Source organism: Phasianus colchicus, chromosome 5 (genome assembly GCF_987193195.1).
Source record: "Phasianus colchicus chromosome 5, bPhaCol1.hap1.1, whole genome shotgun sequence".
Taxonomy (NCBI): domain Eukaryota; kingdom Metazoa; phylum Chordata; class Aves; order Galliformes; family Phasianidae; genus Phasianus; species Phasianus colchicus.
Window position 1 is genome coordinate 28,928,454 of NC_143440.1, and position 233,782 is coordinate 29,162,235.

At 44.3% G+C, this 233,782-nt stretch overlaps 6 protein-coding genes and 1 long non-coding RNA gene across 26 annotated transcripts; 2 read left to right on the top strand and 5 right to left on the bottom strand.

Moving 5' to 3' along the window:
• Window positions 1–316: 316 nt before the first annotated feature.
• On the bottom strand, window positions 317–78,359 carry SUSD6 (sushi domain containing 6). 7 transcript variants are annotated; one of them, XM_090141131.1, is made up of 8 exons: window positions 78,234–78,359; window positions 72,784–72,865; window positions 46,692–46,834; window positions 42,308–42,337; window positions 12,586–12,783; window positions 9,506–9,644; window positions 7,592–8,013; window positions 317–5,935 (listed from the first exon to the last, which is right to left on the bottom strand). In XM_090141131.1, the coding sequence occupies exons 3-8, from the start codon at window positions 46,810–46,812 to the stop codon at window positions 5,910–5,912; spliced, it is 936 nt and encodes a 311-aa protein (XP_089997257.1). In that variant the 5' UTR covers window positions 46,813–46,834; window positions 72,784–72,865; window positions 78,234–78,359; the 3' UTR covers window positions 317–5,909. The 7 variants fall into 7 exon arrangements, with proteins under 7 accessions (XP_089997257.1, XP_031449508.2, XP_031449510.2 ...); XM_031593648.2 differs by having other exon boundaries at window positions 46,692–46,885; XM_031593650.2 differs by lacking the exon at window positions 78,234–78,359 and adding an exon at window positions 78,149–78,198 and having other exon boundaries at window positions 46,692–46,885.
• A 5,504-nt stretch (window positions 78,360–83,863) lies between these two features.
• CCDC177 (coiled-coil domain containing 177) lies at window positions 83,864–88,949 on the top strand. The gene is made up of 2 exons (XM_090141120.1): window positions 83,864–83,976; window positions 84,492–88,949. The coding sequence occupies exon 2, from the start codon at window positions 84,500–84,502 to the stop codon at window positions 86,390–86,392; it is 1,893 nt and encodes a 630-aa protein (XP_089997246.1). The 5' UTR covers window positions 83,864–83,976; window positions 84,492–84,499; the 3' UTR covers window positions 86,393–88,949.
• A 54-nt stretch (window positions 88,950–89,003) lies between these two features.
• On the bottom strand, window positions 89,004–98,070 carry LOC149917817 (uncharacterized). Of its 2 annotated transcripts, none has more exons than XR_016466897.1 (3): window positions 94,869–98,070; window positions 92,155–92,297; window positions 89,004–90,853 (listed from the first exon to the last, which is right to left on the bottom strand). It is a non-coding gene; the product is annotated as an uncharacterized LOC149917817 (long non-coding RNA). The 2 variants fall into 2 exon arrangements; XR_016466898.1 differs by having other exon boundaries at window positions 89,006–90,815.
• Window positions 98,071–100,334: 2,264 nt separating this feature from the next.
• Window positions 100,335–126,235, bottom strand: PLEKHD1 (pleckstrin homology and coiled-coil domain containing D1). Of its 8 annotated transcripts, none has more exons than XM_090141121.1 (14): window positions 121,517–126,235; window positions 120,900–121,028; window positions 116,641–116,734; window positions 115,909–115,998; window positions 115,323–115,399; window positions 112,921–113,012; window positions 110,258–110,310; window positions 110,062–110,156; window positions 109,032–109,125; window positions 108,062–108,234; window positions 107,431–107,563; window positions 106,122–106,266; window positions 104,550–104,699; window positions 100,335–103,931 (listed from the first exon to the last, which is right to left on the bottom strand). In XM_090141121.1, the coding sequence occupies exons 2-14, from the start codon at window positions 121,004–121,006 to the stop codon at window positions 103,771–103,773; spliced, it is 1,464 nt and encodes a 487-aa protein (XP_089997247.1). In that variant the 5' UTR covers window positions 121,007–121,028; window positions 121,517–126,235; the 3' UTR covers window positions 100,335–103,770. The 8 variants fall into 8 exon arrangements, 6 of the variants coding, with proteins under 6 accessions (XP_089997247.1, XP_089997251.1, XP_089997250.1 ...); XM_090141125.1 differs by lacking the exon at window positions 121,517–126,235 and adding an exon at window positions 116,104–116,141 and having other exon boundaries at window positions 117,908–121,024; XM_090141124.1 differs by lacking the exon at window positions 120,900–121,028 and having other exon boundaries at window positions 115,909–116,141; window positions 123,651–126,235.
• A 2,150-nt stretch (window positions 126,236–128,385) lies between these two features.
• SLC39A9 (solute carrier family 39 member 9) lies at window positions 128,386–144,226 on the bottom strand. Of its 4 annotated transcripts, none has more exons than XM_090141134.1 (8): window positions 144,090–144,170; window positions 143,536–143,653; window positions 139,763–139,871; window positions 136,863–137,054; window positions 136,207–136,275; window positions 135,044–135,129; window positions 132,480–132,614; window positions 128,386–130,933 (listed from the first exon to the last, which is right to left on the bottom strand). In XM_090141134.1, exons 2-8 carry the CDS (start codon window positions 143,629–143,631, stop codon window positions 130,703–130,705), a joined length of 918 nt encoding a protein of 305 aa, XP_089997260.1. In that variant the 5' UTR covers window positions 143,632–143,653; window positions 144,090–144,170; the 3' UTR covers window positions 128,386–130,702. The 4 variants fall into 4 exon arrangements, with proteins under 4 accessions (XP_089997260.1, XP_089997259.1, XP_031449515.2 ...); XM_090141133.1 differs by lacking the exon at window positions 144,090–144,170 and adding an exon at window positions 143,855–144,070; XM_031593655.2 differs by lacking the exon at window positions 143,536–143,653 and having other exon boundaries at window positions 144,090–144,226.
• ERH (ERH mRNA splicing and mitosis factor) lies at window positions 144,178–151,126 on the top strand. Of its 2 annotated transcripts, none has more exons than XM_031593656.2 (4): window positions 144,178–144,316; window positions 146,920–147,007; window positions 148,169–148,289; window positions 150,618–151,126. In XM_031593656.2, exons 1-4 carry the CDS (start codon window positions 144,314–144,316, stop codon window positions 150,718–150,720), a joined length of 315 nt encoding a protein of 104 aa, XP_031449516.1. In that variant the 5' UTR covers window positions 144,178–144,313; the 3' UTR covers window positions 150,721–151,126. The 2 variants fall into 2 exon arrangements, with proteins under 2 accessions (XP_031449516.1, XP_089997264.1); XM_090141138.1 differs by lacking the exon at window positions 144,178–144,316 and adding an exon at window positions 146,360–146,413.
• An 11,350-nt stretch (window positions 151,127–162,476) lies between these two features.
• Window positions 162,477–222,795, bottom strand: GALNT16 (polypeptide N-acetylgalactosaminyltransferase 16). 2 transcript variants are annotated; one of them, XM_090141150.1, is made up of 15 exons: window positions 222,760–222,795; window positions 193,859–194,034; window positions 190,967–191,065; window positions 186,482–186,549; window positions 184,646–184,711; window positions 183,656–183,777; window positions 181,848–181,935; window positions 180,114–180,198; window positions 178,985–179,088; window positions 176,108–176,234; window positions 175,085–175,177; window positions 172,932–173,015; window positions 172,528–172,669; window positions 171,008–171,124; window positions 162,477–163,873 (listed from the first exon to the last, which is right to left on the bottom strand). In XM_090141150.1, exons 1-15 carry the CDS (start codon window positions 222,778–222,780, stop codon window positions 163,736–163,738), a joined length of 1,530 nt encoding a protein of 509 aa, XP_089997276.1. In that variant the 5' UTR covers window positions 222,781–222,795; the 3' UTR covers window positions 162,477–163,735. The 2 variants fall into 2 exon arrangements, with proteins under 2 accessions (XP_089997276.1, XP_031449521.1); XM_031593661.2 differs by lacking the exon at window positions 222,760–222,795 and adding an exon at window positions 222,001–222,318.
• Between the last annotated feature and the right edge of the window lie 10,987 nt (window positions 222,796–233,782).

Genomic DNA, 233,782 nt, shown 5'->3' on the forward strand with positions numbered 1-233,782 from the left:
CTCCCACACGGCACTGCTGGCGCCGGGCACAGAGCTCCAGTTTCAGTATGAAACCACAGCAAGATCAGTTTACTGTGTGGGAATTATTTAAAGAATAAATGGAAACGGAAAGAAGACAGATGTCAGCTCTTCCCTTGTTTAACCTGCCTGCTCCTCCCCAGAGAAAAATGTACATGCGAGTAAACAAAACTGTTATAGCATCCTTCAGACTCTGCTTTGAACAAGCTGACCAGGATGATCTCATCTCTCCCTGTCTCTCCATCTCCCTCCCTTTCCTATCCCACTGCTGACAGCTGAACTTAAAAGCAAGGGGCTCCCACCTGCACAGTCACCTCAAGGGGCAGTATTACCTTGGAACTTCGAAATATCGCACTAACAAAGGACTGCATAGCTTTGAGCTCCAGCTCAAGTTGGAGTCCATTCATCCCTCTACAGTTTCTCTCCTTGCATCAAGTTCAGATCCAACCTCAGTCCCCATTCAGGACCTCCCAAAAGGCTCTCACCCAGCCCATGTCCCACGCCATTCAACCCCCATGCTGTGTTGCTGTTGCCTTCTCCACCTCATGCAGGCACTCAGGGTTCCTGCATTTCTACCACTGCTGCTGGAAAGCCACATACTGGTGCCATGTCCTCTTCATCTTGGCTGTGCGACTGCTGGCTCTCTTTCAGGTAACACAGACTACAACAGCAGGAGCCTGGCCCAGCTCCTCACACTGTGACACACAGGCACAGCAAGGGATGGCTTTGTTCCCAAACAAGGTCACTTTGAGGAATACCACCCTCAGAGAGATGCATCAGCTCTGTAATCTCCTCCTCTGTTTCAGCATCCCAAGCTTCAGCATCACCCTCCAAATGGATGGCACTTCAGTTCTGCAGCACTCACTCTGATCTGCTATACCTTCAGTCCACGAGGCCCAAGCAGTTCGAAACACAGACAGATCATAGCTTCACTTCAAAAGAACTTTTTTTTTTTTTAATTTAGAAATGCAGTTATATACAGAGAACAATTAAATTAAACTTTGTACAAATATTAAAATACTATCTTCACACCCACCGCAATGTACAGGATACCAGAAAATATATATAAAATAAAGCAAAATAGAACTGATTGAGTGACATCCTGCACAGCATCAATTACGGTCTTGTTTTTAATCCCACATACATATGGAGTACCATTCTGCAAATAATTCCATAGTGGTGCAATTCAGAATTAAAAAAACAACCAACACATACAGGAAAAGAAGAAAAGATTAATGCACCAAAGGCAACCAAGCTCTCCTTGCATTCGCACCAGCAGCTACCAGCAGTCCGCCCACCACAGCACAGCACAGCTGCTTCCTAGGCAACTTAGCTTTCTGTTCTTTTTGAGTGGGAAAAAAAGTGAAGTTGAGAATCAGAACTGAAACGTTTTCCAGCACAACTCCATTGCCTCTGTCCGTGCCTACCCCAGGAAGGAAGCAAAAGCAGAGCCTACGAAAAGAAATGTAAAAGCGTCAGGACCCTGCTCTGGTGGGCATGGATGTGTAGGGAACCTGCAGCAATCTACCTGAAGCAGTGCTGAACATAGGGCCTGTGTGGGAAACACCCTGCACCCAACTGGCTGGGAGGGCAGGGGAAAGGGGTGAAGGACTGGAGGAGGACTCATCTCCTGTATAAAAATATGCCTTAAAATGAAACCCGCTGTAGGAAACCTCTATGCAGTTTCAAAGCATTTCATAGAGAATAATTTTTTCAAATAAAGTTCTTCGGCAAAGAAAGGTTTTCTCAAAGAACAAGTTCAACGTGCAGCTCCCCAGGAAGGGCTGAAGGCCAAGGCTGGGGTGAGGTCAATGTGGAAAATGGATAGGGGTTTATTGCATTTATATACAGAAACCAGAAAGTGAAATCAATTTAATCTGATATCTGGAGAGAATAAAAAGGCAGATGCTGTAGAACAACTGCTATCAGAACATGAAAACCAGGCTTTGCAAGCCTGTTCCAAGGTCAGCAAGGAGATCTCAGTGTCCTACTAGTTGTACATTAATACTTTTATCCAGCAAGCCTAGAGGCCTGCTAAATCCAGACAAAGCACAACTCCCTTAGAACCTGGTCATGAAGGCATTGGCTATCATTAGCCTGCAGCATACTTCTCTTATTGGCCACAGCTCTTCCTCACCCACCCCAATCCCTTCCTGCATTCCCAGTTCTGCACTGCACATCACTTAACTAACACGTGGTTACTTCCAGCAGCCCAGCCTGCTGCTCCTTCAAAGCTCTGCTCCTTGCAATTGTCCCCATCTTTCTATTGCACATAGCAGTTTAAATTTCTGACTTGCCCTTTTATTTTTTAAATATTGGATCCCAAAATAACCTACCAAAGAAAAAAGTAAAAAGTGCTATTTTTATTCTTCCACTGTAATTCATTTTAATGTTGTTGCATTTCATGGGGCCAAGCACAAATGACACAGTGTAAGATGATTACAGCAGGGGCATTAAATAAGAAACGTACTTCCCTCTGAATTCTTTTTGTCAGGTGTAGGTGGGAAAAAAGGTGGAAAAGAAACCAAAGCAAGGTACCCACTATGCTGCATCTTGTCAGGCTGAGCCCCCACACACCCCATCAGCACACGGAGACCTCCCTGTGACAGCAATCCTTGGGATACTCTTAGAGACAACCAAAACCCTGCAAGAGCAGGGCTCAGGCTGAGGGACCCTTACATGTCAGCCCTTGCTCGCAGAAGAGAAGACAGCATACTTCAGTTTAGTTCATCTTCCTAAACCTCTGTCCCAAGGCCTTCCCAATCCTCCACAGAATAAGAACAAAAAAGTAACAATCACTCGTTGACCAGTAAATGAAATGAGTCCTTAATCCCTCTCCCATTTGGAAAAAGTTGTCAAGAAGTCACTGCTTAGGTTCCTCCCCCAACCATTCTACCCTCTTTTATATGAAAATATAAAGCATCCTGGGAGCTCCTGCTTCATCCCCAAGCAGCCCAACAGAGGCTGACTGTTACAGCCTGATCACAAGACCTATGCTTGCTTGTTTTCCTCCTACCTCTGCATATTTTTCCCAATTACTAAAGCTGTTTTCCATAATTTCTGTAAGTGAAACAAAATGAAAGCACTCCCTCTTCTGTGCAGCTTCCTTCTCTTCCCACCCAAACAGATTTTTTTTTTTTCTCCTAAGCTGGCAGCTGCTTACTTTATAACAGCAGAGAGCAGAGGCAGGACCACACAGTACGTGCTTTCTGCTAGCTAAGCAGGCACTCATCCAGGGCAAGGTCAGCCTTGGCATCAGCTTCCAGCTTCATTAAGGGGTTCTTTCACCAAACCGGTACTGAGCCAAAAGGACTGCTCCTTGCAGGAAGGCAGCACACGCCTAACTTCTATTCCCTGATTGCTCAGGTTTGAGCAGGAAGGTCCTTAAGAATCTAAGAGCAACTCCTGCTCTGAGCTGGTTAGGTCTTAGAAAATACGTGACTTAGAAAAGTCAGATATTCTCCTCCTCAGCCTTGCAGTTGCTCAGTCTCTCCACATGCCCTGATAAAACCAGTGAAAGAGACAATTTTAATTGTTAAGGTAGGAGTTGAAAACTAAATATAAACATTTCCACTCTTGTTTTTCCAAAATTTCAATAAGAGATGTGTAAACATTATCACTCGACAGTCCTTGAATACGAAACAAAACAGCCCACTGTAAAACAACATGGGATTTTCATCATTTCAGCTGAACAAAAGAATACCTAAATCAACCAAACTGGATTTATCAAGTCCTTGTGTTAATGAAAGAGAACATGAGCAACAGGGAAGGAAAATGCTGCATTCTTAAATTATTAATATCCCTCCGAACAGGGATGAGGAAAAAATGATTGTTCCATCCACAGGCACGCACTGACCCAGCTGCCCTGGGATTAAGCAGCTAATCAGAAACAGCAGGTGCAGGGCCAGACACTGCAGCCAAGTCCCATTTCCAGGAACCAGAGCTAAGCCACAGCAAATATTACTTTATTTTTAAGGTGTTATGTCACTTTTACTAATTGGTCTGACAGCATGATCTTGGAGCAACAAGGATGAAGACAGTAAGGATCATAAAACAAAAGCAAAGCAGCAAAGAACACCCCCATTTACCTGTTCATTGCCACATGACATATCAGGCTGTGGCATTTTGCTCCTTCAACTCAAATGAAAATTTAGCAACTTCTCATACTTCTCTGGCTACTTCAGGATAGTTATGACAACATACCTGCATTTAAGAAGCCAACTTTTCCTAATAAAACCAGCTCTATGGAACCCAGTTTCCAGACCATCCCTCTAAAGAGGCAGCCCAGATCTGTGACTGGTTCACCTACCCCAAAGTAAGTTGATCTGCTGCAAAAAATGAAGTCGTCTTAACAGCAACCAGGATATTCTGACCTGCTGTAGGTAACTGTAGGGAGCAGAGGTATACATATTTTTGGATTTTCTTTTCCCTGTTACCAGAACTTAAAGTGATCTCCACAATTTATGTTCAGGATTAAGCTGTGGTATCCTCTGGTTAGTGTAGCCAACCTTCTCTTGCAGCAACGGGCCACCTGTGTTGTACTTAGAAGAGACACTGTAAGTGCTGTTGACCCCAAGCCAAAATGAAGAAGCCCTTCTCTGCGAGCCCACGGAAGCCCGTCAGGACACAACAGCAGACACTTGCTATATAGTAGCCTCTTAGGTGGTATGGAGGGCTCAAGTACCAAAATACCTAGTGCAGCTGGGAAGGTAACTCGGGACTGTGCCAATGGCACTAAGCATTCACCACCAATGGGGAAGTTTTTCTTGACAATTTCAAACACACAAACTGCTTCCAGATTACGTCTGAAAGCATTATCTCTGCCTGAAGATCTGACCAAAGGAACCTAAGCATTAGTGCAGAACCAACTTCACTTGAAAAGCTCTGTAAGACACACAGTTTATTCAGAAGAGCATGGCCACAAATTTGGTTCCATTCCCGATGCCTAAAAACGAATGCTACCAATTCACAGAAAGTCAGAGCCTCCGAACTTTCTGCACACTTTCCACTGGCCATTTCCCAAGACTCTTCCACAATCTAACATCAGATGCTCTGGCACCAGACCAAAGCTGAAAGAGTGGTTTTTATCATCAGTACAGTCCCAATTGCAGCCTCCAGAAACACAGAATTAACCAAGTGGGCTGCACCAGTAGTGAAGGAAGGACAGAAAAGTGATTTTTCAGGAGAGGACTCTTGCAGAGGTGTGTTCTGAGAAGGGGGCAGAGGGCTTTCCTGTGTTTTGGACTTCTCAGCCTTCGGTACTCTAGCAATTCTCAACTGTTATTGCACAGCTAGGCTGCAAGGCAGCTTATCTCGTTTGAGGAGCTCCTAGATATTACAAGCTGCCCCTCACTTGGGATCCCTCTCCAGGCCAGTGTCAGTCCCAGTGAGGTGGTTTGTCCTGCTCTGTTACAAAGAGGATGCTGGAAGAAGAGCCTATATAACATACATATGTATATATAAACTGTCTGCACCCAGAGAGCAAATGGTTTCAGCCCCTGCTCTCTGGGCAACAGAAGGGCTAGAGAGGCTGCCAAGCTGCAACAAGCCGGTGTGAGGAGGAAAAAGGCACAAGAAAAGAGCAGCTCTTCAGAGACTGCTGTCAAACATCTGGCTGGGGAAAAGGAGAGAGAGCTCAAATCCACTACGTTCCTTGAGTCTCTGATGCATATGGAATGGGGAAGCCAGCACTGCACCAACCCCACTGGTGCATCCAGGAGGCAACCTGGCGACATCCTTTGGATCTTCAGCTGAGGGCATCTCTGCTTGGAGGTATCCAGGGCACAGCTCGCGAGGATGGGGAAGGATGCACAGAGTGCTTCTGTCCTGAAGACAGGGAGAGGAGAAGGAAGAAGTCCAAGAGCGAGAAGGCTAGACACATACAGCAGGCCTCATGCTTCCTTCAGTAAGGGAATATCTGAATGGTGGGGAGAGAAATAAAATTAAAAAAAAGTAGTAAAACTTTTGTCATTCAACACACACCAGAAAAACTACTCTTGCAAGACAGGGTCCCGTTTCCATTATGTGATAACACAGCACTCTTCTTGTCATTGTAGCATAGCAGAAGGGACCTCTGGAGGGCCAACCTGCCTCTGCAAGCAGGACCATCACCACCTCCAGTCTTAAAAATCTCAAATGTCAGGCCCCGCACTGCCCTCCTGGCAGGAAATATTTTCCTAATGCCCAATCTGACTCTGTCAAGTTACACTTCATGTTTCACCAGATTAAGCCCAGCTCTCTCCTGGGCCCCCAACTATCTTGGCAGGATTCCAACAGTGCCTGTCCAGTTTCCCCCACCTCCCTCTTAAACTGGAAGTTCCACAAGAAGAAAAAATATTCCCACTAAAGTCTCAGTATTGTGCAGGGAAGGGTAATAACTTCTTTCTCTTCTTTCCCCATGACCTCACCAAACTCTTAGTTTTTCAACATATCTGAGACAAGTAGTTTCTTGCTACATCTGGGGTGGCTGAGGATACACAGATAAAACCTGCCCTTATCTGACTCCTTCAGTAGCTGCAGCTTTCTTATCTTTGAACCAGAAGCACAAGCTTTATGGTTTTCTGTATAGGGCAACCTGTTATGGCTTCTGATATAACTTGCACAATACGTGTTTCCAGGCAGTGACAGAACATGACACAGTGCAGAGGTAACACACTGTGATAAGTATGCTGTGGACTCTTCTAAGAAAGCACCGCTTTTAGGTTTCCACTGTTTACATACTGGAGATTTAATTCCCATCTCAATACACGTTGCCACTTCCACCCTCCAGTGGAAATCTCCATTAATTGTTTTTATTGCAAGGCTTCTGGATGGCATTACTAAGGCTGTAGGGCTTGACACCACAGAAATGAGTTCTACCCTGAGCTATCTACAAGCCAGTTACATCTTTTTTTGTCTGAAGACACAACAGTCTCTGCAGAAGCAATCTTAGGCTGCAGCTTCACACCAGCTCTGCCATTGTAAAGTAACAGCTTCAGGGTAGAACAGTGAAGTTAAGAACACAAGATTCTCTAACTATTAAAGAGACTTGCCCCTCTGCTCTGTACTGTAAGTTCAAACACATCCCTTGTGTTTTTGTGTGTTTTCTCACATGCCTGGGCTGCAGCACCACATGTACTGTGACAATAAGCTGCTTACTAAGATCATCTAAAAATGAAGAAGCTTAAACATTACAAGGGTCTTGTATTTCAAGCATACCCTCCCACTTCCACCAACTTGTTTTGCGTAAATGCAGCTACTTTACTGCCTTTGCACAATGATGCTTGAGGTCGTCATTTCTCTGCAAATCGCTTGCTGAATCAAGATTGAGAAATAGAACCCACAGAGGGTGGTGACGCACTGGAACAGGTTGCCCAAGGAGGTTGTTGATGCCCCATCCCTGGAGGCATTCAAGGCCAGGCTGGATGTGGCCCTGGGCAGCCTGGTCTGGTGGTTGGTGACCCTGCACATAGCAGGGGGGTTGAAACTAGATGATCAGTGTGATCCTTTGCAACCCAGGCCATTCTATGATTCTATGAACCCCAGCTTACTCTTTTAAGAGTCTCATATAGCGCTCCTTGCCCAAGTCACATACCATCTGTGTATTCCTCAGAGGAAGTGAGTGATAAAAGGCTCTGTATGTCACTGCTTTCTGAATCTTGGAGTTCTTTCTGTACAGGTCTACTGCTAGCCATCCCAGCTACCCAGGAAGAGGTAGCAGCCTGATGCACAAGAACAGTTTCAGAACGCTGAGAACCACTAGCTTCACACAGTCCAGAGTGTCCGGGGGCTTCATCTTCTCTATCAAGGCTACTGCGAACCCCTTGGTCCTGTTGCTGCATCTCTCTGGTTCCGTTCTGCCCAGCTCCCTCTGACAGCACAATTTGCACCCGGGAGTCCGAGGGTGGAATGCAGTTCCCTGTGCTGCCATACACTGCTTCTTCATAAGATGGCAAGGCCACTTGGACACCATCCACCATGATAGAGACCTGATCCCCAGACACACCTTGGTCTCGCCTCAAAAAAAAAAAAAAACAAAGGGGGAAAAGTTGAGCATTTATATTTTATATATATTTTCATTACCAAGAACCCCGGTAGCCTCCCACCTTCACCACAACAAAATTATAATGCTCACTACAAACATGAATGCTGGATTACTGAAGTTAAACAAGCATGGCTTTGAAGCTCTACTGTGAACTGCCATACACATGATTGGGGCTGTAGTTCAAAGTGACTAAGGTTATACTGTCTCCCACTTCATCTGCCTCAATAGCTAAATCTGACAAAGATCATGACCCAGGGCCTCTGCTGTCGCAGTCCACAGAAAGAAAACTGACCACTGTTGATTTCAGTTTGTTATAGTGCTCTGCTCTGAAACACCAAACACTGTATGTTCTGCTACCTATGCTGTTGGTAAGATAACTGTCTAGCACAGGTAGGTCAGATAGCTCTTCAATTGTTACAGTGTGGATAAACCTAGGTCAATGGGTCAGAGTCCTGAGACTGAATTTGTATTTGCCATACTGGTTTAGACATCTGCAGAAAAGGACAAACTTCTGTGCCTGGCCTCTGAACCTCCCTCAGTGCTGGACAGCCACATCTCTGTTCTTATTTATGAAATATTATTCATTTGTTCTGAAAAAGGACTCCACAGTGATACTTTTGACATCAGCTGGCAGCAGTGTTACAGTTGGGTCCCTTCTCTCATCCACAGACCTAGGCCAGAAGGGCTCTCCTCCCTGTGCAAGCAACCATGGCATATTTGCACATGTACATCATCAGCAATACTGGCAGGATTCAGGACCATAGACAGACTTGGGGAGATGCATATATACCCAGACACCTACTTCAGTAATTACCCATGGCTAGAAGAGGCAGGAGATTGATCAATAGTAGGATTTATAACTTTTAACAGTTAAGGCTACAAAAAAAGGGCAAAGAAACCACTAATTAGATAGCACGATAGAAAAGTGAGTGCAGATGGGTATTGCTGGCCAGCGTTTCAGACTGCTGCTGGAGGATCATGGGGCAGAGGTGCCAGTGAAGTGAGGAATACAGCAGTGTGGGGCAGAACGTTCATACACAGGCACCTTATTTCTGGGAAAACAGAAGGGAGGCAATGAGGCCAGGCTGTGAAACCCAGACAGCCCTCTGCCTACACAGGTAGCTCACTGCAGCAGGCTAAAAGTAGTCAGTCATGTAGATCTACAGTCTATCAGAACACAGTAGCTTAGATATGACACAGGAACCCTGCCTCTTCTTTCCTGGAAATTAGACTATACTGTTGCCAGTCCTTGTCACCAACCTGCCCTTTGTAATCCACATGTAGGTTCTACTCTACCTGAAGTTTCTGACTGAAAATAGCCTCTCATGGGAATTGCCCTGACTCACAGGGCAGAAGTAGAGAAGTAGGGAAGTAAAATGAAGGCCCAGACCAATCCTCTTGTTGAGTTTCTGCTGCAGAGAAACAGGACACCTTGGAGCCTGTCTAAGCCCCAGCTACACTTACCTGCTGTGATGGAACGACTTCAGCTTTGGCTGCAACAAAACAAACAGCACAACTAAGAGAAGAATCAGAGCGACAGAGCTCGCTGTGGAGGCTACTATGGATAGCGTGGGTACTCCAATCGTTGGCGGGGAGTCCTTTTCTGCAAAATCAAGAGGAACACAAAATGATTCACTCTCTTAAATTACCACTGTAGGAAACGAGTAACATTCACGTTGCCTTCTTTCCAGAGTTATACTTTGGTGCAAAGGTGAAGAGCACAAGTTTCTGGTAAAGTCAAGGCAGAGCAGTTACATCCTTCAGAGTTTAAACTGATCCCTCTCTATCAGCTGTAAAGGAAACATGAAACAAAACATGCACTTATAAGGGTACTTTGGAAAAACAAATGGCACACACAGAAAAAGGATGCAAGCTAGTCACATAGACACAGCGGGGGAGTGGTGGTAAGGGTCATGTTATATTTACACCTGATTGAGTAACAGCTAAACAAAAAAAATGTCCTGATGTCACCACCAAGGTCAGCAATTGTCTAGCACAAAAAGCAGGATATTCTAAAGTTCCAAATAATGGATTTTCTTGACTAACTGAACAGTTTCCCAAAGGAAGGGAGTGGAAGTCACCTGGCCTGCTATTATTTAAGATGCAGAAGTATTCCATTTCTTTCTCACACAAACACATACTGCAGGAAATGGAGAAGGAAGGGAGCTGTTGCTTTAAGACACTGAATTTTCAGTATTAAGATACAAATACTCTGTCCACATTATCCCCCTTTGCCCTTTCCTCATCTGTGCTGCGTGACTGTACAAGAAACATTTTGACTTTTAAAGGTCCATTGCAAGGCACAAATATATTAGGAGTTGGCAGAGAAGGGCCTGGAGCTGGCATAGCTGAGCACTGCATGTCATGCCTAGAATGTCACGCTAGTTCTTTCACCTCCTTAGAGTGCATAATTGCCTGTACACGTGCTGTCTCTGTCCTTAATTTATGTCTTTGGTAGATCTCTACACACCTCAGCACCCCATCAGCAAACATTACTGTCCATTTCAGGAAATTCCTACCTATGCAATTCCACAATTTCTTTTTGCTACACTTATCATATTCTCTGGGGAACAGTTGACAAACTGCAGAATAATTACCATATAAAGAGGAAAGAGCACACAAACAGAAGAAAAAAGCTGGAGGACCATTGTTTTTAAGCCACATCCTGCATAAAGCCTGAATGGTATACCCAAAACAGGTAATTTGGAAAGACTATTAGCATTTTATCTTCTTTTTGGACTAAACTTATCGGTTCAATTGTTCTGAAAATTTTCTGGAAACAAGTTCAAAAATAGCTTAAAGTGTCCCCGAGTCAAAGCTGCACCTACTACATTTTCCTTCCGGTAAACAAGACTGAGTAAGTATTTCCATTTTCAAGATTATTCAGGGCACTACAAATACACTGACAGGGAAGAAGTTAGGCAAACAGGAGTGCTCTACATTCAGAACTGATATACAAGTCTGCAAGACTGCTCACCACGCAGGGTACATTTCAGCACATCCACCACCTCAGATTCCAACAGGATGCTCACAAGAAGCTGCCAAAAGGCTGCGAGGCTGACAGGCTCAGAACTACAGAAAATATCTGATAATTGCCAGGGATTTCATTTGTTGCATTTGTATTGTTCATTTGTATGCAACAAGAGAGATGTTACCTATCATCCATCATCTTAAGACCTACCCATTTTCTTTCTACAGTCTCCCTCCTTTTTGTTTTGTGGAAGACTCCTGTTTGTTAAAACTCAACTGACTGAGCAATTGTTTCAAAGCTTGTAGTCTGAAAGCAATAGCTTTATCACTCAGCCAGGCTTTTGAAACCCCATATATTTTAAGGCCACCACACCTACAGGATGTTAAAGAAATCTGAAGGACTGCATCTCATCACAATACAATTCCTTTAGCCCTGAAGTAAACCAAGCGCCATTGTGCAGTAACACCAGAGTTCCACTTGCAAAGCTTTCTTCTGCCGCCTGGGTGCAGCAAGGGGAAAGGGGATCGCCATAGAAAGGAAGCTTGTGCTGAATCTGGAAAGCCTCTTCAGGATCCAGTTGCTGCCAGGTGAACTTCCAGTCCCACTTTCTTATACGCCACAGGAAGAGCTGTTGGAGTGGCCATGACAGATATTGATAGTGTGTTTGGGACAGGACAGGATGTTCTAGAGTTTACAGATATTTAGCTAGCGCCAAAAGGGCCTTGAACATGCTTCTGTATCTATGTCTGATTAAGCTAACACATTCTGCTTTGTGGATTACAAAATATAACCTCAGACTGCACGCATCTTGCTGACTCTGGATGACTGAGCAGTAAAATTCTAACAGTGGGCCATACTTGAAGAGCAGAAGGATTTTCTCTTTATCCAGTATCTATGCTTTAAATCCAGAAAAGCAGATGGCAGATCAGAGCTGCACAACGAATTTTCCTGCAAATCCTTCCACCTTTATGCTTTCATGAAGGAAATCCCATTCAGCTGGTAAAAGCCCATAAAACAGAAAGTGCCCACATCCATTTGGAGAGAAGCAGACACCATTTGTCAGCAATGTCCTTTCCTGCCAGTACAGTGTAAAGTAGCACCACGAAGCTCTCTGCCACAGGAGGCCAATAGTTAGTTAATCTGCAAAGGAGGAGATCAGGTCTGTGTACTGACATGCATATACAAGTGGACAGAAGGGTACACCACTGAGGAAGATGCACTGTCAAACCCATCAGGAACAAAAAATGGATATCAGGGAAAATGCTTCAGTTTCAAGACCTCGCCTGTTCTGGGATGAGAGCTGTCAAAGTAAGAGTCCACATAAGAAACAAGTTACTGGTTTTATACTACTTTCCATAGGCTTTCTCTTTGCAGGAAGGACTCCAGAGTTAGCATCTAATGGGAGCTACACAAGAGGCATTTCTGATAAAGAGCTATGATTGTGAGCTGCATTTATAAAATTGCTGGAGCAGTATGGGTTGCTTCAGCACAACACTGTCTAAAGTGAATCTGAAAAGCCAGTGTAAAGGCCAGTGTAATTCTGAATGTCCCACTGAATAAAATGAGTACTCACCCGGGCTGAGTCTGCAGCTAACTTCCATGGCAGGGTTCCACTCTCCATTCTTACAAGTCAAGTATTTATAGTCTCCTTTCAGCATGTAGCCTTCAACACACAGATACTCTATGACACTGCCTGAAGTCAGAGGGTCATTGCAGGGACTAGGGTGGCATTTGTAGCCGCCATTCTCGGGTTGTGGTGGCTGGGGACAATCTGGAAAAGAGAGAAAGCATTGTAGTAGTTATCTCAGAGGAAGATGTCTGCTGCATATTGCCCATAGATTAACTTCCACCTAAAAACACTCGCTAAATTAAGAAGAAACTACTAAAAGCAAGAAGAAAGATTGTCACACAATAGCAAAAGACACTGCTTAGTTCCACCTCTGATGTGTCTTTTGTGACTGCTAAGTATAGCTTATTATCCCAGCCATACAATCTAGATGGCAGGCAACAAACGGATGATATTTTCATACAGTGACATTTAAGCTTGTTACAACAGGGATTCTGCATAAGAGGCCCAGAAAATCCTTGATGTTACCCTTTCCCCACACCCGTTTCAGGAGTGAGTGGGGGTTGAAGCAAACAGCCAGGATCTCTGATTAGCCTTCCAAGCCATAAGGAAGAAGGGCAAAATCTTCTGAAATGAATGAGGAATGCAAAGACCTTGTTGTACTACCGGTACAGTGTCAAGGTACAGAGCTGACCCAGAAGTTAAAATCCCTGATTTTACATACTGTCCTGCAGTAGAATCACATTTTCTAGCCTATTTTAAAAAAAACAATTAGTTACAAAGATATTTTTAATCTACATGAAGTCTGCAGGGCTGAAAGCACTTTGCATTTCTCTTTGTTTCTCCCCTATCCTAATAGATACAGACATACTAAGTGTGAGAAAGTTTCCCATAGAATTTTCAATAGCTATTCAAACAAAAACAAACTACAAATGAGGAAACTGCACTAGAAACAGGAGGTTTGTGCTTCTCAGAATTTCACCTCCTTGTGTGAGAAAGTTTCCCATAGAATTTTCAATAGCTATTCAAACAAAAACAAACTACAAATGAGGAAACTGCACTAGAAACAGGAGGTTTGTGCTTCTCAGAATTTCACCTCCTTCGGCAGCTTTTGATGATTGCAGAACAGCCTTAATATGCCTTCATGCCACACACCCACCTGACTATAAGGGAGAAATCTGTAAAATCGGATCAACTTCTCAAGCTTCCCAAAAGAAAATACATGAAACACTCCTCCAGATGTATTTTGGGGCGTGGAGAACCAAGCAACCCACCAACTCTGTTGTACCACAGTGCAGTTATCCAGGCTTGCCTCTAATCCTTGCGTGTGAGAAACCAACTGGGCAAGCTTCAGTTAACTGGGTTTTGTGCAGGGCCTAAGAAGACTGAGAAAACAAACTTTGGAGGTACGTTCCACTACAGAAAAATCTGCTACACTGCTGCAGTGTAAGTGACCCTTGAACCTAATCACATGTGTGGACGCAACATAGGCAATGCCTTGTAAATGCCAGTAAAACCCAAGATGAAGTGCTGAGTGAAGCCAAAAGCCCTGTGGTATGAGTTCTGCCAGCTTTATAACTGCAATTCAATTTACTTTTTGAGAGAAAAGGTTAACAGGGGTCTAAGAAACAGCCTTTCAATAAGACTTTGTTCTCGAGGAGATTTATTCTTAAATAAGCTTCAGAGAAGCCACTGTCCTGTCCCTCCTGAGCACTGACTTGCAGCTTCTAAGTTTATTTTCTTTTCTGTGACCATTTCCAATGTTGTAACCAAGGTTTTAACCCTTTGCCTTACACAGCTAAAACGTGCTTTCACTGAAAGCCCATCCAACACAGCCAAGTGACAGACTCACCACACATTTCACATCAAAGCACTTCTACAGGACAGAGGCACTTCCTGCTAAATTACAAGGACTCATTTGAGCACTAGAAATATTCTCAACCATACAGCAAGTACCTCTCCAAGCAATGACAGAGAACTGTGGGAAAAATTTCCATTGCCACAGCAGCAGGGACAGTTTCCCCACATCTCTGATGCCACAGGAGGCATCTGGAATTGCTTAGGGGCCATCTGAGCCCCTTGCCATGCTGCCTCGCTCCAGCAGGAACTTTCCCACACATGCACACAAGTTTCTCATTTCCGGAAGAGCCCAATGGGCTGCTGGCTCCTCTGCTTTAAGGCCTTCATTAGTCAGATGAGATATGGAGACATGGCTAGCACAGTTCCTGCAGGAAGTTTGTCCCTTTGGGTGCTGTAGAGGGTCACGCAGAACAATACGCTCTGTTGAGGACACTAAAATCAAATCTTAAGTTGGTAGATCCAGAGAGCTGCTGTTCAGAGGGCTGAGGAGTGACCAGCTCAGCCCAACCCAGCAAAGGAAGCTTGCTATTTCTCAGCAGCATTCACGTGGTCTCCGCTCTCCAGTTGCAGCCAGAGCTCCTTCTGTCACCCATGTGTGCTGAGTTATCTTCAAAAGTCAGCTAGCAACCAAAAAGGCACTCACATACATCGTAGTGAAACTCTCAAAGACCTGCAAATACCATGGCATAAGCAATCCCATGGGGCCCTAATTTGGCTTCCTTGTGCAGGTGCTTTAGGACCAGATCTGCAGCTATGCCACTGCAGACAGATCTGCTCCCCACCACCTCCACAGGCTGCTCAGCAGCAAAGGAAAGGGCAGCTACTCTTTATGTGCTCAGCCCCTTGACCTACAGCTGTCCTCATCCATGAGTGCTTCAGAATCAGTCACCCCCCTTTTCCTCCTACCTCTCCCTGAGGGCACTTGACACAAAGAACACCACATACACTTCAAAAAAGACACCTTCACTCTGAACAGGCCTCTCCTGGCCACACACATGGATGGATGACACAGGCAGAAGGGAAGAGCTCTCTATCAGCAGCCTGGAGCGGGGCCATGCTGTGAAGGAGCAGCGCAAGGTCTGGGAGCAGGGAAGCTGCCCCAGTCCTTCTACCAGCTCCCATTCCCAGCCAGGCTGCGTGCTTTCAACCTTCGGTGAGGTCTGCATGCTGCTGCCCAGCCTCAAGCAAACGTTACTTTGGCACACTGCCCAATGCTTTCTGAGCCACACCAACCAAACAACGGAAGAGAATTTTTCAGTATTTCAGCCCCAGCTGGGGCAGGACAGATTTCAAAGGATACTGCAAAACCAGCGAAGGCAGATACACTCTTTGCAAGTTTTCAAAGGCAGGTGGCACACGGTGGATACATTGAAGCTTCCGAAAAGATGACAAAAATTCCTCTTAAGTAGTCGGACACTTAAGAACAGATATTGTAACCACATACTCACTTCCCAACAACACTCGCTTAGATTCTCAATGGCATTAGCTTCTCCTTGAAATACAAAGAAACAGAGAGGAGCATCATCATCTCTCTCCCTGAACACAGCGTTCTTGGAAGTACCCCGGAGTTTGAGACTTCTCGAAACAAACACATGTGCCAGGCACCGAGGAAAAACAGAGACAAGTTAAGAAGTTATCAACTTCTTAGGGGGTTTTGACATCCCAGGCTTGCAATTGTCTCAGCACCATCATCTGTCATGATCCGAGGATGCAAGGGGACAGTGGTTTTGAGCATCACAGTCTTTTGCACAAAGAAGGGAGAGCTCTACTCCCCGAGGCTCAGTTTCTAAGAGGTACTGACGTTTGACCTCTCCTGAGAGCTGGTTCTCTGCCAACACACAGGGCTGGAAAGCAGGCAGGAGATAACCGGTGAAAAGACTAAACGTTTTCCGCATCACTGAACTCTGTTCAGAGATAAAGCAACTGTCACTTCCAGATTGATGGACAGAAATAAAATTACGTACTAAGTTTCTGCAGATGCCATTCCAAAATATTAGGTATTTAATATATTGCCCACGAAAATGCAAGACAAGATTTCAATACGTAAATAAAAAAATACTATGCCAGTACGAACCTCCATCCAGCCTCCTATCAAATCAAATGGTAAGCACCACTTCTGTGTCTACATCACATGAGAAAATACCATCCTCCTTGAAATGAGCATTAACTGCATATATATTCTTTGGATAACAGTGAGCAACTTGGCAACAAGCAGCGTTGTTTTGCACTACAAGGAACTGCTTTTCTGCTGTAGCTACAAGCAGTGTCATTGCACTGGTACCTTCACAGGCTTCCTCACTCATGGCTTCAACAATACCCACTTGCTTCCTCTTAGACCAGACCTGCAGGCAGCTGTGATGGGTTGGAATATGGCCAGACGTCAGAAGGCCAAACTGATTAACCCAATCACCAAAGAACGAAGTGGATCTTCCACAGCTTGGCTGCGCTGAAGCTGAGCCATAATCCTGAGCCTCTGACCAGAGACAGCGCTTCAAAGTGCTTCTAACAACTTAAAAGCTACACAGAACCAAGCACAGACAATACCACAGATGCAAGAAAATAACTTTATGGGATGACGGAGTGGGGGGGTAATGTATTCAAAACACAGAAGAGGCACAGCTGAGCCTTGATCTCTCTGAGCAGAATTCAGAGATGAGCAGATTTCCCAAACCCACGCATGATCAGACTATCGTGTCAAGGAACAAGCACAATACAGTCCACTTACACATACAATATAAAATTAAAATATACTTAAATATGACCAGACTATTACCACGGATGTAAGATGGCTGCACAGTACTGACCTGCTTAGCGCAGACTTGGTATGCTATGGCAGCGTTAATAAAGGCATCTCACCACAGCTGTTTTAGCCCAAGCTGGTGGTTCTTTGCACTCTTTTTGTTTCTTTTTATAAGCATCATCTCTTAGGCCCTAGCAGGGGTCTTACATCTCTTTCTGCACCAAACTCTCAAATTGTATTTCAGCCACTCACCTCCTTTGCTGAGTAGTCTGACCCCGCAGAGATGATGAAAACCAAACCCTCCTCAATGCAATACATTCTTGCAAGACGACAAATACTAATCATCATCAGCTGGAGTGCGTAACTGGGTTTGTAACTAAGCGATAACAAACCACTGCATTGCTCACCTTACGTGGGTGGACAGATTGGGAAAACATTGCTCAACAAAGGGATGTTATGCACTGAACATAGTAAAATTTATTATTATTCTCCACAGCAAAGCATAAAAATCACCGAGGGTAGGACAGGAATAGTTTTGACAAATCAAAGTTACTGCTCATATTACATCCAGTCCAAATTCCAATAACTTGAAGAGGAACTGGGCCTCATGTCAGCTTGTCACAGACTACATGTTTGTTCCAGCATGTTTGACAATCCTCACAGCAGCATCTTAGAATGCTGACCAATCCATTGAGAAGCATTTTGGAAACAGCATGAGGGAAAATTATGTGACTTCTGCAGTCTCCAGCAGGAAGTTAGTCCTTTTCTTAAGAGAGGTGGCTGGGATTGCTGCTCAGCCTTCAGATTCATATGCTGCAGTTCTCTACCCCCTTGATACCAAGCAAAAAGAAACCCCACTGCCAGGGTAGAAGACAACTCCTCAGCAGGCTCCTTTAACAAGTGCCCAGCTCAGATCTGTCAGCATCTCCTGGCCTTCCATAGGTAGACCAGGAGATGCTAAGCTGTTCTTCTTTTTCCTCATTTTCAAGATTTACTCCATTTAATTGATGTTATCAAGACTCAGAGGAAAAACATCCTACGGACAAAACCACTCTCCTGGTCTAACAAGATGCATACTCCCCTGGACAGTCTGGCTAAACCTGTTGTGATTGTTTCATACCAGCGTCTAAAGCGTCCAACCTGGTGAACAAACAGCTTTGTGAAGGAGAACACAGAAGCACCCAGTTAAAAACTGTTCCCATACTAGAGGCTGTATGATTTGCTTCACGCTGCTATTATCTCTCTCAGAAGCCTTATGCTAACTTTCTTGTGCTATACTGGCTTTCCTACAGTGGGATTTTCATTGAGCAGCTTAAGGAAGATTGCCTTCCCTTTTTGTCTCTGTTTATATCTCCTGTCACACAGATGAGTTTCCCTCCTGGCCTCAGTCTCTGCCTCTGCCTATTTACCTTATTTGCTACAGCAAATACTGCAGCGGCAGGAAGCGCCTCTCCACGAGCCTCTGGTTCTCTGAAACACGGCCATCGTTATTCTCTCAGGCAGGACTTTCCACTAGCTATAGAAACCACACTTCTAGAAAGGCATCCAAAATAAATACAAGATAGGGATATCATCCAATTACTTGCCCCTGCTGTAGAAGCCTCTGATTTTCAAGTTGGATAATTTGTGTGTCTGCATCATTTCAGTAAGACAGAAGGAACTGCAAAAGCTGTTGTAGCTTCTGGCAAGGATCTTCAAAAGCCCCAGTCTCTAGGGCACTCTTGAGAGTAATCCTCCTCTACTCCTCTCAACCTGGGTCCTGCCAGTTAAACGGTTGGTCAGAAACACAGCTGAAGCCTTCTGCAGATGCTGCCCTTTTCCAGCACCTCAGACCTGAGGTTCAAGTTTAAGTGACACCACACTGAAAATAACAGAGCCACGTTCACTGTTTCTCTCCAGTTAGTGCCCTGACTTGGCCTGCAGCAATAGCTTTTCTTCTTTTCTTACAATGATTATTTAAGTTCATCCACAAGCTGCCTTTTTTTTTTTTTTTTTTTTTTTTACAGAATTTTTTTTTTTTTTTTTTACAATACAAATGTGACAGCCTGATGCAGCCATCTAGATGGAGGGCGGGGAGTGCAAGTCAGAGAGCAGCAGTAGTGCTGGCTTTGGCTTGTGGAGGGTCTGGTAATTCACAGTGCTGCCCATGGATCCTACTCAGGACTGGCACCAAACATTAGTTTCGCCTTAGGAAGCCACTGAATGAATTTGCTAGCAAGAGCTCTGGCTGTATTTGCTATTTGTAGAAGAGACATTGTTTTCTCTCTTTTCAGAGTTTCAATTATCACCAGCAGGGCACTACCTGACCTCTGCACTAATCTCCTGGTTGTTTGGTAAGCCAATAAGGAAACAATTTAACCCACCCTTTGCCTGTTCCTGGATCTCTTTATTTATTGGATGCATTCCCAAACTCTGTCACTGGTATTCAGAGAAGCATGAATGTGATCCAACCAGATAATAGTGTCACTGCTGTCCTTAGCCACAGCAGTAGGGTAACCAGCCAGAGTTGCCAAGCTCACTTAGCAGCTTCTTGAGCAATAACAAAGGCAACAGACCAGCCTCCCAGAGCCTGCAGACAGACTGCAGTGCCTCAGCTGATACCTAACAGAACAAACTGCAAGTTCTCATGCAAGTCAAAACCTGTTGGTTTTTAAAATTTAAGTTTTTTCCCTTCTCCTGGATAAGTGATTGTTTCATACCTTCTCACATCACTATGGTAGGGCAGACCTATACCTAACAATGTGATGAACTTAAAGCACAAAAACTAGCCTATAAACAGCAGAAAAAACTTACAGAACCCTCTTCTTAAAGAATCAGCTTAATTTTAGCAAGAAGCAAGCCTGCATCAGTTCATACCTTTTTTACAGCTAGCTATGTCAATAAACACCATATTATGCCAAAGCAAAACCATGTCCCAGACAGCTGGTTTGCAGAGAAGCACCTAGATAGGCTTTGATCACACTGCTGCATCTTCCTTCTTGTTGAGAAAGCAATGACAAGGGGGTGTGTTTATGAAGTGGTAAATGCAAAAACCAGTCACCTCCACCCACACACTCCAGCTAGTCAGAGAACAGCTCCATTTCTGAGTGCTAAATACCTTCTGGTATCCATCCAGTCATGTTTGCCTGGATGCACTGAAAAGCTTTCAGCAGTTTCCCCTTATGCACTTGCTGCTCCAGCACTTTTCTCCAGGTGTTCAGATTAATACCAATACTAAGCCAGGAAATGGCTCATCAAGAATTTCATGGATAAATGTCACTGCAGGTAACAGCAGGTCTGTGCTGAACACAGAGAGCCACATGGTCTGGACTGGAGTTTCCCCTGGCAGGCTGGGTCTGAGAAGTACAGCAAGTATCTGCTCTGTGGTCTCACTCAAGGACTTGTATTTGTGATGCAACACTTTTCCAACATCCAGCATTTTGGGGACTGTTTTTGGCCCAAGTAAAATTAACTTCAACTGCAGTAGACAATTGCGTGATATTAAAAAGCCTCTGCCCTAACAAATGGATAGGTCTTCCAGGTAGAGATGAAACATGCTCTGCTGACCTCAAGAGTTTGGTTTTTTCCGCACTGCTCTTAAATGTGCTAGCCTGCATGTTTTAGCTACACACACAGAAGCTACAGATACAACACCTGAAAAGAGACTTAGGCTGAAGCTAGCCTCTGCCTGTCAGAAATAGTGGCATTTCTAGCCAGAGGCTAAACATTCGCACCATAAAGACAGACAGTCAGATGGCCAAGACTTCCATTGATCTGCAATTTTTCTGACAGAGATGGGGCCAGGAACCAGGGCAACAGATTTTGAACTTTCTCCTTTCCAGCACACTGGCTCTCTCTAGCACATGAGCAGATGGGTCATTTCCCAGAGGGGCAAACCCGAGACGGCAGCTGCTGTCAGAGCCCAGTCACAACAGCTGAGGCTAAAGAACCCCTTTATATGCTACTTACAGGAAGCAGAAGTCAATAAAAAGCCTCTATTGTGAGCACACATTTCTAGTCGACCCTGTCCCGAAAATATTTTAAGCCTTCCTAAAAACGCACTGCAAAACATAACTCTCCTTTGGGCTCAGTGCATTGAGCAGAGGCCAAAACTCACTGAAAAATCAGCTCTCTGTCTTTACCAGCCCCACACGCTGCTTACTTTAAGTCAGTAATAGAATATCAAACTGAGCAGGACAGGAACCTTTAGTGGGACAATATAGTTTCCCTAGCAAGGACACACTCTGAAGAGGAGGCTTATATTTTTCTTAATGTCATAACGTGGGTAAATGAGAAAGAAACAAAGCAAGGAGATTACACATATACATGTATGTATACATAATCATACAGCCACACATCTATACAATTAGACACAGTGCTCACACAGCCATCCTGTATATGCCAAAGTTGCCTTCTACTTTTTTTCCCCTCTTTTCCTTCCCTGTTGCCCAAATGCCTTTTCTTCAGGGCAGGGGGAGAAAAAAGGCAGAAAGAAAAGACTAATTGCAGCCTTCCACCAATGCAGCCACCATCTGGTAACTCAAGGGACACACAGAGCCAAATTATCTTAATTAACATGTTACAACAGTATTTAAAAAAACTCTATGCTTATTAACACTCAGCTGTGATTAGTCAACCATGGAGGAAGCCTGCTAATGCCACATTAATTATGGGTCTTGTCTTCCTTTCCATTATAAATATGATTATATTTTTCCAGTGGCTTCTCTCTCTCCTAAAAAGAGCACCACTGGCATAAAATCTTGATCTCAAATGCAAATTCTATTTACATTCTACTAGAGTCAAAATGTTTAGGCTATACTAAGCTTCCACTGGTGCTTTGATGCTGCTACAGACTGTCTCAATACAAAATTCAGCTATGTTTGCCCCTTAGACAGCTCTACTTCGTTTGGACAAATCCCTCAGTAAAATTCAAGCAGATAAAGAATTATTTTGTGTCTTTCAAATTCCTTTCTCCCTCCAAAACACGGGCACAGACTTCATTGCACGCTAGGCCAGATAAAACAGGATGAAATCCAGGGCTAAAAGAAGAACCAGTTGGCAACAACTTGCAGCTGTGGTGCAGTTGGAGTCAGCAGCACAGTGGCTCTGAGCAGTCAGACTAACAAAGAAATCTGCTCTCCCAGTGGCACAATGGAGATTTCCAAGTGACATGCATTTTCTTTTTTTCAAATTTTCCAAGGCCAATTCTGGCCTCCCCATGCCTTCTTGCAGCCACCCTATAATTACTGCCACATGTTAGGAGAAGGAAATTAAGGAAGTGTTGTAACAACCTTATATGATCTGCAGAATCCAGGATTTTGCTCTTGAAACCTCAACCCTCACAACTGCATGAGAAACACCCAGCCAGGTTTTATTTTCTTTCCTTTCTTTCTTGATTGAGGGGGAGCCCCTCAGAAAACTACGCAGGCCTTAGACTGAAGCTCTAAGAAATTTCACTAAGAAATGTGAGGAGCACAAAAGAGTTCACCACACTGGGTAGGGGCAGTTAACTTGCCAGGCATCTCCTTTCCTCTCATTGGCAGTTCACTCAATTCTAAATCTTGTTTTACACTGCAACAAGAAAAACATTATTTAAAAAAGGATAACAGAATTGTCAAAATAACTTGGTATCCTTTCAAAAAGGAAACAGGCAGTAATGGCATCTATTGCACAGAGGTGATTTAGTAGAAAAGGCATTAGTATGGTACCTGAAGCCACGTAACATCCACTGTCCTCGATTACTGGGGCTAATTTTAAACTCCAACTTAGGTCTTCCCACAGCCTTGCTTTCTCACTTTGTCCCTGCTTATTTCCTTCCAGAAATGTACAAACCTAAAAATTGCTCATAATTCAGACATAATCTGCCCATTTACGCCGGTGTTTCCTTGGCAGTTCCTACGTGAGTTTTATCATTTGGGTACAGCAATAACCCAATGGTGTCATCTTAGGATAAATGCCTGACAAACACTATGGACTCTGGTGTCAGGAAAACCACCTGCAGAACCAATGAGAGACGATAACCTAGAAAAGAAAGTAACTGCCACGTGCTCATGCTGATTTTGAGGACTAGATTCTGAGACTGCAGAGACAACTGATTTTTGCTGACTGATCTGATTGATAAATAAATCCCATTATTGATGCTTAGTGGGCAGTTCTTTGAAGGGAACATACCTTAACAACACAGCAAAGCAAAACTCATGTCAACCAGCAAGTGACAACAGACCTGCAATTTAGCCTCAGGAGGCAGCCCAGATGACATACGTCACATGGCTGTAACACTAGCAGCTGTAGGACTACACTGATCTCCTTTCACCACAGGGTGAAATTCAGGAAGTCACTGCTAACCTACAATACACAACACCGGGCTTCTCCTTACCCAGGCCTTCCTCCTAACCCCAATTCTGCCATAGCTCATTTTGTGACTTGGCACTGACTGAGGTAGTCTTTACCAGAGAGAGGGCAGAAACCCAGAATTTTAGAGTTTAGAAAGAAGCCCTGTCTTCCTATGCTTGCATGAGAAGATCCCTATGCTAGCCAAGTTGCTTTAAAGCTCTGTCCTGGTAGGCCTCCTTCGTTCACTAATCAGCCTTTTGCAGCAGATTCATTTTTCATCCTTTCAGCAGCAGCAGCTGTTGCCTCTGACTCAGCCTACCCAGAAAGTACTAATATGGAATTTTGGCCAAGGCAGATCTAGTAATGGCATGCACACAGGAGACTGCTTTGTGCTGTGTTGTTCTACTTTAATCTATGTGGAAACCTAACAGGAAAGCCCAAAGCTTTAGGTGGCTGAAATTGCTCAAGTTGCTCTCTGCATTAGGTCTAGCTTTGCTATGGTGTGGTGGGTAAGGAGAGAAATCATGAAACTTCAAGGTTTTTTTTGTTTTGTTTTTTAAACATCAAGGAACACTGGAGAATACTTTGTGATTCTGCCAATCCATTTTTCTTCTGACTTTTGGATCTGTTCAGCACCACTGAACAAATCAGAATCTAATATCTGGGCAGATCTGTTTATCCTCTAGGAATGAATCATCTCTGCCAGGGGACTTGTCAGAGCAGGCACTCAAATCATTTACCATTGGCTGGGTAGAACTGTAAGGAGTTATTAGTCCTGTCTCACTGGAAAGCCTCTCAAGCACACTTCATATTTTCACCCTAGATGTGGTTAGGTTAGTTGTAAATATTAGGTCATGTTTTCTACAGGCTTTACAGGAGCTCAATATTGCAAGCAAGTTCTCTGCACAGTCTGGCAGGAAAGCAAAAATAGCCCCACTGGGATGCTCCCCAGGTCATTCCATTCAAAGCTGGAGGCACCTCAGACTACAGAGTGACTGAAGTACTATATGTGGCAAGCCTAGCTTTCCCAAAGATGATTGTCCTATAGCCTCCCAGTTACACTACAAGTTGAACCATTCTCATCTTGATTTCCTTACACTGCTTAGCTGAATCTCAAACTGGACTAGATTATAATTCAAAAAGCTGTAAGAATGAAGTTGAAGAACCAAGCTTCAAAATAAAGGAAGAATTTTCTTCTCCTGACAGGAGTTATCTATGACACACCTTTCTAAATTGCCCAATATTTTAACAGCATTAAGCAACATAAGTACTCACAAGGCGGCAGCAGGAAAGGTGGTGTCAGGCCCTGTATAACCTGCTCTGAAACTCAGCAGGCTACTTGGTACCTGGGCTACTCTATATAGTAGCAATGCAAGTAACTGGAGAATATTTGGAAAGAAGGAAGATAACTCAGTGAAGCCATTGGTAAGTTACATGACCTAAGTTTGAACAGCTAAAGGCACCAAGGTCTGCTGGGATGCTGCCGGTGCTTCAATTTACAAGTCATAGAAGCCACCATCAATTCTCGCAGAGCATGCTAAGTCCCACACATTACACACTCAGATTCTGCTTGGGGTCAAATGGCATATCATAAAGTAAACAGCAACTCAGTATAACACCTACAAACATAGCACATCAAAAAACTCATGTTTCCAGTTCTCTCTCTTGAGAAGATTGTTTCGTTATACAGACATAATAGCTTCAAAGTGTTTGTGTTATAGTTCCATTTTCCCAGTACCTACCAACAGCTCCAACCAATTCCAAGGATATGAACTTGCAAGTTGCCTAACAAAATGTATCAGGAAATTGTCAAAAATAGACCTCGTAGCAAACACAAAGTCTTCCTTTCTGTCTTTCTGGCTCCTCATTCAAAACCCCTACATGGTAAACAAAACTAAATTGAAACAAACCAGGCTTGGAAAAAAGGTTCAAAACCCAAGGTCCTTTCATAGCTGGCAACAAATGTTCAGAAAAAGTGTGTAAGAAGAATTCTCATCCTTTGAGAAACTACTGCCCTTTGACACTTCCGCTGCAGCCACTGGAACTGAAGTACAGGCCAGTCAAAATACCCAGCTGAAAAAAGCAGATAATAAGGCTAGAGTAGGTCCTGCTCAGATAGGATCTATTTGTAGCTCCAGATATGACAAAAATTCAAGAAGAGATGAAATACCATTCCTTTCATTTGACTAAAAGAGATTATAAAACACATAAGCAAAACCCCATAGTATAACTATTTTTACAATAAAATACTCATTAAAAGGGCCTAGAACCCACCACACCCTCCCCAACCCTGCTATACCTCAAACCTGCCTCTGTACATCTTGCTGCTTTTGAATGAGAAATACAAGGTTATAGATATTCTTTGCACTTTATCTATATTCCTCGGTCCTACAGAAGGACCCTGCTTTGTTTTGTAGCAATAAAAATAATAAGTTTAAAAAAAAAAAAAGGGTGTAGGGGGAAAGCAACCCCTCTCATAACACTTTTGATCTTTCCATTGCGATACTGGAAGCCAGAAGGTGCGACAGATGCTCAAAGACGCTTGGAGACCAGAACTCCAGTTCCTACATGGTGCCACAACGTGAGCCACAACGCACGCCATGGCTGTAGCAACAGAACCTCCTCATAGTACAAAGCTGAAACTTTGAAGAGGGACACACTGCAGTTTAGTGGATGAAACTAAAGCTAAGGCATAGGGGCACAGGCCTAGACACAAATTCCACTGCTATGTAATCTGAAGTTTTTGCCTCCTTGCCTTGGCTTTCCTTTTCACAGAGCTCTCTTGTTTGCCTTTGAGAATATAGAAGTTCCAGTAGTCTACGGAGCCCTGAGAAATGACTTAAGGGTTCTGGTCAATGAAATTAATTACACTGGTGACAAAGATTTACAGATTAATTTGGCTGCTGTAATAGTTGGGTCTTTTTCCTTATGAAGAAAGCCAAGCCAGATGCAGAATTTCACAGTTCAGTAGTTCTTTCACACAGGTCCCTCTGGCCAGGAATTTACTTCAGCCTTTACTGCAATAAAGGAAACCAACACATGGCTAGGGACATATATGCTGCATTACTGTCTTGCAGCGTTACCGTCTGGTTTTAACTCAACAACATTCCCTTTTCTACTAGCTGGAGGGTTTTTTTGGTTGGTTGGTTTGTTTTGCTGTTTCCTGGAGGAGATTGGAGTTTTGGTTTTATGTGCATTTTGATGTTGTTTGTGACATTTCATTAAGTTTAGTTTATTATTTTGAAACACTTGTTTGCTCAGCTCTCTCTAGTGGGTTCCATCATCTACGTATTATCTATACAGCACCATCCATGTCAGAGCGGTTACTAGAATAACAAGAGCATTTCTCAGTACAACATATAGTTAACAAGATAATGGTGTTGATAATAATGTTTTGATTGTGTTTTTGCTGCATAAAGTAGCCAGATTCACACCTTCAGGTTAGCATTTACTTGGATCATTCTTAACTTGGACACTAAGTCTAAATCACCGCTTCAAGGGACTAGATCTTGGGGTCTAGGACACTGCCTTATTGACATGGGAGTCCAGGTTCTTCCAGGCAACTCAGTTGATTTGCAAATGCTGTTATAAAACCTTGTTTTTTTAAACACCCTTGTTCCTTGCTGTCCTACGCACTTTCCAGCCAGCACCGACATCAAGCTGCAGACATTTCAAGGCTCTCTTTAGCTTCTCACAGACTCACCATACTCATTTTTCTTCATAGCCATCTTCCATACACCAGAAAACAACTGCTAAGCTCCCTCACACCAGACAGCGGTTTCTCCAGTTTCAACTGCCTACCTCCATAAAAAGAGATGGCGTGGTTACGTGGGTTTTTGGCATGCTATTGTTGCTGTTGCAGCTTTTTTCCTTTTTTTTTTTTTTTTTTGCAAAGACAGTTTTTGTATCTTCCAGTTTCAATGACGTTTAGGTCAAAATATCAGTGGATACTAACAGCACAGACTACATTGCTTTTTACTACATTTTCTCCAAGTTGTCAATCCAATCAGGACAACATTTTAAATTTGGTTCCAGTAGGTGCAGAACCACCTTACCTCTACTGGGAGAGACAGAAGACTTCTGAATAAAAGCCTAATTTTATGTTATAAAAATTTATTATAACAATTCACTTCTACAATATTTTGAGAACCAAGATGAAGTGGGAGGACAGATTATTCTAAAATACAATTATCAGAGTATAAAGAAAAACTTTGGTGACTTTTTTTTTTTTTTGAGGCTCATAATTCCCTAGAACATAAAAATCTTTCCCACTGCTCTGGTCAACAGAGAAAAGCTCATATCTATAGACACTGATCTAGCAGACAAAAGATTTCACAATCATCTTCTGACTCACTTTGAATGGGAAACATTAAGTAAGAACAATAAAGACAGTAGGACAAATTCAGTTAATTACAATTTTTTCCCCAAAACCACACAAGAACAAAGCAGTTTCAAGAAATTCCTTACATACAAAAAGAGCTTTTAAACTGTTCCCCAGAGAAGGATACAAGAGAGGAAACTGTTTCAGCATGCCTCAATGCCACCAGAAGTTCTGCACTGAGAACAGATTAGGAAAAGTCCGTGAGCATTTCCAACTTCTGCAGAGCTGGGGCTGGACCTTGGAAGAATGCCGAAAACATCCCAGGGAGACCTCAGACAAACACAGCAGGACCCAGATCTGCCTCCCACAACAACACACAATTCATACGGTAGGAAGCAGTATCCAAATCCCAGTTCTTCAACGGCACCTGAGCTCCCATCTTACACTCCCTCAATCTTAAAAACAAATGAACAACAAAAAACCCCTCTGTTCCCCCCCAGCCCCCTGTTAGAGTGTTCACACTAACAAATCACTTCCCACACTAACCAATGCAACATGCCTCCCTGCCATTCAATTGTACTTCCTTGTCCCTTAAAGAACTATTCTCCATGAATTCTCCGCACCACAAAGTCTCCCTTTCCTGTTTAAACAGATGATTTACAAGTTAATGTATTTTTTTTTTTTCTTTCTCCCTGAAGCAGATGTTCAATTTTCTCCCTCTGGATTATAGTCTGGTGGAGTATATAAACCAAGCTTTAGGACCAGGGAGAGTTTACCAGTAGACCAGTGACAGAAAATCCCAAGAAACAGTATATATAAGTGCTACACAATCAGTGCCCCTATACCACTTGTAGGGGTGCAGTATCTCTATGACAGGCTGCACTATGCTGTCTCTTCAGCTGTTCTAGAGGTCTCAGTCTACCAGAAGGTTTGGTGAAAATACCCATTGAATGCTTACAGGTTTCTTGGTGGTGGAACAAGAGCTTCTCATGCAGCTTTGAGATCCACTTAATCGTATGGTTCAACCTCTTGCCACTTTGTGAAGTTTCTCACAGAAAGGAAATAGAAGACTCAAATGAAAGACTAAAAATAGCAGAAATGCTGGTTCCCTGGAGACACACTCTTGGGAACACTCCTAGCTGTAATGTGCAGATTCCTTGAGAACGTTTGCATAAGCAATACAGATGTCTAACTTTTGAGATCTAGTGGGAAAAGCTGCAGGAAAGGAAGTTATTTTGATGCTGATAGATGAGTGTCTAGACAGTAAAACAGAACTCCACAGAAAAAAAAACCAATAGGAGTCAATTTACTGGATGTTATCAATCACCATTCTGTAACTCTTCTTCACACCAACACAGAATTTCAGAGAACAGTACATGCATTTAAGCAGGAAGAATAAGTGTTACAGAGGTCACAATGTAAATAGGAATGAGAGACCTCCAAACCCAGACTTCACCACTTTGGTCAAATTTGCCATGAACACATGATGTCTTTAACACCCATACCTAGGAAGCCTACAGACCAACAGTAAATATTACAAAACTGTTCTGTTATTAAAAGGCAGACACATTAATAAACAGTCTTCCTGGCTTTGTTCATGTGTTTCCTGTCTTCTCTATAGAGGGGTTTGAAGTCTTTTGGAGAAAGGGTTGGGAAATAGCAACAGATAACCCGCTAGTAAGGCAAGAGGTGCTGCAGTCAAGACTAGCAGGTAGCATAGAGCTACAAAGACAAGAGGAGTACAGCAATTCCACAGCTCTTTCTTTCAGACCTCTGGTCATTTCCCTTTCTTGCAGTCTCCTCCACTCCAACCAGCTATATTCTGGATGTTAAAACGGAGAGACAGGACAATACTGTAAGGAGACAGCTAAGAATCAATGAAAGGCAGCTCAAGTTTGGGAAAGAAGGGAAATATGTTACAGGCATTGACTTTTCAACTGGATTTCCTCTCGTAATAATTTGTGTCTTTCACCAGGATATCAAAGAACTGCTGAACAGCCCAATCTAAACTCAGTTCCCTCTGTGCCCACTCCTCCCCAGCCACCATTCACTGCTTAGAGTATTCAGCTGGAGTCAGACAACACATCCTCAGGCTAACATCACATTCCAGCTGTGCAAACATGAAAGAGCCTTTCAAAACCTCACAAGAGCATATTACATTAGAGACTAAGTACAAGAGGGCTTTTTGCAAAAGGATTTCAAAGGTACTGTTCCTAAAATACAAGTTCAAGACATAGCGCTGCCAAGAAATGGACCCACTGACAAACCTTAAAATAGCTCTCAGCTCTTAAAATGATACTGCAATCGTGTAAAAGACCATTTTGCAGTTGAACATATTATAATGTGCCAATTTCTACCAGAAGTAAAGGTGTTTTTCCAAGTAGAAGAAGAATTTAATGTCTAGAAAACCAGGGGAATTAACAGACGTATGACATCCTCCAGAAGCAACTCAGTCTCAGCCTCTACCATAGAGGGTAGGAAACACCTGTCTAACCTCAGATAAGTTATGATTTAAAATCTTTGTTTCATCTCTTGTCTACAGAGCTCTACAGCATCTTACCATGGTCCCATCACCCGGGCCATAAGAGGTTAAGGTAAAGAGGGGAACAGTTCCTGTTCTTCCACATAACTGATCTAGAAAGGAGAATGTGGTTTCATCAAATAAGCTCTCTCTCTCCTTTTCCTACCCTTTTCCCCAACACGTCTCCTAGACGAAAACACTTCTTACTCTTCTCAGAAGGGCAGTCCACATTTAAGCTATTACCAGAATTGGCAGAAAAACAAATCCATCTGTTCCTCAAAAAACAAACCCATTGTTCTTCCCCACCCTCTTTTTCTTGATATCATGCCTGAGGATGTAGCATACAAAGGCCTCCCAAGCACTAAGAAAGGTCACCTAGATTATGACAGTGGACTTTTATTTTCTCTCCACACGGAAAGGGGGAAATTCTTACCATTAATGAGATGGTTGGAAGCATTTGAATTATGTTAAACACCATGATCTACTTTTGTATCTTTGCTTCCCTCCCCTCCTCAGCATCAGAAAATAAAGCCATAAATGCAAATCACTGCAACCTAGTTACAGCACATCAAAGCTGTCACTGTCACTCTTATTCTCGGGGTGGAAGAGATAAACAGACAGTTGACATTTACTCTTTAGCTCACTGTGTAAACAGAAACCAAGTTGCAGTATCTATTCCTCTGCTGCAGAAAAGCACTGACCACACACTTCCCTGCAAAAGCTACCCTGCCAGGCCTGATGTCCGTTCTGCAGCAACTCCACAGGGAAGAGTGAGCTACCCAACTGCCATGCTTTCTCTCAATACCTGTGGTTTTTGGAATTATCCTTCTCTGTTCCTATTAAACTCTTCATCAACAATGAAAGTCGCCTGTAAGACACATTAGAATGGTAGGGAGTGGTTCATAACCATACATCGTATTTCAGGGCACAAACCACAGTTACAGAAATTGCTTGCATTGAAAAGAAAAAACACATTTAAAGCCTTACGTTAACATAATTAAAGGAGTTTGAAAGTAAGAAGCTATTATCACGTGGCAGGCAGAACTACGGCGTACTGTTATTATGCATTCTGAAGACCACAGTTTGGAAATGTCTCATCTCAGTCTAGCATAGTTGCTAGCAATGGATTTTCTAGACCAGACCCTGCCAAATCCAGAAATGCAATTTTCCATAATGCACTGTTCTGAGGGGAGGCCATGTGAGCACAGCTGCAAAATTAGCACATATTAAGGGAACTGGCACTCCACAGCAAAAAGGATTAAACAAATCTCATTAACAAGGTTTGTGGCAATGGGAACACAACCTGGAAATACTCTTGAGCAATCACAAGCTAGCATACTGAAGTTCATGCCTAGAAGTAATATTAAGTGGCAAATACCTGCACAGACAATTATACTGCAGTCAAGGAGAATTCCAGAGCTGTAGCAGCCTACAGAGAGGGTGTTTTTATAGAACCACAGAATGGCCTGGGTTGGAAGGGACCTCAAAGATCACAAATCTCCACTCCAACCCCCCTGCCATATGCAGGGCCACCAACCTCCACATTTAATACTAGGCCACAAGAGTTTACAAGAGTTGCATCTAGGGTAACAAGCATCTGCAATGGTTTCAGACACGGGACATCCTTATTCAGTAAGTACCCAATGAGACTGACCAAAATATGTAATGTTGCACTCAAATCCCTTTCTAAGACTCAGCAAAAAGGTGACCAGTGAGAAAAAAAAAAAAAAAATCAAGGAAATTGTCTTGCCACTGCTGCATAAACTGCTTTATACAGAATATTATATTTCAATAAACGATGCCCATTTAGCTGGAAATGCATGATGAGAACTGAAGCTAACTTTCTTCAAAAATTACCTAATAAGTACACTGAGGCAGCGTTTGGAAGAAGGCACAAACCCAATCCCTAAATAACTCACTATGGCAGCGGCCCATTATTTGAGTAGTCATCCCAGTTCATCCAGTAGCTGGTTAAGCTATTCTCTTCAGTACCAGGTGTTTATTTGATTGGCATCTTCTGAACTGGCAGTCTTAGCAAGGAGGTCTTTCAGACTTCAAAGCATGCTAGCTGCATGACAAAAAGGAAGTGTAACCTCTTAAGAGCACCCATTTCAAGCGGAATGTGGAAGTGTCCCAGGTCTAGACAGCATTCTGAGAAACTTTTCTTTCTCATCTTGCTGTTTATTACAATGCAGCACTTCCACAATTTCAGTGCAGATGTAAACTTTTCTACAACTCCAATGAGTTTGGCAAATTGACATTTCAAACACTCTGTTAAACTGTTACATCTCCATCAATTCTTCCAAGGATTTCCCTTCCAGTCAGTACAGCTGGTAAGCATAATTTCAGAGAAAAAGCAGTCCCATGCTTTCACCAAACTAAATTCCATTTGATTTTATCTCCACTCTTCTGGCTGCTTCGAATTATTCAGTCTTTACAGGTCTTTTTTCAGTATTGTTTTGCCTGTAAATTTAAGCAGAAAGATACTAACTCCCTCCTTCAGATTGTTAGATAACACTGGGCAAAACTTTCAGCAGTGCTTCTATGCCTTGAGATCTCCTCTCCCAGCTGACTTCCAAAGAGCTTGTCTCACTGATAATATTCATTTGATTATAAATGACATCATAGCCATCCCACCAGACATCTTCCCTAATTTAAAGGAGATGCACTGCTATTTTTCTTTTTTCTTTTTTTAAACTTAGCTGCCATATCAATTTATTAGAAAGAGTTTCAGTTGATAAACAAGTACAAAACGTAGTGGAAACTAAACTATCAAGAAGGAATTTCTGACAAAATTTTACTGTGCAAAGATTTCTGTTCTGGCATTTTGCTCCATCCCTTTCCACCCCAGCTCATGAACTCCTACTGCTGGTGACAATGAATCATATTAGTCTGTTTAGCCATTTTCTCTCCATATTCCTGTTTTATGCTGACAGGAACAGGAAAGTACAGCTTTGTTATAAGGTTTTATTTGAAAGTCAGTATCTCAGTTGCTTCCCTGCATTTAGAATTGCATCTTCTTGTCCTGGTTTCTCTCCTCCTGGTACAATGGAAGCATAACAATTCAGTTCTCTCAACATCTACAGACACAAAGCACTAGTAATGTGGGATACAGCAGTTAAGTTCTTACATCTTTAATTGTTTTGACTGAATTGTCTCTTCCTTTAAAATTCACAGTCTTGTTAAAAGTACATTTGAGAAAACCACAAGTTCACTGCTAGCTACTTCCAAGTAATTCAGTTCATTAATCCAAACAGGGAACAAGGGAAATAGAACTACTTTCTGCTTCATGCTTCCCCCTCTTTTCTTAGTCCATATAATTTATAAATGCTCTCATCCTACTGAATATTATAAGGCAGCAAAAAGTAGAATGAGTAAGTGCTGATTATCTTTCCCTTGCAAGCCTTAAAACAACAACTGACAACCGTCCTGAAATTAATAAGACAGAGGGTTTTCTCATGTGCTCTAGAAACCTGCAATTTGAACAGACCCTCAGAAACCAGACCATGAGTTGTTTCCTGCTTTCTTCCCATGTTTTTAGTTCACATCATTTAGATTTGCAGTTTTACTTTTTCTCCAACCTGCTCCCACCACTACGCTGAACATTTGTTCATTTTTACTATCTCTACCAGAAAAAGTGCTTAGAAAAGAGAACAGACAAACTCATATATACACCAAACAGCCATGTAAAGATACAGGGTGGCCAAGAGTAACTGTAGATTCAAAAGTATGCTTCAGAATTGGTTGCAAAGTATTTCAGTGAGTGACTCCACAACGAGGGAACAGCCAAATTTGCTGGCATACTTGCAGAAACAGAAAAAGAAGAGGACAGCATGGCGTGACAGTAGCAATTTGCATCTTTGCCACTCCATGCTTTCTGTCCAGCTCACATGAGCCACAGGACACTAAAAATCTCCATTTTCACTCAGTGCAATTGAGCTGAGCATCTAGATTCAAGTCACTCCAGCTTTATTTAAGCTTATGGATAGATCTGTGCTCTACAGAAATAAGTAGATTTTATAAGACCTGGAGATTGGTAGAGTTAAAAACATGCTCACTAAGTGCATGCAAACACACCTTGTCAGCAAGCACCACACTCCTGGAAGGTCTTCCACAGTTCCTGTTTTCACACAGAGAAATTAAATGCCTCCCCTCCTCGGCACAATAAGTACTGTGTGCTGTTTACAAAGGAAACTGTACTTTTACTCCTCCTTGCTGCACTGAGCCTTCTGTCTCATTCAAGAAGAGCTGAGCAGTTCCCCCACTCTCTTTGGAGCTGTTTGTTCATGAGCATCAGCCACAATACATCACAGAAGGCTCAGTCTGTGGCTGACCCTAACAGTGCAGCTCCCTTCAGAGCAATGGACAGCCTGATTCAAGCCAGCACTGCTTTGGAGAATCACTTATTGAATTAGGCCCAGTGCAAACACACTTAGTAAGAAAAGTCCTTATGGGTACATGCAAAGATTATGCCTGTGGACACACCAAACTATGTATATAATCATGTCTATCTACTTAAAACATACCTTTGGCTGGCTGTTCAGCAGTTAAACACACTGCTGAGGACAAGGCTCCAGGCAACCATCTGCATTTACTGCCAAGCACCCTCCAACCACATTGCCACATCATCAAGTCAAGGGGCTCCAATCTTGGATGCTGGGAGTCAGCTACTAATTTTAGGGTCCAAACATGGTCAAGAGGTTGTACGAAGTACTCTTGCCTCTCTCCTTAGTGTGCAATGAAGACAAATTCTTTGTTCTCTTTTCCCAGGGACCAGGTGACAAATTTGCCTGGTCTCTTCATTTCTACATCTAATGGAACTGGGGAGGACACAGTGATCACAATGATATTTCAATAGAGCCCAGTGTACACAAGGCCTTAATGTGAACTGCAAATAGCAAACAACATCAGAAAGGGGAAAGTAAACTTAGCAAAAAGCTAAGATCAGTTGAGTATTGAATCAAAGGGTCAGGAAGTAATTTTCACTAAGGGAATTTTTTTGTTTTAAACAACAAATATATGAAATACAGTCTCCCCCTTCCCCCAAGAAATTGCCCTGAAACCTGCAGGCTATGCATAGAATGTGTTTTTAGTACCCCAGGAGGTCTAGAAGGCAGACAATGAATAGGATGCAGGTGCTGCCTGTTTCCACTGGTCAAAATATATGAGACAGGCTAATGTAACTACCTTAAATTATTCCTGCAAGCATAATTTAAGGATGCTTTCCTAGCATACTGCTGCAATCCCAATAGACTCTTTGTTTCAACTGTTCCACTACTAAATTCTCAGTCACTCTGAATTAGCAGGAAAGAAGGCTATCGACAAGAGCCTCATATCCAACAGTTCACATTTAGGCCAATAAATAACCAGCTTCCTCGCAACAGCAGCAATCCACTTTTAACACGGTACAAACACCTTCACCAATCCTTCAGAATCCAGACACAGGGAAAAAAACAGAGATGGCCACAAAGCAGCTTTTCAGTTATCAGCCAGAATACCCTCTCCTGAGAAGCTGGGGGCTGTGGTAATCCCTTTTTTGAAATGCTAATGTCATTACAACCATAGCACCAGAAGACAAGTGGTGAGGCCTGGGTGACAGAGCCTCCGCTGTGCCCTTACACAGATGATTTAAACGGGGCCTTTTGTAGCTCTCCTCCCCAAAGCCCCCTGCCCGCAATCATGCTTGACAGGAGATGCAGCTGCTGTCCCACCCCGCCGACAAGCAGGGGTGGAAAGATCAACGCAATGAATTCATGCGCGTGGGGTGAGGGTCTGGGGCACAGCAGCAGTGTGCCAGGGCACTGTGCTCTCAGAGCCTGTAGGAGCATAAACATAGCCTTGGGGAAGACTTGAAAAAAAGGCAAAGCTAAAGATTTCCAACCTCTCCCTTACTACTGCTAAACAACTGCATGAAAGTAAGAATCATTACAGCTGGTCCTTAGGCTCAGCAACAGCTACAAGCATAGAAAAGCATACGTGGCTAAAAGAAACTAATCAAGAAATTGATCTGCTCTCCAACCTCTGAGAAGAATCCCACCTACAGAGAAAGCGACCCCAAAGTGACAGAGAGATGTCAATTTTCCTGAAGAACCAACTGGAACTGCTTGCTGTAAGGAGACCAGAGACCAGACTGGGCACTACAAGTTTGATTCTATCACCAAATGATATGTTACAAAGGATAAATGTTAGTGGAGGGTTTTTCAGCATTGTTTTCAATGTATTGCTTTCACTGATTCCGGTGCCACTTAGGAAATGACTAGAAATACAAACTTTTATAATGTTTTCATTCTAAATACTACAGGATTTGCCAAAGAAAAATTCCTACAACTTACTCTCTACTGCCACAGGAAGAAAGGTAATGGACCCCTCTGGGAAGATGCATTTGGTTTAATCTATGCAGGCTATGAACTGTAAAGCAGCTTTGAAATCCTGCTACAAAATCCAAATCATCTTTAAATGAAAAATCACGAAAGCCTCAATTCTCCTGGTACCCTCCCTTGGTGTTAACTAACCAAACAATGACAAAGACCAATGACAGGAAGACCGTTTCCTCCATTTAAAGCTGCTAATTAAGTTAAGAGTTCAGGGGATGGAAACAGACTTAGTGATAGATGCTTGCCTGCTGTCAGAGGATGCAGAACAGACATCCATTTTCATCCTTTCAAATTGCTCTGCAGTGCTTGATGCAGCCAACCATGAAACACTCCTAACCCGACTCAGACAAGTGGCAGGTAGCCAGAGGTATGCAGTAAAATAGTTAAGCTTTTGCTCATCTTGACCGTAGGCAGAGATAGAACCTCTCTACAACACTCCTGATTAGCAGCAAATAATAAAACCTTTAAATTTTGTATCTTATAACTTAAGTCAATTATGTCCAAGAAGCATTTACAATGAAACGTACAGGTTGTTCTAGAGGAGTATTCCAAGGTTACTTTTGCTAGGGAAATCAAAGCCAACGACAAAGTAAAAATGTCACCATCTTTAAAACAAACACAAAACATTAGGATATGGTCCTTTGCTTGTGCTAAAGAGAAACAAAGATGTGCTGAACCATGAGTTGCACTGCAGCACAACTCTGACAGTACCAGTCTTTTCAAGAAGCAAGTAAATGGAGTGGGAACTTGAACTACTGGAAACAAGCTGCAGAGCAGTCACATCCCCAGTTGCTTTGAGTTTCAAGTATAGCCACTCTGATGACAGGAGTGGAACAGGCCAGAGGAAATATTAAAAGCACACTTTCCTCCTAGCCAAGGATAAATGAACAGCTTTGGCATGACACAGCAATTACCTTCCAAAAGGCCTCTGCAGCAGGTGATCCAGAATGAACTGGCAGCACCAGAGGTCACATTACCTACTCTGATCTAACTTCATACCATACAGAATGCCACACAGGCCCCACATGGAAAATATCACCACCAGCAGGAGTGATACTTACTGTTGACAAAGATCCAGTGTCTAGCAGCTTTAATAGGTTTAATTTGTTTACACTACGGATTCCTCTCCAGTGGGTACAGCATACAACTGTAGCACGTGAAGGAGAAGAGCAAAGCAGTTTTTATCTATAAAACTGACAACAAACCAAGAAAAGCAGAACTTTCTCAGAAAGTTAAGGACATTTCTCCAAACACAGCAGCAACTCCCATTTGAAATTCCTCTTTGTCTTTTATTTCACACATAGCTGCTCTATCCTTCAGTTTCCCTCTCCACCAGATCCCCCAGCTGTAATGTCAGAGCACCCGTGGGCAGCCAGCCAGCACTCCAGCATCATCTTCATCCCGCTCTGCTCCTGCCTTGAGGAAATTCTTTCCCTGAAGCTCTAGCCCCTTGAGGGCACATATGTTTTGTAATCTTGAGTTCTTAAGCTCTGCCAGTCTCATTTGTCAGTGCTGTTGCATATAGAAAAGACTCAAAAGCTTGATGTTGTAAAGGCATATCCATGCATTAAGACATTTATCTGACAATTAAAAAAAATGAACACATGCATACATTTCTACCAGAGTCCTCTCTCTCTCAAGGCCATACTATTCTCAACCATTCTAATCAGCTTGTATAGCTAAAATTAAAACACTACCTTCTTCCAGGACTTACGCTACTTAATCACCAATCCACTAATTGGCTTTTTAAACCAGCAGGAACTTTTCACAACTCCACTTGAGGAAACATTCACCTTACTGCTTTCCTGAACTCTCCTGACTCTCTCCCTCTTCTGAGGATCTTCTTCCTCATTCACCTTCAGCCTATACTGTCACCTTCCTACAAATCTCAATCTGTTTGTAGTCCTATTCCTATGCTCAGAGCCTTTTTCCAGAAATAACTAGAATATTTTGAAGGAAAGCACTACCTAAAGCAGCAAAACTTAACTTACTATCTCAACAGCTGATATTTCCCAGACTACACTGTCATCTGAACAGCAACACTGGTAAGATCACAAAACAGTTTTATTATTTCTAATGGTGTATCAGACATAAAACTTCCTATGCCAGTCCTTTTCTCAGGACATGGAAAGCATTCCTCCAAGTTGTATAAGCAGCAGCAGCTTCTGGCTTTCTAGTTACAACTCTGTGTACATATCAGGCCTACTGTGTTCCTTCTTTGACCTTGGGCTGAGAATTCAAGAAATCCTCCATCAGATGTATACTTCTCTCTAGACAGTATTTTTCGAATCAGACATTGTTCTCCTTTAACTGGGTAAGAACAAAAACACATTTCAGAAAGAAGCAGCAGCATGTCTTTCTGCTCTTCAAGAGGAGAAAGATATTCCCCTCTGAATTACACTGACTGGCTAGACAGTGAACACTGAACACACAGGATTTAAAAACGTTATCATCAGGCCAAGGCAGACAAGCATCCTCACAGCCTCTTCAGCACAGGAACTCCCAAAGCTCTGTTCTTCCTTCCATCATAAGAAGATCCACACTACACTGGGCCAGAATGCTCATTTTATTCTTCAGTAGCTTAAGGCACAAACCCCTCTAGCCCAATCTACCTGGCACATCACACAACTCATCTAAACAGCCCTATATCTAAGGTAATCTTTCAAATCCCTTGGAAGATTTCTCATCTGGAAGCCATTTGCCAGTTCAACAAAACACTCTGCAAAAGCAGAGACTCACCTCAGGGAAATTCCTACTTGCAGAGGAAGAAAAACGCTCTCCACAGACTTTCTTCTTGAAAAGGAAAATGCTTTTTTAGATGCAGATCAACACACACAGATAAGCATGTACACATTCTTGAGACAAAGTCACAGTCCAGTCACCAGGTTCCAATTGCTTTAATGACAGTACAAACACATTCAAGCTTGTTCAAGTAAGTGTCTTTCAGCATCCTATCCTCATTCTTGACTCTCAGCAGCTTGTTACCAGTAGTTTTTTAGTAGTCCTCAACAAGGCACAGATTGCTTGGTTTAACACAGGGCCTGGGCAGATTCAGCTACAAAAGCTGAATACTGCCTATAGCTACTCACGTTGCCCTAGTACTAGGGGATTAAGTGCACTGTTAGTAAGTCTGCAGATGACACCAACCTGCCTGGAGGTAGGAAGGTCCTGCAGATGGGTCTGGACAGGCTGCATCACTTGACTGAGGTCAATGGGGTGAAGTTCAACAAGACCACATGTCAAGTCCTGCTCTTTGGCCGTAACTCCAGGCAACACTACAGGTTTGGGGCAGAGTGGCTGGAAGACTGTGTGGAAGAAACGGACCACGGGGTGTTGGTCAATACTTAGCTAAACATGAGCCAGCAGTGTGCCCAGGTGACAGAAGGGGCCAATGGCATCCCAGCTTGTACAATAAATAGTGTTGCCAGCAGGAGCAGGGAGGTGATCATCCCTCTGTACTCTGCACTGGTGAAGTCACACCTTAAATGCTGTGTTCTGTTCTTGTCTCACTACAAGAAAGACATTGAGACCCTGGAGTGTGTCCAGAGAAAGGCAATGAAGCTGATGTAGGGTCTGGAGCACAAGTCTTAGGAGGAGCAGCTGAGTGAACTGGGATTGTTCAGTCTGGAGAACAGGCTTAGGTGACACGTCATTGCTCTCCCCAACAGTCTGAAAGGAAGTTGTGGTGAGGTGAGTGTTGGCTTCTTTTCCCACATAACAACAATAGAACAAGAGGGAATGCTCTCAAGTTGTGTCAGGGAAGATTCAGGTTGGATGTCAGGAAAAATTTCTTCTCAGACTGATCAGGTGCTGGCACAAGCTGCCCAGGGAGGTGGCTGAGTCACCATCCCTGGAGACATTCAAGAAACATTTAGATGCTGTACTAAGGGACATGGTTTAGTGGCAAATACTGGCAGTAGGTGGATGGTTGGACTGGATAACCTTGGAGGTCTTTCCAACCTTGGCGATTCTATGATTCTACATGTCCTCATCGCCCACGTTAAGTATGCCATGGACATCACAGATTTACATACTGCACACCAGCTATTTCAGCAGTAACTGCAGTAACAGCCCAGACTGAAGTTTGCTACAGTTTCAGAGCAAATTTACTTTTGTTCTGTCATTCCTGCAGCAGGGTCAGTAATAGGTGGCAATAAAAACAGGAGGTGGCAACTGCTTGTGCTGCTACAGTAATAAATATAATGGCCTGGAGAAGCAAGGACAAGTTGTACAGATGAAAGGGAGATAGTCCAACAAGTAGGGAAAAGCATTCAACATATCTGGGGAAAAAAAAAAAATGCTTTCACTACCACTGTAAATAGGCGCAGAAATAATAAAGGAAACGTCAAATGGCACAAAGTAATCACAAGCAAACTTTTCTGTCCTGCCATTAGGCGATTTCCTAGAAACAAACTCAAACTCTTCCCAAAAGATAGGCTCAAATACAGAAAGAAGGAAGACTGACAGGAGGCAGCTGCATTAGAAGACAGACCATCTGTATCTTCAGTGTAGCAGGCACCAGACATCAGGGGACTCCAACATCTGGACTAAAGTTGCAAGTACTTTCTTTTGAAGAATGAAGCTCCCCTCCAGCTTTCTTTCTACAACAAAGCTCCTATCAGTTTCTACCTTTTTCACAGTAGCCCAAGAAGCTGAATTAGCTGGACCAGGCAGTTCTTGAGCTATTTCCTAAATTAGCTTGTTTTCCTGCTAGAAACCATGGCCAAGAACTGATGGCACATTCACACTAGGCTTGTCTTATATCAGTCTTGCCAAGAGTAAAATTCAGACCGATTAAAAATTCAGGATTCACAGAGGATTCCATCTGCTCTCCTCCTCTCTCCATCTGAAGATCAAAATTTGGTAGGCGGTACGGTTATCCTCCCTCACCTTCAAATACTTAATTATGAATCCATTCCCACCAGACTTTGTTCCTGTCTTCCCTTTTCTTGAAGAAAATTGAAAGATTCAAACTAGGATGATCACATTTTGGACTTAACAAATATCTACACTTTTTTTTTTATATATATTTAGAACTAATCAAGACAGCCAAGTATGCTTCCCACTTCCTCCTAAAATTACATACCTCTGTAACACATACAGGAAAAGCTTCAGACTTTTTCTGAGCACAGGAAATGAAAAGCTGAGTATTCAATACAATATACCCAGAATCACATTCTGTGATGAGATATTCGCTTTTCTTGATTAAAGGAAATAAAAGGGTTTTTCACCTCAGCTTGCCCTTCCCATCCTTCCAATCCTCTCCAGCACCCTGTCAAAACTCCCACAACCAGCATAACTTTCTCTTTTTGTTTTAGTGAATATTCACTCTACATGGTTTTGAGTCATTTAAAATGAAATACTATAAAGACACATTGAGGTGCCTTCAAGCACAGTGGAACATATGAAGTTGATCTCCCTCCCTCAAACCAAAGGCAACCATCTCTCTCAAATATAAGGGATAAAAGCAGAAACAGGGCAGAGATGCATCACAGCATAAAAGTAAAAATGTGAATCTTAGCTTGTATAACCACTTATGTTAATCAGTAAAACATCTCACTCATTTCTCATAGCACAGCAGGGAATAAGAGTTTACTTACATGCAGGTCCTTTGGATTTGCTGAGCCAACCTAAAAGACAAAAAAAATTAAGTTTATTATTATGCTTGCTTTAATTCATTCTTTAACCATTCAAGCTGTTTAAAATTCAACAATCTGTGTGACCACCTGAGATTCCTGTTACTGCCTTCAAGTCAGCTGCTTAAAAAGCACTGCCCAGAAATCAGTTTAAGAGTGTAAGAACAGAGTGTTCCTTAACTAGACTGGTTCTGGGCCCATCTGCATCTACCTCCTGGCAGCCTCACCACTGCTCTACAGTTTCTCACCATACTCTTCTGTGCCACTCTGCTTTCATGAAGCTCTCCAAAGGGAATGGAAGAAGAACTCACACTGAAAATTGCATCCTTTCCTCACTATGGGCTGACAATAATTTATTCAAACCTGCATTATAGTAAGCATACAGACTAAAACTCAGGTCCTATGTTCATGCACAACACCACCCCACATTTCTATCTAGCTATCCAGTACTACTGTCCTTGTTTTCATGACCACTGAATTCATCCCCAGCAGTATTAAACTTCTTCCTTTCAACCACATAATTAGAAACAAAGGAAAACTCTGCTTCATACAGATTCCCAAGGAATAGGAACAAGTCTGAATCTGCTCAATGGCTGGAGTATGCCTTAACAAGCTGTTCTTTGCAACACAAACAAACACCAGTGGTATCCAAGAGCTTCTGTGCAGAATAACCTTGGCACTGAAAAGACCTTAGAGCAGCATGCAGCAGATTGGCTGCATTTGCATCAGAGACAATACACAGAAATGAAGTCGTTTCAGTTTATTCAAGCCCAATTTATCATTTTAATGGCAATCCTAAAAATTAAAGGGATAGATAGCTTCATAGCATTTAACACGTGATCAGTCAAAATCAGGCTGCTTTTAAAACTAAGTGGACTTACATTTGCCAAGTCTAAATATTAACCTTTAAAAATTAATAATGCAAACTCTCTCCCTTATGTGTACCGATATTAGTTTAATTCAGGGTGTTAATACTTATACTAACACTTTCACTTGCATTTCTCAAGATAGGTGATGCTCTTATCAGTAATGAAAAGCCCAACCTACATTCTGACAGAGCTGGCTAGGAAGCTAAGAGAAGTTACACCACTGAGAACACAGATGATAGGAAGCTTTCAGAATATTTTAAAGACTAAAAATTTAAAATTTTATGAGTAATTTATTCTGATCCGCTGTGATCCTTTCAGAAACAGTCTGGTCAAACAGGAGGGCTGCTACGAATGTGATTACACACAAGGCCTTTGAGAGCTGGGGAATAACCTGTAAGGGCCAGAGAGAGGAAGTAGGAAGAAAGAATTGGGACAACAAAGAAAGAACAGAGAAGTGTTACATTTTAACAAAGCAGACCAAGCAGTTGTTATTCCTCCTCTCCAATACTTCCAACATTTCCCTGTCTCTACCTACTAAGCACCCAAGCACTTAGCTAAATCCCAGAAGAACCCTCAAAGAAAACAGAAGAGATGGAACAAGAATTAAGCTGCAGCATTTCAGAGCCTTGCTTTCCAAGGCTCTTCTTGGAAGAGAGCCTTTTCGTTCTGCTAATTTTTTCGTTATTTCCCTCAATTAATCTTGGAGAACTTGCTAGAGGAGAAAAAGGCACAACAGTGACTGAGCTGAAAAAGTATTTCTGAAGAGCACTGAAGCCTTCCTAAATCCTCCACTTCTGGCATAGCTTCATTGTTCGCCCATCACCAAATATTGCATTTGTTTTGTGTTACAATACGTGCAGTGGTTATTTTTACGGTTGTGACTACCTTGCTGTGAGAAGGAATCAGCTCCCCCAAACTCTGCAGCAGGCTCTGTGACTAAGCAACTTATCACATTCATCTCACAGCACTGTGGGATACTTGGACAGATTGCTTGAGACAAAGTGCTGATGACTTTTGTTAAAAATCCATGCATAAATAAAATCAAATTATTAGCAGAAGAGAGACCAGAAGCTCACTGACTGGAAATCAGTCTGCCCTCTGTATTCACTGCATGTAAAAGTGAACACATTCCTGCTCAGAACACAAATATGTATCTAAGCTCCTGAAAGACAAGTAATAGCATTTCCAAACAGTAAAATCATCGCAATACAATATGCATTATATGGTTTTAAACGTATGAATAACAAGCTCCACTTTGTCACTCAGAGCTGAGCCAGCCCATTGTCTCCATTCTTGTCTGTCTTTTTATGAGAACATTCTTCATCTTTTGTAGCAATTGTGAACGTGTCACATTGGCCCTGTATTCAAGATAAGCATTACCACCAGGAGATTTAATGCAATCTCTTGTTTCGTGTTAACATCCCTTTGTTCTGGCTGCTTTGAGTGTTTTTGCTATGTAAACTAATAAAGTGAGGACAGGGGGGTGGCTGGGGACAAAGATGAGGGAAAGATGATTTTCCAAGCGTCTCTTCAGTGCTCTTTGTCTCTCCATCTGAGTCCCTGCTCCTCGGCTGGCTGACTGATTAACGTTACTCATGGTCAGTGCACTGCTGCAGGTGCAGCTCCCTGGGCCCACAACAAGCTGCCATGCACCCCCATCCCTGCCAGTCTCAGAGTCTATGGATGGAAGCCCATTCTACCCTCTCCCCCCCCCAAGGATTTTCCCCTTTGTGCCTTGCCCTCTGCTATGATCCTGGGTTTCCCTTCACACGCTCTCACTTTCTCACTTCTGCTGAAGGAAATGCTTCATGTCTTGCCACTCTAATCCTATTTAGCTGATGATCTGCCTTGATCAGTTTACCACAACGGGTTTCAGGTCCTGAATCAAAATGAATAGAGAAAGGGAAATGATGCAGAACCATTCTAGGGTCTTATGACATGCTTAACCAGTGCTTTTTCCATATGACATGAGATATCTCAAAAATGATACTGAAAATGCTTGCCAGATTGTGGTTGCCTTCCCCATTCAGCAGCCCTATGCAGTGCAAGGAATTTGCATACTAATTTACAGAGCAACTACCAAGTGTTGCAGTATGTAACCTGGAGTGTCAGGAAGGGATTGTGTTCCAGACTCAGTCTGTAGGGAAGATCCTGCAGGTGTATATCTGAAGCAAGGCTGGGATATTATCAACAACATCTGGAAAAAACAAGGACGACAGACCTTTGTCCCTTTCACATTCTGATTATTCCTTCTTGCCAGTCAGTCACATTTGCAATTCCCCCACACATCCCTTTTTACCTACAAAGCCAAAGCCAGGCCAGCCAGGAAGACACAAAGGTCTGGGATCTCTCATTTCAGCAGCCTCTCCCTTCTAACTAGAGGAGACAGAAATATTAAAAGATCAATTCCTCCTCTAAACTTTTCTATAGAGGATACTCTCCTTTGAGTACATCTGGCAATGAGCTTTTATTCTGCTCTACCACAGAGGCCAAACCAATCTTCTCTGATGCTCAGAAATATTGGTCACCAGACATTTTCAGGTGCTGTGATATCTCAAATAAATAAGACTTTTTAGAGCTACTGTCAAGAACTGACATTCTGTTTTCAAAAGCAAGCTATTACCTGCAGGCATGGAAGTCAAATCTATATGACTTTTTGAGAATAAGTTCCTCTAGTGTTCTGTGCAAAAACTTGCACCTAAGGCACACATACAAACTTCTTTCCTCCACCCCATGCCACTCACGATCAATCATCTCTCTACTGACAGAAAAACTACATCAGATCTGTGAGAAGAGATCACATTTCAGGGTATACTGGGTAAGAAAACAAACATTTCATTATGTACTACCTTGTGACCGATAAGTTTTCTTCTTACCCTTATTTCTGACTGTCACTTGACTTTTTGTGTGTCATTCCATTCCACTGCTATTTACGTTATTTACCATAGTTGGTCACCAGATATCAAGAAGCAAGCATGGGGAATGAGGAAAAACCCAAGATGCAGAAGAGATCTAACAGAGGAGTACACTTTGTGAGTGCTCAAGTGTCAGAAGGTGCCACACAAACAGTGAACAGGCTCATCAGATGCACAAAGAGCAGAAACCAGCCTGTGCTTCCAAAACTAATTCACATGAGCAGTTGCTACAGTGCATATAAATAATAGTGCCTACATGAGAATATAACTCAACCAAAAAACAGTCCATGCTTGCTCTTAAGACAGTCCTGGCATCCCCAGCTGCAGTAAAGAGATGAAATGAAAGCAGAAAAAAAGCTGGGGTAATCAAGAAGTATGCAAGACTGGTTCAGTTCAGATACTGCCCTTTGCTTAACAAACTCTGGTGGAATTTTTCCTGCAAGTACTGAAATATGTATGCAAATGCATCAACCACCTCCAGTTTCCCCACAAATACATAAGGCCATTTCCAAACTTAGACATCTCTCCCCCTCTGCAATACAGGCAAGCAAAGATTTCACTTACCTGTGGCCTGTGCTTCCAAAATAAAGTTACCAAAGATAACTAGCAGAAGAAACAACCCATGGCTAGTCAAGGCAAGAGATGATCCTGTGTTGCTCTTTGGTGCTACCATTCCATGGCACATCTTTTACCCACCAAGGTTTCTTCTAAAAAAAAAAAAATTCCTGAAAGATCTGGCTGATTAGGAGCACCTCTATCTAGAAAAAAAAACACAAAGACAGAAGAACAGTAAGTACCGAACAAAATATTTACGACATCCAAGGGGATGGGAAGGGAAATTCAGAAACAAACAAGAACAAATTTTCACATTTTCTGGAATTCAGAAAACTTACTAAGAAAGTATTCATGGTATCAAAGCAGGAAAGACAACTTTGTGCACAGGAAATACCAAAAGGAGCTGCATTATATTAGAGATCAGAACTTCTCACTTGACCTCCAATAATTCAGGTGTAAAGACTGTCCAGTTTACAATTAGTTTTAAATCTTTCTTTCAAGACAACCCCAGAGGATACAGTATCTGGAGAATTTGTTTCAGAACAGTTTCAAGGAAGCCAGCCTTCCTACACCCCGCTCACCTTTCAGAAGACACAGCAGACTGTACTAGACAGCTAGGATAAATAAATCAAATGCTTCCTCAAACACCTGGAGAGGCACAGCAAATCTGACAGCCAGCCAGCAGGCAGACAAACACACATGAGGAGGAATGTAAAACAGCCTGAAAACCTCAGGTATAATGTGACAGTACATAACACAGCAATTAAAATTGCAGGATGTGACACTGCTCATACCTGAGGACTGACAAATTCAGCCCTTACCCGTCTGACACTTTTGCACTGAAAACATAAGTCACAGCTGGGACATCAAGAAAGCACAGGCTGAACCCCAGCACAAGCTGAATCCCTGACAGTAGTGAAAAAAGGTTCCAAAGTATACAGTCCTACTGAGCTAGCCAGCAAGACTTCTGACAGTTTGGTATCTGGATGAATTACAATGTCATGCATGACTCCAAAGCCCCTGAAAAAGATTAAAAATCTGTGGAGTGCTCATAACTTAGAAAAAGAAAGGAGAAAACTGGTATAAAGACATCTGGTCAATATTTGGTTAAAAGAAAAAAACCACAGAGATTCACTTTAACACTTCTACTGTGCTGTTCCTTACGCAAACATCTAAAGCTATCAGGGAAAAAAATGTAATTTATTTTACAGAAATCATCTTTTCTTTGCAGTTGACCAAAGGAACGCTTTTAATTTTGAAGGAATCTCCCTCTTAGCCACAGCTTCTTCAGTTAAATGGATATTTCTACTGAAGGGAGATTTTTGGGGGGAGGTCAAGTTTCAAAACTGCTGGATAACTCCAAATAAATCTAAGAGGAGTAGAGGCAGGTGTTGTACCATTTCATATCCTGTGTGATCAGATATGAGACCTGAAGAAGGCAATATAACCTTGAGACTCTTGAGTACCTCTTACAGGGATCCAGCATGCCAGCATTAACCAGAAAAACACAACTCAAACAGCCACAATGCACATTTCCAATTACTTAGGAAAAAAAAAAAACAAAATAGCATGATTGGAAGGAATATGTGAATTTGATTATAAAAGTCTAGTGATGCTAGAGGAGAGAGTTTCCCTACTTCCATGTCACTGATCTGCTCACATCTAACTCACAAAAAGGCCACCTTTAGCATTTGGATCTTTTGTATGAATTAGCCTCTACCAAAGAGAACTTATTTGTCTGTATACATCCCCAGCGTGAAATAGCATTTCAATATGATATTCGAAATGCCCTGTGGTAAGTCTGGAGATGATGTTACAATAAACTCTGCCTGCTCCATCAGTTTCCTGCTTAATTTGGAGAGGGAGGAAGAGAAATGAAGTTATCCCACTCTAAACTTGTAGCAAAGTAAATACATTTTTAATATGTTTTACTGATGAAGACCTAACGTTTTGTTCACCATGTTCAGCCCTCCTACCAAGCAGGAAGGATTAAGGATGCTGCCACTTACCTGCTAGACTTCCTCCAGTAGCAATTAGACCACAGCATGAAAAACACTCCTCTGAAGAGAGCCAAGCCAGCTAGTCAGTACATCTGCCCCCTCCACGCAAGTCAAATCTCTCACATGGATTTTAAGTTTCTATTCAACTGGAACATGTCAGCATCTGGCCTGTACTGCAGGCCAACAGTTGGGTGCTTCCTTCTGAGTCACATGGAATTACAGCTCAATGCAGCACACAATTTTCAGTGAACGGATGTTTTATTACAGCAAGAAAGGTCTGCTCTTTCCATTCCAACTTAATGAAGCCTTATTAGCACATGAAACTTCGCAAGGCTTGCCAATTCAAGGGCAGCCTTCCCTGCCCTGGGTCAGGGCTTAATGCATGACATCAGTGGGCAGGAGAAGCAGGGAATACAACACAATTATGACATAATCCATTCACAGAGATGCCTGAGGTGTGCTGCTCTGTCTCAGAGGCATTTTCAACACCCAAAGATCATACATGGAAGCTAGTACTCTAATTTTTGTCTCTCAACAATAAACAATAGATATCTAAATCGAGAATTTATTCTGGGAAAATCAACTACTGCTAATTCTTGATTCACTAACAGATTGTTTTAAAGCATGCTGCTTTTTCCCCTCTACTAAAAAGCCAGGCGTGTTTTCCCCATCTCCTTTTAGCTCCATATTGCTCGAGTCCCACATTACCAGGAATAGGGCCTGTCAGATGCTAGGCTGCTCCACAAGGAATGTCTAAATTGATGCTGCCATGCCTACAGAAACATCCCACTAAGCTGATTTTGCTCAATGTGAGAACGAGACAAAGACAGCCAAACAATTTTGTTCTAGATAGCATTGATAACCCCCTCTGAATTGTTAAAAGACAATGGGCACAGGTACTGCTTGCAGGAGTCCTCCCTCAGGCTTCAACCAAGTTACAAAACTTGTTCCCAGCTTGACTTTCCCTTGGCAAAATTAGAAGACAAAAGAGATTCTGACTAGATAAGAAGGTATCCTTTCTGCCCAGAGGGGAGCTGCTGGTTAGGAAACTATTTAGACATTCAACTCTCTGAAAGCTGATTGTTGTTTTTAGCACATTCCTTATACCTACAGCTCATGGGGAAACAGCTTTAATAACAACTTTTCAGTCCTCCACCTCCAGAAGTTAACTGGCAACACTCAAACAACTCACTGAGGGTCTGTAGCGCTGCAGGGGTAACCTTTTCTTCCCAACAGAAGCATCACACATTTATACAGATAAGACTATCTTCAATTACCTGCTTCACACTAGTAAAATATTCCTTCTCTATTCCCCACTTCCCCATCCCACTGCAACTGAACCACAGCCCATAGGAATTCTTACAATCTGGTCTGACGGCTGCCAATGAAAAATGAATAAATAAACACACCACAAAGAACTGAAGTTTGCTAGACTGACAGCCCTTATCTCAGGGCACAGCTTGGTGTGCTACAGAGAAAACAGAAGCTAACAGGAAGAAAAAAAATGAAGTGTTCTCCCTGTTCTAGTAGCGCCAACACATTGTACAGTGCACACATTTATCAGCAGAAACATACTCTCAGGGAGAGAGCTTAACAATTCATGGGTTCGTGTAAATCAAAGCGGTTCCCCTGTTTATACATAGCAGCAAGGAGCACACTGGCTTCATTGCTGGATCCTAGCAGCAAGGCAGAAGCCTACAGTTGCATGAGGATATGGAAACAGAACGCTTTGAACCCATTTCACATGCCACAGCCTATGCTAAAGGGTTACAGGAAGATTGAAGTCCAAGCAGATGTTTTCAAAGATAATATTTAGTAAAGTCAGCAGTTCTCTTAAATATAGTAAGAAGGGGAGAGGAGATTCTTAACTGCTTTAAGCCATAGAGGTCATTTTGTTTTCATTTTAAATCTGGAGAACATAAACTGTCCTGCGTGGTCACAAAGTCAACAGCCCACGCCCTCTCCGGGAATGCTCTGAACAAGGAAAGAGCTCCTTGCTTCCTGGTTCCAGCCACCCCTGGCTCCCGCAGGTACCGCAGGCTGAGGCATGCACCAGCAGCCTTCACAGCAACCGTCCAGCCCTGCTCCCAGCACCAGGAGCTGCTGGCCTGATAATAACAGCTTGCTCCTATGTGAATGCCCTGAAGTAGGCACTGCTTTCCCCGACAGCACACACACCGGACTTCCCACTCCCAAACCACGATGAGCCCTTTCCAAGATGACACACTTGCTTTTGGCAGCAACTTTCCTAAGCTAAGCTGTTTAGAGACCTCTGCCATTTTTCCTCTAGACCTTTAGAAGCTGCCAATTCAGACCCTTCAATACAAGATCACATCACAAGTATGCATACATCTTCTAGGATTATGACTAATTTTCTGATTTTTTCCCCATTTCGTCATTGCAGCACTCCTAGATTGCCATGGAAAAGTGATCTTTGGGGGAGGTCATATGCTCAAGATGTGAAAAAGCAGCAGTTTCAGGCAGTTCAGGTGCACAGAGCACAAGGGATCAGAGGACAGTCTGTGGCACTATGGTTGCATGAGGTGCTTGGGGCAAGGCAACAGTCAAGGCTACGTATGTCCTGTGTCACTGCTGCTGGAGAACTGTCTTTAACCTGGATTCTATGCAGTGTGTCTTGAGAAGTGTTAAGTATGTTTGGAATGCTACTGGCTTACTTTTAAATACCATGCTGCAAACTTGCCAAAGGAAAATGAGTTAACCTCATGCACATCAGAAATCTTCCTTTTAACCATTTAGTTTCTGCCTCCTGCCTTACAGAATAATGTTCAGAAATAGCTTACCATGCACACAGCAAAGACTGCCACAGAGCAGGAGGACTGTTTTTCCTCACAGCCATACTGCAGGTAGAACTTGACACTGGTTCAGAGGGTTTAACTTTCACCTTCATCTGCTGTTCATGTTTCTATTGCTGTTCCACTACGTCTTATCCTTATTTTGCGCACCTTCAGTGAATGGTAAAACTTCAAAAACAAACCAAAAAAAACCCTTAACTCTCATCCTCTTAACTGGCTGATGAGAAAAATCACAGTAAAAGTGACGCTTGCGCACATCCAAGCAGCAGCAGAAAATACGACACCTCAGATCCTTTCTGCCTTACCCTCAGTTGGTTTCCACACAGTTACCTTCTTGAGAACCACATGACACATCTGTGTATTCTGAAGAAATTTTCTGCAGAGGAGGGCTTAAATCACAAATTAGCAAAGTGAGGGGCCCTGATGCTTCAAAGAAAACAAAGCAACGTGTATTTTCACTGCACACTTTAAAAGTCCCTTGCCAGTTCATTCTCAGCTGTAGCTCACAGATTTGCAACTCCTACAGCCTAACCTGCTATTTTCATTGCTTATGCATGCTATATGAAAGATTTAAGAACCAGCCAGCCACACTATCCAGATCTTCTAAGTAAATCTCTGCACTGCAGCAGTAAATCCCACCTTGGCAAGCAGGCATCAGAGTAGGCCTCAGAAAAATGTACTTTATGTCAGGAGCTAATGCATCACCCATCTGGCTGCAGGGGACAGACCAGCAGCAAGGTGCTCTGATCTGTCAACATGCAGTAACTAAAACACCAGAGCTGCTGAGCTGCAAGATGTTTTCTAATTAATTGACTTGCTTTCCCATCCTGTGACAGTAAGCCAAGGCTTGCTTTGGGATCTGATCACAATTAAAAACCTGACCATGTTTCCAAAAGAAGGAAGGAGAGGATACTTTCAGGCAGCCCGATTGCTGTGAACTTCCAAGCACCAGTAGGAGGAAAAGCAGAGTCATGAAGGGACAGGGTTGAGAATTAGACAAGTTAATATACACAACACTTCCAATGCATTGCAAATTTCTATGCTATTACAAACAGGTTTACAGTGATGAAGTCATGGCACCAATGAATCATGAGAAACTGGTTAAGGAAATACTGTATTCACTTTACTGATGATTTTTTTGCAAGCATACTGACATTTATGTTATCTATGGGATCAAGTAGACACAAGGGAAAGCAGAAAATATATCTTATGCAATCTTCCTCATCAGTTTTTGTTTTTCCTTTTTAGATATGCCTTTATTTGGAAGAGCATTCCCTTTGGAAACCATTGTTTCAGCATTTTTCCCCTGCCGCACTGCATCACAGAGGCAAGGTTTCATACTTTCAGCTTTAATCAGTACAACAGCACATTTACAGAGAACCATATGCACAAAATGTTCCAGAAAGCTTTCCAAAAATAATAAGTCCTAAAAAAGAAACCTCACAGTAAACTGAAATGGCTTCAGGGAAGGAGAATAAAGAAAAGCCATGCAAAGGCAGAACCTCTTGAAAGCACACACAAGCCTGAAATGATACATCTAGTAAGAACAGGATTCTCAAAGAGGCACTGTATTGGTTGGGTCACTTTTATATTCAAGAGGATTTTCTCATTTATGCAGCTGCATTAATCTGGTTCAGGGAATACATCTCACAGCACAAGTACAGTAAAGGCTTATTTCATAAACCCTCACTACTAGAGTATGCTTTTCCCTATCCTTACCACTTGTTGTGCTTATATTTCCACCGGTGGGGCTAAAAACATCAGCCTGCTATACACACAGCTGCAACACTGCCAGACACAGTCATTTTCAAGAGGACATTCAGTTGGGAATTTCTTTTTCCTAAGCCTTCTATATAACTTCAGTGAATCAATCTGACATTTACATAATTATACTACAAGATGAATTTTTTTTTTTCACATTTGTCTTTTACATTTCTTCCTAAAAGCAGAGCTGTGAGGCACCACTCTCAAGGAATTTAGAAATTACCACCCAGACATGAGAACATGCACTCACCACTTCCAAAGGATGGCACTACTTGCTATGTGGTGCTTATTAGTTGTGTCAAAGCTTAAACAGAAAGTTCTCCACAACAGACGTGTTCCAATACCAGACCCTTCCAGGTATCAACATCTAGACATCTGTCAGTGCAAAGCTGTTTTAAGATAAACACACATACACACACAAAGCACTCTCTGTCCCTTTAGTACTTGGTAAGTTGAACCTTCCAACAATCTAGTATTACCTTCAGAAAGAAGTATACTTCCTAATTTTGTTCAGATCGTTAGTTAGGGTAGCATGGTCAGGCTGTGGTTGGACTTGATGATCTTCAAGGTCTTTTCCAACCTGAGCAATTCTATGATTCAGGTTCTACAGTTAAGCCTATTTTTCAGATCGTAACACAGAACTGCTTCAATTACTCTCAACAGGTAGAAAAAAAGCAGGCCTTCAGTCATTCTCAGCACCACGGCTCAGGCAGGGAAATAGTAGCTCATTATGCCCCTTTACTTTTCTTCTTAACAGCAAAGCATTAAATATTTTCTATTTAAGATGCACCACTCTAGTGCCACAGACGCACCTGCAATTGCTCCAGATCCTTCCTGTGACAAAGGTCATCACAGTGCTATCAGAAACATTTCATTTTGCAGAACTCAGTCGCGTTTCTCTTTTGAAAACATGTAATTTGAGAAGGAAAACTTGATTTTGCATAGTCACTCAAAGCCCCCATAGCTCTAACCACAGGAGGAACAGGGCAGTGCTTGCAGGTCACACAGCCCCACAGGCTCCCAGCTGAGCGCCCTTCACCAACCAGAGCCAATTTGAGTGCCCCACTTGCAGCAGTCAGGCTCCAGGCAAGGCACCATCAATTAATATCTCAGAAGTTAATACTTAAGGGCCACGAAAACAGACGTGGGAAACAGGAGTCCTAACAGCTTCCTTTGTTTTAAGTCATGTACTCACAAAGAACACATGCATCACTAAGCAGAAAGAACCCCACAGCCGTTTTTCTCTAACTGGTCTCCCCCAACAGGCTACACTTAATTTGATTTTCTAACAAGGGATCCATTTTCATTATGTTCCGATTTCAGCAGCACGAGCTAGGCACATCAAACCAGAGCAGCACTTAGAATTGCTGCTAACTGCTTTTAATAGGCAGCAGACACGCACAGAGCAGAGGCCAAGCATTTGGAGCAGAATATCCAGCACAGGTCACTTTGTAGCAGCATAGCAAACTGGTGTCCTATGACCTGCAGGCACAATTCTAAGGTTGAGCAGTAACCATACACGCCATTATGCTGGGGCTGGAGAGAAGGAATAAGCCAGAAAGGAGTAAGAACCCCCAGGACAAAACCTGTCATACGCAAACGCTGTAAACTGCATTTCAATGGAAGGCCAGTATGATGCTCAGACTTCTCCCATCTGTGCAGCAGCAGTAATTCCCTGTCCTTTACTCCCCAGTGCTCTCATCTGCCCCTTGTACACCAGCGCTGCCTTTGCTTTCAGCACTTGAGCACTGCAGCCTTTGTGGCTACTTCAACTACACGGTGACCCTTCCACCAGGCCAGCTGCACCCCATGAGGGGGGAGCTGCGCCCCATGCTGCCACTCCTCCCTCCTCATATAGCCAACCACCCCCTCCACAACACCAATCCAAACCTTCCTGGATCTGCTGGGGAAACCAGGTCCTTGTACCAGCACAGCAGTGTGACTGGTAGCAGAAGCTGGGGAAAGGCACAGGGCTCCCACCTCAGCTCTGCATGGAGCTGCTCTGACTCAAGTGAGCAGCTCGTACTGGCTGCTGGGCCAAGCAATCGCTCAGGTTTCTTACTCCTAAATCCAGCTCTGTCTTCAGTGCACATTAGAATGTAGCAGAGATGATTTACCACGCGTTAAGATGCTCTCGATCAAAATCCTGCCGCTAAATCAGGGCTCTAAGCAGCCTGCTTTCTATGCAGATTGAGAAATGGAGAGTTGTGTGAGGGTGCTTTGCTATAGCCAAAGGCAACAGAGGCTTGCCCAGCTATAGGAAGTCAAATGAAATCAAAGTTGGGAGAAGGGGGAAAAGCTGTACAAAGCAGGATGGCAAAAGTCAGTAATGGCTTTGGCAGTCAATCCCATGTTTTTGTGCAACAATGTGAAAAGCTGCACACAGAGAGGAACCCACTTGTGCCAGCCCTGGGTCAGGAGGCAAGGCATCCAAAACCTGGAGGGCACAGGTTATTGAGTTCTCTGCCTTGCATCTCTGCCTTTTTATTCTTGCTGTGTTTTTTTTGTTTGTTTTTTTGGTTGTTTTTTTTTTTTTAGGCATTTTGCAAGTAACTATGAAGCTTCGGCCACAGCCAAAAATCCTCAAGCAATTTCCTGTCTCTGAAAGAAAGGCTCCCTTCACAGTGAATTGATTAAATATGAGTTACTAAAATTAGTATACAGCAAGCTACCTTAAGTCACCCACCTCATGTCTGTACCTGTAACACACTGCTCCAAGCAGAGCACAAAGATCAGCTACAAAAGTATACAGAATCACAAAACTAATACACAAAAATCAGTTGAACTGCACGATGAAGGTTTACAATGCCTTTCCAGAGCAGATGATTTTCAGTTTCATTTAACCTACTTTCAAGTGGGTTTTTCAAAAGGAATTCACTTGATTCCTTTATTAGTGTACTCTTAAGATTAAATTTGTTCCTCCTGCTTTGTGAGCCTGACACACAATTTAGCTTTCAGAGAATCAGCACTTCTCATCACAACCATTTGCAGCCTAAGTCTTTACTGCAAAACTACAAGCTACATCTATCTGCTCCACCTCCCAGTATTATCAGTTCCCATTTCTTTTAAGGTCAACATTTTACAAAAAAAACCACACCACGATACAAACGTTAACTCCTATAAATGCTCGGTGTGTGAGGGTAAGCAATCAGCTCGATGCACCATCAGAAACTTGCTCTGAAGTCCTTTGGTATCCCTTCAGAGAAGTTGGTGGTCTACTATTTGCAGCTGTGCAGGTTTTCAACAGAAGCCTTCAACATCTTTTAAAAGTCCACTTAACAAGCTTCACTTCGCCAAAAAGCTAGCTTCCACGTGCTTTACACACATACTAGTTCACCTAAGACTGCTTAACTGGGCGATCTGAGCACATTTACTAGGTGCAGCAAGACAGCTGCCTCTCAGCAGCAAATTATCTTCTTTGTCTCCCTTTAGGCTTCTGGGTCTCCTTTCCTCATGAAGCAGAGCTATTGTTTCACAGGCAGGGTTTGCCCAGAAGAAGGAAGTGGGAGGAGGACAAAAAGAAGCCTGCATTGTGGAAAATAAATAGCTCCATTAAGGCTCCGCAGGATGCTGTAAGGCACATTTTTTAGGAAACCACCCTCCTTACAGTACACCACGGAGCACAATAGAGTTTATCAGAAGCTCTCTTTCTCCAACAGCCACATCCCCTTTCCGGGCTGTTAGAACAGTGCTGCAGCCAACGGCGCTCTCCAGCCTTCCCACCACCTCCAAATCACACTCCTTGCAGAGGCACTTGGAAGGTAGATGCTGGGAGTCATTGCAGGGGCTGCTTTACAACACCTCAGCAAATGGAAAGAGATGCCAGTGAAACTCTATCTGACCCTTACCAAAGGAGGGACCATCTGTCAGTAAGGACCGAGCTGAACAACTTACTTCAGGGAGACCAAGGTTAAGTTTCAGCTTCACTGCCAAGCATGACCATGCTTTATTTACATTAAAGGCACCAAGAGTCTTCACAAGTTCCTCACAAATAAACAACAAATTCTGAAGAAGTCTAGAGACTAGGGAAGGCATACCATAGAAGGAAATCTTGATGCAATGGGAAAGATGAAAAATGGGAATGGGAAAAGCAGCAGCCACATGAGGGCCTTGGCATTTCAGAGCACAGTAATGCTCAATCCCCACTGCACTTTCCTGAATGCATATAAATTTCAGCTTCAAGCCAGTCATCAAGAACTGGCAGCATGCAGATGGATCCCAGCTCATTTTCACAAGCGTCAGCTCAGGCCTACAGAAAGTATAAAAGGTTTGAGACTGGCGAATTAGGAACCGTGTTAGTAATACAGAAAACACTATAATAAGAGAAAGATGCACCATGTACAGTCAGGCTGCCAAACTTAGCAGAGGTCTCAGAAAGCTGACAAAGATACTGGAATAAGGGAAATGCTAGGGGAATACCCTAATGCCATCAATACTAGTAGTGTCTAGTTTGTGAAATCAGTCAATGTGAAGTGATATATTTTATATATATATATATATTTAAATATATATATATTAATATATATAAATATATAAATATATATTAATATATATATTAAAATATATATATTAAAATATATATATATAAAATATATAAAATATATATATATCAAAGAGATTAACCCAAAGTCTGCTACCACTTTCATTGCAAGAGGCAATTAATTTCTGTTTATTTCAACAACATTAAATCTTTACTTCTTAGATACATTTTTTTTCCCTTCACTATGATGCCAGGAAAAAAAAGTACGAAGGAAAAAGGGTATCAGGGGAACAAACCAGTCCTGAAGAGATTCAGAGAAGGAATCAAGCCAATCTACACTTTCAAGACCACACCTGAACTGCAGGCTGGTTTGTATAGGGATTTGCACACGAAACCATTTCTCAAGGGTCAAACCAGAGCTCTGGAATCCTTCTGGAGAGATTTCAGCTAACCAACCAGTTAGGTAACACAGTTTGTTGACTTGAGAGATGTCAGGTATATCCCAAGCAACACTAGGCTTGCTCTACTAACTTACAAGCAGTCAGCAGAGTTGAGACAAGCCTGTTACTTTGGGAAAAATCAAGATTTCTCCTGAAATTAAAAAAAAAAAAAGGGGCAAAAAGACTAGATAGTCTTGTGGTAGCTCCCAGCTTACAGTTCTATGTTTGAATGCTGACACACACTTTCCAAAAGAATTGAAAGCCACATGCTTCCTTAGAGCAGGATCTCCTTTGCCTTACATGGATCACATTTATAGTAGGATAAACTGTCAAATATAACAACAAAAGGTTAGATGGTATTTTAGCTGCATAACTTTTTCACAGTGTGTAAAAGCCCTGTCTCTCATGCTCCTTCTTCCCCCTCCGCATATACCTTCCTCAACCCCCCACCCAAGGGCAGACCCTTGGCTGAAATGTCATTTGCTATCCCATTTTTTTTAAGCACATGCTTTGTAATCTTCTTTTTGACACATTACAGCTAATTGTTGTGCCTCACTGTGCAAGTATGTGCAATGGGAGAGATGCAAATGGAAAGACCGAGGCACACATTTGCTTCAGACAGGTTAGGGCCAGGAGAACAATACCTTCAGGAGTTCCTCCTGCCTCGTTTGCATTTGCAAGGCAATGGGAGGCACAAGTCTGAGCCTAGGAATCAGAGCACACTGTGCTAGTTGCTGGATAAACTCAGAATTAAAAAAAACAAACACCAACCACCCAACTCTACTACAAGGACATCTAGAGCTCCCATTCCAGAAAGAAGCCACCTCTTGCACTCGAGTCATGATTGGCTCCCTGTGGTCTTACTCTCACAATAGGTTCTTATGATCTAACCCCTGGAGAAAGCCAGAGCTTTTTGGTCTGCTGCTAACACCCAATAAGATCTGCACCACGCCTGTTCTTAATGCTCTCTTTGTTCATTACAGTGGATTCAGAGGATTGAAAAGGAAATTAAAAGGTCACTCAGAAACTCGAGCTATTTCTGTCTCAGAACATGCCAATAATTTGGCTCAGAAGCAAGAATTAGAAAGCAAGTCTGCTTGGAAACGGACTTCCTTCCCTCAACTACACATCAGTAAATATTTAACTCCTTTTTTATTTCTGTACCTACAGACACTGACACAAGCTCGATCCTTGTTGATTTATAAAACCAGACTTATTCATAAGGCAAAGAGTAGGACTGCGTATTCATTACTTCACTGCTGTTGGCCCTTCCTCTTCACTTCCCAGCTCTTTCCCCACATCTTCAAACGTTAACATGGTCTCACCTCCGCTTTCCTTTCTCTTTTGTTCCTTCAGATTACTACCACATCCCTTTACCCTCTCTGCACACACTCCAATTCATGTCAGACACACCTGAGTGAACCTTCCATCTCCCTCCAGCTCCTTGTGCTACTTCCTCAGTAGAGCTCATTAGCAGAGTCTCCAGGACTGCTCGTGACTGAAAAACTCACCCCTGGGCATACAGAAATGAGTTTGTAAGGTTTTGAGGGCAGTTACTTTGTGGATTTTCAAGCTAATGCTGCAGCCATGCAGCACCCTATGTGGAGGTGTGAACGCATTGCTCTGCTTCACAAGGGCTGAACCATGCTCTCCCTTCTCAGTGCAGGCACAGAGGTGTTGCACCTCGGTAATGTAGCTACTGTCCTCCATGCAAGGGGTCATTGCCACCCTACAGCTGTCTGTCTGACATTTTCCTAAACAACTGCAACTGGGAACATAGGAATCTCCTGCTCGAGGGAAAAAGGAGCAGACTGGCTCCTCTCCAGTGCCAGATGTACTTTCAGACTGCCTGCTGCTTCTCCTGTTGCCTTTTTCTTTTTTTTTCTTTTTTTCAATTGTTCCCCAGTTCAGCCATGTCGCTTTCAGAGGGGGAACCTATGAACAATCCTATACTTCTTGCCTGGGATCAAGAGATGCTGAACACGTCTTTCAGGGCTTGATGCTAAGCCAAAGTGTGGTTCAACATGGGCACAACAGGCTACTGCAATGGCTGTGGTGGGCCAACTACACAGCAGTTGGACAGAGGACCCAAGTTCACTCCTGAATTGCTCTGCCCTCAGCCCAGTGCCCCCAGATGCACCTTTTCTCCCTCTGACAAATAGTTCTCTAGGTTTCAGTCTCTTATACAAATGGATATTTAATATAGTGTGGCCCACGGCTGGCTCTGCATGACCAAATGGCCACCTTGAGGATGCCCCGTCCATAGAAGTGTTCAAGGCCAGATTGGATGGGGTCCTGGGCAGCATGGTCTAGTATTAAATGGCGAGGTTGGTTGCCCTGCATGTGGCAAGGGGGTTGGAGATTCATGATCCTTGAGGTCCCTTCTGTGAACTGTCTGCAAGCCAGGGTGTTTTCCAACAAAAGCTGCTTGCAGGAATACCTTGTCTCAAAGAACACAGCATCCAAGGGCTTGCAGTTGCTAAGAAGCATAGCACAAACACACCAGTAGGAGCCCCCACCACAAATGACTTATAGCCTCAAAACAAGACAGCCGGCCCCAGAGAAGTCAGTCTTCCAGAGAGGACTGCTGGTTTCTGAGCACGGATGGTAGGACAGTTTTGTATCATATCTTTCAGAGGAACATGATCTGCAGCAAAGCCCTCAAACCCAGAGAGGATCGTCCACCTGCCCCCACTTCCTTCACTGCAAGGATCAGATAAAATCTCTTCTCGAGAAGTCCATGCTTTCCCAAAGGGGGAATATCAACCCCCACACTGTTAGCCTTGCAAAGTGAAGCAGCAGATGATGCATCAACATACTCAGCAGAAGATCCATCCTAGGGCTTTTCTGAGATTTTGACCAAGGTTAGATTTACAGAAAAAGAGAAATAATTATCTTACTCCCGGGCAAGAAGGCAGCAGTTCACACCAGCACTTGTTCCAGCAGCACAGGTAAAGTTCACACAGGTCAGCAAAGCAGCGCAGGCTCACAGAAAGCTTTGGATGCTGCCTCTTTCCAGCAAGGCCTCCCCAGGAATATAAAGAATGTCATTTCTGAGGAGATGAGTCACTCTCACCAGCAAGGACCAAAGTTTCTATTGGTGTTGTGTCAAGCACTTTAAACAAACAAAACTGCCATGCAAACAAAGAGAACAACTCTTCATAGTGTAATCTTCCAATCCCTGTGTGCCAGACTGAGCAATGCTGCGGTCTGTTGGCGCTCATAGATACTCATCTGCTGCAATCCACCACCATACACCTTCTCTCCCTTACTGAACTGCTACAGTACTCAGGTAAACAAGAGGAAAAACAATTATACTGGTAGGGAATATATTTTAAAAGGTAGTCATTTACATCCAGAAATACCCCCGCTCCCTTGCTAAAGCAACACTGCTCTGGTATGTTAAGTTATGCAGATTTGGAAAGAAATTGCATTCACAAATAAAATCAAACTAAAACAAGCCACCAGGAGGAAGGTGGGGTGGACCATTGATTCATACTGAAGAACAAAGTTCAGAGGCCATAAGTAACAGCACAGCAGAAGGAGAAACCATTCAGCTGAGCACACTGACCCAGAACGCAGGGTTCAGTCACCATCTATGCACGTGTACACTTCAGAAACATGGCTCAAGAAGGACCATTATGCGAGTCCTTCTGTGCCCTTCATTTTTAAATGCACATTTAAAAATTCAGAGCAATTACTGATACACTGGATCTGTGCTCTTACAGCCCTCTGCAGAAAGGGTAGAAAGAAAACAAAGAGAATTTGTGTAACAAAAGAAAACAGCAAGAGAGGAACATCTGCGGCTTTTACCAGGAGCACCATATGGTCTGTATCTGAGGTACAGAGAATGAGTTCATTCATATTTAAAAGCAGAAGTAATAGGTCACTCCTCCCCGGACACAAGGGAAAACGGCCATCCCCCTTCCACCGTTCCAGCCCTATCCCCAAAACAGATTTGGCATTCTGAAGAACTGGTGCTGCTGGTATTCCTGCCCAGACAATCAAGCTCAGAGCACTTCATTACAAGACGCCAGAATGAGGAGATGAGAATGTCCCTTCCGAAGTTTTGTTTAGCTGCAGCACAAGCCTGCTTTATCCAGCCAGAGCTGCAGTGCTGAATGTCTAGTTTTGTCTGAGCATTGCTGTAATCTACTAATGGAGCTACGACGTTTGGCAGTAGTGCTGTGCTGTGCTGACTATCCTTACGTCTCAGCTGATATCCGGGAGCCACTGTCAGCTCCCGAAGGCTCTGCCTCTAACGGCAACCAATAAAGGTCGTTTAGGTCTGAACATCCAAGAACCTCTTTCTGCAACAAATGAGCAGAATGTTAGAAAGCAATGCTGCAACAACAAAGACAAATCAGCTGAGGTTTCTTCTTCAACAATGCTATCCCTCAGCAAAGTTACAATACAGGATATGCAGGTCAAGCAGGACAATCTTAATACCGTTTCACTGTCTCTTTAAAAAAAAAAGATCGGTAAATTTTGTCTTTGTTATGCTTTGCTTTTCTCTCTTTTTGAGCACTTAGTGATGGCTATCACATGACTCTGAAAGCCTTCGGCAAGCAAGACTGGAGGTACTGGTAAAGTCCCTCAACAGCACACAAGCTAATTCAGCTATTGGAAGAGTTCCTTGTCCCAATTAGACCTGCCATATTTGTTGCTTCTTTATTCTTTTTAAACCTGAATCCTCACTTGCTCTCTGAAATTCAAGTCATCACTTTGTCAATCGAGTTTTCACTGCAAGAGATGGATGGCAAAAAAGGATTAGAAGGATTTTGCAGCAGCGCTGAGCAGCCTAAGCCACAAAGAACAGCACATAAAAGCCTGCTCTGACAACTGAATGCCAGAAGTAAATAAAATGGAAAATGACAGGCCAGATTAACAAGTGCCAGCATTAGCTCCCAGACTCATCCAGGTCACAACACACCCCAGTGTCCCCTCTCCATCCCTTTAAAACGCTCCAGTGTGAAACCTGTGGCGCCCTGAGCAACACATACCACTGTGTGTTAGGCTCTGTCCATGGAAGAGAACCTGGGCAAGAAACCCAGAGTGAGCACTCCCACAAAAAGAGCAATTAACGAGTGCCTACAGCAGAGCCAAGAATTTGCTTAGATAGCCCCACGTTCTCGGTGCAGAGCTTTCATATGGACTCAAGTCTGCTGCCAAGGCAGCAAGGCTGTTTCAGATCCCCTACAAGCAATAAACGGAAAGCAATGCAGCAGAGCGGAGACACAGACAGCGACTGTCTGATTAACAGCCTCGCTGCCAGAAAATGCACGAGGGAAAAGGAATCTAATATCTGAATTTAAGCTTTTGCCAAGTCAAATATTTACTAAGGGGTTGGTATCAGTCTCATCTTAGGACCAGAAACTTCAATCTTATGCTTATAAAGAAGCCAGCTTTTGATGATGCTTTCGTATCATAGTTGTTACCTCCCATTGTTTGCCTCCCTCCCCCACACACATTTCCTTTACTGGTGGTCCTGTTAAAAAGGGTACACGCTGCATCGGAGGGCAACGGAAGCAGTGTACTCCTGTGATGCAGCAGCCTCCTAGGGAACCTGAAAACAGAATGAGGGCTTCTGATTTTAAGGCCTTCTGTAACACAGGAGGTCCGTGTTAAATTATCCTTATATAAGATTTTCCATGCCATCAGAAGCCACCCACAATCGATTTTGAGCAAGATCCATAATCTAGGTTTCTTCCACGTCAAAAGAAATACCTATTGCCAGCAAAACCATCACAGAATTAAATGCATTTCCAAACTTGGGGGTGGGGTGGGTAGGAGGGGTGCAGAAATCAATAGCCTTGGAAATCACAATGGCCATGGCACAGCTTTAAGCAAGTCAAAAGCCACTGGGAGAGATTAAATATAGATTTCTATAACAATCACTTTTACAGTCTCTTTCCTGCCTAGTGTCATTAACTCTGCTTGTGGCTAACTGTGATCAAAACCACAGCAACCTTGCTACTCTTTTCAGAAAAGGAGGATTTTATGGAGAAAAACAAAATTCAGGGTTTTGAGGTTTTTTGTTTGTTTTTTTTTTACTATGTGGAACTTGGGATGTCCTATGCATTTTAGTATTACCTGAATCTATAGCTGGACACAGGGTTCCCACTGCACTCTAGGGCACGAAGAAGCACAACCCTGAGAACAAAGGAAGGCCAGAGCACACCAGCAGCTGTGTGAGTGACACCAATGCATGCACACAGGAGTGCAGTGGCCAAAATGACTGCATATGGCACCTGCCCTCTGCAAGGGGTAAAGGAGCTGAGAGGGAGGCACTAGTACTTTACAGGGCAGAAGTCAGCTTTCACATTCTCTTCTGAAGTCTGCTATCAGCCCTGCAGTTTCAATATTAAATTTCATTAACAAGGGAGGAGAGGCACTATCCCTTCTTGCTTAAAAGCCGTTAAGTTTTGCCTCAGAAAGTCTGACTTTCGTCCTCATATTTGTCATATATATAATAATAAAAGAGTATTTTTTTCACTTGTAAATTAAAAGGAGCTTCAGGCGTTAAAGATGCCCCCAAACTGCTCTGTCATGGTCTGAACTCATCCAACTCCTTATTGCTTAGTTTCTTATCACCACATGCAGACTAGAGATGAAAAAGAGAAAGACAGCCAAAGCCTACAGCCCTGGGAGAAGCAGATCTATTCTGCAGGGTATCAAAAGGACTATATCTACGACAACAGGCATGCTACAATCTACTACAAGGAGAAAGAATCATTTATGTTCCAAAGTTTCGTAATCTTGTATGAGTAGACGTAAAGCAATTTTTCAGACATCGGTAGGACTTCCCAGGTAGTATTATCTACCTTGAAGTAGTTACTGCCCTCTAGTCATTCAGAAATCCCAGAGTAACAGCATTTTGGTTTGTTTTCTGAACACCAAGGGTTTGAGTTCTCCAGTCTGATGAAGTTTGAAGAGGAAGCCATTCCATTTGTTGCAAAAGCAGGTGAGGTCTCGCTCAGAGATATGTGGGAAGAGATGTTCAAATTCACCTTTTCCCAGAGATTCATGCAAATCTTGCTCTGTGGTATAGCTGTCACTGCATGTTTTTCATCCCAGATAAATACAGTGGTTTATTTAACGCCTACTACCACAAAGTAGCTTAGTTTTCCTTTCCAGGCCAGGTAGCAGCCCTGTATTATTGAGTCTGGCTCTGTCCTGCCCTCCCACAGCCACCCCCACATACAAGGTCACAGCCTCCCCACATGTCACTCCATGTGTCAGGGGTGGCTGGCACAGCCCTACACAGACAGCTGGAAACTTGGCAACCTTGCAGCCAAACAGTGGAAAAAACACAATATAATGAAATCACACACCACAGTACAAGGCATGCAGCTGCCACACATTACACCCTATTACACTGGAAATAGCCATTAATTGTAGAAGTAAATCCACGTGCAATTTTTATGCAATTAACTTTCAGCTTCTGTAATTTAGCTCTCATTCCAGAGGACTTCAGAGAAGCTTATCCTACGTTACAGAGGGTTACCTATTAAAAAAACAAAACAAAACAGCCAAGTAATCCAAGCGTAAGGCTCACCACAGCAATGCCTTCTCCACAGAAATACTAGGGAAAAGAATGCACATAACCTTTTAAAACCTCAAAAGCCCAGACAGTAGCAGCCAGCTGAATATCGCCTAAAACATGAAATTGAACAACAAAACCTCTGCAATGTTCTTCTGAGCCTCCTGTTGCTCTCTCTGGTCAGTAGCAGCAATATTTCACTGGTTAAGAACTCTGTATTTCCTGGGGGAAGGCCTCATGAGGGACACTCACCTATTACACTCAACCCAAACCATTATAGAAGATACCCAGATTCTCACCTCACAATCAGATCTCCAGAATCTGAGTGCTTGCTCTGCACAGGAAGATGGACCTATTGTACCTCCAGAGGTCCAACTTTTATTATTCAGTTTTTACAGCCAAAGCCATTCCTCCTCTCCAGGCAGCTAAGCAACATCACCTTTGCTGACAGCTACCTCCTGGGCATCAGGAGACTGTTGAGAGTTTTGTCTTTCCAAACGCACTCAAACCCATCATCTTCCCAAAAGTAGCTTCACATAGAAGAAACAGGCTAGTTTTAATTAATTACATTTTTCTGTGTTATTTTTTTCCCCCCACCTTCCTTCACCACACGCTATTGACCTTCAACTGTGATTTGTGGTCCCACCTGAGAGTAGCACCTAGCACACTGCAGATTACATCTCAGTTACAGACACACAGCTCAGGAAACTAATCTATGGTACACAACGTCAATACGGGTTTGTGCAGCATGCTGCTCTATTTCCTGAGGATGCCACAGGCTTTGCTAGGCAGGAAGCACACAGAGAAGCTCAGGCAACAACTCTACAACATTCATGGCACTGTATGAAGTTTCCATTAATGCTTTCTATTTCCTAACCTTCCTTCCTTTTATTTTTCACTTGGAAGCAAGTAAAGACAGCTCTGGAGGCAGAGACTGCTTCTGTTTTCACAGGCACTGTATCTAAAGTACTCAGCATCCAATCCCTGGGTTGCAGGCACTGCATCACATGCTGCTGAGCATACTTACCATGTACTCTATTTGCAATATTCTTACTTCCCTTCAAAGTGGAGAGCATTTCCACAGCAGTCTTTCAAACATCACATACAGAGAGCATAAGAACAATCACCCTCACAGTGTAAATGTGAAATAGAGTACTGAATTCATGTGCTCATCCCAGTATAATTAATGAGTTAAGCCAGCTTCAAAAAGCCTGCTTGAAATATCTTATCAGCTGTTCTTCAGCCTCACTCTTCTCCAAAAAAAAAAAAAAAACAACCAAAAAAAAACATTGCCTCAACTTGAAAAACAGGCTGCCTTCTATACTTACAGCAAATTCTACCATCATCACATAAAACAATTCTGGCTTTGTACCCAATGAAGACATAGAGAAGAACCCAAAGATGAGAAAGACTAAGATAATAATGAGTCCTAGAGGAAAAAAAAATCATATAGAATTTTAAACTTAATATTGTTCTGTGTGTCTTGGAGGACAAAAAAGAAAAGAAGGTGCACTATCCTATAAAATCCACCACCTGTGGATGAGCAAAATGAGCACATAGCATGAAGTTCTGAAAGTGAAGAAAGTAATGTTTCAAACTCCTTTAAGGAGCTACAGGGCACCCAGCTATAGCTGTGTAGAATTCAGGATATGCACATATCCTTGTTAAGGCACCGTGCTACACTGCCTAAACTGAATAACACAACTGCTCAAAGTATTACTCCACAGAGGAATTCTGTATCCCTTTTCTGTAAGTACCAGGAGTCTACTTATTATGCCAGCTATTTAACAAACATACACATGAAAGCAGGAATTGGTTATGCTGCAATCAAATGCACAATGCAGGAGGACGATACAATACCAGCTTGCTTTAGCAAACATGATTGCTTGTCAGCAAGTACCTCACAGAAAGTATAGCTTCACTTCAGTAAGGCTTGAATGGAATAAGGGCAGCGAAACTGGTGAGGGGTCTGGAGCACAAACCTTAAGAGCAGTGGCTGAGGAAGCTGGGATTGTTCAGTCTGGAGAAGAGGAGGCTCAGGGGAGACCTCATTGCACTCTACAACTTCCTGAAGGGAGGCTGAGGTGGAGAGGGGTTGGGCCTCTTCTCCCAGGCAACAAACAGGACTCGGAGAAATGGCCGCAAGTTGTACCAGGGGAGGTTTAAGTTAGACTGAAGGAAGAACTTTTTCTCTCAGAGAGTGGTCAGGCACTGCAATGGCTGCCCAGGGAGGTGGTGGAGTCACCGTCCCTGGCAGTGTTCAAGAGGCGTCTGGACAAGGAGCTGCGAGATATGGCTTAGTAGCTTGTGGTACTAATAGGAATGGGAAGGTGGTTGGACTAGATGATCTTACAGGTTGTTTCCAACCTTGTGATTCTATGATACTATGAATCACATTTGGAGATGCTGCAGTACATGCAGAATTTCATAAAAAGTAGTATTTCTGATTCAAGCCCTCCTCTTCAGTCAGCATCTACCAATGCACTAGTGCACTACTGGAAATGGTACAAAGAACAGGGCACAGGTGCACGCACAAACAAGGCAACAGAGACTTACAAGAGGCAGCCTAGATCATCTTTACACCCAGGCTGACAGAGCCCAGAAGAATGCAAGTGCCAACTGTTTAACATTCAGTGGCTCAAAAACTTCAATTTCTTACAACTTCAACGTTCAGATTCTTTCAGAAGTCTTGTGTGTATACATTTCCTTTCCCATCTTCCTGTTCTACTGAAGACTTTATGCAGGGCAGCCTGGTTTTAGCTCAAAAACATCAAAGTTTTTTCTGAAGAATCCAGGGATTCCTCATGAATCATTTAAACAAGACAGGAGGCACTAACAGATTCCAGGTAACATACCTTTGAAACAGGAGACTTACTACAAGTTTCCACAGCCAGCTGCTCTTGAGATGAGTATTTCAAATTGATAAGTTCCTCCCAGATTCTCACTGCCATGAAACTGCCACTCCGCCAACAAAGAGGTAAGTTCTTGTCCCAGAAAGCTCTCTATGTAAGCTACATATCAATAGGTATGATGCTTAAGACAACTGTTTGTTACTTTTTATGACTCTTATGACAGAACTAGAAACATGACCTTTTCATTGAAAAGGCAGAAAAGAGAGGATTTGAACAAGTGAAATAATGGCAGACCAGCTATACTGGTAATTTATTTGAATAGACACAGCAAGGACACTGCTAACACCCATTCCACCAGGCTCACCTCCACTTTCACGTGAAGAGCCTACATTTGTAAATGAGAAGCAAGCCAACCTGATGCATCTTGTGTGAAGCCAGGTCTCCTCATCACAACTCATCCTAAGGAACACGCTGCCGGGGTTCCTTTCTCCAGTGTGAGGGCAAACATCACTGTCAGGCAGCGCTGGGTTCCAGCCCACTGCTCAGAGACGTGCTGAGATACCTGATCACTGCCTGCTTTGACCCAAGCCCTCCCCAGATCCTAAGTTCCAACAAAGAACGCGACTGGCTGTTAAAACAACTGAGCTAAATGGCATCAGCCACAGGAAACAGCCTTAAATGCAGCAAGCTGTTTATCACAGACAACGTCAGAGCGCCTTCTGTAATGTGTTAGTTAATGATTAAGCTATGCTAATTAAGAACTCTAGCTTCTCAGCAAGGGATAAATACAGATGAAAAACTAAAACCAGAAGTCCGCTCTTTAGAACATTGAGGGGTGTGGGAGGGGGTGGGAAAATGCAATTGTCACATCATGGTTTAAGTGAAACAACGTTACTGTACCCAGGATGTGGTGGCTGCAGAAAGCATGCCTTCCTACCCCTCTAAGGAAGAGCAACCTGGAGAAACACAAGGGCTAGCTGGTCTTCAAATCATCGTAAATTAAAAAAAAAAGAAAAGTATACTGAAGGGGAAAAATATATATTCAGAATCCAAGCTCACAGTTAACAAGTAAAGCAACAGGAAGATGAAGTGGAACAGCAAGAAAATACCTGGGAAGAAAAGTAGATCAATTCTGAATATTCTGCCCTTCTCCCTTTATTTTCAGTACCAATGATGACATACGTTCCTGGATTTTCACGCTAGAGAATACTGCTTGAAAATGCTAACCAAGAAGAGAGAAACAAAGAGCAACACCAGAAACCAAACAAAGGAGAAGCCCAGGTAGATATGAAGGGATGCACGTGAGCACCAGCCCACACTAGAGCAGACACTGCTACTACATGCACTTGGGCATGAGGCTGCCCGTGGTCCAAACTGCTATAGCAAACGTGGGAAACAGACATAAAAATGCAGTCTAGAGAGCATTCAAGGCCTTATGGGAAACTGAGCAGGATGTGTTCAGAAACACTTCTGCAATCCTCCTTCTGTTCTCACTTCTTGAGATAAAAATAACAGAAGAGGAATTCTGTTTTCTGTACTGCAGCTTCTTCAATCAAGTTCCCTCTCCCTGTCCCACTCGCATACCCCTACACCCACACCATTATAGGAGAATTGATTCATACCATAGGAGATGAACAGAATGCTGAGAAGTGATAGAACATGAAAAACCCTAAGTACAGGGTACTCATTTGCAGGCCATGCCACACATAAGCTGAGAGTATTAAAAAATAATAATAAAAGCCAATCACACATATACCTTTTTATTTTCAGGTCATAAAAACACTCACCACTCTGAAAATGAGCATTGCCTGGGACTGAACAACTGATATGTGAATAGTGCTAAGCAAAGGCAGTTATGCCTTGCCATAATTTTGCCCATATAAAACACCTCACACTCCTTTTATCAGTGACATATCTTCTGGAGATGGCCAATAGAATCAACCTCAGAAAAATTCCTGTTTGGTGCTTCCTGCAGCAAATGCTTCCATGCAGGCTCACTTCAGAGTCACACGGGCACCTTACCTGCAAATAGGCACTAGCAAAAGATAAGTCTGGACTTTGGACTCCTGCACCAAACCCCTTACATCAGTTTCCTCTTAGATGCACCTGATGAAGTCTCTCTTTCTCCTCCTCAGTACCTTTTCATACACGTTTTTTTTCTCTAGTTCAACTTACATAGACAGTATAGCTATATAGCCAAAAATTATGCATTTTGAAAAGACAGCAGATTTTTATATTGTCATTTCAGGCCTTTCCAGGACTGCACTGGAAATAAAACCCCTGCATCAAAATGAATGCTATGAGAACATTGAGCTGACACACTGCCACAAGCTGAGCAGATGCACTCAGTTTCCATCTTCTGGGGAAGCTCCTTAGCCTGTTTAAATCCTTCCTCCCACTGTTACACACTGACACTAAAGAGGGTCTCAAACCACCCTGCAGAGAGAACAGTCTCTAGTGAAAGACTGCAAACCCCCTTACAAATTCATCAGAAGGGCAGCTCAGCCAGACTCAGGCCAGATTATCCACTGAGGATTGTCACCAACTATCCCCAGGGAACCTGCTATCACAAACTGAGAGTGTCAGCTAGGAGATCTGCTTTTATAAGCACTAGGATGAGCTTCCCCTCAGCTTTGTATTGCCACGGAAAGGCTGAAGAGGCCATATCAGTACAATTCAACCCTTCCTTCTTGAGTTGCAAGACATTTTCTAACACCTCTGTCTAACCTCTCACATCAGACCCGTTCAGGATTCTCACCACCATTTCCCACCCTCTGCTGCCAACAGAAGGTAGCAAAAAGGTATGGTTGTAGCAGACAACTTTTTTGTGTTATATTACACATAAAAATTTATTTTGCTCCATGCTTAGGCTTCAAAATCTCCTCCACTGCTAAACAGTTCATCTTTGGATGGGGAGGAGATCATTGGCGTAAAATAAAGCAACATACGGTTTGCACATACATTCTTCCTAGGAAAACTTAGAGCTGCTTGGACTAATAATCAAAAGTTCATCAGTTTAAAGATGTTTAAATATATTTGAGAAACAATATTTGTTTGCTCAGCCAATAAAGGAGGAAAGAGACAGAAAGAAAAGTACTTTAAGTTGCATGTATGTGCCCACTTGCATTTTTTCAGTTACACATCCTAACACATAAGCACGAGATGCCACTATGATCAAATCCAATATATCTTGCTCCAATGAAATTATTTTCTCACTTAAAGGTATGAAAAACAAAGACACACACACATCCATCAAGAAACCTATTTAACTAAAGCATATAAACACCACACATGTGCACCCAAAAAAAAAAATCTCAAAAGATTTAGAAGACGCTCCCAGTGAGAACCCTTAGAACTCACCCCTTTGCACTCAAGCTGGCAGTTGCAGGAAGCAAGGCCAGCAGGCCTGCACAGCACTTAATGCCTCATCATTGCTAGGGGAGCTGGAGGAAGAAAGAGGTGGCAGCCGGAGGAATTATCCCTGTTCTGATTAGCATCAGAACAAAGGTTCCCATTAGTTCCGTCAGCAGCAGGGCTCCCCGAGAGCACCGAGTAATAACCTTGTTGAAAGCATTAGAGGGATATTCCTCCATCCCTGCTCAATCTATGTCTCATCTCTAAGAGAGAGCATGGGCGGGCGGGGGGGTGTGAAGCAAGGTCCAAAAAGCAGCTTGATGTTTAATTCTTTGAAAGAAAGAGTCTGGCACTGTCTTAGCATTAATTCTGTTCTAGCTTCTCAAGGGTAGCATCTGGAAGCAGATAGAGAAAACAAGAGAAAAAACCAACCACAAGCAGAACGCATTTTCTGTTCTTTGAAAAAGATTGAATAGCTCAGGTGGCTTATTGGCTTATCATGCAAGGTTAACTCTGGAAGGCAAAAGAGTTCAGCAGTTTCTGTAACAAAGCCAAGAAGTGGCAACGGCATGAAGAACACAAAAGAAAAACATCCTGTGGTACACAAGCACCATAAAGAAGTCAGAGGTATCATCCTTTTTCCTGAAGCACAGTTATAAAATTTTAATAAAATATTTTAGAATAGATTTCAAAAGAAGAACCAACACTAGCAGCACGTGGACGTCTCATTACAGCAGAAAAATATGGAAGGCATCACATTCTGACAAGTCTGGAAAAAAATCTCTGGTATATGGACAAAACATACACATCTAAAAAGCAAAGAAATAAAAGTAACCACCTTAGCTTTCATCTTACCTGGTGTTGGCAGAAGCTAGCATACAACAGTCGTTGTTAGTACAATAGTGATGATCCAGTGGTGGCAGGTTGATTTGCACACCTAGAATGCACACACAAAAAAAAAAGATAAGGGCATTACCACCTAAATGAGCCACGAGGCTGAGGGGAGAAAATGTTCCATTATGTTTTTAGAACACAGGCATAAAGATACGCTTCAGATACATGCATTACCTGCTGAATTCATACCTGGGTTTGAGACAAAGAATGTTCAGAACTACCCTCAGCACTCCATTTAAAAATCTCAAGTACAGAAATAGAAAAGCTCTCAGTTTCAAACGTAACAGAGAATTACCGCAGAAGATTTCCAGCACAAATCAAGCTTTATAACTTCTGAGAAGTTATTCAAAATATGCAAACTAGAACTGCATCAATTCCAGCTATCCAGTACACACACACACACTTGTACAAGTAAAAAAAAGCTAGGGGGCATAAATCTTGCACACTTCCCTAACAAGCATAGGAGAAAGAATATTTACTTCTTTGCATCGGAAAAACAGGGGTGTATTTTATAGTCTTACCCCCCCCTATCCTTTTATTTTAATACTAGAAGCTCAAAGACTTGAAAAGGTGGCTATTAGTGAGGTCACCACGTAACCTTCTCCACCTTGGTTGGAATGCACAGCAACTGACTGAGAACTGAGCAAGCGGAGTATCAAGAAGAAAGTAAGAGCTGTGCAGAAGAGGGAATTTCTGGCTTGCTCACTTAAAGGTCTTGCTGTTAAACATTCAAATAACACCACATTTCAGTATTTAATGACACGTCGACTTTCTGACTCTCAGAATACACGAGTCCTTCAAGACAGTCATATAGCGAACCAGAAGCAGACTTGAGATGAGGTTCCCACAGCTAACAAAATGAGAAGCAAACCCAACGGGCTTCTCCTGTCTCTTACTCAAATAGCCTCACGTTCATCAAAACACACATCCCTGACTGCACAGTCCTGCTACCCGTACCTACAAAGAAGCCTTTGGTGGGTCTCCATTAGCAGAGTTGTATGCATGGTTTTATAGTCTCTGCTCACAAATCCTACGATGAGTCTCCAGCATATTTTTGTTGCACATCACAGAAACAGTTTATGGCATTTCAGGATCACGCAGCTCTTGAAGGAGTTGTAATTAACATCAGAGCACCTAACTAGGTCTAGCAAAATGCCTTATGTGAGCAATCGGCACAAATGGTCTCCAACAGCCAAAGGAGATTCTGGCAGATCCTACAATATAACTGAGTTAGAGCAGGCTGCCTCAATATTGGTTAAGAATTTCAGAAGTTATTTACTAAGTGAAAACAAACAAACCCACAACAACTTTAAATAAGTCAAGGACCTTCCAGCATTTCACTAATCCATACATTTAGAACTATAAATACAAGTTACAGCCCCTTTCAGAACAAGCTACCTTAGCAACTACTGCTGAAAACCAGAGACAAGGTACACAATTATCTACTGAAAGGTCTGGTTTTTTGTACAGCATAAGAACATCACTCTCACAACCTCTCACACAGAAATAAAGTTATATATAAGAAAACTATCAACAGAATTTCCCCTGTTAAAACTTATGCTCTCTTACAGCCCTAATGCAATTTTATTTGAAATTTTCTTTGCTCATCTTCACTCCTGTATAAGATTCAAACTTGGGTTTGCTCAGAGACAGCTTCACTTCTAATTCACTTTATTACAAAACCCCATTAAAGCAACGCAAGGACAACCAGGAGCAGCAGCAAACCACAGAAATGTTTATCTACAAACTGACAGGAAAATGAGTTCAGAGAAAGCATAAACAGTGTTAAAGTTTTCAAAATGGCTCTGGATTTTTTTAAGCATAAGCTAAGGACAGAGACACAGGATTTTAATCCTGGTTCTCTTCCAAGGAGGAGGTTAAACGGGGCACATCTCAGGTTCAAGGCAAAGCCATTCTCATAACATGCAAGTTTACATTGCTGGACCAAAAGCCTTTCTGGTTCGCTGCACAAATATGATGCAGTGCTCTCCTCTGCCCTTTACTGTGCTCTACCAACTCCAAAAGCTGCATTTACCTTGCCTAAAGGTTACAGCTGCAGAGGGGACAAACTCCCTTTCCAGTTAATGCTTGCTTGCAACAGGAAAGCGAATTTACAGCTGAGTGGGCTGGTTGCCAGGATAGCAGTCTCCCCTCGGGAATCACCAGAATGACATGAGACACATTGATCCTTTTTGCTGTGGAGAAGGTTCCCATTGCATGCTCCACTTCCAGAGCCTGCCCATTGTTCAACACTCCAGCAGAGACAGCCAGGAGGTGGGGAAAGGGGCAGCTGGAGTCAAGGGGAAGAGTTCTGCACCTCTAACTTCTGGTCCTGAAGCTCCTCAGTAGTGTGCAATTACCACACACGAGTATCACCAGTTTAAAATAAGTTAGAAAGCAAACAATGGACCAAGTTGCACTGGTCTTTAAGAACCTTCAAAAGAAAAACGAGTGCACGGGTCAGCCTGGAAGCTGCAAGTTCCCAAAGAGTACTCGGTGCATTACCATCAGAAACATCCTCTTACCATCACTATTTTCAGTTTGCAAACATCCTGCTTGCAAGCTGCCCAGAGCTGGCCGGGTGAGAACACTGAGCTTCCTGTGAGAGAGCACTGGTTTCCATTGCTTTGTACCAAAACAAACAGCAAACCAATGTTGGGCACAAATATTTCTTGCTGCATACAAAAGCTCACTTCCTAGAATTTACAAAAAGCATTTTCACTGGTTAAGTTTAAGATCAATTTTTGCAACTGTTCAGCAAACAAGCCTGCTTGCAGAATGAAAGAATATCCGGTCTGCATAACTACAGAAAGGCAAAGCCTGGTCAACAACAGGGGTTCTGAAATACAGAGAGCACTTCATCTGTTCCTAAATTCCTGTGATGGGGATCAAATCGTTACGTCTGAAGCAATTCCATTTGTAGCCAACACAGCTTCAAAACTGAGATCAAACACGTATTGACGGCATTTTGAAAGATGTGACGCTTGTCATGATGGTTGGATAAACGTAATTACGAACTACTGTACTTCTGGCAAGAGAAGTCTGCTGTAACCAACACCACATTATGAGCAAACATCTTTACTACAGACGGGATAGGGCTTCCCTTTTCCTGTTCTCAGAGATGCCTGTGTGCTTCTATTTACCTACTCCAAAGCAGAAGGGAACCGCTGCTGCCCCCAGCCCCTCTGTCAAGCAGAGCAGGCCCAGTCCTGCCACAGAAGGCTCCCGTGCCCCCAGCTCAGCCCCCCACTGAGGTCAGCCAGCTCCAGCAGCCTGCAGGGGCTGAGGGAGACCCAGTGCCAAGTGGAATGCAGGAGGAATGCTGGGGAATGCTCACACACAACTGACCTGTCACGCAGACACTTGCAGGCTTCTCTGGGAGGAACGCAAACCAGCAAGAACAGACGCACAGGAAGAAAGAAGGGGAAAAAAAAAAAAAAAAAAAAACAGGTTCTGGGCACATGTGTCAGACTCTACTGACCTGACAAGGCCAGCAGCTCACATCTGTTTTCTCACAAAAGCAGAACAAGTGAGAGATGTGTTCGGGTGGCAAGGAAGTGGGTAGGCACAGCATGAACAAGCACATTGATAAGAAGGAGAAGTGATGTAACAGGAACAGCCCCAGACACAGAAACCCAAGTCTGCAGCTAAGGTTGCACAGCTGAGGTTAAGACTGCTGCAGATTGCTCTCACTGCAAGCTAAGGCCGTTCTCCAGGCAGGAACAGAATAGCTGAAAACAAGCGTGATGAGAAGACAGAGCTAATCCTGTCAGAGCCGCTGCAGCGGCAGTAAGCACTGCTGGCTGGCTCCCCAGCAGCTCCTGCCAGCTCGAGCAGCCGTGTCAGCCCACCTTCACCGCTGCACTAAATGTAAACTCTGCCGGTAACTGCCTGCAAACTACAGAGACTCAGCGAAGTGGGCGACCCGAAGACACCCGCACTCCTCACAGAACCACAGGTGGCCAATTTGCATGACAAGTAGAGAGGTGACAGAACCAGAGCCTCTGCTGCCGAGAAAGTGCAAAACCGTAGAACAGCGGCTGGGAAATGTCAGTCTCCGGATCAGTGCTTTCTCAGACCTCACCGAAACATCTGCATATGAAAAAACCTTTGAAAGCAGCAACACGAGGGAAGCTGGATTTTCACAGCGGCTTTTAAGATGAGGTTATAACTTCCTTATCGTGTGCTACTTTGCTCTACAAGGAGATGCAACGCTCCAACAGCACACAGCAACGAGAAACCCCTTAGATTTTACCAAGTTTGCTAGATGAGACGGCAGCTCCTCCAGCCATGTAAAGGCTCCTCTTTACAGAAACAAGCCTTCCTACCGTCAGCAGCACTCTGTCATCTGGCCGTCTGTAAAACACCCGTTTCTGTAATAGGACAAACGGATCGTGGAGGGCAGATGAACCTCCAAACAGGAGAGAAGTTTATGTTCTTCTCAAAGTTTTGCTCGTTATGAGAAGTCACAAAAAGAGAGAAGCGTGTGCGATGCCACAGCAGCAGCAGCCGACCACAGAACCCTGCGCTGAAATAAAGGGCCAGACACACCGTGGCACGAAACGAAGAGGCGGCAGACGGGCAGAGATTTACGATAAGACACCTGAGGGGGAGGTGAGGAATGAAATCAGCGATAAACCACAGCCACAGAAGCACCGATCCTCACGGCACCGGCGTTTAATATGCAAACCGCCCTGCGCTGAGGCATTTCGCCTCTCTTTGATGTACGCAGACAAGTTCTAACTGGAGGTGCGGGACGGGAGAGTCCCCTCGGCCCATTATCTCCGCTCCTGCACAGGGGGGAAAAAGAGACAGAGCAACAAGGAAAAAAAGCGTAAAACATCGTTATCGCTGCAGGAGGGAGGCAGCGTGCCGCCGGCTGCGAGGCGGGGCGCAGGCTGCTGCCCCGTGCCTGCAGCCCAGGAGAACGGAGAGACGAGCCGCAGGCAGGGCGCGCAGCAAAGGCGTTCCGAAGGCGCAGCAGGAATGGCGGGGCTCGCAGCCCCTCCGAGGAACTTTTGCTCCCATTGTTCTCACCGAGCAGCTCCAGAAAGCTCCGGGCTCGCTGTGACAATGCGTGCCGCTGCCAGGAGCAGCACCATTACATAACAGCGCTGACGGGAACACGCACAAAGGCACAGGGAGAGGCGGGCGGGCAGACGGCTGCCCTCCTTCCCCGACCCGCCGAGCTCCCGCACACAACTCCGGCACCCTCCCGCCCTCCTCCGCCCCCCGCACCGCGATCGGCTCACGCACGACGCAAACCTCGCCAACTCCCGCATTTACGCGAACCCACCGCCGACCAGACCCCACCGCACTTTTTCACCTCTTCCTCCCCTCGCCTCGCCCGCCCAGGTGCGCCTCCCACACCCCGCCCTCCGGTTCCCCGCCTTCTCCTTTCGGCTGCTCACCGGCCGGAGGGGCGGCGGGGCGCGGGCACGGTGCAGCAGCGCGGGGCTGAAGGTCGGCGGCCTCGCGCCCCGGCCGGCGCCGCCGTCTTGCCCGCCCCCAACAGCCCGCGCGCCGCGTTCCAGGCCCCGCCCCGCGCGCCGCCGGCCGGCGGCGCGCGGGGCGGGGCCTGGAGCGCGGCGCGCGAGCCTTAAAGGGGCCGCGCTCCCTCATCCACCCCATCCTCATCGCCCCGCTACAGCCCGCTCGCAGCTCAGCCTCGGGCCGGCCCCGCCCGGGCCGCCACCGCCCCCTGGCGGCTGCACAGGGAGAATAAAAGCGTAAGCTGAGAAACTGTTTGTCTGTAATTAAGAAGTGTTCACGGTGAAGTTTACCCGTCAGTGTGTGATTTTGGATGTAGTAGCTCGGGGTCTTGTTAACCGGTGTGAAAACGGCAGGGGCAGCTTCACCCTGGATTACTGCACTGCTGGGCGTGCAGTGTGGCTGCCCCAGTGAGCGTGCTATTTTTCGTTCTTTTCTCCTGAGGTCAGGAGGCACGCATCACCAGCTCAGTACTGTGCCTTTCTCCCCAGGCCGTGCTTTACGTCCTTCAGGCTGAGTGCAACCCGCCGAACACACGGCTGTCCAGCTAACAGAGCAAGGGAGGGGCCGGCTCCCAACTCCCGACTGCTCTCTCTGCCCTTCACTGCTGGATGGGAGCAGCAGCAAGCAGCGAATCTCTTCCTTTTGCCTCCAGGCTCCTTGGCGCAGCACTATAGGCCATCTAGGAATGCACGACTGGCTCATACTGAGAGCAGGGCATTAAATTCTATACCCCAGAAAACTACGTTTTTGTGAGGCTTCTGACAGGGGAAAAAGGATGGAATATTGATGTAGTTCCTCTGAAAACATGACAGCAATATGCCACGGGCAAGGTAGAAATCCTACAGGAAGACACAGAAGCCCTTAGTATGGGGCTCATCGATGCCTCAGATTAATTAAAACTGAAGTATTTTTAAATCTCCAGTCTTAATCTTTGGTTACACTTTGCATTTTGCTCCCCTTGAAGAATGTCACCAGCAATTTCACTATTCTTCAGTAGTTTCACACAGTAATTTCCAGGCTGTGCTACAATAAATTGCACGGCTTGGAAGCTGAAACAGCATGGAAGACTGATCATTTGCTCAAAACCAGTGGTTTTCAATTAAACGGATGGAACATAACTGAATTTCAGTTTGGGCTTGAAAATGTAACCAGAGTTAGCATGTGTTATTGCTGTTGATTTTACATTCAGTAGCACTTGCTCATTGGAGATGATTATGGGTCAATGCTTGCTACTAATATTAGAAACAACGGGAATCCAGTGGTGGTTTGGACCCCTATTAGGGATCAGAAAACTCTTGAGCTAGGGCTAAAAACTGCTAATACAAAGGCATTCCCTGCCCAAACCCAACTGCCAGACAGCCTTTTTTACAGTGAGGATATTGCTACACGTGGTACAGTGAGGTCTGTCCAAGCTGGGTTTTGGCAAACACTGAAAATAATTAAATTCGACAGAAAAGTTTGATTTTACTTTGATGAGAAAAGCAAACCACTGCATTCCTGTGTGGACATTAGCTCATGGAGATGCAGTTTGCAATACTAGCTTGTGAAGTCTGCTCAGACCACTCCAAAGGTATACTCTGAGCTCTCACATAACACAGACCTTTTGACATCCTCACGCTGATTTCTGAATGATTTATATTTCTGTTTACTACAACCTCAGTTTGCTTTGTGACCCTGGGGGTAATCGCCCACGATTCACCATGCTCAAGGGCCCCATAATGCTCCTATAGCGTGAGCTGCCCACTACAAGTTGAGCCTGACCAGGACAACTGTGTGCCTGAGAGTCAGCATCAACATCACCTCTGATTTGGTTTGGTCCAAAACATGCCAATATTCTAATTTCTTCAAAAACAGCTGCTGGCAATGGAACATCCTCAAAAGCAAATACAACTTACTCTCACAGCTATACTTGTTTCCATGGAAATGCACATTGACAGGGCTTTTTTCTTCATTTTCAAAATTCTATCTGCCAGTCTTCCATATTTTTTCTCAGACTACTCTGGTAGCTGCATAGATTGTACCCAAATACAAAGACTGCTGCAGGTGTGCCAAATGTGGACAAAGCCAAGTAGACAGCTGCTCGGCACATCCCCAGGAAAGAAGCAGTACGAGGCTCATTAAGGTGCTTCCTTGATCAGAGAAGAGACACCAACCAGCACACACTGTGGCATTACCCAACAAGATGAATGCTAATAACAGCTCGCCATCAGCACAGCTCACATGTTAGCCTTAGATTCCAGCTTTACATTAGAGGGAAGGACATTGCATTTGCAGTGCAAGTCTGTCCCCAGTGGCTGCCAAACCTTTTGCTTCTGCATCTGGCTCTGCATTGTCTCTTGCCATATGTCCCTGTTTCCAGCTACCTCCTCATGCCCTATCTCTTCTCTATGTGCATGTTCTGTGCATCTGCCCAGCAAGAGGCTCCATTTCTCCAGAGACTCAGTGAAGTGGCAGAGGGACAGCCACAGATGACAGCATGAAGCAGAGCCTCTGGACTATGAGCGGTCAGTTTTCTTCCTCGCTTCAGGCAGTTTGTTTGCAAAAGCCTGGCAATGGCTGCAGAAAAGGGCTAGCCACCCCTGGGAGGAAGGAGGCATTTACCTGTGTCTCACAGGCAGGCAGCTTGTGCAGGAGGAAAGCAAGAAGCAGGAAGCGACAGAACAAGAGGTTGAGCACAGGAAAGGATAAAAGGAGCCAAGACTGAAGTATTCCAGAGAAGGATTTTGGCTTTTGTCAGGCTATCACACCAGCACTGCAGCGTGTTGGGTTTCAGGCCTGGCTACCAACTTCATGTTTAGCATTTGGCCTTAGACTCAGTGCCTCATGGAAGTCTTAACATGGTTCATCAAGCTTCCCACTGACAGGGAAAGGCTGTGTTGTGAGGCTCTGGTGTGCCTGCGAGTGGTGCGGGGGCTGCCCTGGCAGGGAAGAGACGTGTGGCTCACAACAGTTAGGTCAAGGTCCTCCCAGCAACAGTGTAAACAGCATGAGAAAGAGAACGCAGAAATTGCAAAACAGATGGAGACAAGAGTCAACCTGGAAAACTTCTGCTTGTTGCTATTTAGCAAGGAGGAAATAATTCACCAGCTAACATTCCCATGGTGGAGGGAGAAACAGTCCTAGAAAGTCAAATTGTTAAAGTCAAAGCCAAAGCCTCGTTAAAAGAGCTAGCCAATTGTAGAAGGGGAGATGCAAGAGAGAAGGAAGGCAGTGCACAGGCAGCAGGGATGCATGCACAGCCCCCCTATGCCGGGACACATGGAGGCAAATGCTCAGCAGAAGCCCCGGCTCAGCCCAGCAGCAGCAGCCATGGGAGGACTGACGCTCTGGAACAAGTTCAGAAGGAGGGTGATAGCTGCTTGTGCAACCACAGGCAATTGGTTTACAATGAGGATATGTTTTCCTTGGCTCTGAGGGAATTTGGAAACGGTTTACAAACATTTGTAAGGCATAAACTCAAGCAGGAGAGAACTGTCTAGCCAAAAAAGGCAAATTACTTTCAAGAGAAGATAAAACAGTAAAGAAAAACTGAAGCAGAAAGTTAACTAATAACATTTTACCAAAGGGCTTTCATAGGTTGTGAAACTGCTCTCCCACGCAGACTGGGGAAAAACCCAGCTACAGGCAGTTCTAGAGCTGGACTGGGAAGGATTAATTAATACATGTGAGGGGAGAGCATACAGAAGAACTCATTGACTTGAAACAAATATTTCCATCTCCATAATCAGTAAGCATGATTTCCCACTGCCCTGCATCTCTTGCTGTCATTAGCAGTGATGCAAACAAAGAAACTGTTTATCAAAGGAGGAGGGTAGCCCTATAGTACTGCTCAGCCTATGTGCATAGATTTCTCTCATTTCCAGCCAAAAGAGAATTAGGGTTTAAATTGGTGTGCGGGAAAATGACACATTAGCAGCGAACCTCTTTGGCTCCTCCAGAGGGCACCTCCTGCCCCATCCCAAGTTTCCCTTAGTCTTGATGAGATGGGGATATGACTTCAGTGTTTAGATAGCATATGCCTCCAAAAGTAATATCCAGCTATTTCTCAAGCTGTCTGACAAGCCCCCTTCCCACTGCATTTGGGTGACTGCTTATGGGAGTCCTAAAGATGCACACAGAAACCTGAAAGGTCAAGGTCTAGCTACAGCTCCATTCCAAGCTGAAATAGCATCCTGCCAAAAGCCCTTGGAAACCCATGCCTCACCGGGCACGCACGCTTACCAGCTAATAAGTTTCCACGAAGAGTGCAGCAGTGGCTTGACAACTGCTGTGCTGCAACTCCTGATCATGGTCAGCACCATCAGCAGTGAGCCAGGCTCTTACGACAGCAGAAAGCTGCTTCCTGACCCGAGGATGTTCACATAACTAATTACCAGGCTTTATAACCACCCCCCACAGGCTATGATGATGATGAATGAATTAGATTAGATAAGTCAATATGGTACATTGGTGCAGTTTGCCCACTCAATGCATCCTCACTGTGTGCATCCATCAACGTGGAGGATGACATGGATTCAAAGTCTTTTCTCGTACTAAATGAAACCACCACCAACCTGCAGCTCTCTAGCTTCTCCCACGGACTCCTTAGGCCTTTCCTGGGCCTTTCTCTCACTCTCTGTCATTGTCCTGGATCATTCTTGAAGCTCTTTGATGACTGCCTTGTCCTTCCTTATTGAAACAAAGCAGATTAAGCTGCATCTATAGCGGTTACATGATAAATTGCTGAAAAGCACTAAAGTCACAATGCCTAACAAGCATTTGCTACTGTTCTCCTCTGCCTGACAAAAACAGAGTTGTTCCACTGTGTGGCACAGATGCTCCACACTCCACAACCAGCAATGATGCCCTCTCTGCTGAATGATATTTCTAGAGCAAGGCATTTTCAGTCCCACCGTGGCTGTTGAGCTCTGGACGCCTACAGAAATTCTGAATCTTCCACAGCAACTGCAGCCAGCCTGTTCCAAGCGAGTACCTGGAAAGCTGTACTGCACTGCCTGCAACACTGCTCCAGTTCCCTCCTTCTCAGTCCTGACATATCTCTGCAGCAAGCAGTAGCTTGCATTAGCACTAATGGGAATAGGGGTGCATAGCTGGAAAGTGCTTTGTGCTGAAATTTGAGCACTGTGCCGTTCTGACACAGATTCCCAGCGGCCCCAGGCACCTTCATCTCCCTGCGGCTGTTTGCCATCTGCAAAACTGGGCTAGCATCCTTTCTCCTTGCAACTCTCTCATATCGACCGTAAACACGAATGGGCTTCTCTGAGCGCGAGCACTGCGCAAAATAGGGGGCACGACTCACAAAGCACCCCTTACTGCGGGAAGGACGCGTGCACAGAAGGACACGGGGCCGGCGGGTGCACGGCGGGACAGCCGCCTGCCGCGACAGCGGCGCCGCCCGGCCCGGCCCCGGCGCGGGGGCTTCGGGGCGGGTCCCCCGCGCCCGCCTCCGCCCGCCCCCGCTCGGGAGCGCGGCTCGGCGGGGCTGCGGCGGGGCTGCGGCGGGCGGCGCGGGGCCACGCAGCCTGCGGGCGGCCGCCGTGCCCGCCGCCGCCCCGCGGGTGCCATGGAGGAGCCGCCGCCGCCGCCGCCGCCTCCGGCCACCTGATCCCCGCGGCCGCCGCCTCCGAGACAAAGCGCGGGGCTGCCCGCCGCGCCCGCCCGGTGAGTGCCGCCCGCGGCTCGGACGCGCCCCCGCGCCTCCCGTTCGCGGCCCGAGCACCCCCGCCCCAAATACCCCTCACCCCAAATACTCCCGCCCCAAACGCACTGCCGTGGTTCAGCCCCCGCGCTCCGAGCATCCTCGCTCACAGCCCGAATACCCCCCTCCCGCCCAAACGAACTCCCCCGTCCGCAGCCCGGGCGGCAGCCCCAACGCCCCGATCCGCAGCCACTCATCCCCCGCGCACGGGAGCACCGGAGGGGTGGGTGTGGGGCTGCCCTCTCACCCCGTGCGCCCCAGAGACCCCCGCGTCCCCAGCCTGTACGCTCCACACACCCCCACGGATGGTCGCAGAACACCACCGCTACCAGCCGCCCCGTGCACCCCAATCCCACCCCACCAAAGCTCCCCGGGCACCGAACCCCCGCCCCTGCTCGGCTGCTCCATCTATCCGTAGCACCGTGCCGGAGGGACAAAGGGGACCGCAGGCTCACCCGCCACCGCTCTCTCCTCGCAGGCCCAACCATGGTGGAGCCCCCGGCAGAACCCCCCGCGCAGCCCTGCCCCGCGCCCGGCGGGGCGACAGCGGCGGCGACGCCGGGGGAGACGTCCCGACCCGGGGAGCAGTCCCCGCTGCTGCACCTGGACCTGTACAACTTTGACTGCGCGGCGGCGGAGGGCAGCCGGTACGTGCTGACCAGCCCCCGCTCCCTGGAGGCCTGCGCCCGCTGCGCCGTGCGGCCGGTGGAGCTGCTGCCGCGGGCGCTGGGCGAGCTGCTGCGCGAGGCTCCCGGGCGCTCCATGCGGGTGGCCACCGGCCTCTACGAGGCCTACGAGCGGGAGCGCCGCCGCAAGCTGCAGCAGTGCCGCGAGGAGCGGGAGAGGATTATCCGCGAGGAGAAGCGGCGCATCCTCGCTCCGCTCGGCAGCCTGCCTCCCTCGCCCGCCGCCCGCCTCGTCCCGCGGGCTGCCGCCACCGCCGCTGCGCCCCGTCCCGTGGGGAAGGCTGGGGCGTCGGGGGGTGCCAAGGCCAAGAGCCACTCCCTGGACTCGCTGCAAAAGCGTCGGGAGGGCAGCTGGGGCAAGACCTCCTCGGAGTCGGGAGCGTCGTCTTCATACAGCGGGGAGAGCCTGCGAGGGTTGGGGGGCAAGGGGCGCGGCCGGAGCCGGGTGGCCGACGGCTCCCTGCTGGGGCGCAGCTTCAGCCTGGGTGACCTCAGCCACTCACCGCAGACCGCCCAGAGGGTGGAGAGGATCGTCAGGGAGGTAAAGAGGAAGAAGGGCCTCTCGGAGGTGCCCGAGAGGGACAAGAAGATCGCGGCGCTGATGATCGCCAAGCACCAGGAGGCCAGCCTCCTGCGGGAGCAGCGGCAGGCGGCCCATCTGCAGTGGGACAGCCAGCGGCGCCTGGCGGAGCAGAGGAGGGAGCAGGAGGAGAAGGAGAAGCAGAAAGCCCTCCTGCAGGGCCAGCGGATGTGGGAGAGCCAGGTGGAGAAGCGACGGGGAAAGCTGAGCCAGGAGCAGCAGGAGGTCGCCCTGCTGAAGCAGAAGCAGCGGCAGGTATGTGAGGAGAGGTGGCGGGAGCAGGCGGAGAAGCAGGAGCGGCTGCGCAGGGAGAAGTTGGAAAGAGCCGTCCAGGAGGACAAGCAGAAGAAGCTCCATCAAGAGCACAATCTGAAGGCGAAGGAGGACAGCAAGAAGGAGCAGCGGGAGCGAGAGGAACAGCTCCTGCAGGAGAAGCTGTCCACAGCCGCGCAGAAGAGGCAGAGGAAGGAGGTGCGACTGCAGAAGGAGAGGAAGCAGCTCAACCAAGCAGAGAAGCTGAAGCACGAGACCTTGCTCAAGGAATTGGCCAAGCAAGAGGCAGAAGAGAAGGAAATGCTGAAGGCCTCCCTGGAGATGAGTTTGTCCAAGGCTCAGGAGAACTACGAGCAGCTAGTAGAGAAGAGGAACCAGGAGCTGAGGGAGAAGGCCAGGCGGGAGGACATGCAGATCCAGAGAGCCAAACTGGCAGCAGAGAAGAAGGAAAGAGAGCAGAAGGAGCACTTGGAGGCCCTGGCTAAAGAGACAGAGAGGAAGCTCCAGCATGCTGCCCAGGTGGCTGAAGAGGTGGTCCAGGAAAAAGCCCGCAGGTTGGTCTTGAGCCGTCTGGAGAAGGAGAAGGTGCAGAAGATGAACAAGCAAAAGGTGGAACAGTACGAGGATTTACGGCGCAGGGAGATTCTCCTTTCTATTGAGAGGAAGCTGGAGAGGAGCGAGCAGATCTTCAAGGAGAAGAAGACCGTCTTAGAAAATGCCAGGTCTGTAGCTCGAGCATCCTTCCATGTCCGGGAAAAGGTCCGGGAGGAGACCAACACACGCACCTTTGACAAGATGGCCTTCGAAGCAGAGCTGCATGCCAGCCTGGATAAGAAATGAAAGGTCTTGGTGGGGATACGTTATCAGTTGTCCCTCATAATGCATCAGAAAGCTCCTTTGCATTAACAGTTAGTATTTAAAAAAATAAAACTAACCACCCTAATTTATTATTTTGGGGGAGCAGGGTACCGCACAAAAATGTGGCAGCTATTTCACGTACTTTTTAAAACTTGTTTTTGTTCTCGATGTGTTTTAAGGACTGACCTCAGTCATCTTTACAGAGGGGAAGCAAGCTTTTGCATCCTCCATTCTACAAGCACAGAGGGCTGCAGAAGAACTTTGCGTGATACCTGAGTTACCAATTGATTGTCTCAACTGGAGCTGACTACAGCGGCATTATTTTTGTTGGAAAAACAGACAATAGGGACTATGGGCTACTCTTAGAGCCTATTGACAAAGAACCCAAACCAACCCAGCTGATTCTGGTTTGAGTGACATTCAGTGTGGTTTAAGATACAGGATTGCATTTTCAAAGCTGCTGCGCACTCAGGAAGATGAAGATGGCTCTCTTGGAGAAGTCCAGGTGCCCCTGGGTGCATCTCATTCACTGCTGTTAACAAACATCGGGGAAAGAAAGCGCGGGTCAAGGCTTCACAACACCATAGAAGCAGGCATTACAATCCGAGCTGGGTGGAAGCTGTTAGAAGTGCTCACAAACTCCGCAGTTTCACTTCTGCTGTTTGCAACTGTGGCCTCTCCCCAGTATCCTTACCCTCCTTTCCAAGTGTCTCTTGCAAAGGTCTGTAGAGTTTCTTCTTTCAGAGGAGAGGAAGGAGGAAAGAATCTATGGGCAATCCACAAGCTGACAGTCATCCAAACAACCCATTTGTACATTAAGATATAAAGATTAACAAACTTGTGGAAGCTGGCCCTTGTTGCAAACGTGCAAATGGAAATCTGTGAACAGATTGCATAAAGGGGCTGAGGAATATCCGCATTGGGAGTATTCATATTTGACAAGACCCCAAGCAATCTTCTCCAGCTCAGCCTGCTTTGAGCAGGAGGCTGGACAAGGCATACACCAGAGATCTCTTCCAAACTACTGATTGCATGAGTTGCTTGCAATGGGACTGTCACCCAGCTCTTATTGTTGTCTGCTGAGTAGGGCAGCTTTTGTCTGTCTGCTGGTGCTATCAGTTGCATTATTATTTTAGGGCACAAGAAGGAGTAGATGCACAAAATAAGGTATGTTGCAGATTCTCTTAGGTGAGAATCATGACATTTTTTACAACTCAATACCATTTTGAAGGAAACAAGACCTTTTGACATGAATGCACTGAAAATGTGAAAGCCTACCTACACCCTGTGGAAGCATTCGAGTCAGTGTTCTGTTCCAGTTCTCCATGTTTACTCTCTACCAAATTGAAGTTACAAACCCGCATCCAAACCAGGCACTTTCTGTTGTTTTTTTTTCTGGCTCCAGGCAGTGCCAGCGCTATGCTCTACCATCCGTGACTGTGCTGGGTTGCTGTGGTGATAGCTGTCAAACCTGGAGCAAGGGAGACAAGCAGCCAGGTTCTCATTTCCTTGCAGTCGTCTCTGACGTACAATACAGGGAAAGAGGAAACCAGAAGAAGGTGACACAGGCATGCAGTGTCACGTGCATAGATCGCTTACCTTTCAGAAGGCTCTTAAAGAAAGTATTAAATGAATAGCAACAACAGCAGTAGACCAAGCACACTCTGGTACCCTGCAAGGCTGGAGACGTTGTAAAAGAAGTGCTGGAAATGAAGTAATCTGATGAAATTTGCTCTCTTTGAATCACAGAGCAATTGGCACTGTGGGGCAGATGGCACAAAAAGCGAGAAGTGGGACACCTGAGTTACGCTAGCTCAGTTGTTGGCTTGATGTGTAACATCAGGCATGTCCTTGTGGGGTGGCCCTGCTCCTATTGATATAAAAGGAAGCAGAATCGGACTCTTGGGATTGATGTGGCTCGCAGGAAATAGTAACACATGGCTCAGCAAAGCACTTCCAGGGCTTTGGATGAAAGATGCTAACAAAGCACAAAGTACTGATTTATTTATTTGTTTGTTTGTTTGTGGTGTTACTAAAAAAAAAAAAAGCACATCCATTGGTGAAAACAGGTAACACCAAAACCTAAAAAATGCACAACTGTGGGAAGGACAGCGGTGCTACTGTTTCCAGCTAGGAGCCTGTCACTTCACTCTCTTCCTTGAAACTACAAGTGATTTGAAAAGAGAAAACAATCCTGCTGTCCTGGTGTACCACCAGTCATGTTTATACATTGTACACTACAGTGTGTAACGTGATGGCCAGATGAGTGGATACAGCTGCTGTCATTTTTTCCCTTACACTGAATTGTACCCTCTGATGTTACATTTCCAGTGCAGATCAAGAAAATTTTTACAGCCTAGGAGCGGTGCTTTGGCCACTGACTGTAATTACACCTCAAGTCCATGTCTTGCTGCTGACTGAGTTTGACAGCTCGGGGCTACAGCCGAACTAATCAAAGCACACCTCCATGGTGGTAATTGGATTGGCTAACTGCTGTTCCTATTCTGCGCAGTGTGCAGCTTGAGTTTTGAATGTGCAATCTTTGAAAAAAAATATTTTTTTTCAAAAGACACAGATTTGTGTATGGACTTTTTTTCATTTCTGTAGATATTCCAGTATAAAGCTTGTGAGAGTCAATAGAGTTTATATATATAGCTGTTTAAAGTTGCGACATGGAAAGTGAAGTCAGCTAGTTGAGTAGAGTCAAGGGGTATTTCTTGGGTCTGCTTATGTTTCTGTTTATTTGAGGAGTTTTACTGCTGGATTTCTGTGGAAATTGAAATTAAGCCCTGAGATCCATGGATAACATATGGCATCTTTAGATGAGGCTTATTTTATATTTGTGATACTGAGCTGCAGGCCAGAGGGTACTAAGAATCAAAGCAAATAGTACATTATCCGGTTGCTCAGAAGTAAATCACAGCTTATTCAAGGTGCAGGAGGAAGCAATGACATTTGATCAGGTCCTACAGAAAGACAGGTTGGTTCTCTCCTCAGATTAGAAAATGCATTTTAAACTATCAGTCTATTATAATCATGAGGTTGTAACAAAAAATTTGCTTCTAGATCATGTGCATGCCTGCTACAGAATGACCTATAGATCTTGGACCGTCTGCACTTTAACAGTAACAAATGCCCTTTACTGGGTAATTGTTGTGACTGATGGCACATCTTAGGTCTGGCTAGCATTGAATTCCCAGGTTTCTCCTCCTAACTAGATTTCATATTGGATTCTGTAGATCTAGTGGATCCACCCAAAATCTAGATCCAAATGCCACTACACTCTCAAATCTGAAACCAAACACATGTACACAAACCTGTAACTTCTCCTATAAAGCGCTGTACAGGTTAGCAGTGCCAATGGACTAGAGCTCCTACTAGCATTTAACCTGCTGGAAACCAGTCTGTTTGAAGAGTTTCTGAAGTTGAGATATTGCAGCACTGGGGAGAGAGACTCCATTATCATCTAAAAGTTCAAAAAAGAATCACAACACCAAGTCTTGAGATTCATTTTCAGCTAAAGCTGGTGAAAGTTCCAGCACTGAAACTGTCTCTTCTGAAGGCTACCTCTTAGCAAAAAATTCATCTCTAAACCATGATCTCTGTCAAGGTTGTATTTGTCAGACGCATTCAAAAGCTATTAGGATACACAGCTGCACCCCCAGTAGTTAATGTTTTACAAAGTATTTTTAGCCCAGTTTATCATAAACACTTTCACAGCATGGATAAGAAAGGTGTAAAGATGTGATTTCTCACCTTAATTACCTTCTGTGACAGAGCTCTAGGTTCATTCTGTGCTAAAATATCTCCTGAGGCCAGGAAAATTTTGTGCACAAAACTGATGGTGAATATGCAATATGCACAGGTCTGAGAGGTGTGAATGTCTTTACTAATCCTACCTTGGACAGGGAGATACAGGAAATACCATATTTGCAATGCAAAGTCATAAGTTTTCCAGAGGTTTTTCTATGGGTCACATCCATTAGCTATCCTCAGAGTGGTGACATTTTCTGCTCCTTTATTGACCTCTGAGAAAGCCAGGCTGATGCCATCCTACCTGAGAACAGGTTCTCATCGCCACCAGGCATTACACCAGAAGAAAGTATTTGCCTTTGTGTGTGGCTCTTCTTCCTTTGGTGGTTAAGACATAGTAATTAGAATGCAGTTTTTCAGGTTTTGTGGGAGTTTTTTGTTTGTTTGTTTGTTTTTAATTCAGGAACAAGACAGAAGAGCAGTTAGATGCAGCACACTGCAGGTGGTGGCTGTGGCTCTCCGCTCACACTTGCTTTGCAGAACTGGGTTTGTGCAGTTGCCCAGCAGAGCAGTCTCCACATCTAGGAGAGTGGAGGTGCTCTGAGAGGGATCCATCTGCTCTCACATCATGCAGGATCCTTTCAAAGCATGCCTGTGAAAGGTCACTTAATGCTTTGCTGAGTTAAGGTCCTAAGGAATTAAGTTTGTTAGGTTCAAACTTTCTGTCGTAGTTGAAAAAGAAGGCTGTCCTAAACAAAGAAGGGTACTGGCTTGCTCTAAAGTGAGCCAATGAAGCCTTAACATAACTTGCTGTGGGAGTGCAGCCCCACATCCCCTCTTTGAAAGCTTCTAGCTACCACGAAATGCATTCTTCATTTATGCACAGCAACCAGCACTCTGGGGAAGGCAAGTGGTCAGAGCCCTTGTAATGGGATATGCCCCGTGTCCCATATGCCTGTTAATGCTAGGGCATAAAATATTCAGTTCCGGGTCTGATTCTTTTGTTCTGTGCCTGTTCATTTTAGCATGACTCTTTGCTGTGAAACACAACCTTGTTAACTGTAGGATTCTAGTCTGAAAGAACCCAAATACTTCTCTTGCAACTTTACTCTAATTCCCCTATTTCCATCATTCAGCAAGAAATCTCCCATGTTACAAAATCCCACCAGCAGCAAGAAACATCCTGGATTACGAAATCAAACTGCCAGTGCTGTTTTACTGTTATGTGCTTTACACAGCTCTCTGCATCCAATCCAAGGACCGAACTGTGAGGTAAATGAGTTATTGCCCCCGGCCTCAGCACAGAAAGACTGAAGCAGAAAGAATGGATGTGACTTGCTCCAGGCCATGCTGGCACTCAGCCTGAGCTCTCACTCGTATCCTCCCTGTTCCCCCAGCAGCCCTAATTAACCTTCTTGTTGCAAGGGGAGGGTATGCCTGAGCCTCTGCTGCAGCAGCTCCTCTTGCTGCTCTCCAGCTGGAGCTTCACAGGAGTCTTAAGATGCCAGCCTCCACTCATAGCCCTCATCTTCAAACCATAAAGCGTGCAGAGGAAATGTAAGGATATTTTTGCTTTCAAACAGGGAGTCTAATGGTGAATGGTGCAGGTAATGGGGCATACAGGAGCAAGGTGGGGCAGGAGGAAGGTGCATTAGAGGGAATTGGGCTGGGGCACAGATAAGAGTGTTAAACAAAGAGAGGCATGAGCTCTCAAAGCAAAGAGGGCATGAGCTGAGTGAGAATACCTACACCATCCTGGCTGGCTTGAAATAACTATATTTATAACAGCAGGAAATAACATTACTCTTTCTTTCAGCACACTAAAGTCACACGTTCATCTCATTACTTACTTCACTGGAGCTAACAGCTACTCCAGGAATTAATGCAGCCCAGATACTTTAGCCTGTCTATTATTTATGCCAACCATGATGTGTTAGGATAGGTTATGTTTCTCAGAGCCTGGTGGAAATTTCCTCTTGCTTGACCCATACCTGGACAGCAGAATGTAGGATCACACAGGTGCTGGTGGCTTAGTTACAGTGATGAGCCTGCTGATACTCCATGCTGCATTCCTGGGTGTTTGCAGAGAGCCGCTCAGCACAGCTGGCACAGAGGCACCTTGTCAGACTGCAAGCTAAACAGTAGGGAATGAGAGGTTTGGTCCTGTGACAGATGCTACTGGGAACGTTTGGGTTTCTGGGAGAGCAACAGGATAATTTCTTCTCATTTTTAATCGCCTCCTAAATAAACTGTGCTATTTTTGTCAGTTATTTAATGATTTATGAGAGATGGGAAAATAAATGGAGAAGGGAGTTCAAAACACGAATGTGCAGGTAAAGCAGAAAGACTTTTCCTTTCCATAAAGCCCTGAGCATTATGCCAGCAGTTGAGAGCTTTGTTAAAGTGCCCATCTGCATGCATTTTGTTGAGGCCCAGGAGGGGCCCACTCTGTTCACAGCTTTGCTACCTGTGCCCCTGTCTCCTCACCAGCTTGGTGCTGAGGCTCATGCTCCCATCATCTATAGCCCTCATGGGGATCCAGCCCCAGGCTACAGCCAAGTCCACACTGATCTGGAGAGGCTTCCAGCCAGCTGGTTTACCATGCTGGTCCTCAACCTGAGGCAAGCCTGTGACTCTGGGTCTTTGGCTGGCATAGGTCAAAAACCTACAGAACAACTAGGATGTTGTGGAGCAGCAAAGGGATGCTGCTGTTTGATTTTAATATAGCACAGCACTACTAATTTGATTCCCTTGCACTGTTTTCTCAGATGGTATAACGTGGGTGGGAAGAGCACTAGCAGCACCAGAAACCTGCCTCAAGTCAAAGCCAAGAACCTGGATTTTGGCACTAAAACCAGTACAAATGTGAACCCTGATACTGGAACAATCACTCTGAGCACACGAGGCTGGGAGAGTTTGGGGATGTTTAGGTGTGTCTTACCAGCTCTGAGCCATGGCTCACTTTTTCTGTTCGTGTTCCATGATGTTTCCCCTCCTGCTGCACAGGAGCAAGCAAATTCAAGGAAGATTGTTTCAGAAAACCAGGGGCAGGCGGGTGACCTGAGGGATCCCTCAGTGCTCTATGCAGTGCTACTTAGAGCACCTGACATCTGAGGTTTGCTATGCAGACACTCCACATCACTGTGTGGTAGCTGTCACACCAGCTTATGTCTCTTAGATGCAGCAAGTCCTAGTGTTTTCCAGGCAGAAGGGACTCAGTCTTACAACAGAAGTTTTCTGTGATTCCTACTACATTGCAAATGATCTAATCACCTCTTCTAGTTCAGTCTGGTGCTTCCAATGCATTCTCTTTATGGCTGAATAAAGAAGAAAAAGTGGTAATTCTGGTTCCTAGAGGCACTGAAGTTCCCACTGAGAGCTACTGGCCTCTCCAAATGCTTCTGCTCAGTGTACACTATTCTATTCAACAGATTTCCCATGGAAAGCAATCTGCAGAGCCCACTCTGCAGAGGGACTGTATCATAATGCAGATGGCATGTGATTCAGTCACAGCCTGTGAGTCCCCAAACGCACGGAAAAATTACCATAATGCAGCTACCAGGGAAATTTCTGTAGAGCCTCCTGGAGTCCTCAAAGGACCTTTGCATGTATCCTGATGCCTGTGCTCTAGAAACTCACAGGCTGTGCAGTACCTACTGACCTCGCAGTGCTGACTGCATCCTCTCCATGACAACACACTGCAATGCTCAGGGAGAGGAAGGCATCCTGCAATCAGCAAGGATGGTCACGGAATATAACTCTGTAGATGATGATGTTACCATCAGTCTTTTCTGTTGAAGGCACAAATGCAAAGGAATGAAGTGTCTTCTAAGAAGAAAGAACTGATGAACAGAAGAGATAAGAAAGAAATGGCAAAGTCAGAGATTTGAACAACCTTTGGGCTCTGGGGCAGCAGCCAAGGGCATCTGGAGCTCCTGGTTCAGCTCTTATTGTTTGCCTGTAAGCTGGTGCTAGGATTTTCCCCCATGCTAGGTTCAGTAGGATGAGCTGCAAGGTATCTAGCTCAGGAACCCAGGATGAAGCAGCATGTTTCAGCTGAAGCATGTGTCAATCCAACTTTTTTTTTTCCTCTTAAGGAACAAATTTAACATCAAACTGCCAGGAGTGGGCAGAGGCCCACAGCATGCCCTCAGCTCAGCATACTGTGGGAAAGCAGAAAGCTGGCTGTGAGCTCCTCACCAAGGTGAAGGCTAAGCACAGTTCTATCTGTATGCAGCTATTTGATACAGGGACCAGAACATGGGGCTGGGTCATTCCTGGTCAAGTCAGTTCCTCAAAGGCAAGTATAGGGTGACAACTACCACGTTGTTGTGCCTGGGATGAGGTGACACTGTGGCCAAAGGAAACTTGAGGCTGCGGCTAGCTCAAGGAGGGCAGGGTCCTTTTAAAAGGGAAGGGACCGATTAAAGGGAATTCATAATAAATATAAATATAACATAAACAGTAGTGACATGGGAAAAGGCAGAGCAGAAAGGGAGGACTGGCAGCTGTCTGGAGAATTAAACCTCCTACATGGGTAGATAGTAATAGGATAAGGGGGATGGTTTTAAACTGAAGGAGGGGAAATTTATATTAGATGTCAGGGGAATATTTTCCACTGAGAAGGTGTTGAGGCTGTCCAGAGAGGTTGTGAATGCCCTATTCCAGGAGGTGTTCAAGGCCAGGATGGATGGGATAGCCTGACCTGGTGCCTGGGGTCAGTGGTTGACGACTGTGCTGGCTGCAGGGAGTTGGAAATAGATGATCTTTGAGGTCCTTTCCAACCCAAGTCACTCTATGTTACGATTACACGTAAGATCTGATCAAAGCTCTCCCTCTGCTTTCATTTGTGTGCAGAACTGTGAGTATCATGAGGGGTTTGGGCCTCAGCCTTCTATGGCTTGTATAGTTCCGGAATGTGGTCATAACCTCACAGATTGGGGTGCACCTAAACAACCCATGACACTTCCGTGGGCACATTCCCCAGGCACCAGGGGTACAATGGGCAGGGAGGATCTGGGAGTAGAAGCTTTCTTTATCCCTCTCCAGGCCAAGTCTGCAAGATTAGCAAGTTATTCAGGACAGACGGAAGGAAAGGCAATTACAAGCCTTTTTCTATACAGCGGATAGAAGACAGGATCAATACACAGAGGGACTTCTGATTTCTGACATGTCTAAGCCCTCAGACAGCTCTGGTTTTTGCACCAGATGGCTCTATCGCTCGATAAAGTAGTGCCCTAGATACGCTGGTTGTTTTCCAGCCTGCCAGCAAATGCAGGCAGGAGGATGGACACGTACAGCCACATCCTGTGCTGTTACCACAGCTTCTGAGGTCTCCAGACCTATTGCAAACCGCTGCATTTTTGCAGTCCCCTCCCCAGCAGCAGCTACCAAAGGGATTAAACAGGGAGTGTTTTCTAGTGCAGTGGCTTAATCACTAAGCAAAGGGCTCATCCCCAGACCACAAGGTCAAGGAATTATCTCCCTGACAGATAATGCAGCCAGGGCTTGGAACAGCATGAGAGGTTAGATTGCCATTGTCAGCCTGTGGGTTTATTGCCATTTCTGGGAGAGTAATGCCACTAAGATGCTGTGAAGGTGCAGTGTGGCTTCCTTCACCTGCCCTCAGATGCCTTTTGATACCAGGGGAGGAGGAAAGCAGATAAAAATGGCACCCAACCTTGTCCCTATACCTTAAAAACAAAACAAAAAACTACAAACGAGAAAAAAAACAGCAAATCTCAGAGGGCAAAAGGCTTTGGAAGCCGGGTGCATTTGTCACAGAGTACTACATAGAGAACATAATATATAGCAGAATCTTCCAAATGGCTGTGAAGAACTAACCAAATACTAAGCCTGAAGAGAAGCAACAGAGCTTACCTGTAGGAAAGTACACATCTAGAAATATGATTTCCGAGTTCTCAGCACAAGCTTCAGCAGAAGGTGAGACATCCCACTCCCCTTAGTGCAGTTTGTTGTGGCAGAGCTCAGCATGCACAAGAGCAGCCCACTGGGATCCCAGGGCTATCTGAGGGCACTGGTGACTAAAGTCTCCAGCAGATACTGAAATGTAAGAAATCCAGGTTTGCTGCCACCAGAAAAGAGCAAGAGGAACTCCTCCCACAGTGAGCTACAAAACTGTGTTTTGCTAGGAATACAGTGCACGTTCTCAGAATTTACCTGAAACCACCTCCCAGTGTGAGTCCAGGTGGTCCACCTGGAGGTGCTCCACTCCTTGTTCTTCACACCACAAGGGCGAGTTCTCAGTCTCTCTTCACATAGCACTTCATTTTTAGAGAATGAAGTTACATTTTCTCAAAAAGCTAGAAAACATCCATGAAGCAGCACTAGGCAAGTTGTGTTTAATTCCCTTCACGGCCACCACAGTCTCATGCTGGCTGGATCAAGCCCTTGCTGCCTTTGTAGGACAGAGTCCCTTTTGCTGCATGTTTACCAGGTGTCCATCATCCTAGCCTCCTCTTGTGGCCCCAGGAGGCTGCAACAGTGAAGGACAGCAGGGAGAAACATGCCTCCTTCAAGGGAACCTGCCTCTCAAGTTTCTCCTGCAGGAGGCAAAGGAAACAAAAAGTATGGAACATGGAGCACTAATAATACTTAAGATTTTCCACTTGGTTGCCATTCCTGAGCTCCTTCCCATTTCTCACCTGCATTTCTTTGCACCTGCAAGGAAATCTAACATTACATATATAGATATATCGTCCTTATTTAAGACAAAAGATCCCTTCCATTAAATGATCCTCAAGAACAGAGACAAGGTTAACTTGCATTCAAGAGCCATCTGATTTGCAGCCCACTGGAAACTCTCTCTTCACTGTGCCGCCCCCATGGCCATGGTCCCTGCAGCTGCCATATACCAGGTCTCTGAGTCACCTCTTCCATAGCAAAAGGCTGGGCAACCCCATCCCGATTGCCTCTTCTCCACAAGCAGATCGCCCGCACTTCACACAGCACTGACACTGGGCTCACCAAGTTCCCCCAGGGGCTCTGCACCTCCCAGCTCCCCACATACTGCTCACCCACTGGCCCTGCTTTGCTAATGTAGGTGAGCAAATGACCCCAAAATGGCAGAGATCCCATTCCTCAGCCCTTCCAGCCACAGATTATAGTAACGCTAAGTAGGTGAAATGCACTTTCTGTGACAGACAGGAGGAGAGATTAGATGCCACAGCGCTCTGTCCTAACTTTAAGCTTTCTGATAAATCTCTGAAGATTAAGGAGAGATGAGATTCCGCAATATAAAATCTGATTTGACTTTAGCTCAGCTAAAGACGAGCACCCGCTCCTCCACAGCCCTTCTGCACACCTCACCTTCCTGCACACACAGCACTGAGAGGGGAGCTGAGGTCATGGCCCTGAGCAAGAGGCCATTCCTCACACTGCCTCCTGTGCCTACAAGGCACACACTGGGACCGGCACTGTCCCATAGGCTCCAGCTGCCCTCCTCTGCCAGGCAGCAGGTGATGGGCCCCCGCATCTACAGGCCATGCTCAAAGCTGGGGATGAGGAGGGGCTGCAGAGCAGTTCCTGGAGGTTAGCACCCCAGGGTGCTCCCTGAAAACTTGTACACATTTTCTGCATGAAACACTCAAGTCTGAAAGACTCTGTGTTACTTGAATGAGTAATATTTTCTAGACAGAAATTCAGTACTGTTTAAAAAACGCTTGAACAGCCACAGCTCCCTACAGGCCATGTCTTACCTCCCATGCACCTCTCAGCGGGGTGGGCCTCCCCTCTGCCAGCGCAGTGCCATGGCCCAGCACTCAGCACAGCGGGCCAGGGGGAAGTCAGTCCCAACCTCACGTGAATATCCTCCATTAGCCACATTAGAACAACAGCAAAGCTGAGGGAAAGGGCAAGCACAACAAAGGGCGGATCCAGCACCAGTATTATCATCCCCCTCACACACACTTGAATCCCGCATTGCTTCTTAATCTTTAAAACTGTGTGAATGTTTTTGCTCTGTTCTGATGCTCGCAAACATGCTCTGAAGCAGTTGTAAAGCAAGGAAAGCCACCTGACACCCCTCTGTCTCTCCTAACCCTCCCACGTACTCTGGGATGACACCCCAGGCTGGCCCTGGCCACGAGACACCAAAGGGAACTCACCCAGTTGGCTCACATTCCCTCCACATCCTCACAGTGGGAGAAGTTTCTCATGAACAAGAGCTCAAGTGAAATTGGCAACAGCAAACAGATACTGAACACCATCCCCTCCTTTATGGATATTTACTCACTTTTTCCTCATGTAAACAATGTTTTTGCTAACTTGGCATCCTTCAAGTAGAGACCAAAACTCCCTATACAGCAAAGGCTAGAATTACCTTCTCCAAACGAAACCATCTTTCACTTGCTGCAGGCTGGCTTCAAACTTCGAATGCAGCACATCCTGCAGCTCCTCCTCACCCAAGCCTGGCACATCAGAGAAATGCACTTATTTTGCCCCCCTACAGTACCTTTGAATGGCTGGGAATTTTCTGTCCTCATTTTGAAGCCCACATTCCCCCTACATAGGGAACAAAGCCAACTCTGCTTGCACAGAGAGCCTACATTGTTTTTCTTAATCTAAAATAAGTTCCACATTAAAGCCCACCTGCTCTGCATTTGTGTGCAATGAGCAATGACAAGAGAAATTCAGCAGAGTGGAGAAGAAGAAGCTGGGGACCAGATTCATTGCTTTTTGTCTGCAAGCATGACAGTTGCAGACATAGAGGACCTGGCCATCCTACCAGTGTCAGGAAGGTCAGGCAGGGAACAATCAATGCTGGGCTCACATTACCCAATTGGGCCACTAGCACTGCCTTGCCAACTGGTCTGCAGCACAAGTAGGAGATAGGGGAAAGGGACTGTAGCTTCAGACCCTTTTATCCAAGTGCAGGGGGCTGAATGCCAGCTGGGACCGGATGTGGTTTCGCTCACTGATAAACAGGACAACTGTGTTTTGCATACCGAGTTGTGCATACTTTTTTTTTTTTTTTTTTAAACACACCAACACACAGTCAGGAGTGGTTCAATTTTTAGGCTCTGCTGCTGCACTCCAACCTCTCCATCCTGTTTCTGGAGAAGCTTCCTCACCTGCGGGAAGCAGCTTCACTGTGCCTCTGACAGAATGGAGAACGGAAAGGGGGAGTGAAAGCAGTTCCCAAGTGAGTTGCAATCTCTCATCTCTTGCAGTCTTTGCAGTAAGCCTACTCAGCTAGCTTGCTACAGGAGTTGCGGCATTCCCACCTCATTGCAGCGTGGTTTTAACTTCTCTCAGCCTCATAGCATACCTGTGCACCTCCATCAGCAGGGTCTTCGAGCACTTGTGAGCCCCATCGAAGTTTGAGCTCTACCACTTGTGCTATGGCCCTGCTCCTTGCCGTACTTCAGAGCTCAGAGTAAAACCTCACATAAAGCAGAACCCTTTCCTCTCATGCCAGAGGAGCAGGGCCTGGTGGCTCTTTCAGGCAGGGACTGACGTAGGAGTGAAGTGAGAGCTCTCCTGCCCACAGCACTAACATAAAAAAAAAAAAAAAAAAAGAGAGAAAAAAAAAGAAATCCAATAGGAGCAGCAGACCTGGGAAAAGACCCATCTCTGTACCCCTGGATGGTTTGAGGCAGGGTGCAGCCAAGAGGAACTCAAGACTAAGCAGAATTTACTTATTATTTTAAGCAGTGCAAAGCTTGCACTTCTCAAAATGCAGCAAAAGAAGAACCCGTGACCTCACTTGTTCTATTTATTACAACACCTCTGAAATAGAAAAAGGTGCCTTTGCTACCTTCACAAAATGGCTTTTGTCATTTTTCTTCATCTTAAGTACCAAACCTGCCAAGGCTGAAAAAGATGCCAGTCCCAGCACTGCAGCACCTGCTGTACTGAGTGCTGGTGGGAAGAGGAGCAGAAAGGACTCACAGACTTGTCTGAATCCTCAGCTGGATCTTTCCTCATTCCGGCTTTACAGGTTAAGCCTACAGTAAGAAGGAAAGGAGTTACTTAATATAGGAAACATTATCTTAGTGGGCAGAAAGGCACTGAGGTTCTGAGCAAACAGGCAGGCAGAAGAGCCCAGAGGTGCAGACAGCAGAACAGCACAGCCCCATCATGAGGGAAAGGCCACCTCTGACCAGCATGGCCACGCTCCAACGTCTGACCACAGCCATTCCTCTGGCACCGCCGTTTCTCCCACCCATACAGATGCTTCTCCTTGCGAGGCACAGCATGAGCCACCCCCTGTCCATTCACTTGCCACGGGAAGCACGTGCATGAAAAAGCAATCAAAACAGACATTTTAGTGAAAACCTGTTATCCTTCCTCCAAAGAACCAATACCAAGCTGAAATCCAGCCCACTGTCTCGAGATAAAAATCCATGCTCCAGAGCTGAGGATCACCACTGCCCACATCCCTCATGCTTCATGCACAGCAGCTCTAACACCAGCGACATTTCACCCTCTGTTATTGACTTCTGACCCTGAAGGCAGTTTCCATTTCTTGTCTGCTTTCTCTGCTTTAGAAGCAGCAAACACTGAAGGCAGTGGGGCAGTGCTGCCTGCTTTTCTCTGCCATTTACTTCTGGGCAATAGCAAAGCCCTAAGGAGGCAGTGAGTACCAGAGTAGCTCCCAAACTCCTGTCCACAAAGCAAAAAACACTTCTACACCAGGCAGTGAAACAGCCTGGAGGCTTCCTGCTGCTCACATGGAGGACTATATTAACCCTTAGCACAGCCTGTGTAGGAGCCACAGCTCTTGTTGTGTACAAGTAGGTAAGACACAGACACTACAGCTGGCAGTGCCCACACATTAACACTGTTTTAACAAAGCTCTAAAAGAGTCAACTGGGAAAGTCTTCAGAGGGAAGAGAGGTTCCTAGGTGGGAAGACTCTCCCAGGGAGCTTATGGGGTCAGGGCTAACAGGGCTGTTGTCTACAGCAAGGAACAGCTGAGAGAAAGCACTTTGCCACAGGTGGCTGAGGGCATGGCTTGGTTCCACCTGCTTACCTGAAGCCAGCAAGCTGCGTGAGATTTCTGATTTAGATTTGATATATCCTGGATTTAGCATTATTTCCATTTTAAAGTGCAGAGGCTCAACCTAGTAAATAAAGTGGAAGTGGGTGGCAAGGGTGAAAGCATTTTGCACACTGTCCTTCAAGAGATGATGCTCAGCTCGTACAGCAATCCAGTGAAGCACAGCAAGTACCCTGGCAGTAAACGAGCATGTCACAACAATTTGTCTCTATTCTTGCAGAGGCAATTTAACTTCATTTCAGTAACAGTGTGACAAGAACGCATAGGAATTCACTCTGGTATCAGTGTAACTTTTATTTACTTATTGCTGTCAATATGCAGTAAAGGAAGATCAGATGTGACTACCTCCTGAGTACAGTACTTCTGTAAATTATGACATTGTGGCATTTGATTGTAATAGATCAAAGTGTTCCATTCACAAGCCACCAAGTGATTTTTTTAATGCCTTGATTACAGATACACATTCTGGCTGTACTTTTCACTGCATCTTCCAGTATTACATGATTAAAAAAAAAATTGCAACTGGAAAATAGCCTGAGAGGTTGATAGGACAGTGCAAAGGGGATACCAGCTCTGCTTTTGTTTCTCAACTCTTCATCCTTCTGGGAACCAGAATTAATTTCTGGACTTCTAGCATGCAAACTAGAGTAGGAAAAGCACAGAAGGATCAGGTATACTACGGAGGGATGTAAATTTTATCTTCCTGTCCCATCACCTGTCACTGTAAAAGTGACAGCCCTCTGTGATGAGCCCTCTGGCTTTTTAAAACATCCCATTATCTGGCAGAAGGATAGTGGTCAGTAAGTGGCTGAAATGGAGAGACCATGCCTTCAGTGCTCATCACACACTCCCCTCTAGAAGCTCTCAGCATATCACACTCTGCACCCTCCACCAACATCAGTGCCAGTCCCACGGATGACAGGACAAGGTCCCTTCCCTATCTCATCCCTAAATTCACCCTAGAAGCAGCATGGAATTGGAAGGGAACGACTTTGGTGGCCAGAAACAAAGCCTGAATATGCCCAGTACCACAGCCTGTATGGAGGTAAGCAGCCACCCCAGTCACTTGACAAAAAGGGCACATGTAATACTCAGGGATACAGACCTAACTGCCAGAGTACTGGGGCTCTTAAGACCCCCAAGTCCTAAGCAAGCTCTGCTTCTAGCATCATCACCTTTGTATGTTTTACATCTTTGTTTCCTGACTTATATCACAGGGATAAAGAATCACTGAGCATGCTTATCACGTGCTCTGTAAGCACTAAGCAGTGCAGTTACTATGATGTGGATAATTATTAGCCAGCTGCTTTTATAAAGGGGAGGTTTGTACCACAAAGCCATTCCTCTCTCTCATGTAAAACACAAGATAACCAACTACAAGGTAAATACTCCACTGTGACAATCTCATGGTGAACAATAAGGAGTGACCAGAGGCCAGCCAGGAGCCCACTTCTGATTAAGCTGTAATCTCCCATTCCAGCCTTGGCTTGCTGGAGGTCCAGGCTAGACCATGATAGCTTGGGCTGCAATTAAAAGGACTGGCAGAGAGCAAAACAAAGTGCTGGGTAAGGGCTATTTGCTGCAGTACACACTGAAGTGGATGTCCCCACCTCCTCAGCCCTAACATCTTGCTGCTGACAACATTTAATTTACAAAATGGTAGTAGGTGTCATTGCTGAACACTCCTCACCCCACTCACCTATCCTTAAGCTTGTTTTCCTGAGGTGATGAAAAAACCATCAGAGTCAAGGCTACTCCACACTGAACCTGCCTACCATTTTCTGCACAGATCTTTTCTCCTCCTCCTGACAGCAACATAGTCAGTTGTCTTGATGCAAAAAAGTGCAAAGGTGTCCCCAGGATGTTCTGCCTACAGTCAGCACAGCGTAGCCTTCCCTCCAACTTGCATTGGTGCTGTTGAGTTATCTATCAGATCTTTGCACATTATGCTTTTGGAAGCAAATTATAGAATGGCTTAGGTTGGAAGAGACCTTAAAGATCATGTAGTTCCATCTCCCCTGCCATGGGGAGAATCCTCAGGTTGTCTTCACCTTGCGCTGCTATCTCTCTACTTAAAATGTTGCTGCAGCATAAGATTGCCTTGCACTTGATGTTATGGTCTACACTGAGGAGGCAGTTTCCTACAGGACATTAGGTGGAACAGGTTAAACTGTGTCAGCTGAGGGTGGCTACACTGAGTGCAGCTGGGTGGCTGAGGAAGGATTTCTCAGAAGCACCTGTTTTTAGCAGGCAGACTAGGCAGCAAAGAAAAGAAGAGGCACTTCCTAAGCTAAGGCCAGTAGTTCACTTTAACACCAGCCACAGTATCTTGGCAAAACATGGCTTAATGTAAGCAGCTGAAGCAAAGAGACATGATCCAGAGTCATCAGCAGGGAAGGTCTGCCAGACAACAGGGAGCATCCAAACTAAAGCAGAGACACTACTTAAGGGAACTGCCTTCATACAACTTCCCACCACCTTCCTCACCAAAGGATGCAACTCCCTTCTGACCCTAATGCCTGACTGCTTAGTGTTTGCAGAGCTGAATGGCAAGTTGAGATCAGAAGTCCCCTCTCAACAAGAGTCACTTTTCATCCCCTGATGATGAATCTTTGTGCGATCTCATGATTTGATAGAGTGTCTCACGGAAGTGCTGGTGCCGGCTCAGTCTTTTGGCTGCCTCCTTCAGCTCCTCAATGTTTTCAGCTTCTGCATGTGAGATGATGAAGGACTGGGACTGCTTCACTGAAACAAGAGCAGCACAAAAACGTCAGCACATTCAGTCAAGGGGACAAACCAAAGAAAGCCAAGAGAGCCCCTGAGCCATGCAATCATTATGACCAAGAGCATAGCCAGGGATGAACTAATCATTGCACCAACAGCTTCACCTTACTGTTTTCAGGGAAGGAAAATGCTGACAGCATGGAAATGCATTTTTCTTCTTTGCAAGTCCCTTGCTTTATCTCTTTCCAATGTTATGGTGCTGCAAAAACTGATCTGACCTCAAAGGCAACCATTTTGAGTACTGGACTAGGCAAGACATTATGCAGGTATCCCTTTCAACCTAGCTGCATGTGAATGCTTAATCACAAAGGAAGTCAGCTTTGAGCATATTTTTTTTGTAGAGACCAGGAGGCATCCCAGCAGTTACTGCATACTTTTCCACATACACAAAGAGACAGGTAACTATGCAGATTTGCTGCCTGCTCTTCAGATAGCAAAACCCAGGTTAGCCCATAGTTCCATGGTACTGCTAAGAACTCTGTATTATTAACCACACTTGCAGATCTTACTGCTCTTTCAGCCTCATCTGCATGTATCTGCTCCTGCAGGGCACAGAGGAAGAAGCTGCCCACTACCTACAGTCATTCCATGAAGCACTGGCTCTCCGGCGGTGAAGGCGGCAGCTCTTTATGCGACGAGTGGCAGCTTTGTGGATGTACACAGAGTTCTTCATGATCACGGGCATCTTGGCCTCCAGCTCGGCATTGCGGATGCACTCTTCGAAGAATTCTGAAGAGAATACACCCCTATGAGCAGTGACAGGAAAGACACTGCAAGCAGTGAACCAGCCAAAAGGGACTACACTCAGTGAGTCAGGGGATGATGTTCAGTACTTCCCTAGATCTTTACAAACAACATTTTGTGAAGCACCAGGACATCATCAAATTCAGAATGACAGAAACCTCTAGTGCAATACTCAAACTAGACAAAGAGTAGCAATCATCCATTCTTCTTTTGTCTTTCCCACATCTGCTAATGATATAACTGTAGAAAGGCAGTTTACTCTCCTTGATATTATCATACAACTTCTCAACTCTGTCACCACAGAGGGCTCTGAAGCCTTAATGGGCATGCTTTCCTTGAAGAAAGGTGATTGTTTATCTCTACTCTACCCTCCTGAGGCCCCATCTGGAGTACTGTGTCCAGGTCTGGAGCCCCCAATACAAGAAAGACAGGGAGCCATTAGAGAGGGTCCAGAGGATGGCCACTAAGATATCAGAAGGCTGGAGCACCTTCCCAGTGAAGACAGGCTGCGGGAGTTGGGCTTGTTCAGCCTGAAGAAGAGAAGGCTGAGAGGTGACTTCATTGCAGCCTTCCAATACCTAAAAGGAGCCTACAAACAGAAGGGGAACCAACTCTTTGAAAGGGTAGATAACAGCAAGACAAGGGGAAATGGTCCTTTAAGTTGAAGGAGGGAAGATTTAGGTTGGTTATTGGGGAGAAGTTCTTTACTATGAGAGTGGTGAGGTGCTGGAATAGGCTACCCAGAGAGGTCATAGATGCTCTGTCCCTGGAGGTGGTCAGGGCCAGGTTGGATGGGGCATTAGGCAGCCTGGTCTAATATTAGATATGGAGGCTGGTGGTGCTTCCTGTGATAGGGGGGTTGGAGCTCGATGATCTTTGAGGTCCCTTCCAATCCTGGCCATTCTATGATTCTATGATTCTATGATTCTATGAAATCCTAGAACCAGTCAAGTCTTCAACTGCAGAAAGGGAGGAGCTGGCAACACTGTCATGGACACATCCAGATGTGCCATGAACAGACAGGGATTTCTAATAGCACAGCAAATATTAGTGGTAGAGAGCTGCAGCAATCACCTAGGAACACTGAGAAATGTGTGCTATGCCACAGCTTCCCTGTTTGACCCTTTGGAAAGCCTTTACACTTCTCTCTGCCCATAGGTTTGTCTTTCACTACACAGGGAAGTATGGAGTAATACTGCACTCCTTTGAGAGTGAAGCATCAAGCGTATGCACAACATATTCTGACTCCTCCAAAGGATGGTGAGGTTAAGGTACAAAGAGAGTTGGGAGGGCACTCCAGGTGCAGCCTTACTAATTTGGAAACCACTTTTTGAGTCTGGGAAGATGGGAAGAAATATTTCCTCTTGGGGCTTGCTCATCAGTAGAGAAGATGGATAACAGACTTACTTCTCAGATTACTGACATCTGCTTTCATCTTCTCCTCCTTTTCCTTGTTACGATCCAAAGAATTTAAGCCTTGCTCCAAGCTCTGCAGTGCTTCCTCAGCTTCCCTCAGTCTCTTTTCCAGTTCCATGCGCACCTTCACCTCAGCCTGAGGAAGACGAAAAGAACAAATTCTCCTGAAAATAGCTTGTGTATCAGTAAGCCTCCTGCAACTCAAAAGGTTTGCAAGAGACCCAGTGAAAGATTAACAGTAAGGAAAACCTATAGAAATAAGACAAAATTTGTTTATTGTATCCTCAGACAGAACTGAAAGTCCAGATATTTTAGCAATTCTCCTCTATTCTGACTTTCCTTTTCACAGCTACCTTTTCATCTTATGAACAGTATGAAGTCAAAGATAGTACTCCACCTGAATTCATACTGATGGAAGTATTTGAATCTGAACTAGAATAGGACACCCTTCCATCCTAAATAGACTTGAAATAAAGGCAGTCAGTTCCCACAAAGGAGTGGACAGTAATTAGTTTCAGAAACAAAATACGGTAAAAATTAGGAAAAAAAGGGATGAAGTAGTAACTTAGTAAACAAGCATAAGTCATACAAACATAGGTCAACTTAGCTTTAGTACGGCCAACTGGAATGTTAAAGGATAAAAACTTCTTAGAGATGCAGGAAAAAGATGAGATGGGGGATACTTTTGGACAAAATATTCGGAGAAGGATTTTGAGTGTCTAACAGCCAATAACAACTTATACTTTACTTAGTTTAAAATAAAACAACATAACTTTGTCCAATTGCCTTTGTCTAGATTGCCATTTCTCTAATTACTGGGACAAGGGAAGAGGGCTGCTACCCCACCTGCATTCCTCTGATTTAATACCCATGTTCATGAGAAAGTTGAATATCTCTGAATTTCAAATCTTCAGATTGATTCACAGAGCACACGTAAGGAGGGAAGACTCGCCCAGTTCTACAATTTCTATACTAGCATTTGAAGTAATCTTTATTCTTGAGTGCGTCTACTGTCCTGTATTATTGCCCCACCTTCGTCTTTAGGTGATGCTTTCACATGAACAAAGGGAAATAATTTTTACTGAATAGGTTAATCAGCATCAGAATGAGAAAATAAATAATAGTGCTACACAGATACAGCGTGGCATCCTCGTGTGTAACTGTGATATGAAGCATAGCAAACAAAGAGTTGTGACCACAGAATAAGAACAAATCTCTCTTTTGATGGAAGATGATCTGAAAGAAAAGTGAAGGAAGTCAGGGCCCAGGGATAGCAATGCACGATGCATATAGTCAGTACCTTGAGGTCTCTCTCTGTCTGCTGCTTCTCCGCAGTCAGCTCTGAGAGTGAGTTCTGCAGCGCTTGTGACTGGGAAGAGTAAAACTCCCGCTCCGCCTCCAGGGCTTGGGACCGCTCCTCATTCTCCTTCATCCTGGAGCATGGAAGAGAGAAAGAATCCCACCATCCCACCCCAATATGACTCACATAAAGGAAGGGCCTAGGTATGGAGTAGGGGCATGTGTAACTACCAGGCTGCCATGAGCAAAGAGGTGCTAAAGGCAGCATTATCTGCATTTTCACTTCAGTAGTGCAGGCATGGCTGGAAAAAGCCATGTGGGCAGTTCCTCAACTTTGCTTTGTGTTGGCAACCTAAAAGAAAGACAGCGGACAGCCACATCATGAGGCACCACAAATCTTGATCATGGTAGATCCATCCTCTCTACCTCATCCAGAAGTTGAAAGTAGGGATTTCACCTTCTTTCAGGCCCTAGGGTAAACATGGGAAGAGTTTGAGGTGTCCCTAGCTTTCTGGGTCACCCTTTCTGATTGCCTCCCATCTGTGAGGAGAAAAAACTACCTCTTTTCCCTCTAGAAGACATCTCAATCCACATCCCTGTCATCACTGTAAGAGCCTTTGTCCCCATTTCACCTCTTCTCTGCAAGAAGTTTCTCCTCCAGGAGTTGCTGCATCTTCTCTTCAATCTGCTGCAGGCTGCAGTGCAACCCCCAGCTGGGGCTTTGCTCCTTGCTAGGACTGGTTGAAGGTGGGCTTTCATTTGTTTCCAACATCTCCAACATTTGCTGCTTTTCCATAGAGAGCTCCTTGAAGAAGGACAGAAACTGTGAGCATCAACCAAGTCTTACATTTCTGCTCCTTTTTCTGTCTGGCTCCTCGTTATTGAGTTCTTCCATCTTTACACCCATGTTCCTCATTCAGGTTAAAAACAGGTAATACAAGGCAATAGGATGTACCATGCTGCAAAGTGTTCGGTCTGTTGTATAGCTGAAGTACAAAAAGCTCCTTCCCTAACCTTTCCGATCTTTTTTTCCTACCCATAACTGTGGTTAGGAGAAGATTTCAGGAGGAACATCCTGAAATCCTGTCCGGATTTTGAACATCAGCAATAGATCTTTGGACAAGCTTGTAGGATAAAGGTTGATTGCCTTCAGCAAGCTAGTTGGGCTGAAATTTCACAAAAAATATATGCATTTAGAGAAGTCATTTTTTACCTCTCCACCAGAGCAACACCAAGTCAATAAAAGAGTTTAACACATCAGCACTCCATTTCCTAAATTGTTGTATGATATACAATTCTCTGGGAACAATGCTTCAACCTGCGAGCAAAGATACCTCTCCGCTACTCTAATTTCTACCAGGGCTTATGGAGCTACTGTTCAAAAATCAAATAGCTGTTTGGTTTGCTGGGTTCCTTGCCACTTCTAATCCTTTTCTGAAGAGGATTTTGGCCTTCATATCAGCTACTGAAAGAATCAGTTCATCTGCACAGGGTTGACTCTGACACTAACAGGTTAGGTGCATGCTACAGGACAGCAGTGCGTTCAGTCCTGGTAACTCATCACAGACTGCTGCCATTCAGAAGGGACAAGTGGTCACTCACCTCCAGGTTTTTCTGTAAGGACTGAGTCAGGCTTCGCAACTCTTTCTTTTCTTCCTCCACTCCATTAAGGGAGCGGGCTGTGAGCTCTAGCTCCCTAAAGAAGGAAAAATGGCAATAGCTATGGCAGGGGAATGCTAGCCCCACAAACCACATTCAGACTGCACAGATTGTGGACTTCATTGCAGGACCCGCTACTGATGGTTGGTGCAGGCAATCCTCAAGAAGCAGGAATTCCAGGCAGGAATGTGCCAGAAAGCATCACACCTTGGACAAACTACAGGCATACAGAAAATGAGCTGTGCCTCCCGGTGGAGCAAAAACCATCCCCTACGGGCTTTGCTTGTGAGCACAGGACCATGATTACAGCTCGCAGAGCACAGACAGCAGGCATGAGTAAACAGGCGTATATCTATGATAACAAAAAAGGTTTATAAAAACCACTCCAGCTTTTCTGAGATGTTGTTTAGGGAGAAAAAGAAAAGAAAAATGAAGAGAACAACAGCAAAAATGCCATTTCAACACTCAGAATAAAACCCTTAGCTCTTTCTTATGCATTTATTGCTGATATTCTGCGTAGCGTTACTCTCAAAAAGACAAAATTATTCTTAGTGAGGCAACTTCAACTTCCACCCATTCATCTGTGTGTGCAAAATCTGGCTGAGATGTCTGGAGTCCATGGGGCTGGTGCAAATAGAACTGGTTTTGCCATTGAAATCCTCTGATATCTGCCTGTTGCTATACAGCCTCAATTGAACCAGGGTTTGTTTATGTCTCAGTTTCTTGAAAATGAGGTTGCTGGAGTCTTAAATAGCAAATGAAACTAGGATGTGTTCTATTGGTCAATCAACAGCATCAAATGCAAGTAACGGACATCAGCCATTCCTGTTTTGGTCAATACTGCATTTATCTCCTCTGTAAATAGGCAAAATCAGTGAATTTTATCCACTGCTTTGATCCCTGACCTCACCAGCACTCCCAGCAAGTGAGGAGTTGGTGTCCTTCTCCCGCCCTGCCCAGCTCATGTCCTCACCTCCTGATCTGCTCCTGCTCCAGCCGCAGCTCCCGTACCACCTCTTCAAACCGCTGCTTCTCTGCTTCCAGCACCTGGTTCAGACGCTCCAGTTCCTGCACGAAGAGAAGGGGCAGGAGAGCACTCCGCACTACTTCCAGCCTCCCAGCCCTGCCCCAGGGGAGCTGAATGGAATTGGCTTGTGAGGAACACCCACCTCTTTCTGCTCCCTCTGCAGACACAATTCTTCTGTTTCTTCCATCAGCTTATCTGCAAACATATGCACAAACAAAGGCCAAATGCAGACAAATGCAATTTCTGTCCTGGGGATGTTTATGTGTGAGAAGTACTGACTGTTGGGAACTTGCAAATGCATTACCTATTGCTCTGTGCATATCTTTCTGAGAGACTCCAAAGGCTGAGATTACACTAATAGGATGCTCTATAATTTCCCTCCTGCCAAATAACTTAATAAACTAAACAATCTTATTGCTGTGTACTCCTTCCAAAGGTTCCTCCCAAGGTTTTTAAAACCTTAATGAACAACATTAATGAACTAACCTTTGCCACTCTCTAGCTGAGTTAAGAAAACAACCTCCTTTTTGCTTCACACATGAGGAAACTAAGGCATGGAAGGGCTAAGCGGGCACACAGGGTTGCTCACAGTGTAGCAGTAGGCTGTTCTCATACATTCCAGTGCCCCATCTTTACCCACTCAGCACCCTCTGCACTAACCCCTCCAGGTTCAAGTGGGAGAAGGTCTCCCAGCTTCCCTCAAGCTGGGAGTCAAGAGAGGGCTCTAAAACATACTACAATATCCGAATGTATGGGGAAAACCACTGCCCATGCAATCAAAGATTTCAGTTTACTAAACCTGCCTAGATGCTCTAGATCTTTAGGAAAATCAGTAGAATAACTTTACCTAGAAAGGCAAAGGTCTATAGGATCTTTCATAAAGCATATAAAGTTGACATCTATGAATGGTTTACGTTGCTACCAGTTTCCTTGGTATCAGAGAGCATCACTACTGATTACAACTTCTGGGAGACACACAGACCTCTGCCTCCTTCCCACAGCAGTGCTCTTCATGCCAGCACTAACCTTTACGCTGCGAAAGCCCTGCTGGCAGCCACTGCTGCCTTTCTGCCCACTTTCATCCTCCTTCTGCTTGCTAGGAGTCCACACAGCTGAATTACAAATACACAGAAGCTCTCACACCTACTCTTTTAACTCTCCTTAGTGACGCCAAGCCCAAGGCTTGAGGGGCTTCAGCAACAACCGTGCCTGAAAGGGAAACCTGGATCCCAAGTGGATAAGGGTATATGGAAGGGAACCCCAAGGGGACTTGGAATTCCCCAGGGCAGGGATGAAGGACAACATCTGTGTTCTTCAAAGAGCATTGACATGCTGCCAGCAGCAGTGCCTGACCTCAAAACTTAGCTGCAGGATGGACATAGACAACTGAAGATGAGGCTAATGAGGCAGAAAACTCAACACTTAAATAGGAATAAATGTATAGCTGCCTTCAAAGAAAAGTAACCAACTGTGAAAAATCACCAGCTAAGGATAATCTTGTCATCACAGACCAAATAAACCAGTGAAGTATGTATTTTACACTTCAAATATCTTGCTTTGCACAGGATGTGTTTTAAATTGCTGCTGTATCATCTTGTCTTTTACCATACTTTGGCCTTAAGCTCTTTATTCAGCTCTGGTATTTGCAAAACAATTTGATAAAACTTTGCTGTTTCTAACTTTCTACCTATCCCTCTAGGTTCTTCTCTCAGTGCTCCCTGTTATCTCTGCGTAAGGCATGGAGCCACTTCTCCCTGCCTGCCTCACACATGAGCTATTTATCCATCAGCTCCCACACGACAACATGTCTTGATATGTAAATTATGATCACTGTTATATGTGAGATGATCTATGGAAATCACCCTTGGTCAGTAGCCTGATGGTTAACAGTAGACAGCAGGAGACAGTTTGATGTGTCACTAACCTGAAACACTAAGTGTGTCACTAACTCACCTACTGCAGGCTGCCTGGGCGAAGCACTGGACTTGGCATAGGATGGGTGATGTGACCATCAGCCCACAGCCTAGAAGGGGTGTTACACCCACCCTGTGGAATGCTTTGCCTAGCTTATTAAGCATCTGGGTTGAAGAGGCTGCTCTCCCTTGGCTCTTACTATAGCAAGTGTGGAGAGTGACGGTTTCACCTCCTAGGGCAGCCAGAGCAGCCAGGGTACTGCTGTCCAGAGGCTGGTTTCTGAGAGACTGCAATATTTAACCTCCAGAAGTATCTTCCTAAATTATTCCATGTTCACTTGGAGAAACTGCTCTCACCACTGCCCACAGAGACAGTAATAGAAATTAGCTATAAGACACCACAAACAAGGCCCTGTAAATGCTCCCACTTTGAGCATGAACAACGTGGGGAAAATGCAGACAAAGACCAAGCAGACATAGGCTAAGGGGAAAAGAAAACCCAAAACTACCATATATAAAAAGCTCTTATCAAGCTCAGAAACACCAGCCCTACTTAATTCAGGACACAGAGGTATTGGCTGGTAGCCTGGTGAGCAGGTGAGACCAGCACATCCCAACAGTTGCACAGGGCAGTCAGCAGGAGCTGTAGGACTGCAGAGTTCTGGCCACGGCACACTCTTCCTTTCATGTGTGGACTCTGATATCTGGATCTTACCTTAACTTTTTAATTCCCTTCAGAACCAGAACTTTAGCTGCTGGCTATTCAAAAGCTTCATCTTGTAAAAGTCATCAGTAAAACTTGATAGCTGCTTCACTTGACTGAGTTGACAATTCCAGAAAGGCCAAGTGACTATTTTGGGTTTTACAGCTTTTAGAAGTAAGAGTTTCCTACCTACATACTCTTGTTTTTCCTTAGCCAGCTGCAGTCCTTGGGCTTCCAGGCTCTCGATCATGGCTTCTCCCAGCTGGGCGTTCTTCCAGGTTCTAGGGAGAGCAAACACAAAACAGACAATAAAAGAGATCTAAGGGTCCCACAAAGAGGGGCAGAGGGACTCAGCCCAGCCATCCACCAAGGAATTCAAGCACACTCTCAGTGGGAATGGTGATTCTCTAAATTCTTCTCCACAAGTGACTTAGAAATTTTCCTGACACTAAATAACAGAAAGTTTACAGGAGCAGCGCTTCAGCACAGCACAGCTATTCAAACATTCCTCCAGTGTTTCGGAGATTGCTGTACCAAGCTTAGTCTTTAAGTGCTCCAGCTGCAATGTGCTGTACTTGGAACACATTAAATGGATCCTGACAGACTTCAGAACCAAATTTTAGCTTTTAACTCAGCTAACATCCAATTTGCTGGCGAGATTGTCTTCCATTGTCCAATTACTATTTTAGCCAATTTTCCACTTCAAACGTTAACTTTTTATTGGCCCCTTCCCACAGTTTTTTATCTTCAGCCTTTCTGGTATCCGTCATCCACCCACCCTGCAGCCAGTCACTCTCTCCACTAAATTGGTAAGCCACTAGAATTAGCTGTCTGGCCCTACTCTGAGATAAGTGCCTCTCCCTGTAAAAGCATTGAGGGATCAGAGATAAAAGCCAGATGAGAAGCTGGCAGGTATGGAAAGTTAAAGGAAGCAGGCATTTTCAAAGAATAGCTTGCATTATTGTAGTACCATTGACCAGAGGATCTCAAGGTCTCTTGAAAACATTATGAAACTAAGCTGCAAAAAAAGCCTCTGGAGCAGATGCCCATTAGTGACTGAGTTGATGGACAGAGTAGGCTTCAACACAGAGACTAAATAACCAAGGATACAGACATACAAATCAGAAACAGAACTAGAAATTGAGTTCACTGCTCACTTCTATAGATTTTCCATTAGATAACAGTAGCTACACAGATAAAATACATTAAATGCACATGTAAAATTAATCTCAATCTATTTTTATAGGTGCACGCACAGAAAAAGCAATTGCTGCCCAGAAGTTTTGTCTTCTTAGATAAATCACAAGGGAGCTTACGAATTAGATGCCTGTAAGCCTTCCTGCACCAGGCCCCTTTGTGAGCCATTTGAATCTCTTATAAAACATTTTCAGCGCAACCTGTGCTTTGTCTCTGACAGAAGTGAGACAAATATATTAAACACACATCACCCCAGGCACCTCACACCTCCAGCAGCCCAAGCTCTGAGCTCCTTGCAGACAGCTGGGTTTCTTTCCAACTAATGAGCATTTTGGATATTTCCAACACACAGAGGAAATTAGAATGCTAATTTAAAAGGTGATGTTGTGCCCACAGGTAGACCTCTCCATCCTGAGTGAGAGCACATGGGTGTGAATGTGTTTTTCCACTGATGTGCTCTGATGTAGGATGAATCTGGGCCCAGAGAAGCCACCAACAACTGAAACAAGGGAGGGAGAGTTTATCATATAATTACATGGAGAGTTTCAAAATGGCTGCAGCCTATAATGGCTCTCTTTATTAGATTCATGTTTTCAGTGCTCCCTCCCCAGCCTCACAAGATGTATTCCTGTCTATAACGTGAAGTTGCCTGCATGCCGTCCACACACTGACTACAGCTGAGAGGGGGGTGCAAATACTTGGTTATTTTGTATTTCTTTCCATGTGAATTTTCCTTAGAAAAAGACATGTTACTTGAAGTACTGTAAAGCGCAGAGCCAGAAAGGCTCTTGGAACAAGTAGAAAGTGCCTTCTTAATATACTTACAAAAAGAAAAAAAAGAAAAAAAGAAAAAAAAGCCCTCAATATTGTATCGTATATGTAGCAACTCTACTTACTATCCAGTACAATCATCCTCTATTCCAATCCTTTTGCAGCACTAGAAACATCTATCCAGCTTTGCCTGCATTTTACCTCATCTGTGCACATCCACAACCAGTTTCTAGAGATGCTTTGTACTTCATGGTCCATATGGCACATGTACTGCCCTAGTTCCCTCTACCTAACAGCTCAATAAGAATGTGCAACGGGGGATGAGTAGATGGGACACAATGTATGGCCCCTTAGGGATTCAGGCCAGTTGGAGGCAGAGCTGTCTAAATAGGTGGTGTGAGGGTCAAGGGTATACTTTGGCCAGTGGCCTAGAGGAATAGCAACAGGGAAGGGATCTCTGCTTAGAAGACTACTGGAAGCAAGGAGGAAATGGCGTGGTGAAGGATTTCACACATACCGAGCCACTGGTACAAGTGCCTGAGCTTGAGTTGGCTCTTAGACCATGGCAGCCACAAATATCTATAGAGCAGATCCAATAAAAGAGGGAACAGAAAGCAACTTACACTTTTCCAGACTCCTGCAACATCTCCAGCCACTGAGCCTGCTCAAACTCTGATTCAGCCGCTAGAACGATGTTACCCTAGAACAAGGGAGGGGGAAAATAAAACAAACAACAACAAAAAGAACAGATTAGTAGGCTGGTGCCTTCCATGCCTGTGTGCCCAGGGCATAGACAGGGCACTGCTATGGCAGGAGGAGACATTCACCTCCATGGGAGGCATCATATGGGACCAAATACATCATTCTTGCTTGGAAGGAGATACACACAGCAAGCAGTCATGGCAAGAATAAAGTGGCAGGGAAGAGGAATAGGGGGAAATGAGCTCTCGGGCTCCCAAATCTCCATCTACTGATTTGCTAGTATACCAAGAGCTGCTGCCAAAAGAGGAAGCTTCCTTGTTTGTTGCCAAAACAGGAGCAGTAGCAAAGATCTGAGGGGACTTGAGATGTGAAGCCACCCTCTCTCACAGGATGGTTTGCCCAGAGAGGGTAAGCATACATTGACAGGGTGGAAAAAATCAAGCTCCACTCATCCACAATAACTGCTTTTGTTTTTACCTAGAGAACATAAAAAAGAAGTCTACTTACATGGAAGTCTTCATGAGAGATCTTTATGGCATAAGGCATATTGGGCTCTTCTTTGGGTTCCACAATGCATCCCCCCAGGGGTATGACACCCTGGGGATGAACCAGAGCACTCCAATCAGTCATCAAATTCAAGTTCAGTGCTTACAACTAATCAGGAACTGAGCTGCCATCCTTGGCCGCTTGTGGGACCCTGACCTGCCTTGTATATTCCAGAGAGGCAATAGACACAGCTCCTGAAAAGCAGATGGATTCCCATTACCACCACCAGGAGACCTCCAAGTGGTGTTTGAAAGGGGGTAAAGACTGCTCCCCTGCACCCAGCTTGGAGAAAAGGTTGAGGGCTAGAACTCAGGTGTGGAATCTGTTTTATCAATGAGTAGGTGATCTCTTGAGAGGAGCTTAACAGCATTTGCACATGTTAGTACAGATTAGGAACAACCAGCAAAGCTGGTTGCCTTTGCCAACAGTATTCTCACAGCCACAAAATCAGTTGATGAGGAAATTGTGCAAACCAGGGGACACATCTACTATTAAGGGAAGAATTAAGGCCATGCATCTGATGAGCCAGTAAGAAGCCTGAAAGAAACTGACAATTCTCACTTTCTTTTTTTTGAGGCCTCCCTGGCCTTACGTCTTCTTCACTTGCAATCTTATAAAAAAAAAACAAAAAAACAAAAAACAACAAACACTTAGGAACAGAATAACTTCCTCTGCCACACAAACACTGCTCACCTTAGGGTGGATATTGAAGTATTTATTGCTCTCAAAGCTCTTCTTCTCACTCTCAGCATAGTAGAGCAGGAAACTCTCCTTAATGATGAAGAACCTTTAGGACAGAAAAGAAATAAATTCTACTAGAACAGAGTTCTTGATTCACAGCACAAAATGACGTCCACCTGAAAGGTGAAGAGTTGACCATTCCCATCTAAACTTCAGCTGAGGTGCCTCACTTCTGTCCAAAGGTGGTAGTGCTTCACAGTGAGCTCTAAGTTCTAGCATGCAGCATGAAGACAAACCATAGCAGAATTTACTGGCAGATAAATGGGACAGAGGTCTGCACCCAAGAAAGGATCCCAGCCAAAGTGTTTTGACATCTTGACCTGTCCTATTCTGTCTAGTTCGTGTAGTGGACTCAACCTATTGGAAGAGAACCACCACTCTTTTTTAGTGGCTCTCTCACACAGGCTAAAAGCAATTACTAGCTTATTTTTGCCATCAGCTTCCTGCCACCCTCTGTCCCCTCATTGCCTCTTCCCAGCATAAGCCAGAAAGGAAGCATTCTCTCTGTAACACTGAGTCATATGGCAGGGAGAGCCACGAGGTAGCATCCTCGAGCAACTCTTAAGGCAAAACAATTGTCATGAGAGCACTCAGGAGCTGAAATGAATTGCACTGATATTTTTAAGCGGAGCTGTTGGCAAAATCTTCTGCCACTGGCCTTCATAAATAGAAGGAAATTTAATTTTTTTTTTTATATGTGTCACATTAAAATGTGCCATGTTCTGCACAGTTAGCCTTAGGTATGCTCGGATGAATGCTGCATGGTAGCCACAAGCATCAGCTCCTGTAAAGCAAGCCTGTAATTTACTGGAGCATATCCTCAACATTGTAATTAAAGGAAAACCACTTCTAACTTATTTGGATGTTTGAAATTCCTCTAGGAGAGTCCCTCTGCTTGAAGAAAATTGATGTTGCATTTACCCTGCAGGTAGTGGTACAGGAGAGATATTTGACTTCCCTTAAATTCAATCTGAATACCTGCAGCACTCAACAAAGCTGAAGGGCAGCTGAAAAGACAGGGACTAGTTAAAGAAGTTAACAACAAAGAAAATGTTTTGCACTGCTCTATAGAAAGATCTGCAGTGAGCTCAGGCTCTGGACCTACCATGAGCCTGCTTGAAAGCGCGACAGCCCGTGAACACCTGCACATTTACACACAGAAATGTTCAGAGCGTACAAAGAGCCCCAGTTTCTCTTTTCCTTGCCCGTTCATCTGTACCTGCTGTGTTGCCACCGGCAGTGTGGAGATGCCCACTTGCTGTGTCAGCAGGACGCTGCTTTCTCACACATTGACCAGCTCCCCCTCGTGTCCTGATCACAGCCTTGCAAAATTTCATTGGATGGAACAGCATGACCCAAGATTCAAGTCAGTCTTCTGCGCTGGGTGTATTCAGTCAGCCGGAGACTGCAGAGGAGCTGAGAGAGGGGAGCGCAGCCTGCAGCACCAACCCAGACTCTGTATTACTGTAAGAGGTGGCAAGGAGATGGACTGTCCATGGGGCACAATTGTTCTGGGAAGCACCATCCTAAACACCTCTCACCAGCATCGCAGGTAGGGGAGCAAGGCTGTTTCCTCGTGATAGCAGGTGGGAATGAGGAGAAGCATCCCAGAAGAGGTGTGGGGCTGAGCTGTGCACACAACTCTGAGACACTGACATAAGGCATTTAGCAGATTTGGCACTGGGCACATCTGTTGGACACAGTCAACAGATTTGAAGGAAACATTTGATAGGCAGCTAAAGATGCTGATACTGAACTACACACCATTTCTAATCTAGCCTGCTTTAACCTCTGTTATAACCTTCACTTGTTACACACTTTTGGGACACTCAGTGTTCCTGATAATCCCCACATAACGGATTATGCTCTAGTGGAAAAACAAAATAAGACCACAAACACTGATCTCTCCAGATTGACATGCCTCTGACAGATGAGTGAACTTTCACACCCCTGACCTCACGAGTGTGGTGAGAATCTGTGGGTATTTGGAATGAAAAAGTATAAAAGCAGGATCTTAAAAAAATATAGTAAACAGAAAAACCCACAGGCAAATAAATAAGAAAGAACACTGGACATCAGGTTAGCTGGTGGAAGAATAAAGAAGTTAGGAAACTGAGCAGTATACTAAGCGCCTGGAGAGCAGCAGCAGAGGGAAAAGAGGAGGCAGCACTCACTCTGTGCAGTACAAGGAGTGCAAGAGTCACTAGGCAGCCCTTTGGGTCACCTGTCCTCTGTTGTTAGATCCTGCTCTGAGAAACCATTAGAATGACAGTGTAATAAAACCGGAATAGATGAGGAACAGTGACGAGCAGAGGGACTCGGCTGTGAAAGCAGAGATGTGGTCTGCCCGGATTAGCCGTGCTGATCCATACCGAGCCAGCAGGGATACCTGCTCTCTGGGGATAAAACGCTGTCTTTATATCACAGAGGGCTAATGAGATTAAGTAGCTAATCATTGCACAAGTTTTTGAAATGAGGTGTTTGCCTTACAACTGCTGCACTCTGGCTGCCCTTGCCCTACAGCAGGTTTCAGGGCACCAGCCCAGGAGCACACGTGGCAAGTCATTGCACAATTGCAATTGCAACAATTCTGATCCAGGTCTGGCATTTCAATTGCTAAATCATCAACCAAAGCTCTGGATGCTCTGTCTGGACTTTTTCCCCAATCCGTTATCTGTGCAGTCTCTATCTAAGAGATAGGTATCTCTATCAAGCACAAGGCACTTTTGGCTGGTGCCCTATTGGTGTTATAGAGCAGAAGCCAGCTGTAGAGGCACTTGATGCCCTGGGACAGCCCCAGATCTCTCTGTCCCGCAAGAACATGACACAAGGGGTCACAACATGGCACTACCACATCACTCCCATCTGCCCTATGCCAATGCCTCCTTATGTCCCACTGCCAGGCTCAGCCCAACCCTGGGACCAGCTCTCACTCCCATCATCAGCTCTCCTGCTCCACAGCCCTTTGGCTCTAGAAAGCCCTCATTCCAAGTCCTACAAGCACCTCAGAGAAAACTCCCATTTCCCAAATGCCCCACTGCTCCCAGGACCAGCTACTGTGCTCACAGCAACCCTACCACACAGTGCCCTGCACTGCCTCCCATCTCCTCCCACTCGCTGTTACTGAAATATTTACAGCTTGCTTAGGATGGGGGACTTGTAGGAATAGAAAAGCACTAAATAAATAATGACAGAGCACCAGGCCATTTGCCTTTAAGAAATTTTGATTAGGAAGAAGAAAGCCTTTTAAGAACGTGTTCTTCATAGTAAATTACCTTCCCCTATGTTATTTTGTCGACTTGTTTTCACCAACAGCCACATTAGTTTCCAGACATCATTCATTTCAGTAGCAATGCTTGCTGAGCAGGGAACACCAGCACAAGCCCTCTCTCTAGTGAAAAAACAGGCCATCTCTTTCAGGAGAGCAAGCACAGCATAAAACCTGCACACGTCACACAGATGGCCACAAGCACACCACTTCCCCCGCTAGGTTTAACTACCTATTGGGCCAAGCCATCTTGGTAGGTTTAGATTGAAGTTCCACAAGAGCAATGTCACTTTCCAGCCCCAGAGACGGCTTGGTTTCCTGTGGGCTTTTGTTAACAATTAATCTGGGCCTCTTCCCAGGGGAAAGACAGGGGAAAAGGAAAACAATACTTTGATTTTCTGGCACATTTTCATCTGAGTTATCAAACTACAGAAGCAAGGTAAGGACTGTTATCCTTCTTTTAAAGACTGTGACAACAGATATTGGGTTAGAAAATCTCTGGCAGTAGGAGGAGGAATACATAGAGCTTTACAGCTGCAGGTCTTGAAACTGAACAGCTTGCCAATGACATCCATCAGGAGTGACACTGTCCTGCATCCCAAGAATGCTGGGAGGATTAGTCCATCAGATCGCATAACTCCCAGGAACCACCACCAGAGTTGTGCATAGGAATGTGGTACATTCCAATGTGCAGAGACATTCCAACCCAGCCGTCTTGCACCAGGGAGCTCGTGGAAGAAACAAGACCCTATTCCGATTCTGCAGTGCCTGTAGGATAGGGTACGGGCATGCAAAGAGGAAAGCACACTTGTGTGAAGCAGGCTCAGGACAGCAGGGAGGCTCTGCCTGAAGCTTCACCCCTCAAATCTGTGGCATTTAACAAGAGCCTGAGAGCTTAGCTGACGCCCCAGCCCCGCATCCCACTGCAGCAACCGCAGCTCACCTCCTGGACCACTTTGCCGACTGCCTCCCGAAGGGTCTCTTCCACAGCACTCCGTACAGCTGCACTTTGGTGCTGATGTCCAGAGCATCCGAATCTGCCTGCTCCATGGATGGAGAAGGGGACACGGAGCTGGATTTGGAAGTGAACATGATAGATGGGTTTGGTTCCAACTCTCCCCCTCTGCTCAATGGCTCAGAGAATCCGATTAAACGCAGCGAGCCAGAAGGACACAGTCAGCCCGAGCAGCACACAGGCTGGGCTACGGGCAGAATCAATAACGTGGCTGCTCAGCACTCAGTCAATAATTCCCTCCCTGATGCACAGACAATGAAGCTTCTTCATTCCATATGGCTTCCTGATGCATTAAGAACAGAGCACATCCCAGACTAAGAAATGAATTAAAAAAAAAAAAAAAGCAAAGAGAGCCTGAAATCAGGCAAACAGGAGGCACAGAGACCTCACCAGGCAGAAAGTCATAATATAAGCATAAGTGCCTCCGTGCAAGAGCCAGCCAGGAAGGTTATTGCACTCAGCATTGCAGCAGCCCAGGCAGCAATCGGAGCGAGATGGACACTTGGCTGCTGAACATCTCTCACACATACCCCCAAATCTTCTACCTGGAGGCAGGTCTTCATCCACCCAAGGGCGAGGGAGCAGAGCAGCAGGAGCCAGCGAGCTCAGCCTGCCTCCATCTGCCCTCTTTGGGTTTTGTGCTAGCCCAGCTCTGCCCACCCATGACACTCACGTGGCTGCTGGGTCTGTGCTGGGCAGTGTTTGTGCTCATCCTTAAAGGGCCGTCACTGATGGAAGGTTGAGGATCACAATGCTGTCTGCCGTGTTTCAGCCTCTATGTGCTGTCAGTACAGTCTCTCCCCCCTCCCCCCCCAGGCTCAGCTGCTTCTGGGACAGACCACAGGTGCAGGAACACAGCATGCAGGTCCAGATCCCAAAGCCCTTGTTCACCCCTGAGATCATCCTTCCCTGTATAGACACACACACTGCTCCAAAAACACTTCAACCTCCGTAATACCCACAGATAGCACATTGTCACCATGTTGTTCTTTCCTGGGACCACCTCCTTCAATGGAACATGGTGGCAGAACCACCAGCTTTGCTCCTTGAAATGCATCTGGAGCTTTGAGATATCATATAATCAATACATGCTGTGAGACATCTGCTCCAGTTTTGGCTTATGGCACCCTATTTGCATTGACATCGATGCTGTAATCACCAAACCATCAGCCATTACTCAGAAGTGACACCCTGCAGGCACGCAGTTCAGGAACTAGCTATGTGCCATAGGATGCACCAGAGCTTTACATGGAGACAAGCAGCTTGGAGAGCACTTGCAAAGCATCTTAGGCAGAAGAATGATCTGCCTGCCTCAAGGCCATGTGCTGCGTTTGGCATTGGAGCAGTTACAGATGTGGATCCCTGATAAACACCACTACTGATGGCCTAGATGAGAGACAGCAGCCCCCGCGCCCTGCTACTTCCCCAGCTTTGTCTGCTGGCCTGGTTTCAGCTGGGACAGAGTAGATTTTCTTCATAGTGTCTGGTATGGTTGTATGGGAACTGCTGAATCACAGCCTGAACCTCTGATTGATCACCTGAGGTGAGAAATGAGTCAGCCACAGGAGCAGAGGTGAAGGCAATTCACCTGTGCTGCTGGAAGGGATGGAGCCTGGCTCCACCTCTCCTAGACCCATTTAAGAGCTAGCTACCAGGAGGGAAGGATCTCTTCTGGAGATCCCTCCTTTGGAGTTTTGCAGTGAGCCCATGACACGAGTAAGCACTCTATCTATTCTCTTCTTGTATAATAGCCTGCTAAGCCAAACTCTCTGGTATATTTCATAATTGTAACATCTGTATATTAACTGATTATACAATGGTGCTATGTTCTGGGGATACTGCGTACCGTAGAATATGAAAAAGGAACACTGCAACCAGGATTTCAATCACGAGTGGGAACTGCAGGAACTGAATTGCTGTTGCTCTTCATGTCCCCTCTTAGTCATTCTGCTGTTCCCTCAGCTCTAATCTGCAGCAACCTCTGCTCCTTCTCCTCCCTGATCTTCCTCCCCACAAGGACTGGGCTCATGCTGCTAAGGACAGCGAGACAACATACTTCTTGCCTCACTGTGCTGTGGTTATCTGCAGCTTGCCCCTCTGTAAGTTAGCAAGGAAAACTTGACGAAGAGTTATTACAGTAAAAGCCATTCAGGGTAGCATTAAGGCTTGCAGCAGGTTTCAGCAGCCCCTTTCACTTCAGTGTAACATTAACGACTCATATAAACTTGTTTCTTTAGACATTAGCATCCATTAACATCCACAGACTCCAATACAGTGATATATCATAAGAAATCACCGTGTGGGACACAGGTTGGGCACACAGGCACAGACCTAGCATTACTCCCAATGGCTGTTATTTTTCCAATGATTTCATCTTGGATTTCAGAATTTCTACATACTGTACAGGTTTGGTGTCAGTCATAGAGTTCACTTTTCAGTAGCTCTACATGTTTTCTGAACAAAGCATTTTTCTTAATCCAAAATTCACTGTAAGGGTTTGCTAGCTTCTACGTATCTTAGGCAAGAGGCAAAACCACTGTGGCAAGAAGGGAGAGCGCTCTGCAGCCCTGCCTGGGGTGACACCTGGGTAAGGCTTGCATGCATCAGCAGAATGGTTCAATTTGTAAGCTGGAACAATAAATAAATGACAGCTCATCACCTCTTTGCTGCAGTACTCACCCCTAGTGAATCTCAGTGAAATGCTGATGGAAAAGGAGTTTTTTCCTTTAACGAAGGAACTCTCTGCAGCCATCATCAGGAAGCCTGAAGCACCACAGCTCCTCAGTACTGAAGCTTTCTATGGCAACTTTTGTCACGTAAGTGCACCCAAAGCACTTCCTCCTTCCTCACAGCTTCACAGGATTTACACCAGACTGCAGAAGTCATATCCAATTACTCAGAAAAACATTTTTATTAAATACACTGAAAGTATCTTGGCTTGCAAATTAAGCCAGCATAAAGAGATGATACTCCTTTCCTAACCACAAGTCCTATGAGCTAGCAGAAGAATAACAGCAATCAATCAGCTGAGATGCTGCTTATTGCTCAAGTGACACACAGCTCAATCACGGCAACTGTTAGTCATGGGATTGTCAATAAACCTATAGATAGCAACCACAAGAGAAAGAAAAAAATCCTTTTGCTGCTGAAGTACTACTAAATCCTCTCTATCAAGGGCATTGCTTAAATGGATGTGTGAAGACTCTTTGCTTTCGGAATAAATACTTCCCTCATCCCCTGACAGCACCCTGAAATTGGATGTCTAAAAGCCAGTCCTGCTTGCAGAGCAGCTGAAGAGTGCAGACAACAAGAATACCTATATACCAAGTCAAGTCAGAAACTTAATCTTATTTCTAAAGGCTAGTACAAGAAAGACATTCCCAGTACAAGAGATGGACATACCGGAGAGCATCTAGCAAAGGGTCATTGAGATGGAAAAGGAACTAGAGCACATTTCCTATGGGGAAATGCTGAGAGCTGGGACTGTTCGGCCTGGAGAAGGCTCAGGAGTGATCTCATCAATGTACATAATATACATCCTTTGTCACCGTGCAGGTGAGGGAGCAGTGGCACAGGATGCACGGAGGTTCTGGGGTCTCCTCCTTGGAGACATTCAGAAGTCATGCCCAGACATGGGCCTGGGCAGCTTGCTCTGGGTATACCTGCTGGAGCAGGGGTTGAACCCAATGGACGCAGAGTGCCCTGCCAACTTCCCTTTTCTGCCATCAGCACCCTCAACAGCATTTAATTAGTGCCATGCTAACCAACTTGGCACACTGCCAGTTACCCTCCATGCTATTAGGGAGGTGAATTTAGATAATTACCTATCTTCAAGCTGTTGAAGGGGTAGCCTCACACTGTAGATGGCTTTAAGACATTAGCATTTCCTCAAGTTTTATCACCCAAGGTCAACTGACAACAGTTTCAGACCACTTACTTGAGAAACTGCTCTGCAAGGGTCCTGCACAGAGTTCTGAAACAACTATGCAGGTGTTTCCTCTGGAAACATCTTGTGACTGACATTCAAATTTTTACTTACTCTTCAGCTGCTTCAAGAATCCAAACCACAATTCTAACTTTGCACTAAATCCTGATGGTGACCATAGCATGCAACTTCCAAAAATCTGCAGCACATAACATGCAGCTGACTGAATTTTAGCATATCTTTTAAGAAAACCTGCAAATGCTAACAATAACTCTGAAATGTTCTGTTGTAACAGATGAAGATTGCTCTGCATTTTTTTTTTACTCAGATAAAATCCATTTTCAAATCTCTTCTCAAATCCCTTGCCTAAACACCCCTTATAAACACTTAAAAGTTAATTAGCAACTACTATTTGGAACTCAAGAACACGTCATAAGCAAATAAAACACTTCCAGAGAAATTCAGAAGCCTGAAAATGATGTAGTATTTTTCCTTGCAGAAAGAACAAAATCAGCTCTCAAGTTACAATCTGTACTGGGGTTGAAAAAAAAGCTTAGTGAGCTGTGGCTTAATACCAGCTTTGATTTCATCGCACACAGCAGGAAGAAGACAGGTTGCCTTCAGGAAAACCCATGGCAGTACTGACATCTAACTGTAATGCCAGAGAGCTGTGAGGAGGACTGCACCAGGATCCCGTGGCAGTCATACAGAATACTGAGATGTGAGAAGGGGTCTGGCAAGAACAAGATGGGATGAAAGAAAGAACAAGCAGAAACAGTTTTTCCTCATTTCCTCAAGCATTAACAGTTTTTCCTCATCTCACAAAAGCAAAAGGCAGGTATGGTTTTGCATACATACTTCTCACCCAAATCACACCCACTCATTTGGGAGAGCCTGCTCTGCTACCAAGTCTGCAGAAAAATGGAGTAACTTAGCATTTGCAGCTTGGGCTGGGGGCTGATTGTTTTCATTACATCCTAAGCTCTCAGTTTTCTTTAGCCCTAGCACGTCCCCATCAGTCTTATTCAGCCATCACCCTCTGACCCTCCTAACATGGAAGGTCTCTGCCTTGTAAGCAGGAAGAGAACTTCAGAGCAACACCAACTCCTAAATGCTCTGTGGGAGACAGAAGTTGTCAAATGCCCCCCTTAAGCAGACCTGTCCAATCATGTCTGTATTTATTACTCTGAAATCATTCACTCCATGTCTAAATCGACATGCCAGACTGCCTCTCAACATGCAGTCAGTTTCACGCTTCAGATTTCCAAGTGGTGCTCACATATTATGAAGGGAAGCTACAAACACAATTACCCAAAAATAAATGGCATTGTCTGCAATGCTTGCATTCCATTTAAATCTGTCATTTCTCTTTGCAGGAGCTGTCACAAAATCCCTATAGTAAATGAAAAGCCAACACTGAAGCACTGCACCTAGTAAAAATTTAATATAATAAAACAAATTGAAAACTGCAACATTATTTTATAACCATTCACAATTAAAGTGGAAAAATTATAAGGCAGCCATTCATGGAATGATTTTGTGTACAAATGGTTTGAAAAAAGAGACATTAAAATTACAGTTCCATACAAGGAGACAGGTAAACAGCAATGACCACACCATGTTCTTCCCTGGAAAGCCAAGGCTGCTAAGAGATGTAAGAAAATCAGAGAAAAATGATTTTTTTTTTTTTTTTTAAGAAGTCTGAAACTCAAATTTTCCCACCACAACACAACCACTTCTCCTCCCACCCCAAAACAGTAATCACGTCCTCCTCCCCCAAAGTCCCATGCCAAGCAGCACAGAACAGGAAGAGAGCAGCAGATACATTTATTCCACAGCGTTACTCTGCGTAAAGCTGGTAACCACACCACACATCTGCTACTGTCAAAAGCTCCTTGATGACTCTGAACTAGCTCCTGAATAAACATAGTAGTTTTCCTGGGTCTCCTTAACATACTTTTTCTAACACAATCCAGCTGGAAATGGTTCTTTGAAGTCAGAATTAACAGCAGGTTTTTGCATTCAACTCCTGGCCATCTGACATCACAGGGAATAATTATCAAAAACTCCTATCTTGGTGTGACACCCTCACACAAGTTAATGATAGAGCAGCTTCTGCACCTACCATCAGGTGCTGAAAAAACCTATTTCCCTTTTTTTTTTTTTTAAAGAACTGTGAACAATAAAATAATTAGAACAGTATGGAAAGTACCTGACCGCACTGAGATGAAGAGAAGCACAGCTTTATTTCAGTTTCTACAGTCCATTAAGAAATCATTAACTGGAAAAAAAAAAACAAAAAACCCAAACCCAGTTGATGAGAAGATTATAGACTTCCTGGAGGGATTTAGAGAATGAAAGAGGGAAAATGCCTGGCGCTTGGTTAGTGCTATCTGCTAGACCTACTGCCACCTACCTCACAGTAGAAACACAAGCAGACATGGCTATTACAGAGAGAGTAAAGAAGAATTTGCTTGCACCGAGGTCCCCTGAGGAGTAGAAAATGATACCAGATGGCCTTGACTACGTGCAGTACTGATTTACTGTGACAGATGGGATGATAGGTAAGAATGGGGATATGATAAAATATGGTACTTCATTAACTCATTAAAACACACTGCTTCAAGAAAATAATCTTCCATGTGGAACAATTTGAAATGGTTCAGTCATTTATGATTTTATATTCTCCCTATGACATAACCAGAAGTTTCCTCAGTCACTGCAGCTTCAGCTGTTATTGAAAAGAACAGTTCAACGCAAGAAATAGAAGAGGCAGCAAAAAGAAAATATTTGCCACTTCTAAATAGATACAGGGAAAAAAAAAAAACAAAAACAGTCTCATAACACTTGAGTGCCAAAATGAAAACTGTTATCAGACTTCTCTGTGACAATTTTAAGTTGTCAGTGTTTTAATAAAACATCCCTCACCTACTGCTATACCCTGGCCAATAGTCCATGACTCATTGAGTGGCTGTCCCAAACTGTGAACATGACCTGAGGGATGGGGAAAAAGCAAAGATGACAAGACTTTCTAAACAGTGCTGAAGGTTACACCAGCAGTGACAAGACTGACTTACAAATCCTCATCAACACACACTGAACCCTAAAAGGTATTATCCACAGCCCCTAAGCCATCAGAACTGTTACACACAAAACGAGGCCGAAGGGAAGCAGTGTCAGGATGTAATGAGTGGAGCTGGACGTGTGCACAAATGACAGATGACAAAAATGTGGCTCTGTATAAAGAAAAAGATGTAAAAGTAACAGCAGAGTCATTTTTTGCTTTTTGTCTCTTGGATTCCAGATGTAGTGTTTTCAGTGTAGAGGCTGCTAGACTAGCATCTGAGAGAAATTCAAGGCTCTCCTAGAACACTGCAAATGAGAACAGATTCCCCACAGCCTGGTGCAAATCAGCATCATCTGCAGGAATCAACACTCATGTAAATTCATCAGGCTCATTACAATTTGCTCTCTGGATCAGTTTTCAAGAGAACTCCCTCTTCCATTATGAACGGCTAGTGGGAAAAAAAGACTCAACTTGTAGATTCAGATAGATAGCCTACACTTCTAGAAATGCTGTTCTACAACTTGTAAGCATCTGTTACCGCATCATTATTTCCTGATTTGTTACAGACCTTGAAGCTCTCCAGATTCTGGAAACAGTTCAATCGTGTGGAAGAATTAAGGTAGACAAAATAGTGAGATCATAAGGAAAGAAGGTAATGAAGGGGAAATAAGGGAAAACACTGGGAACTCTGGTGTAAATATCCCTGTTACCACTCACATCATTTGCAGTAGCCTCTGTTGCTGAACATTTTAACAGGTAACTTACTACTAAGTTACTAGTTGCATATATATGTTGTAAAAAATGCTTTAAGAATGTAGATCTCATCCACACCATTAATTTCACAGTTGTAAATCAGAAAGAAAAGAAAAAAACTTTTGAAGGTCTAATTTGTTCGGGCCTGATACATCAATTCTATCTTCAAAACAGTATCTTGAGTAAGAAGGTAAGTCCTAGTTACTTTGCAACTATTTTCAAATTAACCTCCTGTAAAATACACAAATAAGTACTCCTGGGGATCAGCACCAGGTACAAATCTAGAACACATTTAGGTTGTTACAAAGCCAACAGACAAGAGCAACTACTACTCCAAGAGCCAGGCCATACCCATTATTGACCTAGCAGGCAATTAGGAAAATGATAAAATGTAAAGAAGTTAAGAGGCACGATGCCCTGTGCAGTATAAGTAATAAATGGCATGAATGAGACACGGCCATTCAAACTGAAACAATAAGCACTTCAGGAAAAATACTTCAAGCCTTGAAAATCCATATAAAAAAACTATTTGGCAATGTTATCTTTAAAAAGTGCAGGAAAAGTATAGCTTAAAAAGGGTACAGCATTAAAAAGTTTGCCCCTAAAGAGTTGAGTCTGTGCACATCAAGCATTCCTGACTTCTCAATGCACTACAGTTATTGAAGTATAATATAATTTGCATAAGATAAAAGGTGCCTGACAAAAAAAAAATACTGTGCCTTGGAAAGGGATGATCTTTTAGCACCCATTTGCACTGAGAGGCATCAGCAGTTGGCAAAAAGTCCTCAAGTAGTTTCACTAGACTAATGATCATCAGTAAGAGGCGAATGCAAGATTCCCCAAGGAAAAGCAAAATCCCTAACAGGGCCACTGAAAACCCACCAGGTTTTGCTTTTGTCTGTTTGTTCTTTTTGTTTGTTTTGAACTGCTTCAGAAACACTTTGTACCCTACTGTAACATAAATATTTACCTACAGATCTTGTTACATTAGCCTTAGTATATTTTATTTAATAGAAAAAAACCAACATAAAGAAAACAACATATGCCCCCACTGATGTCAGTGGTTCAGACTCTTGAAAGTGAGCCAGTAAAGTTCTCTGGTCCCTCATCAGCCATTTCCATCAGATTTCTACTCCCCAGAGTCCAGAAGAGCTTGATTTCAAAGGACAATATAGATCTCTCTCACAAGTAGCAGCAGTGTAATCACAGAACCAAATTACTAATACCTGCTAATGTTTTTGGTGCTTTACACGTCAGAAGAAAATATTGCCTGTTTCAAACTTATTAACAACTGTATGAACAACCACCACAATGCTCTGCTTGCTTCTATTCTTTATCTTAAATAATTGAATACACTGAAAAATTTGTTCTTTCTTAGCCTGTTGATTTCCTACTCTAACATTACACTTTCTCTAGAGTACTTCTTTCCTGTCAATGTCACCTGTTACAACAGCACCGTTGTCCAGAATTCTGAGCGTAGCCCACTCCTGTAATACAATTAATGATCAACATTACAAGAACAGTTTGCATTGTCAAGACAACATGGATTCAGTGGGGGAGAGTCCCCTTCTTCATTTGTAAGACTTCAACCTCTCAAAAGGCAGCCATTCTTTGTTTATCTTCTCAGCTGTGAAAGCTCAAATGCAGGATGCTTTGGTGATTGCAATTTCATGATGAGTCACTACATTCTTCCCCACTCACCTTTCTTACACTCCAAATTCCATCTTCCCTGAGAATAGGGCCATAAGTAACAACTAAAATAACAAATGTCTTCAGAAAAGTTACGCAGAATTTATGTCCGGCTGCCAAAGTACCTTTTGCTATACTAAAAATTTTCCCAGTATTCCTCATTTTGCAATCAAGGTTCCTTCTGAACTCCATAAAGTAGATGGGATGGATGATGGATAAGACAGACAATGATAAAGGGAGCAGCTGACATTTACTGCTCATGTCAGATCAAGGAGAAGACCGGTGAAATTTGAGCTTTTAGTGATGGTGTCCAATGGACAAAACTAGAGGAATAAGGCATCCTAAGACCAGGGCTGCCACCTCCAGACGGCTGAGTCCTTTTCCTCCAGTTGATTCAGGTCTGTGGCTATGCGCGATTCCTCCTACTTCTGGGAGGACATGAACTGTGGCAACGTAAAGAAAGGTCCCAGCAGAAAAAAGCATAGCAACGCCGGTGGCATTGACTTCTGAAAGGGCTTCTTTGCTGCTCTGTAGAATTGAAACAAAAACACAAGGAGGAAAAAAAAAAAAAAAAAAAAAAAAAATCAGGATATGCGTAAGTTCTTCAATCAATAATAAAGAAATCCTATAAAGGTCCAGGCACAGTAGGATTTTTACCAACTTTAAACTGTTATTGCTGTGAATGAATTAGTGTTGCTTAATGTCTTGCACTTCACATGCGGCAACTGGAATTATAAAGTTGATGAGGGACAAATTATGTTTTGAAAAATACAAGGTTCAGACTGCAAAGCCATCAAACTGAGGAACAACACTCAGAACTGACTCTCCTTCTAAACAGTGTTCAAATAAGATGTTATCCTTTAAATATCTGCAGGTAGTGAGACAGGAATTGCTAGATTTAAGTTCCAAATAATGATTTTCTCAATATTTCATTTAGATGTGCAAATGAACAATAAAAACCTTTCCAGAATTTCCACACAAGCTGCACAAATAAATACAACCTCTGGATCAAAAGCCAACCACACAAAAAAAACAACCAGCACCTATTCATATTAGGATTAAGACCTTGCTATGTGCATCATTAATTGTAATGAAATGCAAAACTGATCACATGATTTTCAAGACACTTCTTGAATAGTCTCTGACTCAAGTGCAATGCTAGTTCTTTGGTAAATTCTCAGGTTACTTTTCCAAAGAGAAAAAAATGCATCTTCTACCCCAGCCTTTATGCCTTAGCAATTCTCTGTCCATTCTGAAGTGCAAAATGCAAAACCAACATCAGCAGAGTGCTCAAACACCATTCTTATTTCTATTTACAAACCCTTTCTGGTACTTCCTGCACATACAGTACCAGCTAGAACTGCCTTCCAGCAAGCAAAGGATTTACTTAATCTTTTCTCTCATGCTTTGAGTTTTATGAGATAACATTTTAAATTCTTTATGACATAGCTTCATAGTGTGTAACCAGGACAGCCTACAGAAGTATCTGTAGGATACAGCAGTATCAGAGAAAAAGCAAGAAGGGGAAGAAACATTTAATTTGGAGAGAGATGCCCATTTCACAGACATGAAGTGTACATAATGAAGACTATGCTTTTAGGAGTGTGAAAGGCAAAAGGGCTGTTCTAGCAAAGAGGGATTAAGCTTCTGACATGTTGAAAAAGTCTTTGTACTTAAAACAGAGAATTCTAGCATGACAGGAAAGACATGCAGATAGAAAATAATTTTTGCTAATTAAAATGAGAATACATGCAGCAACACTGAAAATGATTGAACTATGTAGTCACCAGATATTGTGTGTTATACAAGTAAATATGCTGAGTTGTCAAGCACAACACGCAAAAAAGGAAAAAAAAAAGATAAATCAGTCTTCTAAACAAACAAGCTACATATAGGAACCGTATCTTCAGTTCTGATTGAATGCAATTGTTTTTTGTTTGCTTGTTACCCCTACTTTACTTTGCTGAATTCTTCAGGCAATTCAGAATTGTGTTTTATGAATTTTATCTGATGTTCATTTCCCCTAACTTGACCACTAATACACATTTTGGGCAGAACAGAATCACAGACCTACCTTGCTTAGCCCTAAGTATGTCACCATGGACATAACAGGTGCTGCCAATGCAAAGACCAGCAAGTGTTTTCTAATTCGATTCCGTTCCAGCCCAGCATGCATCAGGAAGGAAACCAGGCCAAAGGCAGCTGGTGCCTGCAGAAACAGAATGAAACAATTACTTGCTAGTAATCCAAGCCTTTCTAAAATTACCTGAAAGACAATACAAGAACTTAGTTAAAATATGACTTACTCCACGGAAATGCACTGAATTGGAAGAAATTCAGGGAAAGAATATATATTTTCAGTTAACTCAAATAAGTGGAATTCTATATAACGTCCTATCTTAAGAACTTTCGCCATAATGGAAACCCATATTCTGCCTATCATTCAAACAAGCCACAGCCTACAATTTATTTACTACAACACCAATGAATGGAAACTAAAATAAAACAGACAAATATATTTAATTCTTCAGAGAAAAGGAAATAGGAGTTGTGAACCACAAAATGCTCTCCCCTCTTAGGTAACTGATGTTCTAGCTCTGTGTTACGACACATCGCTTTTGGGGTAGTAACACGTATCAGAAAGTTCATACAGAAAAAATTAATGGAATAATCTCCAACTGCAGACTCACAGATATGGATTGTTCCACCCATATTGTCAATTATTTCTTTATATAAAAAAGGGATAGAAGCAGGAGTTGAGATGTTCTCCTTGTGTGATTCTAGAACAAGGATTACAGTCACCATGCAGTGTTACATTAGTATTAGTGCAATGCTAGGAAAGGTACAGAAAGAGTAGAGATATTTGTGTAGTCATAAGCTTTAATACGTTTGTTCTGATTTGAATAGTTGCTATAATCTCTGTATTTCCATTAACTCCTGTAATTTCTTTTTTCCATCTGCTATTAGGCATTCCTAGATGGTTGGTTTCTGTAGCTAAGACAGAGAAATTCTACAATGAACACCGAGGGAAAAAGATTCCCAAAGATAGATAGCTATCAGCCTCCAAGAAGAACAAATGCTCTTCTGTTCATCGTTCAATTGCATATCAACAACAACAAATTATTTTCCCTTTTATGTGCAAGCACACAGTTTCTTATCCACAAGGCCACAGAAGATATAACTGTTCAATACCAACTATTTCTTGATATATTTCATGGGATAAATTTTCTTCCAAAATTGTGCAATTGCACAATTTTAGAAGACAGAGACTTTGAATGTTAAGAATAACGACAGCAAAATGCACTTGGCACAAGCCATTAAGTAAGCCTTGCAGGAAGATGCAACACCTAGCACTACCTTTGAAGTGAGTTGCGTAAAGAACCATTTATTGCAGAAACAGTGAATGAAAGACATTCTAGATGGGAATTTCCTAACATTCTGGATACAGTTGTGCAAGCAAGACTTTAGATGAATGTATGACTAACTACTGTAGTATGTGTATGTGCTGCTGTAAATCATACACATCAGCACACATCCGGAACCTACACAGTCAATATACATTCTTGCATAAACACTAAGAAAAGAAAGCTCTCCTTGTAAACATAGTTTTCCCATGAGAAAACTGTTTACGTGCTTTTTCCTGCAGATATGACAGATGTTAAAGCTGCTTCAATAACAGAGACTAACCGGAAGCTTTCTTTAGTATTCCAATCTTAAGTAGGCTCAGAAGACTAACCCTGTAAACTGTGAAACCTTTAATTACATAAATATCCTTTCCATTTTCTGGGCAATAAAAAAAAAAACAAAAAAACCCACCAACTCAAGGAAACAACAACAACAAAAACCAAACCCTAAAATCTGTGTGACGAGCATAAAACCACAATCTCTCCTTGAATACACTAGCACATACTCCCATGGTCAACCTCTAGAACTGCGTGCACATCTCTTACAGCAGTAAGAATTCATAGAATGAGCTGGGTTGGAAAGGACCAGAATGATCATCTAATTTCAACCCCATGCTATGTGCAGGGTCGCCAACCACCAGACCAGGCTACCCAGAGCCACATCCAGCCTGGCCTTGAATGCCTCCAGGGATGGGGCATCCACAACCTCCTTGGGCATCACCACCCTCTGTGTAAAAAACTTCCTCCTAATATCTAAACAAAATCTCCCCATCTCAGCTTAAGACTATTCCCCCTTGTCCTATCGCTATCCACAAATATTTTTTTGAATTCTTTAGACATTGCAGGAAAACGAAAAACAAGCACACACCAACCCTGACACCACCACCAAAAGCACTAGCTTCAAAAAAAAAATTTGCTTCAGAAAACATAACGTGATGCTGACACATTTCTTAAAAGCTGTTCTTCTCACATCACTTTTGAGAGACAGTCTTGTTAGCCATTGCAGATAAGGTAGTTAGTAACAAGCACCAATTCCTTCTCATTCAGACTTAGCACCCATCATTTGCTATTCTGTCATAAATCATAGTCATGCAATTTGGTCCTTGAAGTTGAGTTACTAATCTGTTCATTTACAGATTACATCACTAAGGACACTTAAGAACTTGTGTAAGTTCTGGATGCTTTAACTTGTCTTTTAAAGAACAAAATACATGGGTTTTCAATGTTGGCTTACCTTGTGCAGCATAATTGCAACAAACACTATCAACTGGACACTAGTCTGAGAAGTAGAAGCTGCTGCACCCAATGCAACGCCATCAGCTGAAAGAAGAATAAGAATTCCTGAGTTACTCCTTCATGTAAATTTCAGCCTTCCCCTGTGCTGGTTGCAGTAGAAAACATTTGAGAAGTCTTGATATTCAAAATTCTATCAACATAAACAGTCCTGCACATCATTCACTCCCCACTGCCTCTTCAGGCACAATTTCAGGCAGCACCTCAAAACCACACAAAGTACAATGAGAATCTGTTCAATATTGACACAGCCTGTCAAATTAGAATCAGGCAACAAGTTTACTAGTTTTAGTTGTCTGTTTAAAGCATCCTCCTCTCTGAATTAAACAAGCTGTTTCAGATTCTAAACGTTGAAAGAACATTAACGGCTACTATTTCTATTTACATTTAAATGTTACTTTTTTCTCATTTAACAAATATGAAATAGGAAACGGATACTATATTAATCCTTAATATATACTCTCATCAGTGAAACATAACCTTTGGATAAATATTTAGGACATCTGCACAGTAATTCTCAGCAGAAGAGAATAAAAAGCATGTTTATATTACATATATAATAACTACAACATCAGCATGGGTTATACACAACTCTTTCAATCCCTGCACGTCAACATGTATGTGTTTCAGTTAAACATTTGGGCTCTTCTCTATAAACTCCCTTCTGATCACAAGATTGTCCTGGGTTTATTTTGGCAATTTTTTTGTTTATTTCGTAGTTTTACTTTTTTTTAAATATTTGTCAGTTGAACCAACAAATAAACCTAAAAATGTGTCATACTACACATCAAATGTTTAAGCATATATTAAAATATAGCAGATAAGGAAGTCAGCAAAGAATTGTACAGGCAGGAATTAAGCACCACATGAAATTATAGATGGGAAAAATAAAGGAGAGAAAACACAGAACTCGAATACAATTCCATGAAACATTTTGAGTATGAAGTATGTTTTCTCAGTCAGTTTTGGTGGGGAACTGGTTTTGTTGTTGGTATAAAATACAGCATCTTTAAAACCAGAACACAAGTATTTCTATCACACCTAAAGACAAACTGCATAGAAATGGAAGTTGCCCTCGAGTTTTAACAGTAGGTCCCACATTACCTGCAGCATGGACCACTAATCCCAGCGTTGTAGTGATTTTGGAATTGCCTGATCTAGCAGCTTCTGGATCTGAAACGGTCATGAAGAAAGTAAAGGTAAAAGAATAAATACACAAATTAAGCTGAAATAAAAGAATCTAAATATTACTACACATCTCCCTCAGTCATAAACAGCTTAGAAAGTTGCATTTAAAATTATCAGCTTTTGCATTTCTGCATTAAATTTATATATTCTTGTTCAAAATGTGCATCTCTAACAAAGACCACAGTCAATTTTCTCCTGCTATTTGCTCTGATGACACAGAAAAGGGTCACAATATGTACAAATCAGATTTTTCTGGCAGATGTCTTTCGGAAAGTCAAAAAATAAATGAGTTATACCGCAAAACAGACATTAATTCAAGTTTAAAAACACTCTCCACACCCATACATGCTTGCACAGTTATTTTACATTAATGAAGTACACTCTCAAATTTGCTGGATTTCAGAACAGATTCCCAGAACAAACATTTTAAACAGATCCTGCCCTAAGTTCATACAGCACCTACTGAAATTCTGGACGTGACTGGTCAAATTAAATCCCAGTAGCATTCATGAAACTGCATCTTGCTAATTAGAAGTAATGAGCAAGCTTAACTGAAGGGTGTCTTTACTCACCATCTGTAGAGTGCACATGAGAGCTGCCTATCTGGTCAACCAGAAGCATGAAGACAAAGCCAAGGACAAGCGAAACACCAATGTATGCATGCAACCTGGAATGGTCATGGCCATACTCATGTACAACAGCGATTTCAGCAACCTTCTCAGACTCCATCACATGCTGCATCTCATTTGCTGGGTGATGCTTCCCTGCAGCAGGCAAATTAATAGGTTAGGAAACAGCAGACTAATGTGAGGCAATCATTTCTTTCCTCTTTTGCTCAGTGTTCCTCGTACATTCTCAGACAATGCACAGAAGTCACTGCTTCACAGTTTTCTTAGCTCAGTTTCCTTGAAAGCAAGCACTTATCTGGTTTAACAAAGTTCTCAGTTTCCAGCTGATGTAAGTGAAGAACTCCTTCTTCTACTAACTACCAGAAACACAATTAGAAAGGTACAAGCAAAGATGACGAATAAAGAGTTTTCAGTTAAGCCCCCAACTACTGCATAGCACACAGCACACATTTAATTTCTCAGTTTCAGACTCTACGCTCATCTGAATCGTACATTCTTACTAAACCCCTGCTAACTCGACTAGAGACAAACCATCATGCTTGAAAACCCTTTGGGTGATGCAGAACAGGAATTTCGTACTCCTTGGTGTGCCTTTTACAATAAATAATTGTACTTCCATGGCAAGCAAGTCACTTTACGCACTGTAAGTGCTATTCAAATGTTTCCAGTGGGGGAACAGACACAGTAAATCTACTTCCACATCCGATATCTCAAAGCTAAGTCAGATGTTTGAACTGCATGCTGTATTCCAAGGCCCTGAGCTACCTATCATTCAGTACAAGTTGCCTCCGTTCCAGAGCAGGGAAAATGCTTACAACCCTATCTGTAAATCCCTTTAGCGTTCTGATAGGAAAACATTTCTTCTTCTTTTTGCTAGACCCAATGACAATATCCCTAATTATAATTATTTTTGTCCCTTCCCTACACTTCGGGAACACTATTAGTCATATAAACAACGTTCTGGTATTTACATGAGATGTCTTAAGAAAAAATTGTTTAAAAAAAAAAAAACAACACACACCTTCGATTATCCTACTTTTCTAGGAAAGATACCACATTCATTTTTGTAGTTAAAACTGTAACGTGAATTTTGCCCCTTTGCAGTATAAAAAGAAAAAAAGCTCCTTATCTTCCTTGGTCAACAGGTGAAACCATTGTCTTAGGATTTGAGTTGCAAGTGCAGTGTGCTGGGGGAAATTACAAACACGATGACAGAAAGCAGAACTATCAGATGAAAATCATTCTCTTGATGCCACTTAAACATTTCTTTAAAGACAGAATCACTTTCTTCACAATACTGTGAGTTCAGAATTGAGCCTGAAGCCATCCACAGGAAAAAGTTCTTGTTTACTAGATAAATATTACTGACATCCTCAATGCCTCCCTCCTGCCCTCCCAAAGTATATAGTATAAAAATTGTAGCTCTAAACATCTGGATGTAGATATGAACACAAATATGCAGGTGTTCATATTAATTGCATTTACTACTGGTAGTATCATTAAAATAAAATCTATTTCACTTAGAATTAAAATGAAATGGAGAGCAAAGCCACAGCTACAGCTCATTAGAGACATCCTACACCACAGCGTGCAAATTACTGTACATAAAAGCATAATCGAGAGGTATTTCCACTTCTTGATACTGGATGATTTTATATATTCTGTTTATGTTAAATCTCAAGCAAAACAGAAAAAAAATAGCAGAAGGTAACTGTAGATTAAAGTGGATTCTTAAAAAAACTCTAAGGGTACTGAAACAAGAAAAATACAGTAGCACAAGAAAAACAGCACTATAATTATCTCTCAACTACAGATTAGGAACAATGATATATCAAACTGCCACGATCTCTGAAGTCCTGACTCAAAAGGCCTTTCTCCTGCAACTGTTAAGTTGTTGCCATTTACCTTCCAACAAATTCCTGGTTCTAAACAAACTGAAGTCTCACACATGCAATGGTAATCCAACAGCACAATGCTTCAAGCTAAAGTAAGACCTAAAGTGTACTGCAAACTAATTTAATTAGCCCCAGCTATTTAAAATAAAGCTATAACCTTAAATCAATGTCTATCCAAGATTTTGTTATACAAGATGTGTTTATACCACCCAAGACTGGGCTAATTCACAGAAAAGGAGGCACTTCTACGTGATCACAATTGTTCAGCTGATTGCCCCAAGGAAGCCCGGTTCCAGCTTCAGGCCATTCTAACTGGCTTAGAACAGCATGGCCCATCACAAAAACAGCAGACTGCTGTGGGCAGTCCGGCAGCTGCTATTCAGAGGTTTTTCTCTACACTTGTAAGGAGTTACGCATACTTAAAAGTTCTACAGTTTCAAGGAGAAAACAGTGGCAAGTACATACAGATCTATAAAACACTTCAAACAATTGCTAAAATGCGTGGTGAACTAAACTACAAAAAAAAAAAACAAAAAAAAAAACAGCAAATAGCCCATAAGCTTTTCCTCCCACAGAGGCATCCCTATACCCTTTCTCCAAGGTTCCAGTGCAAATTTAACTCTCTCCATAATAAAAAACATTACACATAACCTACTGTAACAGGCTGTGTGATTCCATGGATGGTACAATACAAGAGATGTGCAAATGGCTAAATTGCTCAGCAAGAATCACCTGATGCACAGCTTGATGGCGCTTCTCTGTCAAACCACCAGGAACACAGTATTTTATCTATAGCAGTGATTTTATGCTGCATTTGCACCATACTGCTGTGAAACTCCCTGCCAATCTCATGTTAGAAGTCCTAAAAGCATACCCTAGTAAGTCACAAAACTACAGCCTAGGTTATCTTTGAACATGGCCATCTATAGACACAGTTTTTGTTCTTACCCTCCAAAATGTCTTCATAAAGTGCATGTACTCCTTCCGGCACAATGACAGCCAAGGCAGTCCCGCACAGCAGCCCAGCACCCAGAACAGTCACCAACTTCAATCTCTCCTGCAAGCAAGCACAAAACAAGTATCACCTTTAAGAAGGATGGTGCTTCCATTACTCTCCCTCATTCACAGAGTTCGAAGTGCACAAAACCTACTCCTGATTCTTATTCAAGAGTGAACATATCCAGGGTCTGACACAAACAATTGAAATATGAAAGAGACAACCCATTAGAAAAGCAATGCCAGAGAAGAAATGAAACACCACATATGTGAGAACAGCACGGATTGTTATTTTGGGCACTAATGATTATTTGGGGCTAATTCACCCCCTCAAACTGCAAAATCTACAGAGACAGAGGAACATGGAGTGTCTGAATTGGAGCATGTTTGCAATTCCATATTTTATCTCCAGTCTGGTTTTGTTAACAAACAGATCTAGATACTAGAAATCACATTTAAACATGCAATTTCCCTAAAGCCTCACCTACGTATGGCACAACAAATTATCTGTTCCCAAAAATGACAAAGGAAAATACAAAAATAAATAAGTTACCTAATAAAAGTCAGAAAAGCAAGAGAGACAGAAACATAATAGTCTCTACAGATGCAAATATGTTGGTCAAGTATGTCCAATTAGCAGCTAAGTCAGCTTTTTTTATACAAAGACAGAAAATGGCTAAGTTAGTTAGTTTTGCAAATTTGTAATTAAATCTTAAAATTATACAAATTTCATGCTTTTATGAGATAGTAAACAAAAGTAGTGGCTAGTTCACATTCCAGGATAAGTTTCTACAACATGCTTTATTATTAAAAAACAGCACAAAAAGTAACTATTTGCTACTGTAAGGATTATCTCCCTAGTTATATTGTAATTTTGGAATAAACCAAACCAAACAAAACCTTTGAGATATTGCCCCCCCTCTCCACTGATGCACCATTTGTTTAAATTCTGTTTTACCAATATAAAAGGATGGTCCACTCTTACTTTTTGCTTCCTTGTGACTACAACACTGACAGGCTAAAGTCAAAGCAATACACTGAAAATCCAATTCTATAAACATCTAATAGACTCCTTGCAGAGTTCACTTCTATAATTTCTGTAATAGCCCATAACGTACAGCATATTGTAATAGTAAAAAATGTTGATCCTTTTGATCCTTATAATAACTGATTACCGTATATTTGGCAGGGGCAGAACAATCATCTCCCACACACAAGGAGATGTGTGTCACCAAATACAAACGTTGACTACCAAAGTCCTGGAAACAAAGGTCAGCATTCAAACGATGGGAAACCACTGATAGCGTATTGCATTACGCCATCTGTTCTCTCACCCTGCTGCAGTGACACGTTGGTTAATCTCACCTAGAGAGGTGACGTTCGCCTTGAAAAAACAGGAGGCTCTGGAGAGATGCACAGCTCATTACTGGGGAAAATTGGAGTGGCGATATGCAAGAGATGACCCACTGTTCTTGAAGTAGTTTTGCCAAATTATAGTGCCCCAAAATGAGAACAAGATGCCTTTTATACTGCAACACTATAACCTCTCTTCTACATGGTACGTGTCCACATCTGCACTTGGATGTATGAGTAAAAGTACTGCCAAACAACCTGGCCTACTGCGGTGTTACTACTACTGCAAACACGCGGCACTGCTTGAATTCAGACACCCGTATGAACACAGATGAGTTGCTATTTCAAGAGAAGCCTACATCTCTTTTTCAATATGAAATACTTTGAAATGGTGAATATAGTGATATAATAACAGCAGCTTATTCAGACAGGCAAAAGTCATCTAGTTTGATCTAAGAAATCAAATAAATTCAGTTCCAAAACCACTTGTGTATCTCTTGTTAGGAAGAGGAACAGAGTAAACAATGCTAAAAATACACAGAAAATCTTAAATTCTTCAAGTTAGCCAGCTGTTCTGTATTTCTTGGTTTAAAATCTTTAAAACTTACCTGGACCTAGAAAAACCTCACACCTGCTTTCAGCATCAAGCAGTTCCACTCCAGTCAGCCCTATAAGCTTCTTTTACTCAAGCAAAAGACTCCAACTGTAATAAGTGTGCCCCGAGAATTGTCAGAGTACAGTTTCTGACCCAGAGTTAGCCTAGCAGTGTGCATTTTTCTCTTACTGAGGTCACCTACAAAAGTTTTTGCAAACAACAAAATATGTGCTCCAATTATTTCACTCTAAAGTTGTCTGTGTTGCACAGGCTGAGCAATCACTTAAAACAAGACAATTATATCTTCTAATTAGACACTTCCAGGACTAACTTGCATATGCATAAAACATCTGCAGATATACCTCTCCTTTTTTTAAACCAGCAAAGCATGTGGAGCATAAAAGCAGCAACTTTAAGGCAAGTGTAGAATCGAACTAAGAATTCCTATGAGTTTATGATAACACAATGAACTTTTTTGTACACATGTGTAGTGCACACAGACATGAGGGAACATAAATCTATATATATAAAAAAATTTTAGAACACTATTACCATGCAGAGTCTGCTGTGATAGAATAAGGGGAAATGGCGTCAAACTAAAAGAAAGGAGATATAGAGTGGATATAAGAAGTTTTTTTACAATAAGATTAGTGAAGCACTGATACAAGTTGCCCAGGGAGGTGGCAGATGCCCCGTCCCTGGAGAAACTCAAGGTCAGGCTGGATAGCACTTTAGGCACCCTGATTTCATTGTAGATGTCCCTGTGCATTGCAGGAGATTTGAGCTAGACGACCTCTGAAGGTCCCTTTCAACTCAAACGATTATTTGATTCAATACCAGGCAGCAAATTCACAAAAAGTCCTTTGGATGTTTCAGGGCAAAACTGAGTTTTGAAGGGCAAGAAGGTAGCTGTGTAGTCTTGAAGTTATGTAAGGGAATTTCTGTCAAAGCATCAAACAAAGCACCAGCAAAACAGAACCAGACTAATGCTTACACAAAGATTTCAGAGTACATTCTGACATTTCAAAACGCTTAGTGGGCTACATCCTTAGCAAAATTAACAGACTTCCCTTCTACACTGTTCATTTTACTGCTCCCAAAGCATCCACTACATTGGTAATCACAAGACCAAAGGCCAGGTTCAATAATTTCCATGATTCAGTGGAAGAAGTCATTTATTTCTCTTCCAGTTCTCTTGGAATCTCCAAAAGTGGTACTGGTCCCAGTAGAAATGGAAAACCTCTCATAAGAGGGCTCCTACTAGCTTAGAACAATTGAACTGTCACTCTACCACAGCTTTGTGAAGGAAAAAATAATAATTAAAAAAAAAACCCACACTGGCATTAAAGGACGTTGGGTCCAGAATCTGCAACCTTAATAACTTTGACATATCATTTCTCAGATGCACTCAAGTGCATTCACTTTAAAACTGCTGTACTGCTTGAACCCTCATTCTGTTCACAATAGTGCTTCTCCCTTCCTTTTAGCAAAACCCTACACAGCCACAACACGTACAGGAAAGTTGTGGGACGCAGGGAGAAGTAACACAACTTGAGCTGCAACCAAAGAGATACAGTTTACCTCGTCAGTAACACAAAGCCCAAACTAAACCGTGAACCAAAACAAAGTGTTCTGAGAACGTTTTCTGAATTGCATACGTACACCTCCTTTGAACAGCCCACAGGCACACCGTGACTCAACCTGTGACCTCAGCGGTTCCTGAGGCAAGCTGTACCCTCCACTGCGGCCAAGGTGCGGCTGGGCGAAGCCCTCTTACCTCCGAGAAGTTCACGGCCAGGGGAATAATCCCTGCCACATAGCAGGCGACCAGCATAGCCAGGGACAGCAGGCAGATGGAGCGGAAGTCATCCATTTCGCTGCTCTCTGTCCGCTTCCTTTAAGTGAAATTCAACAGCACCCGTCCCACCTCGGCCCTCGCGCCTCAGCCCGTGCAGACGCCGAGGTCCCAGGAAGGGCTCTCGGCCATGGCTGCCCGACCCGAGCCTCAGCCCCGCGGGCCCGGGGCCTCTCTGCCGCTGACAGCGCCGCGAGGGGAGGAGAGCGGTCGACCGGGCCGGGATAGGAGCGGCCCTCACCTGAGGCAACGGGCAGGGCGGGAGGGCCTCGCTGTCCCCGGGGAGTGTGGGGAAGCGGCGAGCGGAGGGACAGCTGCTGGCAGGCAGAGGCCACAGGGAGGCCGCACGGCTGCCACAGAGGCCAAGTGGCACCTCCGTCACCTCACGCTTCCCCTTCCGGGGCTCTGCGCCCTCACACCCACGAGCCACCCGACTTCAAGATGGCAGGCGAGGCGGGAAAGAAAGGCGCCCTCACCAAAGATGGCCACCAGCTCGCCGCAGCCCGCCTCTCTCCCGCCATCCTCAGCGCGCTGCCGTGCGGCGCCCGCGCTCTCTGCGCGAGGCGCGCATGCGCGGAGGCGCTCTGGCACCACCGCCTCTATGGTCGGCCGTTAGCGCGGCGCTTCCGGCGGGCGCGGGGCGTTGTGGGGAATCGTCGGGTGCCTCTAAGTCGGCGGCGGAGCTCTGGAGCGGGGCGTGATGGTGAGCCGCGCCCCCTTCCCTTCCGCCTCTCTGGCGGACCGGGGACAGTGCGGGCGCTTCCTTCACCGCGGCACGGGCTGGGGGGCGGGCGGGAGGCAGCCAGTACGTAGCACCACGTGCTGGTGGGCGTCTGCCCCGCCGCCCGAGTGGGCCGCGATCCGGGAGCCCTCCGGGCGGCCCCACGGCGGCGCGGGGAACCCGTTACCGCGGCCTCGAGCCGGGCTGTGCGGCGCTGCTTCGCCGGCGGGCCGGGACCACCCGCCATGGCCACTGCGCGCCAACGGAAGCTGCGGGGCCCCGCCGCTCGCCCCGCCCCGCCGCTCCGAGCGGGGATGGCGGCAGCTCGCCGTGCCGGGCTCTTTCGCGTCGCCGCGTCCTGAGGAGCGACCGTATTTGTGCGTTTCCTGGTCCGCTCTGTGTTTTCCTGGCGATAAGGATAAAAACGATAGAAAATAGCGTAGTTTTGAAGCCCGCTGATCTTTGTCCCGTGTCTCTCAAGCACGTGTTCAGCTGGGCAGGGCATATTTCGAAGAGGGAAGCGTTCAGATCTCTGAATTTGGCATTTCCTTGCACGTCTGTGGTGGGAGAAGGGCTATTTGAGCAAATCACGATAAGTTGTGACTTTTTTCCTTTAAGGTGAAAAAAAATGGAAAGTCTGTAAAGAAACAGGACGCCACGCATTCATTCTACAGTAGGGTTGGTCCCAGGGGCAGCGATTTCAGTATTCCAGTGAAAAGGGACAGGCCTTAAAGGCAGTTAGTAGAGTATTGATGTGGATGACTTGATTCTTAGTCAGTTTTGTCCATCTATGTTTTGTTAAGTTTTCTCAAAGTCAATTTTTTTGATGGTGAATTTAGTTGAAAGAGATAAATAGATGTATACCTAAAACATCAAAGCTTTACTAGAGCATGCTGAATTGGCTGGTGCAGCCTGTTTTGTTGTTCCCAAGGGATCTTTAGTCAAATGCTCCCAGGCGGTCAAGAGTTCCAAGTTATGAAAGCTTGCCTGGTCATCCAGGAGCATTAAATATAAACACTGTTGCTGGAAGTAGTAGTTGGATAAGGCTTGGCAGTCACTTGATGCTCTGTTCAAGTACAGCACCCTTAGGAGCAGTAAGGTCCCAGCAACTCCTGACTGTGGTCATTCACTTCAGATCTGAGGTCCTCCAGGGTATATAGAAAGCAGATTTAGAAGCACTCATCTCCTTTGTGCAATTTTCACTGTAGCACATAGCTGTGAATTCCCCTTTCTGTTTCTCATAGAGGAAAACTCTTGCTCCTACTCCTGTAACATTTTTTCTGGGTTCCTCCAAACCTCCTCCTGCCACGTTATCTGAAACTGAACTTAAAGAACTGAAAACTGTATTCCAGGCATGGGAACGCTATTGGTGGCGGTGTAAAAATAAGTATAGTTTTCCACCACGTTCCCTGTAAATATTTGCCATTTTTATTTTTCTGTCATTGCATTTGAGCACTGAAATGGTGGCCGCTCAAGTGTGGGTTAGGATTTTTCTACTGGAGGCTGCTCAAGTTAAGCCTGGTAATGTGCTTAGGTGTGCATTTCCAATATGTCTAATTCTGTGGTTGCCTACATGAATTTTACAGGTTGCATACTCACCTCATACATTATCTTGAAAGTGTTGAATCCAATTAACAGTGCTAGAAATGCTGTTTCCTGTTGTGCTTGCATATTTTGTGACATGTAACCTGTAAATCAGATCACAAACTGCATACACTTCCAGAATGTTACACGGATGCTGCACCCAATTGATAACTATTAGAGAAATAATGCAAGCCACAGACTGTATAATCATCAGTCTTTCATGGAGAAGAAAGAGTTTGCAGGCTGACATTTAGAGCAGTTATCTGTGCCATAATTACAGTTTCAGTAGACTCACTGAAGTGTTAACATCAGCATATCTGTTTCTTGGGAAACAATCTTGAATACTAAGTGAAGATTTGGTATATAATTTGTGTTACCTTGGAGCTGAATAATTCCAAATAGCTGCTTGTGTTTAGACAGCAACGTTAATTCGGACTCCATCCTTGCTCTCGTTAGGATACTTAATTCACGCTTACAGCTTGCACTTGGAATACGGTAAGTAAATGCCACTAGTGAGATAGCTTCTATACACCAACTGTATTGGCTTGCTTTTCTCTTTAGGTAGAAAATACTGTTTGTGTTTGTTTCTTACAACAGAATTGCTGCTTTACTTGTGATTGTACACACTTGAAAAAGTTCTGTAAGAATTGATAGGACTGATTGGAAGCAGAAATTGTTATTGACACAGCTTACATGAAAAGTACTACTTGGAAAATGTATGTCCTTGCTCAGTGTTTTAAAATTATGTTACTTATTTGCTTGCCTGGTTAGTTTTGAGAAGCCTTTGCCATCTTAGTCCTCATAATTAACCTTTACAGACCAAAGATGTGCAGAAGTGTCATAAAGTAATACTGGTAACAGCTATTGAATGCTGCCCAGTTTGTGCAATGGTCTGGTGGCCAGAAGTAGAGTTATTGCTTCTTCTCCAGATAAACAACTTTGCGTTACCTGTAAAATTTCACTTTTTTTTTAATGCATTGTTTTCTTGTTTTGTTTTTCAGTCTCACACAATCCTACTTGTGCAGCCTACCAAGAGGCCAGAAGGCCGAACATACGCCGATTATGAATCGGTGAATGAGTGCATGGAAGGTGGGTGCAGACACTGGAGTCTAAAACTGTTGTTCAAATCCTGTTTGACATATCCCTATACATTCTCAGTAAGAGAATAATCTGCTGTTTGTTTTCCCCAAGGTAACTTGGAAAAAAACATTACGAAAGTATCTTATGTTTTTTTATTTACTAATGTTTTAGCAAATTAAAAATAGTTATTCTTTGTTTCTCTTTTTGGCTTAGCAAGATTGAGCCATGTTCAGTTCATCAGAGTAGGCAATATTTTTGGTGGGGCTGTGCAACGGAGCTGTCTGAATGCATTTCATTTCAGGATCAGAGTCCAGCTTTCTCACTAATTTTTTGTGCTAGCCATGTAAAGGTAAGATTGCTACTGGACATAATATGTATCTATTACACATAGTTTTATACAATTTGCAAGCTGGTGGCATATGTACCAGAAATAAAGTCCTGTCTGACATTAAGAGACTCAGTGAGCCTGAAGATTGAAATACTACAACTTAAAATGTGAAAGTTCTCTTAATGTTAAAAATTAACTCCAGAAGCCTTGAAAGACAAACAAAAACATAGTAAAGGCTCGCTGTATTACATTACTTTGAAATATATCTGAATCATTTATAGACTAGCATAAATAGAACTTACGTAAATTCATATACAGGTTTTTGCTGTCACTCACTTGTCCTTTTTGATACTTTCATCAAGAATGACCTCTTCATGAGATTTGAGTGGCTTTATATGACAGTAGTTACACTTCCTCAGGTGCTTGTACAGTGGAAATCAATGTAGCATTTGCTGTGTTAAAATCATCAGAAGGAATTTCGGGTTTCAGTTGGAACTTATTATGTAGAACATTAAGTCTGTGACAGAACTAAAACTTTTTGTTCTAGATGACGAAAATGCTTCTTTTCATGCATCTTACCTGGTTTTATGGTATTGTGTTTAAATGCAAGTATCTAGAACAACAGTATTTTAACTGCAAAATCTGAATATACTAATGTTGGTTTTCATGGTATTCACATATAAACTTTGCTGATATCTGTGGTTCCATATCTGGAGAAGAAAAACAAGAAAAATAGGAAAAAAAACCCAGCAAATACAGGCGTTTGGCTTTTGTTGTTGTTTTGGGATTTTTGTTTGTTTCCCCCACTGGTGTTACTGTTATCAATCTTTTTTTCTCTGCAGGAGTCTGTAAAATGTATGAAGAGCATTTGAAGAGAATGAATCCCAACAGTCCATCCATTACATATGATATCAGCCAGTTGTTTGACTTCATTGATGATTTGGCAGATCTCAGCTGTCTTGTGTAAGTTTAGTTGTACAAGTCCCTTTCAGTGGCTTACAGAATTCAGAAGTCATCCATATAAATCTTCATGTGTTTTCTTACAACTCACTGGAACCTGTTTAAATTGGGACTGGATCTGCTTTGTTTGCAGTTGATCCGATTGTTAAAGAGGCAGAACGGTAAAGGAATTTTATTTGGCTTAGGGCTTCATTATCAGAATGGTGGTAGTCTACAGAAGTTGCTTGCAATCAAGAGTTTACTTTGATCGAGGTGCTGCAAAATAGAAACTTCAGTAAATTCTGAATAAGTGACTGAAGACGCTATCCAAAGATCCCTAGCTAATGGTTTGAGTGCTCTTCTGAATACACCAAAATCTGTGTTAAGGTTGTGGGCGAACAAAGGAGATAGTGAGCACTTCTATTCTGATTGTACTGTAAAATCAATTGCTGAATTTCAGTATTTAGAATGTAGCCAGCATGGTAACTAAATCAATTAGTCCAGATCCTGGCTAGTTGCCATACCACAAGTTTCAGAGTAATGGTTTGTGATCACAGCATTATCCAATTTCACAACAATTCTGTAGGAATACAGATACAGCTCTCACGCTCGATCAGAAGATACATATATACATGTACTGATATTTCACTTGCTAAGCTCAAATTCTAGGATCTCTTTTTAAGCCAGTACAAACCTAGTATGGACATTCCTGCAGCTGTACCGTTGTCTTAAATCCCACTGTAAGTGTTCTGCAGCTGCACAGTTAACTGTCTTTGCCAATTAATCCCAGTTTAAAAAAAAAAAAACACTGCTAAAAGATGAGCACTGTATTATTTTCCTTTGCATCTAGGTGCACATATGGTATATCTGTTGCTGATAGTGACTTAGAATAAATACTGTTTACCAAAGTTTTCATTTGAATAAATGAATGCTATTATAATTTCTGCAAAGTTACCTTATTCTGCCATGTTAGACCTGGTGTTATATTGCTGGGTTAGAAGACGTTGTTTTAGTACATTTAACAAACTGAAGTTAGCTACTTGTTCTAAGTAGCAAATATTTTCTACTAGACTTCTTCCTTTCTTTATTAGGATTACAAACTTAATGTCACACCACATCCTGTTTCAACTTATAGTTTTCCACCAGATGGCATACATAGCACACAACATACCAGACATGGCCTGTGCTCATGGAGATCTATAAAATACTTGCTATCTGGTCTTGCAGTGTGGCATTATGAATGGATAGGGAAAAAGAAAGAAAAAAATAAATAAAAATCAATAATAATTCCCGAAACTAGCTTTTCTTACACTGCATTAAAATTCCAAATATATTGGTATGCATGAAAACTCCTTCTAAGTCTAGAATCTGTCATGCCATGTTTTTAAAAAGGCTTTCTTAAAAGCAGTATGCTTAGGGTTGTTTTTCTTAAGTGAAAACTGTAAAATATTCTGGATTTATACTTAGCTGCTTTTTGATAACCATCTTAATGTTCCTACCTGATGAGAAATACCCATACCAATGTTTAGAGGCTGTAACATTCACTGAAAATGCTATATTTGTCAAAAAACATTCGACCTTGAGGACTAAGGGGAAAGGAGAGCGTGAATCTTCACAGCGCTTTCATCTTTTATTCTAATTCTTCTCTAGTTCAGCAGTGTCTTGCATAACCAACTTGTTTGGCTCTGGGGAAAAATCTTGCCAGTAGTCTATTTCTAATCACCTGTCCCCAAGTAGCAAAGAAAATTAACCTGTGGGTTCTTGTTTTTAGCTTTCTTTTTATGAAGTGTCATTGTTTGTTAGATGCAAGCTTATCTCTGCTGCCAGCTGACAAGAATCATTTACCATCTGCCTGTTAGCCTTCCTTTACTCCTGGAAAGTTGTGTTTTCATTAATTTTATTTTTTTTAAATCCAAACAGAAGAGGAACACTTGAAAAATTATGCGAGTGCTTGCTTGAAGTTAAGATGAATGTTTGGCTCATTAAGACAAATTAAATAATGTTTCACGGTGCAACTATTAGTTTTTAATCCTGAGCTTCAGCATATTAAATTGCTTTGTTTGCTTTCTCCCATAAGTAGTTAATTATATTCATGAATTTAAATGCAAAATGTAGTCTCTTACTAGTCTTTACAGTATTTAGTTCTGTTTCAGGTTCTTACTGATCTGCAGAGTAGCTTCTAAGGGAACAGGACAAATCTCTTTGCTAAGTGGCAATTATCATTCACTTTTGATATTACTTGTGTTCTGTACACAACTTTCTGCCTCATAAACTTGAAGACACTTAATTGTTGAAGTATTTCTAGTAAATGTTCTGAGTTGGACCAATATTAATTCTTTTTTTTTTTTCTAGTTACCGTGCTGATACTCAGACATACCAACCATACAATAAAGACTGGATAAAGGAGAAGATCTACGTCCTCCTCCGCAGGCAGGCTCAGCAAGCAAGCAAATAATGGGGGCACCATCCTTACGTGGGTTTGGGGGAGGGCTTGGACAACAGGTGTGTACAGAGTGCAGTAGTGAAAGTTTTGTATTATAGTCATCCTGTTGCCATCTTGTTAAACTCTTCAGTCAGGCCTGAATTGTTAGAGATGCAAGGATTTTGTTGGATTCGACCTTTTTTTTTCCAGTGTAATTGAAAAAGAAAGAAAAGAAAGTGCAGCATCTTCAGTGAAGTTTTAATCTGTTTGTGTTTTTTTTTCCCTCTGGTCAGCTAATGGTCCTATCTTATTTGAACCCCTGGGGCTGTTCACATTGTACTTCACCACACTTACTGTATGTGCCCTTCTGTGGGGTTTCCACTGTTTAGTTTTTTCCTTGGGGCAGTCTTAACAGGAAATAAACTACCCTTTAGTTAAATTTGAGTGCTGAATTTTTTTGTTTGGGGGTGGGGGGGGATGGAGAGGCGGAGGAGCCAAGGATGTTGCCAAACAACAAATTAAGTCTTTCTTGCTCATTTGCTGAAAGAGCCTTAAAAGCTTATATGGGCTGAACCATGGTTGTCTGCTGCATTACATCACTGCTTAATGGTCTGCCCAGTTAACTTCTCCAGCCTAGCTTCAGCTACTGTCTTTCTTGGATCTTGGGGGATCCATGGAAAACACAGCAATTCTTGCTCTCGCACTCTAGACAAATGTCTTTTAAGAAGGATCAAGTTTAGGTGTGTCTGCTCTCTGGAAGCAATGATAGCTAAGAACAGGCTAATGTGTCGCATCACAAACCTCATGAATAATTTTATTTCCAAACTTCCTGAGAAAAGAAATAGGTGAAATGAGTTATTTTGGCAGGAGTCTGACCCAAACCACGATCAAAAGATATGGATCTGTTTGCATGCTCTGCAAAATGATAACCTCCCTACCTATACTGGAATCTGCTGACTTTGTAATCTTGCTGTACTGAAAAAAATTACTGCTGGAGGATATAACAGACCAAATAGCAAGTATGGAAGCAAGGATGGATTAGTGCTTTGTGCTTGTGTTAGCACAGAACTTGTCAGCTGTGGTACAGACTGGAATCAGAATCAACAGGTATACACAGCCAAGATCATTTGGAGGGTTAAAGGAAAATGGTTCTCCCCCGTGCACTTAACTTCTAAATCACATCAATAGATCCTGTTAGACCTCACAGCAAATGCATTGGCTTACAAGAATCTGAGTTCTAATGGTCTGCGTATAGTAAAGCTTCACTGAAATAACTAATTGCTGCTGAAGACTTGGAGTCAAATGACTGGAGGGGGAAAAACTCTTAAGCTTATTGAGGGGAGAGGGAGTTAGACTTTTGCAGCAGAAGTATAAATTGGAAATAAGAGCTATTAGCTCTGTGATTGAATCAATTCCTTATCCCTACAATATACTGACTTCTAAACATGCTTCATTTAAAACATTTTCAAAACATTTCAAAAAGGTCAATATATGATTAAATCTGACAAAAATTCTGCTTAACACAAAAATAATTCACTAACTATTGCCCCCAAATAATGACATTCATATTAACATCAGCACTGTTATTTAAATACTTGCCTAGTTTATTCTCCTATATAGCAAGAGTAAAGTAGCATGTATTTGCTAAAATGTTTGGAGGTTTATTACTGGTAAATATTTTGTTGTTGTTAAAATTCCACTATTCTCATATTAAATGCATCAAGTCACACTGAATGCACTCTAAGGTGCTAAGATGCAATTTTTTCAGTCTTCAGCATATAAATTCCTTTTTTTTTTTTTTTTTTACCCTTGGAGCTAGACTTGGCCTTCTAATACAAACATATGGTCTATACACCATATTAAAAGTTATTTCCCTGCTCGACACCCACCTACCATTGTCTATTGGCACTCTACTAAGAGGTTAGGTAAAAAATTACTTCCAAGGTAGGAAAAAATAATCTGAGCCAAGCTTTTTGTTGAAGCTTTGTCCCTTCAAGTTGTGGGGTTTTTTTTGTTTGTTTTGTTTTTTGTAATCATCTAACTGCCTGATCATTGTAGCACAGGTCTAAAACAGGTGAAAGGAGCACCAAGCTGGACAACTCCACCCCAAAAGATATGTCACGTAGGACTCCATCTTGTACCTGCCAGTACTCCAGTGCTTTCTTAATCAAGCTTGACTTACTGGAATGGTTCCTACAATCAAAGCCTGAACCACAGGGAGATTTTGGCCTCAAGTAAATGAGTGTTCCAAGATCCAAAGACACAAAGTCACGCATGTAAATATGGTTTCAGAAATTACTTGAAGGGCTGTGTACATGAAGGACCTGTTTTTATGCCACTGCACTGTTGCTTTGTAATAGACTGGGGCAGACAAGGAGGATACCTGTCACTGTTATATTGCTTATTTTTATTACTCCTGATACAGACCAAAATCTTGCAGCTAGTTCACGGACCTAAATCTGACATAATCTCATCCAGATTAAAGTTTTAATTGCATTTGATGTCACACTAGCAGCATTGCTCATAGAAGAATCCCCCTTAGCAGCCTCCTTTGGGATGCTGAAGATTTAAATGGGGCTTGTGAAAAGCAAAATTGACTTTTTATTCCTTCTTAGAGGGTGAAATAAGGTAGGTGATTAAAATAGTTTCCTTTGTGTACAGTTTTTTGCCTCATCACATTATTATTTTTTTTTTCCTGTAAGAGTCTAAAATCCTGACTTCCAAGACCACACACCATAAGCACAGCAGGAAAGCAGCATCCTCTCTGGATCAGTTTGTTCTCACGCTTAGGAATTCTGTCACATATAGTGGGAAAAAGAAGTGAAGACCACCTTGTTATCTTTGTTAGAAACTAATAGATGTGCTTCACAAAAAAAAAATTAACAGCAAGAGGAGACTTCACCGTTCATAGTATTGTTTAGGTTGGAAGAACTACCTGATTTTTCACTTGTATTAAATGAGACAAGAAAGTTACAAAGTTGCCGGTTGTGACTGCATTACCCAGTGCTAAGCAGTGAGATAGGCCCTGATGTACTGGAAACATGGAAGCTTCTAAAGGTGAGTTACCGCCAGAAGGAAGAGGGAGTGCTCCAGTTACTTAGCTTTAGACTACTTGAACACTTAGATACGTTTGTGAATTCCACTGAATTGCAAATTGTATTGATTTACTGATTGTATTCAAACTGAGCTATGCTAGGAGAAATGCACTTTAAACAATCCATCAAGAGAATGAGTAAACAATGGAAATCTACAGTTACTGGATTACAAGCATGAAGTAATTTCAAGCTCTTGCTTCTCAACTGCTGTGAAAATTAATTGCCTGATAGAATCCAACATTGTCTGCTTGTTGACTCTGGATTAAAGTATTAAATAAGTTATAAATGTTCTGCCTTGCCGCTAACACATATTTGCTGTGGAGGCAGTGCAGGAACATATTTGAAGGGTCAAGGAGTTTAACATAGTAGCTCCCCAACAAGAGGCAGCTGTGGCTGAGGCCAGTGACTGACCCCAAACTGCACTGAGTGTCGGCACTGCTTGCCCGGTGTGCCCACTTTGCCTTGAAGTTTGGAAGGATTTAAAGTTTGTTGCAAATGCATACTAAGCTAGCACAAATTACTTATCAAAATTGGAAGGGCAAATCAGTTTAAATAGAAAATTATTTTAAAGCTGTGATATATTAATCAGTTCTCTGAGTTTTGCCTACACGTTGTCTGCTTGAACATTACTTAGTGCTGGCTGATTGGAATGTGCCACTCACTGGAGTGGCAGGAGAATGAATTGCCACTGAAATACACTGAATGGAGATATTTGATTTTGTGCAGTTCTAGACAGCCCTCCATTCTGACACATTAATAAATGTTTTATCTTCACTATGTCTGAATACCATTGAAGTTAAAATAAGCCCCAGCTGGATTTGTTACAGAGTAAAGTGGATGCTAACAATTAGTCTTCTCATTACTGTAATCTGAGCTATGCCTGTATGAATAGTTTATCTGGGCACAGCTCCAATTTATAAGTTTTCTTCCTATTCACGCTCAGTTTGCAATTGACATGCAAGAAAAACTTGCATGCTGCATATCCCCTATCAGTGCCACTGCTTATGAAGCGTTAGCAAGAATTCTGCTAAGAGTACACACAAAGTCAATGTTCTTCTACAATTCCTGTGGTATCATAGAATTGTATGATTTGGAAGGGACCCTTAAAGACCAACAGGGACACCCACAGCTAGATCAGGGTGAGCAGAGCCCATCCAGCCTGACCTTAAGTGTCTCCAGGGATGAGGCATCCACTAACCTTCTGGACAACCTGTGCCAGTGCTTCACCCCCCTTATTGTAAAAATCTTCCTCCTTATGTCCAACTTAAATCTCCCTGCTTTTAGTGTGAAACCATTTCCCCTTGCCCTATCACAGCAGATCCTGCTAAAGAGCCTGTCCCCTTCTTATCGCCCCCTTTAAGATCTCCACAGTCTTTGCAAACAAAACTGTTACTTTGCACTGCTCTCATAGCATCAGCAGTCAGTGACACGCACACGGCCTGTTACTCTGTGCAGCTGTGAGTGCCTTGCGTTTGTGTCACGTGAGTCAAGAAGTCCTGGGAGGTCATCACACCCTCCACCCAGAGACACTTTTGCTCCTAAAACACACCCACATGCCTTTCCAGCTGTCAACTGCTTAAATTATTTCTACATGAAAGGGCTAAAATTCAGAAATGTTCTTTTAGAAAAAGCTTGAGAACACAATGAAATGCCAATGGATGGGTAGAAATGGGCCATGTGTGACAGTAGAGAGAGAAGCAGGCGCTTAGTAGAACCATCAAGGCTTAACCAACATGCAAGAAGCAGTCACTATTCAACTTTCCTTGTTGAAGTGCATTTCTCAAACCCATCCCCATCATTCCCAGAATTCAGCTTGTGCCAAATCAACACAGCTTTCACCACCTACTTGTATGGCTATTCCAGATTGCAGCTCATTGATGTCCTCACAGATTCTAGTCAAAATAAGTTTATGATCAATTTCTATTGACTTTGTGCTAGTACTGCCTCTTTATGTTCTTTTTCTAAGTGCTTCCTCCCTCACTTCCTATGGAAAGCAATCATTCTCTGTTTTTGAGACATTACCAATTTCTCATGGGTAGGTTCTCCCGTTTTCATCTTCTTCACCTACTTATATTTATCTTCAGTTCAATACAGTAATTGTTCCAGGTACCTACAGCTCTACATGAAGTGACCAATCTTTTATGTTGTATTAACATCATCTCCCTAATCTCAACCAAGAACAAATCATTTAGCACCTTAAATAAGTCACGTATTACTGCATGACACATATAACGCATTAATAAGTCACGTATGTTTTTTAAGGTTTGCAACACCTTTGATTGCCCATGACAACTCAGTGCACCCTCTATAATCTTCAATTAAAAACAATTATATAAAATGAAACAACTTCAGCTAGAAAGACTTAGAAATAGGCATGCAAGAATGACAAAGCAATTAATTTTAATTAGGGCACTCACCTGGGATATTCAAGGAACTTAAGGCCTCTCTGAAATGTGCAGAACATGGATTGCGTTAATCACAAAACTGCACTGATGTGTCTTGAGAGAAAGGCACCCAAATGTGGTCAGCCATAGCTCCAGGGAATATTTCCCCTCTGAGAATTCCCAGGTGGAAGCACCTCCCTCCATCTTTTAATTAATCATCTCGTTAGCACATTGCACAACCTGGGCAGCCCCCTGCTCAGCAGGCTGCCATCCCACTGCCCAGACCCAATACTCCCTGAGCACAGAAGCACAGGTGGCTCATGAGGAGGAACAGCAAGAGAGTTTTTATCCAGACACCTCAAATAAAGCATTTTTGTTTCAACAGATCTGAGTTCTCCATCTGAACTGTTTCAGTAGAAAAGTCATGACTCCAGGCACACTGCTGTTAGAAGTCAGATGTTTTAATAAATCTCATTGCAGAGAGAAAGGTCCAGCTTCAAAGGTACTTGGCAGGTAATTCAGACTGAAAAATCCCCCTCTGTGACTCACCCAGGCTTTCTTCCAGCTACTGGAGCCATGAAAAAGTAAAACCCAGGCCCCAGGCCAGTAACAGCTGAGCCAGCTCCGTGTGGAGCACCTGGGTCCAACTCCACCTTTCCCCGTTGCCCTCACTATGCCTACACTGACCTAGCTGGCATTGCCTGCCCTAGTTTCCAGGAAACTCCAGCTCACCATAACTAGGAACAAGCAGAGCTAATTAAAGCAGAAAGAAGATCCTTTGGGGACTGAAGCATACCCCTCTTCCTAATTATTTAGACAAGCTCAGTAAAGAGAAATCCATTAGAGGCTGTTAATTCGAGGATGCTATCCCTGGCTCAGGCTGTCAATAAATCTGAAGTTATTAAAGATCCTGAGAGCGTTTTGGCAGAGCAGCACCATGCAATTGCCCTGTTCTTACATCTTCCCACAGCCCCTTGGTTTTGGTCACTGACAGAAGTAGTTTAAGAGATCAGGTGGAGCTTTTATACAACCAGATACACACTTACAATGTTTTGATTTTAATTTTTTTTCAACTTGGCTAACATTTTGTACAGATGTTCTACAGGGAAGATGAAAGAGAAACAGTGGATGCCCTCAAAATCAGGTGGGATAGGGCCCTGGGCAGCAGGATCTGGTGGAGGCAGCCCTGTCTGTGGCATGAGGTTGGGTGGCTTTGAGGTCCCTTCTACCCTAAGCCATTCTGCAATCCTATGATTCTAAGTATGCAGGTCCAAGGAAGACACGGAGTTGCCACAGGCTGAATCTTCCTTATTGTTATCACTTCTTAGAGCTTTGTGCATGCTGTGGTGAGAACAGGTGGTAACATACTTTGGCTGATTCAGTGACTGTAAAAGCTGTTTGCTTGCTTGAGGAGCACCTGAAGACCTGGAAAACCTTTCCCTCAGCGCACAAGCAGCACTACAAATCAGTTGATCTTCTTCACAGCTCTGAGTGGCTTTTAAAGCAACAGTTAACATAGCAGATAGATGACTTTTTTGTAAACTAAAAAGCAATTAATAACAGTAATTTACCCACATCCCTGTCTCATTGAAGCCTAATACTTCAACGCTCCTGCAATTACATCTCTATATGAGTTCTAGGGGCCTTAGCAATTGCTGCTGCTTCACTACTGTGCCCTACGAGCATCAGCTCAGCTGTGTAAACTCCATCTGAGTCCATTTAACAAACTGCATGAATCAGAGCCCTGCAATAAAGCCCAATTAGCAACGAGAGTGAAGGGAATATTGATCCACTTAAAACCTTTTAGACATTTCCCAGCTCTCAGAATCTGCTTGGTCACTCATAGATGCAGCAGGCACTGTAGTCTCCTGCTATCTGCCTTTCACTGGCTTGCTGGGATTACTGTCCAATTGAGCTCTGACTGCAGAGATCAGCTGATGTGGGCCTCAGGGTACGAGCAGTGCCCCACATAGCCCTTCCCACACATGCTCACAGCCTCTGGGATGACTTTTATCTAATTCAGTGGGAACATCTACAGCAGCTCTTGCTTCTCCCCTCAGCAACACCGAAAGCCTTTGAGGTTATCCAGGCCATTCTATCAATGCTGTGCGGTGTACTGGGCTTTGCATAAGCTGGACAACAGCATCACGATGTGCAGAACAGCCATGGAAGGGTCTCCTGAACTCCACTAACTCCAGATGTTCATAGTACATTACAGGATAAAGAGCCCCTGTGGTAATGAAGCACACATTATTCAAATGAGGCATTTGATTAAGACTTTCAAGAAGTGTGCATTAAGCTATGTGAGGAATATACTGCATCCTATCCAAAATACAGGGCTCAACATCAGATAATTTCTCAATTGCTTCACCATGGGAAAGGGAGCTCTCACCTCACAGTCTGCCCCATTTCATCCACTTACACAGCTGCTCTGGGTCTGGTGGGAGGGATTAGGGTGCAGAACACCAAATGTCCCCTTGTGAGGCTCTTCTGAAATATTTTGCAAGAAATATCTGCAGATGATCCGCACCAGAGGGAAAGCAAATGGGAGGTGGTTCCCAGAAGCTCAAAGCCTCTCTCTCTCTCTCTCGTAGTGCGAAGGATCTGTGCTTCAGCTGAGACTCAGCACTTGCAGACAGCTGACAAACAGCCATCAAGAAAGTTTAGAGCAAGCCGAGGTGACATCTGACAGGTTAAATATTGCTAATGAGCATCAGGTGTTTGCAGGGGAAAACGTTCCTCATCTCAGATATGGTAATTACTGTAAAGATCTATTTAGCATTTAGATTGCTGAGGGGAAAAGGAGCTTGGAGCAGCTGATTCCCTTGGAAAGTGCTCCAGTGCTAAGTGGGGCTCCTTGAGCACTGCTTTCATTTGCAGAGACAGAAAGCAGACGTGATGCTTCAGCTCAGGATAATGAGAAGGACTTTGACATCATTTGGTTGTCCTTGTCAACAGCATTATTGCCTGCAGCCTCTAGCTAAAAAACACACACAGCAAACCTCACACAACAGCATTTAAGAGAATTAGAACCCCAAAATAAGGGGCCTCGCTGCAGTGAACCCTCAAGAGGAGCTGTGGAAGAACCATACCAAGCATCCACATCATACCCTCACCCTTTGCTGTGCTTGCAGATCCAGCCACATCACAGTTCACATTCTCCCCAGTGGGTCTCTATGGCTGCAGCACTCTGTGGGTGCACAGGGGTTCTTAAGGTCAGCAGCTCCACAGCGTTTGGTTCACACTTGCAAATCCAAGTGTCCCTGGGCAGCTCTCTGCCCAGCACAGCCCTGCCGTGGGCAGCAGTGAGCAGCACTGCTCTATCAGTTTCCATGGAAATGGCAGCCAGAGCAGCTGGTTTCCACCAAAATCCTATTAAAACACAATTTTGTCCCAAGTGGATTATTTTGTTATCTTTTCTCTCATTCTTCCTTTCGTACTATGCAGTACACAGATGAGGTTGGACTTATTTTAATGACTTGGATTTGTTAAGCAGAATTTCTGTCGAGATGTCAAGCAGAAGCCGCTGTTTGCATGTGGATGGGATGTCCCTGACTCAGAGGATACTCACCCAGTTCCACTTGTGCCATTTCCAGCACCCCCTGGCTCTGCCCTGCTTTTGATCACTGTTCAGTCACCAGTGGGATCAAAGCAGAAGGGGCAGCACCCCCAACCACACACAGGTGAACATCTCCACAGTTCTCCAAGACTCCTTTGCTACTGCCTAAAATGCTCAAAAGTCAAAAGAAAGGAGGGAAGCCCCTTGCAGGGGGGGAGATACACAAACTCTTTCATCAGAAGCCTCCAAATTGGCACTGTTGGTGGTTTTTTCCATTTGTTTCAGGTGTGGGCAGGTTTTACCAGCCCACTGGCAGTCACAGCACCTGAGCCCAACAGCACTGTGCCAGCAGGCTGTGCTGCTCCCTCCCCTAGAGCTATAAGCAACAGAAAGGCCTTTGGGAAGTTAATAAGGAGCAGGAAAGCTGATAGCATGGAGAGATCCAGGAAGGGGGTAAGGGAAGAACTAACATCCCTCATGCAAAGGGCTGGGGCACTGCTGGGAACATAAATCTGGTGAGGGACGGGGACAAGATGTGAGAAGGGGGGCTCTTCTTCAACAGGAAGCCAGGAGAGCAAGAACAGGCTGACGCACGCACACTTGTCTCAAAGTGGGTTTTATTCCAGGCATTAGACAGATTCTGGAACATGCTTTCTTAAAGAAAAGGGAAAACAAATCTGGGTTCCACATAAATTACATCTGGCAAAGTGCAACTTACAACTGAGTGGGGGAAAATAAACCTTCTGAATTGATTTCTGTACAACAGCAGCTTCAGCTCCTCTTAAATAAACAAAAAATGTGTTGGTAGCACATGAAGTCACGCTGAGTGATCTGAAACAGCACCAGCTTTCTTATTATCAATGCAAACCTCTGTCTTCACAATCTTGGGCCCATTTAAAAGAAACAGAAAAATGAAAGCAAGCAGCTGCTGATCTGAGTGTCTGAAATACAAACCACCAGGCTGAACCTGAGGGCTCTGTTGATTTTCTTTCCAAAACCCCACTGGAGGCATTCCAAACTGCTGGACCTTAGGGGGAAAGCACAGTGACATTCCTCCTCCTTCCCTTACCTTCTAGGGAAGTGGAAAGCATGCCAGCAGTGAGTTTGGATGGAAAAGTTTATTTGGTCACCTTTAGAAGCAGACTTTTGATATGCATTTATGTCTCAGCAATTGCTAAAGTCCGTTGACTTGAAGAAGGTGACATGGGAGAGGCCTACAGGAAGGCCCTGTGGGCTGTGCCTTGACTGGCAGCAGAGCAGAGCAGTGGAAGGGTGACCTTCAGATAACATTTCAAAACCTGGTAGGTTCGAGGCTCTGGGAGCCCCAAAGTCTGGGGACAATTTGAGTTATTGGTATCTAGCATCTGCCCAGTCTTTCCCTGTTTTTCCCCAGGTTAGAGCACTTGAATAAAAACGTCCAGTCTTCTCCTGCCCAGCCTGCATGGATGCCAGCTCACTTGGCCAGTTGGTGAGCAGCGGTGAGAGGTGCAAACCAACACAGCCAGCCCAGGAACTGCTGCCCTGGGAGCTATCAGTAATCTGGATTAGCACTGGAGCCAAGCACAAAATAAAGGTAGCAGCCAGCATGCCTTTGTCTCAATCTAACCAGAGCCCTTTGAACCAGGGCTGTACAGAGCTTGCAGGCTGTACATAAGCAGAGTTCCTGCAGTCTGCAGCAGTAAAGTTGTTTGCCAAGGAGCTGGGTCCTGGTCCCAGTCTGGTTATGAAGAAAAACTGCAAGAAAGCTGCACACATACAGTGGGACAAAAAAGGGAGGAAGCGGTACCTGGTGGATAAGTGAACATATTGTTAGCTGCAACCCATAAGCGACTGGAGAGTGAGACAGGGGAAGCTCAGATAGTTCACTGAGGATATATTTTGATGAAAATAACTAATTGTTTAGCACTTCATTCTACACAGAGCTTACATACCATACCTGTTCAATGGCTTTTCATCCGTCTTTGCATCAGTTCTTTTCAGGCCAGGTGTTTGAGAACTTGACCATTCGTGTCTCCTACTGCTTAATGATATTTCCTGGAAGCAGCATAGTTCTTGTTTAAAAATGCAGTTGCTAGTAGGAAAGCTTTTCTTCTCCTAATGGGTCTGCCTGCCTTTCCTCTTTCCTCTCCTAAGCTATTTTCTTTCCTTTTTTGCTCTTTCCTGCTTCCTAAAGTTGTGGCCTCAGTGGTTCAGGCACAAAAGCATCTCTACAGCGAAACAGAAGTCTCTGCAGCCAGTATCACTGCTCCCACACACAAGTGCAGCTGCAGCATGCCTCAAGCTCGAGGCCAAAGGGAACTTTCTCCTGAGCGTTCCCCATGCAGGCAGGTCATTGAGCCAGCTAACTGGTGTCAACACGGTGAGCTGATGTCAAAGTGGAGGTGGAAATGGAAAAAATGCTCCTGGCACCTGACTGATTTTGTTTGTTAAAAAAAAATAACAAGTCAGAAGAGAAAAAAAATTCCTCCAGTTCTCACACAAGCACTTCTGAGCACATACAAACATATGTATGAAGAACAGTATCTGTTCTTTTGTCATCTGTTTGGGGTAATACCAAACTACAAGAAAGAATTAGAAAGGGATTCAAACATGATCAAATACAGCCATTGTTCAGAACCCAAACGATCCTTCTCTTCTTCTATACCCGACTAGAAAGGACACAGACATATTTCGAAGATGGCCCCTGTATAACCCTTGGAGGACTGGGGGGAGGGGGAGGTAGGCTTGGCTTAGAAAACTGAGCTCCAAAGCAATGTTGTGGAGATTTATTTATTTGTATCCCTTTCTTTGCATTGATAGGCATCCCTGTTGAGTGGTAACTGGGAACAGGGCTGGGATGTGAGCTAAAGACACCACTGCCATCAGTATTTACAGCATTCAGAGGAGACACTTCACAGGGCAGACTTATACTGTGGCACTATTTGTGCTGGGGCAGTTTCAGCTTCACCAACCAACCCCCACAGGGTACCTCCTGGAAGGAAAGCCAGGCCTTGCAAGTGGATCAGCTCTGGGTCTTTTCAGCTCCTCTTTCAGACAGAGGGGGAAAAGCAAGCAGACAAAAGGTGGCTTGTCACACTGGGCCATTCCCACAAGGACTACACATTGCCTTTGGTGCAAGGTACTGTGGGCAGAAAAAGCAGTCAGTGAACAGCCGTGGCTTGCCTCATATCCCAGAGCACCAGTACACACTGACCATCAAGGGGCAGCTCTCCAGGAGCGTGGTGCCCCAAACCCAGGTCCAGCTGGGCTCAGAGAGGCAGGGCTGGTCTGCCACCCATAGAAAACTGAAAGCAGGAATTCAGCAGGGAATAGTGCCCTCCAGAATCCCTGGTTATGCTGCTAAAACAGGCTGGCCCTTTTCCAGCTGGTTGGTCAGCCTTATACCCCCCCCATTCTCCAAGCTCAGTCCATCTGGCTGAAGGGCAGCTGCTAATGGTAGAGGAAGATGTGGGCCTCCCACAGAGATGTTACAAACCTCCCTCAGGAACTGCTAGTTCCTTCCCTGCACCTCCGCTTATCACACTGGCTCCTCTTCAGGCCAGTCCTCACTGCAGCACACCAGCACACATGCACAAACGATGCATGATATTAAAGTGAAATGCCAGGGAAGACAAAGAGCTACCCATGTTTGTACAAGCATTGTCCAAGCTGTCGCACTGGGGGTCATGGAGTCTGGATGCAGAGAAAGGACTGGAAAGGAGGAGAGCTGCAAGGCAGTTCTGGTCACTTCGAGTATTAGAGGCTAGGTGCTCTCTCCTCTCTGGGTGCTGTGGTGTATGGACATCAGCTGCAAAGGAGAACTTAAAACAACAGATGGCTGATTTCAATAACTCTCCTCATTCCACTCTCACCCACAGCTTCTCTGAAAGCTCAAAAACACCAAGTGCTCAGCTGAAATGGTGGCTTGCTGATGGGCACAATGAAAACATTTAGTGTCAGACAAACAAAACCATTCCTCTTTGTTCCCAAAGTCTCATGCACAAAGAAACAAGGAGATCTCTGTGCTACCATCATGTTGCTTGCAGAAGCTCCCACTGTTGGCCGGGTACATCTGCTTGACAAGGGTTGGTCACCACTCTCCCAGTCTGGTTTTCCAGGCAGAGACCGCTGACAAAGTGCTGAATGAAACTGCCTTTCATCTTCCACTTCTGTGAGGAGAGAAGTACACCATTACTTCCACTTCATTAAGTAACTGTGCCTTCATGCTTGAAGAGAAATGCTGAGCAAAAGCCTCAAAATACACCTCAACGAGTGGGGAAGCTGGAAAATCTGGGTATTGGCAGCATCTCCAAGGCACTGTTTTCTTGTATTAATAATATCTTTAGTTTGAGTTCATCTGGTTTATAGGACCAGATATTCAGAAGCATCTAAAAGGCAGACAACACAAAATAATCAACTCATGGCGTTTCCAAAAGTATGTTATATTCATAAATTTCCCCACTGTTCTGTGCCCTGCACCTCTAGGCACTGAGATCACTCTGAAACCCTTCTTTCGTTTCTTTCCAATGCACAGAAAGCAAAGATCACACTACTTGCTGTTTGACTAGATTGTATCTCTTTGCTCATCAAATCCAAGATTTTAATCAGAAATACACTGAAAACTCATCATGCCTCCTGCATCCTCATCAGCTCATTGTTCATGATCTTATCTGCCCTTACAAACATTTCTGCCTCTAAGTGTCCATCCAACAGCTGTTCAGCACACATCACTTTGCTTTCTGCAAAGCTGTCCTCTGGGCCTGCTCCTATCAGAGCATTTCCACACAGGTCCCCACACAACCCTTTCCTGAAGACCTACTTTGTTTTTGCTGCTTTCCAGGAAACAAAACATGTCTCCTAACCTTGCACTGCAAATTCTGCTGGGAAAAGGCAGTACCCTCCATCTCTGCTGGAAGAACCAGGACCATTGAGGGTGATAGCATAGAGAAAAAAAACAATAGAAATGAGTCTGTGGACTTAGGCCCCAGGTGAGGCTGTTCCATTTCCCCTACACGGAGCACAGCTAGGACCAGCAAGTTATTAGATTGAGTGCTACAGGCTCCTGGCATTTTTCCCATCACTCTGTCACAAGCGACTCAGTCAGACAACAGCTGAGGGGTACTGTGAGGATGTTTTGGCTAATTCCTGTGACTGATGGAGAAAGAAACACCTTGGCAGTACTGATGGACCTGAAGTCTTTTGGATAAATGCTACACAAAAAGGAGTAAAAAAAAATCCTGTGAAATCCAGACAGCATCAAAACCTGCTGACATTTTAATTCCTGGGTAAGTAACACAGCAAGCAGCTCAGATTGCCACGTGCTGTGTGTTTTAAGACAACCAGGTACATTCACATATTGCTGGCAGCTTTCTTTCAGATCTGTGTTCTGGTCCAGAGCAGGGCAGTTGCAAATCCTGGAGTAATGTCACTTTTGTATCCCATATTCCTTCTTCAAGATTAAATAATAGGTGGAAGATCACTTTGCTATGACTGATAGCCCTGAATGATGGGACACTATTGAAGGAGAACTGTTTGTACAGCAGGAGGAAGATGATTTTAACAGGCATACAGAGAAAGGTAGTGGTGATGTGAAGGAAGACCCAAAACAGTCTGTGCTTACAGAGGAGCCTCCAATACCCTCACCAGCTGCTGCATCCCAGTGTCTACACAGATCCCAGAGCCATCTGGCTCTCATCTGGCAGAAGTTTCCCTGCAAGGAGCTGAGGAAGAGTTAATACCATAAAGCAACATGCTGCCTAGCGGGTGTTATCTCTGTGCAATGCCCCCCTGCCTATCACCATTTCCCAGGGTCACAGATACCTCTGTAAAGAGCCTTTTGCCCTTCTCCAACTCCTACTGTGTAGGAGAATACCTTCTGTGCTGAGGGAAACTCTTTCTTGCCCTCCATCTTTGTCCCTGCCTCTGTAGTTGCACAAGAGATGCTTTTTTTCTTCTTTCTCCCAGCTGCTCAGGAGAAACCTGTCAGCTGTGGGAGACTCAAACATTATTCCTCCAGATCAGAGACCAGCTGTTGTGTGGTCTCTCCATACTGAGCAGACACCCTCCTTGCTGCCTGCAGAAAGAGTCTACAGCAACAGACACAGCAAGACACCAGCAAACACTCATCAGAGCACAATTTCTGCTAATGAACTATGCCAAATCTATCAGCTTCCAGTGAGCAGCACAATTCCAGTCACTTTAGGTCCCTCTGTTTCAGCAGAGGGTGGTAAGGATAGGGAAGAGGGGACAAACACTGAGAAGATAGCAGAATTAAACATGAACCTTATCCAGGCTCTGGCAAGTGCCATGCATGAAACTATTATAAAGCATACTGCCAGTCAAAGCTAAAATAGGGCTCCTCCATTTCTTAGAAATGATATTTTCAAAATGATGGACATCTGCCCATCCTGCTCAAAAATTGTTCTGCTACTCTCCATGACAAACCCAATAAGCTCCCCTGATTTCACCTGAGCCTTTCACAAGACCTCGCTGCATGACTGCCATAGAATTGCCAGCAACAGCCCAGGAGCTGGCCCTACAGGGAGACATATTCCATCTCACACCCTTAAGGAAGATGGCCAGTAGGAATAGATGGAAACAGGAGGTTACATATTTGTCTCTCATCTTCAGTCCCCTCAGAGCTGGGCACCAAAGTCTAAATTAGTCAGCTAGTGTTATACTTAAGGAGAGGCCCAAAATTCAAACACCTTCAGGGAGGGCTCAGTTTTCTCCAATAACCACAATCAGAGCCTGGACAGCTAGCTTATAAATTGCAGTGATGGTCTCCATCTTTAGGGAAAATAGAAAAAAGTATAAACAATAGTTAATTCCTGTATACACAGCCAAACTTTACTGAGAGTCTTCTCCTCTCTTATCCACAGATGGCTTTGACTGGCCTGTACTTGGAACAAGGGAAGCTCTTGGAAGAGCTGGGAAGAGTTTTGGCTTGAAAATCTTTCTCAATCTCCCACATGCACATGGAGCTAATACAGTTTACTGGTTACAGCAGGTTTGGAGAGGAGATGGAAAAAAGAAACAATATTTTGATTGAAATATTGCCCCTCTCTCCACTCTCCTCACTCCATGTAAAGTTCCTTGAGGCTGTTGGATAGAAGAACTCTGTGTGCAGTCACTAAGAAAAAAGCCAGAAACAGCAAGTTCTCATCCACCAGTTGGTGAAATACAGCCCAATATATAGAGACGAAAGTGTTAACAGTATTGTAAATTCTCAGGATAACCCACAGCAACCCAATCAGTCCAAGGTTTATTTCAAATTCCTGACATCAGCCACGTAACCCTGAAAATGTAACGGAGTTGGCCAGGCTCAGGAAACACGGCTGGGAAGAGCAGATGTTGCTGATTAGAACTGAGATGCCTCAGAGAGAGACGTAGGGAGAACTGATAACTGAATGTATTTGCAGAGCCATGGGCAACCTGAAGCTGGTGTTGAAGACAACGAACTAATTTTTAAATAAGAGAGCAGAGAGACTGTGATAGAAAAGCTCACGCCAGCATCCAGCAGGTATTATCTCCAACTCTGAGCTCTTAAATTTGCATAACTGAGAGAAAATCTTGTTTCCTAAAAATTGCTTTCAAGCTATGGCATATTGCAAGGAACATTTTATCTGCTTATTATCATAAAGTTGCTGAGTAAGTTGCTTCCAGAACAGACAGTTCTTCACTCCTCTTCTCTGAAAGTACGTATGAAGCTGTATTTGTTTGCACCCAGGTAATAGGACACACTGAGAAGCAAGGTGGGAAAATCTCAATCACATCGAAAGGCACACAGCACTTCATATACTGGGTGTCTCACCAGAAAAACAAATGTCCTTATTTTCAGGCAGGGGTCACTTACTTCAGCACATTTTCATGAAATATGGCTGTTTAATACGATTTCTCAGAATGTTTCTTGTTCTGTTGGGAAATACTGTGCCAATGTTTCTCATTTTTATTCTGTTGTTTTAGTATCTGACTCTCACTTTGCCTTCTATTTGTCCTCACTATAATACAAATTAAAATACCACTCCCACTGTCAGTCAGAGCCAAAACAAAAGCTGAAGGCAATAATTTACTGTGCATTCAAGGAAAAAATGCTGTTCTCCAAATAACATTATGGATTACATCCATCTGCTTTGAAATCTAGTTCTGATTATGCACAACAGCTCTTGGCTGGTCTTGTGCTAGCAGAGCCGGCTGCTGCTGTTGAATGATCAACAGGATCGTGGCACTAATAGGTTTTGTTGCTGGTTCCTTTCAGCCCAAGGAAGGAGCCTAACAGAATAAAAAATCAGCTACATTTGGAGCATTGTCTATAGCATCATTCTGCCTTCAAGACTCTAGAGTTATTTTGAGGTAATACTCCACGGATACAGTTCATAATACTTTAAAGCCTCTGCTGGAGTATTATATATGTCAGATGGACATGAGATTGTTGTTAGTGCTCAAGAAGAAAACAACAAAATTCTCTTCCCTGTGGACAGGCTTTATGTACAACAGCTGTGTAGCATGGGCACAGATTCAGTACATCTGAAAGCAGAAAGCAGCGTGAGGAGCTCTATGGTGCTGTTGTAAAGATCTAAACAACGTGCTATGGTGACAGCAACAAACAAAGCCATCACTTGTCCTACCTTTTGTCATAGACCTTGGCTTTTGAGTGACTCAGCCATAAACATGACATCTAAATCCAGGAAAGCCCAAATGCCTTCCACCAAAGACCTCTGATGACAGTGATACCAGAGATGACCAAATCTGAGTTTCATCATGCTGCCATCCTCTCCTAGGATAACACGTGCTCACTCTCTTCCACTCAGGGTTCTCACTTGCACTTCCACTTCTCTGAGGTAGTTCAATTCCCTTCCTTGATCCCTGGTCAGCCTCTCTGATGTTCTGAGAAGCTTCCTTGAACTGAGGAATGGCTACACCTATGCGGAAAAGACTGCTATGCCCCATCACTAACACCTCACACCCATGGGGAGCCTGCCAAACTGTAAACTGGGGGAATCTGTTTCCTCCAGCTTTGCTGTTCCATTTAGCACTTTAAAGTTTCATAGCAGTTGATGTCATCCTGAAATTGAACTTTGTAAATACTGTGAGCTGGGCTTGGGTGACATGCTAGGCAGGATTCTGCAAGTTGCCAGCTCAGGAGGAACAAACTATCTCTCTATCTTGTTTCTTTGTCACCAGAACCTGCCTTGCTAATCCAGATGACCCCTGTAAGAGCTATTAGTTTCACTTCCCACTCTAAATGGGAATTGGCAAAGAAAGTCAGTTCCCAAAATGAGCAGAAAGCATTGCATGTGGTCCTCCTAGAAGTGAGGCAGAGAAGAGAGAATGGGTCAGTTTGCAAAGATGACTGACTTTAACTAATTAAAGTCCAATATTAACTATTATTACTGTTGTGTTTATGGAAGGAAAATATCATAGCAACATTCCCCAGGAATGTGATAAACTTGAACACTGTGTGTGGATCCGTCTTTCTAAGTAGAAATCTAAAATGGGATTTTCTGACTTCCAAGCACCCCCAAAATTTCAGAGCATGTTAACCCTAATTAGATTAAGAATTCACATGCTGTTCCTTCCACTTCATCCCCACCTCATCCATTCAGCCACAGCAGGATTTGGAATGGCAGCTGCGAATCAAATTGGTCTCTAATTGTTTGAAATGATTAAACGAAATCCTTGCTTACAGTCAGTTGGCTAAATCATCTGCCAGGTCAAGTCCTTGATTTAAGTGCAGTTTGTTCACATAAGGTAATGGAAAACAACAGATCACATCCTGCGTGTCTCTATAATGAGCCTGTATATAATCACCACATCAAGGATCAATAAATCCTACACTCCAGCAGCAGAATGAACCTGATGTGTAAATGTGGATTAATCTCTTTTCTGGCTAATAGAGCCTGTACTCCACACCCCTCCAGGGGGCCCTTGTCCTTCCATGACACAGGAGGAGGGAAAAAGTTGATTTTGGCAGCTGCTAGAGTCCTCTTTGCTGCCAGGGAGGAAAATGCTGCAAGGCACCTAAGAGGAAGCTAAGTGACCTAATTACATAGCAAGAGGGTGAATGGTTATCAACAAGAAAAAAGGAAAAAGGAGCAGGCAAGCACAGCCCACCTAGGATATCCTTGCAAGGCTAATCCAAAATAAGAGTCTACCATTATATTCATGGTGACAACTCTTCAAGACCTTTCTATATTAACCAGACCTCCAGGGGAAAGTCTATACAGGCATTCCACACATGGGCAAGACCAGAGTTCAGTACCTACTTTCAGGAGGAACTAAAATCAGAAATACATACAGCATTTAAAAATACTGACAAAAGAGACACTGCTGAAGACTAGTAGCAAGCTGAGCCGTCTTTTATCTTTGGGCTACCAAAACAATAGACATATTGGAAAACACAGAGGTAGAATAGCCCTATATGATGGAGAATTTGTCCTCTCAGTGTAGAGGGAAGCATAAAACTAGGGATGAAGCAAGCCCTGTCCATTCACTGTCTGCCAGTGCTGTGTTGTCACATACTGTATTTTGACCAGTCCTGATAAAAAAGGCATATCACACATACATGTGAGAGCAACATGCCCATCTCAGACACAGTATCTTACCTTGAATTGCAAGGCAAAGTGCATTAGGTGTCCTGACAAATCAGAGATCTGTATTTTGTTGGGAACATTCCAAAGCAACACTGCTGCTGTGTAATTTTCCAGAGCATACACTGTTTTATGCCAGTTGATATTTCTCAAATGAATTGTACAAATGCAGTTTTAAATGTCTGTTCACACATCCAAAGAAAGCACGAAGAACACAGTTCTCTCACTTCTAAATGGAAAATGCCCTCATTAATACGCTTTAATTTTTGATTATCCCTGAAGTAGCTGGGCAGTTGGACCAGATGATCTTTGAAGGGCATTTCCAGCTGAACTATTCTATTCTGTTAAGCAAGCAAACAAATGATAGCACACATTGCTATCATGATGCTCTTTTCTTGGGTCTCTCAAAGTATTTACTGCTTATCTACCCCACCCTGATGCTGTGCTTCATCCATGCACTGACCTGCCTGAGTGTGTGGGTATCCACAAAGTGAGGTGGATGCCACTGGGCTGGATACTCCACGGTACTCTCCACTCTCCTTGGTCACAGGTAATGTCATATATGCATTCATATGAAGCACACCAGAGAGGGAGATGCAAGAGACGGCAGGGACTTTGACACACTTTGGTAGTACTGGGTTTGCACCTGCAGATGCACTGCTGTAGGAACACTGGTATGTGACAATGAAGAGATTAACAAAGATGCACAGTTACCTGTCTGCCATCTTTTTGATTGCAGGCTTCCAGTGTGATTTGAGAGCCAGTAGAAAAGGAGGTAATGGAAAGACACTTGTCCTGCTGTCTAATTAGAGGGTCACTGAATACCCATTCCTTAGGCAAAAGAAAAAGAAAGGTTCCATTATGATCACAATGGTGCAAAATGAGAGAAGTTTTTTGTGTGTGTGGGTTTTTTGTTTGGTTGGTTGGTTTTTTTTTCCTCCTGTTAGATAGTACAAGAATCTGAATATTTTCTTCAACACTTATCAAAGGCTTCCCGGGAAGACTATGGCTGACGTCCTCACCTGATCAGAAGTTTATGCTCTGTCTTAACACACCATGACTATTTCAAAACCTACAGCTGGCTTCTCTGACCTTCTGAGCTGCTTGATTAAACTTGGATCCCTTGCGACTCCACGCTCTGCAGCTTTACAGAGTCAGGCCTATATAGCATGGAGGCCACCAGCCTCATGATTTACATGATGTGGAACTGCTTCTGCATATTTTACATAACAAACATGTTCTATAATGAGTAACTGAGATCTATATATTATCAAATGAAGCAAAACGCATGCAATGATATCCATGGGCTAACAAATATCACCAGCACACATAAAGCTCAGACTTCATTTTTCCCTTCTCTCACTTGAAGGATGCTTGACCCAATCAAGTGTTCTTATTATATATCCCCCAAAGAGGAAACACAAACGCAGTACATTTTGGAGATTTTAAACAGTAATGACATGGAACAATGAGTAAGATTAAATGGCACGTTGAACTCTGGCTGAAAACTGGTTTCCAACAGTTAACAGATGTGAATATGTGTTTTCTGGCATAAAATATCCCGCTGTGACTGCCCCAAGAAGAGACTGAGCATAAATCCTCAGCTGATATAAACTAGCAAAGCTCCACTCTTAGAGGAGCTGCACCAAATTACCACAGCTGAGGTCTTGTCTATTTAAATTCTGCTTGGGCATTACACTGAAACACATCTGCAAAACACACAGTTCAAACCATCTGCAGCTACAGCTGAAGTGGTAGACTAAGAAACGTTTATGACCCTGGGGAAATCTCTTAGCCTGCATGCCTGGGTACCAGCCAAGTACACCCCAGGACTGGTTCTCATAGGAAAGTCATAGCCCCAAGGGCAGGAGATGAAGCAGAGCATACCCAAGCCATGGTCTGAGTAGTGATCACCATGCAATTCAAACTCTGCCTGTGAGTTTACTGCACAGACTAGTCAGGCCTCTGAACGTTCAAGCGTTACCTGTTGCCTCTGTCTGAGTGACAAAATCCTTCCTACCCCATGCCTAACTGTTGTGTCTGTTGAGACAGCAGAGCTCTGAGATGGCCACAGCTTCTTTTCCTGTTAACTATTAAAACTACTAAAAGAGCCAAATTCTTCCTTTATTCATCTCTGTACAAATCCAAAAAGGCCATAGATACCTTTTCAATTACTGGCAACACATAAAGTGGGCAGAGGAAGGAGGAAAGCACCAAGCTGAAGCCCATCTCACCTGAGTGACGGGTGGATTGTTCACTGTCCCTTTACAGTTTCCGATGCCAGCCAATGTATTCCCTGTACTATCCTGTGCCCAAGACTCCAGACAGTTTCCTCCTTGTCTTATTATTCCCGGAATCAAGTCTTTCTCAGGAACCCTTGAAGTAGAACAACAGTTTTAAGGCACTTAATAAACAAAGAAGTACAAAGCACTTACATACTTACAAGAGCATAACTGGTCCCTATCTGAAACCCTCTAACCACAAAGGAGAACAGAGAAGATCTTTTCCAAGCCTCTTTCCATCCAAGTCCCTTCTTTTTTTTTTTTTTTTTTGCCTGCTGCTGCCACAGCTCAGTTTCTTGTTGTGAACCACCTCCCAATTCCTTCAGGAATTTTGGAAGCTGAGAGATCAGACTCACTTCAGTTCAGGATAGACTTTCTCCAGATACCACTGGAAGGATTTACAGTTCAGTTTGCGGCGCTGCTCCACTCGGTCTGCAATACTGAAAACACAGACACACACAGTGACCAGGAGGAAGGGGAACAATCAAGAGCAGCCAAGAAGTCTGAGGGGGACTGTATAGTTTTCCACCCTTGCTCATTCTCCCACCTAGTTTGTTACTGGGTTCAGAGCACTAGCAGTGACCTGAGGTGAAGAAGAATAGACAGGCAGGAGGGGAACATTGAAAAGAAAGAAAGAAAAGCCTTTGAGAGCAATTCTTGCACTTCCTTTGGTTCAGAAAGATGCTAAGGGTCCAGGTTCTACAATGTTAAAATAGCACAGTGCACATAAAGGTACTGTAAGACTGAGAAAGCATTTCAGCCTCTGGGTGCCTCTGTAGAAGCATTCAATAAAACTTACACAACCATCAGCTCCTGAAAAGGCCTAGAAAGCATTTACCCTATGCTATACACAAATGGCTCATCTCTGTGGCTGCCAGAAGTAAGGGGACATGGCAGCAGCTGTAGTCTCAGGTTAGACTGCAAACCCAAAAACCAAAGTGATTTCTTCCTAGGCAGTTTTGAAAAAGAAGGCAAGAGGAAATTAATTCAGTGCCTTGCAACTGCCTGCTGTAGCAGCCCTTCCAACTCTGACTCCTTGGCTTTGGATGGCTGAAGAACTCTGCTTGAGCAATCCCACTGAGCAGTGAAATTAGGGACTCTCCTCTTCAAGCTATACTGCTACAACTGTGTCTTGGAAAGGACTTTCAGATGAACCCATGTTCCTTGACATCCTCAGCCCACAGAGGCCACCCGTATCTCAGGCATATTTATGTGGATCTTACAGCTGCATCTAAATTGTGGGGAAAGAAGGTCAATTCTTGGACCTTTTGATGGTGTCAGAGACATCTGCATTCTAAATCTAGATAAATAATGCAGGTTCACAGGGCTGTCACTACAGGTCAAGAAATCACCCCAAATCAAAAACCAACAGAGCTGCTTCAGCTCTTACTTAGCCATTGCTGTCTGTAAAGCTGGTAGGAAATACATGCAAACAAAAACTGCAAGTTTAGGCCCTAAGACACAATAATGATATATGCAAGTTCAATATGCAATACTCCAGTTTCTTTTATGAGTAGGAGCATTGCTTATTATTTGGCCCCAGTCTGGCTGCTGCAGTCAATACAAAGACAGAAAAATTAGGCAGGTAGAGCTATTGTCATGGCAATATCAGGATGTACAATGATAAGTCTGTATGGGCCGGACCAAGCCTGCTTGTCACCACATAAGCAGTAGATGCATCATTATCCAGTGCATGTAGTTACACATCTGAGGCACCACCACATTTGACAAGTCCTCCAGCTCATACAGCAGTCACTCGTTTACAGGGGATACAACACAGATACATATGCCTCCCAAGATGTTTTTAACGTTCACTTGGAAATCATAGGTGTTTGATACAGAGAACCAGCTCTCCTCTCATCCCAAGTTTTGATGCTCAATGATTTTTGGATCACAACTCTAAAAAGCCCATAATAGCGAGACTTACGTGGCCTGCAGATAGCTTTATCTAGGATGCTGCAAGAAATAGTTCTTTACAGAAGTGGGCTCAGAAGGTGCTAGAGACCAGTCACAACCAGATTATGTTTCAGCACAAGATGTCTCACCATTGGCCATGCTCTGTCCAACCTTACAAAATGAGCAAACCACCTCATCCACTCATCAGCAAAGAGGGGAGCACACCAGGTAGCAATTTGTCCTGAGTGCCAGCTAGCTCTTCTTGGCCCTGGATTCTGCATGTACATCAAGCTCGAGTAACTGCATAGCTCACATTTCCAGAGGACAGGCATGCTGTATTAGAAAATATTCTTATCCCCTTAAAAAGCCTGGCATTTTAATTTCATTCCAGCCCACTTTGGCCTTCCCCTAACAAATGATTTATGCAGGAAAAATGAAGTGAATTAGAAGAAAACATGTTAGTCACTTGAGCTGTAACTCTCCTGGCAAGCCAGCAATTCAGAGCATCTCTGTTTCTCTTTACCACATTTAGAGCCAGAGAAGATCCAACAACTATTTCATGCTAGCAAGTGGCTTACAAGAGTCCTTCTGGTGAGGTCTGGGAGCAGCTTACCTTCCATATGACTTGCCAATGGCTGATGGCCGGGCTTCATAGTAATACTGCTTGTACTCATCCATCCACACCTCCGCTGTGCGCTTAGTGTTCCTACATGGGAACAAGGAGATGCTTTGCTGAGTGCTGCTGGAGAACCTGCCCTCCTGTCAAACAAGTGCTATGTGGGCAGACCAGGGCCTGTCTGCCAGGGGGAGTTGGGAATAACACTAGACACAAAATAAAGTGGGCTCCACAGTCAGATTTAGACTGAATGTGTTAACTCTACAAAGCCTAGTGGGGATACTACAGTTCAGAATATAAAAATAAATTAAAAAAATAAAACAAAACAAAACAAGAAACACAACAAAACAGTGTTTACCGTGTTTTCTTTCACATATGCTCCCACTGCAGAACTGGTCTGACTGTCACCACCACTCTGCTCCCTTTCTCCAGACTAGAATGTTACCATGGAATAACTCAGCTTGGAAAGCAACTCTAGTTATGATCTGATCAACACTCCTGCAGAAAGCAGGACTAACTTCAGGCTAGGCTACACTGCTCAAAACCTTGCCTGAATGAGTTCTGAAATTTCCAAGGACAGAGATTTCATCACCTCTCTGGGGCTCTGCTCTAGTACTTCACTGGTCTCATCATTTTTCTCTTCCCCTCTGTCCTGCAAGTTGTCCACAGGACTCATCTCAGCACACACATAGCTCAGTAGGATCTCTGGACTCGAGAGCAGCTCAGAGACATCTAAGGACTGCCAATACCCAGGCATGTGTCACTGGGAGGTGGCCAGGGTCTCTCCCTGGGGCACTGCTCCCCTCCACCATTGCAGAGCGAGGAAAAGCAAGATGCAGTAACACAAACAACAGGGAACAGAGAAGGGAACATTTGCATAGACCAACAGCAACTCATCTTCCTCTTGAGAACAGATGCTCAGCCACAAGTTGTTCTCACTCAGCAGGGAGAAAGAAAATAAAGAATTTAGGCTGTTTTAGAGATGCCCAACATCAAGGTGACCTGGCTGTTACCACCTACTTGATGTAAGTTAGTGCATTGCCTTCAGGGAAGTCATAGGGATGGCGCTTTCTGAACACATGTCCCACGCGACTGCAGGGAACAATCTCCAAGCTGCCACCACACATCCACACTCGGAAGGAGAGCTCTGGAAGAGACCCAAGAGTCATACAGTTGAAGTCAGATCATCAGCATTTCCAAAAAGAGTAACCTCATCCTTGTCCGTCTGCTCTAGATGTATTTACTACAAAGTAAAACCAGAAAAAGTGATGCCATGGTAAGAGAGGAAAAATCCCTCTGCCCTTTGTTAAAACAGAGGCAACTCCAGTCCTGGCCTTCTCCAATACCATTCCACTGTTTGGACCTCTGAGCATTTCATTTTTTCCATTGGACCAGATCCTAGCGGCTGTATTCAGGCTTTCAGAACAGCATTTGGTAAAAGATCAAGATCACCTCCACACCCACCTTGCTCTGAGCTTCTGCAACTCACCCACACTGAAAATGGATGGAAGTAAAAGAAGAATTTACTACATGAAACAAATCACGTGAGGAAGAGAAGGAGTTTAGGAGACAGAGGAGAAAGAAGAGAACAAGATGAAGGCATAGGAAGCAAGTCCTCTCCCCAAGAAAATTAACTGCGTAATTGCTTGGGACTTCAGATGAAGTCTCTGCCATAAAAGCTTCAGATTGCATAGACTGATTACTTCAAAAGTTTTACTCACTTGTGGTCTCCCTGCCTGAATTATGGCTCTGATGTTTAGAAATTAAAAAGGAAACAGTGCATCCAGATCTAATGGCTGTTTCAAAGCATGCACACAGACTAACACCATCCCACCCTTCATCTTCCTCCATAGCTTTCCTCCACAGTTCCTGGGAAAGGTTGTTTAAACAGCATGGTAGTTTACTTGTCCGGCTGTTTGGTGGTTGGATGGTTGTGGGATTTTTTTGGAGGGGAGGAGGAGATGGTGTATTTAATCCAACTTCTAAGTAATTAACCTGTAGTTTGTGTCATTCCTTACTAGTTGCAGTTTCTCCCTCAATCTTTCCTACAGCTTTGAAGAGAGGAAGGACTCAAAAACAAACAAAAAAGAACAACAAAAACAACAACAAAAACACAAGTCATAAGTTTCTATCTGGTATTGTGTCCAGCTGGCAGTTGCTCTCCTCAAAGGAGGTTCTGATTCATTCTGGCCTATAACAAAAACAAAATTCTCAAGCTAGCATGTTTTACTTAAAGCAATGTCCATTCCCCAAGAAGAATCCTCATGTCATATTCATATCTTAGGCACACAGACAGACTTTGCATGACCAGGTTTGCAAATGGCAATTCTTTAACAGCGGGGAGAAGGGATGCAGATTTTTGGCACAAAATAGAAAATGGAGATCAAGCATAACATATTAAGGACTTTCATTCATTTTTTGATGAAAAACATATGAGATTTTTTTGCTATGTATTTTCCAGCACCCAACCTTGCCCACATATGCTTTAAATGATTTTATTGCTGTGGCTTTTCCCCGTAATACTTGAAAAAAGTCTTTACCTACCCACATCCAGCCGGAAGAATACTTTGGCAGCTGATAATCACTACCTGACCATTCCTCTGTACCTGCTTCTTCAGCTCTGTGCCCTTTAAAACCTTCTGTTTCCTCGCAGGAAAAAAGTTTCCAAGGAAAAGTTTATTGAAAATGGCCTTTGTGGCCATTCTTACCCACCCAGACTAGTCAGAGCTACTCTCTCAGCTCACTCAACAAAAGGTGATCTTATCTAAACAATTGCTTTCCACTCAAAATTGTAATGCATAGTAAAAAGTGTTTCAGAACATAATCAACACTTTTCTTTCATCGCAAAAACTAGATTTCCATTAAGTATGGAAAACATTTCTTTCAGAGTGGAAACTGAACACTCTAAATACCTTTTCAAGGAAAATGAACTTTTTGTTGTGAAATTGTTGGTTTCTGCTCATCTGCTACGTAAGAGAAACAAACTGAATGTAGAAACCACTGATGGAATTACTGCCTCATATTATGCTGAAGAGCTGAACAAATGTTAGCTTTGGGGAAAAAAATAAAGTAAAATATTTTTCCATTGCCATCATCACACTGCCATTGTAGCAACACATATCAGGGATGAACCCCATTATACCCCACTATATGCACTGTGCACTGAGCTTTGCTTTTGTAAAAGAGTCGAGATGGAAGACAAGAGCCAAGTGATGAGGGGCAACAAACTTAATGGAAACTGTACAAGGCACAGGTGGCAAGCCCTGCATGCTTGGCCCAATCCCACACAGCCTGGCCCAGCCATTGCCAGGCTTTATGAGAGCGGTTTGAAGGAGAACGAAGCAGTTCTGCAGAGGTTTTAATCATCTCTATGTGCAAGAAAAGTTGTGGGTGTGCAGGTAATTTACTGCCACTCCAGAGAGCTCTGCTTTAGCATCAGCTACGGACATACGCACCAAAAAACAGTGCTAGGCTCCCTAACGGGCAGCAGCAGACAATGAAAAGCCCAAATAAGTATTCTTTCACTGTTTTGGGGATTTTCAGCTTTTACACAGGTGAAGCTCAGAGGCTGACTCTGCAGGAATATTCTCCAAAAATAAGCAACAACTTAAACATTAGGAGAGGGGGTTTTTTTATTACTATTCTTAACTTGTTTGTACTGTAGAAGCACTCATACAATGCTGCATATGCACATAAGATAGTGATAGCCCTGATATCAAAGGACCTCTGTTTACCTTGTGCAAAACTGACATAAAGTTCTGGCCCAAGTGGTGATAGCCTGACAATATCTGTAACCTTCTATCAACATGCAGATCTTGAAAGAAGAGCTCTGCTAAGTGATGAATACTGGGAAATGGTATGCATTAATGTGTCATTCCCTGGACACTCTAAACTTACCAAAATTTTCTCCTCCCCAGATGTCCATTTGAGTATCATATTTTCCCAGGTGGTTAAACCAGGATTTGTTAATCACAAAGATGCCTCCTGCTATGACAGGGGTTCTGGAAAAGAAGGTACAAGCCCGTATTAAATAAGCTCACATACTCATGTGCGTGCAGCACCACCATCACCACCATCTCCATTTCAGAGGGGGGATAATTTGTGCAGACCTGAAAAACCATCTCTTTCATTCAAAGTAGGAAAACAGAAGTCTGCTGACCATGTTCCTGCTTTCCTGAGATGCCCCTCACTAGATCCTCCCCCGTCCTTTATTAGATTGTACTGCAAGCACTACATGAATAATGCTGTGTCTTTTGCATTTATATAAATACACACAGTGTGTAGGAATGACAGAGGTATTGTCTGATGGCTGCGTTCATCAACTTGACATGGTGTGAGTGGCTTTGCTGTATGTACTGCTGGATACTTCTTGAGCGCAAAACAGAGACTCACAAATTATATAAAGGAATAAAATGGCACTTCTGTTACAAACAGGGAGCTGAGCACTGTGACTTTTTATACCAGGATTTTTCATGCTCTACATCCCTCAGAACCACACACACAGCAGCAAGGCTGGCAATAACCGCTGCAGCCAACGCAATCTGTTTTTGTGTGGACACACTTATTTAGGAGAGAAGGTTCATTCTGTGCTCAAATTACTAGGTGAGATTAAGCTCCTAGCTCTGCTTTACATTTCCTGAGGTGATTGTTTAGCTGTTTCGTTCCTTAATTCCTCACCTAGAAGACAGAGGTAATTACAAATGATTTCTGGAGGCATTCAGAGTGTTGCGGGAAACCATAAAACAAATACAGAACAGGAAGAGGTGGCTTGTTGGGATAGCACAGCTACAAGCCAATGAAACTATATAGTTGCTACTCATATAGTATTCAGGAAGCAATACTCAAAGAATTAGGGTATCGCTGCATTACAAGATTTCTTTAGAATTAATATGTAAGTTTGCCTTTATCAAGCAAAAACAGCAATATCTTGTCCCCGGCAAGACAACACTTTGCACTCCTTGCCATAAAGGCAAAGGCTCAGTAAAGGCATTTGAAGGTCTGCACGCAGTCCATCAGACATAGCTACCTTATAGACTGAGTTGGGTCTGTTCTGGACATCTTCTGCTCTATAGGAATCTGCTCCCACTTAAAGTGAAGGCTCCAGTCAAATCCTGAGAAGAAAAGAAACACGCCAGATAGGTTTTGTTCTTGGTTTTCTACCAGCTTCAGCCCCCACTTTTACATCACAGGCAACAACTACTTTCCTTCCTCAACACCAGTCTAGCCAAAAGGGGAAGAGTTTATCTTAATGTAGCCAAGAAGCTGCCAATTCTGTCTTGGCATCTTCATCTCTCAGCAGTACAGGACTCTGATCAGTTCCACTCCACATGCTCAGGAGAGTGTTGTCCGAGTGACACGTGCTAATTAGGGTTGTTGCATTCTGGCCAGTCTGTTTTACACTTCCCTGTCTGCCAGTTATTCGGCTTTAATCACAGCACTTTGTGGGATGTAATGTATTCTGGGAACAAAAGCTTGCAGGTCATTTTAACCATTTTAACATCCAAGCCTACTGTTTATTTATAATTGGCCTGTGGTGGAGAGCTGAGCACATCACAGACACTAGCACTATATCCTGTTGAGGTTAGCCACTGAGTGAGTAGCCTTCAGTGAGCGAGCAGTGCAGCAGTGAAATGCAGCTACCTACATTTCCTCTAGCCACAACAGGAGAACAGCAGCTCACACTACAGGCCACCGCAGGAACAGCCATAAGAGGGTTCAGCTGCTAGGACAGTGGTGGTTTCCAGGAGATGCCTGGCAATAGAAGCAAGCAACCGAAGCAGGTGTCAGACTCCAACATACACACAGTGTAGGGACTGTTTGCAAACCAGACTCACACAAGGTAGGAGCTTTGTCTCTGAACTCTAAGCTGAAAGCAATCCTTGCCTGGGAAAGCTAGCAGAGAAGAAGGCAGGACAAGCCCTAGGCAGTGAGTATGTGCTACCTGAATAACTACCAGGAGGTGAATTGCTCTCATGTCCAAAAACATACACACAGAAGTTCAGATGCCCTCTGAATCCTCATCTGCAGTAGCACGCATGCATATGCAGCTTTCAAGGGATTGCAAAGGTTCATATTCACATGCAGTCCATGTGATGTTGCAGAACCAGAGCACTGCCATAGCACTTCAACATCACACGGAGCAGACAAAGCTTGTTAATGTTGTCCACACATGCAGAATTTAATCTCCTCTTCATTATTTTAGTGGGTCTTTCCCAAGGAGCAAATTACATCACACAGGAACAGCCCAAGATGCCAGATGGACCACAAGGAATATAAGAAGAGAGAAGAGATTGTAGAAGTGGCTTTCATGTATTTTATTTGCTATCACCCTTCTTCCTTTACTGTAAACTGTAAAGAGTGATCTCCATGGTTTATGAACATGTGAAAGCACAGGAAGGTGCTCCACGTCTGGCTGCTTGGCCTGAATGCCACAGCCCAAAAATTCTATTGTTCACTTGCTGACAGGAGGTGAAGTGGCCAGAGGATACACTGATACGCTTTATCAGTTAGCTAAGCCCTGAAACTGCAAAATACCACGATGCTGATATAAGCTCAAGAACAAAACCATATTTGGACTTTATTTCAACTCTGCAAAATATCCAACTTAGCAATTTGCAGAAAAAGGAGGACACAAAACCCATCAGGAAAGAGCATCACTTTTTTTTGTTTTGTTTTTGTTTAAAGCTGAAGTGGACATCAGTTATTTTTTAAGCAACATCACTCAGGCCTAACTATCACAAAAGCCATTAATTATACCCACCTCCCCTCAGATCTGCTGATGCTGCCAGGTAGGCAAAGTTATCCAGGCTGATAACATCGATGATTGGACTCACCACTCGGGTATAATCCTGAAAGAGACAGAGAAATGGGGAAAAAAAAGCAGTCAGGTATTTCTCGAGGGTCTGGAAAAGCTGCCAGAGATCATAAAAAACAAAGCTGCACATGTAGCATGCAAATTTTTATTTGGCTTTTCCAGTATAGTTTTGACAGCTCAGCAGTGATTGATGTACACTATGTCCAAATGGAGAAGGTTGGGTATTAGCCAAGTGTACACCATGGATAAAGAGAATGAGGCAAGAATGACCCACATACCCAGAAGTGCTGCCAAGAAACAGCTCTATTTCCTGCCCAAGATACAGGACATGAATCATTGTCCCAAAGGTTTCGTGCTTGTTTTTGATATCTACTGATTTCTGCTCAGCCATCCTTGAATTAACTCATAGTGATCAGACAAGAAACAATTGCAAACTGAAAAATACATAATATCTTAATATTAAGGAATTAGGATACTTCACTGACTGTAAGGGTGGTTTTACTTGGCAATCCTTATAATAAACAGAACTTGAGATTGTTATAAGTTTCCACCACAGCACTGAAGAAAGTCTTTCGAAAGCTGAAATCTAAGATGAAACAGATAGCTGGTAATGCCAAAGCCAGTATCTTGCTATCACTTGACAGGCTCCACAACCTTCATACCAAACATCCATTTTATGCTTTACAGTAACTCTTTCTGCTTGGCCAGCAGATCACAACCAGCAAAAGCCTGCTGTTCATGCATATTCCCCTTCGCACAGTGACAATTGCACAAGGAGTGTATCAGTAAGGCCTGAGCCCTGCCCTTAAACCTACTCTGGCAGCACAGCACTCACACTGCTCAGAAATCCCATATTGTATGTTGACTTAAAAGGCAGGAGTAAATATTTATGGGCTTCTGAGATAGAGGATTTACTGAGCAGGACTAAAAAGTAGAAGCTTTTAAGTTATCGTTCCTGAAGTTTCACCTTCTTCAGTTTAAGCCAGACATGGATACGAGTCAGCATATAAGACTCAAACTCCTTTTTCTTGAGCCCATTACTCCATAGAATCCTCTATTTCAAAGGAGGGGAACAATCCCAGCCCCTTGCAAGCAGAGCTAAGTCTTCTTGCAAGCAGGGCTCACATTTCTCCCTTTACCCCTCCCATTTCTCTTTTAGCAGAGCCATGTTTTCCTCTCCAGCCCTACAGTGGAACCAGGGTGACAGTCCAGATTCACACCAATCCTTCCTGAACTGAACCAGCAAAGGTACATCCCCACATGCACAGGCAGCTCTTCTACGCTGGGAAGCTGCCTACATGCAGGTAGTTTGTGTTGGCAGCTCAGCAGGAGCATCAGTGGAAGGAAAGTTTTGGCAGTGACACGACAGAGGGGAAGCAGCAAGGGAGAACCAGCAACAAGGGAGATAACAGCAATGGAAAAGTTGCCCAGTGTATGCTGAGGTCACTATCGTATATACAGGCAGAAAAGGAGCACAACACCTGCAGGACAGCTGAGGTACAAGTTGGTGGTTCAGTTATTCACCACTGCATCTCATCACTCAGCACCTGCTGCCCTGCTACGTTGGCAGGAGAATGGAAGAAGCCCATCAGGGATCTGCTGCCCACCTAGCTCAGGCTGTACGTCCATCTGCCTGAGAAAGGCTACTTGGAAGGCTCTGTCTTGCTGGCAGTGCTCAAGGCACCTGAGAGCACAGGATTCCTCAGTCCCAGACACGCTAGCCCTGTCCAGCTGAGTGGGGAGACGGTGCTCACCTCTTTCACTCTCTGAAGCATGGGCTGCAGCCACTCACTGTTGACTTCACAGTGACTGTCTAAGAAGGTGAGGATGTCAGCAGTGGCCACTTCAGCTCCTCGCACCCGAGAACGAATCAGCCCTGCAAGGTGGAAAGGACAGCAGAAGAAGAGAAGAAAGGTTAGAAAGGTAAACAGCTGAGTGTCTTGCAGAAACTAAAATACTTCTTGTGGATGTTACACGAGAAGACCAGGCACTTCTCCAACACAACATCTGTCAGGAGCAGAGAGCAACTTTGGCAGGGCATCCCCTGGGGGCAACATCAAATCTGAGCCCTCCCAACACACAAAGAATGACCTCATCTGCCACTTTTGTTCATGCCACTAAATTCTCACCTGGTTCCTGCCTTGACGACAGTTCCCTTCCCCTCCAGGCCTTCCCACAGTGTCTCTCTATCAGAGCACCCTGCTGCCTCTCTCACTGCTTCCATAGGAACACACTCTATTCTCTCACTGCCTTTCTTCTTTCTTACCTATTCCCTTTTCTTCTTTACTCTGCCCTGTGGTTAGAGGTACCACTCTGGCTCTCAGATACTTCCACACTTTCTTACAGACCACCCTGCTATATGGGATAACTTTCATGCACTGAACAGTGGCTCCTATCTCCCCTTTCAGATCCTTGCTCCAGACCCACTGTATACTGACAGCTTTAACCTGGAAACAGGACTTCCATCTGCACCTATATTCATAAAGATTTTAAAATGCAGTTCTTGTTCTACCCAGGTCTCTGAACAGCACTCATTATTAAACTATGAATTGAGAGCCCCAAAGACGGAGAGTTGATAAACCAGGTTCTCTGTTCATAGAGCCTCCAACATTAGGATACCAAGCCCTTATACTGATAAAACCAAACCATAATGGTAAGAAACAACACGCACGCAACTGGTAAGCAAACAGGGCCATGTGGGCAAATCCACCAAATCTTTGTATCTGCAAAGCTTCCACACTCACCTTCTCGACGGATGTTTCGTAGACACTTGACTTTGGGGATCTTGGTAAGGAGCTGACAATCCTCAGCTTAAGGAAGGCAAAAAACATTTGGTACATACACATGAATTATTTGGCTTCAATAGAGAGCTCCAATTAACTGTTCTCTTGTATCTCCATGGGAGGGGAATTTCTGCTTTCACTTAATATCAGCCTGATGGCCGCAGTCCTCCTGTTTGAAGGGTACACAAAAGAGCACTGCTTGCCCACTGCCCACGTCAGACAGCTCAGCCTGTGCCTCCTGACACTCTGGTAATCTAGGCCTCCATCCTCCTGCACTTAGCATTTCACAAGAATAATGGGCATGTACTGGCAACATGGCACTGAGCGGATGGCTTTGATGAAATGGAAGGACCATAGGGAGCCAGAGCTGCAAACTGCAGAAGTGCCAAGTAAAAGAAAATCCTGTCATATAAAATGATTTCATCCATTTTCTTTGCCCTCAGCGGCTCATTTGGGCATTTCCCAACATTTATTCTTAGGGTAGTTTCTGCTTGATTTTATTTAATAAAAGCCACGGAGAGTAGATCTGCTTCCCTGGAGTCACCATTACACTAACGGATGGATGTCTAACTGAGGGCTTTGCTGGCAGCTCGCCAGGAGCTTGTGCCATCCCTCATTTCCTTTGCTCAGGGAACACGATGGAGAGCAACAGCTACTGGGTCCAGCCCAGCCATATGAAGGAGCACCACACCATGCAGGATGCCACAGGCTAGGCTGCCTACAAACCTCTCCACTCCCATCCACAGAAGCAACGCTTTCTAGCACATTTTCCCTTTCTCCACCATAATGTCCCATTTCTCCATTTATTCCATGTTCCTCTTTATGTCTCACATCCTCTCTTTCCCACTGCCATCCTTCCACAGATGTGGTGCTTCAGGGAGAACACAAAGGCCATCAGCCAAAGTGCATCTCCTGGCATGGTCCTGCAAGAGCATTTCCACTCTCAAGGACACATGCATGCAATCTAAAATACTGCTCTTGTATGGGCATTTTGGCAGCTGCTGCACTACCCAAGTGAAGTGGCAGGTGCTCTTAATTAAAGCCTACTGAGATTCTGCTGGACATCTGCTACAAGGGAAAGCATCACTCAGCTTGGCAAAGCCACAATTTCAAGTATGTACAAGAATCCATATCAAGTCACTTACTCTGTAGGAGTGGAACTTATCACTACTTGCAAGCATCGATGGACTCTTTATCTTTGCAGAAACTGAGGCAGATGTTAAAACTAAGTGTCAGTCCTCAAGTAGGTAGTAAAGTGGTGAACTAAAGTTCAGATGCCTCAGTAGAGTAGCTGTAGAACCATAGATATCTGTTTGCCAGCAAGAAAAATAAGAACTACCATAGGATGGGGCTTTGCAAAAATTCTTCTACCTAAGAGCCTAAATGTCAGTTTGTGGCTGAACCCTGTGCAGTACTGGCACCAGAGATCCATTTGTGTTGACCTGGAACACTTTGGCCACTGACACTGCACTGGAATTTTCAGGTGCTTAATGTGAGACACTTAGGACTCTATGTTAGAGGTGCTCAGAAACACCCAGCATCAATAGTTGGGTGCAGCTCAATCCTTATCCAGACATGATTCTGAGGCCCTCACAGGTTTTAATGCCTAATATCACCATCCACCTCTGCCATGGCCTCTACCATGCACTGTGCACAGAAATACCACTTCCTTTTTCCTTTTCCCTTGCAAAGAGACATGATGGAATCTCTCTGAAAGAAGGGAATAAACAAAGCAACCAAAAAGAGGGAGAACAGAAGGAGAAAAAACAAATGAAAGGGAAATAAGTCCATACTTACGATCTGAGCTGAAGTCATCTACCAAAATAATTTCCTGGATGAGGTTGGGAGGGGTGCGGTTCAGGACGCTGCAGGGATCCAGAGAAGAAAAAGACAGCCTTTGTGAGTTGCTATAATAATGACAATGGTAATACTGACACAAGTCTGCTGTGTCATACTTTACAGCAGGAATACCAAACTCAGTGATGTGGAAGAGGTAACCCAGCTCTTTGTACGAGGGTCCATCGGAAGCTGAACTGCAAGCAGAAACATCCCAGAAAGCTACAGCATCTCAATCAAACCTGAGAAGGACCCATAGCTAGAAAGATGGTTGTAGGGGCTGCCTTGAAGCACCTAGCAAAGGATGCTGAAGCATGCTCTCTGCCTCCTGAAAGACAAAGAGGAGAGCATTAACAGCCCTGCAGCAGCCAGGAAGCCATTCCTGTCCACCAGGCTCTGGACAAAGCTCATCACTGCTGGGAAACAGAAAGAGAGCTGTTACTTTTCCCAGCTAGGAGTGCTCTCAGTCTTTTCTCACTGAGTCTCTTCTTTAGGAAGAAAACAATTGTCTTTTATGGCAATATTCTGGACTTGTTTTGGTTTGGGTTTTTTATTCCCTTCTTTTGATAGTTATTTGCCTTTCTTTCAAGCCATGTCACTTGCTGAGAGTACAGACTTTTCCTTGGGCTGGGATCCACTGTGGTCTGCAATACCCCCAGAGCTGCAGTTGTCTTGTGTCTACAAGACGCAGGCTTTCACATACAAGAAATGAGGATAATAGCTTACACTCTTCACAGAGATCAATACAGTCTGGTACTCTAGAGTTACAGCATCTTCATTCTGACCTCTTTGTTCCTCTCATTTGTTTTAAAATACTTGAACTAGTTTTCCATAAACTTCTTTAAGTTCCTCCTCTGGCTTTACTAGAACTACACAGCATATTTCCTCTTTAAGCCTCCTTCCACAATGCCCAGGCAGGTCCTTATTGCCTTCAGTAAGATGGCTCATATACTGAACATTGCTCACACTTGAGCACACCAGTGAAGAGGACAGTTCTGCAAACTTCAGCCTTAAAAACCAGAGACAAACTCTGTCCTCCTGGTTCTAGCATTTTAGTGGCGCTTGCTCTTCTGATTTCAAGCAATTTTAGAGAAAGTGTTGCTTAAATATTTTGGGTTATCTTATTTTGTTCAATTGGTTTTGTTTTTTGTTTATTTTGCTCCTTCTTTCTTTAGGTTTCTTTTATACAGGAAACACAACAAGAGTAACCCCATACTCCCAGGCATAGACTACTAAGGCTATAGAGAGAGAAATTACTGTATGGTAATTAGCACCACAAATGGCTTTGCACACAGAGCCCAAATTTCCTTAGTTTTCCACTGTCCCACAGTGCAAAATCATGTCTGCTCTGCTGCTCAGTATCACATCCTACGCCATTTCAGGTTTATACTGCTTCATATACCTCAAGAGTATTTGTATTTTGAGCTTACACATCCCAAGATGACTGAGCTTTTTCAAAGCTGAATCTCATTTGCTGCTCTTGGCTCATACTCCTCTGGATACTTCAGAACTGCATAGTGGGGTGGAAGGTGGGGCTATGTTCCTTCTCGCATTTATGATTGCCCCTTCCCCCAGAATAGCCATTATCTGCATATTTTACAGACAAAGTTGCCTTGCACTGAAATTCTTGTTCATGCAGACTTAACACAAAATATTAACAATCCTGACTGGCCACATCTTGCAGGATAACTGCTATAAAATGGCATTCTACACATTCTCTCGCTACCCTATTAGCAATACTCACATTTTCTCCACAAGTTTCAGGTCTTCCAACTCAACAGAACTGGAAAAAAGACAATACACTTTGTTCTCTCTCCCTCAGCTGTTCACTCAGTCCCCCAGCAGGGAGGAAATATTCTTGAGGAGTTCACTACTTATTGTTCGATGCCTAGTTCTGCTCTCAGTTCTGCAATAATTTGCTGTGGATCCTTGGAAAAGGTATTTAATCTTCTTTGTACTTTGTCTTGCCTGTCTTTTTAACAAGGAACACAGCAGTCCTACTATTTCACTTCAGTGAGGTGAACAGACTGGCACAACAATTGATTACTCTTAGGCACAGAATGTATTACTAGGCTTCCAAAATCCCAGTGCTAATCCCTCTTTTACAGCAGAAACAGAGACTATTCCCCTCATCTCAAGGATACCTTACCCTCCTTCTTTTCTCACAACTTTCTTCTTTCAATGTCAGTGCCCTTACTTTGTCCCATGACACCTTTTCAATATCATCAATAGCTTCTCCACTCTGCTGACTTGTCCATCTCCCATCAGTTCACAGATACCATCTCTTATTTTTTTTCTTTTTTCTTCTCTGGAATTATCTCCTCTGTTTATGGTTATCAAGCCTTCTCTGATTCAAAGTGAAGGCTACTAGCCAATGTTTGTCTGTGTGCCACTAAAAATACTGTAGAACCCAAGAATTCATTCTTTGGGACCACTCACCAAACAGGGATAAATCAGGAACATTTCTGACATTTGATGTAAGCAAGGAGTAAATCAGGATCACTGAGTGTAAACCTCTGGCAATGAAGACTCCAGCCATAGCCAGAGATCTGTTAGGACCGAAATGATCTTCAAGGTCTCTTCCAACCCAAACCATTCTAAAGGCCATCCAGCTGACCTACTTTTTTTTTTTTTTTTTTTTTTTTTTTGCAGCTGACCTCAGCTAGCTCCCCATCAGAAGACTGCTTCGGTGGCAGCAGGACTGTAGGGTTGAACTTTGCAGGATCTTTGCTGGGGACTCTGTGTTGCAGAACATCACATCTAAGAGATTGGTGAGACCACTGCTTGAGTGCTGTGTCCAGTTTTGGATTTCCCAGGATAAGAAAAACAAGAACATCCTGAAACATGGCTAGCAAAGGACAGCTAAGGACTCGGGCATCACATGTATGAGATGAGGTTGCAAGAACTGTGAATGTTTAGCCTTGGCAAGAGAAGACTTAGAGATGTTGCAGAGTCACTGACCCTGGAGATACTCAAGACAAACTGGACATAGACCTCAGCAACCAACTCAAGCTGATCCTGCTTTGAGCAAGTCTGGCATTATGCATTGGCAACATTCATCTGCTCCTTAGTACACATAACCTACAGAGGATTTGGATATCAATTACTCTCTTTATGGGTTACTTCTGTTTTGAATGTCATCTTCTCTACATTTTATTATCAAAGCATCTTCTATTTGATTGGCTGTCTTGAGATTTTCTTAAGGATCACACTACCACAGCTTCTGAGCACCTAACCATTTATTGTCTGATTTATGATACAATTAGCAGAAATCTCCTGCTGTTGTCCTTCTAGCAGCACTGTAATTCCAAACAAATCTACTCATTTTCTGAACAATGGCTGTGCAGGGTTAATTTTAAGGTTTAAATGAAAAGAGAATGATAAGAAAAGGCAAAATGTGTTAATGCAGGACTCTGAAAATACAGCAGCACCAAACCCGGCAGACTGAAAGGCAGCCTTCTAACCATGAGGCCAACTTGGAAAAGCCTGTTATTTATTCACAACGTACATTTCTCTAAGCCCATAGGACCTGACAGGAGAAGAAGTGATGATGATGAATAATACATTCCTGTTAGTGAAACCATGAATTCAACCTTCTACCTGAACAATTCAATCTCCTTTCAGCCTTCACAAGCTGTTCCTGGACTTGCTTGCAGGCTTCAGGGATCATTTGAACAAAGGCTTGATAACTCTGAGGGCAAAGGGCATTTTTTATGTAAAAAGGAAAAGGAAAAGAGCCTCTCCAGATTCTACGGGGATGATGAGGAGGGGAAGGAGCAGCACTGCTTTGTGGTACAGATAATTGCACACTTTCTTCTGCTTGGGGACAAGACTCTATGTCACTATTTACCTGATAGATTTGACTACTGCTGATACTCAGACATTAGGAGGTACTGGCACAAGACAGCAAGTGTCCTGTATGTACAACAGGGTCTGTGTGAAAAGCCCCAGGGAAGACTTGGTGGGCCATTAGGTTCAGATGTTTTTTTATCAGCTTTCTGCTTGAAAGACTGCTCACCTTGTTCTCAGAAGGATAGCCCCACCTCCTGAAACATATACCCTAGCAGGAGACTGGCTGCATATTTCTGTTAAAATACACCCTCCCATGCCCCTCCCCTACATCTAGAAGCCCACATTGTCCCCCTCTGGTCCCTCAATCTTCCAAACCAAGATCATACTGACCATTCCCCACCTGTGGAGGCAAGCCCAGCAGCCCCTTTCCTGCTGCTAATGAATCCATCACAGGAACTATACAGTAGCTACCTGCAGACACTTTGAACACCCACATCACCAATCCAAGTCCCAGACCCGTCCTTGTGGGCCATGTCTAGGACAGATCACAAAGTGTACTGGGGAGGTCCACCCACCTTGCTTGCATAACCACTGGAAAATGTCTAATCCTGCAATGGTGCCCTCCCAGGGCCCAGCCCCTCTTGCTGAACTCACCTCTTCACCGTGCGGAGCAGCGCGGAGCGGGCCTCGTTGTGGAAGGTGATGATGAGGCTGGTAGCTGGCAGGTCTGCATCATAACGTACAGACGTGCACCTGCAACACAGAAGAGCAGAAGCATGAGCCAAACGCTTTCCTCCAGCAGCTGCTGGAGCAACATGTCTACAACTTCCAGAGGAGAAGAGAACTAATATGCTGAAAACAGAAGTAGCACAGCAGAGCTGCAGCAAGGAAAGCCTCAGCAGCCTCTGTACAAAGGACAGGAGACTGTGCCTGCCAAAAGGCAAAAGCTTTGAGGTTCTGGTGCCTAAACTCATAATGCTGCATGCATTATGGATGAGAACGCATGACTTTCCTGGGGAACAAATACTCAACACTGTGGATTCTAGTCCATGAATTTGCCTGTGTTTCATGTAAACTCCAGTTCCTTCATGCATAGAATGTGTACATGGTAAGGATGCATAAAGCTGGTAGATCCAGGCATCAATTCAAACTCTTTGGGCCTGCTGAGGTTCCTCAGCTTCTCTTCTGAACACTAATACCTCAGATAGCAATGGAAAGTAATTCTTCCCTTCTTCCCATTTCACTTTGTAATGTTAGGTATGTACACTTATCCACATACTCAGAATGAAGAATCAGCTCACACCAAGGCTGCTTATACCCTGTGGACAACAAGCATTCTCATGGCTATGAATCTTGGATCAAGTTCTGGCAGGTGCTAGAAATGGCAGATTTGGACTCATGTACTCCTATGGAATTGTGGTTTATTTTTATTTTTAACTACTCAAGGCCATGCTTAGACTAAATACACCACTGGACAGAATACGATTTATTTCTTAAAGCCACTTGTACTTCCACGTTTACTTACTATTCTTCTATGGCTATTTCTAAACAGTAACTATTTTTATCATCATGCTCAATTCTGCTAGTTTAAAATTATTCTAAACTACTGTTATTTTTCATTGTAACAAATTGCATTTGTTAAGGGAACAATGACTTCTTCCATCAATTTTCAAGCATATAAAGAAACTCTGATAAAAAGCTTGGGACCAGACATATCACATTTATTATTGTTTCAAAATAACTCCACGATTTAATGAATGTAAAATGTATTAAGTCACCAGCAAGTAGAAAAACAAGATATTGGTGTACACACTATTTGAGACAGACTTTCCAAGTTCTCAGCATTATTAGAGCATCACAGGGGACAAATATGAAGTTTTTGCTTGTAAGCTGGCTCTGCCTTTGCTTCGTATCAAAAACCAGCTAGCTACATCTTCAGTTAGAATTAGCTTGAAGGATGTAGACTCAAATATCCCCTATCTGAGCTTTGGTGCCTAAGGAAAAATACAGTAGTGACCTATTCATCCCTGACTCCTTGAACTGAGCCAGAGCCATCTGTGACAGAAGGAAGGGCTTTCTCAAATCACATCTAAATTGTACCAGCAGAAATAAGTCCTTATGTTAAGCTGTCATCACAGCAACAACTTCAATATTGCTACACGACATGGTACTCAAAAACAACATCTCATTCTCAAACCAACCCCCCTGCAAATAGGAGGAACATGATAACAGATCTATCTGCCTTGATTATATGCTGCTTAGGGAGACCCCATTGCTAAAGGGAATCTCTGTAAAGCTGAGGCCTGAAGTGACCATACATTTCCAGGGAACAGTATATATACGTCTTTAGACTGAAGTACACACGTAGGACTTTTCACAAAAAGCATCCTCTGCATGCTTCCACAGATCACAGATCAAAATAAATAATTTATCTTTGAAGGGTGCTGGTTTAGGCCAGAACATGACAGCAGATTAACAGAAAACAGCAATTCTGCATGGCAGGGGGACTGTCAGTGACAGAGGACATGCACCACTGCCTCTGAGTCACTAGCAAGCCAATCCTGAATACTACACTGGGGAACAGAAGCACAAGACTTTCATCTAACCAAGGTCCCAGCCGCTTCCATTCACTAAGCACCCTGATGGCTGTCAGTGCTGGCAGGCTCACAGAGCTCCACATCTCCTGACACCCTTTTTGCAGTTTCAATCAAGTTAGATGCCTGGTTTCCCTTTCCCAGCAGTTAGGAGGTGTTGCTTTGCAACACTACATCTAGGTTTCAAACAGACACCAGTGCTTCTGACATGGTTACTTTGCTTCTATTTTTTCTTCTTTGAAGTAGGCTGCTTTGCACTATTCTATTACTATCAAACCTATCATCTTCAAGGTACAGTGTTATCCTTCTGTACTACAGAAAGAACAAAATAATTACCTGAGCTCTGGTAGTAACTTACAGATGAGCTTAGTCAGCAAAATAAATTCACCCCAGCGAAACAAGGACAGAACAAGGAGCACTTTGCAAGCCATGAAATATTCACTGTCTGAACATGAAAAGCTCATTATTTTCACCCCCACCTCAGCAGAGTTCACCCAAACCATAACACTCAGAACACACTAAATGAGATTTAGACAGCCAGTTCACAGCAGGTGAGAAACACCAAAGTAAAGCAATGCTACAACAGCTGAGTACCTTGCGGATAGGACAGAGGCTCACTGAGAAACCCCGAGTGTGGGGGATTTTATGCAAAAAACAGCTTCCAGTTGAGCAATTTGAGCTGCAAGAGAGGGTGCTGAAACCCAAATGCTGAAGTAATAGGATGGCGTTTAGACCTGGGAGAAGATATGCTAGAAAAACAACAAACTAGGGCTGAATTAGCCAGGGGTCTGCCATGCATTTGAGACCTTTCCAGATTAACCATGAAACAAAGCGACAGACCTTGGAGAAGAAAAACTAAAACCATCTTCTGTTAACAGGGCAGAACACAGGAAGGCTCTGGACTCTCCAGAGCAAGCAGCAGCCATGGCTTGGAGCAAGGGCTGCACAGTACCTGTAGTGCCTGGTGTCCCGTATGGGCCGGTCGCTGCTGAGTTTGTCACTCTCTAGCTGATTAAAAGCGTGCTGGCGGTAGGGGTCTTCTCCAGCCTTCAGCAGCTTTGAGGACAGATAAGCCTTCTCATCAAAAGCCCTTCTGCTGTTCTTCTCTCCCTGGGGAGCCCTTGTCACCTAGAAAAGAGATAAGCATCAGAGAGAGCAGCTGATTGATGTTTCAACACCAGTAACACATTCAGATGTGTACACTAAGGGAAGGGAGGTCATTTGTGACACATCTGGAAGTGGGTCAGGTATGGAGAAAGGCAGGACAGGCAAGAGCTTGGAAAAGAAAGGAGAAAACCTTGTGGATGTAATGTTACAATTGCTTTCTCTAAGGAAAATTGCAGGCCTTGATATCCCTGCAAAGTTGAGTAGCTTGGGTTGAAAGCTGCTTTTCTGATAGTCCAGGCAGAGCCAATTTCTCTGCAACACTTGTTACACAGAACGTGTAAGACTGCAGGCATTTGGAAGCTCTTCCAGACATCACGGGTTTGAGAGCCACTCCAGCCAATGTGGCTAAAATAGTATTTCAAGGAAAAACATTTTCAGCTTTTCGTCAATCACTGTTGCATACAAACACTGTCACAGTTGATTCAGCAGGTTCCCCTCTGTGCCTCACCATCCAGTTTCACAGAACATCAAAATAAAACTGAAAACTGCATGTGACCATCGCCAGTCCCAAACACAAGCTAAAACAACTGGGTTATCCCTTCTCCACTCTTTAAAGGCTTCTTAACTTTCCCTCCTTGGGTCATAGAGTCCGTGCAATGTCAGCACTTGAGGACCATTCACTACAGTCACTGGTAGGAAAACTGGGATAATTTACAAAGCAAAAATTGTTTAACAAACTGTCTGTGGTAGCAGTTTGAAAGACGGAATCATGAAGAAGCCATAAAATGCTTCCAGCCTTGTATGAAGGTATGCTAGAACTCCCTCAAACTGCTGGAAGAGGCAGATTCTGCATCTCTGCAACTCATAGAAAGTGGCAAAAAATCTCCAGATCTAAAAATCCCCCTGTTTAAAACAGTTTGGATATCCTCTAATATTAGATTGGATCATGCTTCTCCCTCTGCTATATGGGTACTTTCAAGAGTTTTAGAGGGCAAGAGACCACGGGCTGGTCATCAGTATCGCACAGCAGTTCACTTAATCCATCTTAGTAGGAGACTCAAGAGACCCAGCACATGGCAAATTCCAGAAGCAGCAAAGTGTTTTGAGGTAAAAATGTCTCTGCACTCATCTCTGAGGGCTGTTCTGCTGTTCAGACAACCCTAAGAGACATGGACAGTAGAATAAGATGAAGTAAATGGAATTCAGTGTAGGCAAATGCAAGCTAATACACATTAGAAGAAACAAATTCAACTACTCGTGCACACTGATGAGCTGCAAACTGCCCACTTGTGTTACAGCTCTGAGCAATTCCATGGACAGCTGAGCAAAACCCCAGCAATCAGTCAGCAGAGGTGAAAGATAGGACAACAAGAGCAGACCAAGGACAGGATGGAGAACACAAACTATCATGAATGCTGTTATACAAAAAAATCAATGACAGCTCAGCACCTGTGGCCAGAGCACAGATTTTCGTCAAGCCAGATTCTGGAAAGAAATTATTAGGGAATGAAGAGAAACTAAAAGTTAAGACTATTCACTTTGGAGAGAAGATGAATGAAGTGAGGAGGCAAAAAGGATAGAAGTCCCATAAAATTATGCCTACTATAGCCGAGGTCAACTTGATGCTCAGATTTCCCTTTCTTATCATAAAGAATGAAGAAAATGTCTTGGCACAGGAAATAAAGCTGCACTACTTTCAGTACCAAGCAACACACTCAATCACTGCACAATCCAGCTGCTGCATATGGATTTACTCTGGTTTTGGTTCAGGCATGCTTTAGCAACCTTCTTTTCCACTGCTGCAGGCAGCTCACCGGGGGTGCTGGCCCCTGACTCTTGGACTCTTCCTTCAGGTTGTATTCTCAGCACAAGCAGGAAGATTGGCTTCTTTAAAAGATGAAATGTTATCGTCTTTTAATTTACTCTGTAAGTTATGTCAAACAAAGCCTCCATTTCTACTTCCCAACCTAGAAAACAACACTGATGTGAAGCAAAAGCCAAGCTAACCATGCTCCTTTAAATATTTTTGCGGTCACTCACTGGACCTTTACTACTTATCTCTGTCACCCCAAGCCCTGGAAAAGCAACAGCTGGGTTTGGTTTCTATTGCCACGAATATTGCACAAAATGCTGGCAGCAGCTGCAAGCTTTCAGAAGCCATTTTGTCACAGCACTGGGAGGGCTCCCCAGGGCAGCCTCAGGCACCTCCCTTGGGCATAGGCCATGGCCATACTGTGCTATGGGCCCAGGGGTGGCACAAGCAGGTCCATTGCTGCCCTCAGGGCAATGAAACATTGATACTTAAACTATTACAGGTAATTCATCTAGCTAGCATAGTTCTGACATTACTTCTTCCTAAATTTGATGTATGAGTGCTGGAGTGCTGGGAATCAGGTGTCGGTTAAGAACACCTCCCATCTTTATTTTGACTGGTACCTCTTCATACTGTCCTTAAACAGGAAAGAAGGAACATTTAGGGGATAATAACTTGGACAGCCTAGCTTCAGCGCCCAGAAAGACACTGCAACAAGTAATCAAACAGCCAATCCACAGGCACCAGGAAGATAAAAGGGTGACAAATAGCAGCAGACTGAGATTTGGCAGGACCACATCATGTCAGACCAATCTTATTTTCTCCTGAAATGGAGTAATCAGTCTTATGAGTGTGAATAAGCAGTGGATATGATGTATCGTGACTTTGGTAAGGATTTTTATATGGTCTTATAAGATAACATTAGCAAGCTAGAGAAATAGCAGCCTTGATGGAAGTCATCTTTAGAGCTGCACTGCCAGCTATTCATTGCCAGAGCAGGGGAGCAATGGTATGCACAGGTGTTAGGGGTTTGTTCATAACTGGCTTGGGTCTGAAAACCAAGTAGGTTTATCAAACCCAAGGAAAATCCAGCAAAAATATCAGACACACTGGGGAGCCAGATTAGAACTGAAAAATATCTCAACTTAATGTTTGTCTGAAAACAATACATGAAATTCAATAAGGCAAACCTCTACAGTTCAGCAGGACAAAACACAAAGGAAATAGCAAGTAAGAGTTCTTCAGAAATTACAACTCATTATGGAGAATGCAAAAGCAAAGTTTAATGAGGAGAGGACAGCAAACACCGTCCTGGAGTTGAGTCCAAACAGTTACAAAAAAGCCTAGCAAAGTGAATATAAAGCTTATCATTTGAGGACTGACTTGCTTTCCTTCCCTAGAATATAGAAGCTTGACTGCAGGACATTTATCACTATTAATTCAAAACTCACATCACAGGAACAGCACAGGTTCTCCATGAAATAGTAGACAGCCCTTCACAAATTCCTCTGAGGTGGGCAAACTGCTTTCTCTCCCTTCACATTAACTTCTCTCACTTCAGGAAAAAGCAAATGTAATCATACACGAGCTTTAGGTATGTTAAGGGCACGCTATGTACAGCTGAGTGCTAAGTCAAGGTTTTTACAAAATCAATGGGACAGCTCTTTGCCACAAGCTATACGGTTACACACCCCAGATCCCCACGCGTGAGGCTGAAACTACAAGTGCTACAGGAGCAGGAGTGCCCAGTTCCTTCTGACTGATGCTCTGTGACAGACCAAAAAAAATAATATCACTACATTAATGCAGAAGATTAACAGGCACTGGAAAACTGAGTGTCTAGACTAGGGATTAGCAAAGTAGCTTGCACAAACTAAGGTTTGACCCAAACACCGCTGTGACCTCCAACACAACTCACATACCAAAATTTCAGGAAAAGGTGTAAACATACTAATCTCATTTCAGTGCTTCTCTTTCGCACATATACTTTTTCCTGTTAGTGACAGAACAGACCTAGTTGCTCTCCTGATGTTGAAAGCACATTGTTACTTGTGTTCTGGGATGGTTGAAGGGACCAGCAACTGTTTAAGCAGTGAAATTAATACCATAAGCAGGGTATTAAGGGAAAGGAATTAATGCCATGCATATCTGTGACAATTTGAGGACCTAATTTCTCAAGTAGCATAGTGTTACACTTGTAGGCCCATCAGTCCTAAGACAGCAAGACATTCACCTACGTACATTGTTGCTGTCTGCCTCCGGATACAAACACACCAATTCCTACACTGAGAAAATAGCTATGAAAACTAGAGCAATTTGGGAACTCAGGATCCCAAGATTTTTTATTATTATTATTTTTATTATTATTTTGCAACAGTAGGCTTTGCCAAATTCAAAAAGGATAACCATATTCCACAGGCCAAGAGGAATCATTACTCATCCAGAGTAAGGTCTGCAAACCTCTCAAAAGTAACTATAATTCATCACTTTACAGTTACTGTGAAGTTAGCCTAACAGCAGTATTATACAACAGGATGTGTACTTTGCAGCTTACACATCTTTCCGGAATTAGTCTAGAGAACAAAAGGCCCAAGGGAGACATCATAGCAGCTTTCCAGCATTTAAAGACGACCTACAGAAAAGATGGGAGACACTCTTTATCAGGGAGCATAGTGATAGGACAAGGGGTAATGCATTTAAACTAAAAGAGGGTAGAAGTTAGATATTCAGAAGACATTGCGAGGCTCTGGCACAGCTGCCCAGAGAAGCTGAGGATGCCCCATTCCAGAAAGCATTCAAGACCAGGTTGGATGGAGACCTGGGCAGCCTGATCCAGAGGAAGGTGCCCCTGCCCATGGCACTGGGTTGTAACTAGATGGGTCTTAAGGTGATCTATCACACAGCCTACACCTCCCTCCCACCAGCCTTTCAGGCCCAAACCCCTTCAGCAGAGGTGTTCCCCTCTGAACTGGTTCAATACTAGCTTCTACCCTTAGGATTTAGTTACCAGCTGGCTGGTTGAGCACATCACCTCCACTCAGAACAAGTCACCTCTGCAAACCTCTGTGGAGCCACCGGTATCCACAAGTGAGATTTTGCTGAACAAACTCACTCCTCTTGCTCCGTACTCAGCTCCCGTGACCTGACGCTAAGCCTCAGAGCAGACAGGACAGCACAGCACTGCTACCAGCAACCAGGCTGCTGAGGAGTGCAGCAGCACTTGGAGATGCTACACATGGACTCTGAATGACACAGTGTTCAGAAAGCTGCAGCAGATCCCAAGAAATTCCCGGGAGATCTGGGAGTACTTGCCAGGGAGCAGGTTACTGTTGATGGGCTGAATCTACAAGATGTCTCAAATGTCAATTGCCAGAGGCAGCTGTTTCAGAGGGGGTGTTGCATTCCCCGAGGGGGTTTATGAATCCCAGCATACACATAGCTGTTACGCCTCATGGAATAACTCATATACTTCCCCAAAAAATTGCACAGAACACGTAAAGAGGCTGTGCCTAGCAGCAGTAGGGCCTATTTTATTCATGCCTTGTTTAACTGTGTAAAGGACTTTAAATGTGGTTTGGGAACCATATTCTTAACATTTCATAACAGAAGTTCTTTAATAGAAGTGACCACAATTAAATAGAACCATCCTCTTTGTTTGTTTGTTTGTTTGAGAAGTACAAGTGCTGACAGAGGAGCAAAATTGATTTGAATGTTTTGTTTGCATATTGCACAAACTGGGGTAACACAATGGAAGAAGTAAAGCAATTTGAACTGATCAGCTCCCACACCAGAAAACTGGTCATGAGAGATGTTCTACTGGCATGAGCTCTGGACTATCTTGAGGCCTGCTACCTTTTCCAAACTAGGCTGGAGGATTGGTGATGGGTCCCCAGCAGAACCTATTTTCATTGCCTACTTTAGAGAAGCTATAGCCAATAAGCTGCAGCTGCAGCTCATGGGTGTTCTTCAGTACTGTGACAAACAGAGCTGTAGTCTCTTAGTACTCTAACCCAAGGGATAGCATAAGTAAGAAGCATAGAGTGTCTGCTGGGGCTTCCTTTTCAGTGCTGCAATTTGCGCAATATGCCTCTGCATCTCCCTACTGTTTTCCACTTCTTCCTGGTATTTATTCCTTTTGCACACACACAGGCCATTCTCTGCTCCACTCTTGTTTTAGCCCTGAGAAGTTCTGTCTCTGCTTTCATAGCCAGAAAATCACAGGAGTCTATCAAGCATTTCTGACTTGTTTTTCTTTCCTTCCCTCAGCTTCACCTGACATGAAGCTGTTGACATGGAAAGCATCCTCAAGCATCTGGCCTGAAAAGGTGGAAATCCTGTAAGAGGCCAGAAAGGAGAAATAAATATTTTTGTATGTTTGGTTTCCACAGTGACCTTTTCCCCACACCCATCACTTTTCACTTTTTGGACACCACTCTCACAGCTCCCTACAAGAGAGGCACAAGATGGCACAGTGTTTTCCATGGCATTTCCTTCAGTCTGGAAGCAGCGATCATCACATCCTCACATGGTGTCTGTCACAAGCAGCTGGACGTTCTAAGTTTCTGGTGTAAAGGATTTGGAAATGGGATGATGCTGACCTGCAGGTCACAGCAGGGGGTTGACAGACAAGGACTGACCGCTACATTTCAAACAGACTTGCTATGGTTCATCCTACCACAGTCTTTGCTTTCATGTCTAAGAACTGACAACCTTGCTTTTGAGGCAGCTACATTACCTCTACCTAATGATCCTATTAGACATCTTGTTAGTGACTCTGTAGAGGAGCATTCTTATGATATTTCATCCTGACCTTGCATGTCCTTATCTTCAGGAGAGTGAAATGCTTCCAGAAAGAACACCTTGATCACTTTGCCTAGGTCCCAACAGGTATGCAAAGCAGCACAGGATAACACCTGGCCAACCGCCAGAAGTAACACAGCACACAAATAACAGCACTGAAGCAGACAGTCTACATTCATTTTGCAGACAGCAGCCAAAAGAGTGCAAGGTACATACTGCCATGCTGGCTATGAGCTCAGCATTGCATTGCATGTAAACAAATCATTTTCACATGCAGAGACTGGCCTCGGTAGGACCTAAACCCACTCCATCCCCATGTAAATTAACAGTCCACGTATAAATCACAACACCATGGCTTCACTTCTGGATACAGTCCACAGTTTGCATTTGCCCTGATGTATACTTGTTGTAAAATGGAAACCTTAGAAAATGGAACTTATTTTATCCTCACATGACTAGTGCGTGATACTGATAATTATGCTCTCCTGCCAACCAAGACAGATTTTTCCCTTCATTTAATAGGAAGTGACTCTATAAAGCACATACATCTTTGACCCAGCTATGTAACTCTTGAACAGGTCTTGAAGAAGTTAGCATAGTCCGGATCCTGCAAAACTTTCTGGTCCAGCTAACCAGAAGCAAGAATATATTGCCCATAATTGGAGAGAGGGGACTTGATGTCTTGGGGCATCCTTCGAGTTTTTTGTTTTTAGTGTTATGTAAAGCAACAGTGGAAGCCAAAAGCACTTCAAACAAAGATGCCTGAGGGTACTCCCTTCCAAACAGCTCTGAGGAAATAAAGCTGCTCAGAATCATGGAAATCCAGGCCCCAGATGACGTGAAGCAGTTGCCAGCGCCTATTTCTTCTCTGAGTTTGAAGTCTAATGCACACAGATGGCCATTATGCAAAACTTAAAAAATTATGCGACGATGTTTAGTTTTAATATATTTATGGCATTTACATACGTTGAATTTATATAAACACCCACATGTCCAGACACACATACATCTGGCTTAGCATTCACTTAATCTTCATCTCATTCCCTGGAGTAGAGCCATATTTTTCTCTATTTGGTTAATTTTGTTATAACACGAACACCACCATGTTAGCTGACAGAAATTCTTCGCTCTTCTACATTTCTCTCTGGGAAAACAACAATATGAAGAACACCCTGAAAAACTGAGTGAGGGAAAAGTCTTCAAGATGACTAGGAACCAGCAGGAGAGAGGAGAGTGAGGTTTCTGAAGTTGTTTTCCCCAGAAAACAGCTCTTGTTGCCCAAACGCACCTATTTCCATCCATAAATATCTATGATAACATCTGGCATCAGGAAGAAGACAGACATGACAGCACACTATGAATACATAAAGGACTAGGCAGTTGATACTGGCACCCCTACCAGAACAACAGTATTGTCAGAGGTCCCAGTGGGCGAAAGGGTACCTCTGGGAATGAAGTTTTCCTACAGAAAATTAATGGCCACACAGATATGAAGCCATCTGCTTTCTGACATCTGCTCAGCATCACCTCCTTAGCAAAAGCCATCTAGGTTTCTTGTTGTATATAAGAGCGCTACTTTGCATTTCATACATGGTTTGTAAAAAAGGTACTACAGGTTGTTGCATTTGTTCTTCCCCAAAAGCATCCCTGTCTCTGTAGACATATAAACACCTAAAGAACATCCTGGTGTCCAAATAATTTTGAATGATTAAAACAAAGAAGTAGCAGCGTTTTGTTATTTGTTTAGATGTGCTGAGGATACTTAGTACTTGAACTCATATTTATAGCACCTCACTTTATATCAAGACATAGCTAATGCCCTCTTGGTTACCTGCTAGCACCTACAACATCAGCAAGTCAGTTCAAATCGGTGTGGACTAGGTCTTCATTAATGCTTCAGCCAAACAAATTGTTTCCCTATGCCCACGCCCCCACCTACTGCACAGACATGTGTGTGCCTCCTGTGCTGCTGCACTAATCTATTCCCTTTGAACTCAAATGACCTACATCCAGCCTTTTTCTCCCAGTGAATCACAGCTGTCTAAAGTGACAGATGCAGCCACAGATATTTTCACAGTGGAGAAAGCAACTTCAGATCTGCTAAGTTGGCAATGAGGGGCAGTGCTGTGTTATTCCCCAAGCCAACAGAAGGCAGAAGTCAAGTGACACGGAGAACAGGATGCTGAGAGTAGGCAGTTGAAATGCTAATAAAAACTAACCTCCCCCAAATGAAGTCAGGATACTATATTTTTAAATCGCTGCATACCTCAAGACAGAGGGGAAATGAAACTACAGTAGCCCCTAGCCTTCCACAAAGAACATACAGCACAGAATATGGACAACGTTTAAGAATATAGCCTACATTTACATACTATTTTTCTGAAAAGCTGTGAAGAAGTTTCCTCAACAGTAGCAAAACAAAGGATTTAACTATTAAAAATAAATAAATAAACAACAGAAAGCTTCAACAATTAAGCAAACAATATTGCTTCCCTGAAACATCCTCGTCTCAACTCCTGCAGTTGCTGTGTGCTTCTTGCTAATGTAGACAGCAGTGAGCTAATTACTTAAGAACGAGCAGAAGTCAGTGAGCACTGCTCACCCAAAGCATTAAAAGATTTAATTATATTAAGCTTGGGGCTCATTTTCTTTGCCTTTAAGATCTTGCTGTAAGAGCTTTTTCCTAAGGTTAGAGAAAGAAAGTTGAAGTACTTCTTTAATCATTCATCCTCAAGAGTCACAGCTTTAAAACTGGAATTGGAAGATTAAGAATAAAATAGAGCGGCTTTGCAACTGGCCAATATTCAGCCTCTGGAGAAGTGCTGCATCATGTTTAACTGAGACAGGGGGGACGCTTTGATACCCAGCCCCACAGCAGGAGACAGAAACTTCTCCTACCACATTTCTGTTGGTGGATCTTGTTCATTCACAGTTCTGAACATTATCCAGTTCAGAATCAACTCTCTCCTCTCCCCACTTTAAGCCAGCTCTGAGAGAGACCTTGTGATATACAGCTTCTGAGATAGTTACAGTCTCGTGGGCTCAGCCAGCTGGAGTCTGGCCTCATGGAGCAGCTCTCCTGCCTTTGTGCTGGCTGGGGTACTGACCTGGGCCCTTAGGCTGGCCCTCAGCCCTGCTCCATTCAATTAGAAACTGCACGGAGCTCATCTTCCAAGAAAATAACATCTGGGTAGGACACGACCTTGAGGAATTGAGTAATTTACCATAATGCTCCTCATATTAGCTTTTGAGCATCACACAGAAAGGCTCTTGGCAGGACCCAATGGTTGGGAGCTAGCCAAGCCCAATATTAAAATGCAACTTGTCCATAAACCAACAACACAACTGGTGTTTTACAGAGTCACCTAGTATAACTTTGCATACCACTGTTGAATCCTGGCCTGGTTCGTTAGGGAAATTTACAAATGACCTTCAGCTCACAAGGCAAAGACTCATATACTGCGGGTTCGAATGTAAGACCTGTCCTCAGGGACCCGTTCCAATGCTCTTTCTAAAGTGACAACGGATACAGTGTATATGCACCCATGATTTATTACAAAATTAGTCCTCCTGCACAAGGCAGTTCACTCAAATGCGTTCCCTGCCATATATTCAGCTCTGTAGCATGCAATAGTCTTCTAATAATGGAAAAACTCATTCTCTGTCAGCGAAGATTTGAGAGTATCAGGTCATTGACATTTTGTTTAGAAGCCAGAAGAAATCCAATTTAATTGATTGGTTAATTTTTCAGTTACTGCATTACCCCAATTCCAGGGCTCAGCAATCAATTTGAGCTGACAAGACCCTCACAGCCATGCTCCGCTCCTACTTGGGTCTCCATTTGCAAAAACTAATTCATCTCCCCAACAGCAAATTTGATCAAGGATGGTGAATACCAATGAAAAATCATGCAGTGGGCTTGAATACGCCTGTCAAATATGAAAAAACTGTCTTACACCATCCAGGCCTCTGTCACTCTAGACTTCCATCACATTATGAATAGCAGTCTCCTCTGCAGCCTGCTTTTTAATCACTGTCAACCAGGAAAGAGTTGGGTATATAAGGAAGAGCTGAGCTTCAGAAGCAAGCACCACAAAAATACATACATCTGAGTCTCAAAATACTCTGGACAGTTTATGGCCAAGCTATCATTCATGGAAACCCACAGCTTCCCCATACACCAAGTCCCACAGTCTCTCATACGGCCTCTTGCCTCATTCTGCAGGTGCAAACTGTGCCCAAAAAACCTCAGTGATTGCCATATGACCAGTGAGGATCTTTAAAACCCATTATTGCATCAATCCCCATCCAATATAAACAGCTCTAATCTTGTTACTTTTGAATGTTTGTGGTCAGCAAAAACACAGCTACACAGAAATCTTGGCCCACAGCTGTTTTTTGGCTTGGCTAAATGATAGGTCTGATCAGGCAGATTTTGAGAGCTGGTATTTTTGTGTTCATTTATTAAAAAGTAAGTCTGACATTTTTCTCCACTAAGGAGTTTTTGCCTAAATGTTATTTGCAGTAGGTTTCTCAGGAGGCCTGCAGTCAGGTGTTGCTTCCTCCACACAGCCAAGAGCATTCCTGGGAGCCTCTCCCTGCTATGGCTGTTGAGCTCCATTCACTTCTTTGGTCAGTGTGTTGCTCTGGCCACCCCTCATTGCATAGGAGCACAGGCAGGTGCATTTTTCACCACTCAAATTTATTTCACCAAAGAGATGCACAGCTCCAAAAAGCCACCAGCACTGTGACAGTTAGGGCATCTCGCCTAGGTTATCAGCAGCCTTCCTAAATATGAAAGGAAAAGAAAAAGTATATGCATATAATCCTACCATCCATTTCACGAAAATCACAGGGTTACTTAAGAGGATGTGCTCTGCTTTCTCCTTGCCAGTTTTTCAGAAAGCAGAACAAAGCACAAATGCTTTGTTCACACTCATAAGAACACAACACACTGGTGACAAAATTCCCAGTCACATCAGCAGGACAGGATTTCAACCACAATACTATATATAAACAGAGAGAAATGCACAGACACTCTACTAATCAAGGCATCAGTTTTCTGCTGTTTGCCCTGGGAAGGGATTGTGTTTAGAAATAGTCCTATGTTGTTAAATAGCCTTCATTACAGAGATGATATGTATAAATGTCTAGATGGAGACTGTGAAGGCAAACTAAAGGGCAAATGCAAAACAGTTTGTTAGATACACAGAGCCTTCCAACACAACTCATTTTCTCCCAGACAGAAAAAGACATTCTTCACAGATCCAGCTCACTCCTGTTGGGTTTTAGTTTATCTGGCTCCAAAAGGGATTGTGAAGATGAACTAACATGAACAAAGGAAACTCGCTGACAGGTTTGTTCAAAGCAAGTTCAAACAAATAATTCATAAAGCAAACAGTAGAGCTGCGGTTACAAGCATAGGGATACACAGCACTAAAGTTTTCACATTAAAAAAAAACAAACAATATCAACCACCAAAATACTTGAAAGAACTGTTAGAGAGGAAACAAGATGAGAGAGGTCTATCCTTTAATGAGAAAAGAAGAGCAAGAAAAGGAATAGATTGCAAGTCTGTATTACAATCTGCAATAGGCATTTCTTACCACATTTGGTTGGGTGTAAAAGACATTCTGAATAACAACTTGGAACACAGCAGGATGATGGAGTGACAGCACCCAGCCCATCCACTCACCCACATATCCTAGCTCAGGTCGTCTAGGGCTAACACTGCTGAAGGAGTCTGAATAGCAACACACCCAACTACAACAGAGAGCAGAACTCCTTAGCAGAGCAACACCTACCAAACAAAGCAGGCTTGGTGGTTCAAAATGAGATTTTTGATCTTTTTATTTTTTTTTAATGTGATTTTTTGATCGGCACAAAGAGTAGCTGCCACTCCAATGGCTGCAGCTGCAGGATGTGAGCCAGAGCACACACAGCAGCTCTCCTACCCACCGAGTGACACACATGCTAGTCAGAATTCAGTTAGATGCCAGGGCAGGATTTTTCAGTTATTCCTCCCTGATCAACAGAGGCTAAAGCAACAAGAGCTGCTCTGGCTCTGCGAACCAGTGATGAGAAATGTACAGAAATTCTACAGGAGCACATCCTTCAGCATCTATCTACCTTACATGAAGGGCACTTCACTGTCAGTCAACATATGCGCTACTTCTTGTAGCTCTTTCCCTTACCCCTTCCTTCCCAAATCAACATTAAAAGGTATATTGGAAGTTGCAGAGTCAAGCACTCAGCACAAAGGGCAATCCTGAATTACAAGCCTCAGGACATAGTTCTGCTGTGCACATCCAGTATAAGCACAAGTGGCATGGCTGCCCATAATGACAGGCCAACCCATGCCCTAACACGTGAGACAGAGCTACCTGCAGTTCAGTTACCATGATTCCTTTTCTCCACAGCAGCATGCAAGTTAGAATGGAAACAAACAGCATGTCAAAAGCATCCAGACCACATCCCTGGTGACCTTGTAGTTCCTACTCATCTAATGCTAGAGATGGTATTCAGGAGGAACCAGCCTGTGACTTGTGCCTCGAGGGAGCTGGAGCAGCAGCAGGCACAGAACTCTTGCATGACAAGAGGCAGCATCCCTCCACACGCACACTGTGCTGTGCTCCTTTCACCCACGGAAGGCTGAGAGAAACGAGACCTGTTCTCCTAGGCAGCATTTTGAAGCTATACCACTGCTCAACTAGTGCTTCTTCAAAAGCCATGCCTTCTCGGGACAGATTTTCCTCTCCTAACATCAGCCTCCACAAATACAGTGAGGCTGTTATGTACCTCCATAACAGCCCTGGTGAAAATCCTGTCTCTTTCTCTCCTGCCCTACTGCCTAGTGCTGCTGTGCTTTTTGGTGATGTTTGTGGAGGGGAATAGCTACCACAATGGCAAATGCACTAGGGGTTCTTTGGAAAAATTTGCTCCATCTCAGCCAGAAACTCCAATATCTCTGCTGTTGGCACCTCCTTTCCTGTTTCACCGATTTTAAAGGGATAAACATTGCCCATAAGCATGAAAACAAAGCAAAACCCAGAACCATGCCATATCAGGAAGCTGAAGCTCCCTTTGCATTCTTCTAGGCCTTGAATCCAGGCTTGCCACCAAACTGAGTGCAAACTGAATCTAGGTCTTCTCCACAAATCTGATGAGGTCAAGGTGTTCCTAAGCTCAAGACAGAGGACGTTCCAATACCCATCCCTTGGTCACCCACTTCTGCTCCATGCAGTGCGTTTTTCCCCTCTATCACCTACGCAGAGAGTGAACAAGCAGCCACAGACATGCACCAACTGCTCCCAGCCTGCCTCAGGTGTGGGAAACAGTAGCTCTCCTATCTGGAAAGATCCCAAGGTAAGCCTGCTGCTGTTTTCCTTTGCAGCATCATTTTCTGCCTCTGGTTGAGTATGCAACCACCAGGGCAGAGGCCATAAAGCCTGAGCTCATAGCTGATACAGGCCTGCTTTTCAGATGTTTGTTACCATAGCAATACCATAGGAATTTTTAGTTTGTTTCATTGCCTTTGTTCATTGTTTGCTGTTATTTCTTTTCTAAGCTATATACTCATCCACGGAAAACGGGGCAGTCCCCAGTAATGCGAGAAGGAAATTAACACAGCACAACCTGCTAGCTGGGAGCATGGCACGGGCCTCTGTTCCTGCCTCCTCATTGCGATTGCAGACCACTGCCCACGCTGCTCACCCAGCACCTGCTCCCAGCTCCCCGTCACAGCCTGCCCACGCTGCCGTGCCTCCTCGCCGAGCTCGTGCCAGCCTCTCCCAGGACAATCAGCAAATTGCTTTGAGCTTGCAGCTTTTCCTCTAAACAGCCTTTCTCCCCAAAATCAGCTTACGGAACCAGCATGAATAAAATAGAGGCAAATTCTTCATTACTACAGCCTGCTACAAGGGTATGGGAGCGGTCTACAGAAGTCAACATACAACCGCTGTAAGGGAGTTTTCCAGAATTGCCATACCAACCTACACTGGTTAACAGCATGGTTTTCAATGTATTATTTGTGGGCTTCTCCAAAATGACACACCAAAGATTAAATAAGCTGACTGCCAGAAATTCACCCCCAACTCTCCTAGGAAGAATAACTGCAGTCATGTTCAGACTTAGGGAAACCCAAGGGAGAACCCTTCCAGAAGTAAGGGAAAAAAAAGAAAAAAAAAAAAAAAAGACGACGACCCAAATTCTTGGTCCATTCAGGCAATTCTGGAAAGCTGCCCCTTTAGCAAACAATGCCCTGAGTTCAGTGGAGCAGAAGAGCTTAAATGCTATTTTCTAATGAAGAGTGTGCTGCTAAGCCAAGCAACAGAAAACCATCTCAAAGGATCAGGTCTTTGTAATGTGTGTTCATTATAAAAAAGGAGCAACTTTTGAACAGATGTCCCCGTGATTTGCTAGAACTCACCACCTCTGCATGCTGGTGTGCTGTGGATAAACGCCTGGCGCTCTTCTTGCAAATGAATCATAGAATCACTCAGGTTGGAAAAAACCTTAAAGATCATCAAGTCCAACTGTGACCTAACCATACTACCCTAAATAACAACCCTCCACTAAATCATGTCCTTGAGCACCACATCCAAACTGTTTTTAAACACATCCAGGGATGGTGACTCAACCACCACCCTGAGGAGCCTATTCCAGTGCTTAACAGCCCTTTTTGTAAAGAAGCGTTTCCTGATATCCAACCTAAACTTACCCTGGTGCAACTTGAGGCCATTTCCCCTCTTCCTGTCACCTGTCACCAGTGAGAGGATTCAGTCCATAAGCACAACACTGCGATGCTAGAGGTCAGGGGTTGATACAGATCCGTCAGTCATGCAACAATAGAATAATTCCATTAAACAAGAGCAGGACAGTATCTTTCAAAAGCCTTTAAGTACAGATTAGTGAAGAAACCACGTTTCCTTTTGCAGAAGGGGATCTTCCTCACTGAAAGTGTAATTGTAGTGTGCGATGGAGTGCTCCAAAAGCGGCTGCCTTGCAGAGAAACAATTGACACAGACCATGCACTGCAACAAAGGTAATGCAACAGCAACTTCTCTCACTGCATTAACCAGTGTTACACAGTTCAAATCCTACTGCGTAAAGTCTGAGACATGAGAGGTTTTCTTTTCTCTTGACATCTGAAAGAGGCTTATTAACTGGGGAACATCTAACAATCTCATGGCTTCAGATGCTACAATTTGACTTAGCTGTCACAAGCATGTGTTCACTTACTGCAGTTTTAATCTGCGATGGAGTTGAAAGTATCTCTCTGTTCTTTTGCTAGTGGAGCCTTTGTTCAGTTCTAGGTTGTTGGTATCAACATTTAGCTGCTCCATGGGGTGGCTGATGGCCAGTGGTTGTGAGGGTACCAGCCCACACACTCCATGGCTCTGGGGAATAGGGCCTACGCAACTGCAGATGCCATGAAACTCAGTTTGCAGCCAAATAGGAATAAAACCCTGCAGTTCCAGCTCCTGGTCCCTCCAGCTCAACCATGAGAGTGCTCTTCCATCTCTGTCGCCCCAGACCTATGGAGATAGCATCAAGACAGCCATTCAGTCATGTTGCAGCATGCCAAGTAGTTTAGGGATTCACCAATAATGATCCAATTTCAGATTTGCCTGTAGGCTTGTATCAAGTTGTTCCAAAGCTTAAGCACACTCTATATGCATAAGGTGATGCAGAGGGATGCAGAGCTGAATCCTGAACATTTGACCTGCCTTTTGACTTATGGAAATGGATGGGGGAAAAAAACAGGGCAGTTTGCACTACCAAAGCAGCCTTGCAAGAGGTAGCAGATAGTAAAAGATTCTTCTGAGCAGCTGCACAAATTCAGAATCCAAGACTTGGTTGTGTTACCAGCTCAGACATCACTTCCCATTAAAGAGGGCTCTACCTACTGCAAGTCAATGCTGCCCTTCTGACTTCATCAAAGATGCCACCCCCTTCTGGGCAATCCTCACACAGGAAGGCTGTAACCTGGCCTGGTTCCATCTCTGGGACACTCCCAGAAAAAGAGAAATCTAAGAGTAAGGAAGACAACTCAGTCCCAGGAGCCACCAACCACTTGCACTATCTGAAGAACTCTGGGGCTTATCTAGTAAAAGCATCCAAGGTGATCCTCTGCTCAACAAGGAGAGAATAGTGCCAACAAATCTCCCACGTCAGACAGACTGAACTAAGAGACTAAATTAGATCAGACAGTTATTTCCATTTCCTTGGTAGATACCATGAGGCATCCCTCTGACCTCCCGTGGTTTAGCTCAGGAGGTCAAACAGCTTGTCCTTTCTTCTGTACCACTCCATAGAGCAGTAAGAGAAACATAAGGTCTCTCTGGGTCACTACCTGAAATAAACCAGGAAAATACTTATTTTCAGAGATGATGGAAACCCTCTGTACTGAAAAAAAGTCTCCAGAAGTTGTCACAATTAAAATATCATTACAGTATGCACTTGCAGCTGGGCTGCAACATGAACCTCAAGCCTGCCAATGTACACACATAAAAATCTCCCAGGCATATTGTTCAGAAATCACACATGTTTCTGCATGAAAAGACACAAAAATGAGAGGAGTAATGGATGGAAAAGATGGCAGCCAGCTTACCACCTGTACCATACAGACATTTCTAACATCTCTACTACAGTCATCCAAAGGTGGATAATTTTAATATTTTTATTTTTTTTTTTAAGTCTTTTTCCTTTGCTGCTTTTACAAAGAGACCTGGACTCTATATCACTAGCCAGCAATCTTGTTCAATTCTTCTGCTATAGACATATGATTTCTGGCAAGAAGTAAACTTGGCTAGTAAGATGTCCATACAGAGATGGGCTGAAAAACTTTACAGATTTCATAGGTTAACAAAGCAGCTGACTTTCAGACAAACCAGCAACACTTGTAGTTCACAAGAAGGGTCAGTACCTACTGGCACAAATGGAGACGAGCTTTCACACACTTTCCAAAATCAACACAAAGCAGTTAATTCTCTCTGCCCCTTTGTGCTCCACATTCTCAATCTGTAGATTTGGAGCAGTGCTGCTGACATGAGGCTGCAAGGTTAAGGCTTCAGCAGTGCTGAGCAATATTACATGATTTTTCTAAGACACTACCAACAAAAGAAAGGATCACAACACAGAAGTCTTGCAGAACTGTTATATTTTTTTTGGCCAGTGGGTTCTAGGGAGTTGAGGATGAGTCACAGATTCAAAATAAACCCACCACCTACTAATGCTTTTCCATTCAGCCTCCAACTGTCTGACCTACTATCAGAGGCAGCAATGACACAAGCTAGCATCAGTGCCCTCAGTACTGGTGCCCCTGTAACACGACACATGGTACTGCGCTCAGCTCCACCACGTGCTCTTCTCTCCACAGCTGGGACAGGGCAGTCATACCCACAGCAATATACCTGCTCCATGCTGGGTAGTTGCACATGCCTTCAGGTTAGTGAGCACAGCAGGGTTGAGGCTACAGCAGGAGCATGAACAGCTTTTGGTGGAAACACTGCCCTGATTTAAATCCATTCCCTCTAAGCGCGAGGCAAGGAGTATATAGTGGGGTAGCATTGCTCAGGCTGCAGATGCCAACAGTTTGCCATGCACACAAGCCTGGAATCTAGTGGGGACTGCATCCTCCTGTCTGTCCCTTCCCTTCTTCTGACTAATACCAGTTTCACTTTCAGTCATCATCCCAGTGCTCTGCAAACAGAGAAATCTCTTCAAGCCGCCAGGACTCAACTAGCCGAAGACTAACCAATACCTTGGGAGATATACCCAAGGACAAGGAAATGCAAGCATCACTGGTGGACAGATGAAGGGTGTATCCCAAGATTCACCTGGTAAGGATAACTTCACCCATGTTTCCTGGCATCTCAGGCACCACCTTTGCTGGCAACTACAAAAATCTGGAGAAACAGCACACCCCATGTTAACCTGCAGAGCAAAAGATAACAATAGCACATTCATAGAGCAAGAGTAAGTAAGTGCACCCAGGCTTTTAAATAAAATATTCTTGCTTCTTTCAGCAAGCTGTAAGAGCTGTTCAAACCTTCTTCCAGATGAATGGGAAGAAGGGCTGGCCAGCAATGACAGGAGGTGATTGTTCCCCTCTACTCTGCTCTTGTGAGGCCCCATCTGGAGAACTGCATCCAGGTCTGGAGCCCCCAGTACAAGAAAGACAGAGAGCTGTTGGAGAGGGTCCAGAGGAGAGCCGCAGAGATGATCAGGGGGCTGGAGCACCTCTACTACAAAGACAGGCTGAGGGAGCTGGGCTTGTTCAGCCTGGAGAAAAGAAGGCTGCGGGGTGACCTCATTGCAGCATTTCAATACCTAACAGGAGCCTACAGACAGGAGGGGAATCAACTCTTTGAAAGGGTAGATAACTGCAGGACAAGGGGAAATGGTTTTAAGTTGAGGGAGGGAAGATTTAGGTTGGATGTCAGGGGGAAATTCTTTAAAGAAAGAGTGGTGAGGTGCTGGAACAGGCTGCCCAGAGAGGTTGTGGATGCCCCGTCCCTGGAGGTGTTCAAGGCCAGGTTGGATGGGGCCCTGGGCAGCCTGATCTAATATTAAATGTGGAGGTTGATGGCCCTGCATGTGGCAGGGAGGTTGGAGATTCATGATACTTGAGGTCCCTTCCAACCCTGGCCATTCTGTAATGGCCCAAGCAAGATCTTTCAGAGGATATGATCAGTGATGTTTCCACAGGACCACATCAATATCTTGCGGAGCTCAAGTAGTGATTAGCACCTCCTTTCCACCCCGGCTCAAAGGGAGCTGCAGAGCAGGACACAGCTGCAGGCAGATCTGGAAGCAGGTGTTTCTATGAGCCCCCATCTAAGACTTGCAAATCTCAAACCTCAAGCAAACATGTTAATTAACTACTTCCATTCACTATAAGGATACAAAAGACTTTTTAAAAATGAAAACATTGTCCTATAATTAAAAGTGGATAACAGTGTTCTCTGCCAAGCAACAGTCATTTTAAACTCATTTTTATGCTCTTTAAAGCCAGTAAAACAATTTTACATTGCTCACATCTTACAAAAGCAGCTTTTCTAGACAAGAATTCCATCAATTAGTCATCAGTGCTATATATGAGATTTCACAGAGAGGAATCCAACAAGCTAGAGATTGTCAGAACTTCTTGTCCATTCCAGATTCTTAGGCTGCAACTCATGTCCTCAGACACGTGCCAGGTTAGAAAGACTGACATGTCCTGGGCTCTCAAACTACGAGCTGGACACACAGAAAACTGCACAGAAACTGCTCCAGGAGCTTTTCTGGACAGAGAAGGCACCATGGCCCACAGGCCAGTGTATCTTAAAAACTCCATAGTCTTTTCTCTTCTGATTTCTTTGCTCCACACACTTGAGAACAAGGAGAGGCAGAAACACTTGTTCTATCCTCTCTCATTCAGGAACGTTTCTTTAAATTTCAACTCAGCATCCACTAAACTTTAGAAATCTCATACTCAGAGAAATGTTGCATGGACAGCTTTCTATCACCACTCTTTTTGGCAGGGGGAGACAATTCCATCCTAACTCATGGCAGAAGAGCACAGAGCACAAGGAGAGGAAGAGAAATCCTTTCTTAACACTTGGTTGGACTGGATGATCTTATAGATCTTTTCCAACCTTAGTGATTCTGTGATTCTGTGAATCCCAAAAGAAAGGTACAAGAAGCGTGTGGAGAACTCTCGTGGTAAGGCACATCTGACCTGAGCACACAGTCAAACACTCATCTCCTCCCTGATATCACAGATCACCCAGAGAGCAGAAAAAGCTGAAGATGATGCCCTTACTTTCAGGAAGAGCCTAAGGGACCCAGAGTAGAGGGGCACCTGTCCAAAAAGCAATTCCTTATTCCTTTTAATCTCTGATTCCTTAGCTCTGCACACAACTTTCTGAGCCTTCTCTTCTTCAGACAGCTGGAATGGCACCGCCTGGCCAGCTGAACCACTGGGAATGGGGGGACGGAAGCAGGGCACAAATCCACTGGTGCCACAAACTATGCTGTTAATTGGGAAATTGCCATAGTAAATCTCTTCATGCTATCCTTTCCTCCACAAGCAGCAGTACAGGAGACGAGAACATAGATGTTTTAGGAGATGGCTGCTATTAAGAATTTAAATATGGCGTGATTTTCTCCTTTTATCTCTGCAGATCTGGAAGCCTTGGAATATGTAAGTTTTAAGCATCTCCTGATTAGCAAACAGCAAGCCTTATAGAGCTATCTCAGTGCAAAGTCAGCAATTCATTAAGTAATTAAGAACACAATAGTGACAGCGCAGCAATATCACACGGAACTCAATCCCTGTCTGCAGACATTTCACATGAACAGTAAACAACAACAGACATTTCTGCTGATGTAATTAATCTATCCTCTACTATATTAATGACAAAAAGACGTGCATGTTTTTGATGAATTCTTCTAATTAAGAACCCCATGCAAATAGCATGCATCTCACCCCAGGGGTTTTATCTTAGCCAAGAACCCAGCTTGAGGATAGAACTCAGCTGCGTGGCTAGGTGAGCACAAATCACAGTGACATGTCCTTCTGTGAGGCTGAAGCCAATGAACCATCCTTGGACAGCTCTTTGCTGTTTGCCTCATTCAAGTCACTCATTAGGAGGGCCTTCACCTTGCAGCACGCAAGCTGTCACACTTGCCAGCAGAGACCTGAGCACTCTCAGTGCTGCATTCCAAAAAAACACATCAGGAAGAGAAGCACCATCCCCACTGGTGAAAGCATCCTGGCACTGTACATCAGTTGGGTACATTCATCTATTTTCCTTAACCCACCATCCCTTCTCACAAATGACCCATGGCTATTCACACATTCTCCGAAGCCCTAGGGAAGCAATGTCAGTCAAGGGTCCACTGTGAAAGACGTCCACAGCACAAGTCAGAGCCTGAGCAATCAGTGTATATCAAGACTTTAACCTTTCTGTAAAAGATGCTCAAGGGCTTTCCAGAAATGTGTTAGGTGAAGTGCACCAGACAGATATGTCAATACAGAAAAATATTTACCAGAAATAATAACTGAAGCGTCATGGTCTTACTGTCTCTGGACTGTTTCCCTGCTACAAATAAATTAACTAATAAAGGGTAAAACAGATGATGCAACAAATCTGCAGCTTTCAGCCTGTACGTCCCTATTAGATACATCCTTGGGTTCATGCAATATCTAGCTCCCAGCTAATGTGACATTATACACTAAGACGTAAGTGTAGCAGCCAGCATCCCAGTTCCTAGTGCAGAAAGCAGCACTTGCTATTTACTGACCTGCAGAAAGAAATCTGGCTGCCTCACAGCTGAATCAGATGGCAAGAGCCTCTTTCCCAGGCAACAAAGAAAACAGTCAAGAAAAATCATCCTCTACCCACTACTCTCTGCAATATTACCATTAGGCCATGACGTACAGTCAGGTCTCTCTCTTGGTCATTTAACACAACAAGAAGGACTCCACTGACCACACTTCCCTTGCCTGACTGAGGGCAGCCTGCTGGGTTAGCTGTGGAGGAGCAGGCAGCAGTCCTCTCCTCCTAAATCTCACATCTTTCAATGAGGGAATGTGGCTCCTATGGCAAGCAGCCAGCTCCAGCCCAATTATCTTGAACCCTGCTCTATGACCCCAGCATCTTTAGGTTTCACAGCATTCAATCTGACTCTGTACAAACATCGGAACGTTGCAAAAGCGTGTTATGTGGTCAAACCCTGTGAAAAGATTCCAGAAACTAGACTGCTGCCATCCTCTCTTCTTTCCCCCAGCAACTGAAGACTCTTGGTTGAAGTTTGCAGCACATAAACTACAGGTGCTGAGAGCTGAATGTTGATTTCTCTTAAACACTGCATACAAAGCTGCTGGCAGCTATAAGCAGCCCTCATGGGGTAGCACCTTGCTGCTGCCACAGTGAGCAGGTCATCCAGATCACAGCACAGCTCAGGGCCTGAACTGCCCAGCATTACTCACCGGCACCACAGGGGAAAGTGCCTGTTCACCCATCTCTGACTTCCAATCACCCAGCAGACTGCGCCCATGCTGCCCAGTCTACATTAGTTACAAAGCCCTCCTGACAAAAGCTGGGGGGCAGGAGCAGATATACTGCTCCACGGGAAGTAACAACAACCAGCTGAACCCACACCTGCAAAATTCTGCTCTCATAAAAATGAGCACTGCAGTTTGCATTTGGCTGTGAATAACTTGTGGCAAAAAGCTATATGCCCAGTCACAAGGGGCTGCCCATTATACCTTGTGCCTTGTGTCACCAGACAGTAGTAAGCATGCAGGATTCACAGTGCTGTTATCGATCTGCTTAAAGAACTTGTTGGCACAGCAAAAAACAAGAACCACAAGTGCCAGGAGCACGTTCCCAGATGAATGCACTCTTTCTGCAATGAGCTCTGGTCTGACGCACTGGTTACGGATGTCACTTTACATTAAGATCAACAAAACATGAAAAGCCTCACCTTATGAAGGCAAAGCACAGAACTTAACTTTCTGAAGGTGGAACTGGGAGTGTGGTAGGAGCCCCACAGCCGAGGTGGCCCCTGAGCCCTGCGCCAGCAGTCAGCATGCAGGGCCAGCTCAGCCGGCACACAATTTAATGATTAACATTGTCACACAGAGGAACTATTTCTAAGCTTTCCAGCTTGTCTCCCCACTTTAGCAACTTATTCTCAAATGCTCCTTCCCTCAGATGAATAGCAGAGAGAAGCGTAACCTGAGTTGGCACATGGAATAATTGAGGGGGTAGAACATCCCTGACCGCCCTACCACGGGCGGAATTTATTTCCACCAATCTGCCACAGTGCTGGCAGGGCACAGATCACAGAATCACAGAACCATTAAGGTTGGAAAAGACCACTATGACTGTGTAGTCCAACCACCAACCCAACACCCCCATACCACTTAACCATGTCGCCAAGTGCCCCATCTCCATGTTTCTTGAATGATGCCACCACCACCTCTCTGGGCAGCCTGTTCCAATCACAACAGCCTGTAGATGACCAAGTTGTAACTGGCCACAGAAATGACAGGGGCAAGTCCTGATAGACTGCAAAGACAAAACGTGAAGTCCAAGCAAAAGCAAGGTGTGGGCAGCTACAACAGCAGGACAACCTGAATGTTAATTGTCCCTGGGTGGCAGCCTGAATCCACTGCTGAGATCCTTAAGTCCATGTCAGCACACAAGACATTATCCAAGCTCTCTTCACTTCACTAGTATTTAAACTGGAGGCATGCAGATTTGAATAATGAATGTAATCTTTCTTCCTACTCTTTCAGCAAAGACTGAGGCTTCACCTCAACTCCACATCAAGTAAGCTTATCTCCAAGTCTCTCATCTCTCACCTGAGCAAGTCATCCCCATCCCATGCTGAGCAGTTCCACCCTGACCTGCCCCACAGCAGGTATGATCCCTCACTGGAAGGTGCTGAGCCCACGTGGCTCCTAAAGGTCACCAGTTGATACGCAGCAATCGAAATCCATCTCAACATAGCTGCATCAGATACTCCTGCTGAAAATGACATGGGAATTTACCTTGGGAAGAAAAATACTGATGACTAACAGTAAGTCCTGATTTAACAGAAGCATCTTCCATTCAGATTCAAAACTGGAAAGCTAACAATTCCCTCTAATGATTCAACACAACCTTCTGGCAACATGCTTGCTGACAGTCCTTGCCACGGAGCGGTGACAACCACAATTAATGCTTCACACAGGGCTGGCAAGTTAAATATAGCAGCAGGAGGTGTGTTTCTGCTGGAGTTATAACCGTGGTAGTGGAAAGCGAGACAAAAAGATTAATGATGGAAGGCGGATCCCCAAAGCTTACTTACTCTTAATGAATGTGTCACAAGACTCGGTTGAGCAAATTCCTGGACATTTAACAAATGCTGTGTGCTGCATTATTTCCTGTTTCTCAGATTCACTGCTACATAAACACTGGAGTTCAAACAGTCACCCTGCACGTCTGCTCACTAGCACTGTTTCATTTACAATTCAGATGTTACAGCTTTAGATTCTGCTGATGTGCAGCTGAAGGAACCAGGCACATCTGCGTATCGTGTTTTCTGAACACGCAACACAGAGCAGCACTGAGTGCCTTCGGTACACTCACGAGCTCAAATAACGCCTTACAAGAATCTTAGGGCACTGAAGGCACAGAATAGCAGCAAGGGGACTCTTTTGCCCTACAGTTGCTGGTCCTGCCAGCCACCCTCTGGGAGTTCCTAATCCTCCCCACGATGCATGGACACTGTGCCAGGGAGCTGATACAGCCAAGCAGGTCCTAGAGCAACCCCTGCAGATCCCACTGGGTCTGGGAGCACGAGAGCTAAGAGAGAGCTTTCTAACCATTCTTCAGTGCTCACAGCAGTGCTAACGACTGTTAATCCATCCCCAGCCCTTTGTTAGGATGCACCTTAGGAGAGACTAGGCAGAAGCAGAAGGCAGACAGGGCATTCTGATCCTCTTTAAACTCAATGTCACAGTTATAATCCTCCAACTAAAAAGAAAGAAGAGAAAAAATGAGACAGGCTGTGACAGGTTGGGAGAACTAAATCCCTGTTATCTAGGACACCAAGATGGAAAGGTCTCGGCTGCACACACATCCCACGCCTCTGGTGATGCCCCTACAGGAGAGCATCCCTACCAACCTCCCCACAGGAGAATGACAGTTGGTGAGCCAGCTGCCCCGGGCTACCAGCAGCAAGAGGGCTCTGTGTAGTGGCACTGCCACACTGAAACCAATGTGCTACAAACACACAGGGGCAGCAGGGCAGGAGCAGTGCTCACCACAAAGCAGAGCTGCGCAGCCCAGCAGCTAAACAGCTACAGAGAAAATGTCACACAGCCTGCATGCCATTCACTCTGCTAGGCACAGTCATTTCCTTCTTCACACCAGGTATCCCTTCAACTCCAGCACATCTGTACTGAAAGTGAGGCTTTGAGCCTCCAAAAATTAAAAAATAATTTACAATCAGCTTCTAGCATTATTAAAAGTGCTAAGTGATACAAGGTGATTGGCAGATGTTTCCTCTACTACCTGATGTGACTCGATCCATGTCCTGCACTGCCAGGATAGTGCTGTTCATTGTCACTTGAACCACCTCCTCTTGGCCCACCCAGCATCGCAGACTGGGATGTGTACCTGTTCCAATGTGAGCCAGCAGGTCTGCCCTTGAATCTCTTTCAGACACTGCCAAAAGCAGCTTTTGATACATGCTGGGGAAACCCTCTGAGGCAAGACATTCCTCTGAGCACCTCATCCTTTCCCAACGGACCCTCTGTGCTGACCACAGCCAGTTCTGAAGGAGCACTAATTTCCCTGCCCTTCCCCAGGTTACTCAGCCCGCACAGTCAGAAAGACTGCAAGTGCTCACCCAGCAGGCACAGCACAACAGCTGGACACCCCAAGGCACAGCACGGCCACACTTGGACAACCCAAACACAGAATGGATGGGCCAAGGCACAGCTTTGCTCATATCTGCTCCAACAGGTGCTGAGGCTCAGTACCCCTGTACTGATTATATTAACAGTGTTGTTGCAAACCGTTTATTTTATTTCACTTTTTAATGCCCTACACAGGCCCAAAGGGACAAGTTAAATACAATTGTTTTCTGCTGCTTAGGCAAACGGCATTCCTGCATTTCAGAGATAAACATCATAAATAAAATATGAGGCTGCCAAACTGTCACTGAACATTACTCCAGCAGCGACATCCCCGGGGAAGCAGTCACGCAGCGATCCCTTCCCAGGGTGCTCACCCACTGCCATAGCCGAGATCCCATGGAAAAGCACTGCAGGGCCTGAAGTGATACTTTATTCTTCACATCAGGAGAGAATAATTAAGAGAACCGCATCTCACGTCAAGCCCAGAAAGTATTTCAGCTTTTTAAAACCATGCAATTCACTGTAATTTGCCCAGGATCTGAAATGCCGTGGTACAGACACACGAGTAGAACTCATGGGCTCACTCATCCAAGAGACATGATTAATTTTTTCCCCCAGGAAGAGAAGCAGCCAATTGCAGAAAATTGCCGAAATAATTTTCCAGCGAGCCATAAGTCACATGAGTCAGCCCTACCCGCAGTGAGCCCAGACCTGGGCTCCAGATCATCGCTCGCGGGGAGAGGAGGAGATCGGGAGCCAGCCGAAGGCTGTGGAAGGCCAAGGGACCCAGCAGCACGCGAGGGATGCGCGCGCTCCTCTTACACAACGCTGCCATCGTCGATTAGCTCAAGTCGCTCGGCTACCCCGGGGCCGAGGGCCTCGCACAGGACAGCCATTGGGAGCGGCACGTTCCCCGGGCTGGATGGGGGCAGAGGGCAGCGCCGCAGCCCCGGCTGAAGGGGGGGGACGGGCACCGAGTGTCGCCTTGTACGGCAGGCGGGACCCGTCCCGGCGCCTCGGGGCTTTGCTGGGTGCCAGCCCCCCGGGGCAGCGCTACCACAGCGCACGAGAGAGAAGCTCAGACACCGCGGGACAGCGCGGCCACCCCTCAGCGCAAGCAGACAGATGCGGGTCAGGAGATGGCATTGCCACCGCGCCGCTGTCGGGCACGGCAGGAAAGGGCCCCATAGCACAGCCTCTGTCTGCGAGTGCCTCGTGGGCACCCGGCTACAAGAAGGGACAGAAGGCAAAGGATGAGAATTTCTCTCCGTTAAGCGGTTCCAGAGCGGGCCCAGCCGGGATGTAGGATGGGACGCGGAGCTTTGCTGCCCCGCGCTGCAGCTCGCGCGGTGCTGAGCCGCCAGCGCTGTCCGGGCAGCGCGGCATCCAACGCGGCACCTCGTCCTGCTCCACGGGGCGGGAGGGCACGCGGCTCCGTGACACACCGCAGCCCTGAGAGAGTGAGTAGAGCAAACGCAACAAAAAACCCAAACAACAGAAGGGTAGGCGGGGGAAGCGGAGAAATAGAAGTGCCGGAGCAGCGAGCTCCAGAAGAGCGGGACTAAGGGCAGCGCCCGCCATACAGCGGAGCTCAGCTCTCGGCCCGGCAGCGGGACAGCGCTCTGCTCGCGGCGGGCCTGCAGGGAGCCGGGGGCATGGGGAGCATCCGCACGGCTGCTCTGGGCTGCGACGCGCGGCAGTAACACCCTCGCTGTGCCAGGAGCCTCGGCTCGGGGAGACTTAGGAGTTTCCGCATCGGCCGGGAACGGCTCTGCCGGGCCGCTTCTGCCCCGGGGGAAAGCGAATCAGGAGCTCCCGGCCGCCCCGGCCGAGGGCTCAGCCCGCGCCCCTCCGCGAGCACCGCTTCGCTCCCCGAAGCCGCCCGTCCCGCTCCCCGCTGCCATGGTTACGGCGAGGAAGCCGGAATCAACCCGAAGAGCCCCAACTCCGCCCGCCCCGCTCGGTCACTCACTCCGAGGGGCACGGCGCTCTCCTCCCGCCGCGCCTCCGGCCGCCCCGCAGCCCGCTGCCCTCCGCGGCCGCTACCGCCGGCGGCCGCCGAGCGCGGCTTGCCGTCCTGCCATAAGTAGTAGAAAGTGCCCAGGATCCAGGCGGCCGTCAGGATGGCGATGGCATTGGCCCTGATCCTCCTCATGCCGAGCGCCCCGCGGGAGCCGGGCTGCACCGCCGCGCCGGGTAAGGGCGGCCGCGGGCGGAGGAAGGCGGCGGCGCGGAGCTCCCCCGTGCGCTGCGATGGAGCCGCCCCGGCCCGCCGGGTCCTAACGCCGCGCTCCGCCCTCCCGTGCCCGCCCCGCCCCGCCCCGCGCGGGTCCTGCCGCGCCGAGTAGTGCGAGAGGCGCGCGGCTCCTTGGCGGTGCTGCCGGTGCCCTGCCAGGGGCGCTGCGGAAGTGCGGTCGCTCAGCCGCGCCCGGAGCGGGAGAAAGCGCCGGCCGACGTTTTACCTAACCGGGCCCCCACCCCGAGCGTGGCCGCGCTGTAAGGGGCGACGCCGCCCGCAGATAGCGGAGGCGGCCGTGTCCGCAGCAGCCCGGCGAGATCTCGGTACCGCCTCTGACGCAGGCGTACGATGAACATCAACGACGATAACGTTGGGCTGCTGACTTTCTCAAAAGCGTCGGCTAATTTCAATAAACGCCCCGTTTCCCGACACAGGTGACCTGAGAAACATAATTATAATCAACGAAACAAAGCAAGATTGTGCGAAACTCACGCAGCTGCGGCGCGGTGCCATCACCGAGGCGGCTGTGGGATGACACATCCACGTTTGTTTGAAACGTGAACGTAAGGTCTGCCTGGACACCAGAAACGGTTTAAAGAAAGATACCCAGAGTTTAGCTAACAGTGTCTAAAGAAAATCCATCACAGGGGCCGGAGCGGCTCCCTCCGCGCTGAGAAGCGCAGCCGCACCCTCGCCGGGCAGAGGCTCCATCTTCCCACCCTGCCCCAACCCGGCAGCAGAGTTTTCTTAGAAGAGCCTCTGCAGCAGATCCTAGCTATGCCGCATGGGTGAAAACCGGCCCCGGCTCAGGCGTTTCTCATCAGGCTGCTCCTAAGGAGCTCCTTCTGCAGGGGCAAAGCAGGGTATCAGGGAGAATAAGGCAAAACATCTGTCTCTGAGCTTGCTGCCATCGGTGACACCTTCCTCCCCCTCCGGTCCCTGGACACACCCTCCCTGGTGAAGCTTCTGCTCCCTCTGAGCAGGAACAGTGCTTCCAGGTGCTCAGTTACAGGGTAGAAATGGGTCACAAAGCGATTCACCTTCTGAAGGATTCTGAGCTCAGCCCTGACTTCAGCCCAGGAAACTCCTGGAAAACTGAGGAGAGGTGTTATTCGTCCCACTGGGCACAAAGAGCCTCGGAATCCTTCCCCCATAGCGAATGAATGGCAGCTCTGGCGGTCTGAGCACAGCACCTCATGTGCTCTTTACCCAGACCCACACTGTTCCTCCATGAACCTTCAGACGTGTCAGCCCCACTGCAGAGCCAAGGCAGCAATGTCTGTGCCACCATCCAGTGCTGCATGGCTTCGGAGGAGAAAAATGTCCTCTGCATTATTCAGCTGAGCTGGCCAGATTCCTAAACTGCCCCAAACACTCTCCTCATCTGAAAGAGCTTTCTCATGCTGGTCAGAGGGTGTGGGTTTCTGGCAACCTATGTTACTGTGCCTCTCATCACCTGTCACCCTGCACATCCTTGGCCTCAGCCACCACCACAAACACGTAAGGTGTACGAAAGATCTGACAGCTCATCTTAACCGTGGCCTGCAGCCACTCATCTCCACAGGCACTATGAACAGCTCAGACAATCTGTGCCCCCAGGAGTGGCTCCATCCTTAATTTATTCTGCTGCCTGGTCAGAAATGGCACAGGGGATGGATGATTCCTGCCTTTAATAGAAGATGTGCTGCCTAGGATGGCACACATGCCAATGAAGGACAGAAATACCTCCTGGCCTTTGGTTACTGGCCGATATCCAAGCAGCATAGTGGCAGAGGGCAGTGACCCAGGGCACAGTGAAGGCAAAGAGCACACAGCTGGGAACTTGAACTGCTTTGTATTAAACTGTACTGGTAAACATTTTTTTTAAGTGCTATTTAAGGACACCATGACCTTAGTTATCTTCATGAACCTTTTTGTTCATGAAAATGAGAGCAGAAGAATTCTCAATAAGATGTAATTAACTGTTCTACAACACACTTGTGCTTATCAAGAGAAACATCTGCTGAAGGCTAACCTTGGCCAGAGCATCTCCTCTGGCAGTCTGAAGGAGCACGGCAAGTCTTCAGAGAGGGTGACCTGGGACTCAGGACACAGCCTGGGGAGGAGGTGCTGTTAACCCTCTCTGAGCCAGGTAATCACTGCAGGAGCTGCACAGCTGTAGGGCTGGGCACAGCCTCGGAGAACACAGTGGTGTTACCTTCACCGCCATTCCTCAAGGCTGCTTTAGCAGAGTCAGGGCAGAATGAGGCACAGAAAATGCCACGGAGTCGTATGAACGTAGTGAGATTTCTACCATGTAGAAAGAATAAATATTTAAGTAGAAATAGTTATATATTAATCCAGGTGATTAAATTAGGAGACCCACTAACAATTGGCCTGACCAGCTTTACAAGCGACCTAAGTTTTCATTCTCCCTTCTACTGTTCTCATCATTTTTTCTCATCCCTGGCCACGTGCTTCTCTTACTTGCTGTATCTGATTTTTTTTCTAGGACAGGGATTTATTTCCCACCTTTATGGTAAAGCATGTAACTCTTTTATTGTGCTCAGAATCAATTAGCAATGAAATCCTTTTATTGCAGTCTGATGACTATTTGCTCTCCTTTATTGGCAGCACATCACAGCTCTGACTGTGACCTGAACAGCAATTTAATCCTCATAGAAATTCTAAGCTTTTAAGGCACAATATAACTATCAGGTTTGTGCTCATAACAGCCCTTTTAGCAGCTTGCAGTGCTCATCTGGCAAAGTGATGAAGTTCCTGTCTCTCGCTACAGAGGAATTCCAGACAAAAACACTGCAGTCTAGGAAGTAACCCATGAAGAATGTCCTACCCAGTTTCTCACGCATCCCTTAAGAGAGGGAGTAAACTGGGTTCAAGTCGAGTGCACTGAAATATGCTTAGTTTTCCTTAGAGCCACAGCAACATACTTATTTTTGAAGCTTCATCACTCAAAATAACCTGCACAATTAACAGAAAACTTTTCAAAACATTTCAGTCCTGGCACTGAGCATGAGAAAGCCCAGGCTGAGGGGAGGCCAGGAATGGGAGCCATTAACCTGGCAGCCCAAGAGGCACCGCAGTGCACCAGACTGCCTCCATGTCCAGCCAGGGTCCAGACCATGTCCAGGGGTGAACCAGAGAAGCCAAGAGAAATGGTGGAATCCAAAGGACATCAGGAGCAATTGTCCATCATGTTAGGCTGGAAAAAGCAGAGAAATCCTAGGTGCTTGTGCTTTCCAGCTCCCTGAGCTGACAGGCACAAGTATTTGTAGATGGCATTAGCACTGTGGCTGCTCACAGGGCAATGCACAATTGTCAGTTGACACTGTTTCTGACTAGAGACTAAAAACCACAACCTGAATCTGCCAGTGTTCCTTTCCATTGCATTAAATAGTGATCTAAGTTGTCCTGATCTTCTGTATACACACCACTATCTCTTTCTGGAGCTTCCACAGAAACCAACTCAGTATCATCACCTCTACTTGGTATCTCCACATTGCTGGCCCTTTCTGAGTCCTGGGGCAGGCAGATGGGGCTCCTTGAGTTTCAGATCAGGTCCCACAGAGAGCAAAGTGAGATCTGGAGGTGCAAACCTGGGGGCAGAGATTTCCTCTGAAGCTCTCCAAGTGCTGGTGTCTGAGGAGACAGCGCCATAGAGAGCGCACCTGACATTAGGGGTATCTATTAAAAAACATCCCAAAGGGCTGCTGGAAGTAGTAGTAGCATTTCTACCTGCTACTCCCTATGGGATCTGTTAATGGACCCGCACTCTGTAACCTTCTGCATCTGTTGGCAGCAGAAAGAAACTCTGCATTTAAGAAAAATGACCCCTTGTTTTTCTCGTAATTACCTCCTGAACCTGAACGTGAGGGTTGGCAACGCGGAGCTGCCACTGCGGGAACTCAGCAGCCAGAAAGAGGCTGAGAAATGGGGGAACTGCTTAAGCCACCACATACAGAAGTGATACTATTTCATCTGAGAGCCTGCGTGTCTGCAGAGACGCTCTGAACATCAAGGCAGCTTTTTCAGATGCAGAGATGCATCATCACTCGTGCAAATGCATTTCACACACTCAGACCCGTTTTTCAGACTAATTGGAACTTCCAGCAGTCACTGACTGCATCTTCTACTGCTGGCTGAGGACAAGGAGACCTCTCCCACAGGAGCTCAGAACCAGCACGAGTCTGACCGTTTCTGTTTGAAGGTCAGAGCAAGATTAAAGGAATGTGCCATCTCCAGCAAATATGTATAATGGCTTGTGTGTGCAATTCCTCTACAAATGTGCCTGCTGCAATGCACTTTTCTCCACAGAAAGAAGATGAAAGATGTTGTACGTGACAGTCATAATCGCACAGCTTAATGGAACACTAAAGAACACTAATATGTTATTTCGTCGCAGCAAAGCCCACACAGACAGAAGCAGCCATATCAGTAGCCCCCGGTCCTGGGTTTCACAGCTCTGTGCAGAGCTTTGTGCAGCCTCAGCCTCTCAGGAAGCACACTGCCATCCATCAGTGTGACACCAACCTTTAACGCTCCATAGCTTTGCTCTTACTGCTTCAAGCTCAGACTCCACCATCACAGCACCTCAGCCACACACCGAGCTCTCGTGCATCATGTCCTTGCCTGGCAGCCCCGATCCCGTTCCTCCGTGGATGGAAGGAGCTCACCCCTACCAGCACCTCTGTGCAGAGACAGAGGCTGCAGGGAGCTACAACTGCCTGAAAGGAGATTGTAGCGAGTCAGGGGTCAATCTCTTCTCCCAGGTAACCGGACGAGAGGTAACAATGTTAAGTTGAGCCAGGGGAAGTTCAGGTTGGTTATTAGGGAGAATTTCTTCCCAGAAAGAGTGGTAATACACTGTCACAGGTTGCCCTGGGAGGTGGGGGAGTCACCATTCCTGGAGGTGTTCAAGAAATGTGTAGATGTGGCACTGAGGGATGTGGTTAGTGGCAAGGTGGGGATGGCTGACTAGGAAATTGCACAGGTCTTTTCCAACCTTAATGATGCTGTGAAAAGGCTGGTACCAGGAACACAAAGGAAACACAGCAGAAGGAAGGCAAAGCTCCAAGAGCACGCTGAGGAGTGCAGTCAGAGAAGGGAAGGGGACACCAGGTTGTCTTTGGGAAGCAGCTGTAGCTGAGGACAAGTGACTTGTAGGGGTGTTTGGGTTCTGCTGAGCTGGAACGATGGATTTACTTTGATGCGTTTCCAGCCCTCAGAGACTGATGCATTTCCACAAAGATGACCCAGGTCAGTGTATTTCATCTTGTTTATCTTTTATTTTATGCTCTCCCAGCATCACATCCACATCCATCTCTAAAGCCTGCCATGCAGTTGCCCTGCACTGGGGCTTGTTCTGTCTGGAGACAGGCAGCTGCTCAGACCACGGTGGTGGTGATGTTGGTTCCACTTCCCCAGCTCCGGTCCCTCTGATGCTACCTTCACCCCATCCCTGAAAGAGGACTTTGAAGATTAACTTTAAAATTGAATTCCCATATGCAGGTTTTCCAGCTGTCCTTCCTCTCTGCGTCACCCCCGAGGACATTCCTTCCTCTTCCAGTGTTTAGAGAGACCAAGCTTTGGCTTTGGTTTGTTGCACAAGAGAGAGATCTGATTTCACTGAATTCTACTCTGAAGAGGGGTGAGAAGAGATAGCCACGTTTCATCTCTCCCAGCTGGGGCAGAACACACTGCAGCTAATAATTTTCAGGGAATGACCTGAGACTAAGCAAGCCCTTCTGATGCTAGCAGGGGAAAACCTGCTTCTCCTTCTTAGAGGGTATCAATAATAATGTTTGTCAGAGAGGAGACATGGAAAAATATGAAGAAAAAAATGAAACATGGATATTTCTAGAGAGTGGGAAAAGAGATCTGTTCTGCTTCTCAGAAATTCCCAGCTGCTTTCTAAGGATCTGAGCTTTCAGAAAAGAGCCTCAGAGACTCTCTGCAGGACCAGTATTCTCCACGGGAGCTATATGAAGGAGCAACAAAGCATTTCTTACATTGATAGCACGTGCTTAGGGTCTCCATGACAGGAAAGACATGGGGAGCAGGAGCAAAAGGCTGAACCATGAGGACAGTGGTGGTGACTGCAAAGAGGAGGAGGAGGAGGAGTTCAGCCCCAAGAACTGCCTTCCTGCTCCTTGGTTCCTTGGCAGATGGCCCACCCTGCTGTGGTGGCACTCCAGCACCCAGTTCCTCTGCAGGTTCCTGTGTCTGAGGCTGCTGGCTACAGCAAGGCTCCAGGCTGCTGGCAGTGCATAATTGCATCCAGCCAAGAATCTGTGGCAGGGATTTAGATTTAATGCCTTTTATTCCCCGTTTTCAGAAAATAAACGTATTTACTCACTGCATGTTTTCACTGCTGACAGAAAGAGGAGCTTGTTGATACACGAGCAACACTGCTTTAATATACTGACAGCATTAAAGCAGTACAACTCCCCCAGGATGGACACAGCTGCTGGATCTGAGGTGTTTATAGCACTGCAGTGTCAGGGGAATGAGCTATAACCACATAACAACCTCTGTACCACCCCCCGCACCCCAACACCATCAAATCACGTTCCATTTAGATAAGCAAACAAAAAGTCTATAAAAAAATCCACCCCCAATCAAAATAATAATTAGCAGCATGTAAACAAGACCTAAGCACGGTTTCAGCAGGGGTGATAAGGACCCTGGATTATTTCTGTGTCCTCTTTACACCATTTCTGCAGGGCAGCAAGGCCAGCACAAACACGGAGAGGGAGCTCCTATCCCTCTACTACACACTGTAACTGGGAATTGAGATCACAGCTCTCTGACACCATTTCCCAATGCCTTTGGGTGTCATTATCACCACAGTTCACCAGCAAGCATAGGAAGAAGGACAGAGAAGCACACTGGAGCAGAATAGCAGGATTCTTCATTAAATATCAACATGGGTTGCTCCTGTAACTCTGAAGATGCATTCACATCCCTTTGCCAAAACCATTCGTCTCAGATCTGCCAGGAATTTGGCCACGTTTCTCAGTGATAGGAGACTTGCTAAAAAGCACACCTCTCCCCAGCTCCTCTCAAATGAACAATAGCACTCAATTTTCTGCCATCCCTGAAAACAAAGTGTGAAACACAAACTGTCTAGAGAGAACTGAGCTCTCACCACTGACTGCAATGGTCAGAGAAATTACTCTGAACCAACGAGATCCAGTCTTCCACCCAGCACAGCACTCCTACAGCCCTATCCTCACCCTCATTGGTGGTTTGGGGCATCATTCCTGTGTGCCTTGCACACAGCACCACACTGCTTTGGAAATCCTCTTTCATTGTGTTCACCAGGCTTCTCACTTCCTCTTTCTTCAAGGTAAAAGCACAGTGCTGGAGGGACAGAAGTGGAAATATCATCCTAGCTTTACTGACATCTAATTCCTGTCTTTATTCTGGCACAATTCCTTGCTCAACAGTTATGTTTCATTTTCCAGTTAAAAAAAATACACATACATCTGTATACCAACAAGACGTATAGGAGAATAAGGCTGTTGAAGATACTTAGCACATATTCTCCCCCTAAATAAAGTTCTGAGGTTTAAAAAAATGAGCATTTATTTAGCATCAGAAAATTCATCATGGCTGAAGATCCAGTTTCTTCTCAAGGGAGTGGGATTTTTGGAAAGGCATTAAGCTACATTTTTCAAAGAACTCATTTGGCTCAGAGATCTTTTTTTTTTTTTTTTTTTTTTTTTGGCAGCATCTGTCTGGAGGAGCAAAGCTTGGTGTTAAAACACAGGGCGAGGAGTGAAGGGGAAGAGTGCATGCCAAGGTCACATCTGCAGCAGCAGCAACAGCAGCTGCACAACAGCAACATTAAACCTCCCTCTGGTGTAGGATACACACACAGAGACACTTCTTAAGAGCAAAAAAAAATTCCCATTAATTAGAGCAGCTCCCAGAGGAGAGCTGCGTGGCTGGTGTGGCAGCGGGTGACTGAAGGGCACAGAGCGAGGGTGGGAGCAAGGTGCCCATCTGTAGGACAGATTCTCAGCTTTGTCACCACCAAGTATAGCAGTGCAGATGGTTTGCAACTGGGGAGCCGCTCAGCTCACTGCCTGGGAGGAAGCAGTGTGACCTGTGCCAAGAAGCAACGAGCACCAGAAGGACTGAAGGTGACTATTTCCAGTGAGTGAAATGAACATTATCTACTTTCACTGTTGTTTTTCAAAGCACAGTAGGAAGCATCAGCTCTCCCACCTCTCTACCAGTACTCACTGCACCTCCTGGCTTCTCTGTCCAAAGCTGCTGCAGCATTCGTACACTGCTGGGGGCAAGGGCACCTTACAGGAACTTCCTACAAGATGGAAACCTCGAAAGAAGCAGAGCAGAACGGGAACTCAAGGAGATAATGGAGCTAGAGCCCATTCACGATGCAGAGAGCAAAACTGCTCGAGTGACTGCGACGGTTTAATGCTCAGCACCATCTAGTGGTCGTCACCTTGGCTGACGCACACAGTGCCACGAACCGGGCCTGTTTGATTTATGGCACTTTTCCTCTCCATAACCAATTTGTCAGGAGTCGTGCAGCCTAGCCTGATATTTTCCAGGGCTCTGTAAGGTTTGCTCAAGTTCTAATCGCATTGCTTGGGCTGACTTTCTTCCTTGCAAGGAAGAGATGTTTTTCCTAAGGGAAAATATCTGTAAAATTGAGGCAGTCTTTTAAGATATCAGCAGAACGACTTGAGATATGCAGCTGAATGACATCCAGTATTGCTGCCATTTATCACAGGGGAGCCAGAGGGAAAAAAAGAGAGTGTAATGCTGTAAAACATATGGAAAACATTATCCAAATAGCACAAATACAACATAAAGCCACACATGCAAACAGAGCTCAGATTTGGTCTCCCCATAGCCCTTGCTAGACAAGTTAGGATAATGAGCTTTTATTCACAATGCATTTAAAGGAGGTCCCACTCTCATTTTCTCAGCCTGCCATCAGCAGAGTCCCCCTGCTTTTATTTACAGCTGAACATCCTGGATGGAACCGCAGAACAGAGGGAAAGGGGAGAGAAACTGACAGATGTCTACCGATGCAAAGCACTGTTCAGCATTTCCCAAAGGGTGATCCATCAGAAAGAACGTGCTGCTAGTCACCGACACACATCAGATCCCCACAGAGCACACCACAATGCAAACAGCTCCTTAGAGAAATGCTTTCAGGGGAGGGGACCTGGACATGCAGCTCTTCCCTCAGCCTTTCCCTCATACTTGCCCCACTAGTGCTGAGATGCATAAAACTCTTCTCTGTTTTGCTCCCTAATCAGCACACAAATTTTCCATTTTTAAGTGAAGAAAGATAGAAGCCATATTTTATATCATTTATAGCTGAAGCTCGAGTTCTCTTGTACCAGGAAATGGTTTCTTATTATTAGAAGATGACATCATTATATATTTTTTTCCCCAGTCTTCTTTTCTTCCCCCATTTGGCAACGGAACTCATCCTCTGGCTTGCAAGGACCAGTAACAACAGAAAGATGGTTTGGCTCTGTCTCCTGGTGACCAGCTCTACCAAGGTAGCATCACACTGGTGAAGTTAAGACAAACAGCACAGGAACAGCTAAGTGGGCAGTGAAAGTGCAGCAACAACCTGGTGCAGAACTTCCTTCCCACAGTCATCTGCAGCTTACAGTGTCATTTACAGTGGAAGAGCAGCCTGCTTTGAATGCAGGGGATTATGTTTCATCCACGCCTTTCTGGCTTCCCCCTCACTAAAATTAACCATACTGGCTCTCTTATGTTACCCATTCTACTCATAAGAGCATATAACACAACTGTCTTGCTGCTGGGCTAATACAAGAGGGCAACCTGTGTCTCTCTGGAAAACTCCCAGAGGAAGAGGGATGTATGCAAGGATGGGGAAAAGCCCTTATATCACTTACATAAGGTAACACAAATGTGAGAAAGTGCTTTAAATGGCCCTTATTCCCCAAGAACCAAAAGATATTGGGAACTGGAGGAGACCATGGGAATGAAAAAGGCCATTAGGGACAGGTGTGAGCTTCTAAAGCATTGCCCCATGTAAAGATGCACCAACCTGCTCATCTGTGAAGTCGCCTTTTAGGACTGCTGTTTTTTCCTGCTTGGAAAGCAGTCCTCCCGGAGGCCTGAAGGAAGGAGAAGATCCAGGAGCAGCAGTGGAACCTGACCAGAGGTGCCACTCCATCAGTACACTGCATGCTGCTGAGGTCAGTGGTGGCTCTTTGTCCTCTGCTTGTGCAAAGTCCCAGTCCCCAGAGACATTTAGGCCAAGGACCAGAGCATCGAGGTACCTTCTCAAGGATTACCATATTGCCTTTACAGGAGAGGAAAAAAAAAACAAGAAAAACCCAGTAAAATCTGTAAAATGAAATAAAACCTGTAATAGAGAGTGCAGAGTTCAGACCTTCTCCAGGGAGCCAGAGTAATAGAAATACAACAGGAAGACAGCTTCCATCCCCAGCATTAATGAGTAATGAACGGAGCAAACAAAAGGAGCCCACAGGGATATGCTGCCTTAGCCCTGTCAGTCATGGACAGTGACAGCTGAGACCTTTAAAAGCTGTCACAGGAAATCGAGGCCCTCCAAATGCCAAGCCTGTCAGCAGCATAATTAACATGTCATGTGTGGTCTTGCCAGTGCAACACTTACTGCAGCTCCAGCTCCAGGCTGTGAAAAAGTCTGCTTGCCTGGCACTTCTTGCCCTGTGGAATTATGCCAAAGTCACTGCACAGCCAAGAAAAGGCAAACTGTAGTGTTTGGGAAGACAGGAATCAGTTTGCATCCCATACAGGAAAGCAAACCAACACACCAAAGGTGCTCTTGTTCCTGCAGCTCCAGAGGAGCATCTCTGGAAACAGAACCCAGTGACATGCTCAAAAAAGTGCTGAGTAAGCCGTGAGTGCCAGAGCAGCAAGGCAGACCTCACAGTTTCCCAGCAGCGTTACAAACATTTTAGTTATTTTGTTGTTATACCTGGCAAAAATTCTGGGGTAAGCCCACTGAATTGTAAGAACAAGAGGAAGAAGGCTGTAGCCTGTTGGCCCTCCTCCTTGTCACACCCCGTCCCCACAGCACAACCCTCTGGTCAGCTTGGCAAGGCACAGCCTAGCCTCAAGTCTAGAGTGTTTGCATCTAAAACTGCTCCAAGAAGTCTTGGAGTAAGGGCTTCTAGAAGATTCTTTGACATAGTTCTGGCATCCCAGCTTGGCCAGTTTTGACAGCCAATTTTACAACAGCAGCAGATCTCATATGGCAGCAGAACCTGCACAGCTTCAAATGCTGCTGAACTGGAGAGGGCGACCAGGATCAGAGCACAACAACCTGACTCCACACAGAAGAACAGCCACAAGATCCCATCTACGTTACGTTTTCCTGAGGCAAACGTGTTCCCAAGTTTGAAATAACACTTTAACTCTTTGCTTTGCCAGAATAAAACCTGACTTTCTTTCGAGCCTTCCTCAGGTCTCACACAAACCAGAAGGAATCTGACATGTGCCCCAA

Bases quoted from the DNA above. Each gene is read 5' to 3' on its own strand.
- SUSD6 (XM_090141131.1), bottom strand. From the start codon at position 46,812: ATGTGCCATGGAATGGTAGCACCAAAGAGCAACACAGGATCATCTCTT. The intron at 42,338-46,691 runs GTAAGTGAAATC...TTTGTCTTTTAG, and splicing joins TTTGGAAGCACAGGCCACAG to GTTGGCTCAGCAAATCCAAA. The intron at 8,014-9,505 runs GTAAGTGTAGCT...TTTTTTTTTGAG, and splicing joins AAGTCGTTCCATCACAGCAG to GCGAGACCAAGGTGTGTCTG.
- CCDC177 (XM_090141120.1), top strand. From the start codon at position 84,500: ATGGTGGAGCCCCCGGCAGAACCCCCCGCGCAGCCCTGCCCCGCGCCC.
- PLEKHD1 (XM_031593653.2), bottom strand. From the start codon at position 121,048: ATGTTCACTTCCAAATCCAGCTCCGTGTCCCCTTCTCCATCCATGGAG. The intron at 110,311-112,920 runs GTAGGAAACTCT...ATATGTTTGCAG, and splicing joins GGAAAAACAAGAGTATGTAG to ATAAGCTGATGGAAGAAACA. The intron at 109,126-110,061 runs GTGAGGACATGA...TTCCTTCTTTAG, and splicing joins GAGCAGGAGCAGATCAGGAG to GGAGCTAGAGCTCACAGCCC.
- SLC39A9 (XM_090141134.1), bottom strand. From the start codon at position 143,631: ATGGATGACTTCCGCTCCATCTGCCTGCTGTCCCTGGCTATGCTGGTC. The intron at 139,872-143,535 runs GTAAGAGGGCTT...GCTTGCTTGCAG, and splicing joins TGGCCGTGAACTTCTCGGAG to GAGAGATTGAAGTTGGTGAC. The intron at 136,276-136,862 runs GTGAGTAAAGAC...TGACCGTTTCAG, and splicing joins TCATGTGCACTCTACAGATG to ATCCAGAAGCTGCTAGATCA.
- ERH (XM_031593656.2), top strand. The intron at 147,008-148,168 runs GTGGGTGCAGAC...TTTTCTCTGCAG, and splicing joins GGTGAATGAGTGCATGGAAG to GAGTCTGTAAAATGTATGAA. The intron at 148,290-150,617 runs GTAAGTTTAGTT...TTTTTTTTCTAG, and splicing joins GCAGATCTCAGCTGTCTTGT to TTACCGTGCTGATACTCAGA.
- GALNT16 (XM_031593661.2), bottom strand. From the start codon at position 222,183: ATGAGGAGGATCAGGGCCAATGCCATCGCCATCCTGACGGCCGCCTGG. The intron at 180,199-181,847 runs GTGGGTATAATT...TTTTCTTCTCAG, and splicing joins ATCAGCAGATCTGAGGGGAG to GATTTGACTGGAGCCTTCAC. The intron at 163,874-171,007 runs GTAACTGTGCAT...CTCTCCTCACAG, and splicing joins ATCAAAAAGATGGCAGACAG to AAGTGGAAGATGAAAGGCAG.